The following is a 249,857-nucleotide window of genomic DNA, read 5'->3' on the forward strand; positions in this document are numbered from 1 at the left end:
AAATATCAAAATGTTAAGGTTTTATCTTGTTACATCTGTATATCCAACCAATCAACTTGACACATCCCTAGGGTTCTTCTCAGGTGTCCTAAAGCCATTAGGTCTTCAGATGAGGCCATCGAGCAACAGACTTGGATTAACCTCAAAATGTTTAGCAAAGAAGCTACATGCAAAAGAATACACTATTGCATAATGCTATTCATATAAAGCTCAAAACAGGCAAAACAAACCATAGTATTTAGGAGTGCACGCTTAACTGACAAAAACATTACAAGGTAACACCACCAAAGTAAGTGACTACCATCAAAATCAGGTTCATGATCACTTTGGAGGAAGAAAGTAGGAAGGATCAGGAGGAGAATGAGAGGGGCTTCTGGGGTGCTGACATTCTAGCTCCCCACCTGAGTGATGCTACACAAGGGTTTGCTTTGATAAATCATTGTGCTGGACATTTTGTTTTGGGTACTTTTCTGTAGTGTTAAGTCCACAGGGGAAGAGCTTTTAAAAAGCAAAGGGACATGTACTCCATAAATATATACACCTACTGTGTACCCCTAAAAAGTTAAAAATTTAAATTTAAAAAAAAGCAAAGGGAGAAGAAAAAAAAAAAGTGTGATGGAAAGTGAGCCCGGGAAAGTCTGTCACCCACATAGGGACACAGCGAAAGGGTTCCGCTTATGAATGTGTTCTTCTCAATGGGATGCACCTGGTGCAACCTGGAAGGCAGAAATGAGATGGAATCCCTTTCCTGCCCCTTTGCCTGTTTCCCCTGGCAAGCACAGCTCGGTGGCGGGGGGCGGGAGGGCTTGGGGTTTTTTTTTAGGGTTTCAGCAACCACATTCCAGTGTCTAGTCACTTACTTTGTGGGTCTTGAAAGACACCTGCAATGGCAGTGGTGGTCTCCCAATCCGTAGATCACAGCTACGATGGGTGTCCTTGAATCTAAAGTGAACCCAACACCCCCAGTCCCGGTCTCCTGCCTGGCAATGGGAAGGTGTATAGTGGAAAAACAGTTTTCCTCTATACTCTCAACACTTCTGTGACCAGATATGCACACTTTTTCTCATGCCAGCCACTTCTCCCACACTAGCTGGGTGTCGTACAATTCAATTCAGTTCTGACACAGACCAGAGTTAGCATAGACCTCACAGGTTAAGGGCTCAGTCCCACAACACCAGCCCCCAATTCAGATGCCAATCACAAGTAGTAAGTCCCCAGGTCACCCACAACTTCTGTCTGATTTGGCTACAAATTGGAGCTTCCCATGAACCCCTCCTTGGGTTCAATAGTTTGCTAGAGCAGCTCCCAGAACCCAGGAAGACAGTTTACTTACTATTGTCAATTTATTACTGAAGATATTTCATCCAGATGAAGAGGTACAGCATAGGGCAAGGTCTAGAAGGGTCCCCAGCACAGGTCCCCATAGAGTTAGAGTGCACTACCCTCCTGGCATGTGGATGCATTCACCAACCTGGAATCTCCCTGAACTCCATCTTTTAGGGATGTTAATGAAGGCTTCATCACAAAGGCATGATTGATTATTAACTCAGTCGCTAGACCCTCTCTCCTCCCTGGAGAATGAGGGGTAGGGGTGAAAGTTCTAGGCTTCTTTTTTTTTTGAGATGGAGTCTTGCTCTGTCACCCAGGCTGGAGTGCAGTGGCCTGATCTTGGCTCACTGCAAGCTCTGCCTCCGAGGTTCACGCCATTCTCCTGCCTCAGCCTCCCGAGCAGCTGGGACTACAGGCGCCCGCTGCCACGCCCGGCTAATTTTTTGTATTTTTAGTAGAGACGGGGTTTCACCATGTTAGCCAGGATGGTCTTGATCTCCTCACCTCGTGATCCGCCCGCCTCGGCCTCCCAAAGTGCTGAGATTACAGGCTTGAGCCACCATGCCTGGCAGTTCTAGGCTTCTGATCATGGCTTGGTCGTTCTGGTGACAAGCTCCCATTCAGCAGCCCAGCAAAAGTCACCTACAGATAGTATAACAGATGCTCCTATCACCCAGGTCATTCCAAGGGATGAGGAGCTCTGAGTCCAGACCCTGGCATCTGGGAGAGGTGCAGCTGCAGCTGTGGAGCAAGGTGGGTGGGGGTTTGCGGGGGGAAACCCTTTGCACAGCCACCTTGGGAGGGCTGGTCTCCACCAGCTTTGTTCATCCTCAATGGCTAAAGGTTTCCATTTGCAGTTTTCTGACTTTTCCTACCTCCCAATAAGAGGTGAAATTATCTGGTTCTGGGAATATGGGGCTTGAAAAACAAGAAGTGCTTTGGAAAATGTGCTGGGATCTGAGTCACCTGTAATTGATGAGTTCCTGCCTCCATTGTGGTCCAGTGAACTGGGAAGATGTGGCAGGGAACTCAAACCCTCCCTAAGGGAAGACGCCTACTTAATGCCTAAGGAAGATGAGTTTTCCATCCTCTGTGATTGTGTAAGATTTCCGGGCTGGCCCTGACATCTGGCCACAATCTCAGCACCCAGTCATTGTTTTTGTTCCACAATATTCTTTGCTTTTTAACTCCATCAGAAAAAAAAAAAAATTGTCTTGATTCTCAACATGTTAGGGTGAATCAACACAGTGATTAATAGGAAATAATTTTTGGTGATTTACATTTTAAGTACTAAGTACCCACCTAGAATGTACAGAGTGGCCAGGAACTTAGAGGGAATGGAAATCCTCCTGCACACTGGGTGCTGTTTGAAATTATCCTGCCACTAAGGCAACAGCAGCATAAACATACTGGGTGAAGAAAAACAAGCTGGATGTTCTCAGGACATCTGAAAATCATTGGTTCAGACCCTTTCCTCAAGGAAGATAGTTAAATGGAGATGTTGGTCACTTTAGAACCCATGAAGCTGAGGCGTGAGAACAAGCCCAGAGCTTTTTCAGCAACATGACACACTCTGTTTGTTTGTTTTTTAATAAAAAATAATTGGCCAGGCAGAATGGCTCATGACTGTAATCCCAGCAGTTTGGGAGGGTGAGGTGGGAGGATTGCTTGAGGCCAGGAATTAGAGATGAGCCTGGGCAACATAGCTAGACCCTGTCTCTCCAACAAAAAAAAAAAAAAGGGAGAAACATTAGAAAAAAAAATTAGCTGAGCATGGTGACTCTTGCCTGCAGTCCCAGAGCCTTGGGAGGCCAAGGATCACTTGAGGCCAGGAGTTCAAGATCAGCCTGGGCAACATGGTGAGACCTTATCTCTCCAAAAAATAAAATAAAATAGCCAGGCATGATGGCGTATGCCTGTAGCCCTGGCTGCTTGGGATGCTGAGGTGGGAGGACTGTTTGAGCCAGGGAGTTTAAGGCTACCATGAGCCGTGATTGTACCATTGCACTCCAACTTGGGTAATAGAACGAGACCCTGTGAAAAACGAAAAAGCAAACCAAAAGAAACCTGTTCCTCAGGCATAACAAAGGAGTAGGTGGATATCAGAAGGGAAGGGCCTCCTAAGGCCCTAATACCTATGCCCCTTCATGCACCTATTAATATTCTTGCATAAATTTAGCAGCCCTCAATCAGAGAACAGTCCCAAGCTAGGCATTTAGCTCATTCGATGGCTGCTGTGGTCAATGATACTTACATGTTTTTTTTTTTAATTGTAAGCCTGAACTAGGAAGACTTTGATGAGTCTCTTCCCTGTGTGTGGGAGGAAAGATTGCATTTTATGGATTGCTCATGAAAACTCCAAAAGTGGGAAAACTCATTCAATTCCCTCCCTCCCTCATTCTCTTATTTATTTCTTGAAAAAAATGAACCTGAGCCAAGTGCTGGATGTTAAAAAAAAATGAAAAGATTAAAAAATAACCTCTTTCAGGGAGCATTCATACTACTTAGCAAATAGATGCAATACAATGTGCCAAAGAGATAATGGATTTTAGTGAGCCTGACTGTGCTGGGGGTGTCCTGCAAAATTTCATTGACTTGGGTCTTGAAGTATGACAAGTTTGCATGATGATCCTGATTCATGGGCACAAGGGCAGGGCAGGGCTCACCAGGCAAGAGGATAGGATGGGTAGAGGCATGACAAAAGATGCATAATCTTTGAACAATAAAGAGCAAGGAAGGCTGGGTGCAGTGGCTCACTGCTGTAATCTCAGCCCTTTGAGAGGCTGAAATGGGAGGATCACTTGAGCTCAGAAGTTCAAGATCAGCCTGGGCAACATGGGGAGACCCTATCTCTATAAAAAATATTTAAGAAATTAGGTGGGTATGGGCGCATGCACCTTTAGTCTCAGCTACTCCTCAGGAAGCTGAGGTAGGAGGATCACTTGGGCTGAGGAGGTTGAGGCTGCAGTGAGCCATGACCACGCCACTGCACTCCAGCCTGGGTTGCAGAGCAAGATCCTGTCTCAAGGAAAACAATAATAAGGCAAGGAAAAGTAATTGGGGAAATAGGAAGAGGCCAGACCATGGCCTTTTCTGGTGTAGAAATTTGAACTTTGTTTTGTAGGTCTTAGGGAGTTACAGAAGGTTTTAAAGCAGTGACGTGATCAGAATCATGTGTTAGATGGAGAAATCTCCCTGCAATTATTGGAGGGAGCAGGTAATGGGAAATTGTGGTAATCCCGGTGATAGACCAAGAAGGATGACACTGGCCAGTCGCAGTGGACTGTAAAGAACAAAACCAATTCTACCCCAGCATTTATGGGGTAGAATCAATAGCAGAGTTTGTGAAGTCATTAGAAGCCTCTTGCCAAAACAAAAGTTTGGTCCCTCAAGAAGAGCACTGCAACATGGTCTAAAGAGAAAGGCCAAAAGGGCTTTCCTAGATATTGCTCCTCTGTGGCAGGAACAGGCAGAGAACCAAAAAGAAAGGAAGCTAGAAAGAGTATTTACCAAGCTATACCATGCCTCTGAGTTCACACTGTGGTTAGGCTAAAACGCTAAGAGAATAATAGAATATAGTTGAAAATTCCAGGTTGGATCAAGACTCAAGGCATATGCTTTTGCACCTGCTATAAGTTCCTTTAAAAAAAATACTATTTGGGGCCGGGTGTGGTGGCTCACACCTGTAATCCCAGCACTTTGGGAGGCTGAGGCAGGCGGATCATGAGGGCAGGAGATCGAGATCATCCTGGCTAACATGGTGAAACCCTGTTTCTACTAAAAATACAAAAAATAAGTGTGTGTGCGTAGTGGCACACACCTGTAGTCCCAGCTACTCAGGAAGCTGAGGCAGGACAATTGCTAGAACTGGGGAGGCGGAAGTTGCAGTGAGCCGAGATCACGACACTGCACTACAGCCTGGGTAATAAGAGCAAGACTCTGTCAAAAAAAAAAAAATTCTATTTTGAAAAATGTAACATACTTAATTTGTATTGAGTCAAAATTCACATGCAATGAAATGCATAGATTTTACGTGTATAATTGATAAGTACACACACAATACATGACTGTGTACACAACTTCTTTGTATGTGATTGGAAATATTTTCTCCCAGTCTGTAGCTTGCCTTTTGATTTTCTTGACATCTTTCGACCAACAGAAGACTTTTTTTTTTTTTTTTTTTTTTTTAAATAGAGTCTTGCTCTGTCACCTAGGCTGGAGTCTGGAGTGCAGTGGCATGATCTCAGCTCACTCCATCCTCCGCCTCCTGGGTTCATGCAATTCTTTGGCTCAGCCTCCTGAGTAGCCGAGATTACAGGCATGCCCCACCATCCCTAGCTAATTTTTATATTTTTAGTAGAGATGGTGTTTTGCTATGTTGGCTAGGCTGGTCTTGAACTCCTGACCTCAGTTGATCTGCCTGCCTTGCCCTCCCAAAGTGCTGGGCCACTGCACTAAAATATTTAATTTTAATGAAATCCAATTTAACATTTTTAATGGCTAGTTTCTTTTTTAACACTTTATTTTCTTAGAGCAGTTTTAAGTTTATAGCAAGATTGACCAGAAAAGATGGTATTTCTATATACTCTCTGCTCTCCACATGCACAGCCTTCCCCATTATCAACATCCCCCACCAGAGCAGTGCATTTGTCACAACTGATAAACCTACACTGATATATTAGTATTACCCAAAGTCTATAGTTTACCTTAGGGTTCACTCTTGGTGGTGTACATTCTGTGCATTTGGATAAATGTATAATAGCATGTATTCAACATTATGATATCACACAGAGTAACTTCACTGCCCTAAAAATTCTCTGTGCTCTACCTATTCATTTCTGTCTCCCCAGTAAGCCCTGGCAACTACTGATCTTTTTACTGTCTCCATAGTTTTCCCTTTTCCAGAGTGTCATATCGTTGCAGTCATATAGTATGTACCCTTTTTTAGCCTTTTTCACTTAGTGCTGTACACTTAAGTTTCTTCCATGTCTTTTCAAGGCTCAATAACTAATTTCTTTTTAGCACTGGATAATATTCCATTGTCTGGATGTAACATTCACCTACTGAAGGACATCTTAGTTGCTTTCAAGTTTTGGTAGTTATGAATGAATAAAGCTGGTATAAACATTCATGTGTAGGTTTGTGTGTTGTCATAAGTTTTCAACTCTTTCGGGTAAGTATCAAGGATCTAAAAGGTTAATGTTATACCCAAGGTCATCCAAGTTTTCTCCTGTGTCATCTTCTATGAGTTTTAGTTTTACATCTTACATTTAGGTTTGTGATCCATTTTGAGATAATTTTTGTGAAGGGTGTAAGTAAGGCCTGTGTCTAGATTCATATTTTTTTGCATATGAGTGTCCAGTTATTCCAGCACCACTTACTGAAAAGACTGTCCTTGCTCCATTGTATCACCTTTGCTCCTTTGGAAAAAATCAGTTGACTATATCTGTGTGGTTCTACATCTGGGCTTTCTATTTTGTTCCGTTGATCAATTTGTCTATTATTTCACCAATATCCCATTGTCTTGATTATTGTAGCTTTATAGGAAGTATCGAAGTTAGGTGGTGCTGGCCAGGCATGCTGGCTCACTCTTGTAATCCCAGCACTTTGGGAGGCCAAGGCAGGCAGATCATCTGAGGTCAAGAGTTTGAGACCAGGCTGGCCAACATGGCGAAACCCCGTCTCTACTAAAAATATAAAAATTAGCTGGGTGTGGTGGCACGTGCCTGTAGTTCCAGCCACTCAGGAGGCTGAGACAGGAGAATTGCTTGAACCTGGGAGGTGGTGGTTGCAGTGAGCCGAAATTGCACCATGCACTCCAGCCTGGGTGACAGAGTGAGACTCTGTCTCAGAAAAAAAAAAAAAAAAGTTAGGTATTGTCAGTCTTCCAACTTTGTTCTTTTCAGTCTATTGTGTTGACTGTTCTGGTCTTTTGCCTCTCCATATACATTTTAGAATAAGTTTGTTGAGATCTACAACATAACTTGCTAAAATTGTGATTGAGATTGTACTGAATTTATAAAGTTGGGAAGAACTGACATCTTGACAATATTGAGTCTTCCTTTCCATGAACATGGAATATCTCTCCATTTATTTAGTTCTTTATTTCATTTGTGTTGTAGTTTTCCCCGTATAGATCTTGTATATATTTTTTAGACTTACACAGAATTTATTTCATTTGGGAGAGTGCTAATGTAAATGATACTGTGTTTTTAACTTCAAATTCCACTTGTTCATTGCCGGTATATAGGAAAGCAATTGATTTTTGTATATTAACCTTGTATCTTGCAATCTTGCTATAATTACTTCTTGGTTCCAGGAGTTTGGTTTTTTTTTTTTTTTTTTTTTGAGACAGAGTTTCACTCTTTTTGCCCAGGCTGGAGTGCAGTGGCACTATCTGGGCTCACCGCAACCACCACCTTCCAGGTTCAAGCAATTCTCCTGCCTCAGCCTCCCGAGTAGCTGGGATTACAGGCACCCGCCACCATGCCCAGCTAATTTCGTATTTTTAGTAGAGACGGGGTTTCTTCATGTTGGTCAGGTTGGTCTCGAACTCCCGGCCTCAGGTGATCCACCCTCCTCGACCTCCCAAAGTGCTGGGATTACAGGCGTGAGCCACTGCGCCCGGCCTTTTTTTTTTTTTTTAAGATTTTTACAGATTTTCTACATAGACAACTATGTCATCTGTGACGAAAGATAGTTTTATCCTTGTTATTTTCTTCCTTCTATTTGTTTTGGATTTAATTTGCTTCCCCTCCCTCTGCCACCAGCTTCTTACAGTGGATATTTAGATAATTGATTTAAACCTCTTTTCTTTTATAATATGAGAATTTAAAGCTATAGATTCCTTTGAAGTATTGCTTTAGTGGCTTTACAAATTTTGGCATATTGCATTTTCATTATATTTTAGTTCAAATTATTTTCTAATTTCTGTTGTGATTTTTTGATGCAGAGTTACTTATAATTTTAAAATTAATATTTTAATTGTCATAATTGTATACATTTATGGGATACAAAGTGATGTTTTGATATATGTATTATACAACATGGAATAAATTAATAAACATATGCAGCACCTCATTTACTTATCATTTTTTGTGGCAAAACATCTGAAGTTTACTCTTTTAGAGGGTACAATCATTAATATTGACTATAGTCACCCTGCTGTGCAATAGATCTCAAAATGTATTTCTCTCGTCTAACTGAAACTTTATACCTTTGGCCAACAACTTCACATTCCTTCTCCCCCACCCCCACCTTCTCAGCCTCTCGTAACCATCATTCTACTCTCTACTTCTAGGAGTTCAACTTTTTTAGCTTCAACATGTAAGTGGCATCATGCAGTATTTCTCTTTTTTCACCTGGCTTATTTCACTTAGCATAACATCTTCCATGTTCATCTATCTTGTTGCAAATTACAGGATTTCCTTCTTTTCTATAGCTGAATAGTATTCAATTGTGTATATATTACCACCTTTTCTTTATCCATTCATTCATCTGTGGACCCTTAGGTTGATTCCATATCTTGGTTATTATGAATAATGCTGCAATCAACATTAGAGTGCAGATATCGCTTCATTGACTTTAATTCCTTTGGATACGTACTCAGAGTAGGTTTGCTAGAACATAAATATAATTTTTAATTTCCATATATTTGAGGACATTTTTTTAGTATCTTAGAATTAGAGATTTATAATTTAATCTCATTTGGCCAGAGATCATACTATTAGGCTTGGAGTCATGCTTTGTTAGGGCAGGCCTGTTTGGCTCTGAGCATTGCCCCTACTCTTGGTCATTGCTATTTTCCTAACTAAAAATATTTGGAAAATGGAGTTCTGGAAGGGTGCATATGTATATTAGGGTGATAGAGGAAAGTAATAACTCCTTCTCTTCCTTAGTGGGAGGTTTTGATAGATAACACCTAAAACTAAAAAATCAGTATATATAACCATAGGAGATGAAATAGATAAGGTACTTGATGTATCTGAATGCTTGAATGAAGATTTAGATAATGGTAAAGCATTTTGGGTTGAATTAAGTAAGTGTGCAGAAAATGAAACAAAAAATTGACAACTATTAAGTCAGTGTGCAAGAAATGAAAAGTAATTATATTCACTACATAGTTCACCTGTGAATAGTATTGACATAATAAAATAAAGAGTAAATTAAACATTTTTTAATTTAAAAAATTAGAAAAGTTGAAAGAATACACAGTCAACACTTTATATATATATATATTTCACATGGATTCATGAATTAAACAATAGATGGTAGTATACTTTTTATCATCAAGGTATACAGAATGTCTGGTTGTCCATCTTTTTATGTTAGTAGTTATTGATGCTTAAATTCTAGATCCATTAATTTATTGAAGGCTACAAAATGACATTTTAATTCTGTCAGTTCTTTTTTGATTTGTTTCCTTTCCACTACTATTTTGTGACACAGTTAGGCCATTTATATACTTTTTTTTTTGAGACAGGGTCTCACTCTGTCGCTCAGGCTAGAGTGCAGTGGCATGATCCTGGCTCACTGCAGCCTCCATCTCCTGGATTCAAGCGATTCTCGTGCCTCAGCCTCTGGAGAAGCTGGAATTACAGGCACGTGCCACCACACTTAGCTAATGCTTCAATTTTTTCCCTTGTATTTACTAGTTTTCAAAATAATGAATTAGTTCCAAATCATCCTCCAAAGGAGATCACTTAGGTTTTAAAAACGACATCATTTTGAATACATGGATTTCAATAGATTTGATGGATTTTAATTCATTGCAACTCTCATCCTCACTGACATTCGCTGTAATATCTTTGGTCATGGGAACCTTTCCAAGCTGGCCCCTGATCTTGTTCACATGGCCTTCATAGTTTTTCACAGCTTCCTTTTTAACTCATATGACAACATGTTCCAGGCTCATCATGTTCATTTTTCACTGCAGACTTGGTATCAGCCATTTCTTCAAGAAGCCCTCATGTCTTTCTTTTGAAAGGAGAAAATGGTATTTCAAGAACATAATCTGAGTGCTAGGGATAATCATTGCTTGAGGTGTGGTCACTGTTTCTAGGCCTGTTTTTTAAATTGATTTTTAACCAATTGCCTAGTTTTAACCACACGTTCACCTCCACTTCCAAAAGTAGCTCCTGCCACTGAGTCCTAAGCATTTTGGGAATCCTGTGGCCTTCCTGCTTCCTGCTTAACACTCAGCCTTCTCTTGTCTGCTAAGTCGTTCACTGCTGTGCATCAGCTTTCCAGTTTCAAAAAGGCTGTTGGGCCGGACATGGTGGCTCACGCCTGTGATCCCAGCCCTTTGGGCGGCTGAGGCAAGAAACTCAGTTGAGCCCAGAATTTTGAGACCAGCCTGGGTAACATAACAAGGCTCCTTCTCTACAAAAAATTTAAAAATTAACCAGGACTGGTGGTACATACCTGTAGTCCCAGCTACTCAGGAGGCTGAGGTGGGAGGATTGCTTGAGTCTGGGAGGTTGAGTTGGCAGTGAGCTATGATCACACCACTGCACTCCAGCCTGGGCAACAGAACTAGACCTGGTCTCTAAAAAGAAAAAAAAAATGTTTACTTTTGTCTCTGCTTCCGATAGCCCATTGTTGTAGGTTTATGTCCATAAGAGACAAAATTGTTTTATTCTTGTTTTACTAAGGGTCTTAGGAGGGAGTGAAAGAAGGTATTTATGTCCAATCTACAATTTTTAGCTTTGAAAGTTTCTCATTTATCGTTGTATTCCTGGTATACTTATAGGTTTTGTTAGTCCATAGTAAATATTTTTGAAATATAAAGAGAGAGTGTATCAAGAGAGTTACCCTCTCTTGGCCTTGCTTGTGACAAGATGGGTCAGACCAGGAGATAGGAGATGCTGGGATAAGTTGTTCCAAGACACGTTTCTTTTTGCTTCTGACTTTGCCTTGCATATTCCCCGGAAATCACCTTGTCATTTAGGTCTGAGATCCCAAGGCTATGCTCTCATGCAGATCTGTAGATTCAGCAGGTGTCTGGCTGATCTGGGCTTTCTGACTCTGTTCTTGGTTATTAACCTTGCTATGGACTGACTGGTTGCCAAAACTACACCCAGAGCTCTGGTTCCCAGGTGAAGTTACCAGTCAGGTGTCAGCTGCAACAGAAACCCTCACAGCTGATCCAGCCCTGAACGTGCTGACTGCTGAGGCCAGTGGGCCTTCTCAAACAGGAAGAAAACCTTAGGAAATGACCATTCCCATCCATCTGTGAATGTCAGACACGGAATAGCAGCAACCCAGATCTCCTTTTGGCTTGATGGAATCTGACCTCTACTCCCCACCCCAAAGTCCAGAGGAGAAGACTTTGCCAGAATTATAATTTATCAAAACATGTTCCATTCTAAAGGGAAAGGGGACATTGACAGTATTTGTATGGAAAACATTTTGCTTTGCATCACTGATTCTTCATATTCTAAATAATTTGTGGAGTGAGTGAGTTACTTGATTTTTCTTGTAAAGGGAGAAAAATAAAAACTCTTATAGTTCTCTAGAGGAGCAGCATAAATTAAAAATGGAAAACGAGGCAGCAGTGATACATTCCATTTACCTTCCGCAAACACTGCACAGGGGACGCCTTGGCTGCAGAATCCGCAATGCCAGAAATCAGCACTGACTCTTTTTTCAGATGTGACATATTTTCCACAGAACTTGATTCTCATCTTTGCTATGACTGCCTGTGGCCACTCAGTTACTGGAAACCTACCATGCCAGTTCTTTGCTAAGTGGCTCTGGCAAGGTCTTTGCTAGCATTTAATCACAGTGAGAAAACTCCAGAGACTTTATTAGCTGTATAAAGAATTATAGAGATATTAGCTTAAGTTGGATGAAGTCCAGAGCAGCTGTACTGCTCTTCAAGTACCAGAGAATTTCTAAGAGATGTATTATGCTAACAGAAAAGTATCCTGGGATTTTAACCCTAAATTATGTTAATACTGAACATACGTATTCCTTATTTTACAAAGTAGCTGTATTCCTGAAAACTGTTGTGTAAATCTGACTTCTAATACCCAATCCTACTTCCCCATTCATATATTTTGAAAGTGCTTAATCTTCATTTATGGCTAGATGTCAATGTATATATATTTTTTTGTTTTTTAATTTTTTTTTCAGAGATAAGTTCTCGCTCTGTCACCCAGTCTGAAGTGCAGTGGTACGATTGTAGCTCACTGCAGCCTTCAACTCCTGGGCTCAAGCAATCCTCCCACCTCAGCTTCTCAAGTAGCTAGGACCACAAGTGTGCACCACCATGCCCAGCTTTCCCAGCTAATTTTAAAAATTTTTTTGTAGAGACGGGGTCTCACTATGTTGCCCAGGCTGGTCTCAAACTCCCAGGCTCAAGTGATCCTCCTACCTTGGCCTCCCAAAGTGGTGGGATTATAGGTGTGAGCCATTGCACCCAACCTCAATGTATGTACCTCTGTTTTTGTTTTTTTTTTTGAGACAGGATCTCACTTACCTAGGCTGGAGTGCAGTGGCATGATTATGGCTCACTGCAGCCTTGACCAGCCAGGCTCAAACAATTCTTCCCCCTCAGCCTCCAAAGTAGCTGGGGCTACAGGCACACACCACCATGTCTGGCTAATTTATATATGTATATTTTTTGTAGAGACAGGGTTTTGCCATGTTGCCCAGACTGATCTTGAATTCCTGGGCTCAAGTTATCTGCCCTTGTCAGCCTCCCAAAGTGTTGAGATTACAGGCATGAGCCACCCCACACCTGGCTGACTCTATGTACATACTTTTACTTTCAATTCTACTTCTCCAAGTTTCTTTGACAAGTACTTAACTATAAAAAGAGTAAATATACTAGTATAGCTATCTATTTAAAGGAATGTTTATTAAATATTTTGGTAATGAGTATTTGATTATTTTGATTTTTATATATTAATAGGAATTAAGTCTCAGCTTCACCCAAAATCTGCAGTCTGAGTCACTTAACCTGGCTTAACCTTCCAAAATATATTTGCTTGTAATTAATACATGCTGCCACTAGGTGGTGGTGGTGCTTTGGCTACTGAATGAGATTAGTATGCTCTTGCAAAATAAAATATAGGGCCTGGTGTGGCGGCTCATGCATGTAATCCCAGCACTTTGGGAGGCCGAGGTGGGTGGATCACCTGAGGTCAGGAGTTCAAGACCAGCCTGGCCAACATGGTGAAACCCCGTCTCTATTAAAAATACAAAATTAAGGCCGGGCGCGGTGGCTCACGCTTGTAATCCTAGCACTTTGGGAGGCCGAGGCGGGCGGATCACGAGGTCAGGAGATTGAGACCACGGTGAAACCCCGTCTCTACCAAAAAATACAAAAAATTAGCCGGGCGTGGTGGCGGGCGCCTGTAGTCCCAGCTACTCGGAGAGGCTGAGGCAGGAGAATGGCGTGAACCCGGGAGGCGGAGCTTGCAGTGAGCCGAGATTGCGCCACTGCACTCCAGCCTGGGTGACAGAGCGAGACTCTGTCTCAAAAAAAAAAAAAAAAATACAAAATTAGCCGGGTGTGGTAGGTGCGTGCCTGTAATCCCAGCTACGGGGGAGGCTGAGGCAGGAGAATTGCTTGAACCTGGGAGGTGGAGGTTGCAGTGAGCCAAGATAGTGACACTGCACTCCAGCCTGGGCGACAAGAGCGAAAACTCTGTCTAAAAAAAACAAAAACAAAATCATATCTAAAAATACTTCACTGTTGAAATAAGTACAATCAGTATATTTTCCATTAATCATTCAATATGATCATTTCAAATTAATTTAGTTCTCAACTTATTTCAATGCTTAATTAGCTTATATCAGTGTTTCTTAAAGTAAATTTTGTAAAGCACTAGTTCCCCACACAGTACTTTTCTATGCCGCATAAGAAATTGCCACAGTCTTAGCAGCTTAAAAACAACAAACATTTAGATTTCCACTTCCAGAATGGCCTCACGAGGTGCTCTACAGTCTCCAGCAAAGCCAGCATAACTGGTGAAAAATATATTTCAAACCTCAGTATTTAAAGTCTCTAGAAATTGTCCGAAGAGTATATAGCAAATAAATAAACATTTATTCAAGAACATTGAGAGTCCATGGCATTTGAACCATAACTCCTTCCTTACCCAGGGTTGACTGTGGCAGAAACTCCAGTCTAGGCAAGTGAAGCCAAGAACACAAGGCTCCCTCTCCCCTCGGCTCCCACTTTCGGGTATGGTAAGTTCCTGGGAGGGGCAGGCCACAGAATTTTTCATCAGCTGTGTGTTGTAAATTCCAGAGCTAAATTCCAGGTGAGTCCAGCCAAGAGGTCTGATGTTTTCTTCCACCCAGCCCCCACTGGCAGGTGAAGGTTCTCCACCAGGCGCATCACACTGAGAACACAGAGGCTGTGCTCATCCTTGTTTGCAGGGTGGAGGCTCTACACTCAGAGGGATGGATGATGCCATCCTTTACTATCACTAAGTGTGGAGTGGGGGATCACAAAATGGGTTAATGTGGGAGGTGAAAAGGTTTTATATTTCTGCTAAAACGAGGTCAGTTCTAAATTACTTTTATTGCACACTGGTATAAGATCCATGAAGCTGACTTCTACAGTAATGATTGCTTACACATGTTGAAAGCTTGGTGCAACAGATAGGGTGCTAGACTAGAGGCTGGATATCTTTTACCTTAATTTTGTCATTTACCAGCTGTGTGACTTGAGACAATTTACCTAACCTCCGGTGGGTCATTTTTTTTCATTACATAATGGGGATAATAATGACTGCCTTAATGATCTCACTGAACAAATATGCAAACCAAATCAGGTAACTCGTAAAGCTGTCTTAAATTGATTACCCTATATGAATGTAAAGGTTTATTTTTATTGTTGATGATGACAATGTAGATGGTTAATAACTAATTGAAAATAATTGGCTTAAAAAAGCGTAGTTATTCAATTAACTTATCTTTGATTGATTAAACAGGTTTAAACCCAGTTCTTGTGGTTGTTCATTATCATGGACATAGAACGATCAGTTATATACTAGGATGGTTGTTCTTCACCTTCAGCGTGTTTTAGAATCACCTAAAGAGCTTGTTGAAATGCAGACTTCAAGAACCCCTCCCCAGAGTTTCTGATTCAGAAAGTCTGGATCGGGGTCTGAAATTGTGCATTTCTAACAAGTTCCCAGGAGACACTGATGCTGTTAGTCTAGAGACCACAATTTGAGAACTACTGTCTTAGCAGGACATTTTCAGTCTTGTTACAAATTGCTACAAAGGCCCTGAAAAAAAATTCCAGGTAATATGAAAACATTTTTTTTAAAAAGGCAGCTGCCCTAGCCTGGGAACTGCTAGAAATCTGCAAGAAGGAAGGAACATTGGAGCTGAAATCTGGCAGAAAAGTGGTAGTTAATCAACACAGCAGGGTGGCAGAAGAGAAGAACGGCTAGACCAAAAGAAGAACGGGTCAAAGGCTCTGGGGCTGCGTGGAGTGTGATGCTCAATGCTTCTGAGGAAATGGAAGGCCAGCATGCTAGGGTGAAGGTGAATACAGTGGAGGCACCGGTGAGACCAGAGTGAGAAGGAGGAGACAGGCCCTAAAGACTCTGAATTTCATCCGAGAGCAATGGGAATTTGCTGAAAAGTTTTCAGCAAAAGAATGTAATGACCTAATTTGTGTTTTTAAAAGTCCTTTCTGGCTGCTACATGGAACATTGGCTGAAAGTAGGCAAGGGTAGAAATGATGAGACTAGCTAGGAAGGTACAGAAGTCCACGAGAGCTGGTATCAAGGGCTGGCTGAGAAAGTCTAAGTGAGGTGGGGAGCTGCAAATGGGAAGAGTGAGGCACTCCCTAGAGTGGCGAGAGAGGGAGCTGCCATCTCCCAGCTGGGCGAGGTGCAACGTTCGCTGAGCTGGAGGGTGGAGGACCACAGTGTGATGGTAGGGATGGGTGGAGGGTCATCCTGATTTCATTGGGGACTTAACTGTATTTTAATTTTTTAACTCACAGTAGAATTCAGGATTTTTTTTTTTTTTTTTGAGACAGACTCTTGCTCTGTCGCCCAGGCTGGAGTACAGTGGCATGATCTTGGCTTACTGCAACCTCTGCCTCCCAGGTGCAAAGAATTCTTTTGCCTCAGTGATCCAAATAGCTAGGAGTACAGGCATGAGCCTGCCCAGCTAATTTTTGTATTTTTAGTAGAGACGAGGTTTTTCCATACTGGCCAGGCTGGTCTCAAACCCCTGACCTCAGGTGATCCACCCGCCTCGGCCTCCCAAAGTGCTGGGATTACAGGCATGAGCCACTGCGCCTGGCCAGAACTCAGAATTTTTTTTTTTTCATTTGGAGAATATACATTTCTAAGAATTTTGAACAATTGTGTATACATAATCACTATTACTATTAGGACACATGATAATTTCATCTTCCAAAAACTTCCCCAGGTCATCCTTGGTAGTCAAATCTTCTCCTTACTCCTAAAATCTGGCAACACTGGTATCATCTTGGCCTCTATACTCTTACCTTTTTAAGAACGTCCCAATGTGGAATCATACAGTAGGTAAGCCTTGGGGCCTGGCTTCTTTCACTTAGCACAGCATATTTGAGATTCATCTGTGCTCTTGCGTGTGTCAATAGTTCATTTCTTTTCATTCCTAAGCAGTAGTGTGTCATTTGGGTGTACCCCTTTGTTTTGGCATTTATGAATAACACTGCTATAAAGTTTCATGGACAGGCTTTTATGTGAACAGAGATTTTCATTCCTCTAGGGTAAATGCCTAGAGTTGGGATGCTGGCTCATATAAGCTTATCTTTAACTATATTTCATATTTTATCTTATTTATTATTTATTTATTTTATATATTTTTAAATCTTTTAATTTTTTTTGAGACAGCGTCTCACTCTGTCACCCAGGCTGGAGTACAGTGGCTCGATCTCAGCTCAGTGCAACCTCTGCCTCCTGGGTTAAGGCAATTCTCATGTCTCAGCCTCCTGAGTAGCTGGGAATATAGGCGCACGCCACCACGCTTGGCTAATTTTGGTATTTTCAGTAGAGATGGGTTTCGCCATGTTGATCAGGCCGGTCTCGAACTCCTGGCCTCAAGTAATTCACCTGCCTCGGCCTCCCAAAGTGCTGGAATTACAGGTGTGAGCTACCACGCCAGGACTATCTTATTTTTTTTAGAGACAGGGTCTCGGTCATCTCACCCAGGTTAGAGTGCGGTGGCGTAGTCATAGCTCACTGCAGCCTTGAACTCCTAGGCTCAAAGGATCCGCCCAACTCAGCCTCCCAAGTAGCTGGAGTCCTGGTCACATGCCACCATGCGTGGCTAATTTTTATTCTTATTTTTTTTGTAGAGGTAGGGTTTCATCCTGTTGCCCAGGCTGGTCTCACACTCCTGGCTTCAAGTGATCCTCCTGCCTTGGCCTCCCAAGGTGCTGGGATTGCAGGTGTGAGCCACCTCACCTGGCCTTTTTATAAAAAACAGCTCAACTATCTTCCAAAATGGCTAAGCCATTTCACATGCCCCCCAGCAGAGTATGAGAGTTCCAGTTGCTGTGTACCTGCATCATAATTGGTATTGCCAGGTTTGGGTTTTGTGTGTGTGTGTGTGTGGAAATTTTGACCCTCCTAATGGGTGTGTAGTGGTGTGGTTCGACAGTGTGGAGTATCTTTTCATGCACTTACTTGATATACATATATCTTCTTTGCTGAACTGTCTTCTCAAATGTTTTGCCTAGTTTTTCACTGGGTTATTTGTTTCCTTATGAGTGAGCTGGCCAGATTGCATTTGAGAGGCCTTTGTGATATCTGGGTGATAATGGAGGCCCTTGGAGACATGCTTGGTGTTCAGAGATGTCTCATCTGGAGATGCTCACTTGCAAGTAGTGGCACATAGATGCATGAAGTAGTCCAAGGACTGCTTGTAGAATGGAGCTTTGAGGCATTCTAGCACTCAGTGGCCAGAGAGGAAGGTGAGCCTGCGGAGGATGCTGAGGACGGGCAGCAACAGAGGTCGGAAGGAAACCTTAAACAAATGGTTTCAGCAAAGCCACAGATAAGGCTTTCCTTCTCCTTTTTTTTTTTTTTTTTTTTTTTTTTTTTTTTTAGATAGAGTTTTGCTCTTGTCTCCCAGGCTGGAGTGCAATGGTGTGATCTCTGCTCACTGCAACCTCTGCCTCCCAGGTTCAAGTGATCCTTCTGCCTCAGCCTCCCGAGTAGCTGGGATTAGAGGCGCCTGCCCACCATGCCTGGCTATTTTTTTATTTTTAGTAGAGATGGCGTTTCACCATGTTGGCAAGGCTGGTCTTGAACTCCTAACCTCAGGTAATCCACCTGCCTCGGCCTCCCAAAGTGCTGGGATTACAGGCGTGAGCTGCTGCACTCAGCCGAGGCTTTGCTTCTTCTACAAACAGAAGAAGGCAGACAACAGAGTTGAATGCTGATGAGATATGATAAAGGCTACAAAAGACGTGTTTGGTGTACCAAGGAAGATGTCACTGGTAAGCCTAGGACTGTTTCAGTGGCCCTAAATGGGGGGATGGATTGGACCATGCTGAGGAGGGAGTGGAAGTGAGGAAATGGAGTCAGCAGGTCAACTTTTTTTATTTTCTAATTTTAAAAATTAGTTTATTTTTTAATAAACTGCTGGAGGGCAGTGGTGTGATCATAGTTCACTGCAGCCTCGAACTCCTGGGCTCAAGTGATCCTCCCATCTCAGCCTCCTGAGTAGCTAGGACTGCAGGTGCGCTCCACCATGCCCAGCTAATTTTTAAAACATTTTTCGTAGAGACGGGGTTGAGCTATGTTGCCCAGGCTCAAGTGATGCTCCTGCCTCGGCCTCCCAAAGTGCTGGGATTACAGGCCTGAGCCACAGTGCCAGATAATCTCTTTTAAGATGTGGCTTTAAAGAGGAGACAGATAGATTAGTAAATGGAAGTAGGATCAAGGAAATCGCATTCTTGGGCTTTGCTGAAATTTGAGAATTTCTACATTAAGGCATGACTCTTCATTTAATCATGAACTCAACATTTGAGGCCTGCTATGTGACAAGTACTATGCTCCTTGCTGAGGAAAGAAAGCTGAATACAATGCAGGCCCCAGATGACAGGCCACTAACTATGTAGACGGCAGCCCCATCTATCAACTCGAGCAGAACAGACAGTTCTGTTTATGGCATTAAGATACAAGAGCGTTCTTACTGGTAACAACTTTCTGTAGAAATTGTGAATTTTGTCTTAGGCTACATAGGTTTTGAGGTTATAAAATACCAGATCTGAGAGGGAACTGAAAGATCATCTAATTCAAAGGTAGGAATTTGAGTCCGAAGAGAGGCTTAGCAGCTTGCCCAAGGACGCACATCTCCTAAGTGGCAGATTCAGGGACAGAGCCCTTATCTTCTGCTTCCCAGTTCAGGGAATTTTCCACTACTCCATGCCAGATGATACACTTAAGCGTCACTTTCTGCATTTCTAAATTCATATAGCTTAACCATTCCTTTAAGTGGTACTGTTAATGAATTCCATGAGTTAGTGCTTATTTTCCATATTCTGCCAATTAGTTGTGGGTTGGGGGTGATCCATTCCAAGGCCCTGGATTATTAAGTGCAGTGTCAGCTGTTTTTTGAAGGTAATTCATTCCAAAGCTTGGACCAATTACACCTGACAGAACTGAGATTTGGTTGAATTTGCCTCTAAATGTCTTTGAATTGAAAATCAATAGTCCTGTCTGCTCCCCCTGTGGGAGGTGGTGTCTCCATACACTGGGGAGGTGGGTATCCTGAGGGGGCGCAGGGGTCAGGCTCAAAGCAGCCCCCCTCTTACCTGGTGGATAACAGGTTGGAGTGGTCTGTTTTGGGAGTTGGCCTTTTTGTGCTATTCCATCTAGAAACAATAGTAAGAAGAATTTATGATTATTTCTAACCTTCCCTCCCTCCATCATTCTCCCAGCCCTGAACAATCTGGATTGGACTTCTACCATCTGGGAAATATCAATTTCACTTGGAAACCAGGAGCATCTCCTACCTCATCTAGAACTAATTACCTCCCCAGCCAGCAGCATGTCAAGGAGAAACAGAAAAAGTATATATTATCTATTGTACAAAACAGCCATTTTCATGCCCACGGCTTCTGGTGATCAGATTAATTTTTGGTGGCCTCTGCCATCCAACCTAATCATTTGAGGAGGCAAAGGCTTGTCCTGCACCGACCTGTCTAGCAGTGTGGCTCTGGGCAAGTGATGGCATCATTAAATATTACAGCTGGAAACTGTAGGGAAGGAACAAATAATTTCCCCTCTCTACTCTTCTAAGTTCTTGGCAGGAACCCCCGTAACAAAAGAGAGATTAGTAAGAGAAAAATGAAGAGAAGTTTATTAACATACATATCTCATGTGTGCATGGGAGAAAACTCAGAGAAAGAGTAACTCTCAAAGAGGTAGCTTAGAACTCCTGTTTATACGGCATCTTTAACAAAGAACAATACATTTTTAGAAAAGTGACAAGGGCCAGGTGTGGTGGCTCACTCCTGTAATCCCAGCATTTTGGGAAGCTGAGGCAGGCAGATCATCTGAGTCAGGAGTTCGAGACCCGCCTGGCCAACATGGTGAAACCCCGTCTCTACTAAAAATACAAAAATTAGCTGGGTGTGGTGGTGCGCACCTATAATCCCAGCTACTTGGGAGGCTGAGGCAGGAGGATCTCTTGAACCCGGGATATGGAGGTTGCAGTGAGCCAAGATCCCACCATTCCACTCCAGCCTGGGTGACAGAGCGAAACTTCATCTAAAAAAAAAAAAAAAGTGACAAGACAAAGGAGAAGGATCCTGAGTCTCTAGGGGTGGCAAATTGTGGCAAGTCAAATATAGATGCAGGCTAGTTAATAAAGTTTGTTATGTGGATTCCCCTTGTGTGGTCTTCAGGCTGTTAAGAGTCAAAGGTCATTTCCAGGGATCAACTTAGTCTTTTCTGGTGGAGCAGGGAGGAGGGGCACCTTTGCAAATTTACGTCCTACTTTTAGGCATAGCAGGGAGGGCAGAGAGCTTTCCTTGTATTTGCTTCCTCTCAATTGCCTTCAGCTCAAAATAATTCTTATGTCAAAGTGGTATATTTTGGAGAGCTATATTCTCCTACCCTTTGAAAGGCTTCCCAAGCTCACATATTTAGATATTACCAACAAGGAAACCAGGCTTAGGGAAATGACGTATCTCATGTTCTATACATTTGTGGTGGTGCCTGCCTGCTCTCTCTGCTTTCAGTTTCTTCACCCGCAAAAAGGGACATTGAGCACTTCTAACATCCTTTCCACCTCTGGTATTCAATGCTCCGAAAGTCCCTTTGAGCCTTGCTACTCAACACGTGGGTGTGGACAACAGCCTTGCAGCATCTCTGAGAGCTTATTAGGAATGCAGAATCTTGTGCCCCACCCCAGACCTGCTGAATGAGGATCTGCACTTCAACAATGTGCATATACGATTTAGAAGACTCATATAAGCTCAACTCATATAAGTCGGCTTTAGAAATCCAGTTGCTCTTGGCCGTAAACATCCTGCATTTTTTTCCCTAAAGCTTACAGTTGTCTTTCTCTCATCAGCCTGCAGAGGTCAGGAGAGAGCCGATGGCGGTCTTAATGAAGAGGAAGGAGGGAAGGACACAGCTTTTTTTCCCCCTGCTTAACTTACTCCGTATTCGGCTTAACTTACTCCCTACTCTACCCTCCGGTCTTCAAGTTCCCTTAAGCTCGTTGGCCTGTTACCCAGTAAAACTACAAGGAAATGGGCTGTGTGGTGAATTTTGAAGCTGTCCACACTACAGATACTCCAATGTCTGCCCTTCCAGAAAAGAGCTGGACCTAAGGGGTCCTCCTGTCTCATGTGCAGTCTCCCAGGGCGGGATTAAAAATGCAAAAATCCCATGTTTCCTTGCAAATCCATGTAAATCTGTGGCTGATATTATTATGCCATTCTATGTGATGTAATGAAGCCTAATTTATTTTGGTTCTATAATGTATTTATTTATCAAGGCATTTGTATTCTATTTTATTGTTGATCAATTTCCTATAATTTAAAATTCTAATGACCACCTCTCCAATAAACCAAAGGCCAATGTCTTCCATGTTGTTACACAAATGATATTCTTTGTATAATGCTTTAGAGTTTATAAAACACTATTTCACTTTTTAAAAAATCTTCATAACACAAGATACATTGAATACCTCCATTTATGATGATGCTGCTGTAGCCCAAGGTTTATCCAGTAGGTTGTGGAACTAAGACTTGAGTCCAGGTCTTCTAATTCTATATTCCATAAATCTTTCTATTTTACTAAATGGCCTCCACTAATTATAATAAAGTTTCCGCTCAATGAATGACATCAAGGTGTAGTTACCCACCGCTGAGATGTTTTATTTGGGGATTTAACATTTTTATCTGATAATATTTTTTCCAGCAGTGCAATTTACCAGCAATAACCGATTAGATATTATAATTTCCAAAGAAGATATCCCTCTGTCTGTGATTAGAATGAGGCTACTGGGAAAAAATGAACTTTAAAAGTAATAATCCAAAATACCACAGGATAGGGACATTTCTGTAGAATACAAAGTCAACACCCCCTTCCCTCTGTCCATCCCTGTAATGCCTAGCCCCCATCCCACCATATAAATTCTCTTTTCTGTCTCTCTAGTACAGAAAGGAGAGGATGTTTCTTTCTCCTTTTGGAACTTCCTTCTTTTCTCAAACATTAAATACCTAGTGTCTCAGTTGTTTGGGGCTGCCATAACAAGCTACTAGAGACTGGGTGGTTTATCAACAATGGAAATTTATTTCTCACAGGTCTGGGGGCTGGGAAGTCCAAGATCAAGGTGCTGGCAGATTCATTGTCTGGTGAGGGCCGCTTCCTGGCTCATAAATGGTGCCTGCTTACTGTGTCCTCACATGACAGAAGAGGGGAGGGCAATCTCCCGGATCTCAAGATTTAGATGTTCTATTTATTGAATGTATGTTAGAGTTTACCTTTTAAAGCATCTGATCCTAGTGTTTGTGGGAAGATTTTTAATTACAGAGTCTATTTCCTTATGTGTTATTGCACTATTCAAGTTTTTTTCCTTGATTCTGTCTTGATATTTAAAATATATTTGTAGTTTAAATTTTCCGAACAAATACATTGGCATAAAATTATATATATATATATATATATATATAGAGAGAGAGAGAGAGAGAGAGAGAAATGTCCCTATCCTGTGGTATTTTGGATTATTACTTTTAAAGTTCATTTTTTCCCAGTAGCCTCTTCTAATCACAGACAGAGAGAAATCTTCTTTGGAAATTATGATATCATATATATATAAGTATATATATATATATTTTTTAAAGACAGATTTTCACTCTTGTCCCCCAGGCTGGAGTGCAGTGGCATGATCTCAGCTCACTGCAACCTCTGCCTCCTGGGTTCAAGCAATTCTCCTGCCTCAGCCTCCTAAGTAGCTGGGATTACAGGCATGCACCACCACGGCCAGCTAATTTTTGTATTTTTAGTAGAGACAGGGTTTCACCATGTTGGCCAGGCTGGTCTCGAACTACTGACCTCAAGTGATCTGCTCACCTTGGCCTCCCAAAAAGTTATGTACAATACTATCTTAATTTTCTTTTTCTTCTCTGCAATGCCTCTACTTTGTCCTCATTTATATTCCTACTGCTTTTGTGTCTTCTGTTTTTCTTTTTTGATCAGTTTTGCTTCAGGTCTGTCAATATCATTTGTCTTTTTAAAGTTCCAACTTTTAGCTTCGTTCATCCATGATTCTGCCTGTTGTATGGATATGGCACAATTTGTCTGTTCATTCACCTGCTGGTGGATGTTTACGTTGTCCCATTCTTGTTTATTACAGCTTTATCTGAACATTTGTATGCAAGTCTTTGAGTGAACACCTGCTTTCACTTCTCTTGGGTAAATACCTAGTATTGCAATGGCCGAGCTGTATGGTAGGTATATGTTTAACTCTTTAAGAAAATTGCTAAATTGTTTTCCAAAGTAGTTGCATCATTTTGCATTCCCACCAGGCATGTACGAAAGTTCCAGTTGCTCCACATCCTTTCCAACACAAGACATTGTTATTACCTTGGCTTGGGCCAATTTATTATTTTTCGAAGAAATTTAAATGCCAAAAAAATATTGGTTCTATTTACCCATGTAGTGACCATTTCCAGTGCTGCTGATCTTGTTGTAGTTCCATAGTCCCATCTAGTACCATCATACTTCTGCATGAAGGATTTCCTTTAACATTTTTTGTAGTGCATCTGAGCTTTGTCAGTGACAAGTTAAACAACACGTTTCTTGTAGTGCCTGCAGGTCTGCTGGTAATGAATTCTTTCAGCTCTTATATGTCTGAAAAAAATATATTTCGCCTTTGTGTTTGAAAGATATATTTACTAGGTTAAGAATTCTAGGTTGACAGTTTTTTTTTTCTCAGTGCTTTAAAGATGTCACAACTGTCTTTTAGCGTGCATTTTTTTCCCAAAGAGACATCTGTTGTTATTGTTATCTTTGCACCCCTCTACGTAATGTTTTCCCCATCTCTGGTTGTTTTTAAGACTTTTTTTTTTATCAGTGGTTTTAAGCAATTTAGTTATAATGTAACTTAGTGTAGAATTTCATCATTTTTCTTGGGCTCAGGGTTTGTTGAGTTCTGTGGCTCTATGGGTCTCTGGATTTTACCAAATTTAAGAAAAGTTCAGCCATTACTTAAAATATTTTTTTCTGACCTCCTCTCTTTCATGGGCTCCAATTAGACATATACTTGCCACTTGAGGTTTTTCCACAATTCACTGATGTTCTACTAAGTTTTTTCCAGTTTTTTTCCATGTGTTTCATTTTGAACTGTTGTTTCTTCAAGCTCACTAATCCTTTCTTCTGTGGCCTCGAATCTGCTGTTAATACCAACCAGTATATTTTTCAACCCAGACATAATAGTTTCACACTGAGATGTTTGATATAGGTCTTTTTATACCTTTCAAACACTTTTAACATTGTTTTTATTTGATGGAAAACAAGACTTCTGTTTTCCCAAATGAAAAGACCAAAAGAAGAGATATCATGGGATATCACACCTTTCATATGTCTATTTAACATCTTTTCTCTAGTGTCTATTTAACATCTTTTCTCTAGTGTACTTGGATACATTTCACATACCTGTTTCCATGTCCAGGCCATTCCCTTATGATTTTCTTCAACCAGGAAATACCCACAGGGAAGACTTCAGCTTTTGGCCATGAAAGTGTACTCATTACCAGAATTGCCCTCCTTCTGTCATAACGAGAAAACAACATGAAATACTTGCAACTGATCAATTCAGACATAGGATAATGGGTGGCACAGGGAGGGGAGCCCAGATCCAGGCAATCTTGCTGAGGTGAGGGGGCAAGACTGGGTGACAGGAGGCCATGGCAGCTAGAATTTGCAGGGCACTGTCCCTGAGAGAAGGAAACTACACAGAGAAAGTTCCAGAAAAGTGCATACATTTCTCTTGAGTCTTTGGCTGAAACCAATCCGAACATGTGAAAACCCCAGGGGCACGAGGACAACTTCTGAGGGAAGAACCATGACCAGAGCTCACACAACCCCTCTCCGGGGAGCCACTGAAGTTCCCTCAGCCAGAGCGGAAAAATTACCCAGGGGACAGAAAGTCCTTCTTCCTGAGAGCTGAGAGCTCTTTAGCCTGTTCTAGTTGGGGGAGATGGTGGAGAGGAATAAATAACAAAGCTCCCGTCAGTCAGGACCCCCACCTCAGCTCCAAAAAGCTACAGGTGGGGGGAAGGAGAGGCAAGGGGTTAAGGCAAGGTGTGCTCTCCAGAGGGCTAAAGAAGAGGTATTCTAAGAAGACAAGTGACTTACACATTTGACATTTTATAGAAATGTTAGAATAACTGTTGGGCCAGGCGCAGTGGCTCACTCCTATAATCCCAGCACTTTGGAAGGCCGAGGTGGGCAGGTCACTTGAGGTCAGGAGTTCAAGACCAGTGTGGCCAACATGGCAAAACACCGGCTCCACTAAAAATACAAAAATTAGCAGGGCATGGTGGCTCATGCCTATAATCCCAACTACCTGGGAGGCTGAGGCACATTAATTACTTGAACCCAGGAGGCAGATGTTGCAGTGAGCCAAGTCACGCCACTGCACTCTAGCCTGGGCGACAGAGGGAGACCCTGTCTCAAAAAACAAAAAAAAAGGCCAGGCGCAGTGGCTCACACCTGTAATCCCAGCAGTTTGGGAGGCTGAGGCGGGCAGATCACCTGAGGCCAGGAGTTCGAGACTAGCCTGGCCAACATGGTGAAACCCCATCTCTACTAAAAATACAAAAATTAGCTGGGTGTGGTGGCGTGCGCCTGTAATCCCAACTGCTCGGGAGGCTGAGGCATGTGAATCACTTGAATCCAGGAGGCAGAGGTTGCAGTGAGCTGAGATTCGGCCACTGCCCTCCAGCCTGGGTGACAGGGCAAGACTCTGTCTCAAAAAAAAAAAAAAAAAAAAAAGACTATCATCACACAATGTCACTGAAAAAACTCTAGGGTTCCTATGGGTGAGAAAGTGGTATCTCCTTAGAGACGTTTCCAGGGCACAAGAGTGGGTGCATTTAACTATGACACACGTAAGCCCCAAATCAGGCACTCAAGATAAAGTCAGTCGTCATGTCTTTTAGATATTAAAGAGGGCAGAAAAAGTTATCTGCCCTTTAGATATTAAAGAGGGCAGAAAAAGGTATTTCCATGGCTCTTCTCCATGGAACCTGTTTACAGAATGGGAACCACAAAGATTTGGGAGGGTGGGTGCACCACCAGGACTTTTAGAGGAGAAAGAAAAGGGTACTTCCTTTGTGGATTTCCAGAAAGTCAACTTTTCTCTGTTAACTTAGCAAATGATCATGTAGCAATCTCAGCACATTATTCCCAGAGGTGCCACTTTAAGCATGTGACCAGGACTATGCAGTGACCTGTGCCATCCCCACATACTGTTCAGGTCCCGTACCTGGAATTCCTGCCTGTCCTTAGATGATGGGGCCAGTGACTTCACAGACCCGGTACCTAACTCTGGACGATCTTCTTACATTGAACGGAACTCCGGAGGGAAGCACATCCCCAAGTGAGGACTCTGGAGATGTGAGGAGGAAATAGACAGGTGTTCTTTTCTCTATTGAATGCAAAAGCAGTTTTCTTGTAAGATGGGCCTTGGTGATTGTTCTGTTGCTTGGGACCCACTTCCTTTGGTTACCAAATAAGGCTGGAGCCATCACGTTCCTTCATGTTCTTGGTCAAGACAGTGTTATCACCCAGAAATATTAGGGTGGCTTTTCCTACAAGCTGCCCACACTACCAATCCCCACTGAAAAATGATCACATCATCCAAATTCACCAGCCCTCCCCACACTCACCAGGTTTTCAGGAGAAGGAATGTATGTAATGGAAAGCTTGTGACATATTTTTTGCTTTATTGAAATTCTTTCTTACAAAAGGTCTGATGTATTTTAGGCCAGGCCCAATTTCCATTAGTCCCTGAAATGCAGGTCCATGGTCATTTCCATGTCCTCTGAAGTAGGTATGTAAACTAGTAGACTTCCATTTTTAAGGTTCACACACTTTTTAACGTTGTTTTTATTTTATGTAAAACAAGACTTATGTTTTTCCTAATGAAAAGACCAAGTAAGAGAGTTATGTGCATCTTCATGAAAGGGATAACTGGATTCTTTGCCAGAACCAGGTTGGGAATTTAGTTTGTTCAATGTGGTGTCTTTCACCTTTAGTTGTTTTTTTTTTTTTTTTTTTTTTTTTTTTTTTTAATTTAAATACAAACCTTGCAAGGTGCTGAACTATGTAGTAAAAAGTGCTATGTTTATATATGCATACATATACTGGCTCTGGCAAGGAATGCATGAGTACATGCGTGTTATGTAAACATAGCAATTGGTCAGAAGGAGAGTTTCTCATCATTAGGACATTTAAGGAGTAGCAAGCATATTGGAAGCAAGAATGACCTAGGGCCACATTGGCTTAGTTGTCAGCCTGGAGTGTTGCTGTTCCTACACCTTGAGGGGCCCAGGTCTCTCCCCAAGCAGGCCAGTGCTCACCTGATACGACACGTGATCGTGTATCTGAGGCCTATGAGTTTGAGATTCCCCCAAGGTAAGGTGGGTCTGCACTTACTTGCTACCAGGTAGCTCCCCTAGTTCTTGAACATGTGTATGGCCCAGTTCTGCTCCTCATGTAAAAAGCAGAACATGATCTCCCTATCCCTAGGAGGAGGGTGCAGATTGCAGATTTGTGGAGGCCCAAGGCCCCTTATTCCTACTCCCCACCCCCAGAGGTTATAGGGAATCTTCAGTTCCTTCCACCCCTAGGGGTTCCATTAGGACTTGTGTTTTCCTGACCACAGATTCACACCTGAAGAGGCTTGGAAGATGCAAAATCATCACCTCCAAACAGCTGAGACACACATGACTTGGCTTTAACCATGACTGCCCAATGCCGGAGCACTGGACTCAGGTTTAACATGGGCAGCCTCCATGTCACCCTCCATCCACATCAGCTCTCCTTCTACATTGATAGTCAGCCTGGAAGCCAATCATGTTTGACCTTGCACTTATACCCTGGAGGTTCTGAAGTATGCAACTTCCTAGTTACACAGGTCCCGCACCCAAGCTTTTTGCTCAGGCCAAGTAAAGGCAATAAGTTCAGGTGGGAACACGGTCCCAGTCATTCTGTCTTCTGACTTGCAGGCTAGGTGAATGGACCAGTTAAGTGCTACCTGGAGGTAAGATCGTATCCAGACTGACATGCCCTGGACCAATGCAGCTAAGTGGATACATGAATTTAGCACCCAAGATACTATTTAGCGTGCCATGGTAGTCATTCAGTGCTAGTTTCATTCCCTTCTCCAAATCTAGCTGGATTGCTGCAGCTGACTTGCATTTTCCTCTTGCCCCTACAGCTGGCTTCTCCTCTATGTCACTTCCTCAAACTAGCAAATGGGGAGCAGAGGCAGAGTAAAGGGGGGAAATTCATCACTTGACATTGCCTCTTGCTGGGGAGGAAGATGTTGAAACTCTTGGACTAATGGAGGTTTGGGAATTGTCTGAAGAGTAAATGATGTATACTACCGACCGTCTCTGCTGCTGCACTTGTCTCTGACACATTCTCAGCATTCACCTGTAACTAAAAGGCCAAAGGGAACTGGGATATTGAGGCCTGGTGCATGGTGTTCAGAGGCTGGGCGAAGTGGTGATCCAGTTGACCGGGGCTCCTCATGCAGGAACCTGGTGGAAGAGAGAGACCGGCAGTAGGTCCCAGAGTTATACTTTGGAGCACATGTTCAAGAGGAAAATGACGACTGGCCCCCACGGTCCTGGGATGCAGTCTGAGGACTGAGAATGCTGGATGGGGTGTGGCCGAGGCATGGTCAGGGTGGCCCCAAGCCGTGCCCCACCCCAGGGATGCAGGAAGGATGCTCTGTGCAGGACCCCGAGCTTGAGCTCTGCCCACTTTCAGTGTCTGTTGCAAGTCACACTGGCATCTTCGGCATGTCCACAGTTTGTCACCCCCCATTTGGAGAAGCTGCAGCGGAAGATGGTTTCCTCTGTGCCCTTGCAGGCAACGTCATCCATCCAGATCCTCCCAGTGCCTGTGGAGACAGGGAAACACAGCTTCTAAGTGGATATACAGGAGGGCAAGAAGGAGAAGAGAGAGCATGACTGTGTCTGCCCTTGACTTGGCTCTGCTGCACACTCAAATCTAGGGGCTTCTAGCTGCCCTCTCCACCCCTCCAAGACCTCATACTTATTTTCTGGGATTAGTTTCTTGAGGACAGAATCACAATAATTGTTAGTGATGATGGTAGTAGCTATGAATATCAGCTATGTGTCAGGAGCCGGACAACCTACCTCTCCTTTTTAGTGAAAGTGTCAGGACTGACTATTAAAGTCTTAAACTCTTTCATTCACTCTTGAAGTACATGGGTAAAATCCCTTTACAAAGAATGTCAAGAGAACATTTAAACCACTTCCTGCTGTTTGGCTCTAACACGTGAACTAAGTGGCTTGAACATATTTTTGTTACGTAGATATTTTCAGCCCCTGTTGTCACGGGATTGCCATGCAGTGAATCCGGGGATGGAGCAGGGAGGAGAGGCCCCTTCCGCCATCTCCTTGGATGTTGTTTCTTCTCCAGGGCCTCTTCCTGGCCTGGATAGCTGTAGCTCTTACACAATAAGCCCTTTGAGGCAGAGAATGATTTGCAGATTAAACGTCTCCTGGAAGACACATCAGTTTACAAATTACCCAGGAAAAGACTGCAAGCTCCAGGGCTCTGTGGGATTAGTCACACCCAAAGCAAATAAAGAAGACTAACAAATAAAGAACAGTTCCAAGGTGACCCAGCCCAAATGCATATATAGAATCTTGAAACTCTAGCTGGTGTTTCACCAGGGGGTTCTGGTTCACATCCAGTCACGGGAGGACCAATACAATGGGAACGGGGTCATCAAGGGAGGAGCAGTGTATATCTGCAGTGACGTCAACACTGCCGGGGGCGGGGGATCATTCCCGGAGGAACTTGCCAGCAAACCCTCTCTGCTCCTTGCACCACCGGGCAGAGGCTAGAACTCTGTCAGCTCTAGGTACCAATCATTGCTTGAGCTTTAGAACTGATAGCTGATCACTCAAGGTGCAGTCTGAGGATCAGGGCTGTCAACATCACTGGAGAGCTTGTTAGAAAAGCAGACACACAGAATCTTCCTTCAGCTTAATCTCTCCCACTCTAGGTGCCCACGCCACCCCTAATCCCACTTGAAGCAGCCCTGAGAAACATCGCCTATTATCTCTCCATACCACGCCCCCCCAATTTTTGATGCCCCAACACTTCAACACTATTTTATGTTATTTTTCTTATTAATATAAGAAGACAGGAATGTCAGGCCTCTGACCCCAAGCTAAGCCATCATATCCCCTGTGACCTCCAAACGTATATATGTATATAGGTCCAGCTGGCCTGAAGTAACTGAAGAATCACAAAAGAAGTAAAAATGGCCGGCTCCTGCCTTAACTGATGACATTACCTTGTGAAATTCTTTCTCCTGGCTCAAAAGCTCTCCCACTGAGCACCTTGTGTCCCCGCCCCTGCCCGCCAGAGAACAACCCCCTTTGACTGTAATTTTCCACTACTTACCCAAATCCTATAAAACAGCCCCACCCCTATCTCCCTTCACTGACTCTTGGGACTCAACCTGCCTGCATCCAGGTGAAATAAATAGCCTTGTTGCTCACACAAAAAAAGAAAAAAGAGAAAGAAAAGCAGACTCTTGGCCAGGTGCCGTGGCTCACGCCTGTAATCCCAGCACTTTGGGAGGCTGAAGAGGGCAGATCGTTGAGATCAGGAGTTCAAGACCAGCCTGGTCAACATGGCAAAACCCTGTCTCTACCTTGTCTCTACTAAAAACACAAAAATTGGCTGGGCATGGTGGTGCACGCCTGTAATCTTAGCTACGCAGGAGGCTGAGGCAGGAGAATCGCTTGAACCCGTGAGGCGGAGGTTACAGCGAGCTGAGATCATGCTAGCTGGGGCGACAGAGCAAGACTCAGTCTCAAAAACAAAACAACAAACAAACAAACAACCAAATTATTGAGGCCTCTGTGTGCTTAGTACCATTCTGATGAACAGAAAGACAAAACGACAGACGCAAAAGATTTCTGCCTTTAGAGCTAACATTTGAGCTTCTATGTGTTTATTTAGAGTAACATTCATAGTAGGAAAAGGTTACGCTGAATCCTACATGCTTCCATCTGTGCCTCACACATAGAAGGCAGGACGGCTATTTAACAGGTATTTAAGAGAGGGAAACTGAGGCCCCAGAAAGATTGAGTGACATCTCTAGGAATGTAACTATTGAGGGGAAGAGGTCCTGACCTGGCCTGTCACGTTCGGCCACTACAGTCTTTTCTCCTCATACAGCCACAGTCCACAGCATGTAACACTCAGCCAGGGGACGGCAAACCGTGAGCCAGGTCTGGCCAATGCCTGCTTTTATAAATAAAGTTGTAATGGAACACAGCCCCAACCATTTGATTGCATATTGGCTACGGTTGTTTTCCTACTCCAACTGCAGAACTGAGTAGCTGTGACAGAGACCACCTGGCCCACAGAGCTTAAAGTATTTGCTATCCAGCACTTTATGGAAAATGTTGGCTGACCCTTGCACTAAAGCTATCTCCCAATATTTGAATCTTATCTTAGATAAAAGTACAAGAGGAGGTAATAATGCTATAATTAGAAGTGAACACTCCTAATTTTGTCTGCCTGTTCCCCCCTACAAATCTGTCTGATGTGCACCCGTCCTTACCTCCTTTTCCATCTGTCTGTCTCCCTGGGAGATGCTCCCAGCTGCGCTGGCCCTTCCGTGGCCTCCCGAGCCTCCCGCCAGTCATCACCCTTCCACCTCTCCATTTGCATCACTCCAGCACCTCCTGGACCAATTTAAAATTTAGAACATCTTCAAGGCCCTCCCATTTGGGTCTTTCTTGGCTTCCCCCATGCAAACAGAAAATCTGATTACTATGCCCTGTCCAGGAGAAACGTTATGGTGCCAGACCCCTGGGAGAACTGTCAGGGCTTGCAGACAGGGAGGACTCAGGTTTGGCAGGCACTGGAATTCTTTCCTTCCTTCTATGCTTCCTTCCTCACTCCCTTCATTCTTCCTTCTTCCCACCCCCCCTTCATTCCTCCCTCTCTTCCTTCCTACCTTCCCTCCCTCCTTAATTTCTTTCCTTCGGCATTTATCCAGCTCCTATTATGCCCCATGTAGTTTTGGGTTTTGGAACTATAAAGGTGAAGCCCTCAAGATGTTTCCATGTATCTCAGGGATCAGGAGAGTATAAGAAGTGCTGTGATAGAGAAAAATGTGATGGGAGCATAGAGGAGGGTTATTTCCATCTTGGGGGCAAGGGAGCATGGAAGGAGCCAGAAAAGCTTCCCTCAGGGATGATCATTGAGCTGCTTTTAAAAGCTGAGTAGGAATTCCCTAGCGGAAGAGGAAGGGAAAAGGCTTCCAGCAGGAGGAGCAGCACAGGAGAAGAGGTGGGACATGAACACTCCATCTGTGCCCCGAGAACGACCAGCAGGTGCAGTGTGGAGAGGTATGGGGTGGGCAGGAGGCCAGCTAAGAAGATCCTCGGGTGCTGAGCTAAGGAAACCCAGCTTGACTCTGAGAGCGATAAAAATCATCTGAGGACCCAGGCAGCGAGTGAGGTGACCAGGCACTCGTTCTAGAAAGATCCCTAACAGTTTGAGACCAGCCTGGGCAATATAGCAAGACCCTATTTCTCCAAAATAATAAAATGAAATAATTAGCTTGGTGTAGTAGCATGTGCCTGTGGTCCCAGCTACTTGGGAGGCTGAGGCAGGAGGATTGCTTGAGCCTAGGAGGTCGAGGCTGCAGCAAGCTATGATTGCACCACTGCACTCCAGAGGGTGCACTCCATGGGTGACAGAGGGAGACCTCATCTCTTAAAAAGAGAAAAAAAGAAAGCAAGCTCCCCAGCAGCCATGAGAAGGAAGGCCACAGGAGCTAGCCTGCAGGTGTGTGGCCATGACGAGTGGCTCCTGGAGGATTAGAGCCTCTACTGCCCCTACCTCCACCCCACACCTGTAGATAAGTGTGTACAACGGAGCCTGTGCATGCTAACTGCTTGACATGCAGGATCTCCTTTAGCATTTATAGTAATTCTTCAATAGTGGAAGAACTGAAGCTTAGAAAGGGTAGAGAATCTAGTCAAGGTCTCCAGCTACAAATGGCAGATCCGGGATTCTGACGTGGGTGGTTTGACTCCAGGGTAACCACTGCTCAACCTACTAATCTCCCAAGGGGAGGACAGCAACCACGATGAGGTGGGGACAGGTTCAAGGAATGCCAGAGGAGTGAACACAGGTGGGATCTGCAGGACTCGGGGACCAACCTGATGCGGGGAGAGGGAGTGGTGACAGGGAAGAGGTGGCCCAGGGTTCTGGCTGGGATGGAGTCTGACTGGTAGGATGGTTCTGGTGATGGCAATGAGAGAGGCACAGGATCTGGTGGGAAGGAGATGTGTGCAATTCTGACAGCTGCCATTGGAGGAGCCCGTGGGGCATCCCAGTGCAGCTGTCAGGAAGGTCACCTGACACTTGGGTCTGGAGCTCCACTGAGCACTGTGACAGAGGGAAGAGCTGGGGTGACTGAAGCCCCAGGTGTGGAGGCAGCCTCCAGAGACAGTGTGCAGAACACAGGGACAGCGGAGACGGGGCGTCGGGCGTGCTGGGGAGAGGAAACTGTCAGGAAGGAGTGGGGTGAGAAGAAGTCTAGGAGGCAGAGCGAGAGGGACCTGGAAGGCTCCTTCAGGCTCAACAGCGGACGAGCTGGGAGTGGGGTTGGGGCACCCAGTGGGTAGGATGCTGGCAGGGTGGCTCTGCCTGCTGCCAGAAATGACAGCCTTCCCTCCTCTCAGCCCCATGACTACCACAGCATTAGAACCCCTGGCACATGGTTTAGAATCCCCCTCTACACATTACCCATGCTGTGGCCAGGGCTGGGCTTGGTCAGCCCTGTCTCCCAGCCCTGCAGCTAGCCTGGCCCATGGCAGGTGCCTGGAAACTGCTTGTAGAGAGGAGGAGAACATGAGTGTAGCCTGGGCTGGCAGAAAGCCTCAGTTATGCCAGCCCTCCCCTGCCCAGGCCCCTAAGGCCCTCTGTATACCGTTAGTGACACCTGGCCTGCAACCAGCCAGGGTCTTGAATAGCACCCGAGACCTGTTAGGGCACCATGATAGGGAAATAATGGTGCAAAAAAATAGGGCATTCATGAAAGCAAGTCCAGCTTCCTATAGACCAGTTTAAAGAATCAAGTGACAAGCTTAGGGCTTCCCCACACATGTCAAGAGGAACAGATCAGGGGAGTGAAAGGAGCCACAAAGTCTACAGGATCGCTGGCCTGGCACTCGAAGCCCACCCACTGCCTTTTCACCAACTGGCAGAGTCAGGCTAACACGACCTGTGATCTTCAAACCACCTATTCTGGCTTCTTGAAAATAATTTATAATTTTTTTCTCAAAAGGTTTTACTGCCACTTATTAGGAAGAAGCCTTCTTGGAGCTCAAAATGGGAATCTGGGGACTGTTCCTATTCTAATCAACAACAACAGTGGTTTTCCTTAGCCAAAACCAGCTGGAATCCAGCCCCAAGCCTTAGGTGGGAGAACAGTTTTCTTTCCTGGTAGGCTGCCCTTCATGGTGCCGGATCCCTTTGAACTTGCCCCTCAAACTCTGGCCCTTAATACTGCACTCCCTGCCAGCTGGCTCGACAGATTTCACCAAGGGTCACTTTCAGTCAATTACCAGTGAGATCTGTGGGATGAGATTCAGACCAAGAACTGCAGCAGCCCCTCATAGAGATGAAGAGGAAGGCGGCTGGGAGGAGTGGAGGCTTCCACCTCCAGTCTGGATGTGACCTGGCTCCGAGTCCCCATCTGGAACGGACATGCCACTTCCTCCCCTCAACCTGTAGCCATTTAGCACAGCGGGTTGGACAGCGATGGCCTCAGGCAAGATAGCAGGTATACCCGGCTCCACTCCATGATGTGGGGAACCCTGCCGTCAGCGGGCTGCCATCCACAGGTCACCAGGGGGCCTGGTAACTGGGTGTGAGAGGATCAGCCCCAATCCCGCCCCACACCCACCTGGTCTTCTCCACAGGTGAGCAGTGGCATCTTAAATCCCAGGGGGCCCAGGCTGGGAGACCCATCATAGAGCCTACAGGCCCTTTAGTTACAGACAGGACACCAAGACCCAGAGTGCAGAAGCAACAGGGCCAGGACACGCCATCAAGGGAAAGCTCACTGCTGAATGGGTGTGGGGAGTACCAGGTTTGTGTATGTGGGGCCATTGTTTTAGTTGTGAGTCAACACAAGAGTCTGATTCTTTCCATCAGGAAACAAATGCAGGGTTTGAATCAGCCATCTATCTAAGAAGGGTCTGTGCCCCTTCCTCAGAGTCTCTTGTACTGTCTGTAGGAAGGTCAGTGTGCTTCAGCCTTTCAAAAGGAAAGCAACCAAAATGATGAAGGCTTTCCAAATCTTGTCATATGAGGACAAGATGAATATCTGGGGATTAATCTGGAGAAGAAAAGACTCAGAGAGGCAGAGGCAGCCCAGCAGAGTGGTTCAAATACAGACTCTTAAGACACCTGCTTGGGCCTGAAACTCCGGGTCTGACATTTGCTAGCTGTGTGACCTTGGGCAAGTTACTCAACCTCTCTGCGCTTTTATTTCCTCATTTGAAAAACAGGGATGGCTGGGCACGGTGGCTCATACCTGTAATCCCAGCACTTTGAGAGGCCAAGATGGGTGGACTGCTTGAGCCCAGGAGTTCAAGACCAGTCTAGGCAACATAGCGAGACCTCCTCTCTATCAAAAATAAAAAGAAAAGTTAGCTGGAGATTGCTAGCAGTCCCAGCTAGTCAGGAGGCTGAGGTGGGAGGATCGCTTGAGCCTGGGTGATCAAGGCTGCAGTGAGCCATGACTGCACCATTGCCCTCCAAACTAGAAGACAGAACAAGATCAGCGATGATACCTGTATACTTCATAGTGCTGTAAAGATGAAATGGGTAAATATTTGTTACATGTTGAGAACATAGGCTGGCACACTGAGTATCATATAAGTGTTAATGATAAAAACATAATAGAGACATGAGAGCACGTTATAAAGGTCTGAAGAGCTAGCCAGGGGGAGAGAGACCACAGCAGCTGTGCCTGGGACACAGGACTGGGAAGGGTTGGTATGGGACACCACCAGGAGACAGGACTTAGATCCACGAAAGGAAGAATGTTCTAATCATCAGAACTGTCTGATGACCACCGGAGATGGTTGCCTGGGCTGGGGCTGTGAGTTCTCATTGCAGCAAGCATTCCGGGAGACAATGGGGACCTCGCAGAATTGCAGTGGGAGGGACTTGGGCTTTGGAGATGAGCCCAGTCCTAGGACGTGCAGGCCCTCTCCCATGTCCTTTGCCCTCAGAGCGCCTTACCTTGCCCGAATCGAGCTGTGCGGTACACCTCCTCCACACCGCGGAAGCCGAGCATGCGGCACACCACGTCTCCGTCCTTCTTGTCCCAGCCGTCGTCACACACGGTGCCCCAGCGCCGGTCGTGGTACACTTCCACGCGGCCCTCGTGCGGGCCTGAGCCATTCACCAGGCGAATCATCATCGGGGCCTCCACGCCACCTGCCAGGGCAGTCAACTGTCACTACCCAGCTCTAGACACATCAGGACCCGCCCCCAGGGGCCTTCTTTGACTCCCTCTACCCCTGGGTAGGAGGAAGAGAGAGCTGGGGCCCAGCTATATCAAGACTTCAGCCCCCAAATTTCCCTGTGCCTCTCCTGCCCTTTGCCAGCCTTCTCCCCAGCTTAAAAAAAAATAGCCTTTTTAACAGTACGGTGCTGGTACAAAAACAGACACAGAGACCAATGGAACAAAATAGAGAGCCCAGAAACAAAGCTACACACCTACAGCCATCTGATCTTCAACCAAGTCAAAAAAATAAGCAGTGGGGAAAGGACACCCTATTCAATAAATGGCGCTGGGATAGTTGGCTAGCCATATGCAGAAGAATGAAACTGGACCCCTACCTTTCACCTGATACAAAATTATATAACTCAAGATGGATTAAAGATTTAAATTTAAGACCTCAAACTGTAAGAATCCTAGAAGAAAACCTGGGAAACATTATTCTGGACATTGGCCTTGAAAAAAATTTATGACTAAGTCCTCAAAAGCAATTGCAACAAAAACCAAAATTGACAAGTGGACGAGTGGGACCTAATTAAACGAAAGAGCTTCTGTACAGGAAAACAAACAAACAAAAAAAAACTATCCACAAAGTGAACAGACAACCTACAGAATGGGAGAAAATACTAATATTTGCAAACTATTTATCCAACAAAGGTCAACAAAGGTCTAATATCTGGAATCTATAAGGAACGTAATTCAACAAGCAAAAAACAAATAACCCCATCAGAAAGTGGGCAAAAGAGGGGCTGGGCTTGGTGGCTTATGCTTATAATCCCAGCACTTTGGGAGACCAAGGCAGGGGGATCACTTGAGGCTAGGGCTTCAAGACCAGCCTCAGCCTGGGCAGCATGGGGAAACCCTGTCTCTACAAAATAATAATAACAAATGAGCCAGGCATAGTAGCCCATGCCTGTGGTCCTAGCTACTCCGGAGGCTGATGTGGGAGGATCACTTAAGCCTGGGAGGTTAAGGCTGCAGTGAGCCATGTTTGTGCCACTGCACTCCAGCGTGCACGACAAAGCAAGAACCTGTCTCAGGAAAAAAAAAAAAAAGTGGGCAGAAGACATGAACAGATATTTCTCAAAAGAAGATATACAAGCAGCCAGCAAACATGAAAAAATGCTCATCATTACTAATCATCAGAGAAATGCAAATCAAAACCACGATGAGGTACTATCTCACACCAGTCAGAATGGCTATTATTAAAAAGTCAAAAAACAACAGATGCTGATAAGCCTGTGGAGAAAAGGGAATGTAATGTTGGTGGGAATGTAAATTAGTTCAGCCACTGTGGAAAGCAGTTTGGAGATTTCTCAAAGAACTTAAAACAGAACTATCATTTGACACAGCAATCCCATTGCTGGGTGTACGTCTGAAGGAAAATAAGTCATTCCACCAAGAAGACACATACACTCATATGTTCATTGCAGAACTATTCACAATAGCAAAGACATGGAAATCAACCGAGGTGCCCATTAGCAGCAGATTGAATAAAGAAAATGTGGTACATATACATATACACCATGGAATACTATGAAGCCATGAAAAAGAACAAAATCATGTCCTATGCAGCAACATGGATGCAGCTGGAGGCCATTATCCTAAGTGAATTAACGCAAGAACAGAACACCAATACCTCATATTCTCACTTTTAAGTGGGAGCTAAACACAGGGGTGGGGGTGGGAATACAAGATGGGGGAGGGGAAAAGAGGGGTAAGGGTTGAAAAACTAACTACTGGGCACTATGCTCACTACCTGGATGACAGGATCATCTATACTCCAAGCTTCAGCATCACGCAATATACCCAGGTAATAAACCTGCACATGTACCTCCTGAATCTAAAATAAAAGTTGAAATAATAAACAATAAAATAAAAGTCTTTTTTAAAGAGCAGTTTTAGGTTCGCAGAAAAATTGATTGAAAGGTACAGAAAATTCCCGTATACACTACCCCTCCCTCTAGACACAGCCTCCCCCGTTATCAACATCCCCCGAGAGTGGTGCATTTGTACACTCAATGAACCTACACTGATGCCTCGTCATCACCCAGAGTCCACAGTTTACATTTGGGTACACTCTTGGTACTGTGCATGCAGTGGGTTTGGACAAATGTATAATAACGTGTATTCGCCATTATGATATCATACAGAATCTTTTCACTGTCCTAAAAGTCTTCTGTGCTCCACTTATTCAGCGAGACTATTCATCCCTCCCTCCTCCCTGCCCCTGACAACCACTGATCTTTTTACGGTCTCCATAGTTTTGCCTTTTCCAGAATGTCACAGTTGGAATCATACAGTATGCAGCCTTCTCAGATTGCCATCTTTCACTTAAGTAAGTGAACCTTCATGTAAGGTTCCTTCATGTCTTTTCGTGGCTTGATAGCTCCTTTCTTTTTAGGACCGAATGATATTCCATTTTCTATGTACACCATAGTTTATTCATCCATTCACCTACTGAAAAACCTCTTGGTTGCTTCAAAGTTTTTGCTTGGATGAATAAAGCTGCTATAAATATCCATGTGCAGGTTTTCATGTGGATGTCAGTTTCAGCTCATTTGGGTAAATATCAAGGAGTGTGATTACCAGATTTCTCTCCACTGTTTGAGACCCGGTGACCAGCAGCCTCGCCTGCCAGGGAGGAGGGTGTAGGAGAAATAGGAAGCCAAGGATGGTTAAGGCTTTGTGGGCAGGTAGCCTTGCTGTGTCCCGGGAAATGTCTCAGCCCTGATTTGGTCATTCATGTTCACTTTCCCACTAGGCTGTGAGCGTGAAAGTGCTTTAAGCCAGAGAGAGCCGGTTGTGAATTCTGGTTCTGCCACTTGCTATCTGCAACTGTGAGACACATTGGTTCATCAAATCTGAGATGCCACCTGTTGTAACGGGCACCTGTTTTATATGCCATTAAGAAGGAAAAAAACTGCTGGGTAGGTGGCAAATTATGTCAAGTGCCAGATGCTTCCTGATTTCACAGATATATAAATGAGTGTCACAGAATCAATAAAACATGGTAATAGATGTGAAGAACTCAGAATAGCACATGGCGCATAGTAGGCCCTTTCGACCTGAATGAACTTAAGGTAGCCTCACAACCTCTCTAAGGGCATTTCTCCAACTGCAACATGGGAAAAACAAATACACTGCAGGATTGTCATGCAAACACAATGCAACAAAGCTAAAAGGGCTCTGGGGCACAATCCTGGCCCATGGAAGCATCAGCAGTGTGGGTCTGTTCCCCCTTCTCTGAGGGCTGAGCCCGTCACATTGATCTCTAAACTCAGTGCTTAGCACACAGCCTGGCTGGAGGAAATGAAAAATCAATGTTTGCAGAATGGAGTAGAGAGTCATTCCTGAGCATTACAACGCATTGGTTCTCCAAGAGGAAATGTTGGTGACTCAAAGAACACCAGAGCAACTGAAAGAAGCCTTTGGATCATCACAAAGCCAGGGTTTGGCTGGAAAGTCATAGTCTCAGGGTGATACACATGGTCAGTGCCAGAGCTGGGATCACAGCTTGGGTTTCCTTATGTGTCTTCCCACATCCTTTTCACCATCCTGCCCGCCCCACTACTCTTGGGGGCTATTTCTGCTGCTGGGACCTGAGCATTCTCACTTGATAAGATACTGGAGTGGTCAGTGAGTCTTATCAAAATCATTAGGAACACCAGATTCTGCAGCCAATCCAGACCTATAGAAAGAGAATCTTGGTGGCAAGAGTGAGGGATCTATATTTTTCCAAGTGTCCCAGATAATTCAGAGACAATTGGTTTGTGGGCTGTGGACTGGCATTTGGATTACATGATCAATCAGCAAGGTTCCTTCTAGCTCCAACCCTCAGTAATCTAAGGTCAGAGAAGAAATCAAGGTCATCTCTTTTTAAAGCCAGAATCCACTGGTGTCATGTGGGGTGGGGGTGGACATTGTACTGGGACCCAGTGACAAGTGGGTGACACAATGCAGGAAAATGCCTATGTGAACTGCCAGAGAAAATAACAAACCTACTCAAGCCCTGCTACCAATAAGCGCGGCACTCCTGGACTTTTGTTTTTCCTTTGTCTTGTATTTGGCCAAGTGGGTTGGAAGGAGCCTCCTTTTAATGACTGTGGCTTGGCAAAGACTTTCGTAGGTCCCGAAGGACATGGCAGAATTGACATCTGTGCCCCATGAGAGAGGAGAGAACTCAGAACTGGCCACAAGCCTAGGCCAAGAAAACCCCAGAAAATTCTGCAGAGGAACTGAGGAAGCCACCAGGAGGCGACCCCAACCCCAGGAAGGATGCTAAAGACTACAGCAAGAGCACGAGGGATGCCTCCTCTCGATATTGGATGTATTTGCTGCAGATCCTTCATCCCTGGCCAGGTGACCGTTCTCCCCACACAGACTGCAAATACAAACTCATTCAGGCTGTCCCCAAACAGGCTGAGGCTGTGCAAGAGAACAGAGAGATCCTGGAGAAGAAAAACATGGAGAAGAGCTGGCATTCAGAGTCTGGGTCTGACACCAACAAACTCCCCGGGGGCAGTAAGGACAGGCTAACCTGCAGCCAGCAGCACCAAGAGGGACCCGGCCCTGCGCGGGGGCTTGGCCCTGGGTTGGCTGAGGCCAGGCTGTCAGCCCTGGTTTCTCACAGACCTGCCTCACCTCTGGCTGCACCAGGAGGCCTACAACAGAAGCCACAGTGTGGGGTCAGCAAGTAGGGCAAGAAGTGGCAGGAGGGTGCTGTGAGTCGCAGAGCAGGCCAGGTAGAGGTCAGATGTGCGGTCAAAACAACAGGAAGAGTGTGACTGGGTGTGACTAGGCAGCCAGGGTAGATGGTCGGAGACTCCCTGACTTAGCCTCTCTGTTCTGGCCAGCCTGAACTCACTTTGTGCACCTACTCATTTAGCCAAGTAAGTGACTGACAGTCTATTAGACAGCTGTGGATACACCCACGAACAGAGTCCCTGCCCTTATGGAGCTGACATTCTAGAGAGAGTCTAGCAATACAGCTAGTCAACAAAAACAAAACCGTAATTATAGCCAAGCGGTGATAAGAGCATAGATGAGAACAGAAGCACAGGGAGTACAGAGTGAGGCAGGCACTATTGTGGGCAAGTGAACAAAGGAGTGGAGAGTGAGGGCAGGCACCATCTTGGACGAGTCGAGGAGAGAGAAAATGAGAGTGAGGGCAGGCACCATCTTGGCCGAGTGGAGGAGGGAGGAAATGAGAGAGAGGGCAGGCACCATCTTGGACAGGTGGACAAGGGAGGGAATGAGAGGGCAGGTACTGTCTTGGACAAGTGAACAAGGAAGAGGGTGGAGAGTGAGGAGTGACAGCAGGTGCCATTTTGGACGGGTAGAGAAGGCAGGCCTTGAGTGGAGACCTGAATGAGCTGAGGACGGACATGGACTCCTCCACCTCAGAAAACTCCTTTCTGTACTCTGGCCTAAGCTTTCCTTGTCTTTTAAATCTCAGCTTAGATGCCTCTTCTCCTTCCCTGGTCCCCACACCCAACAGGGCCCCTTCTAGGTACATGCTTATAGCTTTGTATCATAATTGCTATTGCTATTTACTCTCTTAGGACACTGTGAGCCTTCTGAGGATCACGTGACCTGGTACAGAGCCCGGTGCACTGAGATGCCCAGCCTGTGCAAAGGGAAGGCATGCATGAATGGAGGGACTCATTAATATGGATCCAGATGGGCAGGTGCTGGCTGGAAGGCATGGCTCCCCAGAGTCCAGGGCTTTGGTGGCAACCTGAATGGAGAATCCACCATCAGGGCCCCAAATCTCCAGCATCCTCTTTATTACATCACAACCCTTCTAATCACATACTTGCTGCCTTCTCTACTTGAGATGACTCTGGATTCTGGACCCGGAGCTCAGGCTATTACAATGACCGTACCTCTCAAGGGAGAGAATGGGGACATGGCTGTCAGATGATCATGGTGGGTGCAACGGGAAGTCTGGAAAATGTCATTTGGATGCTGAAATACTGAAATTCCCAAGAGGTTTCAATGTATATAGAAGTGATAGAAGAATATTTGGAAATAAGACTCCTTCAAAAAATTGAAAACATATGATAACCATAATTACGGGACGCATAGCATCAATTTCAAGGATGTCTCTGGCCCATGGCCCGTGCTCACCATGCACTGAGCAAAGTCACGGCCTGCAGGGCTCCTATGGTCTCCCCAGTAGGGACCACATTGATCTCAGGAACTGAAAAGTGCCCTCAAGGGAGAAAAAGAACTGGAGAGCACCTGGGCGAGGCTGGACAAGGCACCACTCCACCCAGACCCCAGTGTTGGTTCATTAAGCACGGAGGCCTGCTCCTCACCACCTGTCCCCAGATCCCCTAGACTCAGGGCTTCCCCCCATGGTGGGGGGCCGCCTGCCCACAGAGTCAACAGATGCTGCCTGCCCCAGCAGGGTCAACACGAATCTGAAAGCCACACCTTCTCCCCTGGACTCACCCAAATCAGAGGGCGCATTTTGTTCTAGCTCCACTTCACAGAGCATGGCCCTAAGCTGTGGATTTTGCATCCTTTTCTCCCTACCCAACAAAATCTCAGCTCTGTTACCACCTCTCTGGGAAACCACAGGCTGAGGTCTGACTTGCTTATGATGTAGGCTGCCCTCATTCAGGAACTTGGAGTCTAAATTCAGAAACTTGTGTCTCTGGCCTCCTTTGTCCCTGAAGAGGTATAGGGGACACCGGCAGGCAGGCAGGAGCCTTTCCCAGAGCTGAGCAATGAGGCCACCTCCAGCAACACACTTGGGGAATCACCAACGCCCTCCAACAGAGACTACCCTCTAGCCCGAGAAGGACGTCATGATTTAAGAGGTTTGGGTTTCTGTGGGCAGAGGGTTTAAATTCTGCTTTTTCCCGGCAGTTTCTGCCCCAGGTCAAAGCTTTCCCACCAAGCAACCAACCACCACTGGGAAATGCTCTTGCCCCACAATGTGTCAGCCCCCACTTAATCAGATGCGGTGACTGAGAGGCAGCCTCAGCCTGGTCTGTGACTTCCCCAAGACTCTTCCTGTCAGTCCAGGGACTTTCTTCCTCAGATGCCCCCCAAGAGGGTCCCTGCAGGGGGAACGGGGCTACTGGAGTCAGGGAGATGCCTCTCTCTGCACATGGCAGTGGAGGAAAATGGGAGACAGGGATTCTTGACTGTGTGAAATTCAGACACTCCTAGGCTCCAAAGCAAGAGCAGATGCTCCAGGTAGAGGGCAAAGGGCAAGAGAGCTGGAGATAAGCAATGGGACCCCAGGCTTTCGAGGTTGCAGCCACGTCCCCTAGTAACTGCCCTTCAATGACTGCGAGGCCCCTTCACCTCCTCCTTGGCATCACACCGCATTGAGCCCTGGAAAATCCTTCCTGAGCAAATGAGGATCAGCAACCCAGAAGAAAACCCTGCCCCATACCACTCCTGTATGGGTATCTGATTTGCACCCCTCAGGTGAGGGCGTTAGGTGCAGAGACTATCACACTTTTCCTCTTGTTCTGGATCCCTAACCTGCAGACTGGGGTCTACCTGTCCATGCCTTCATGGTTTGCAAGTTGAGAGGATGGTACTGGCTACAAGGCTGGTCCCCACCAGCTCTGTGCAGGAATGGCACTGGCACATAGCATCACTTGGCTGGAAAACCCAAGCTGAAAGGAAACACCAAGAGCTATTCCTTACTAAAAACAAGGAGAGGCTGTTCTTGACAGCTTGTTCCAATCCCCATCCCACAAGGCTTTGGCAGAGCTTTTTCGTGTAATGCTCACCCCTGCCCCCCATAGCAGAGACACCCAGATGTCCGCAGGGCTCATCTCTGTTCCTCTTTTCCCTGCTACCCCAGAATTGGGGACCATGAGCCTGAGATGGAGCAGGGACTTAGGGGCTGCTAGGCCCCCAAACATGGAAATAAAATAAAACCTTGAGTTTCTGCAAGGGAAATTCTAGGCTAGCCCCAAGAAGCAAATGAGCAACTTGATAAGAAAGAAAGTAATAGTAGCTTAAAGCAATAGTCAAAGAAGTTAGAGTCATCAGATGTTTGGCTCTCTATAGAAACTAAAGAGAACATCTTAACATATGTCCCTGAGGTGTTCTTCAGAAACCCAGCTGGATGTTTTTCAGAAACCCAGAACCAAATGGATTTGCTGGCATATAGACCTCAAATGAGGGGAAACTGAGGCCTGAACTCTGATTGACGGACTTTTTTTTTTTTTTGAGACAAATTCTGACTCTGTGGCCCAGGCTGGAGTGCAGTGGCATGATCTCGGCTCACTACAACCTCTGTCCCCCAGGCTCAAGCCATCCTCTCCGGCCTCAGCCTCCTAAGTAGCTGGGACTACAGAGTGCATGCTGCCATGCCCAGCTAATGACTGTGTTCTTTATTCTCCAGTGCTATAGAATAAAGGAAAATTCCAGGCACCTAGCTAGCTCTGAGGACCTGGAAGAAGTCACATCCACAGGCCAGACCTTAATATTCCTTTCTGCTGAACCCAAGTTTTTAGACAAAGTTTCCCTTCCTTAAACAATTGCAAATCAGAAAGTCTTTGAAGCCATGTATGACCTTTAAGCCCTTGCTTCCAGATTTCCCACCTTTTCAGGCCAAACCAATGTATAACATCCACATACTGATTTACAAATTTGCCTGTAACTTCTGCTCTCCTGAAATTTACCATTGCCTTCAAACAGCCTTGCTTGTAAGCCATCCAGGAGACTGAGTCTTAAGTGTCAGTTACCAGATTCTCTTTGCTTGGTGCCTTGCAAATAAACACCATGCTTCCTCCCACTGCACAACTTCAGTATGGATGTTTGGCTTTACCATGCCAAGGCAAGAAGATCCCACCTCGGTTTGGTTACAAGCCCCATCAACACCCTGTGACCAAGGTTCTTCCCTTTGATACGGAGAAGCAGAAAGAGAAAAGTGCTATCACCTCACAGCCCAGACCAGAGCATCCCTGCCTGGTTTCACTGTGTAACCCTAGGAGAGGAAAGTGGTTTGAGGGAACGTAGGGCAGGAGACTGGCTCCTGGCTGGGTAGCCTCATTGCTGTCTCCCAGATCAAGGGGCTCATTGTTTCACCCCACAAGTTTTCTGGAGTGTCAGTTCCAGCCTCGGCTTGGAGCTCTCTGCCTCACTGCAGCCCCAGACCACAGCACCTGCCTCCTCATTCCTTGACCTGTTGTACTGAGCCTGCCCTTCATCCAGGCCACCCCTGGGACCAATCCCATGGTCCTCAGTCACCCTCTTTCTCCAGGCCCCAAATATCTCAAAGCTTGAGCTTGTTCCCCAGTAAAGAGGGTACAGCTGAGGCACAGATGAGGCCAGGTCATAGAGAAGATCAAGGCATGGGTCTGGACAAGGAATTTTAGCATTTTCTCAGGATATCACTAGGAACAACTTCCATTAGCTTAGTTGTCGGCAACAGATGTCCCATTACTTAGTGCTTGGAGCGATTTTTAGGTAATTGTGACACCATCCTTGGGCTTTTCCAATAATCACAAATGTTGGTGAAGCATAGCATTTGCCAGCTGGTAGAGACTTGAAGATGATGTAGTCCACACTCTTTGCATGACACATGTGGGAGCAGACGCCCAGAGAGGTGACGTGCCTTACCCAAGTCATCCCGTAGCTAGCAGAAGAGCTGGGGCCTGAACTTGAGACTTAACCCTCAAGCCAATTCTCCATCTACACCCTCCTTTCTTTCCTAGAATTCTTTCTTCAGAAGATCCCTGAGCATGGTCCACCAATTTGCATCACAACTTTGATGCAATATGCCTTTTGATGGAGCAGTTACATGAAAAACAATTACTTTAACCCTGGAACTGCAATGCTTCTAACTAAAATTCATAGAAACAGCTTGGTTTCTCCTGAGTCTTATGGGAGAATCAAGAAGGCAGGGTTGCCTTTGTGAAGCATAGCCATTGTTGAGTTTGCATTTGAAAATGAACATGTCAACGATTGCAGGCAGGGGAAGGATAAACCAGCCTTAGCTTTTGAGGAAAGTGATAATATTTGTTGAAGTCCAGGGTGATTCTACTTCCTGTGCACAGATTTGCAGCACTAAAAAATGCATTATCTGTATTAATTCTTTATGCATATTTTATCAATGTCTGTGTTTATTTTTTCAATTGCATATTTATTTATCCATCCAGTTGCAGGTATGGAATTACTACCACATTCCAGGATTGTGCTAGGCACTAAGGATGCAAGGATAAATGTTGTCTTTGCCCTGGACTCACTCAAATGAACTAACAGTTTAAAATAGATAAGAAAGACCACAGAATGTCAAAGCTGGCAGAGAACTCAGGGGCTCCAAAACCCTCAGTTAGAAATGAGGAAACTGAGGTTGAGAGAGAAGTCACCAGCCATTACTGGGATGCCAGATCCTTCTGAGACCACTTCTCTTTCTGATGCTGGCTACTTTCAGTAACAAACCATAATACCAAGAGAAGACAGTTTGAGGTTAAACCAGCAGGGCCCAGGGTGGAGCAGGCTGGCACTCCTAAAACCAGGTGGCACTGCTCTCCATCTGTGAGGGTTACAAGCACATATACTATTTTCCCTTGGAAATAGAGACCATGTCTTGTTTGCCCATGGCCCCTTAACACTTAACACGACACGTGGCTGGCTGAGGGCCCTAAATGCTGAATAGATGGCGTGGAGGGCAATGGGTAGATGCACGCATGACTTTATGAGCAAGCATGATTGGAATCCCCTACTGAATGCCTCCAGATCCCTGTACCTCCCTGGTTCCAGTCTTAACCTCCAGTGCCTGCATGTTCAGAATGGGTGCTGTTGTCACCCACAGATCCCACCTGCTCAGGGTGGGAGGGTGTGAAAGGTGCTGCCCCAGCATGGAGGCCACAGCTCACTGTGCACACAGTGACTTGGAGCCTGACCCTGGATTGCATTGATTTGTGCTGCCCTTCTGTAGGTCATTCTAGATCCCCACCTTGCTAACTGATGTCTAAACATGTATCAATCTAGCCTTGGGGACGCAGAGGTGTTTCACCCTGTCTCTTCTTTGGATGCAAAATGCTGCGAGGCAGTTCCAGGCTGTCCCGGCAGGTGTGGGTCTGAAGCAGGCAGCGTGGTGGGTAAGGGGAGCCCAGGGCAGAGACTGGATAGGCAGGGCCAGTCCAGGCAAGCTACAAGTGCTCTTGAAAGTCTGAGAGGCATTTCAGACTTGCTCATTTCTTCACTGTCACATGGGCCTCTCAGGGTTGTTGAGGGGATCAGTGACAAAGGCTCTGTAGCCAGGCTGTCCTGAACCTCAGCCTTCCCTCTATAAAGACACGGGACATGTCTGTATAGATGTGAACAGACACTACTATAGGTGTTTTTTTTTTTTTTTTTTTTTTTTTTTTTTTTTTAGATGGAGGAGTCTCACTCTGTCATCCAGGCTGGAGTGCAGTGGCACAATCTTGGCTCACTGCAACCTTCACCTCCAGAGTTCAAGTGATTCTCCTGCCTCAGCCTCCTGAGTAGCTGGGACTATGGGTGTGCACCACCACGCCCGGCTACTTTTCGTATTTTTAGTAGAGACAGGGTCTCACCAGGTTGGCCAGGATGGTCTCGATCTCTTGACCTCGTGATCCGCCCGCTTCGGCCTCCCAAAGTGCTGGGATTACAGGCGTGAGCCACTGTGCCCGGCCCACTACTATAGTTTCTAACAGCTCAAGATTCCACCCCTAGGATGATCTGGCCCCCCTTAAAGTACCTGCCTGAGAAAATGCAAGACTACCAAAAGAATCTCCTGTACGTTCCAGCCGACACCTGAAGACAGGGCCCCTGTGCCCTGGCCGCTGTGGGATGCGGAAGCCTCACTGTGATAAGCACCAGTTATCAAACCCAGATGGGCTTTACATGAACTAGCTCTTTCTGCTTTTTGTAATTTTTCGCTTCCCTGACTCTACTGAGTCCCCACTCTTCCCTCTCCCTAATCCCTCATTTTCCCTTAAAATACCTGTCACCTCTGTACACATCGAGGTTGCATTCAGTTCATGCTGGACTCCTCCCTGCTGCAATAGCTATCGCTGATTACGATCTGTTCTTACCACTGTAACTAGAGTCCAGCTTTGTCTGTCTTAGACATCAGATGTGGTTAGAGCGTGGCTCTCGACAGGCTGGTCAGGTGTGTGCCATGCTCACAGCCCTTGGGCATTGCCTTCCACGTGGGAAAGACCATGAATCATTGGCCTGACTCAGAAGTTCTGTCCCAGCCTCTCTGATGAAGATTAGCAGGGCCACCTCTCCCAGGAGTTCAAACTGGGGAATACAGAGAGAGCTGAGCAGACACAAAGAGACCGAGAGGCTGGGACGGTGGAATCTACAAGCCATGTTGGAGAAGAGGCCTCCCAGTGAAAAGCTGAGCCAAAGGGCAGTGGCCCTCAGAACAGCCTTGGATTCCAAGTGACCTTCTCATGTCAGGATCCTCAAGGCCCACCTGAACTATGGGTCCTGGTCATCCCAAATCTCCTCACATATCCTCATTACTTGAAATGACCCAGATGAGTCTCTGGTCCTTGGGACTGGAAAAGCCTGAAGAGGGCACCTGTGAATCCCATGCACCCATCTGAGAACTGATCAGCTACTTGCCTCTGTGGGTCCTGGGGAAATCAGGAATTTGCATGTCGTGAAACACTGTCATGGTGATTCCTGTGGGGAGACAACTCAGAAGGGTGGAAAGAGGCAGGCTGGACTCGGGAGCAGGGTTGGAATCTGGCTCCACCATGGGCCAGAAGTGACCACTCCTCACCTCTTCTTAAAGTGGGCATCACGGTGGCAGCTGGGAGCAACAGGGCATGTCAAGGACTTGGCACCTAGTGTGAGGTATCATCATTATGGGCTCCCACCCCTGGCCAGCTGGCAGTCCTCCCAGCAGCATGTGGGTCAGCTCCGAGGGTCCCCATGCTTGGGATGGCTTGGACAACAGTGGCCAAGCAGGGATGTATCCCTGAATGCCTCTTTGCACTCGTAGGAAGCAGGAACAAAAAGCCTCATCCCCTGAATTAAACGAGTCTCCTCCTAACTTCCTCTGTTCTCCCCAGGGCTCAATTCCTGGTTCCCTAGCATATTAGGAGAGGCAGGACCAGGGCATCCATGAGGCAGAAGACCGGCTCCTGCTGTCAGCAACTTTCTGTACATTGACGCAAACTGGATGTTATTTGTTAAGCAAGGCAGCTCTGGAATGGCCCAGGAATGCAATGCTAGGGCTGCGACCACACTTGAGCTCCTAGTGCAGACCTTAGAAATCTACTATGTGGGGATTCTCCTCTCAAAACAAACATTTCTTTGCTCTCTTTGCTTTGTAAATATATACGTCAGACAAGCAGGGTCCCAGGCAAAGTGTGCTGGGTCTTACCCTAGATGCCCCGAACCCTGGAGCTGGAAGGGGTCTCGGACATTGGCCTTGAACCCCTTCCCTCTACTTCAAACACAGAGATCCTCTCCTCTCTGTAGCACGCCAGACAGCTGCTCATCCTGCCTCTGGGAATGGAAGGGAACCCGACAGCATCTCTGGGGAATGCATTACAGGATTTTAAAGCCAGGATCTGGTTTCACTTACTCGCCCTGGCATCTCTGGACATCCCAGGGTTTTGCATCCGATTATTCCCTACCTTATTTTACACTGTGTGCTTGGGGATTCATGGCTATCATTGGGGTGTGAGATGAGGAATAGCCTTTTTCTTCTTTCAGCGAAACTGAGCAAGTGGTTTCATTACTCCGTCCCCAGTGGGTTTAGGAGGACTGTGTAATGGCCAGTGGCTGCCATCTCTCAGAACTGGCTTTCAGGGCTGGGGTAACCTCAGAGCTATCTACTGCCAGCAGGGCTTGGCCACACCTGGCTCAGAGCCATCCCCAAACCCAGCGACAACACAGCCAAGCTCTGGGTACTACCCAGGACAGAGCTCAAGTCAGGCATAAAAAGAGGAGAGAATGATTATCTACTGAGGTCCCGTCGTGCACAGGCTGGACACTGTGCAAAGTGCTTTGTGCATGCATTTGCTCATTTCTTCTTCACAGCAGCTCCATGCGTTAGTTATTATAGCTCATTTAACAGAAAACAGGCTCAGAAAAGTCAAGTAAAAATTTGCTCAGGGTCACACAGCTGCCACATGGAAGAGTCAGAGAGAAGGGCAAAGGCTTGTTATTTTCAATCCACAGAGGCGACTCTCAGGCTGAATACTTAAGACAAATATTTAATAACAGCCCTCTCCAAACATAAAGTGCTTTTCATCCATCTCACAACAGCCCTATGGGGTCTGCCGGATCCACTCTTCTCAGGCTTAAGGGAATGAGTCTTAGACTGAAAGCAGTAGCTCGTCTTGACTGTATCTGGGAAGCACCTGGGAAGCTCTGAAACCCACCAGTGCGAGGGGCCAGTTTTGAACAATTCATAGGTGATTTTGGTGCGCAGCCAAGGCAGAGAAGCTCTGTGGGAGAGCGTGGATCTGGGATCAAGCCCCGGCTACACAACTCCCTAGTTGTGGGGCCTTGTAAGGCAGAGAGATGTCACCTCCTCTGGGAAGGCTTCCCTGATTGTGGCCCCAGCATGTGCTCCCCACTAATGAGAAATCCTGCACTGTGATTCCCTCTTCCGTGTCTCTCTGCACTCCCCATGGGAAGCTGCGTGAAGGCAGCCACCACTCTGCATCCTTGTGGTACCAAATCACATCCCTGCAGCAAACAGAGAGCCTGGCACATTCCAGTGCTCAACAGATGGTGTGGAATGAATGAGTGGGGCAATGAATGGATGAATGGGACTCACGGCATTTGAGGGGCTCTGAGAACGGAGCTGGTCACTAAATACCCCAAAACCTGCTTGGCTGTGCACCAGAAGGGACCTAAAGTCCAGGGAACTTTGCCTCTACAGAAAAGCAGAGGGAAAGCCCACCCTAAGCCTGGAAGATTGCAGCTCCTTTATGTTTGTTTTCCCTGCCTTCCAGTCCCCCTGCCAGAGCAAAACAAGAGGAAAGAAAGGAGGTCGTGGAGAATAGAAATAAACACATGGGGCTGGGAAAATAGGCTCTGATTTTCTGCAGCTGCAGAGTAGAGCCCTAGGGATAATTCGGACCATCTGCCCATTAAGGAAGTTGAACTTTCATTCTCTTGTAAAGAAAGAACTCCCCGTGCCCCTAGCCGGCCAGCGGCACAGGGGCTCTGCTGAGGCTGAGGTGACACTGCTCGGCAGGAAATGTGATCCATATGGGAAGGACAGGGGCCATCCCAAAAGCAAAAGGACTTTCTGATCAGCCTCTCCTGGAGGGCATCGCTTTCAAAATGTGGTCTGGCCTGTGGGTGTGCTTTATAAAATGCTATTTCCTAATAAGAATCTGCTCTTAATACGGTGCTTTATGACTCTTCAAAGCACTTTTATTAGCAGGTCTCATGGGGTCTTTGCTGCCCTCCCTTAAGGTAGGTGGTGTTAGTCCCATTTTACAGGTGAGAAAGCTGAGACTCAGAGAAGGGGAGTGAGTGACGCTCTCCAGGTCACATGATAAGGCAGCCACGCTAGGACCACACCTGGGTTTCCAAAGTGCTGTGTCTCCACTTAGGGGTCACACGGGGTACTTGGGACTTTGCTGGGTAGAAGGAGCAACAGAACTATCTCCCGCATTGTCACTCCTGAGGATCGCACTGGACTTTTAAAAACTGTGACCTCCCGTGTTTGTCTCCCCAGCTGTGCTTCATATTCTCTGGAAACTGGGAGTTTGCTCTGATTTTGCTCTTCCTGGCTACCCGGTGTTCAATAAAAAGTGTGTCTGATCAAATCATAAACGTAGAGCTTTCCTTGCCCAGTCCTGAACCAGGAGCTCACCCCATCACAGTGGGAGGATGCTGTTAAGGCCCAGAAGCTCTGCTTAGAGCTGGATTTGTAGGAGTTTCCTGGGTGGCCTGGGTGGACAAGTGAGTCCTATTCTTTCTTAAGCTCCTGAACCTCTCAGAGGGCAGTGAGAGGTCAGAGTCAATAAGCATTTAAAACCAGAAAGAAATGCTGGAGGGCCAGGAGAAAACAGTGATGCTATGTGCCTGTTTCATCAGGCCTGCAGCCCTCCTTGCTGTACACCCTGTGGGGAGGTGCTGACATCCGTAAGGCACCCTTCTTGAAGGCTCAGGTTCACGTGCCCAGGTCTAGTGGACCTTCCTAGGAAGGTTCTGCCATCCCCTCCTTGCCCTAGTTCCTATCCCAGTTCTCCTCCTCTAGGTTCTAAGCCTGAGTCCCCTTTCTGTGATGCTTCTCCACCTCTGCACCATAAATCCTCAAAGGTCAGGACTGTCTTGAGAACCAGGTTTACCCCTCTCTAACTCTAGGACCTTGGGCGAGGAGTGTAAACTCTCAGCGTGGTTCTCTCCTCAGTTAGATGGGATGACGACATACCCTAGAGTTATTCTGAAACATGAAGGAGCTCAGTGACCGGGGTGGTCGCCTCTCAATAGTGTTGAACTCAACACAACCCCTGAGGATCATGGTGGGGGACCCAGGCACCATGGCAAGTGACTTTTCAAACCTCTGAGTCAGCGAGAAAGGCAGCCATATACCCCCTCCTGCCACCACGGCCCCAAGACCGCCCAGGGAGGTTTACTATGGCTTTGCCTGTCTCTTTCTTCCATCTGAATTCGACAAACGGCTCCCTAAAGAGGCTGAGGCCAGGTGCAGTGGCTCACACCAGTAATCCAAACACTTTAGGAGGCTGAGGTGGGTGGATCTTGAGGTCAGGAGTTCGAGACCAGCCTGACCAACATGGTGAAACCCTGTCTCTACTAAAAGGACAAAAATTAGGTGGGTGTGGTGGTGTGCACGTGTAATCCCAGCTACTTAGGAGGCTGAAGCAGGAGAATCGCTTGAACCCAGGAGTAGGAGGTTGCAATGAGCAGAGACTGTGCCACTGCACTCCAGCCTGGGCGACAGAGTGAGACTTGGTCTCAAAAAAAAAAAAAAAAAAAAGAAAAAAGAGGCTGAAATCCAGCCCCAGGGGAAGTAAGTCCAACCAGATAGCTGGCCCCAAGCACCCTCCAAGGGTGGCTTCCATGTCAAAGGACAGAGGTTACCTAGGGCTGTGAAGTTCATGTAGTGGCAGTGAGAGTTGATCCAGTGACATCAAAGGCTCCCGGGGACCTCCCGGACTCAATCTGCAGAGCCCGCAGCCGCATTCACTCCCAGCATAACGGGAGCTCAGGGTCACGGAGATTAAGGACAATTCCCAAGTTTGTTTGAAATGTTTTCTAAATAAACAGTTAAACCACTCTTGGTTTTCATGTACATCTCAACATAAAAACTTTTCTTCGTTCAAACCCACACAAAAGATCCCAGCGTCATTTCTTTCACTGGTTTTCGTAGATGATTCTGTGTTCACCTTCGTCTGATGCTGGTATTACTAAGACAGTTTTCCTGCAGGGCAAATCCCCAAAACCACTGCATGTCTGCCAGAGGATTGGGGATGCCAGTCCCCGGGGGGAGGGAAGGGCAGCACCACAGGCTCGGCTGCCTGTGCAAGCAGAGAAGTGGACACAGAGCAGGCAACACACATAAGAAGAATAGGGATTAGGTAGCAGTCAGACTGGCCACCTCAACTTACACGTGAAATGCCTCCACTAGATAAGGCGTCACAGCAGCCAAGCCTCCCAAGTCCCATGCACTCACCTGGCTGCTAACTCTGGACATAAACTCCACAGTGCCTTGTTTATTTTCTTCCAACTAGCAGTTCTTCCCAGGCTTTGGCCCTGGTTCCTGCCTTCAGTTAGCATATATCCAGAATACAAATATTAGTGGCCCTGTTAATGACCTCTTAGGATTCCCAAGAGGGGCTTCATTTCTCCTTGCCTAAGCAATTTTTCCCTGCCAGGGCACGAGCCCAGCTCTGGTCTCTCTCCCTCTGGCCAGGGATGCTGAAAATATCTTTTAAAGAGATGAAAGTAATACAACGACCTCAGCTGTCCCTGACTCGCAGGTGCCTCTGCATAGCTTTATTTTACCACCTGACTTCTTAAAGGAGCCAGGCCTTTAATTTTTTCAGGTCCTCTTGAATGTATGTGGAGCCACCAAACCGCTCACAGCACGGATTAATCGGAATTGAACTGTTTTCTGCACACAGCAGTGTAGAAGCTCCCATGGAAGGGGTCACTGGGAGCTTTCAGGAAGAGTCACTGGATTTGTTTTTGAAACGCTTACGATGGGATCTTGGCAAACCAGAATGTCTGGAAGGCCAGATCCCATCCTTTGCACAGAACAGGGAAAAAAGAGGAAATTGTGGCCGGAGAGGCTAAGTGACCAGCCTCAGGGCCACATAGCCAGTGAGGTGAAAACAGGACGTGGATTTAAGGTTTGCTACTGTGATACGGATATAATAAGAAGTATTTGGTCTTCCTCTCCAGCTCCCCGCCGGAGCTCCTAGAACTCTTGTAACTTCTTAAGCGATAAGAGTGACAGGAGCATCTCTTGTGAGAATCTTTGCTTTTTGTCCCTACTCCTAAATAGCTCTGGAGCATCTTTTTAAAATTCATAGTAAGCCCCTTCCAACCATACTTGAGTTTGGGTGGGATCGAAGGATGGGGTGCTGGTTGTCAGGGAAATCAACCACGTGATTAGAAGGTTGGACCATTCAGCCCCACTTGGAAGTGGAGAGGGGCTGAAGATTGAATTCAAGTAACAATGGCCAGTGATTTAATCAGTCATGCTAATGTAATGAAAGCCCCATAAAAACCCAAAAGGACAGGGTTCAGAGAGGTGCGGTGCTCAACACATCGAGGTACCTGGCGGGCGGCATGCCCAGAGAGGGCAGGGAAGCTCTGCGCCCCATCCCCACACCTGGCCCTCTGCATCTCTCCCATCCCTCTGTTCCTGAGTTGTGTCCTTTATAATAAACTGATGAACCTAACTTTTCCTGAGTTCTGTGAGTTGGGTTCTAGCAAATAATCAAACCCAAGGAGGGGGTCTAAAGGGAATCTCCGAATTTCAGCCGGTTGCTTATACGTTCTGGAAGCTTGGATTTGAGATTTCATCTGAAGTCAGGGGCAGCCTGTGGGACTAAGCCCTTACCCTGTGGGGTCTTCACTAACTCCAGGTAGATTATGTCGGAATGGAATTGAATAGTGGGACACCCAGCTGGGGTTGGGGCATTGGCCAATGTGCAAAACACCTGCACAGTCGGGGTCACCAGCGTGGGAGTGAGCAGGGGAAATGAATCTTCCTTTTCGTTGCTCCACACCAGCGCTGCTCCTACAGAACTGCATAGAGTTGGGGTCGCATCTTCTCAGGAAATGTTTCTGAGAAACAGGATTTGCTCGAAGTGGAAGTGCAAACAAGAGAAGGAGCAGGAGCAGACAAGAAACTTGGATTTGGAACGTGGCCTTTCCCGGGAGGAAGGGTCTGTCTACCACACACCAGGCATTGATCATGTGCCAAGGGCCACCAGGGACAGCCCAGGCTCTGCCATTACAATCCTGTGGATGGCTTCCTAGTGCCTAGAGGCTCAAGCCTAAACTCCTGACCGCTGCAAGGCCCTTGGTTATCCCCACCTTCCTTTCCAGCCTTATTTTGTCTCTTACATCCCAAACCCTTGCCATGCTGTACTATTTGGGAGGATCAGACAACACTGTGCTGTTTCAAGCATGATTCTCTTTACCTGGGACACATTCAACTTCCACATCCACCTGGTGGACATGAACTTACTCTTTAAGTCGTGACCAGTTGAGTCAGCTGGGTGTGGTGGCTCCTGTCTATAATCCCAGTATTTTGAGAGGCCGAGGCAGGCGGATCACCTGAGGTCAGTTCAAGACCAGCTTGGCCAACATGGTGAAAAAACATTTCTACTAAAAATACAAAAATTAGCTGGGCATGATGGCATGCACCTGTAATCCCAGCTACTCTGGAGGCTGAGGCAGGAGAGTCACTTGAACCCAGGAGGCGGAGGTTGCAGTGAGCCAAGATCATGCCACTGCACTCCAGCCTGGGTGACAGAGTGATACTCCACCTCAAAAGAAAAAACAAAAAACAAAAAAGGTGCAGTCGCTGTGTCTCTCCATGCCTGAGATAAGGCTAGCTTTTTGTGCTCCATTATCCTAAACAGATTCCCCCGGGCACCTGGTACAGCAAAGTCTAGGCACAGGGATGGGAGAAGGGAGTCCAAGGACTCCAAAGGATTCTGCCTCCTTGATTGTAAAACAGGAACAGAAACATCTCAGCAGCTGCAGGGAAAACTGTTTAGAAACTTCCTCCTCTGATCATTTATTTTGAGCTTACACTGCATGCTGGGGTGCCCACAGCTCCCCTCGTCCCCAAACTTAACTTCCCTAAATACTGAAAACATACACGAAGTGTTAAACATTTTTCAAGTGCTCTAAGCCATGAATGATAACCATCAACAAACTCTGGTTTAGAATTCACCCTGGTGTCATCTGCATATTTTTTTTTCCATGTGAAACCAAATTGAGAAAGATTTTTTAAACAATCTGAACTTATATCCTACTTTAAATTCATGCCGTGGGACTTAAAAAAAAAACCTGAATTCTTCACCCACCCCTTAGTTGCAAAAATACTATTTATTTTTCCTGCAAATGGACCATCTACTAGGGTAAAACAAATGTATTTCTCTCTTGAGATGTGTATACGTAGCGGGTTTTTTTTTTTTTTTTTTTCCTGGCCAAACTCCCAAAAGCCAAACATGTCACGGAATGACTGATATCGCCCTTGACTGAAAAAAAACCTTTATCTCTCATCAAGCAGAAATTGGGACATCTGGATACTAGACCCAATTTTGCCGTGACCTAGGCCGGGCGATTTTGGGGATCCCTCCCATCTCTCTGTTGCTGGTCTCTGTTCTGAAAACTGGTGGAGTCTGAAACCCATCCAACCCTAAAATCCTATGACTTCAGATCAAAACATGGGTAAACAATGGCAAGATTTTTGTTCTGAAAAATATTTTAATGTGGACTCAGATGGGTCCTGAGAAGCCTTCTGTGGCATGCCCTCCTCCAGGGAAAACCCCCGACTTCCACGTCCCGAGTGAAGGGTGTCTGTCACGTTTTCTCACCAGTCCCTTTTGCACAGTCACATCCCCATCTGCTGGAACTTCAGGTCTTTGCTGCTAATGGCACAGGCTTGGGAGGTGTTTGGGAGGGTTTAAAGGCCTCGGGGTTACCAGAGGCCACCCTGGTTAGCGGCTCTTCTCGCACGATGTTGGCTTGTGGAGGAGGGTAGCTCTCTGGTGCTGCAAACGCTTTTTTCCCACCCCGTAGATCCTACGGTGGGGCTTCCCAGGGCGCAGGGAATGACTAAGAAACCCTCAGACATGGGCACCATGTCTGTCAGAATTTCCACACTTTTCTGAAAGCTGAGCCTTGGCTCTCCCCCACAGAGCCCGGGTCTCAGGGATATGGTTAATGCCTCTGGGACTGGAATTCCCTGGAAACATAAGCAGGAGGCTGAATACAGCTTGGTTTTGGTGTGGTCAGAGCAAGCTGGCGGGTGGAGGCTGTGGGAGGACACCCCGCAATGGGACAGGCACAGACCTCAGCCCTGAATCGCGATGACTATTCCCCTTCAGCCCCAAGGTCCTTACATCTGCATCTGGAGCTACCAGTGAAAGGGGGGATTACTTGGGGTTTTAAGGAGCCCGGCCCTACTGCCCAAGATCAGGGGCCGAAGCTCCCCATCCCAGGGTCAGGAAGTCAGGGGCTGGGGATTTTGTTCAGCCTCAGCCCTGGCCTAAGGATGTGAGCAAGTCAGTCCTCCCCTACGGGCCTCTGAAAATGGGAAGATGGAGGCTGGCCTGCCAGTTTCTTTGTTCTACGATTCCCCTGGGTCTCCCAGGGTCCTCTCATGTTGTGTAAAGCTTCCTGTCCATGGAGCTGTCTCTGCTCAGCCCCTTCACCTCCCAGTTTCGCTGCCCCTGGAGACCACTGGGGGTGGGGGTCTTGTCAGAGAGCAGGGAAGAAAAGTTCAGTGCTTTGTGCAAGTTTAGGCTCTGGGTTCTGTCTGAGTTCTGGGCTGCAATGAGGGTGTAGCCCTTCGAGGCAGGAAAGAAAGCCTTAGTCCCTGAGGGGAGGCTGTCCAGAGCTGATGTCACCTCTTGCTGTGCAGTCAAGAGGCTCCAGGGCCAAGTGGAGGGGGTGCCCTCCCCCATGCCTCCCCACCCATCCCCAGGGAGCCCTGCACCCCTGTGGCTCTGGCTCTCACCTCCCCGCACCGTGCTCTGGCCTCAGGGCCCAATCCCAGTGCTGAGCCCACCAGCCTGGCCCACAGGAGCAAGGTGAATAGAGACCACGCATCCTCCGCAGCACGGGGAACGCCCTGCTGGCTCCACCTCCTCACTGCTCTCTCAAGTCTGCTGAAAGAAGAGCCGCCAGAGAATTACTGACAAGAGCCCCTCTGGCATCCGGGTAGTGTTTCTGATCTCAAAGCCATCTTTCCACATAGTTCCTCCCTTCCTGCCCACCCCCATCAGGAGTTGTTTATTTCTCAGAACTAAATGCCACGATCCTTCTCAGCTACCTTGGCAGCATTCTGTCAGAAACCAGTCAACAAACAGAACAGGGAAAAACAGCACCCTGAAGAAAGCATCCAGGACCCAGCCCTTTAGACAAAAGGGATCAGATGGGGTCTTCTAGATGGCCCCATTCAGTCAGACACACCCAGTTAAGCAGCCCTGGAAAGGGACTCTAGAGAATGCTAGAAGTACTGTGAGGCTCACAGATGGCCTTGTGGACTACAGCACTTCAGGTGAGGTGAGTGTGGGAGGTCCAGTATCAGCCTGGGCACTTGCTTGTTTTTCTACGGGCAAGTCCGTCACTTTCAAGGACAAGGTCCTGTCACCTGCCTTGCTCCTATTTGATCCTGAATCATGCCTCAGGGAGGGGAGGGCAGAGAGAAAGCAGGGGCAAGTTTAAGTGTCGGCGGGCCTTGGGGAGGCCTCTTTTCGGGAGTGAGGTCTCCTTCTGGTCCTGCACAATTGGGACTAAAGTGTCATGTGAAGGGCCTACTGCACCATACCACCCTGAGTGTGCTTGATCTCATCTGAAGGACCTAGTGAGACCAAGGAAGCATGAAAATAGCGGACCTTTCAGCTGTAGTTTACACCTCAGCTGATATGAGCAACCGAAGAGAAGGCAGTTGAAATGTCTGATGTGTACTGCATGGCCAAGAACAATCCTGTGATGATCTGGAGGATTAGGCAGGCACCAAGAAGTGAGCCAAAGTTTCATCATATAATGTTAGATGGTGTGGGAAGATCAAGGAATGAGTAATTAATAATTTTTATTAGCGGGTGTGTTTTGCGGGTCTTGGCCATTAGTGTTCTTATAGTTGAAGTACAACAATAATTTTTCATGTCATTAGTCATGGTTACAGTCCATGTGGGAATAATGGCATATGCTCTATTTGTATTAAGTGTCCCTTTGGTTGTAGGGTTTGTAGGTTTCTCTTCGAAATCTTCTCCTATTTATGGAGGCCTGTGGCTAATTATTAGTGGTGCTGTGGGTTGTGGTACTGTGTTGAATTTTGGTTGGGCTTTCGTGGGGCTGATAGTCTTTGATTTCTTTGGGTGTCATGAGGCCTCTTTCTGTGTCCAGCTTGTGACTCTGCAGTGGCCCCTGTCCCTGAGTGTCCACGGCGGAAGCTATAACCCAGGGACTCTTTCCCCAGGCCCCATCCTCCCTGAACCAAGACTGGAGCCTAGATGCCAGAGGCAATGATATTCTGCTTGCGCCCCCACATGGGACAGAGCCAACTAACACCACATGTTGGGTTTGGTGTTTTCTCTTTTGCTCCTTTTTAAACTTGGCTAGGAGACTCTGTTCATTCTTCTCTGGCAAGTCTCCAAGATTCTACATGTAGCCCTCTGGGGGGAAAAATAAACCCTAGAAGAGTGGCATAACTAAATAAGCTGATTCCCTTGTCAACATTCTAGCAAGGACCGCATCAGAAAGATGCCCACTCCTAACCGCGTGGTCTGCCGGATCGCGAGCTCTCCAGCGTCACTCCTCCATCAGTGGTAAACGGGGAAAACGAAGGCGATGCCACTTTGTCTCTGCACCTTTCCCTGTGTAACACCCAGGGAGGGGAGGCCTTTAACAAGGTCAGTAGCTGAATTTGTGCAAGCACCTCCGATGACTTTAGGAAGCATGTCTGAGTGGGTGTATTACACAGAATAATAATCACAAACAGGTACTGAGTCCTCACCAGATGTCCAGCACAATCATAAGCACTTTACACAGATTAACTCATTTAATTCTCACAATGTCCTTATGAGGTAAGGACTCCTGTTATCCCCGTTTTATAGATGAGAACACTGAGGCACAGAGATTATACCCAGCTGGGCTAGTGCCAGGGGAAGCCTCCAGATCCACGCACACAACCACCAGGTTTATGACACTCTAGAAATGTGGCCAGTGCCCCTGGGGTCTATCAGCATCTCTTGCTAGACCAGCAGAGCCCTAAAAAAGGTAGGGAGCCTCCTTTGACACTTGAGCCCCAGCCATGGCTCCAGCCTCTGGACCTCCAAACTTACGGGGCTGCTCGGGGGACAGCTAGCCCTGTGCCAACACCATATCCCACGGCCCCAGCAGAATGTCCTTACTGGCATCCCCGGCTCTGTCTCCTTTCTCTCCTTTCTCTCCTTTTGGGCCTCGGTCACCTAAAACAGAGGAGGAAACTGGCATTAGAAATGGAAAGAAATCCTAATTGTGAATAAAATGTTACCTGCAGGAGATTGATGAACTCAAGACCAGAGAAACCCTTAGGCGGGAGCCAGCAGCAACTGGGTAGTCCAGCAGTCAGGAGAAGAGGGCAGCCAATTCTGCCATCTGCCCTGGGTACCCCGAGAAGGAGGATGCATGGGTGAGAAAATCCCACCCATTTGTAAAGAACCAAACAGCAGCCTCTACCAGCACAGCCTCAAAGAGCACATGGAATTTTGCAGGAAGAAGACAAGTCAAAGATACTCCTATTAAACACTCAAGGTTTTAGAAGTTCACATCCAAGTTTGTTCTAATGAGCCCAGGGGAAAACAAAGAAGAGGGGGCTTTAGTTAAATAGGGGGAGAGGTGGGTTCTATGTTGAGCAGGTTTTCTTGTGGGAGAGACCATAAAACATAAGTGTGAGATATCAGGGAATTGTGGCATTTCCTTCCCAGGATATGGCTAAAGAAGACCTCTTTAGCCAGCTGGCATCTCCCTCTACAAAAGAGTAGAAAATACTGGCACCACTCACTGTACATTAAAATGACAAGGGACTTCTATTCCAAGGACCCCCAGAAAGACATCTGCCAATCAAAAGCCCATGGGCCTGCTGTCTGGTGAAAAAAGCAAGCCAGCAAATTCCAGGGGAGAATGCCCAGGATGATCCAAGATTTGGGGGGGAAAAAAAAGGCAGCCATATACATATATAGGAATGTGCTCAGAAAAAGATCTGGCAGGGTGTGCTCCAAAGCATTGAGGGTAGTTATTCTAAAGAATAAGAGCTGGGGGATCTAGCGGGTAGAGACTTTTTGCTTTATGTACTTCTGTGTTATCTAATTTTCTTTCTTTTTTTTTTTTTTTTTTTTGAGACAGGGTCTCACTCTGTCACCCAGGCCCAGGCTGGAGTGCAGTGGTGCAATCTTAGCTCACTGCAACCTCCACTCCCCGGGTTCAAGTGATTCTCCTGCCTCAGCTTCCCGAGTAGCTGGGATCACAGGTGTGCACCACCATGCCTGGCTAATTTTGTATTTTTGGTAGAGACGGGGTTTCGCCATATTGGCCAGGCTGGTCTTGAACTCCTGGCCTCAAGTGATCTGCCTGCTTCGGCCTCCCAAAGCGCTAGGATTACAGGCATGAGCCACCTTGCCCAGTCTCTAATTTTATTTTCAACAAGCATGTGCTGCTTTTACAATCTGTTTTAAAATCAACTTTTTAAAATGGGATCATAAAAGAAAGGAAAAAGCCTGTTTCGTCACTGACCAGAAAGTAAAATAAAATTTCTCAGTGATCCAAGATCAAGAGATCACCCTAGACATGGGGTGGGAATGATTAGCAGTACTTTTTTCTTAGTTCTCATTTTAACAAAGTGAGGAGTAGAAAGCCTGGGGAAAGAGCATCAGATGTCCTCGTCTTCTGCAGTGATGCTACGAGGTTGAGACAATCTTGAAGCGATCATGAAAAGACAGACTGACTGTAAAAGTAGGTTCCCCTAAAATAAACAAGGGGACTGCCTACAAGAAGAAGAACAAATCAGAAGGAACATTTTTGGCACTGTAAATCTGAGAATTGAATTAAACTTGTAAATCCTGGGGGAATAAAAGAGTATATAGAAGGTCAGGAGTCCGGCAGGACTGGGGAGGAGGGCTGTCCTGGGCCTGCAGCCCTGGTGTCTGCCCTGCAGGCCCCTTGTTGGCTTTCTCTGGTTACATCTCTGGGCTGCAACCTACCATAACACTCCCTTGCATTTCTACAAGGACTTTAGCATTTGCACACGTACATGCTTGCTCACTCCTCCTGACAGCCCTGTGAAATATAGCATCATGAGGATTTCTAGATTTTTGTGTGTGTGTTTTGTTTTATTTTGTTTTAGAGATGAGCTCTTGCTCTGTCACCCAGGGTGGTGGCACAATCATAGCTCACTATAGCCTCCAACTCCTGGACTCAGGAGATCCTTCCCACTCATCCTCCCAAGTAGGTGGGATTACAGGTAAGTGCCACCACACTCGGCTAATTATTTTATATTTTGTAGAGATGGGTCTTGCTGTGTTGCCCAGGCTGATCTCAAACTCTTGGGCTCAAGCAATCCTCCTGCCTGGTCCTCTCAAAATGCTGGGACTACAGGCATGTGTCACCACACCTGGCTGAGGGTTTCTAGTTTTTGGAGGAAAAACTAAATGCTTTAACAAGATGAAGCGACTTGTACAAGGTTGCCCTGCTGGTCCGTGGCACAGTGAAGGTAAGAGTCCTGGTCCCCCATGCCAATGCCCATGTGCTGCCTGGGACCGGTGGTGAGGCTCAGGGAAAACTGAGATTGTTATTACCTTTGAACCCACGCATGCCCATTGGTCCTGTGGCCCCCAGCTTCCCATCATCGCCCTTGGGCCCGGGCAATCCTGGGGTACCTCTCTCCCCGGGCAGACCTAGGGAGAAAACAGACAAATGGCAGAGTCTCAGATGCAGAACAGGAAGGACCCTCAGAGGTCATCGTCAGGTTCAAGGCTGAGCCTCCCCCACGCATCCTCTCTTAGCCTTTGTGTCTGGCTTTTTTCTGTTAATCTAAAGATGTCACCACAGCAGAGTCAAAGAGGTCCACACAGACCCTGCCATGCACACCTTGTATCCATCAGGCTCGGGATCCTCCCGCTAGAAAGGTCCAGTGCTGTTGTGAGTGACGGTGGGGGTGCCTATTCCTTTGGGGGTGTCCCTTTGCCCTTCAGCATGCTGGAGACTTAGAATCAGCAAACACTTTTTTTTTTTTTGAGACAAAGTCTCACTCTGTCACCCAGGCTGGAGTGGCATGATCTCGGCTCACTACAACCTCTGCCTCCCAGGTTCAGGCAATCCTCCCACCTCACCCTCCCGAGTAACTGGGATTACAGGCACACGCCACCATGCCCAGCTAATATTTGTATTTTTAGTAGAGACAGGGTTTCACCATGTTGGCCAGGCTGGTCTCAAACTCCTGTCCTCAAGTGATCTGCCTGCCTTGGCCTCCCAAAGTGTTGGAATTACAGGCATGAGCCACCGTGCCTGGCCTAGAATCAGCAAACACTTTTTTGAGCGCTTTCTATGTGCCAGGCCCTGCTCTGGATGCTTTTCATAAAGTATCTCATTTAATCATCACAACACACTGGGAGGGATTATTCTGCCTGTGTTACAAATGAGCCAGTCAGAGCTCAGAGAGATTAAGTAAACTGCCCAAGGTCACACAGCAGGGTTGGAGGCAGGATCTGAGCCCTGCTCTTGCTGAAATGAGAGATCATGGTTGGTCAGCATCACTTCATGCTGATCAACAGGGCTTACTGGTACTTAGGGAGGGGGGTGGGAGGAAGAAAAAATAGCTTCTCATTTTATTTAAGGAAAAAAAAACACAAAAAGATCCCTTCCCTTGCATACACACAGGGAGGTATAGCAAAAGGGATTGGAGGCAAGGTCAGTAAATGGATGGCCTGCTGCCAATCAAGCCCCAGGGCTCTTGGCCATGAGGCCCCTTGGCCACCTCCTGTGGTGACGGTGCCGGCGCCATGCAGAGCCAGCATAAACAAGTGCTGGACAGAGTGAGAGCCCTGGCCCCCGTGAGGCCTGGCCTAAGCGAGTAGTTATCTCTGCAAAGCAGAGCACCCTTAATTAACTGACTAATTGTTCTTTCCTGCTTGGAATAGGAGTTGGTTTGCTTTGGGCTTTTTCTGGGACTTGGAGAAATCTGTCTCCCAGTAATGAATTACTCCTCTAGTCCGAAGGTCCAATGGCTGGAAGAAGACAGGTTTCCCAGAGAGAGCTGATCGGGTTTCCTCCTTTTCCCTCCTAATACAACGTATCTGTTCCCAGAGTCCAACAGCTCCACTGCCACAGAATTCTCGATCTAACACAAGGTATGCCCCAGGCTCCCTATCTTATGATTCGCTAGGGCAGAAAATTCAGTTGCAGAGCCCCAGGAGCCCCTGAGCAGCCTCAGTGCTGACTTTAGGGAGGTTCCCTGAGAGGGGAGGGCCAGGAGTAGAGACTGGGCTGGGAGCTTTCCTTCCTCCAGGCACTGTCTCCTCTACTGTGGAAGCAGATGGTTTGGAGGTTTAATTCCTAAAATAAATAACCAGACACCTTTCTCCCTCTATTTCCTTTTCTTCCATCACTTAGAAGACAACAGTCTCCCAGCAAAATGTTGCATGCAGCACAGGCTCAGGAATGGACAGACTGGCAGGCAAGGTACAACGAAGAAACTCAACGGGAGCTTGGGAGACAGTGAGTCTAAGAAGAACCTTGTCTTTCTAGAAGGCCCAAAGTACCCTCCCCACCAGCCACTGGCTCTTCAGGGCTGTCGCTGTGTGCAGCAGGATGGGGAGGGATGGGTCAAAAGGGGAAGGGATAGGTATTCATGACCCATTCATAGACCTAGGCAGGGTCAGCAGGAGTCATGGTGGGGCGGGAGGGTGGCAGGTGGCTGGTGATCAGGAAACGCTGACGGGACAGCATCTTTGAAGGGTTGGTCTGGATCTCAAAACATCTCCAACTCCTTCTGCATGCTCTGCTCACACAGACCCTGGCTCCTGGGCTGGGAGGGGGCTTCAGGGAGCTGCAGGCCTGTCCTGTACCTTGTCCTTCAGATTGTGGCACTTGCTAAGAGAAAGTATGCACTGCATCCCACCGTGACACCAGCAACCTCTTAGTCTCTTGTTGGAACAGAGCGTTTGAGGCAGAGTTGATTGGGCACTCCCCTGGGGAGCCCTGGCATTTATACCATCAAGAAAGTAGGGGGTAGAGATGGATTGGGGATCTCTCCCAGGTCCCTCCCAGGGGCACGCCCGTTACCTCGAAGTCCAGGCAATCCAGGGATGCCAGGCCTGCCTTCCTTTCCTTCATCCCCCTGATCACCTTTGGGTCCCGGTGGCCCTGGAAAGGCAAAAACAGCACTGAGGTTAGGGGGCTCCGTTCTGGAACAGGACCAGGTCACCTGCAGAGGAAACAAAATGCCCTGAGGAGAGGAAGGGGCAGCATTAGCTTTGGAAACTCACAGGAAACCCCCAGCCCAGTCTCAGGGGGCATCAGGAAAGGCTTCCTGGAAGAAGTAATATCCAAAGTGAAATCTCAAAGAGAAACAGGAGTTAGCTAAGTAAACAGAGGGGTGGGAGAGGGACACACACACACTGAATATGGGTGTCCCCTCCCAAAACCATATGTTGAATCCCTAGTCCCCAATGTGACAGTTTTAAGAGGTGGGGTCTTTGGGAGGTGATGAGGTTTTGATGAAGTCACGGGGGTCAGCCCGCATAGGGTTAGTGGTTTTATAAGAAAAGACACCAGGAAGTTCTCTCTCTCTCTCTCAAACAGACACAGCAAGAAGGCAGCAGTCTGCACACCAGGAAGAGAGTCCTCACCAGAACCCAGCCCTGCCACACCCTGATCCTGGACTTTCAGCCTCCAGAGCTGTGAGAAATAAATGCCTGTTGTTTCAGCAGCTCAGTCTATAGTATTTTGTTGTGGCAGCCTGGGCTAAGAGTGAAAAGGGACAGTTCCAGGCAGAGGGAACAATCCCTACAAGGCTGAAAATGAAGACAGAGATAGTAAGCCACAGCAGGATAAGAGGTGGGGACACACTGGGATGAGAAAGTGGGGCTCTTAGAGACCCGGCCTGAGTGTTGGACTCAACCCCTCCTGAGGGCACCAGAGGCCACAGAGGTGCCTGAGAGAAGAACTCAACCAGATGTGCACACGAGGAAGACGGCTCAGGCTGTAGTGTGGAAACTGGGTGAGAACAGGAGGGAGGCCGAGACAGAGCCTTCAGTCCAGCCAGGTGGGAAGTGAGACCCCTGGATGATGAATGCGGCCATCAGAGGGATGTCAGGGACACATACAAAAGCTGCTTAGGAAGTAGAAGAGACTGACTTTGGTGAAAGTTGGGGAGGAAGAGGCCAGCGTCATGCTCAGATGTCTGGCTTTTGCACTTGGATGGAAGAGGGGTTTCTAATCTCTCCCGAGTGGGGCTGCCCTCCAGGCTGGGTCTCCCACGTGGCAGGGATTCTGTCATATGTGATTGGATACAGTCCCCACGACAGTGCCGTGTGCCGCAGTTACTCATCTGAGACCACACAGGCAGTGAGTGAGTGAGGCAGCTGTGGTTTCAACCTACATGTGACCTGCCCACATCCACTCTGCAACACCCACAGGGCTAGACATCTCACCAGTTGCAGAATCTTCTTGCCAGCCTTTGTCACACCTGCTGTTCCCAAGCTAGTGAGCCCATGAGCCCTCCCTGCCAAACCTCCTCCAGTCACTACCAGCTCTAAGGTGGCTCACTGCCCCTTCCTTGCAAAACCCTCTCTGACCCAGCGTGCTGAAAGTTAGTGTGAGCTGCTTGAATGCATGTGCTTGGTGCCATTTGACAAGTAATCTCACCCTGCCTTGTCCTCTTATCATAGTGACTGTGTCCCGTCCTTCCTAAGAAAATTGCCAGCTCTCTGAGACAGGACCACACCCTTTACATCCCTATACCTGCTGTGAAGACTCAGACTCCAAGCTCTCACCTCCTGCTGCTTTTCAAGAGAAAACGAGGACCATGGGGCCAGGTGCAGTGGCTCATGCCCGTAATCCAGCACTTTGGGAGGCCGAGGAGGGTGGATCACCTGAGGTCAGGAGTTCGAAGCCAGCCTGGCCAACATGGTGAAATTCCGTGTCTACTAAAAATACAAAAATCAGCCAGGCGTGGTGGTGGGCGCCTGTAATCCCAGCTACTCTGGAGGCTGAGCAGGAGAATCGCCTGAACCTGGGAGGCAGAGGCTGCTGTGAGCCGAGATTGTGCCATTACACTCCAGTGTGGGTGACAAGAGTGAAACTCTGTCTCAAAAAAAAAAAAAAAAAAAGAAAGAAAGAAAGAAAGAAGAAAAGGAGGACCATGAAAAATGGCCTTTATAGTGTCCCTTCCCCTTTAAATTCATGTCTACCAGGAACCTCAGAATATGACTTCATTTGGAAATATTGTCTTTGCAGACATAATTAGTTAAGATGAGGTTATACTGGGGTAGGGCAGTCCTCAGTGCAATGGCTGGTGTCCTTATAGAAGGGAAAACAGAGACACAGAGATATGAGGGCACACGTGGCAACAGAGACAGAGATTGGAGTGACGCATTCCCAAGCCAAGGAACACCAAGAATTGCCAGCAAGCACCAGCGGCTGGGAAGGGCCAAGGAAGGGTCCTCCCACTGAGCTTTAAGAGGTAACGTGGCCCTGTGGATACCTTGATTTCAGACTTTGAGTCTTCAGAACTGTGAGAAAATAAGCTTCTGTTAAACCACCAATTTCATGATGCTTTGTTATGGCAGCCCCAGGAAATCGAAACACACAGACTCACAGCCCAGCAGTAACGTCTTGCACAATAAATATTTGATGAATGAATGAGTATATGAGATCAGAAGGTGTTAATAATACATACAAAACAACCAGCCAGCCAAGATCGAGATGTACTGATACTTCCCTCACACTGGCACTGTCCTCAGACCTAACCAAACTTGACAGATATTTAATAATTCCATGGCACGCACTCAGGGAAAAAAGTAGTCAACAATTCTTCAATTCACAAGTAATACAAATGATATAAGAAGGACTAGGTTTTGTGATCCCAGTTTTCAGACCACAGGATAGAGTCAGAGAACCTGTTGGGAATAGACCAAAGATGGCGCAGAAATGAAGGGTGGAGTCAGGAAGCAAATGTGTTCCACTACCCCTTTCCAGCGATCTCCCCTTAAGGCCAAGGCCAAGGCCAAGGCTGTGGCAAAGGGGACTGGGAGAGGGTGCCTGCATCTCTGCTGCTGGGCTGGATGCTCACCCTTCTCTCTTCTCTGCCTCCGCCACCCCAGGTGCTCCAGGAACCGAGCTGGTCACAGATGCAAGGGACTGCACCCTCCAATTTCACCTGTCCCTCAGATGCAGGTGCAACCTGCAGGGGGGTCTTCCCAAGAGTCACTCTCGCCAAGGGAGGATGCTGCCCAAAGACCCTGATGTAGGGCCTCTGGGTGGTAGGCATCATCTGGAAGGTGGGCATTGAGTATGGATATTGAGTCTTAGGTTCAAGTTCAGATTCTATTAAATGTGCAGTTGTAGCGAGGACTGAGTGGATTCAGTGGCATGATGACTAGAGAAGGGCTTCAAAGCCTTGAGTGAGGGGGGCCATCCCGATCACCTCACTTTGCATAATGCCTCCTCACTTTGCATAACACCTCGTCAGAACCACTATAGGATGACAACTTCCGGGTATTCCCGGCGCACCTGAAATCACCCTGTGGAGTTTGGCTGGGTCATCCAAGGAGAGGCAGGTCTCAAGAACATGCTACAGATGGATTTTTTTTAAAACATAACTATGTGGTTATGAAAGTCTTTACTAGAGATTAACTGGGAAGAAGGTGGGGTGGGCAGTAAAGGTGGTCACCAATTCCCAAGCCTTCCTCACATCCTCAGGTGGTACAGGCCTGGCTTACTCAGAAGGGCTGATGATTTGGCCAGAGCCTCGAGGGGCCAAGCCGCCAGGGGCTCCGAGAACCAAGTGTATCTTTAAATCACTGATGCTGCCTGTAGGTGAAGCAATCTCAGGATTTGACTTTTTAGTGTGTTTACTAACACAATCCTTTCTTCAGAAACCCAAGCTGGAAATCTTGAGCCGGCTCTGATTCTTCTTTCCTGTCCCCCTTTTGCACCCCTTTCCAGCCACATGCATCTGTGATTCGAGGCTTCTCATAAAGGAAGGTCCTTCTCATGTCTCCACCTCCTTCCTCACTGCCTCCACCCTCGTCAGGTCCTTATGGCCTGGCTCTGGCCTTTATAAGAACCTCTCTGTCTCCATCTCTCTCCAGCCCATGTGTGCCTTGCTGTCTGATCTATCTCTCTGAAATAACAAAGCAACCAAAGGGACTCGGAGCACGGGAAGGCCCCTCACTGCACCATAGGCACAGCTTCCCCTGTCAAGGCCCCTGCAGATCACTCACAATCTGACCCCTTCTGCTGCAAACTTACAGCTCAGTGCTCATGGTCACCAATCTTCCTCCACCTCTGCACAAATGCTCTCCTCATGGTGTCCCCGAACATTAGCCAAATCCTAACAGTCCAGTCCCTCTTAGTCCTGAGACTGCTTTCATGCCCACTGATTTGGTTTGGCTGTGTCCCCACCCAAATCTCATCTTGAACTGTAGCTCCCATAATTCCTGTGTGTTGTGGGAAGGACTCAGTGGGAGGTAACTGAATTATGGGGGTGGGTCTTTCCCTTGCCATTCTCTTGATAGTGAACAAGTCTCATGAGGTCTGACGATTTTATAAAGGGGAGTTCTGCACACACTCTCTTGCCTGCTGCCATGTAAGATGTGCCTTTGCTCCTCCTTCGCCTCCTGCCATGATCGTGAGGCCTCCTCAGCCATGTGGACTGTGAGTCCATAAAACCTCTTTTTGTTTATAAATTACCCAATCTCAGGTATGTCTTTATTAGCAGTGTGAGAACAGACGAATACACCCACGCTTCTGGTCTCTTAGTGTACCATGGGCAGAGCCCCCAAATCTCAGAGCTAGAAGGAGGTAGGGAGATCCTCATGCACAACGCCCCTGTGGGAGCACCCGGAGCCTGGTCAGGTGGCCTCTGCCCACTCCCTGGGCACTATCCCCCACCTCGAACTGTGGTTCCCAAGGAGGACAGAACCTTCTGTAGGGCACTGTCTGTGGCATGTGCCTTGCACATGCCCAGCACACAATCAGGATCTGAAGAATGACTAATGTGCAGTAGCAGAAGTGCCATGACATCTGTTGTTCCAAGAGGTACCCAGGGGAGCTTTTTCACTTCTCAACTTTCTATACCATCCTATTTCTCACCTCTTCTGTCACCAGGGCAGGCCAGGGCATGGAGGTGGCTGGGACAAGGAGGAGCAGGGTCCTGGAGTCCCTGCTCAGGCTCTGTCCACTCATATAGCCCACTCCCCTCATGCTCCCCCTAGTGCAGTTGCTCCCACCAGAAGCATCTTCCCAATGGGATGAAGGGTCTGGGACCAGGCATTCAGGAGAAGCATCAGGGTTTTCCTGGGGATCAGCCAATGAGGGGAAACCCATGCCTTCTCCCTTCCCTGATCCCAGAACACATGATGGGGTAGGGGACCTGCATGTGCTGGAATCCAGGAACTGATGTGCCAAGAGTAAACTATGAGGACAGCTGATGAGCCTGGCCTGGAGCCAGCAGTACAGTCAAAACCACCCCCAGAACCATGCTAACCACAGGCCAGCTCACAGGGTGGAGTGGCTCAGCAAACGGCTCCACTTCCAGGACCCTCAAGTCACCAGGGCCTGGATTGTCAGCCCCCCCTATCACCTTTACAATTGTGAGGTCTCTTTTTTTTCATCATTTAAGGCATCTCTCTGTGACCCTGAGAAGTGGACAAGGCAGGCACTGTCAGCCCCATTTCACAGCCAAGGAGACTCAGGCCCAGAAAGATGCTGGGACTGCCCTTGCTACAGTCCTCCGAGCCCCGAGGGAGGGTGGTGGGCGGGGTTGGGGGCAACTCCACCCCCTTCCCAGCAGAGTCCGTGTGGGAGGAGAGATGAGAGCTTGGCTCACCATACAATGTCCCAGGGACCTCGGCCCAGGCCATGCTCCCCAGCCCTCAGTAGAGCAGAAAGGCCACTTTACCTGTCACTCCATTCACAGATGTTCCCCACTTTCAGCAGGTCCCTACCACCCAGAAGCCCGAGTTCCAGTGTTAGCCTGGAATCCAAAGCCCCACTCTGTGACGCCATCCCTTTATAAATATTTGCTGAACTGGAATCTCTAATAGATTGTGTTTTTTCTCACGAAATCAGCCCACAGATAAATCTGCTTTGCGAACTTGTTTTCATGAATCGAGATGTATTTTTTCGTCCCAGCCAGGTCACTGGATGGTTTTGTGACTTTGGCCAATCATCTCCTCTCTCTGGCCTCAGGATCCTCAACTACAAAGCAAAAAGAGTGGACTGGATGATTTCAGATCTATTGCCACTCCATCCAAATGCTGCGATTCCAGAAAACCTGCATCCTTGCCAAAGAGAGCCATCTGAATGTGACTTTGCTCATGTTCCCCCTTCTGGGCTGCCTCTCCTCTCTGGTTACCTTTCCCCTCCTGGGCTGCCTCCCCTCTCTGGTTACCTTTCCCCTCCTGGGCTGCCTCCCCTCTCTGGTTACCTTTCGCCTCCTGGGCTGTCTCCCCTCTCTGGTTATCTTTCGCCTCCTGGGCTGCCTCCCCTCTCTGGTTACCTTTCCCCTCTTGGGCTGCTTCTCCTCTGTGATGATCTAAGTTCTCTGCTTCTTTCAAACCCACAGGCAGATTTCAACAGACCTGATTAATGCTAAAAATCCAAAACAGAAAATAGAACTCCCACTGCAGATATTCACAAGAGAGAAACTGGAGACAAAGCTCATCAAAAACTGTATAACAAAGTAAGAGAATAAAAACCATTCGGGTCAAGCTCAGGAATAATGTAAATAAGCTCATATTTGAAAAAATACACATAGTTGAGTATTTGTGACTTCTCAGCCAGGAAAGAGCAAAGCATGAGAGTGTGGTGAGTGTATGTGTATATGTATGTGCGTGTATGTGTGTGTGTATATGTGTTCATATGTATGTATATACGTGTGCATGTGTATGTACATGAACGTTTGTATGTGCGTATGTATATGTGTATGTGCAAACATGTGTACACATGGGTATGTGTGTTTATGTCTGTATATTTGCAGGTATGCATATATATGTGTGTGTATGTTTGTGTATGTATGTAGGTGTGGATATGTGTGTGTTTAAAAACCTTAATAGAGGAACTAGACAAAGCTAGGGCAGAAAGGCCACTGCAGACAGCAGTATGGGAATGCCTGGAAGCTTTTCTAGTGACCTAGCCCTTGTTCAAAAGCCAGGGTAGAGTTTGATCTTGCTAAGGCTGCATGGTAAATACATTCAGATATACCAGCAGGAATCTTTTTAATAATAACTACCAGGCACCTGGCAACAGAGACAGGGAGGTAGGAAAGACCCTAGATGCAGTGGCGATAATGAGCTGGAGGCCCAAGCGCTGTCAAACTGTGAAGAGCCAGCAGCCCCAGTGCAGTGATCTGAATGTTTGCATCCCCCCTGAATTCATATGTTGCAACCTAATCACCAAGGCGATGGTATCAGGAGGCAGGGCCTTTGAGAAGTGATGAGTCATGAGGGTGAGGCCCTTGTGAATGGGATCAGCATCCTTATAAAGAGGACTCCAGGGAGCTGCCCCATCCCTTCCACCAAGTGAGGACACAGCAAGAAGTTGCCAACTGTGAACCAGAAAGCTGGCCCCAAACAGGACCCAACTCTGCTGGCCCCCGGATTTTGGACTTCCCAGTCCTAGAACTGTGAGCAATAAACCTCTGTTGCTTATAAATGGCCCAGTCTATGGTATTTTGTTATGGCAGCCTGAATAGATGGACACACCCATCAAGAATCCAAAGCTTAAAGACAAGAAAGCAGGACTAAGATGAAACTTCCAGTTCAAGAGAACTGAGTGTAAAACTTAGTTTGAGGACCAAAGAAAGACTACATTGATGATCCCACCAGAAGAACTCTGGCAAATGAGTGACCCAGGGCAGTTTCAGTTTGAGCCAAGGAGATTGGACTTACAAATGAAAGAACCCGGATGTGAAGTGTCTGGGGAGGCCTGAGAGGGTACATTAGCAGGAGGCATGGTGACGTCTCTAGCTTGGAAGAGGAAGGGCCTGGAAATTGCCTCAAATACAGGGAACACGCTCTCCTCTCTTCACTGCTTACAGCTCGGAAGCAAAATGCTTCCATCCCAACAACCAGGGTTTCTGGGCCAGGCAGAGCCAATTTAGATCTTGGCTTTACCGCTTGCCAGTTGTCTAAGAAACAGTGGGAAGGCTATTCAGGCTTCTCATCTATAAAGTGGGCAATAAGACCCTTTTGCAGGATGTGAGGATTCGTGGTCTTGAATGTCTATTTGAGAATTCATGTCTACAAAATGCCTGCCTCATTATAGGTCATAATTCACTGTAATTGTCCTTTAATATTATTAGTTAGTTCCTGAACACTAATCCCTGCTAGGGGCAAGGGAGGTCCAGGAAAAGAGAAGACAGGAAAAGCTAAGATCCCAGGGGCATGGGTTTGGAAGAATAAATTCTACCTCCTTCCCTCCTTTGATTTCTGGGATGTGAAGGCCCAAAGTGACCCAGGACCAGGAAACCGAACTGTGTAGGGGAAGCCTCTGATCGTCCAGTGTCAAGATTTAATAGTTGCTTTTACAAATATTGGGTCTCAGTTATGTGCATTGCACTCTTAATGCTGGGGGACACAGAGACACACAGATCCAGGTGGACTATGGGGTAACAGAATGAAAATCCGGCATTGGGCTTAAAGGTCCTGATCATTGAACTGTACACCTAAAAAGGGGGGATTTCATGGCATGTAAATTACATCTTATTAAAGCTGGCTCATTACCAGCCATGAGGCCTTGAGTAAGGCAGGGACTTCCTCCCTGAGCCTCAGTTGTTTTCCTGCCAAAATCCTACCCTGCCCTCTACATCATCTGCCTTAAACGACCTCATAGATTCTCCTCAGGTCCCATTTTAAAACCAAACAGGGTACACAAAAGGGCTGTGTAAACTGGAAAGGATGCAGAGGGCCCCATCATTATACTTTCCCTCTGATAAATGCAGAAACTCAAAAGAGGGAGACTTCAGGGAGCTAGAAAGGTTGGGGGGGTTCAGTAGGATTTGGGTGGGCGTGGAGGAGGAAGAGGAGGGCAACGAGGAAAAGGCAAAGAGGAAGAGGAAAAGGAGGAGAAAGAGAAGGAAGATGAAGAGAAGGAAGAAGAGGAGGAGAAGGAGGAGGAAGAGGAGGGGGAGCAGGAGGAGGAAGAGGAGGAGGAGGAAAAGGAAGAAGATGAGGAGGATAAAGAGGAGCAGGGAAAGGAAGAAGAGAAGGAGGAGGAGGAAGAAGAGGAGGAGAAGGAAGAAAGGGTGGAGGAAAAGGAGGAAGAAGAGAAAGGAGGAGGAGGAGGGGAAGGAAAAGGATAAGGAAGAAAGGGAAGAGGAGAGGGAAGAAGAGGAGGAGGAGGAAGAGGAGGAGGAGAAGGAGGAGGAGGAAGATGAGGAGGAGGAGGAGAAGGAGGAGGAGAAGGAGGAGGAGGAGGAGGAGAAGGAGGAGGAGGAGAAGGAGAAGGGAGGAGAAGGAGAAGGAGGAGGAAGAGGAGGAGGAGGAGGAAGAGGAGGAGGAAGAGGAGAAAGAGGAGGAAAAGGAGAAGGAGGAGGAAGAGAAAAGGAGGAGGAGGGGAAGGAGGAGGAAAAGGAGGAGGAGGAGAGAAGGGAGGAGGTGGAGAGAAGGGAGGAGGAGAGAAGGGAGGAGGAGGAGAAAATGGAGGAGGAGGAGAAGAAAGGAGGAGGAAGAGAAGGAAGAAAGGGCAGAAAAGGAGGAGGAAGAGGAGAAAGAGGAGGAGGGGAAGGAAGAGGATAAGGAAGAAAGGGAAGAGGAGAGGGAAGAAGAGGAGGAGGAGGGGAAGAAAGAGGAGGAAGATGAGGGGGAGGAGGAGGAGTAAGAGAAGAGGAGGAGGAGGGGAAGGAAGAGGAGAAGGAGGAGGAAAAGGAGGAGGAGAAGGAGGAGGAAGAGAAAAGGAGGAGGAGGGGAAGGAGAAGGAGGAGGAAAAGCAGGAGGAGAAGGAGGAACAGGAGAAGGAGGAGGAGGAGAAGGAGGAGGATTGGGAGGAGGAGGAGAAGGAGGAGGATTGGGAGGAGGAGGAGTGAATAGAGGAGGAGGAGAGAATGGAGGAGGAAGACAGAAGGGAGGAGGAAGAGAGAAGGGAGGAGGAGAGAATGGAGGAGGAGAGAAGGGAGGAGGAGAAGGAAGAGGAGGAGGAGGAGGAGAAGGAAGAAAAGGAGGAGAAGGAATAAGGGGATGGGAAGAGGAAGAGGGGGAAGAGGAGGAGGAGGGAATGGAGAAGGAAGAGAAGAAGGAGGAAGAGAAGGAGGAGGAGGAAGAGAAGGAGGAGGAGGAAGAGAAGGAGGAGGAGGAAGAGAAAGAGGAGAAGGAAGAGGAAGAGGTGAAGGAGGAGGAGGAGGAGGGCCCTGCAAGTGCAGGAGCCTCTGGAGCACAGCTGTCAGTGGGGAAGGTGAACTGTGCTTCCAGGGCAGTGACGAGATGTGCCCCACTAGACTAGATGCTTCACCCACAGCAAGACCATGTACGGCCCTTGAGTTAAACAACTAAATATTTAGAGAACATCACATGTTTCTGGTTTCGTCTGAAACACAGGCAGACCTTGGCAACCTCGGCCCACCTTCCAGCCTGGCAAAAATGGGCTAGACCTGCCATAGCCCCTAACACTCCCCTGACATTGCAGTCTCTACTCCTTGACATTGCTCACTGGCCCCTGCAGCAGTTCTCTCTGTGCCCCCTAGCATGAGCGGCAGTGGAAGAGAAGGCAGGCAGGGCAGGATAGGGAAGCAATGGGAAGCACACTAGCTCTGGGATCAGAAAGGCCAGCATGTAAATGCTGCTCCATCACCTCCTGGCCCTGCGGCTGTGGGCAAGCTATGGAAGCTTCCCAAATCTCAGTGTGCTTGTCAATAGAATAGGGAAAACATCACTCCCTTGGAGAGCCATTGTTTTCAAAAGATGCCCACACGAGATACACCTGGCACAGTAGGTAACACATACTAGATGCTCACAATGGTATTATTTGTGCTGATGGCAGACTAAGGAATTTCTAATGAACCCAGTGGGCCTTGGGGAGCCACAGTGGGCTTTGAGCAGGGGGATGATGTGGGGCAAGTGCATTTCATGAAAGGTGTTTCTGATGGTGAGTGCAGCAGGAAGGAATTGGGGGAGGGAAGGGGACCAGTTTGTCAGGAGTAAAGGAAGGGATTTGGGTCTCTAGGTTCTATCATTTGAGGGCCCACAGCACGAGTACAATGGAGGCCCATACATTTTTGCATTTTTGCCATTATAGTTACGATTACAAATGGACTGGCATTCCATAGTCCCAGCACTTTGGGAAACCAAGGTGGGAGGATCACTTGAGGCCAGGAGTTCAAGACCAGCCTAGGCAACATAGCAAGACCTTATCTCTAAAAAGTAATAATTTTTTAAAAACTGGCCAGATGTAGTGGCTCATGCCTGTAATCCCAGCACTTTGGGAGGCCAAGGCAGGAGGATCACCTGAGGTCAGGAGTTTGAGACCAGCCTGGCCAACATGGTGAAACTCCGTCTTCTACTAAAAATACAAAAGTTAGCCAGGAGTGGTGGCGCACACCTGTAATCCTAGCTACTCAGAAGTCTGAGGCAGGAGAATCGCTTGAACCTGGGAGGTGGAGGTTGCAGTGAGCCGAGATCATGTTACTGAACTCCAGCCTGAGAGACAGAGTGAGACTCCATCTCAAAAACAAAAAACAAAAAACAAAAAACAAAACAAAAACAAACAAAAAAAACGTAGCGGGGCATGGCAGCGTGCACCTGCAGTTCTAACTACTTGGAAGGCTAAGGCAGGAGGATCATTTAAGCCCAGGAGTTCAAGGCTGCCATGATCACACCACTGCCCTCCAGCCTGGGCAACAGAGCCAGACCCCAACTTGAAAATAAAAATGAAACAACTACAACAACAACAACAAAAAAAACAGTTACAGGGCGCCTGTAGTCCCAGCTACTTGGGAGGCTGAGGCAGGAGAATGGCGTGAACCCGGGAGGTGGAGCTTGCAGTGAGCCAAGATCACGCCACTACACTCTAGCCTGGGCTACAGAGTGAGACTCCGTCTCAAAAAAAAAAAAAAAAAACCACACAAAAACAAACAAACAAAATACAAAACAAAACAAACAGTTACAGATAAAACCAACAGATCGTTCAATGAAATATGTTCTTTTGCCTAAATGAATAAGTCTTCCCAACACCCTAGATGGCCAGGTTCAAGTTCGGAATTCTCCAACTCCAGATCTCCACCCTGTGAATGACACTAGAGGAGCCCCTCTCTACTTCCGGCCTGAGCCGGTTGTTCTGCCCCCAGCCTCAAGCTCTTGGAGGCTCCAGCACACCCATGCAAGCTCTGACCACCAGGCTCCCATTAGCCACCGCTGGAGCAAACTCTCACACCTAGAAGAGTGGCCACTGAATCTGCTGTCTACCTGAGGGAGGTTTACCTGGGAAGAGACCTGTGCAAGCCCTGGAAGTGTGTACATGCCATTTGGGCAGAAAATTGCAGAGTCCTGTAGGGCAAGACTTAAAAGAGAGAGTATGTGGGGGGAATGGCAAGTGCACTTGGGGATGGGGTGGGGGTGGGGTACTCCTGGGTCCTTGGGGAGGGGCGTGCAGGAGGAAGACCCCATCAGGAGGGGCGGTGGGTGGAGGCAGCAAGGGCCTGGCCGTACCTTTGGCGAGGGAGATGTTCCGCAGGGCAATGGAGTGCTCCCAGTCCTTGAGGCGCAGGTCCTCGGTGACCGTGTTGAGCACGGCCAGCTCCTGCTTCAGCTGCAGCTCCATGCCCACGTGTGCCAGGCGCAAGCGGCGCGTGTCCTCGCTGGCGTTGCTCACCAGCACCCGCAGGTCCTGCAGCTGCGTGCGGTGGAGGGCCACGTCGTAGGACAGGCTGTGGTTGAGGCCGCGCAGCACGCCGCCCACGTCGGCCAGCTCCTCGCCAAGGACGCCCACCCTGCGCGCCAGCCCATCCAGCAGGCCTGCATGGCGCCGCAGCAGCAGCTGGCTACTGTTGCTCTCCACCTGCAGCTGGTACAGCTCCAGCTGCGCCGTGTCGCTCTGCTGGCCCGTGCGGTCCCGCAGCAGGGCCACCGCCTGCTCGGTCTGCACCGCCTGCGCCTGCAGCCCCCACAGCGCGCCCTCCAGCCGCTGCACTGCGCCCGCCAGAGCCAGCAGCGAGTCCGACTGGTTCTGCAGCGCGTCCTGCACCTTCCACACCTGCTCCGTCAGGTCCGTTTGCAGCGGAGCCTGCAGCAGCCGCAGCTGCAAGTCCCGGAAGCTCTCATTCAGCCGGTTCACATTGCGAGTCAGGGCCTTCAGGTCGTCAGGGGAGCTGCGCGGCCTGGACACTGCAGAGGAGGAGGAGAGGAAACGTGAGCACCGCTGGGGAGGAAGACCCCGGGTGACAAGAGGCGAACCCAGCCAGAGCCTGGCATGCAGTAGGTGCTCAATAAATGATAGACGAATAAAAAGCAGAGGTGGTGTGCTGAGCACTTTACCAGATCCCAGGCATTGTGCTAAACCAGTGGTCCCCAAACCTGCCTGCACATTAGATCACCTGGCTAGGTGCCTCACCTGCAGAAATTGTGATTGAATTGGTATGGGGTGTGACCTGGGCTTTGGAATTTTTAGAAGATCCAGAAGTAATTCTAATGTGCAGACAAGTTTGTGACCTGCTGTTCTAGTGTAACTATCATGAGTTAATTCAGTGGACCCCTATGAAACTGCCAGTTGCAAATGTTGAAAAGCAGTTGCATATCAGCAGTTTCATGTAGGTCAGCTTAAGATGTTGGGTGGTGTTATCCTTTCAACTTTAGGGGGTGGGTACCTGCTGCAATCTGAATATGCCCCCCAAAATTCAAATGTGGAAACTTAATCACCAAATTCATAGTAAGAGAGGGGGTCTTTAGGAGGTTATTGAGTCACGAGGGCAGAGCCCTCACGTATTAGATTAGCGACTTTATAAAAGAGGTTCGAGGGAGCTGTTTGCCCTTCTTGCCATGTGAGGACACATAGAAGGCACCATCCATGAGAAACAGGCCCTCACCAGACATGAATCTGCTGGCACCTTTATCTTGGACTTCCCAGCCTCCAGAACCATGAGCACCATGAGCAATACATTTGTTGTTTGTAAATTACCCAGTCTACAGTATTTTGTTGTGGCAGCCTGAACAGACTAAGGCAGTACCATTCTTATCCCCTTTTACAGTTATAGCTATTAGCATTGCCCAGGGTAAAAATTTACAGCAAGTAAACCTTAACTAAGAATGCTTGCTCCAGAGCCTGAGGGCTTCCCCTCAAGTCAGCTCCAGGACTGCCTAAAGGAAGAGCACCCTGGCAGCAGACTCAGCCAAGCTCAAGGCCATCGTGTCTATTTTCTGGCCTCCTGAGTTTGGGGCCCTTTCCCTTCTGCTCACGTGCTGTGCCAACAGCCTGTCTGGGTGTTCTTGGAGTGTTCTCATGACTTCTGATAAGCCACAGTGTCTCCTGGAGCTCCAGGGGCATCATGAGAAGAAACTGACATGAAATTATCAAGCTTTCCATTCTCCAACAGCCCTGTCTCAATACTTGTCACCCAATCAGAGTCCATGATTGGACAGACACAATCCAATGAAGACTGCTTTTATATTGATATGCTCCTTCTCTGCGTCTTCTACTTCGTGTTGTTTGTTGTGTTTTTTATTTGTTTTTGTTTTGTTTTGTTTTGTTTTTTGAGACAGAGTCTCACTCTGTCGCTCTGTCGCCAGGTTGGAGTGCAGTGGTGTGATCTTGGCTCACTGCAACCTCCACCTCCCGGGTTCAAGTGATTCTCCTGCCTTGGCCTCCCAAGTAGCTGGGACTACAGGTGCATGCCACCATGCCCAGCTAATTTTTGTATTTTAATAGAGATGGGGTTTCACCATGTTGGCCAGGATGGTCTCGATCTCTTGACCTCGTGATCTGCCCGCCTCAGCCTCCCAAAGTGTTGGGATTACAGGTGTGAGCCACTGCACCCAGCCCTACTTCTTCTTCTAGATCCTCTATTTCCTCTTCAGCAAAAAACCCATCCCAGTGATCCCCCATCCCTTCCTCTTGGAGGGTTCCCTTTTCTTGGTTATAAGCAGCTATTGCATAATACTAAGAAGAGTGATGTGTGTCTTCATCGTTAGAATCTAGTATCCTTGTATGTCCTGGGAGGTCGTGGACTGTTCTGACTCAGGTATGCTACAAATCCTGAGTGGGGATGTCTAGGGATGCTCATTGTCTGTTAGCTGTGTCCTGTCCACAGATGTTTCCCACTCTGTTCTGCATACCACAGAAAGGGAAATAAGGCCTGGTGGTGGGATAGGTAGGAGGTGGGGGCAGATGAGGCACAGAACAAATTCCGCCTTGAAAATCTTGGAGGTAATCGGGGAACTTGGTACACAGCTTGTTCAAACAATGAGAAAAATCAGATGGAATAAGTTCTCATTCAGAATTTCACATTGAGAAGGAGGGATATAGGTTATGAGGGCTCTCTAGCCATGGAAAGACTAGCTGTTACAATCTTTCAGTGATGCTTCTGGAAGCACACGACATTTGTGGTGGCCACCCTGGAGGAGATAAGTCATTCCAGCTTAGGCTCAGAGGCTCACAGGGCTGAAGGGGTCTTGGAGCCTTGCCTCAACTTCTCCCCCACCCAGCACTTTAATCTAAGAAGGTCACATTGCAAAAAGGGTCCTGGCACCCCTGTTTACACCAGTCTCTCCATCTTCAGTTAGTGCCGACTGTCAGAATTTTCTGTATTCTGTTCAGACTTAAAATTTGCCTCCTTGTATTCAATTAGGAAAAGAGGAAGTCAAATTGTCCCTGTCTGCAGATGACATGATTGTATATTTAGAAAAACCCATCATCTCAGCCCAAAATCTCCTTAAGCTGATAAGCAACTTTAGCAAAATCTCAGGATACAGAATCAATGCGCAAAAATCACAAGCATTCCTATACACTAATAACAGACAAATAGAAAGCCAAATCATGAGTGAACTCCCATTCACAATTGCTACAAAGAGAAGAAAATACCTAGGAATCCAACTTACAAGGGATGTGAAGGACCTCTTCAAGGAGAACTACAAACCAATGCTCAACGAAATAAAAGAGGACACAAACAAATGGAAAAACATTCCATGCTCGTGAATAGGAAGAATCAATATCGTGAAAATGGCCATATTGCCCAAGGTAATTTATAGATTCAATGCCATCCCCATCAAGCTGCCAATGACTTTCTTCACACAATTGGAAAAAACTACTTTAAAGTTCATATGGAACCAAAAACAGCCCACATTGCCAAGTCAATCCTAAGCAAAAAGAACAAAGCTGCAGGCATCATGCTACCTGACTTCAAACTACACTACAAGGCTACAGTAACCAAAACAGAATGGTACTGGTACCAAAACAGATATATAGACCAATGGAACAGAGCAGACACCTCAGAAATAACACCACACATCTACAATCATCTGATCTTTAACAAACCTGACAAAAACAAGAAATGGGGAAAGGATTTCCTATTTAATAAATGGTGCCGGGAAAACTGGCTAGCCATATGTAGAAAGCTGAAACTGGATCCCTTCCTTACACCTTATACAAAAATTAATTCAAGACAGATTAAAGACTTAAATGTTACCTAAAACCATAAAAACCCTAGAAGAAAACCTAGGCAATACCATTCAGGACATAGGCGTGGGCAAGGACTTCATGACTAAAACACCAAAAGCAATGGCAACAAAAACCAGAATAGACAAATGGGATCTAATTAAACTAAAGAACTTCTGCATGGCAAAAGAAACTACCATCGGGGTGAACAGGCAACCTACAGAATGGGAGAAAATTTTTGCAATCTACCCATCTGACAAAGGGCTAATATCCAGAATCTACAAAGAACTCAAACAAATTTACAAGAAAAAAAACAAACCACCCCATCAAAAAGTGGGCACAGGATATGAACAGACACTTCTCAAAAGAAGACATCTATGCAGCCAACAGACAGGTGAAAAAATGCTCATCATCACTGGTCATCAGAGAAATGCAAATGAAAACCACAATGAGATATGATCTCATGCCAGTTAGAATGGCAATCATTAAAAAGTCAGGAAACAACAGATGCTGGAGAGGATGTGGAGAAATAAGAATGCTTTTACACTGTTGGTGGGAGTGTAAATTAGTCCGACCATTGTGGAAGACAGTGTGGCAATCCCTCAAGGATCTAGAACTAGAAATACCATTAGACCCAGCAATCCCATTACTGGGTATACACCCAAAGGATTATAAATCATGCTACTATAAAGACACATGCACACGTATGTTTATTGCAGCACTACTCACAGTAGCAAAGACTTGGAACCAATCCAAATGTCCATCAATGATAGACTGGATTAAGAAAATGTGGCACATATACACCATGGAATACTATGCAGCCATAAAAAAGGATGAGTTCATGTCCTTTGCAGGGACATGGATGAAGCTGGAAACCATCATTCTCAGCAAACTATCACAAGGACAGAAAACCAAACACTGCACGTTCTCACTCATAGGTGGGAATTGAACAAGGAGATCACTTGGATACAGCGCAGGGAACATCACACACCAGGGCCTGTCAGGGGGTGGGGGACTGGGCGAGGGATAGCATTAGGAGATATACCTAATGTAAATGATGCGTTGATGCGTGCAGCAAACCACCATGGCACATGTTGTATCAAATCTGCACGTTGTGCACATGTACCCTAGAACTTCAAGTATAATAAAAAATTAATAAATAAAATAAATTAATAGAAGATGCTCTCAGAGGATCACAAACACTGCCATGTAATCTAGACCTTAACTATTTCCTATGGGATTTATTTAGTGCAGTTTGATCTCAAGTATGAGATGGTAAGAATCCTGAGAAGTTTCTTTCTGGTAAGAAAACCTGAGAGGTAAGAATCTGAGAGGTTCTGAGAGGTTCATGCCAGATAGCATTTAGATCTCTTGGGATATAGGCTGGAGCTGGCCACGTATTGAGACAGGGCTGTTGGAGAATAAAAAGCCTGATAATTTCATGTCAGTCTCTTCTCATGATGTCCCTGGAGCTCCAAGAGACACCACAGCTTATCAGAAGTTGTGAGAACTCTTTGAGTTTTGGTTCTCAAACTGGGACCTTGAGTTCTGGTTTTCAAACCGGGACCTTGAATGACTCAGAGTAACAGGGCAACCTCCCAGATTGAAGCCCCAGGGCCGATTCAAGGCCACATCTGCCGAGGGCCAAGACCCTGAAGTGGACAATTTTCTTCCTTATCTCTGTCTTCCCCAGCTCTCCTAGCCCCTCCTTCCCTCTGTGGGGGTCCCTAAGCCCAGCTAGTCCTCTGCACCCTGGGAAGTTCCAAGCCCTGCCCATCGGCTGCCTCCTCACCTACCAGCTCTGGGCCCTGCTCCCTGAGCAGGAAACTGGACTGAAACTTGGTCCATATGGGGATGGCTGACAATCATCCACCCCTTCCCAGAGAGTTCATCTGGGTCTTTTATTGCTGTTCATTGCACAACAAATAGTCACATAAACCTAAACAAGGGAAAATTCTTCCACTGTCCCACAACAGAGCACACTGGTTTCATTTTGTTTTTCTAACTCTGTTCATATGCATATTCAATCTTTATAATTTGATTTCTGGGTTTTCTTCCCATCTAATATTATTATTATATTGTTATCATTTTATAAGCTTTTTTTATCCTCTGTTTTATAATTATGATTTTGATGACTGCCTATGAGTCCCTCAAAGGGATACATTTAATTTACCCATTCTCTTACTGTTGAATGCTTTTTTTCAATCATGGTAAATAAATGCAGGAAGATTCCTCCCCTTCCCTTTGAAATTTTTCCTAATAATACATTTCCAGAAGCTGGATTAGTAGGTCAAAAGGCATGGACATTTTTATGACTCTTAAAAATTCCAGCCAAACTACTGCTCAAAAAAAGTTATACTAATTTACATTTACATTACAGATTTTAAAATGTGCCGAGTTCAGTGCAATCTTACTGCACTATTACAATTTCCATGTTGTGAATTTCACAGATATAAAATGGTAACGTTATTTTTATGTGAGTCTATTTGCATTTTAGAAGCAGCCTTTTCAAGGTGATGCATCAGCTCATAGGAGTAAGATACTTCAGGTGCCTGGGCTAATCAGAACAAAAATTATTTGGGGATAAATATTCTTTGGGCATCAACTCGCCTAGGGCAGCCCCCTTTTTTGGGATCATTTGCACATCCCAGAAATGAATTATGTCCTTCCAACAGTCACAGCATGTTCTCTGCTCACACACCACCACCACCCAGCCTCTTTCCTCATTTAATTCCTTCCAGATGTTTGCTGTTCTCAACGGGGAATAATTCTTAGTTGAGTGTGACTCTCTTAATTTATGTTTATGCAAACAGTTCATTTATCTCTCTGCCTGGCCTACTTTTACTGTGTTTTAATTATTCAACTTTTATACTTTCACAAATGGGAAAGCAAATCATAGTATAGTGTAATACCAAGCGGCTTTCCCTGAGTGTGTGCCAAGCACTGTTCTAAGTGTTTCCCATATTAATACACTTAATCCTATTATAACCCTGTAAGTGTTGTTAGGATCCTCATAGTTCAAATGAGGAAACTGAGGTACACAGAGGTTCAGTAACTCACAAGGTCTCATGGACAGTGTACAGTGGTGAGTGATCATGGGTTCTGCAGTTTGGTTCCAGAGTCCCCAGATCTTGCCCCACTTTGCCAAACTGCTGAAAGGGTGGACGTGGAGAACACACTTGTCTGTCTGTCTTTCTTTCTCTTTCTTTTCTTTTTTTCTTTGTTTCTTTATTGAGACAGAGTTTTGCTCTGTTGCTCAGGCTGGAATGGAGTGGCACGATCTCGGCTCACTGCAACCTCCACCTCCTGGGTTCAAGCAATTCTCCTACCTCAGCTTCCCGAGTAGTTAGGACTACAGGCACCCACCACCACACCCAGCTAGTTTTTGTATTTTTAGTAGGGATGGGGTTTTGCCATGTTGGCCAGGCTGGTCTCAAACTCCTGACCCACCTAGACCTCCCAAAGTGCTGAGATTACAGGCATGAGCCACCATGCCTGGCCAAGAACACCCTTTTTAATGGTCAGAGACATTAATATAAAGTAAGCTTTGAAGGGAGTGGGTTCCTCATGATAAACCCAGGCTGGGGTCAGGCTGTGTGGCAGAAACCATGTAGAGATTCAAATTAGGACTCTGACTCAGTATTGATTACTGAATACTAATGAATGTTATTAGCATAGTAGTGTAATAATCTATGATTAATGTATTAATGTCTGCTGCAGGCCCCAGCCTGAGCTAGGTGGCTTGCCCCTGCACATCCCCTACAACCTTCTCATCTGCACAGCACTGCCTCCCCACCCACAGCCTGCCCCAAGCCTGCTCCCTCTTCTCTAATTATCCTTTATGTCCATGAAAAAAAATGGCATAAGGTCAGGATGGTCCATATGTGATCCAACCAGATAGGCTGCCTTCCCGCAATACATGAGGTGTCGCTACAGTGCCAGCTGGGTAGGTGCATGTGTGTGGGAGGGAAGAAGGAAGCTAAGGGTCCTATTTGAGGTTTAGTGACCTAAACCTTGGGCACTGGTGTGAATCCTAACCCTTTATCTTTGCAAAGAATTCTGCATCCATTGCCTCACTTAATTTTCAAGCTGACTAACCTGGGAGGTAGGGGAGCAAGTATGCTGAATCTCATTTAAGAATGAGAAAAGAGAGGCTCAGGAAGTCAGGAGATTGCCTGAAGCATGAAATTGGGGTGAATTTGTGCCATCTGTCCCTTACCCTGTCCTCCAAACCTACTGCTGGGATGGTCAGTCACATGGCAAACTCCAAACAGGGGGAGCAGGAAAGGAGATGACATTTATTAATCACCTACTGCATGCCAAACTTGGCTATAGTGTCTTACTAGAAGTTGCTTGCTTTACCCTTCCCAGCACACTTACAATGTAGAATTGTTATGCCCATTTTCAGACGGAGAAACTCAAGAATGTGGCAGAGCTCACAGGCTCAGACTGCTCCATCTCTGAAAGCCCTGCTGCCTACCACTGTCCTCCCTCACACAAAACAGCATGGAGCATCTCCCCTCTTTCTTTCTAGGAAGCAATGGCAGAGTGCAAATTGCCAAATGCCCTACAATCCCATGGTATGGTCCCCCCAATCCTGCAGGCAGATGGTATCACTGCTTCATAGGTGAAATAACCCAAGCCAGAGCAATTCAGTAACTAGCTTGATATGGTTTGCCTGTGTCCCCACCCAAATCTCATCTTGAATTGTATCTCCCACAATTCCCATGTATTGTGGGAGGCACACGGTGCAAGGTAATTGAGTCATGGGGATGGACCTTTCTCGTGCTATTCTCATGACAGTGAATAAGTCTCATGAGATCTGATGGTTTTATAAAGGGGAGTTTCCCTGCACAACTTCTCTTGTCTGCTGCCATGTGAGACGTGCCTTTCACCTTCCACCATGATTGTGAACTCTCTCCAGCCATGTGGAACTGTGAGTCTATTAAACTTCTTTTGTAAATTGCCCAGTCTTGGGTATGTCTTCATGTGCAGCATGAAAATGGACTAATACATAGCTCAAGGCCACCCTGCTAGTAGGAAGCAGCTCCAAGCCCATGTCTTTTCTGTTGCCCTGTGCTCAAGTCCTGCCTTCTCTTTAGCCTAATGACATGGAAAGAAGGAAGGAAGGCGAGTATCAGACTTCACAGAGCATCACATCTAGGGCAGAGTGTCAGAAAGGATGGGGCGGAATGCCACTGCACAGCAAGCATATCAATACAAGTGCCAAGAAAAAGGGAGGGGCCTTCTTTCAGGTGGCAGGCAAAACCGGATTGCATTTACTGAGGTCTGGATTCATGTGACTTTAATGGAAAATTCATTTAAAAGCAGCACATAATATTCATTCAGTATCTGCAAGAAAGAAGTTATCAATAGAGCTCCAGCACTTCAAGTGATGTGCACAGGAAACAATTAGCGTTTCCCTGACCCCAGGATGCAGGAGAAAACCAGGGCCTGCACTCAGGGTGTGTGACCAGTGCAGTCACATGGGGCCCCATGCTGGGGATTTAATTGTCTGCTGTCGCCCTCCTGAAACTGGTGATGAATTTATCTCTGAATTTGTGTTTTCTTAGTGAAGTCCTAAGGCACAATGGAGCCTGTACTGGGGATGTGGACCCCTGGCTTAGGTGCAGTCCTATCTCCTACCACCCCCTCGCCACCCCAGAATGGGGCCTAGCCACCCAGTGCCTCACCCCTCCTCTCTATCCCCAGTGGCAATGGTCAGGGTCAGGCCTGGTATGTGTGATGAGTCGTAGGGTAGGGCTCCAGGTACCTATAGGTGTCTTGACTCTGACTCATAAGTGTCCCTGTACCTGGGAGAGAACAACAGTGACTGGTTAAAAGAGACCATGGCGCTCTCTCTCTTTCTTTCTTTCTTTCTTTCTTTCTTTCTTTCTTTCTTTCTTTCTTTCTTTCTTTCTTTCTTTCTTTCTTTCTTTCCCTCTCTGGCCCAGGCTACAATCTACTCGGCTTGCTGCTGCCCGCGCCGCGGACTGCCTGGGACTGCCGAGGCCCGCCACCGCTGCCTGCCTTTTCTCCTTTGGATGCAGGCACGCGTTCACCATCTTGGCCACGCTGGTCGCCAGCTCCTGACGCCGAGTGCTCTGCCCGCCTCAGCCTCCCGAGGTACTGGGACTACAGACGGAGTCTCGCTCACCCAGTGCTCGGTGTTGCCCGGGCTGAAGGGCAGTGGCGTGGTCTGGCCTCGCGGCAGCCTCTACCCCCCGGCCGCCTGCCTTGGCCTGCCAGGGTGCTGGGATTGCAGCCCCTGCCCGGCCGCTGCACCATCTGGAAGGTGGGGAGCGCCTCTGCCCGGCCGCCCCGTCTGGGAGGTGAGGAGCGCCTCTGCCCGGCCGCCCCGTCTGGGAGGTGAGGAGCGCCTCTGCCCGGCCGCCCCGTCTGGGAAGTGAGGAGCGCCTCTGCCCGGCCACCCACCGTCTGGGAAGTGAGGAGCGCCTCTGCCCGGCCACCCACCGTCTGGGAAGTGAGGAGCGCCTCTGCCCGGCCACCCACCGTCGGGGAAGTGAGGAGCGCCTCTGCCCGGCCACCCACCGTCTGGGAAGTGAGGAGCGCCTCTGCCCGGCCACCCACCGTCTGGGAAGTGAGGAGCGCCTCTGCCCGGCCACCCACCGTCTGGGAAGTGAGGAGCGCCTCTGCCCGGCCACCCACCGTCTGGGAAGTGAGGAGCGCCTCTGCCCGGCCACCCACCGTCTGGGAAGTGAGGAGCGCCTCTGCCCGGCCACCCACCGTCTGGGAAGTGAGGAGCGCCTCTGCCCGGCCACCCATCGTCTGGGAAGTGAGGAGCGCCTCTGCCCGGCCGCCCCGTCCGGGAAGAAGTGAGGAGCGCCTCTGCCCGGCCGCCCCGTCCGGGAAGAAGTGAGGAGCGCCTCTGCCCGGCCGCCCCCGTCCGGGAAGAAGAGAGGAGCACCTCTGCCCGGCCGCCCCGTCCGGGAAGAAGTGAGGAGCGCCTCTGCCCGGCCACCCATCGTCTGGGAAGTGAGGAGCGCCTCTGCCCGGCCACCCACCGTCTGGGAAGTGAGGAGCGCCTCTGCCCGGCCGCCCCGTCTGGGAAGTGAGGAGCGCCTCTGCCCGGCCGCCCCGTCTGGGAAGTGAGGAGCGCCTCTGCCCGGCCACCCACCGTCTGGGAAGTGAGGAGCGCCTCTGCCCGGCCACCCACCGTCTGGGAAGTGAGGAGCGCCTCTGCCCGGCCACCCACCGTCTGGGAAGTGAGGAGCGCCTCTGCCCGGCCACCCATCGTCTGGGAAGTGAGGAGCGCCTCTGCCCGGCCGCCCCGTCTGGGAAGTGAGGAGCGCCTCTGCCCGGCCGCCCCGTCTGGGAAGTGAGGAGCGCCTCTGCCCGGCCGCCCCGTCTGGGAAGTGAGGAGCGCCTCTGCCCGGCCACCCACCGTCTGGGAAGTGAGGAGCGCCTCTGCCCGGCCACCCACCGTCTGGGAAGTGAGGAGCGCCTCTGCCCGGCCACCCACCGTCTGGGAAGTGAGGAGCCCCTCTGCCCGGCCACCCATCGTCTGGGAAGTGAGGAGCCCCTCTGCCCGGCCACCCACCGTCTGGGAAGTGAGGAGCCCCTCTGCCCGGCCACCCACCGTCTGGGAAGTGAGGAGCCCCTCTGCCCGGCCACCCACCGTCTGGGAAGTGAGGAGCGCCTCTGCCCGGCCACCCACCGTCTGGGAAGTGAGGAGCGCCTCTGCCCGGCCACCCACCGTCTGGGAAGTGAGGAGCGCCTCTGCCCGGCCACCTACCGTCTGGGAAGTGAGGAGCGCCTCTGCCCGGCCACCCACCATCTGGGAAGTGAGGAGCGCCTCTGCCCGGCCACCCACCGTCTGGGAAGTGAGGAGCCCCTCTGCCCGGCCACCCACCGTCTGGGAAGTGAGGAGCCCCTCTGCCCGGCCACCCACCGTCTGGGAAGTGAGGAGCGCCTCTGCCCGGCCACCCACCGTCTGGGAAGTGAGGAGCGCCTCTGCCCGGCCACCCACCGTCTGGGAAGTGAGGAGCGCCTCCGCCCGGCCACCCATCGTCTGGGAAGTGAGGAGTGCCTCCGCCCGGCCGCCCCGTCCGGGAAGAAGTGAGGAGCGCCTCTGCCCGGCCGCCCCGCCCGGGAAGAAGTGAGGAGCGCCTCTGCCCGGCCGCCCCGCCCGGGAAGAAGTGAGGAGCGCCTCTGCCCGGCCGCCCCGCCCGGGAAGAAGTGAGGAGCGCCTCTGCCCGGCCACCCCCGTCCGGGAAGAAGTGAGGAGCGCCTCTGCCCGGCCGCCCCGTCCGGGAAGAAGTGAGGAGCGCCTCTGCCCGGCCGCCCCGTCCGGGAAGAAGTGAGGAGCGCCTCTGCCCGGCCACCCCCGTCCGGGAAGAAGTGAGGAGCGCCTCTGCCCGGCCGCCCTGTCTGGGAAGTGAGGAGCGCCTCTGCCCAGCCGCCCCGTCCGGGAAGAAATGAGGAGCGCCTCTGCCCGGGCGCCCCATCCGGGAAGAAGTGAGGAGCGCCTCTGCCCGGCCGCCCCATCCGGGAAGAAGTGAGGAGCGCCTCTGCCCGGCCGCCCCATCCGGGAAGAAGTGAGGAGCGCCTCTGCCCGGTCACCCATCGTCTGGGAAGTGAGGAGCGCCTCTGCCCGGCCACCCACCGTCTGGGAAGTGAGGAGCGCCTCTGCCCGGCCGCCCCGTCCGGGAAGAAATGAGGAGCGCCTCTGCCCGGGCGCCCCATCCGGGAAGAAGTGAGGAGCGCCTCTGCACAGCCACCCATCGTCTGGGAAGTGAGGAGCGCCTCTGCCCGGCCACCCACCGTCTGGGAAGTGAGGAGCGCCTCTGCCCGGCCGCCCCGTCCGGGAAGAAGTGAGGAGCGCCTCTGCCCGGCCGCCCCGTCCGGGAAGAAGTGAGGAGCGCCTCTGCCCGGCCGCCCCGTCCGGGAAGAAGTGAGGAGCGCCTCTGCCCGGCCGCCCCGTCCGGGAAGAAGTGAGGAGTGCCTCTGCCCGGCCGCCCATCGTCTGGGAGGTGAGGAGCGCCTCTGCCAGGCCACCCATCATCTGGGAGGTGAGGAGCGCCTCTGCCCGGCCACCCATCATCTGGAAAGTGAGGAGCGCCTCTGCCCGGCTGCCCCAACTGGGAAGTGAGGAGTGCCTCTGCCCGGACACCCATCGTCTGGGAGATGAGGAGCGCCTCTGCCCGGCCGCCCATCGTCTGGGAAGTGAGGAGCGCCTCTGCCCGGCCACCCATCGTCTGGGAAGTGAGGAGCGCCTCTGCCCGGCCACCTATCGTCTGGGAAGAAGTGAGGAGCGTCTCTGCCTGGCCGCCCCGTCTGGGAAGTGAGGAGCCCCTCTGCCCGGCCGCCCCGTGTCTGGGTAGAAGTGAGGAGCTCCTCTGCCTGGCCGCTCCGTCTGGGAGGTCTACCACGGAGGCCAGAAGCAATGTGGGGGCTGGACATGGTGGCTCACGCCTGTGGTCCCGGCACTCTAGGGGGCGAGGCGGGTTGATCACTTCGGACTAGGAGTTCGAGACCAGTCTGGCCAACTTGGCGAAACATGAAGAATACAACAGACAAACCAACCAACCAACTCAATGACAACAAAACAGGTCTACCCTGGAGTCATACTCTAATTTTTTCTATTTTCCTCCCTTTCTGATCCTTTATCCCACTTTCTTTTTCTTCCTCTTCCTTCTCCCTCTTCTTTGTCAAATAGAGGATTGAGTTATTATCACTGATCCATATAAAGTCCCTCTCTCATTTATTTTAACTCCCACCCCCATTTCTATTCCCCGACTTCCCATGTGCAACCTTCCTAATATGTTTGATACGCATCTTTTTGTTTGTATGTATTTTTAGAAAATGTTTATTGTTTTTGTATGCAAAAAAAATTAATAAAAAAAAAAAAAAAAAAAAAAAAAAAAAAAAAGAGACCATGGCAGCAAGGAACAGCTTTTTTCCTGCTTTTTGGACAAAGAACCCTGCATTTTTATTTATTTATTTTACACAGAGTCTCGTTCTGTCACCCAGGCAGTGCAGTGGTGCGATCTCAGCTCACTGCAATCTCTGCCTCCCAGGTTCAAGCAATTCTACTGCCTCAGCCTCCGGAGTAGCTGGGACTACAGGCACATGCCACAATGACTGGCTAATTTTTGTATTTTCAGTAGAGACGCGTTCCACCATGTTGGCCAGGCTGGTCTCAAACGTCTAACCTTAAGTGATCCACCCGCCGCGGCCTCCCAAAGTGCTGGGATTACAGGTGTGAGCCACTGCGCCCGGCCAAAGAACCCTGCATTTTTAATTCTTTTGTTTTATTTTTATTTTATTTTATTTTATTTTATTTTTATTTTATTTTATTTTATTTTGCGATGGACTCCCTGTCACCCAGGCTGGAGCGCAGTGGCGTCATTTCGGCTCACTGCAACCTCAAGCTTCCTGGGCTCAAGAGATCCTCCTACCTCAGACTCCTTAGTAGCTGGGACTACAGGTGTGCACCACCACACCCAGCTAAATTTTGTATTTTGTGTAGAGATGGAGTTTCACCATATTGCTCAGGCTCGTCTTGAACTCCTAGACTCAAGCAATCTGCCCACCTTGTCCTCCCAAAGTGCTGAGGTTACAGGTATGAGCCACCATGCCCAGCCTGAGGACCCTGCATTTTTGCTGTGGGTGGAGCCCTGCAAATTACAAAGCTGGTCCTGATAAAAAACTAACTACTGTCGATCTTCTGTGACTCAGATAGCAACTCTGAATAAGTAAATAAGCAATTCCAGGGGGAGCCTGTATTAGTCCTCTCCGGCTGCTGTAATAGGATACCACAGACTGCGTGGCTTAAACAACAAACGTTTATTGTTTTGCAGTTACAGAGGCTAAAAGTCTGAGATCAAGGTGCCATCAGGCTGGTGTCTCCTGAGGCCTCTCCTCCTGGCTCGCAGGACACCTTCTTGCTGTATCCTCCCATAACCTTTCCTCTTGATGTCCCTTCTGATTTTTTTTTTTTTAAGAGATGGAGTTTCGCTCTTGTTGCCCAGGTTGGAGGGCAATGGCGCAATCTCAGCTCACTGCAACCTCCGCCTCCTGAGTTCAAGTGATTCTCCTGCCTCAGCGTCCCCAGTAGCTGGGATTACAGGTACCTGCCACCACGGCCAGCTAATTTTTTTGTATTTTTAGTAGAGACGGAGTTTCATCATATTGGCCAGGGTGGTCTCGAACTCCTGACCTCAGATGATCTGCCCACCTTGGCCTCCCAAAATGCTGGGATTACAGGCGTCAGCCACGGCACTTGGCCGTCCCTTCTGATTCTTATAAGGACAGCAGTCCTATGGGATCAAGGCCCTCCCTTATGACCTAATTTAACCTTAGAAACCTCCTTAAAGGCCCTGCCTCCAAATACAGTCACACTGGGGGTTAGGGCTTCAACATGTGAATTTTAGTGGGACACAATTCAGCCCATAGCAGGGTCCTTTAACATCCCTGGTTAGCAGGATGGGTTCCTGCTGCCCTCCCAGTCTGTCAGGGGTTGATTTTTAGGACTAGCAGATGTAATCTACTCTTTCAAAATATTAGACAGCGATAAGTGGTTAGAACAGGGCAGATTCAGCTGGGCACAGTGGCTTGTGCCTGTAATCCTAGCACTTTAGGAGGCCAAGGCGTGTGAACCACCTAAGGTCAGGAGTTCGAGACCAGCCTGACTAACATCGTGAACCCCCACCTCTACAAAAAATACAAAAGTTAGCCAGGTGTGGTGGTGCACACCTGTAGTCCCAGCTACTCAGGATGCTGAGGCAGGAGAATTGCTTGAACTTGGGAGGTAGATGTTGCAGTGAGCCAAGATCATGCCACTGCACTACAGCCTGGGTGACAGAGCGAGACTCCATCTTAAAAAAAAAAAAAGAGAGAGAGACAACAGGGCAGATTCATGAGATTCATGTGGTGAGTGCACTGTGGGGCCCACTTTAAAATCTATAACATAAACTTATATAACTTTTTTGGAAAGTAATTTGGCTGAAATATTTAAGTCATAAAATGTCCATGTTTTTTGACCTAATGCAGGTTCTGGAAATTTATTATTAGAAAAATTTTCAAAACAGGGGAAACCTTTCTGTGTTTATTTGCCATGATTGAAAAAAGATTCACGAGCAAGAGAATGGGTAAATTAAATATGTCCCCTTGAGGGACTCTTAGGCAGTCATCAAAATCATAATTATAAAATACAGGGAGAAGATGGGAAAATGCTTATGAAATAATACGTAGGAGAAAAAAACCCAGAAACCGAATTATAAGAATTGGGTATGCATATGGATGGAGCTAGCAAGAGAAAATGAAAAAGGAAGCCAGTATGCTCTGTTGTGGGATGGTGGAAGCATTTTCTCATTTTATTTGGACTTATGTGAATATTGGTTGTGTAATAAACAGCAATAAAATGAACTCTCTGGGAAAGGGCAGCTGATTGTCAGCCGTCTCCATATGGAACCAAATTTCGGTCCAGTTTCCTGCACAGGAAGCAGGGCTTAGCTCTGGTAGGTGCTGAGGAGGCGGCTGATGGGCAGGCCTGGGGACCTCCCAGGGTGCAGAGGACCAGCTGGGGATAGGGACCCCTGCAGAAGAAAGGAGGGGCTAGGAGAGCTAGGAAGACAGAGGCAAGGAAGAAAATTGCCCACTTCAGGGTCTTGACGCCAGGTAAATGTGGCCTTGAATCAGCCCTGGGATTTCGACCTGGGAGGTCGCACTGTTTCACTTAAGATCCCAGTTTGAAAACCAGAACTTACAAAACTCAGCGTGTTCTCACGACTTCTGATAAGCTGTGGTGTCTCTTGGAGCTCCAGGGGCATCATGAGGAGAGACTGATATGAAATTATCAGGCTTTCCATTCTCCAACAGCCCTGTCTCAATAACTTGTCACCTGGTCGGGGTCCATGATTGGACAGACACACTGATTCTAGAATCAGATCCTGGCTGATGATGATTTCTCCAGTGGGCAATTCCTGTGATTACCTGGGCTGTGACTGGGTCATGGATTCATTTCCCCCAGAGCTCTTCCTTGCACTGACCACCCTTCAGTTAACCTTCCAGAGCGGAGCAGTGGCGTGAACCCCTGCAGCAGGGGGCAGGAGGCATGCCATTAGGCAGGTCACTTATACTCCTCTGGCCTCAGTCTTTTTACCTCCAAAATGGGAGAGATATTCAGTTTACCAAAGACTGCACAGACCCAAGCCAATGGCTACAGTCTGCAAAGCCCTAATGAAGCTGCCCAGGGCCCAGTTTGGGCCATCTTTCTAGAAGCCTCATGGCCAGCATGAAGGAGATGACCCTTCCCGTCATACTTTGTCCAGTCTGTTCGCACCTTGGAAAACTTCATTTTGATCAAGCACCACCTCTTAAGGGAATGTTGACAACTGGAGTCTGTACTGACCGATTGCCAGCAGCCTCCAGAAGCTAGCTAGGATGCAGGAAATCGATTCTCCCTGAACCTCCAGAAGCAACCAAGGCTGCTGACATCCAAGTTCTGATTTCTAGCATTCTGACCTGGGAGTCAGTACAGTTCTATTGTTTTAAGCTGTCTCACTGGTGGTAATTTGTTAGGCAGCCTCAGGAAACTAAAGCAGGTATCCAAAGCTTGGCAGTTTCTCTTGACTCAGGGAACAGGCCTGGGCAGGAGACCAGTGTCATTAAAGAAGAGGCCACAGCATCGCAACCCAGGCTGCTTAGTGGAGATGGAGAAATGGCCGACGGGGGGTTAGCAAGAGAATAGAATGGGGTCTCAATGGGTGGTTGGAGCACAAGAGTCTTGAGCCAGGTAGGTGTCACCCATAAAGACCATCTGTGGAGTGAGAACATCCCAGCCTCTAGTCTGGAGTCTGGGAGCAGGTCTGTAGGGTCTAGGCTCCCAGAGAAGAGCTGCTAAGAGCAAGCAGGGTGACAGCACCAAAGCGGAAAAGTCAATCCTGGGGCCGGAGGCACAAAGGAATGGGAAGGCTGAGACCCAGGGAGCGGGAGAGGGCTCAGGATCCCAGCACTCCCCAGCCAGGCCAGAGGACCCAGGAGCACTCCCAGATCCCTGGGCCAACAATGACACGTCTGGATTCTAGGACCAGGCTGTTGGCCCCACCCATTCCCAGCAGATAGGGGGAGAGCAGGGTAAGTGGGTCATTCAAACAAATACTGCCTGCTCTGGGCTGCATAGAGCCATGGGGAAGGGCCAAGGCAGGAGAAATGAAGAGCCAGGAAGGGGAGGTCCTGGGGACATTCATTACTACCCAGGGAGGAGGGCAGCACATTGGTAATTTTTCGATAAGCCTTTTTTATTTTTCCTTTTTAAAGAACCACATGCCCTGGTTCCTAGCTCAGCAGGAAACATAAGATAAATATTTACAGGCTGCAGGCTGACTTCTCCCGGATGCCTATGCCCCGCCAGCCCCTGCCCAGAATTAGGAGGAGCCCAGAGCTTTCAGCTGCAGCTTGGAGCAGCAGCAGGGGACCCCTTTGAGAAAGAACCAGAGAGACTTTCACTCTCTGCACAGGTGACCCATTGATGTTCAATGCAGGCACCATCTGGAGACATCTGCTGGGGGCTCTAGGGCAACATGGTTGCCTACATAGGTATGGTATCCTGAATGCCTCCCTGAGCTGGCCCTGGTCACTTCAGAGACCAGTAGGACAAGGAGAGTGGCCAATTCTAGGTCTTACAGACAGGGTCCAACAAGCAAAGCAAAGGATGAAGCAGGCAGATCACTTGAGGTCAGGAGTTTGAGACCAGCCTGGTCAACATGGTGAAAATCCATCTCTACTAAAAATACAAAAATTAGCCAGGCATGGTGGCACATGCCTGTAATTCCAGCTATTCAGGAGGCTGAGGCAGGAGAATCACTTGAACCCAGGAGGCAGAGTTTGCAGTGAGCCAAGATCACGCCACTGCACTCCAGCCTGGATGACAGAGAGAGGGACTGTCTCCAAAAAAAAAAAAAAAAAAAAAATGGTGGGGATGCTTCACCTACTGGAATGGTGGATTGGCTGCAACCCAGATGCCCATCATCTGCAAATAAACCCTGTCTCTGGTACACTGGTGAGCACAAACTGTGAATCCGTGGAAGCACGGAACACACACTGTGCAGTGGCCAGCTGATGGTCACGGATTTCCATATTAGGATGGCCTGTCAGAACTTCAAAGGAAGAAAAAACCCACCAATGTATTTATTACTGTGCCCAGAAGCGGGGCTGGCTACTTTGTGCCCTGGCCCTAGCATTCCTTATTGGTGGTCTAGGCAGAGTCTGTGACACCTTACTGCTGTTTACTGTGCAAATGGGATCCACGATGAATTCTAAATCAAAAGCCTCCTATTGAGAATATTCCCGGATTCCCATTTTGGGGGCTAGAGTGTCTGAAATCATTACCAGCACTGCCAGAAAACCAAGAGTTTTAATGAAACTCAGTCTTTGTGAATTTATCAGCAGCATTCGAGACTTGCTGTTTTGAGTAACATAGCAGCTAACACAGAACCTTGAACCTGGTAGGTGATCAGTAGATAGTAGTGAAATACTGTAGTAGTATAAAGTGAATGGTTGCAAAGGAAAAACCAAGTTCCAGGAGGTGTAACCCGGCAGTGCTCACCCCAGCTACACCTCCAGCCTCCTGCTTCCTGCCCCCAGCACGTGTGGGACTTCTCAGAATCCTGGGACCAACCTGGGATTCACCTACGCGTGACCTTCACCCTCTGGGAAGTCCCGACCCCCCTGGGCAGGTAAGAGCTCTCCCCAGACAACTCAGGCCCCTGCTGCACAGCTCCCGGGACCTGGGGGGTTTGTTGGTGTTTTCTTGCAGTTATTTCTCGAAAGGGGCCCTCAAAGGCTCACGAATCGAATATGTCTGTGAAGAAATAAAACCCTATCTGACAAATTTATACTCTGTTCTCGAACCTCACATGCCTGTTTAGAGAGAAATGACTTGCCCTGTAGTCGATGTTCACTGACTTTCCCAGACCCCTTTCTTTGCATTTAAGGGAAAATCCTCATTGACAGGCAATGGAGGAAAGCCCCTGCCTACAATGAATCAGTACACGGAGAGGGATGGGCGTGAGGCTGCTCTTCTACAGCCCAGAGTTGACCTTATCTCCAGCAGTTTTTAATCTATGTGAAAATTAAAGGGGAAAAAATTCCAGCTTGCTGGATTTCACTTTGTACACACCCTTTTATATAAATGTAGCACCCGCCCATCGTAAACTAATAACTCCTTTCTGGAACCTCATTTCATCACTGAGCCAGCAAACTGACTATATATATATATATATATATATATACATATATTTCTTAAACACGAATAAGTGGTCTAAACTTTATTAAGAAAAAACATAAGATCATTTCAATAATTCTTGCAGAGATATCCTCTGTTTATGGAATAAGTGGGTCCTGCCTGATTAATGGTGGAGGGGGCTTTCATTCATTCAGCACCTACTGATTGTCAGGCACTATGTTGGCCACTTTATACCACATACAGAATATCTGATACATGCCTGAATTTTTAAAGTTTTATAGCAGTCTTCAGAGACAGATGTTGTGGGGGAAACTTAGGGTTTTGGATCTGCAGGCAAGATACTTGCATCAACGTGAACATTAAATGTATATGACGGGGACTTTTTGCACTCCACCACCCTAAACACCGTACCCCTTCTCCCTGCTCATGAATGGCTGGGCCCGTGGTCAGGGATATTGGGACATTAACTTCCAGGCTCTAAAGAGATGACCAGTGCAAGTGGCTGGGTCAGAGCTGGGGGCTGTGTTCACGTCGTGTGGACAACCTGGCTCTCTGTCCAGCATCATGGTTTCAACCTCCAAGTCAATGAGTGAGCTTTGACTTTTGCATGTCCCCCACCGTGGACTTTTGTCCCTGCTCTTCTAGGCCACAGATGTGTACTGCCAGTCTCAGCAGGAATTAGACCAGAGAGTGGCAATGTCAGGCCTGCAAGAGACCCTGGCAACCACTGTGATGCCTCTCCATATTTTATAGGTAAGGAAACAAGAAGCCTCTTGTCTTGGGAAACGCAGCTAGACAGAGGTACAGATGAGATGACTAACCCAATGGCCCATCCACCTAACTGGATGGAAGAAGAAAGGAAGCTAATATTCGTGGGAGTCTACTCAGTGCCAGACAATGGGCTGGGGACTGCATGTATTATGTTTCATGGGATCCCCTGAGATCACTGTTCATATGTCCAGTTTTACAGATGAAGCTTAGAGAGATCGGGTGGCTTACTCAAGATAACACTACTAATGAATGTTAAATCCAGAATCGGAGCCCCAGACTATCTGCCTCTTTCTACTCCACCACAATCTGTCCGTCATGCCCTAGCAAGAGCCTCCCCAGGTTGCATTAGAGGCCCCTCCTGTATTTTTCTCCAGTCTGCCTCCTGGCCACAGTCCCATGAGGCTGTAATCTGAAATCAGTGAGGGCGGCAAGCATGCTTCTCTGCTTCTATCTTTCTGGACAATTCGTTCCATAAGTGCTTGTTTTCAAACAGCTCACCATCATTCCCCCAAGGGCTCCACACAGCTTTCAGTTGGAGCAGCATAAGCTCTCCCCATTGGTGATTTTCTCAGATCCATCTTTCTTCACTTATTGAGCCGGTCATAAAGTATTTTAAGGAGGTTGGAAATTATTCTCACGAGTAAGCATGTGAGGAATCTGAGTCTGACTTGCCAGGAATCTAGGCCGTTATTGGGTTTCCTCTCTCAGAACATAAGGTTTGGAGCCCAAGTGTCAAATTTCTCACGTCATTGTTCTTTAAAAGGTGGACTCACAGTGCAGTAAGATCGTGGACACTTTGAGACAAAAGTGACCTTAATAATAATTTGCTTACCATTTTCATGTGAGGAAACAAAGGCTGGAAAATGTGATGTGAAATGTCTCAGATAATCTAGATCATTGGTGGTAAAACCAGGGCTAATACGCGTATTTCTCAAAACCCAGTTCACATCTTTTTCTACTATATCTACTTTGCTGTAGAGGAAGTCATAATTAGGTATCCACTCACCCATCCATCCATCCATCCACCCACCCATCCATTCGTCCATCCATCCATTTGTCCACCCATCTGTCTATCCATCCATCCATCCATTCATCCACCCACCTACTGCCCATCCACCCACCCACCCATCTGCCCATCTATCCACCCATCCACCCATCCACCCCCCCACCCATCCATCCATCCATCCATCCAAATCATCACTGACCATAATGCAAAAGGCATTTCACCCAAACAGGGAGGGTTTTCCCAATTAAAAACACTAACACTGAGAGCAAGAGTTACTTTGAAGGATTAATTGGCCCCTAGAGTATTTTGCATTATTAGGTTGGTTGGATATCTTCAGGATTGCAAAAATATTTAATCTTGCAAAACAGTCCTATGAAATTGTGCCAGTGGCAATCATCAATCACAATATGATTTTATGGGGATTCAGAGTTTTTTCTAAAAAAGAGAAAAATTCTGATGACAACTTTTAACATCAGGCAGTTAAAAAAAAAAAAAACTCAAAATACATCTTACCTTATGTTTACCAGGTTTCAAAAGCTGGCAGCTTTGTGTGAAGTGTAGATTAGATAGAGGAAGTGGATTTTATAATTCAGAAGAGATTCTAAATACAATGGAATCAATTTAGATTTAGAATAGACTTTGAGAATTGGTTGGGTCCTTAGACACAGATTAGAAAGAAAGGAATGTTGACCATGAAGTCCAGAAGCCTGGGTTTGAGTCCTGATCAGTACCCACTAAGCTGATATATAATCTTGGACATGGGAATTTGTCTTTCTGAGTCTCTCACTTTTGACCTTAAAATGGAATTAACAATGTCTACCTTGTGGGGTTATGTGAGGACTCAAGAAAAGAATGAACTCTAATTGAGCACTTACTACAGGCCAAACACCGCTGTGCTTTGTGTTATGCAGATGTAATCTCATTTGAGAAAATCAAATAGATGGGAAGAAAACCCCACATATATGGCAAAGCCCTATTCAAATTCGAACTCTCAGTGTTGTTATTAACATCCTTTCCATGCATACCCTGCACCTCCCCTTCCTACACCCATTCTCAGATTTGTAGGCATTAATATTTATAGTGGAACTCTAAACAGATGTATAGGGCTTTACATTTCACAAAGCACTGCTATGGACATCATCTCATTTTGTACTCTTGACCAACATTTAATCCCCATTTACATTATTATTATCATTATTATTGTTTTTTTGAGACAGAATCTTACTATGTCACCCAGGCTGGAGGGCAGTGATGTGATCTCAGCTCACTGCAACCTCTGCCTCCTGGATTCAAGCGATTCTCCTGCCTCAGAATTGGATTAATTGGCCCCTGAGTAGCTGGGATTATAGGCGTGCACCATTACACTCCGCTAATTTTTTTGTATTTTTAGTAGAGACAGGGTTTTGCCATGTTGCCCAGGCTGGCCTTGAACTCCTGACCCCAGGTGATCCACCCGCCTCGGCCTCCCAGAGTGCCGGGATTACAGGTGTGAGCCACTGCGCCCAGCCCCCATTCACGAGATGAAGAACTGAGGCCAGCAAGAAATAGCTTTTCCACCATTAGCCAGTGACAGCCAGGCCTCAAGTCTGAGTCTTGCAGCCCCAAGTCAGAGTATGTTCCATGTGCCTTTATCCCACCTCCTCCCCATGATTGTGACTTTCTGGCTGCCTGAACGCACAGCTCTTCACCCTCTTCACACTGGTGGCCCCCTCTACTGCTCTCCCTAGAACCAGGTAGTTGCTTGATACTTTCCAAAGAGATCCAGAACACTGTTCTCTCACTTTCCAACCACCACCACCAAGCCTGCCGGCTCTCTCACTGTTAGGAAAGCTGCCCATTGTTTCAACTGGCAGGTTGATCCCAGCCCCTTGACCTTCTCCACCTGCCCTCCTCTGGCCATGCCCGGATCAGTGCCATGCCTGGAATCAGAGCTGCCTTCTGATGCTCTGGCCTCTGGGGGAGTTTATCAACTTTTGTATACATCAGTGGTGAACTCCGGGCACCTGCATCTACCTCCTTCCCCATTTTAACTCTCGGGCTGCATGGTACTGAGGAAATGTTATGCTGACTTGGCCCTTTCTTGTGCTGCTTGAATATCCTGGAGTTGGGCTGCCTTCAGTGGGTTGGAGGGCTGGAAAAAAAATGCCCTTCGCTGCTATCTCAAAGCATCTTCATGCTTCTTAATGCTGAAGCCTGCTTTGCCTCTCTCATTCTTGGAAGTAACTGTATCCACTTTACCAAGAACACCATCTCTTCTGCATCATTTCGCATGAATGCCACCGCCTCTGCACCTCGCCATAGTTCTGCAAACACACTGCTTCTTCTAAGATGAGAGTAAGAAGCATCTCTCTTCCTGCTCAAGGTGGCCTGCACCCTCTGTGTTCCATTCTGTCCCCTGCTGGCTCCTTGATAGGAAGGCAGTGGTGAGAGAGGTGCAGTCCTGTGATGCCTTCAAAGACCCATCCAACATTGGAGCATCAAGAGGGAAAAATGGTGGGGTGTATTAGGAGATTGCACCATAACTAATGAGCATACCCCACAAGATAGCCCTTTAAATATTTGAAGATGGATCCCCTTTCCTTAAGGTTTCCTTTGCCAACATGGCAAAACCCTGTCTCTACTAAAAATACAAAAAGCTGGTATTTTTACAAACCAGGCATGGTGGTGTGAGCCTGTAGTCCTAGCTACTCCGGAGGCTGAGGTGGGAGGATCAGCTGAGCCTGGGAAATGGAGGCTGCAGTGAGCACTGCACTCCAGCCTGGGTGACGGGAGTGAAACTCTGACTAAAAGTAATTATAAAGTCCCTTTATTGCCAAAGTCATTCTTTCCTGAATGTGTTTTAGCTTAAATGCATCCAGTGGTATGCTGATAAATGTTTAACGACTGGTTCTCCAAGGGGGTGGGGAGAAGCCTAAGCTGTGGTGCTTGCCAACGTTTGAGGTGTAAATATCCCACTATGACCAACTTCAAGCTACCAACATGACATCATTGACTACGGAGTTAGGAAAAGATGCACGTAATCAGAGCTGCCCAGCACACCACTGTCTGCAGCCACCTTACACTGCAATGGTGAGAGAGGAAAACAGCAATGAGGAGGGTTAGAAAAGCCACATTTGATGACCACCTTTGTAATAACTGACTCGGGCAAGAATTGTAAGTGGATGCTAAAATCATGGAGTGAAGGATTGCTGGGAATCAGTGTATTTACACAGCCTCAGAGTGTCTCCCCACAGATCGCTTCTTAATTAGAGGGAATAAAAGATAGCTTTACAGTAGATAATTCTGACCAAATGTACCTTAACCAAATTTACCATTACCAATACAGGAACAAATTGACACAATCTGCCTCCTCAAAGGATTTAGAAAGTGTTACTGCCCAGAAGGTTTAACCTACATCAATCATGGGGAAACAATTAAACAAACCCAAGTTAAAGGACAGGATAGCAAGCAACTGGCCTGTATTCTTTAAAATGTCCATGTCATGAAACACAGTTAAAGGCAAGGAGCCCATCTAGAAAAGACTATGGAGCCGTGAAAACCACATGTATATTCTGGATTGGATCCTGCATCAGGAGTTTTAAAAATGGTTATAAAGGATATTCTCAGAGCAACGGAAGAAAATTGAATATGTATATACGGTATTTATAATCAGCATTAGATTTCTTGAATTCAGTAATTGGATAGCGGTGATATAAGACACTGTCCTTGTTCTTGTAAATACACACTAACATATTTAGGGGTGAAGTTTGCAACTCACTGTCAAATGGTTCCACAAAAATTAAAAATGGTAATAACAAACCTGGGGCGAGAAGAGAGAGCAGGTACCTGCAAATGGCATAAAATGTTAACAATGTTAAAATGAAGGGCATATAGCACTCTTTATAGCTTCCAACTTCTCAGTAGGTTTAACATTTTTAAAAAAATAAAAAGTTGAGACCAGCCGTGGTGGCTCACGCCTGTAATCCTAGCACTTTGGGAGGCCAAGGTGGGTGGATCACCTGAGGTCAGGAGTTTGAGACCAGCCTGGCCAACATGGTGAAACTCCATTTTGTAAAAATCCAAAAAAAAAAAAAAAAAAAAAAAAAAAAAAAAAAAAAAAAGGTAGCTAGGCATGGTGGCAGTTGCCTGTAATCCCAGCTACTTGGGAGGCTGAGGTGGGAGAATCATTTGAACCTGGGAGGCGGAGGTTGCAGTGAGCCGAGATCACGCCAATGCACTCCAGCCTGAGTGACAGAGCGAGAGCCTGTCTCAAAAAAAAAATAATAATTGAGGTCAGGTGCTGTGGCTCATGCCTATAATCCCAATACTTTGGAAAACTGAGGCAGGTGGATGACTTGAGCCTAGGAGTTCAAGACCAGCCTGGGCAACATGGCAAAACCGTCTCTACTAAAAATACAAAAAATTAGCCAGGTGTGGTGGTATAAGCCTGTAGTCCCAGCTACTCAGGAGGCTGAGGTGGGAGGATCACCTGAGGTCAGGAAGTAGAGGCTGCAGTGAGCTGTGATTGTGCCCACTGCACTCCAGCCTGGGTGATGGGAATAAGGCTCTAAAAAAATAATAATAATAAATAGAAAAAAAAAAAAGAAACACTGAGGAGTTTTCTAACCTGCATGGAGCCAAATAAGACTCCCTTATTCTCTACGAACATAACTCTGATCACAATAGCTTTTGGTGACAGGCATGTCACACACTGACTCATAGACTGCAAACTGCCAAACTCAAACCCTCAACCTTGCTTCAAAAACTGATGTCAAGCCGTGGCTTCCCCATTTTGTGGGGCGCTACTTCATGTGTGTCCATATTAATTGACCAGGTCTAAGCTATCTCTCTGGGTTTCAGCCTCATTTTGGATTCTGATTCTGCATTCCTTTGAATTGAGTGCTGATCTCTGTGAACCATAAAGACGACAAACATGTCATCTGGGATTTAACTACATAAAACAAAGATTTATGAAGCATACAGGTTGTGCAAAGCAGCAGGTTGGGTACAAAGAAATCAACAACAAGTAAATAAGACGTGAGTGTCAATCATAGCCTTCTGGAAGATAAGAACCAGGTCTTATACTTCCTTGGTCCTCCTATAGCACCCCATGGTAGTGAGTATGTATTAGATACTTTATAAATGCCTGATTTGACCTCACATAGTAACCAGGCAAAAGGCTTAAACAGCCAGTCTCCTTAAGAGATGACACAATTAATAATCAAATGTATGGAAAGCTTGATGAGATTATTAGCTATCAAAGAAACGCAAATTTTAAAAAAGGAAATCTCAAAAAGTAATGGAACAGTGCTACATCATGCTGGCAAGAGCGTGGTGAACGCTAGTGTGTTTAAACATTGCTGATGACTGTGCAAATATTTTTGGAAGGCAATTTGGCAAAAAGTATCAATAGCCATAAAAATGTTCACATCCTTTGCAAAATAGTCTCCCTCCTGGGAATTTAAGAAGTAACCCAAAAGAAGGGAAATGCTATAGCAGTGAGAAATTTATCACTCTCTTATTTGTAGCAGTGAAAACCTAGAGAAGTCGTGGATGAGCAATTAGGAACAATTAAATCATGGTACATTAACCAGATGAACTTTAATGAAGCTCCAAAAATGACAGCCATGAAGTCTGCCATGTAACAATGTGGGAAATGCATTCGCTATCACAGGAAGCAAGCACATACACACATAGGATTAAAAGAAAACCAGGATTTGTGAAAACAACTGACTTTAGAGGAGTGGAATTATGAATGCAGCCTTCTTCTCTGAAGGGGATTGGCTCCAGGACCTCCCACAGAAAATCCTCAGATGCTCAGGTCCCTTCATTGGACCTCCTGTATTTGCTGGTTTCACATTCTCAAATTCAATCAACCACGGATAGAGAGAGGACTCAAAGGAAACCAGCCCTGTTGGCACCCTTGATCTTGGACTTGCAGCCTTCCTGACAGAAAGTAACTAATCTATTGTTTAAGCCATGCAGGCTGCGGTATTGTTATGGCAGCCTCAGCAAACTAATACAGACTATAAGAGACAACCCAGCCAGAGAGGGCTAATTTGGCTCTATCTAAGGGTAGGACCAGGAGCCCCAGGCACAGTGGATTATGGGTCATGTAGGCACCACCAAGTGTGCCCAGGGCCAGAGAGAATCTGACGAGGCCTCCTTTGCCCTCTTCATCCCAGTGAGTGGAATACCCCCCTTTCTGATTTAGGAAGGGGTGGGCCTTGGGCATCTGCATTTCAAATAACAACCCACCCCTCCCTGATTTCTGTTTTAGCAACCTCGTTGAACTGAGATCCTGTAGAATGACTGAATTCATGATCCCCTTAGCTTTTGGTTTTTTTTTCACTGTTCTCCTTCAGTTTCTTCTGTCTCTCCTAGCAAACAGAGGTCCCAGGTGGTCAGAACATCCTGTTGGGCTTTTTTTTTTTTTTTTTTTTTGAGAGGGAGTCTCGCTCTGTCACCCAGGCTGGAGTGCAGTAGTGTGGCCTTGGCTCACTGCAACCTCTGCCTCCCGAGTTCAAGTGATTCTCCCACCTCAGTCTCCTGAGTAGCTGGGACTACAGGTACACACTACCACATCCGGCTACTTTTTGTATTTTTAGTAGAGACAGGGTTTTGCCGTGTTGGCCAGGCTGGTCTCGAACTCCTGACCTCAGGTGATACACCTGCCTTGAGCTCCCAAAGTGCTGGGATTACAGGCATGAGTGACTGCACCCGGCCTCTGTTGGACTTCTAAGGGCAAATTGGCTTTAAAATCCAAAGGGCAAGAGATTCTGCTTCTGGGTGCATGCCCAAAAGAATTGAAAGCAAGGGCTTGAACAGATACCCGAACACCCATGTTCATAGCAGTATTATTCACAGCAGCCGAAAGATGGGAGCAACCCAAATGTCCACTGACAGATGAATGGATAAGCAGAATGTGGTCTAGCCAAGCAATGAAATAGTATTCAGCCTTACAAAGGAAGGAAATTCTGACCCCTGCTTCAACCTGGATGAACCTTGAGAACATTACGCTAAGTGAAATAAACCAGTCATAAAGGCTCATGCCTATAATCCCAGCACTTTGGGAGGCCCAAGTCCAAGATCAGCCTGAACATGGCGAAATCGTGTCTCTACTAAAAAAAAAAAAAAAAAAGTCAGGCATGGTGGCGCATGCCTGTGATCCCAGCTACTTGGGAGACTGAGGCAGGAGAATGGCTTGAACCTGGGAGGCGGAGGTTGCAGTGAGCTGAGATCACGCCACTGTACTCCAGTCTAGGTGACAGAGTGAAAAAATAAAATAAATAAATGATAGACAAACACTGTCTGATTCCACTGATGTGGGGTCCCCAAGAGAAGACAAATCCATAGAGACAGAAAGTAGAATGGGGGTTGCCAGGGGCTGGGGGAATGAGGAGTTCAGGTCTAGTGGATGCAGTTTCAGCGTGGAGATATGAAGAGTTCTGCTGGTGGATGGTGGCGATGGTTGCACGGCAATGTAAACACGCTTAATGTCACTGAACCTTACACTTAAACATGGTTAAAATGATAAATATTATGCTCTGTGTATTTCACCAGAATAAAGAAAATTCTAAAAGGTAACTGAGGAGGGGAGCTGGGTGGGGTCGGGGGTGGACAACAGATTTGGCCTTGGGCTGGGTCGCAGGCCTCCTCCCCAGGGTGAGGGCGGTGACTTAGGGGAGGGTCTGGCTGCTCCAGGCAAGCAATTACTCAGACTTAGCCTTGGCCACACCCAAGGCCACAAGATAGATGGGCCCTCTGGGAGGGAGGCAGCAAGGCCCCAGCTCAGCTTTCACAACTGAAGTCTCAGGACCTGGCTGGGAGCGGCCAGTTGGAGCCTTCCTTCCCCTTCCCCCATCTTCTCTTCCATCAAATACAAAGGCAGCAGGGCGTGGGGCTGGGCCGTTCCACCGGCAGGTCAGACCGCCAGGCCAGCCTTTCTGTCCACTGGGTGTAAGGGTGTGGCCCAGTTCCCTGTGTTTGGGGTTTGAGCAGCTAGGGGCCTGGAGAGCTCTTCAAACTGACCAGTCCCACAGGGCTTGGTGGGTAACATTCCCCAGTCCCTCTCCAAGGAAGAAAAACAAACAGCTGAGCACAGGAAGCCTAGCTGTGGGACTCGCTCCAAGACTGAAAGGGGAGGAAAAAACGATTCCAGCCCCAAACGCCTAGTCAAATTGAAAGCAATGGACTACAGACGGGAATGGGCACTTTTCCATAAGCCCCAGCTTTATCAAGGAAATTTAAAAATCCATCCTTGAGAGTTCATGCGTTTTGCTTTGTAATTTGCAATGTGGTATTATGGCCGTTTGTGTATATCTATGTGTATAGTTTATATTGTAAAAGCAGATATTATAAAAACCCACATGGCCAGGCTGAATGAACGAAGCACAAGCGGATGGAGTCCAGAATTGGCTTGGTGCTAGTATTCTTTGTGGGAAGGCACCCTCCTTGTCCCTCACTTTGGGGTGCCTCAGTTTCCCTATGTACTTCTTGCTCAGAGGCCGGTGGTATGGTGGACAGAACAGTGAGCCTCAGGGGACCTGAGGCCCAGGCCTGTCTTGATCACACATGAGCAGAGCCCACCTGGCTCAGAGCTCGGCTTTCCAGTTAATCTGTATTTCCTTGGTAGAAGCCAGGTGGCAATCACAGGGGGACCGTGGGGATTAGTGAGACCGAGCTCTTGACCAGGAAACCAGAGTCAGCCCAGCTTTGACCTTAACCACCAGTGCCCTTTAAATTTAATCAGCACCTATTGATTTCCTCCTATGAGAACTATCAACCTCATTGGACCTCAGTCTTCTCATCTATGAATGGGGTTAATAGTGTCTCCCTCAGAGCAGTGAGTAAGGCTCAAGCAACCTATTGGATGGGAAATATGATTACTACTGTAACTGTAAGGGTGGAGCTGGGTGAGGTTGGCAGCTACCATGTGGAAGCATGGCGGTCTTTGGGACACTATGGATTGAGCAGCTCAGGAATCAGGCCACTGTGGCCGCATAACTCAGCCTGCAAGCAGGGCAAGCAGGGCAGGCAGAGCAGAGAGCAGCAGCACGGCCTGACTCACCTCCTGTCCTCCTTCCACCCCGACCGCATACCAGCAAGAGGGCCTTTCCCCGTGGAAACTCACGCCCATGATACCCAAAGCCAGATGGGAAAAGCTCCTGCCTAGCAGTGTGTCAGGTCTGAGTCCTCCCCTGCAGCCTGCTCGGGTGCAGAAGGGGCCAGGGACATGGGTCTGGCTCCTGAAGAGGCCCTGCGGGTTGCAGCGGGGTGGGACATGAGGGGAGCCACTGCCCATCCACAGAAAGAAGGGCTGTTGCAGAAAGCTCTGGAGCCGGACTAAGCTGGCCTTGCTGACGGTGCTGCCAAGCATGAACAAGCAGGCTGGCCTTGGGCAGGTCCACCAGGGCCTGAGCAGAGACCCAGGGAGCATCAGTAATGTGGCCAGCCCACCGTGGCTCCTTGTGGTGAGAAAGGCGCTGAGAGCCTGGAAACGCTGGGGGAATGCCACCCACTGGCCACCTGGGAGTGAGTCCTTGCAGCCAGGGCAGGTGCAGAGCCACCAAGGAGGGGAAGGGGTCTAGCACATCCTCCTGCCAACTGCATGCCAGCCCCAGGGGCTGAGGCAGGGACACCCACATGCTCTTTGCCATTAAACCACCTATGTCTACGCTTTGACACGAGCCAGATCTCGGGGTTGCCAGGAATATGCACAACTACCTGGAACCTGGTCCAGATCCCTGCCCTGTAAGGAGACTCCCACCCCACACACACCCGCAATCCCATCCTTGAGCAGACCCTTTCCACACAGGCCTCATGCCCATGCTTGTGGGGCATCCCAGCCTGCACGGCCAACTCCAATCCCCACCTAATGCTGGCAAGCAGCCCTCCCTTTGTCACCCTCTGGCCAGCACCATGGTTTCCCTCCCCAGAACAGTCCAAAGGCCCTGGAAGAAAGCTGAGGCTTTGGGGAAGGGAATTCCAGTCCCAGGTCCCCAGAGCATGACCCAGAAGGAGAGACATGTGAGCTCCAGGTGCCATGTTCTCTTAGCCCTGAGGACGCCTCATCTTGTGGGTTGGGAAGAGGCCAGAGGGGCAGAGTGGGGCTTTCTAACACATGGGGACCGGGGCAGGTGCCTCGGTCTCAAGCTGACACTGACTGAGACACTTAAGCAATGCCTGGGAATCCAGTGCCAGCATTTTCCTTGAGTGTACATTAACAGACAGCACCTCTGTATCCTTTCAACCAATCGGAACGAGCTCTGTGACAAAACTCCTATTTCAGCATTCAGCTTTATGGAAAAAGAAAATGTCAGTGTAGACTAAGCCATTTATTCCATAGACCTCACCAATAACTGCTGTTGTATTACCATACACTGGGACTCACCCCTTCCCAAGAGGAATGGTGGGTGCTTAATACGTCATCTCATCTAAGGGTCTCCACGTTACTCAGAGGATGGCCTTAGGATCCCCACTTTACAGGTAAGAAAACTGGTGCTCAAAGAGGATTAGAAATTTGCCCAAACTCATGGAATTTTTAAAAAGAGCAGAATGGGTTTGAAATGCAAGTCAATATAATTCTAAAATTTAGGCTAGTGAATGATAGAGGGATCCATATATGTGCCCCCAGAAATGTCACAGTTTAGTGTGGAGTCAGACACAGAAAACCAGTGTCAATGTCTGAGCAGGACAAGAGCTGTGCTGAGTGGAGCAGGAGAGCACCGTGGGAGCCGGAGCCAGAGCCAGAGCCGGAGCCGGAGCTATGGTTACTCCCAAGGTCCAAGAACTGATCAGTGCCAATGGAGCTCTGAAGGTCCAGCCCAGAAAGTCTCAACCCAGAGCCCCCAACAGAACCTTTAAAGAGCCCCAAAGTAGACATGGGTTTTCTTGGTGACCAACGAATGACTGGTGACCATTGATGTGTCAAGTGGTCAGGCCCCGGAGGCTCACAGGGGCAAGGCCTCCTGCCCAAGGTCACACAGCCTGTGGCAGTGCCAGGGTCAGGAGACCCGAGGCTGGACCTCTGGTGCAGAGACCCGTCCCGTCCTGCACGGTGCCATCAGCGACTGCCCATGGCCACAAGGTAAGGCGGAAGACAGAGCCCCACCTAGAATGCACGTGTGCTCCACACCAGGGAATGTGCCTCCTGTACCCAGAGGAGGAAGCCAAATCCTTCCTCTTCCTCATGCAGGGGAGGCTCCAGCCTGAGACAAGGCTGGAGAAGAGAAGGCCCCGAATCCCTTCTTCCTTTCAACATTTTTCACTGGGAATGACTTCCAGTGAACTTGAATACACCGGGGAATTCTAGTCCCAGGTCCTCAGAGCATGACCCAGAAGGAGGGACACATGAGCTCCAGGTGACATGCTCTCTTAGCCCTGAGTGCACAGGGTGTTGCTTAGAGCAGGTCACTTTTGCAGGATAGTGTCCCCTGCAAACTCATGTCCACCCAGAACCTATTTGGAAATAAACTCTTGGCAGGTATAAGCAAACTAAGATGAGGTTGTATTGGGTTGAGGTGGTCCTAAACCCAATATGATTAGTGTCCTTAGGAGAAGAGGGAGATCTGGACACAGAGACAGGCATGTGGGGAAGAAGGCTGGGTGTCGATGGGAGCGCAGATTTTAGCCATGCGCCTACAAGCCAAGAAACAAAGGGGTGGCTGGCACCCCCAGAAGCTGGAAGAGGCAAAGAAGGATCCTTTCCCACAGGCTCCAGAGGGAGTGCAGCCTTTGCTCATACCTTTTTTGGACTTCCAGCCTCTGAGCTGTGAGAAAATAAATTGTTGTTCAAAGCCACCTGGTTTGAGGTACTTTGAGCAGTCCTAAGAGATGGACACAGCTGGGCAGTTGTTTTCTGACCATCTGGCAGTTGGAGATCAAGGGTTGGGGTGGAGATCCCAGTCTTTATGGACCAAGTCCTCGCACAGGGAGTGGTCAGGGGGCTTTCTGCCTTCATTGCCATCGCCCAGGGGGCACAGGCTGCAGAGCCTGCAGAGCTCCTTCCCTTAGCCCTGTACTGTTCACTCCTCACAGCCAGCAAGACCTTCCTGTGGGCCTGAGAGTGACGAACCATGCAGAGAGGCAGAATAATGAAAAATCCTGTAATTCCCTGCAAATTGGTGCAGTCTTTCCATTAAGCCTTAAACATATACCCACTTTGACAGCAATACCCTCAGTAGGGACCTATCCTAAGGAAATCACTGGCCATATAGATAATGGATTGTGTGCAAGCATTATTTATTGTAGTGAAACACTGTGAGACAGAGTGGATTTTTTTCCCACTCTCTCTTCACCCCTTTTCTGGTCATAACATATACCCAGTTCCTTTTGGAACCAAGCACGGGCCAAGCCAGGACGACAGAAGGGAGCCTTTTGTCAAAAGCCAGAAAGAGAAAGAGAGGCAGGAACTGTTTTTTAGCACAAGATTGCACGGGGTATTGCTTACAGCAGGTCACTTTTGCAGGATAAATGTCAGATGCATGTGGATGCCAAACCCTGACGCAGAGCCGGAGAGGGCTGCCCTGCATCCTTGCTCTCTTCCTACAGCCCAATCCAGAGGGAAAGCAGATGGCCCCAAGGCTGAAAACCGGGGCCAAAGGCTAAGAGGAAGCCATGGGATGGAAGCACGAGGGAACCCAGAGGGCCAGGACATTGAAGAAACAAGGAGGCTCTCAAAAGATCAGGAAAAGGTGGCCTCTCAGGCTGCCTCGAGGGTCCGAAGCCCAGAGGCATGGGTGGGTCGGCTGCGGGAGCCCTTTGCTCTTCCTGCCCACGGAGGATTCAGTGGGCCACCCACTGGGGCCCCAGCTAAGGAGCAGCTCTACATCTCCTGCACTTGCCAGCTGTGGATTTTCATTGACCCACTGCTCTGTCCAGCCCCTCAGGTAGAGAGCTGGGTAGAGGGTCCGACAGTGGAGATTCAGTTTAAACAATGATGGTAACTCCATAAAGTGGATCTTATACCTTAGACGGTTATGTTATTAACTGAAGGGAGAAAGAAGGGAGGCTGCGATGAGAGGGGACAGTGAGTTTGGGTTTGGGCCTGTTGAATTGGAAGTCCCCAGTGCCCTTCACGTGGAGCTCTCTAGACGGCAGTTGCTGGCACACATAGAAATCAGGACTCAGAGTTATGAGAACACGCATGAGATGAGTGGCGAAGCCCAAAGGCAGACGCAAGCTCCAAGACTCAGATCAAAACCCCGGGGTGTGCCCTTGATGGGAAGGAGGGTCAGGCCCATCGGGGGAGTCACCTTAGAAAAACATTGTATGGGAAATTTGGAGCATCTGAATAATGAGTTTACACCCAAAGAAGGTTGAAGATTTTTTTTTAATTGGCAGAGCTAAGCAATAGGCGTTGAGAGCCCAGGGGGGCTCCAGAAAGTCAGAGTCTGCATCTGAGGAGCAGCTGGGACCCCAGAGGAGGGAGGCAGGGATTCCTGGGGGATTTGAGCCTCCGATGCAGGTCCCACTCTGCCACCCTGAGCGGGACACTTCCCCTCCCTGGGCCTCCATCCCATTTACAAAGCTGAGGGCAGAACTCATCGTTCCCAGCTCTGACTGTATTGTCACCCTGCCTCTCCTTTGCTTGTGTCCTCAGGACACTTACCCAGCTTCTGTCCCTGGCTCTTCCCAGGCACCAGGACCCTCTGCTGTCAGGGACCTTAAACCAGGAAAAGGACTAGAAGAGGCCAGCTGGCCCCTCCACCAGGGCAGTCAACACCATGCTGGGGGCTGTGTTCTCGGGGCAGAAGAAGATTCCTGTGGCCTCTTAAAAGGGTGGTCTTATGAAGAACCCCAACAACATTGAGGAAATTGAGAGAATGTGTACCAGTAAACCTCCCACCCACTCCACCACGGTTTTCATTTCTCTAAATTCCCCTCCATCCTTTGCCCTTTTGTAATATATGTTTGTTTGCACAACAGCATTCACAATGTATACACACTAAGGGGTGCTCTTTTTTTCCCTTAATGCAATTTCATAAACACTCTCTCATGTATGTCATAGTTATATTTGAAATGGCTGCATAATACTCCTTTGTGTTAACTGTCTTTTAAACAACGCTCTAAGACTGCACACTTAGGTTCTTTCCAGCTTTGAGTGATTATGAAGAATGTGGTTGAGTTTTTTTTTTTTTTTTTTGAGACGGAGTCTTGCTCTGTCACCCAGGCTGGAGTGCAGTGGCGCAATCTCGGCTCACTGCAAGCTCCACCTCCCAGGTTCACGCCATTCTCCTGCCTCAGCCTCCCGAGTAGCTGGGACTACAGCCGCCTGCCACCACGCCCGGCTGATTTTTTGTATTTTTAGTAGAGACGGGGTTTCACTGTGTTAGCCAGGATGGTCTCGATCTCCTGACCTCGTGATCTGCCCGCCTCGGCCTCCCAAAGTGCTAGGATTACAGGCGTGAGCCACCGCGCCCGGCCTTGAGTTTTATACGTATGCCATTTTCTTTCTTTGTACTCATTTCCTGGAGACAAATAGAAGAGGATTTCTGAGCCAACGCATATAAAGTACTTTTATAGATCCTGAAAGGTCATTGACTTCCTCAAGGAACTGGCTTGTTTAGATGTGCTAAATGGCTGCAGCCAATGGTCAGGGGACAAGTGTTAATTGGTAAATAAGCAATGCCTTTCTTTCCTTGACTCCTCCCGGAAAGATGCCATTTTTCCAAAGCTCTGGCAGACAATAGACTGAAAATGTCTCACAGAAGACAGCCTGCCAGACTGTTGTTTTTGACAACAAGCAGGAGAAACAAAGTGCTTTGCAGAAGCACTCCATCCAGTGTGACTCAGCATGGTGGGGGCTCTGTAGGATCTGCCACTTTCCACCCTCGGAGGTGGCGCTTTGATGTCCTACAAGTCACTTCTGACACCATTGTTACTGCCCACCCCATGTTCATCCAGGGGCTCCAGAGACCCCTCTAGAGATGGGGATCCCTGTGACCAGTGTTACTGGCACCCCCACTGGCTGACAGCTGAGCTCAGATTGGGACTCTTGCCAGACAGAAACACAGCGAGGGACCCTGGGAGAGGTCCTATCATGCTCCCGGAGCTGGTCCTCTTCCAGGGTTTCCCAGCAGGGCAAGACAGGAACACAGTAAGGGGCCACCCTACCACCAGTTCCCTGTGTCTCTTAGATTGCTCCAAAAAGGGTCTCAGAGAATATGAAGCCTCCAAAAGGAACGCAGAGAAAACCAGGCGCCCAGGGAAGCTGCCAGCTGCCAGGCCACTCTGGGCTGCACACGGGAAGGCCACACGGGCAAAGGAAGACTTGGGATTCCCGTCTCTGAGCTGGAAGCATGGGGTGAAGCTGAACATTATCCTAACAAAACCAAACACACCATCTGCCTGGAGGTCCCAGCAAGGGGCCAGCAGGCTCTGCTAAAAACAGAGACAGACCAGGGAGGGCCACTGCCCACCATCCCACCCTCCACCTCCTGAAGACTGGAGACTGGACAGGAATGTGAGAGCCCTTCTGCCTCCCCCTTTTCCCTCCTGGGTGCTTCCACCAAGTATTTGGTAACTACTTTTTCTAGAAAATTACCCATTGCTTATCTAAAATTCAAGTTACTGGGCTCCTGTATTTTTATTGGCTAACATTGGCAACTCTACGTGTCGATGACTGGAGGGGTGCAGGTCAGGGTGCTGGGAGCTCCTCAGGGCTTCTGATGCATGAACATGGGGGGCAGGTGAGATACAGCTGGCAGCATGCACTGGTTTCAGGTAGATCATCGTGTCATTTACAGAGACGGAAAGGACTGGAGGAGAAGCAGGTTTGGGAGAGAAAAGTCAAGACTTCTGATTACACATTGGATTTGAGATGATGTTTGTTAAATAACCAAGTGGGGAGGCCACGAGAAGGTGGAATTCAGGCGAAGACAGAGATGGAATCTGATGGAACTTGATGGCGGTCACTAGAAAGACAGTTCAGTTAAAGAGAAGAGGAGGAGGGTAAGGGTTGGAAAACTACCTGTGGGGTGCAATGTTCAGTACGTGAGTGATGCTATTTGCACTAGAAGCTCACATCACACCATTACGCAATATACCCATGTAACAAACCTGTACATACATCCCCAAACCCATAATATATATGCATATATAAAAGGAGAGAAGAGGGACAAGGCCTGAGATTTACAAGTAAAGCAGGTAGATGGGCAGCAAAGGACACCTATGATTGCTTCCCTGAATTAAACTGGGACTTCTCAGAAACCTCTATTCTGAGATTTACAGGGAAATGTTTATTGAGGCCCTAGTATAAGCCAGGCATTGTGCAAAAGCACTTCATGTGTTATCTCACTGTATTTTCATCACACTGATGATTACTCATTACTATCCCCATTTTACTGGTTTTTAAAAATGAGGTCCAGAGAGGCTTAAACAATTTCCCCAGATCACAGCTCGTAAATGATCAAATACTTGACCTCAGGTTTTCCTAGTTCTCAAGCTTCTGATCTGCCCTGTGCTTGATAGCATATTTTATGCATATCTGCTCTGCCAGTCAGTACGATCCTCACAGCAGGGGCCTCTCTTTATTTCTCTTCCCATCTCCCTGTGTCTCATTCGATACCAGGCTTGTTGTTGGCACCCGGTAAGTGTTTGTTGTTTGGAATTTGATGGGAGAGGGCCCCAAGCCTTGGGCGAGGTCAGCCAAGACACCATGCCTGCAAGACTGTCACAGAAATTCCCGGAACTTATAACTTCTCTCCAAAAGGGTGGAGGACAGGAGCTCATTAGTTGTTCGGCTTCCATCCCAGTCCAAATTCAAAGCCCCGGGTAAATGGCAAAATCTGCCTGGTAGCTCTGGGCACACCCAGCAGAAGATAGTTCCAGAAAGCAAGAGGAGAGGTGGGTTTAGGAGGCACAGAGGCTGAGCCATGGACAGGGAGGTGCAAAACTGCAGAAGGAAGGGAGGGGTGGACTCAAGCCCACTCCCTTTCTCTTTTTGCTTAAATAGAAAAGCTCCTTTTCTTAGCAAGGGTTGGGCACTGCATGATGACTCTCAAGTTTCCACCAATCCTGGCTCCTGGGATAGAAGTCAAAGCACTTGACATATTTCTCTTGATATTCCTGTACAGTGTGGTGAAACGAAGCTGGAATACTGCACAGTCTGTGGCACTTACACCCAGTTATAAATCACTTAACAAACACCAATGATACATCCCACCTGCTGAGCACTGTTCTAGGCAGTTAACATGGATGAGTTAATTTCATCCTCACCAAAACACTTCGAAGTGGGCAGAGTAATCCCTTCTGCTCTGCTCTACGGATGAGGACATTAAGGATCAGGTAGGTTGAAAAACTTGCCTGAAGTCGCATAGCAATTGGCAAAGTCACGGTTTCTACCCCGGCAGTCTGACTCCGGTGCCATGCACTTCACCACTGGGTGTTAGATTCTGCGTCAGACCAGGAGGCTCGGGTGGGAGAAGCCCTGAATTCACGCCATTCCCGGCTGCAGTCCAGGCGCCCATTCCCCAGCCGTGGGGCCGTGGGCCAGAGCAGGCAATGCGTCTAAGTCTCAGCTTCCTCATTTATAAACTGAGCTATTTTCTGGATTCCTTAGGATTGTTATAAGAATTAGATGACACAATGTATGCAAAAATCTCTGAAAACTATAACTTGCAATCCAGGGAGGAAGGATTAAAGGGCTAATTAGTGATCACTGAAGCCTAGCATAGGGTTGGCAAATGGTTTTCTTGTGAAGGGCCAGGTAGTAAATATTTTAGGCTCTGCAGGCACACAGACTACCGAGCCCTGCTGTTGCAGCACGAAAGCAGCCAAGCAGTACACAAATGGATGAGCACGTCTGTGTTCCAGTAAAACTTTATAAAAACAGGTGGTGGCTGAATTTAGCTCTTTGCCTAGAAGGATTGCAGCGGGATGGAGCTGAGAGATGGGTGCTCTGCAGTGTCCTGAGTGCTGTAAGTAGGGCTTTGGCTGAAGCTCCAGAGAACAGGGAGTACTTGTCAGATTCGCAGGCAGTGTTTCAGCTGTCTCTGCCCCCAACTTCTACATGGCTCAGGCGTGGTCAGAGGCATCACCCTGGGCAGTGGAATCTTCCATGGGAAACTCAGGGTGTCAACTGGCTCTCGATCCCTTCTCCTCCCCGTCTTCCGGGTTCTGAGGTGAGACAGAGGTGCCTTCTGCAGGAGAAGCTCTGATGGCTAGGGCAGCCCGACAGAGCTGAAGTGGGGGCAGGGGAAGTACAGTGACCTGCTCAGGTGTCTGCAGTCTGAGTCTAAGGAAGAGGCTGGGGGGACTTCAAACAACCCTGACTCACCTCCCAGGATACAAGGGGTGAAATGCATGCATGGGCTGGCAAGCCCTTGCTCGTGTCCTCTGGGGAACTGCGTGCGTGGCAGCAGGCTACAGAATGGGGACTATAGGGACACGGTTGTGACACTGGCTCCAACATGATTGATAGCACAGGCTGATTGTTAAAAATAAATGACAGATGTCCAAGTCCAGAGCCAAACAGATCCAACAGACTGCAATACCTGGCAGAAACCAGTGTGCTGACATCTAACTGGGATCGCTGACAAGATCTGCATTTAACTTGAAGCAACAAGACCAACAAAGCCAGACACGCAATGAGGGAGCCCCTACTAGGCAATGGTTTCCTTTGAAAGAGATCTGGGGTTGGGGTGAGGAGGAGATCTGACCTGATCATTGAGGGCTGCATGGTATTCCATCATTTGGATGTAGGGTCCTGTATTACTATCAGTCTCACTAGAAAGTCTCATGAGAGGCCAGGCGCAGTGGCTCATGCCTGCAATCCCAGCACGTTGGGAGGCCAAGGCAGGCAGATCACTTGAGGCCAGGAGTTTAAGACCAGCCTGGCCAACATGGCAAAACCCTGTCTCTACTAAAAATACAAAAATTAGCCGGGCTTGGTGGCATGCACCTGTAATCCCAGCTACTCAGGAGGCTGAGGCAGGAGAATCGCTTGAACCCAGGAGGCAGAGGTTGCAATGAGCTGAGATTGCACCACTGCACTCTAGCCTGGGTGACAGAGTGAGACTGTCTCAAAAAGAAAAAGAAAAAATAGTAAGTCTCATGAGAATTTAAACTAATATCAACATCCATGGTCACAGCCTGGCACACTCCCCCCTGGCTAGGCCACCCCAGGAGTGGTGTCTAATTCTGTTGACTACTCACACCTGGAGCCTGTTGGGAGGATGGCCATCTGTTGAGGCATTCAGTTTAGTCCTTCCATTAATTACCTGCTATATGCAGCGCATGATGGTAGGCAGCGGGAGGACAGCTGTGAACAAGGTGCGGTGCCCTATCATGAAAGAGCTCTCCCGGACTAGAAGGAGAGCCGGCACAGAAACCAATCATTGCAATACAGCATGGTGAGCATGAAGACTGGGGCCCAAAGACACAAAGGTGGAGGAACTGGGTTCACTTTCCTTGGTGTTACCAACTCACTGATGAGCAATCGTGAGGATGAGGAGAACGCCTTGTTATGATATGATTTGTTCCTGCAAGAAGAACTAGAAACAGTGTATGGGAAAGTCGAGGAGGACAAGGAAGGGGTTTCTGTGACTCGCAGTTGTTTTTTGGGAAAAGCACAACACCGTGTCTGTCTGGGAAGTTGGGAGGGAGGTTGTAGGAGACGCCCACTGAAGCTAAGCATCTCAGTGCCATGGGTGGAGCCACTGCTGGCTCCATCGCTCCCTCCCCTCAAGAGCTACAATCCTGGAAATGCTGTTCTGTTCCTGTTTCTTGGCTTACTGAGCCCTGCACTGTCACGGTACCTCAAGGACCTCTCCAACAATGTCTCCAGGCTTCCCTGTGTTTATTGGAAACATGTGCATATGGACACGTACTGCACTGAGCCCAGTTCTGTTTATAGACAAAGTTACTGGGTGCTCAGGCTAAACAAGTAGGTCTCTAATTCTTTGCTATTCTGAAAGCAAACTGTCTCTGATTGTGGGAATAATAATATCAAATATTTCTGGAGCACTTTTTTTTTTTTTTTTAAAGACAGGATCTCGCTCTGTCACCGAGGCTGGAGTGCAATGATGCAATCATGGCTCACTGCAACCTTGAACTCCTGGGCTCAAGTGATCCTCCTTCCTCAGCCTCCTGAGTAGCTGGGACTACAGGTGCATATCACTATACCTGGCTCATTTTTTAAGTATTCGTAGAGATGAGGTCTCACTATGTTGCCCAAACTCATCTCAAACTTTTAGGCTCAAGCAATCCTCCTGCCTCAGCCTCCCAAGAGCTGCGATTACAGGCATGAGCCACTGTCCCCAGCCTACTGAGTACTTATGTGCCAGGCACTAAGAGTTTTAATTTTCATGTATTATTTAATTCAATCCTCACAACAGCCCCATGGGGTAGGCACCACGATCACCCCATTGTATAGATGAAAAAACCAAGTCACTTGGAGGTTAAATTATTTGCCTCAAAATGATAGAGCCATTCCATAGTACAGCCTGGATTTGAACCCAGAAGTCTGGCCTCAAAGTCCATATCCTGAAGAGAATATAACTACTCCAAGAATGCTCAAAAGACACAGAGAATAATAGAAGTATCATTTAGCCCATTGTTTTTCAGACTACAGCTTATATCCTGTTCACGAATTATGAAATAAATGAATGAATTGTGATCATTTTAAAAGAACATAAATAGAATAGAGTAGAAAGGCATTACAAATTTAAGTATTATCTCAGCTATGCTTATATCTGTGTACTGGTTGTGTAGCTCATGGTAAAAAATGTTTGAGACCACTAATCTTGCCCAATTTGCTCACTTTACAAATGGGTGAACTCCCATTCAGACAGCAAAGTGATGTTCCCACGGTTACAGAGCCTTCACAGATAACCTGGGGCTAAGCCCTAGGTTATGCTTTCAAGGTTAGTTGACTGCAAAGAAAACAAAGAAAAAGTAAGAGTGACGATGCTAATAATAGTGGTAATACCAATGCCAGCAATAACAATAACGACAGCTACTACTCCAAATCTCATGTTGAAATCAGATCCCCAGTGTTGGAAGTGAGGCCCAGTGGAAGGTCTTTGGACCATGGGGGTGGATACCCTCATGAATGTCTTGGCATCCCCCCATGGTAATGACTGAGTTCTTGCTCCATTAGTTCACATGAGAGCCAGTGAACCTCCTCCTTTCTGTCTCTTGCCACGTGACGTGCCTACTCCCCATTGTCTTCTGCCATGACCGGAAGCTTCCTGAGGCCTTACTGAGACCAAGGAGATGCTGCTGCCATGCTTGCACAGCCTGCAAAATTGTGAGCCAAATAAACCTCTTTTCTTTGTAAGTTATCCCATCTTAGGCATTCCTTTTTAGCAATGCAAAACAGACTAATATAGGCAGTACACTGATTTCCCCCATTTTCAGAGAAGTGCCAAGTGCCTCGGCCAATGTCACATAGCTGGTGATAGAGAAGCCAGGGTTCAAACTCAGACAGGCTGGCTCCAAAGTCCCTACTTGCAACCAGCATGAAGTCTACATGGTCCTGCCTGTCTCAATATTCTTCTTAAACGCTATGATGTCAATGCAGTACATAACATGGTAGATGTGTTAATATAGTTAATCACACACCTGCCACTTCTACTAGCTAAATGTCCCTGGGTAGCAATTCCATATTCATCTCAATTAGGTACTTGGTTAAAACTGAAATAATCATCTTTTTTTCTACAAATATTTTCTAGATTCTCTTGTCTCTGTCATTCATTCACACATTAAAAACATCATGCATTTGAAGAATTAGGTAGAATAGGCAGAAATTTTTGTAAAGATAAAACTATACATAACACCCTTCATTGTTCCATAAAGAATTAAGGCAATTCACAAGGATACATTAACTACACTAAGATTAAAGTAGATGAGATCCAGGTAAAGAAGATCAAGCAGAGGGACCCCGAATGAAGCCAGGAATGAAACTAACACAAAAATGCTTTCCTTAAGTCTCTATACTTGCCGCAGGTGGACCACAATTCTGTCCCCAGGTTTTTGTTTTAATGACCTTCAAATTCACATATCCCCATACAAGGGATGACAGCTGACTCTTAAGTTTGTGTTAATTACCTCCTTGAAAGTAATTTTAAAGACTTTCAGATTCACAGTCTCCATAAGGTGAAAACAAATTCCTCAAGGAACACGTAACTCCTTCTATGACTGAGACAGAAAATAATTGGTGCATGGGTCCTCTGAGGACAGCATTGTGTAATGCAACAAATAACATCCTCAACATCATTCTTGCAATAAGCACAAGGGATGAAATTTCACAAGGTTGTTTCTGACAGAGTGTCCCAATAAAGGATGATGGCATTACGCTCCTATTCCCAAGATGCATGATAGAATCGGGAAGCTACAGTGTAGACGGACATGGGCTCTGAGCATATTGTTCTTTCCTGCAAAGTCCAAGGACCGACCTGCTTGAAACAAGGTGATCCACAAAAGGGATACTCAGTTCAAAGCCAGGTGGACAACTCTCCCCGGGCCAAGGCCCTCCCCAACCATTCCAGCCCTCAGGGATTGGGCTCTCCTTTGTATAATAATATATAATATACAATAATATAATTTGGCAACAGCAGAAACTACGTCACATTGCCTGACGGTGGGTGTCTGTGTTTATGATTTTAAACCCTCCTGTGCAGGGCCTACATCTCATGACGTTTTATTCCTAGGGCTTGTCCCTTTGCCCTGCATGCACCGAACACTCATGCACAAATTCAGCACTTGTTGAGGATGATGATGACAATGACCAACTGGTGCTGTTAGAAAAGAAGTAATTTAAGGTGCAGGAGGAGCCCATATCTCCCTAGGGACTCTCCCTGTAGACCAGTGGTCTTGCTACATTGCTGCGATGCTGCAGCCTCACCCCACATTTGAACCCCAGATCTTTTCACTTTCCCTTTCTGCCGTTTCATTTCCACAGTGAGAATTCAGACTTATCTACAGAGCTGTCTCAGGAAAGGGGAAGAAGAGATGGTTCCTGATGACCACACCCAGTCACCACAGTGACTGCCTGGAAGAGTCATGGTTAAGACTGAGCTCCCTCCGACCCTTTAATTCCATTGCAAAGGACATCTTGCCTGAAGTGCTGGATTGAGGACCCCCTGGCCACACGACCAGGCAAATCTCAATTCTTTAGTTCATGAACTTAAACCTGATGGTCTGTACTGTTCAAAAATGAATTGGCAACAGAATGAAAACATAATAGGGAACCGTCAGCCAAGGTAATAATCAAAATGTGTGGAAGAGATAGAAAAGCTTAGAGGAATTGGGGGTAGGAGGAGGCTCTTGCCATCTCCTTGGGAGATGATGAAAGGCTATGAGCTGAGGGAAGAGAACCCAGTGCCAGCATGGGATTATTGGAGTAAAGCTCCCAGGAGGACACTGGTCAGGTTGGATGATGGGCAGAATCCAATTGATAGAATAATCTGGGTGGTGGCCGGATTAACCTTCAAACAGGTAAACTTGGATAATGCATAAACGTGAGGAACATGTTTGCCTTTTACTTTCAATATTTGGGCAAGAAGATGAATTGAGAGAAGTCCTATGTAGGGCTTATAAGACTCATATTTTGGTGTAGTTTGATTACAAATGTTTCATATGGGGAAACAGTAAGAGTAAGCATTTGCACACTGAGATGTTGCCAATCCAGTATTCAGATATGGCGCTGGGTTGCGGTGGACAATTTTGTCATCCAGTTGTAGGAGCTATGAGATTTGCACTGACAAGGAGGTTTTAAGAATGGTTTAAATGGATCTCCTGTGCAAGGTGACCTCTCTGGGCACAGACAGTGAGTTCTACCCAAGAAAGGGAAGCCCTCTCCCATGGCAGGACACCCAACAGAAGGCCAGGCAAGCTCTTCTTCACACTGGACTGTGGATCTCCCCTGACTCCTGATCTTGGTATCTCTGAGAAGGAGCATCGCTGAGGTCTTCAATCAGGCAATCTAAAGAAACCTCTCTAAGATCAGACAGAGCCTCCTTAAAGAACCTCAGACTTGTCCACCACCTTGCCAAGTCCCTTTCCTATGCCACCCTCACCAAACCTCCCGCAGAGGCCAGCATGATTCTCCAGACAAGAATCTGGGGAGGTAAGAGCGGCCACACACCAAGGGGCAAGAGATCAGGTACGACACTGTTGCACCAGCTCCGTCCCAATCCACCCCAAATTTTTGTTCAACACAGGCAATGTGGTACCCAGAAACTTCAGGTTCAAAGATAATTATAATGATCAGAAAAATGCTGGAACAATTAAGGAGGTATGGCAGCATTTCTATTCGATTGGGAAACCATGTTCCACCCTCCTTTCTGAAGCTTCCAGGACATCATTATAAACCTCATTCAATCTCCAAGCCAGGAGAAAGCCTTTTTTTCATCATACTGGACAGCACTACTTGTTAGCAAACTGTCCTTTATTTTGAATGGAAATCTGTCTCCTAATAACATCCACCCGTTGGTCCTAGCTCTGCCTTCTGGGGTCACATAGAGCATGTCTACCCTTTCCATGTGGCAGCCGTCCAGACACCAGAAGAGAACCGTCACTCTGCTGCAAGTCTTCTCTTCCCCAAGAGACGATGCCCTTCCAGGACCTCCAGAGGCCTGCCCCAAGACCCCCACCAGCCTGGTCCCTCTCCTCCAGATCCCCATCTGTCACCTTAAAGTTCCTGTTCTGCAGAGCTTTTCTGCATCTGTCACCTAAAAGTCCCTGTTCTGGTTTCCTGTTGAGCTGGAATGCTTTCTGAACATTCCAGAAATTTGTTATGGTCCTCGCAGCCAAACCCACAAAACCCAGATCCCAAGCTCTCACCAAGCAGCCCGAGAACATGTTCAAATCCTCCTCTGGCCCACTCGGCCTGCGAGGGACCCTGCTGGCCCCTGTCCTCTGGTCCCAGGGATGAATCATGAGGTTCTCTCGTTGTTGCTGTTGGCCGCCCCTCAGGTTGCTCATTGGTGGGACAGACTCCACCCCAATGTCTTTGCCCTGAGTGTGGAAACCTGAAGGCTCAGGCAGCATTGAACACCCCATTACATCACCCAACTGACTAGTCCCTCTTGACGGAAAGTGAGTCAAGACTGGGGAGGTCCTGGCCATTTGCCTCGAAATTTCCAGCAAAAGGTCATCTATCTGTAAGGGCCGGACCTCCAGATTCCTGCCCTGGGCTTCACCCGAGGGCCCCTCCCTCAGTGCTCCAAGTCAGCTAGGCCTGGCCAGCAGCCTCGCTCCCACCAACTCCTCCTGCTCCATGCAGCAGCCGCACCTCCCTGTACGTGCCTGCTCTGTCACCATCGCATTGGGCTACACCCCATCACAGTGCCCGTCGCATTCTGCCTCGAGGCAGGGCTCTATCTGCACGACCCCGCCTCAGTTCCTAGGCTGGGAGCTCCTTGAGAGAAGCACCTGGGTCCTATTTAGCTGTGCCCCCAATCTTAGCATGGAGCCTGCTGCAAGTCAGGTACTCATGTGAGACATGTCGGGTGGAAATAAACTGATTCCTCAGCCTTACTTGTGTCCAGTCCTACCTACCTGCATTGAGAAAGGTGGGAACTGAGCAGCCCTTCCCTTGAAAGGGAGTCAGGAGAAGACCACTACAGCCATCTGCTTCACCATCTGTCTTCATAGGGACTACCTATAGATGATGAGCTGGGCTGCTCACAGCTGGGGCCAACAGGCTCCTGTTCCATCCCTTCTTGAGTCCATGAGCTCTCCTTCTCCATGGCTGGAGAACACGCTAGCCCTAGCCCATCACCTGCCCATCTCAAAAGACAGAAATTGTTAATGAGAGCCTGGCTGAATTGGGGCAAACCCATTCTACCTACAGTAACTGCAAAGGGCAGCAGGTTTACCAGGAAGCAAAGTGCCTCACAACTATTTTCATGGCACGCCAGGACCAGAAGCTAAGACAGTGCCCAGTCTTCTCAGTGCAAACCGTACCACAGAGGCCCAGGGAGGCCCAGTGTAATGCACAATGTCCCACAATGATGCAGGAAAAGTCAGAAGCCACTCCAAGCAGCTAGGTCTCTACTGCTGGACTCTTCAATTCCACAAGCTCACATAGACCCTGCCAGCTACTCCCACACAAAACAAGCAATACTACTGAAGAGCTTATTCCTTCTTCCTCCGAGGTTTCCATGGTGACAAGGGCAGTGTTTGGGCTCATGACAGTGGGAATGAAGAGTGGAAGCTCCACGTCTTCCTTCCTCATCCCAAAAGACCAGGACAAAAATGACCTGCTCTTACCTGCTAAGATGAAGATGCCCACAAGAATCAGGAAGACCAGCAGGTAGAGCCCCAGGACAGCATGCTTCAGGGCCGACAGGGACCCCAGCTGGGTACAGCAGATGCTTGCCCGCCGTTTGTGACATGGACCTGGACAATAAGGGTAAGAGGAGGAAGGAAAGAAGACACTTAAAAACCCCATAAGCTCTTTTCTTTTTTGGTCTCATCTCTCCCTGATGCATGCAGATGTTCATGTTGAACTTCTCACATCCCTTTTGCATGTCTAGAATGCAGCCACCTGATGGGGAGCTTTCCAGGACCATCACATTCAGCCTCTAGCTCTCCTCCCACTCTCTGTGTTCATGACCAAGCCAGATCACATGTCCACAGCTCACATGATCACACAAACCAACTCTTCCTGAGCTAGCCCAAGCAGCAGAAAGACCTTGAAATAGTCTTAGACACGTGGCCTTTACAAAGTATCATTGTCCCATGGGATCCAGGGAACAAGAAGAGAAATTAAAACAGGAGTTACCCAAACTCAAACTTCTACAGTGGCTGGGGAGGTATGAGAATGAGAGAAATGGGCCCAGTGGGACTGTGGGGAGGCCAACGGCACGTGCCTGCTCTGGCAGAGGCTACTATGCAGGGATGAGGGGTGAGTGTGGCCAGATCCAGAATTTTCTACATCTATTTTTAAGTGTTGGCAACTAATTCATCAAGCACAAAACACTGGGGAGTGTAAACAAAACACATCTGTAAGCCAGCTCTGACCAGCTTGCAACCTTGCATTTAGATTTGCTAGAAAACATGGTAAACTCATCCTGTGATACTCCTCAGCTTCTGCTCAAAATGGAACAGGGAAATATCATTGCTGTAGTGGCCTTTTGGGCCATGTAATTCAACCCCTTTGTTGTACAGATAAAGAATGTCAAATGTCAGTTAGCGGTAAATCTGGCCCCAGGACCCAGGTTGATCTTTTAGCTGAGCTTGTTCTTCAAGGCAGCCTTCTCAGATGGCCCATGCAGAGGCTTGCTGACCTCCACCTGCTCTGTTGACTGAAAGTGGAAAGAAGGGATCCTCTCCCCGATGTCAGCAGGGCACGTAGGAATCACTGGGTGGGAGGAGGGGGGCATTTTTTAAAAAAATGCATATCCCTTTAATCACCCCCTGTGGGTGAGACCCCTCTCCAGAAGGACTGTCCCCACTTCAAGAGTGTCACTAAGGCCAGGCACGGTGGCTCACACCTGTAATCCCAGCACTGTGGGAGGCCAAGGTGGGCGGATCACTTGAGGTCAGGAGTTCAACACCAGCCTGGCCAATATGGTGAAACCCCATCTCTACTAAAAATACAAAAATTAGCTGGGCATAGTGTAGCACGCTTGTAATCCCAGCTACTCGGGAGGCTGAGGTAGGACAATCACTTGAACCCAGGAAGCAGAGGTTGCAGTGAGCTGAGATCACTCCAGCCTGGGTGTCGCAGTGAGACTGTCAAAGGAAAGGAAAGGAAAGGAAAGGAAAGGAAAGGAAAGGAAAGGAAAGGAAAGGAAAGGAAAGGAAAGGAAAGGAGAGGAGTGTCACTAACAGGAGTGGGCAGAAAAAGGTTGTCAAGAGAGGCTAAAATAATTGATATTTAGAAAACATCTTGAAGGATGGTGCCATGTTTGCTATTCCTTCATAGGTTTCCATTTGCAAGGATACCTCAAAGGTTATATATCACCTCCCAGGTATCATTACTACCTCCTTGGCCTCAGGAGGTTTTATGACCACAAGGAAAATGGTGGTGACTATTGGTACCTTAGGATCCACACTGCCCTGGTCCCCCAGAGGTATTGTTATATAGGGAACATTTTCCCACTCATTGACTTCGTTTTATTACAAATACTGCTGTTAAACCAGCTAAACAGAGCTATTACAAAATATTTCCATAAGACATTGGGTGCAGTGTGGAGCAAGTTGTCAAATACAAATCCAGTGACCATTCTCACTCATCCTTGCATTAGCAAGGTTTGAAGAGTTGAGCTGATTTTCTGCTAAGACAAAATAGAGCACATCTTTCTAACTCACCCTAAACCCGTCTGGGATTTTCCATCCCTTACCATACACTAGGCTCTACAAAGGGTTTTGCTCCAAATATGTAGGCTTCTGGTAGCATTTCTTTTATTTTTTTTCCTTCTGGTGAGAGCCACTAGCTGTCTGGTTGCAACTTACCAGAAAAAACTCTGTTCCTCTCAAGAGTCAGAGTGGAAGGTATAGCATTGAATAATATTATACAAATACTCGTTTCGTTCTCATGGGGGTAGTTTCATCTCTCCTGCTCTGAGCCCTGCTTTCTCCTAAGCCTCATGAAAGAATAGGAGGAGGAAAATCACACAGCCATGAACACAGTTAACTTGAAGTTTGCCTTTGTCATCTGTATATGTGTTGCTAGTTCACTGTAGGAGTGGGTCAACATGCAGTGATGTTGCTCTATTTTTTCCCCATAAAAAAGAATAGTTCCCTTGCCCTCTACCTGAGGCTTCTATTTAACAGCAAGCACCTACTTGTGACAGGTGCCTTAGTCAACCAACATGCAGAACACAGACCTTCCTCTGAGAGAGTTTAGTTCTTTGAGCAAGACTTGGTTACTTTGTACATTAAACCAAGTCTATTTTAAATAGAACATAATGAGGGTTTCAAATAGAGGTTTCCCACAAATGGTTAGACAAGCAGAACATGAATGATCTGGCAAGGCCCTTAGAGAATCTGATTGCAAAGGAAAGAAGACAATTTAAGACAACGACAAGTCACAAAGGCTGCCCAAAACACATTTATGGACTTTTTTTTTTTCCAAGTGGCAGAAGCATGTTAGCTGGGTAAACCTTTCAAATTATTTAAACTTAGCGGAAGGTTACAAACACTCCAAAATGATCCTATCAGCAAAGCCAGGGCAAAACGTATGCCTACTTTTTTGTTAAAAATAATTTTTTTAAAATGCACTATCAAGCCATGACAAGACATGGAGGAATCTTAAATGCGTAATTAACCTGGTAAAATACACCAATCTAAAAAAGCTACACACCATATGATTCTAACTATGTGATATTCTGGGAAAAACAAAACTATGGAGGGAGTAAAAAGATCAGTGGTTGCCAGGGATTGGGAGGGCAGGAAGGATGAACAGGCGGAGCACAGGGGATTTTCAGGGAAGTGAAACTCTTCTGTATGATACTGTAATGGTAGATGCATGCCCTTAGACATTTGGCCAAACCCACAGAATGTTCAACACCAAGAGTGAACCCTAATGTAAACGATGGGTTCTGGGAGATAATGATGTGTCAACATAGGTTCACTGATACTAACAAATGCACCATTCTGGTGGAGATATTGACAGCAGGGGAGGCTGTGCATGGGGAGGGTGGCAAGCGGGGTATATGGGAATGTTCTGTACTTTCCATTTGCCTTTGCTATAAATCTGACACTACTATTAAAAAACAAAGTCTATTAAAAATAAAAGTAGAGCTTTTGACTTAAGGATTGTAGGGATAAAAACTTTAACAGGCATTTATGGAACATCCACTGTGGAAAGCCCCACTCTGGTAGCCAGCCTTCAAAATAGCCCCCACGATCCCAGCACCTTCTGCAATCAACTCTCTTCCACGTTGTACCAGAATTGGTCGGTGTGACCAATAGAATATGGCAGAAGTACTTGTGTGTTACTTCTGAATTGAGACAAAAGACACACAGCGTCCTTCTGGCTTACTCTTTCTCTCTTGGAACTTTTGTTTGAGGGGAAGCCAGCTGCCATGTCATGAGCGCCCAGAGAGGCTTATGTGGTCAGGAACTGAGGGCTTTGGCTGACAGCCATGTAGGTGAGGGAGCCTCTAAGGAGATCCTCCTCCCAGGTCAAGCCTTTGGATGATGGCAGCCTGGCCAATATCTTTACTGCAACCGAGGTGGGAGGCAAGATTCGACTCCAGAGGCAGAGCTCAGACACCAGACCAACCTGAGGACTAGCTAAAAAAGGGACAAGGCAGGAGCAGCTTTTCATAAGACACACCCACCCACCAAAGTGCCATGTTGTTTACCATTGCCATGGCAACACCCAGATGTTACCACCCCTTTCTATGGCAACAACCTGACAACCCAGAAGTTGCCACCCTTTTTCTAGAAGTTTCTGCATAAACTGCCTAAAATTTGCATATAATTAAAAATGGGCATAAATAGGACTACGGAACTTCCTCTGAGCTGCTGTTCTGGCCACACTGCCTACGGGGTAGCCCTGCTCTGCAGGGAGCAGCACCTCTGCTACTGCCGTGCACTGCCACTTCAATAAAAGTTACTACCACCACTGGCTTACCCTGGAATTCTTTCCTGGGCAAAGCCAAGAACCCTCCAATTTTGGGGCTTGCTCCTCCTGTATCACAAACTCTTGAGAAAGCCTGAGCCAGGGCTACTCTGCTAAATTGCTCCTGGATTCCTCCCAGATTATATAGACATATGTGTGTGCAAAATTTTTAATCTGAAAAAATTAACAAAATTTTGGCTTTTTTAAAAAAAACACCCATGACTTCCTCAGAAACTGCAAGAGGAATGCATTTGTTTTATGCTGCTCAGTATTGGGGTAATTTGTTATGTGGCAATAGATAACTAACACACTTATGATAGATGCTGGGAAATACAAAGATGACATACTGTGGGAGGGAGAGACTTTGTCAGTGTCATTCACTTCCAACTGCCCAGCTCCCAGGCCAGTGCCTGGCACATAGCAGATGCTCAGAATATTTGTTGAGAGATTAAGATGCGGCCACTGCCTTTCAGACGCTGCCATGGGAGGGGAAGACGATGCATAAAAGGGTAACTGCAATACAGGGAAGAATGAGATCGGTGCGGAAGGGAGCGGTGACACAAGCAAAGTGCTGCCTGCACAGGTGGCGATGCATTCGGTGCCAGAGGTAGTCACAGTCTGCATGGAGGAGGCCGCAATTCACCAGGGTGTGAAGGACAGCCCTTTCTAGATGGGCTGAACTCTGTTCTCTTTGTCTTCACTTCATAGTCCAATGTACAGGACTTATAAATTTGAAAACAGTGACTTTAAGGAGCAAACATCTCCCTCTCTGTGTGAACCATCTGCAGGAAGTACCAGACAAAGCTGTTCATGATTAACAGGTTGTCTGCAGACACAAGCACACACAAGACCAGAGCGCTGGAGAAAATGGTCAACAACCACTACGACAACAAGAGGAAGAAGAAAAACTCTCCCAAGCTCAAACAGAATCATGGGAAAGATTCTTCCATTTTACAGTGGCCTCCAGAAGTGAGGATGGCATCTGGAGGTCAGGAAGCCAAGAGGTCTAGAGAGGGCAAGGCCAGTGGCTCTGAGCAAATAAATAGAAACGAACAGTGACTTGCCAGAAGAGCCCAGAATGCCAGGCTGGGAGACGTTGTTCATCTCAATGTGGAACATGTGGCTGCTTGATGATTGTTGGGAGCAGCAGATAGATGGTTTCTCCTCTGTAGGCATCCTCCCCTGCAGACAGCCTGCACAATCTTGCCATAGCTGAGTGTCCCTGGGCTATTACTTTCTTAACATCATGCCACTTAAATACATTTAAACTTAAATTTCTTTGGAAGGAAACTTCATCATCGTAAGTGGAAAATTAGTATCTTCCTATTATACATTAAAATAGATACCTGGCCGGGCCCGGTGGCTCACGCCTGTAATCCCAGCACTTTGGGAGGCTGAGGCAGATGGATAATCTGAGGTCAGGAGTTCAAGACCAGCCTGGCCAACATGGTGAAACCCCATCTCTACTAAAAATACAAAAATTAGCCGGGCATGGTGGCAGATGCCTGTAGCCCCAGCTACCCAGGAGGCCGAAGCAGGAGAATCGTTGGAACCTGGGAGGCAGAGGCTACAGTGAACCAAAATCCTTCCACTGCACTCCAGCCTGGGCGACAGATTGAGACTCTGTCTCAAAAAAACAAAAACAAAAACAAAAAAAAGTAGATACCTTAACAGATTTATACCTGTGTATCAAAGGCATCTTGAACACCACTATACTGTATGTAGCCACATCCTAGGAAACACTGACTTTAATGAAAGTAACTAAGTCACAGTTCAGTGACATGTTGCAAGAAGAAAGTTGATACACACCAAGGAAATTTCATTTATAGAGAAGCAAAGCCAAATTTTAGATGTTCAAGTTTTAAAATGGTCCAGGCCAGGCAATGGCTCATGACTTAATCCCAGCACTTCAGGAGGCTGAGATGGGAGGACTCCTTGAGCTCAGGAATTTAAAACCAGCCTGGGCAACATAATGAGACCCTATCTCTACAAAAAAAATTTTTAATTAGCCAGGGACGGTGGTACGTGCCTGTATCCTAGCTACTCAAGAGACTGAGGTGGGAGGATCACTTGAGCCCAGGAGTTCAAGGCTGTAGTGAGCTGTCACCACTGCACTCCAGCCTGGGTGGCAGAGCAAGACCCTGACTCCAAAAAGAGAAAAAAGTTCTAGAAGGTAGTATGTTAAGAATGAAGTACCACTGAAAGAACCATGTCAGAACCTTGCACGCATCTTTCACACCATCCTCATTATCAACCATTATCTCTTTACCTCTCTGGCGACCCCACTAGTCTCTAAGGTTCTCTGAGGCAAGGTGTGTCTCCCTGTCAGCCAGCGAACAACAAAGCAAACACATGTGAACAACAGTTATTTTTGTGGCAAAGACTGTCTCTTACATTTGCCTTACACAAATAATTGACAAACTCTAATTGGCTGGAAAAACACATTTTTGGAGCAAACTTTGGTCTGAAAAAATAAAAGCTGGGGCCGGGTATGGTGGCTCATGCTTGTAATCCCAGCACTTCGGGAGGCCAAGGTGGGCAGATCACTTGAGGTCAGGAGTACAAGACCAGCCTGGCCAACATGACGAAACCCCATCTCTACTAAAAATACAAAAATTAGCCAGGCTTGGTGGTGCAGGCCTGTAATCCCAGCTACTCAGGAGGCTGAGGCAGGACGACTGCTTGAACCCAGGAGGCGGAGGTTGCAGTGAGCCGAGATCACGCCACTGCACTCCAGCCTAGGTGACAGAATGAGACTCTGTCTCAAATAAATAAATTAATTAATTAAAAGCTGGGCTTTCTTTGCATATCCAGGGTCTCTGATTGCTTCTTTGTGCCCATGCAGGTAAACTGTAGAAGCTAATCACTGGAACAGAATAGTTACTCCTGGTTGAAAGTCAAAATCACACGTGGAGTTTCTTAGTCATACCAAGGCCTGAGCCTGCCCCTGGATGCTCACTCTCTGATTCAGCGGTGAAATCACAGATCCATGGCACGGAGGCCACAGCTCTGCAGCAAGGCATTTGTCATATCAAAAGGGAAGGTGAAGACACATTCTTGGAAAGCAAATGAAAAGTCTTACTACTAAGAGCTTGACTTATGGGGAGAAAAGAATTCCTTGATTTCTTTTCAATAGGACACGTTGAAAATGGGGTTGTATCAAAAGATTGTATCATTCCTAGAGGTAAACACTGTGAAGAGTTCCTTCTAAAACCGGGAGCAAGAATACCCCCAAAGAGGTTTTGCTAAAATACTGTATCCTGGGGGTAGGGAGATGTTTGGCAGCAGAGATTAAAGAACAGGAAAGTTTATATAAAAACAACACAACCCTGGCACCCTGAGCTGAGGATGAGTAGGGAGAGGGTCCCCCAATGTCAGGCTACATTGTGGAGAGAACCTTGAACCTCTACAGCTCTCTTTCCCTGTATTAAGCAGATAGCGTCTCTCACACAGCTTCGGGGGAAAAGCATGGGTTTGGGGCTCTGTTGAGGTCAATGCAAAGGCTGCCTCTGTCATGCATTAACTGTGAGACCATGAGCGAGTATTCCGGCAGTCCCCTTCTTCAAAATGTCCTTTCCTTGAAAAACTAATATTTCAGTTTCTTAGTCATAATTTTAGAGCATTTTGGAGTTATCCAAATGTATTTCCCCCCCTCCCATTTTAAAAGAAACTCACGAATTGGATCTGATAAAAATGAGTGTTTATTTCCAAAGAAACTGGCTCTAAACATAAAAAAAACACAGAAGGCAATGATTCCATTGTTACCTACTTGAGTTTTAACAGCAGCAAACAGTTACTTTCTTCTTGTTGTCTTTGGTCCCACAGCTCATAAACAGCAGGTAGAGATAGGGTTTTATTGCTGGGAGGAACCTCAGAGCTCAGCTCATCCAAGGAGCTTCGTGAAACCCACCCACGTCTGACTTCATGATGGTTACTCATCACTCACATTGTTCACTGTAACAGGCAGCCGCAAATAACCTCTGTCTTTGAAGCTGCCACCACTCTCTGGCTTTCATGGGGACTCCATAAGGGAGGGAAGGAAAGTATGAAGCAGGGGCACTGCCACGGAGAGCCACCCACCTGAGTCCTGCCTGGAGTCACAGCAGACCCAGGGAAACAAGTCTCTCTGGAACCTGGAAGGGTCCTCAACAACCATGATGTTGGGAAGTCTATATCATCCTGGTCATCATCCTGAATCCTGGCAAAAAAATTCTTCTAAAGCTTTTGGGATTTCCAGAGTCATAAGAGTGATTTTTGTGTATTCATGAGATGACTGGGTCTGGGGACCCCTAGATCGCCTCAGGATGGGGGCTGGCCACTGGAATGACTGGAAAGGCAGGATTAGAGAGTTGGGACTTTCAGCCCTACCCCCAACCTCCAGGAAAAGAGAGAGGCTGAAGGTTGATTATCAATAGCCAGTGATTTAATCAATCATGCCTACATAATGAAGCTTCCATAAAAACCCAAAAGGACTGGGTTTGGAGAGCTGGACATGCAGAGGTTCCTGGAGGGCAGAACAGCTGGGGAAGGCATGGAAGGCCTGCACCCCTCCTCCCAGACCCACCCTGTGCACCTCTTCCCTCTGTTGTTCATCTACACACCCTTTGTAATATCCTTTTCAATAAACCTGTAAATGTGAGTAAAGTGTTTCCCCGAGTTCTAGGAGCCACTCTAGCAAATTAATCAAACCCAAGGTGGGGGTCCTGGGAACCCTGGTTTATAGCCAAAGGAAATGGGTGCAGGGTGGGAGCAGTCTTGTGGGACTGGGCCCTCAACCTGTGGGATCTAAGGCTACCAGCAGGTGCATTGCATCAGAATTGAATTGAACCAGAGGACACCCAGCTGGCATCCATTAGCGAACCCACTGCAGAATTGGCTGTTGATGGAGAGAATTCCTCATCCATTTTGGTAACCTGAAGTGAAGCATTCTGTGTTGAGTGAGAGAACAGAAAAAAAACATTTTGGTTTTTTTCCTCTCTCCAGAACAACCAACTGAGGTAGAGTGAACACCAGTGACCTCCGCCCTGCTGCATCCAGGCCTGAGTCCTCAGGGCAGATGGCTCAGCGAGGGCACCCGGGGTAGGAGCCTGGTCTTCCGCAGGGCCAGATGCACCCAAGACTTTCACACCCACTTCTAAGTACGGGAGAGCAGGGGAAGGAGAGACAGCCAGGGCTAATTCCATGCAGATTTCACGATGGTCTGGGACAGTTTCTCTTAGTACTTTCAGAGATCTCTCCATCTTGCCACTTTCACACAATGTTTGTTATTTTTCCTCCACCCCATCCATGTCCCAAGTTACTCTGCATAAAAATTCTTGAGAACAATCAAGGGTGTCTGTTCTTATTTTCGGGAAGGGATGCCGGTGTGCGTCTTCTGCAGCCGGGGCTGAGAGGTGGAGAAAGGGGACTGAGGGGTGGAGAGAGGGGGCTGAGGGGTGGAGAGAGGAAGCTGGGGGAGGGGAGGGCAGGGTGGCCAAGGTGAGCTGGTACACCATCGCAGCCACGCGGGGGAGAGCCTGAGAGTCCCAGGAACAAGGGGTTCCTGGGGCTGGTGGAAGATGCCACTATTCAGGCCCCAAATGCACAGTACACGGATTAGAAGGAATGCGGCATCAATGCAGTGAGACTCAAGCAGGCAGCGGGCTCAGGGTTCTGCCTAATTTCAGGCCAAAAGACCCTTCCCCTACAGAGTGGCCCCAGCTCTTTGTTCAAAAGATTCCCAGTTCCCCTCCTGGCCCTTTGTCAATGACAATAAGTCACTTAAAGATGTCTGCAAGTTGGAAGCCAGGTCTCAGCTAGTTCCATTTTTAAATCACTCCTCTTTCTGGGATGCTAATGCAACCATCCGCCCACCTCCTGGTCCACTTTGGTTTGATGAACTGGTTTCTTCTCCGGGCAGAAACAAATGAGTTGAATACACCTGTCTCACTCTCCCAATTCCTACCACCATTCAGTGGGAAGGGTGTCTGGCTTGGGAGACAGAAATGCTGAGAGCCTCCCCTGCCACTTGTAGGGGACTGAGTCATCTGTGTCCCTGAAGCCTCTAGCTCTGCTACCTATGCACGAAAAACACAGCAGCCCATGCCAGAGGAGGGAGCTCAGCAGATCGGGGCAAAGAGGATGGGGATGAGGCGCCCTAGGACTTTGGGTGCTCCTCAAAAAACTACTCCCCACAAAACCTCACAGCCTCACCAGCAGTTTCTGCCCTGAGGCCACCCAGCAGAATCACTTAAGCCCTCAGTCCTGGCTTAGCAAGCCCCCCTGCCTTAGTCCAGGCTGCCACAGCAAAGTACCACAGCCAGGGTGGCTTATAAACACAAATGTACTGCTCACAGTTCTGGAGGCTGGAAGTCCAAGATCAAGGCACCGGCAGATCAGGTGTCTGCACAGCCGCCCCCACTCCTCACAGTATCCTCCCACGGCGGCAAGAGAGTGAGGGAGCCGCTGGGGTCCCTTTTACAAGGGCACTTATCCCACCCACGTGGGCTCCACCTCCATGACCTAATCACCTCCCAGAGGCCCCACCTCCTAATCCCATCACTTTGGGGGTTAGGGTTTCAACATAGGAATTTGGAGGGGACACAAACATTCAGTCCATTGCACCCACAGAAAACCCAGGACTCCCAAGGCCCCCCATCACCCACCGTTAACCCCAAACAGCTGTGTTTATCCTCCTTTCACACCATCTCCCTCCCTGACTTCTGAAACCTTCCTGCATCGGCCCCTGGACTCCCAGCCGATCAGCCGTGAAACCTCTCATTCCCTCAGCCTCTGCTGTAGGCGTTTCTTCTACTTTCTTGTTCTAAATGAGACCTGCTTCCTGCCTGCCTAACCTTTCCCATGAGGACTTTTCTTTTCCCATTCTCCTCATACACCAATCATATGCCAGGGCAGTAGATGTTTCTCTTTGTTTCCTTCTAGAACTTTCCCTCTCCCTCATCCCTAAAAACCCCCAGCACTTGTGTTCACTGTCATAAGACTTGACACTGCACCTCAAGGTTAAGGGCCACCTGCTCCTCCCCTCCCGGGGTCCCTGTCACTGCCCTGGCTCTCCTGATCCCCAGGTATCACTTCTTCTGGCCTCTTTACCTTATTTCAGCCTCCCCAGCCCGGACCATTGGCTTTGAACACAGGAAACATGTCTGGCCCACGCAGGGATGGGCTCCGACTGTAAAAAACGCACTGGATTTTGAAGACTCAGCATGAGAGAAAAAATACATAAATACCACAATAAACTTTATAGCAATTACACGTCAAAATGATAATATATTGGATATACTGGATTCACTAAAGTGTACTACTGTATTTCAGTTAGTTTCTTGTGCCTTTTTTTTTTTTGAGACGGAGTCTTGCTCTGTCGCCCAGACTGGAATGTAGTGATGTGATCTTGGCTCACTGCAACTTCCGCCTCCTGGGTTCAAGCAATTATCCTGCCTCAGCCTCCCGAGTAGCTGGGATTACAGGTGCCCACCACCACACCTGGCTAATTTTTTTTTTTTTTCCCCTAGGAGATACAAGGTTTCACCATGTTGGCCAGGTTGGTCTCAAACTCCTGACCTCAGGTGATCTGCCCACCTCGGCCTCCCAAAGTGCTGGGATTACAGGTGTGAGCCACCATGCCTGGCCAGATTCTTGTGTCTTTTCACCTTTTAAGGTGGCTGCTAAGAACTTTAAAATTGCATGTGTGGCTCACTTTTCATTTCTAGTGGATTCTGCTGCTCTAGAAAGGCTTTTCACCAATCACTGAAATCTAAATCCCACATTCAAATGTCCCGCTTTATAAGTGCCATGGCTCATCTTATTGATTGATTGATTGATTGATTGATTGATTGATTTGAGACAGGCTCTCCCTCTGTCACCCAGGCTGGAGTACAGTGGTGTGATCACAGCTCACTGCAGCCTTGACCGCCTGGGCTCAAGAGATTCTCTGGCCTCAGCCTCCCGAGTAGCTAGGGCTATAGGCGTGCACCGCCACATCTGGCTAATTTTTAAAATTTTTCGTAGGTTGGGGGGTGCTCTCTGTGTTGCTCAGGCTGGTCTTGAACTCCTGGCCTCAAGCAATCCTCCCATCTCAGCCTCCCAAAGCACTGGGATTACAGACTTGAGCCACGGTGCCCGCCCTCATCTTCTTAGTGCAGTCCCTCAGGTCTCTGACTCGGGTGCCCCAGCCTCACACAGACCATGCATCCCACTGCCTTTCTACCCTCTCACACCCTCCTACCCTTGCTGGCCCTCTTAACCTACTCCACTCCAGGATCCACGTTATCAGGTAACACACTCCCACTCCTCGCTCTTGTCTTGCTTCCTCACACTTGCACAGGGAAACGCTCACCGTTGTCAAGTCTAACACCACCCACACCGTTGAGCACAGGTGGAAAAAAAACCACGCCCCTACGCCAATGGGGCTAATTTAAACTCAGAGCCTAAAGACCCAGGGGCGCTGGCTGTCCCTGGGCTCCTGCCTTTCCCTCATCCCATCATCTCTCTCTCCCTCTCCCAGATGTGACTTCCCACTCGCTCCTCCTCTTCACTCTAGGTTTCCTATTTGACAGAAAAAACAGAAGCACTGCTCAGAGCCCCATGGGAAGGCCCAGGAGCAGAAGCAGACACTGAAGGGACACAAGGGCACTCACCCTAGGACTTCACATTTTTGGGGTGTGCTCTATGTACCCATTTGGAAGGACTCATTGTGGAATAACTCACGTAGCCCTTGCAAAAGCGTATGAGCCAGGGGCTATGCGCTTCCCATTTCTTAGAGGAGGGGAAGATGAGGATAAGGGCTTGTTCAAGTTTTCCCAGCCAGCACTCAGCAGAGACGGGGTCTGAGCCCAGCCTGTTCAACTGCAGAGCCTGTCTTTTTTTTTTTTTTTTTTTGAGACACAGTTGTACTCTGTTGCCCAGGCTGGAGTGCAATAGCGTGCTCCTGGCTCACTGCAACCTCTGCCTCCCGGGTTCAAGCAATTCTCCTGCCTCAGCCTCCCAAGTAGTCGGGATTACAGGCGCACACTGCCACGCACGCCTGGCTAATTTTTTTTTGTATTTTAGTAGAGACGGGGTTCCACCATGTTGCCCAGGCTGGTCTCAAACTCCTGATTTCAGGCAATCCACCCGCCTCGGCCTCCCAAAGTGCCAAAATTACAGGTGTGAGTCACCATGCCTGGCCCCAGAACCTGTCTTTTTAAGTACCACACAAAGCCATCCCCCACAATAGAGAAGGTGAGACTTCAGCACTTTAGACTCAGGTAACAGAGCCAAGCGAGGCTGTGTGCGGGTCTGCACCAATGACGTGTCCACACCCTGAATTTCTGGCCCACTGAGTCACATCTAGGTAACCTTGCACTTGAGCCAGCCTTGTGCTGGTCTGCAGTGGGAGGGAGGAGAGAGGGGAGGACAGACCAGCTAGAGCGATGGTAAATTACAGAAGTCGTGGAGCCCCGTCTCAGGCCTATTTGTGCCCCCTGCTGCACACAGCACCTATAGGATCCCTAAATATATTTTGCTAAAAGATGAAGATGAAGAAATGAATGAATGAGCAAGCAAGGAAGCAGAGGCCAGGAGCTATGACAGCAAGGTCTGTGGTGAGGAGAACTGGGGGATGCCATAAGGAATAACTGCCCTGGCCACTCATCACCCCCGCTACTCCAGGGATCACCAGAGGCCCACCTGCCCACCCAGGGCTCTGTCCTCACTGCAGGCCTCCTTCAAGCCCATCCACTCCAGACTGTACCATGCTAGTGGGACACGCCAGTGGCATCCCCTTCAGACCCTCCTCACTGCCCCCATCCCTAGAGTAATGCCATATAGGAGATGGCATGGCCCAGGGCTGGGGCTTTGGCTTAAGACAGAGAGGGGAGGCTCCAGTCCATGCCCATCTGCATGGGAAGGAGCCCCTGGTGCCTCTGTGCCCCCTCCCTCCTCTTCCCAACGCCTCCTGGAAACAGCAGCCTGCACCCTGAGACAAGGAAACACATCCCTTGGCTCTTCTGGTAGCAAACTTCAGGGGGCCCCTGGGAGCAAGATGCCTCCAATCAGGATGACGAAGGGACAGACACACATACGCCATAGAACCAGGAGCCCTCAGGGCCCAGTATTTCTAATATTCGAGAAACAGGACTAAAGGAACTTGCTTAATTTCCTGGAGTATCTAGGCTTCATGAGAATCCCGCTAGTAACCAGAATGCTGCTTTCTTCAGCAGAAGGCCAGGATCAGCCCCAAAACACTCTCCAGGCCAGGGTTCCTGAGAAGGGGCATGGGTGTTTCCTGGGAGGCCCTGGGTGGCAGCAGCTCCTTCCACCTCCTCATCTCTCCCTCTCCTTCTTCCCCACCTCTGCAAGCTTTGCAGGGGACTCCCAAAGACCAGGGAGGAAAATAAAACGTGGATCGAGGGGCTACTGTGTGCAAGGCACTTTACCCGGGTTATATCACGTAATCCTCCCACAATGCCTGTGGGGTTAGTAACATTATTCTCACTTTGCAGACAAGGACACTCAAGATTAGCGGGTCGGGGCCCTGGCAGAAACAGAAGGCTCCCTCAGATTAGGACACATCACAGGGTTTCATAAAAGGAATGTCTCAAAGATGTGGCTGGGGTGTGACACTCACAAGGACAGAGCAGCATTCGTGGGCTATAACCACCCTTGGGCCCAAAGGGTCAGGGATGGGAGCAGTTGCCAGAACCTGGAAGGGGAAAAGCCCAGGTGGACAGGGCAGCTTTCAAGGAGCTGTGGTCTTTGGTGGAGGGACAGGAGCAGCCCTGGGTCACTCCATAGGGCAGAAGCTGGAGGAGTAAGTGCTCCAGCTTCCCTGTCTCCCCTCACCCACTCCCTGCTGGGGATCCCCAGTGAGTTAAAGAACAGTGTACGGCACGTGGGGATGGCGGGACAAACAGAATCCCCTGCACTGGGTCTGAGTTCACGCGTGCAAGGACAACACAACTCGTGTGTGCACTATGGGTTCACACCCAGCCCTGACACACTGCAACATGTGTCACCAAGCCACTCCCATCTTACAGAGAGACAGCCCATTGGGCAAGAGAGACCTGGAGCACGCCTGGCCACTGGCTCCCCCGGGGACCACAGACCTGTCTAACAGAGCCATGCTCTCTGCTTGGCATGATCTGTAGCTCTGAACTGGGTTAATAGTCCCCTCTCCTGCACCAGAGCCTGACGCGGCAACCTGTAAAGGGCGGTGACTCTTCCAGAGGCCCCAGCCAGCCCCTCCCAGGAAATCCATTCCCATCTTTGGGCAGCAGCCCAGCAACCCTCAGCTGCGCCAAGTGAACCGGGGAGATCTGATGGATAAGAAGGTAGATGAGGAGGATAATTTCATTTTATGGGGAAGGAACACAGGAATGGGGAGGCCGGGACTGGAGGCAGCGAGCGGCCCCGCTGCAGGCATCCGCAGCCGCCAGGAGCATGTGTAACTCATTACCCCCAGGTCCCATTTGCGGCCATGGATGACGCCACAAGTGGAGGGGGCTGGGGCCGTGGGGGCGAATGGGACTGCAGTATTTTTCTGACACTAACACCTCTCTCTGGCCCTCGGAAAGTGCTATGGAGGAACCAGGCCCAGCCAGTCCCCACCCACTCCCAGATCGGCCTCCTCCTCCACCTCCTGGCGCCAGATTGGAGAGGCCCCGGCTGCATATCGGGGAAACCAAGGAGAGAAAAAGGAAGGCGGGAGGGGAGGGAGGAGGGAGGCCAGATCACTGGTGCCTGGGGTTCTGTTCAGAGGGTGGTGTGAGTGAGCATCCATCAGAGGCGGCCAGAGGCAGCTTGGCTCAGGAACCTTCCAGGTCCTGTTTGGGCTTGGCCCTTCCAAGCAGTTCCAGCTCCACAGGAGGACGCTCGGCTATTGCCGAGGATCCACGAGGTGAGGAGGATGGGGCCTTCCATCAACAGTGGTCCCCGAGGAGGACAGCAATGGCCAAGATGCAAGGGAGGAGGCAGATTCCAGAGGTGGCCCCGCCCAGGCATGCAGAGAAGGGAGGCCCTAAAGACATCAGAGAGCAAGGGGTGCCTGCAGGGCCTTGAAGAATGCAGGGACAGGACGAGCTGGAGGAACTAGGCAAGGTGGGGAGGGGACAGAGAACCAAGGCACCCAGCAGTCCCTCTTCTTCCCATCTTACCTGGCAAGTGAAGAAAGGGAAGGGATAAAGGCAGGGAGGGTGAAGAGAGATGAAGGGCGAGAAGGAAAAAGAAAAAAACAGCAGGTCCCGTGCAGAAGTGGAATGGCGCCTGCAGGAGCTGCTGTGCTAGGGGAGGGTCCCTTCCTCTGCGCTGAGGAAGCTCCCTGGGCATCAAGCCCCTACTCAGCCCATACCCCGAGGGTGTCCCCTCACCTCCTCTCTTGCTTTTCCTGCTCTCACGTCTGGTGGCGGCTGCAGGGAGCTCCTTTCATCTCTGGACAGACCACCTGCCCAAGCCCATAAAAGAGGGACTCCTCAGCACTTCTGCCTCTAGGAAGTTCTACCTTGTCCAATGGGTGAGCTGTCTGTAACCTGGCATTTCTTGTCCCTGTTTCTCAGGTGGATGGGCAGGAGGGCGTGCGTGGGTGAACCAGGTAAATGCTGGTGCCTGGACAGGGGCGCTCACGCTTGCTGGCTGGGTGAGTGTCTGTTGGGGGTGCCAGCAGCCACATCGTGAACAGAGCTTTTCCAGGCTTAAGGCAGATTCTGCACTTGGATTCCCACGTGCCTCCTTGTCTATTTCCCAATTGGTTCCAAATCCAGAGGTGCAGGGAGTCACTCCTTGGCACCATCAGCCCAACCCCATGAAATCCCCATGCTGGGAAGGAGCCTGCATCCCAGGTAAGGAGACTCAGAGTCCGCTTCCAGCTCCACCGCTGATGACTTGAGTGGACTTACCACATCATTTACCAACAATCGCCAAGACTTCCTGGACACCTGCCACCTACAAGGTCCCGAAAGAATTCCAAGAGGAGCAAAACACAGTCCTGACCTCGCGGGTCTCGGTGAAGATGAGACCTGCACTCCACAGCACACGGGCCATGAGAGTGGGGCAGCTCATCACACCCAGCAGGAACACTGGGGAGCCTGCTGGGAACCGGATCTGGGACTCAGCAGGTCCCACCGCCAGGGAAGGCTGCATCTTACCTTCATGTCGGGGCTGTACTTTTGAGACTTTGCCTCCCCTGATCCCACTATCCCCATGGCCAGCCTCCAACAAGAAGTACCATATCTCCTCCCCTCTTCCCACCTCTTGCCCTCCATTGAAGGAGGAAGACCTGTAAGGGACTTGGAGCTTGTCCTGGGCCTCACACTTCACCGTCTTCATTTACTAAATAAAGGCTCAAGGGCGGCCCTGACCAGGTTCAGGTGCTGGCTCTCCCTTCCTTTCCCATCTCTTTCCACCTTCCCCCTCCTCCCTCCCTGCCTGGCCCCACCCCTTCCTCTTCCTCTCCCATTTCACTCCGCGGAGATAAGGATCAAAGATGCAGCAAAACCCTTTAGAAACAGATCAAATCTGGCTTGAATTTCCCCAAGTCAAGTTCATCATTTTCCTCTTTGAAATGAAAGGAAAAGGGGAAAAAATCAAATTGGAAGCCCACAAGCTTTGAAGTCACTGGCTTCATCTCAACACTCTACTCTGCCTGGGTTCCCCATATTCCAGCCCCCAACCTGGCAGCCAGGAATGAAGATGGACCCAGAGAATTCGGCAATCAGGTGTAGACGGTGAATGCTTTGCCACATTTAGACTTCAAGGACCCCTCCGTTTATCCATCCATTCATTCATTCATCTATTTATTTATTTATTCATTCATCTATCTATTCATTCATCCATCCATCCATTCATTCATTCATCCATCCATCCATCCATTCATCTATCCATCTATCCATTCATTATTCATCCATTTATTCATTCATTCATATACCCATTCATTCATTCATCCGTCCATTCATTCATCCATCCACCATCCATTCACCCATCCATCCATCCATTCATCCATCCTTTCATCCATCCATCTATTCATTCATCCAGCTATCCATCCATCCATCCATTCATTCATTTATTCATTCATCCATCCATCCATTCATTCATTCATCCATTCACCTATCCATCCATCCATTCATTCATCCATCCATTTATTCATTCATCCACTTATCCATTCATTCATCCATCCATCCATTCATCCATCTATGCATCCATCTATTCCCTTCATTCATCCGTCCATCCATTCATCCATTCATTCAAAAAATGCCTAGTAAGCACCTACTGTATGCTGGGCTTGGGAGACATCAATAAACAAAACAGAGATGCCTGCTATGGTCCAGCCTATATTCTTGCCATGGGGAATGGATAATAAATGATACATGTAAATAAGGGGACTACAGTGTCATGAGGAACTCAGACCATAGAAGAAAGGAAAAAAGAGTCAGGCAAAGGGGGATGGAAACTCAGGCCTCAGAGAAGGTGGGAGCTGAGCTAAGTCCTGGGGGAGGTGAGAGCATGGACCAAGTGGGAAGGGGCAGTAATGCACGGTGGGGGATGCCAGGGGAGCACCCTTCTAAGGGCAGAAGCCCCAGGTGAGAGAGTTAGAGATTCCCTGCCAAGGTTGGGGCACCACAGAGGGGAGAGGCACGGGACCTCTTGGGCACATTGTCAGCACCCGAGTTTTCACTCCTGCTTAAGTGGGAGCCACAGCCATGCTTTGCCCAGCATAGTGTCATATTCTGACTTGGGGTTGAAAAGGGCTGCACCCCTAATTCAATGGCCAGGTCCAATTTTACACACAGAATTTTAGAACCAGATAGGACCTCAGAGACACCCCCCTGCATCCCCATTTGGCAGATGAATACACTGAGGCCCACAGAGGGTCACAGGCACAGGAGGCGCAAGTCAGCCTGGACTCCACACCTCTCAACCTCTGCTGTCTGCCCTGCACCTGGGCCCTAGCATCAGGGAACCCTGGGACAGGACATGGCTAGCATGGCTCTCAAAGTGCCCTCTGACAGGGCTCCCCACAGCGGAGGGGCCTAGAAGGCGCAGTGGCTAGGGTTACTGGTAATTTTCAGTCGTTCTGGTCCAAATGAGCTTTTTAAAAAAACAATCTGGGGTTCAGAAAAAGGGAGAGTAAGATGAGGTACTGGGAAGAGGGTATGGTGGTCCCAGGGACATCTGACCCCTCCCACCCCTGAGGCCCCCCAGGCTGGCCCTGATGGTCCTCTCCAATCACCCCACTGTGCTGTACCCAGTCTTTCTTGCCAAACCAAGCCCCTTTGCTGATGTGCCAGTGGATATGGATGCCACCTTCCCCTTTGCTGATGGACTGATGGGAGCTCTGCTTGGGACCAGAACCCCAGGACTTCTCCTCTGCCCGAGTGGCGTGAGCCTTACAGAAACCCTGACCAAGCTTGGTGTCACACAAATAGGAACACCTTTCCCACCTCTTCTCTTAGACAATCTTATTCAGTCTTCCAGCCCTTTTCCAGAAAGCCCTCTGCTCGCCTGACTTCATTATTCACACACATTTTGGCCTACTTTATATTATAGGCAGTTGTTCCCATGCCAGCCTCTTCTACTGGGATCATAAGCCCTTTGAGGACAGAGACTGGTTTAATTTGTCTTTGGAGAATCGCTGGCTGCTCACCCTGGCCTGACATGTTGTGGATCCTCAGAATATGTTTGTCGATTGGAATCCGGAAGAAGAGCCTCCATGGTGGACAATCCTAGGGTTGGGTGAGCAGGTTCATTGGTCAGAAGCCCAGATCTCCTTATGTCCTCTGCCTGCGGAGACCCTCCCCACTCCCTGCCTCTCTAAGCCACCACGGTTCTTTCCTTACACTCAGCGCCTGGTGGGAGGAATGCAGGGTTGGAGGAAGAGAAGAGTGGAGTCATTGCTCTTGAGTAATTTCAAGAGGCAGCAGTTGGCAGAGTGGAGCAAAACGAGAGAGGAAAAGGCCTTGGCCGGAAGTCTTTGCAAGGCTCTTCAGTAAGCTTCATTCGATTTCTCTTTGACGTGGGGGCAATGTTCTCCTCTCTGACATGTGCTTCGTGCAGCAAGAATTTATCAGTCATCTACTGGGTGCGCAGGAGCCAAGCTGGTGGAAAAGCGCTCTGGGCTCCTCCAAAGGAAGCTGCATCACTTGGATCTCCAGGGTTTTAGCAAATAAGCAGCCCCTGAGATGCAAGGCCTTCTGGGTCACTGGCCTGGGGACCCCTTTCTGTGGCAAGACCAGGGCCTTGCACCCAGGGGCAGGGTGAGCACCTTGGAGAGCTCTTTGCCCCTCACGAGTGCTTCAGGAAGTGGGTGGGAGGCCCCTCTCCTCACCTGAGAGGATCTGCACTGACTGGCTCAGAGGCCCTTGCCCGACCCCAGTCTCACTCTCTCAGGAGCAGAAGCATGGCCCTCGGAGTCAGGAGGCTCCGTGCTGGACCACCCTATGACTGATGGGCTGTGCAATCTGTCCATCTGTAAAATGAGTACTCATCTTGCTGACAGGTTTGTTGAAGTGAATGAATGAGAAAACCAATGGAGAAGACCTTTTAAAGCATAAAGTTCAGTATACGCACTATTACATGAGGAGGTCACAAGCACTTAAAGGCAGTGCCAAGGTTGGGTGGGGGTAGGGCTCCTTCCCCACCCCCAGGCCAGATCTTGTGCCCCAAGTCTGAGCCAGCTGCACTCACCATCCTCACACAGGTTCAGCTTGGACAGGCTCCTGCCGTCAAAGGAATCCTCACAGATGGAGCTGGTGTCACAGTCGCTGACAGTGTGTAGGTACATGGCTTTGTTCTCCATCACGCCCTGCAACAGCTGCAGAGAAGGCAAGAGGGGAGGAGAGGGAGGACGAAGGCAGGGAGAGAGACAGAGAATCAACTGTAGGTGGAAACAGAAGCAAATGGATAGAACAAGGTGCCCATCCCTGACCCTCAGCCTGAACACCAGGATGCTCTGCTCATCACGAGGACCCAGGTGCCATCCTCCAGGTCCTTGGGGCCATGATGCCCCCACCCCCAGCTTCCTCAGGGCTTCAGAAGACCAAGGCCCTTGGGCCTTTCTGATGGTGGGATGTGTCCATTCCTTTCAACAACTCTCAGTGGGGCTGGAATCCTGAGCTGGGGCCACTGTGGGTTACACTGGGTGGAGCCAGGAGGAGGGAACCCTGCTGACTCAAAAGGTGACCTGGGAGCAGGCTCTGAGCCCTCAGAGGCCCAGGGCATGCCACAGAGACTTGAGCTTCTGTTCTGTGTTGGAAATGAAGGAAGGAAACAAGACACGAAGGGGCATTCAAAAGGGGTACAGACACCACTTGCAAACAAAGCTGAGCAGACCAGTACTGCTCCCAAATCCAACAGGGCTGGCATGTTGGAAGGAGCTTGGCTCAGTAGGACCACAGCAGGGATTCATCTACTGTGGTGGGGCCCGAGGAGCAGGGAGCCTCTGCAGGGACCCCCAGGCACTAGGCATCTGGGCAGCTTTAGGCCAGGGGAGGGCTTCTGTCTGCATGGCCCCCAGAGGCTGACTCACTGGGTCTCTGGGTCTACGCCATGACGGTCCAGGAGCATATACACTGACTTAGGAGAATCCTATGCTCTTTGAAAGGAAACAACCTGTTGATGCAACAATGTGTACAACACGATCCCATTTTGTAAGAGATGCACGCGTAAGGTGCCTGTGAATGTAAGACGCTATGATGGCTCCGGGTGAGAAATGTATTACAGGACTCTGGCTGGAAGGGATTGTGGGGATTTAATATTTCTTTTTGCTTTCAGATTTTCTGGGTTTTCTATGACGCATTTGCATTCCTTATGTAATGAGAAGAATCTTCTTTTAAGCCAAATTACAAAGTATTTACATCAATTACTTGATATTGTTTTTGTCACATAAATGCTCAGTGACTTTACAAATTATTCTCTACTTTCATCAAGGTTCCAGCCATGAGTTTACCTTGAGCTTTGCTTCTGATTCTCTTTAACTATCTGGACATTTAACCAAAGAACAGCTTTTTTTATGTTTAAATAATAAATCCTTTGGAAGATAAAAGCCCCATGAGGATGGGTCCCAGGCCCAGTATGGAGCAAACTCAACCCTTTGACCCAGAGGAGGCTGGGAGGAGAGGATGCAGGGCTAGCAGGTGGCAGTGGGGGGACAATGCCTGTTGATTGAGAGATCAGTCAATCAGTTTCTCTTCAGAGGGAGGGTGGGCAAGGAGGCGTGGCAACTTTCATAAATAGACATAATCAGGGAAGGAGGCTGGCAGGGTTGCTCTGCAGCAGAGCAAAACATGAATTCTGTATTTTCTCTCTTCTTCTTCTTTTTTTTTGAGACAGGGTCTCACTCTGTTGCCCAGGCTGGATGGCAGTGTTGCAGTCTTGGCTCACTGCAACCTCCGCCTCCCGGGCTCAAGTGATCCTCCCAACTCAGCCTCCTGAGTAGCTGGGATTACAGGCACAAGCCACCACGTCCAGCTAATTTTTTGCAGAGGTGGGGTTTCACCATGTTGGCCAAGCTGGTCTGGAACTCTTGGAGTCAAGTGCTCCACTGGCCTCAGCCTCCCAAAGTGCTGAGATTACAGGTGTGAGCCACTGCACTCAGCTGAACCCCCTATTTTCATGACTTGAGCTTGGCCTCCAGATACCTCTGACATTTGGGCTGAGAAGAGACCAGAACTGACCAGTCACTGTATACATGTCCTTCCAATGGCCCAGGAGGGCTGGAGGCCTCTGCTGTTAACCCTTCTGTACATGCCCCACAAGGGGCACACACACAGTCTTGGGGCTCCCAGTATCTGCGGGGCTCTCCTCCAGCCTATGGGAGGCATGGAACAGGGGGTGGTCCTCAGCTCTGCCAGGATCTCTCCTCCCTGCCCCAGACACCACCCACTCTGGCTTCCCTGTGCTGCAGTGGTGTCCAGTTCACTGGGCTCCCAATTCCAGCCCTCCACCCAATGCCTCCACCCAGGCAAGGCCTCTAGGTGGGGCCCCGGGCAGCTCCAGCACTGCTAAGCTGCAAGGGACCCTCCCTCGTTTCACGAGCACTGTGTGCAGCACCCCTCCCTCTGGCTTCGCTCCTTGGGGGGCTGTGAAGCAGGAGGCCAATGTCTCTTTTGCCTGCAATAACCCTCCCTCTGCCAAAGGCAATAGCCTCTGCTTCCCAGAGGCCACACAGAGCCAGACAGGGTGCTGCTCCTGGGGAGTGGAAGTGTGAGGCCCCACTGCCATTTCCACCTTCCTCCTCTTCTGGTCAGCTCCTGGGACACGGCTGGAATGCATGGCTTGTTAGCCAGAATGTGTGTGAAGGGCGGCCGTCTCCTTCCTCCTCCCCACCCCTCAGCTGGTCCAGCAGGAGCCCAGGGGAGCTGCTGGGGAGAGGGGCTGGGGCCGAGCGGGGCCAGATGTGAGTGCACAGGGCTTGGAAAAGCTCAGACAACTCTACTCATGTTAGTTACTTGGAAATGAAACCTACACATGTTGTGTCTGCCCAGGGTTTCTTGGGAGCTGTTTTTCTTTCTTGGGGGAGGGAGCAGGCATTGGGACCCTCAGATCATGGATCTTACTGTCTTTGGACCAAGTCTGTGCTCTAGAAGATGAAACTGATGGCAAGTGCTCCTCCCAGGAGCACCGTGATGGGGGTAGGCTGATGGCATTTGCATTCCGTGCCTCCTATTTTAAAGCTAAGCCATCCTAGACCAAAGAGGCAAAGGAAGAAATGGATATCAGAGCGGGAAGAGGCCCCGGGCACAGTTTTCCCAGACAGGGCACTGGCTCAGCTGCAGGGTTGCTTTGTTTGGGAATTGCATGTCAGCCCCTTTTGGTGACCAATTTCTGGGCCCCAGATCAGGCAGAGAAGAGAATCCCACCTCAGACTGCCAGCCAGTGTACTCCAGCAGGTGGGGATCCTGGGACTGAGGCAGGGCTCTGAGAGCTTGAAGTACATGGGTGAGATGTGGAAGCCACAGTGACCTGTGGATGAAGCCCAAGGAGACTGGACCTCAACTTGCAACTCAAAGAGGGAGGTCTTGCTCTAACAGGGAGGGGTCACCCTCTCCACTCACCTCTTGGCAGTCATGATTTACTTCCAGACAATTTCACCCAAGGCACTTAGAAGGGCAGGTTCAGAGCCAGGGATCTGCTTCTAGATTCTGCATTTTAGAGCTAGAAAAGCCCTCAGCCATCTGTGCCCTGCAGCCCTGTGCCCTGGGGCCATCTGTGCCCTGCAGGCCTGGCTCTCTGCAAGAATGCAGGGAACACAGAAGCCAAGGGCTCCCATCCTAGCTCCTCTGCGTATTGGTTTCTTGGGGGAACTTGCCTCAATCACCTGACCTCATTCAGCCTCAGGTACGTCACCTCTAAGATGGGAAGGTGGGTAGCTGCTGGTCACCCAGGGTCACTGTGAGCCTCCCATGAGATAATGCATGTGGCATGACTTTATGAACAAGGTCACTCAGGGGAGCTGGTGGCAGAGTCTGATGAGAAAAAGCACCCCCCAGCATCTTCTGACCCTGCCTGGCAGCCAGGTAAGGGGGTGTCCAGGTTCCCAAGGCCTCCCTCCTACCTAGCCAGTCCCAGAAACAAAGCTGTTTGAAGTTCCCTTTGCAAAAGGCAATCGCAAATGCACTCTAGGGCTGATATCAGGACCCTGGCTCTTCAATCCTTCTCTGGAGATCAGAAGGACTCTGTTAATTCCTCCTCTGAGTGGGTAGCATGAGCCTCACCTGCTGCTCCCAAGTCAGTTTCTCTGGGTGCCAGCATCTAACTCTGCAGGGTTAATGGCTTTTCTTTGGATTACCTCACTTTAAACTCATCAAAACCAAGGGAAAAAAATCACGTGAGTGTGGCCCTTCTCCAGAGAGAGAATCGCTAAGGAGGTTTTAAATGTTTTCCTCCTCTAACTGTACTTAGTTAAGCTAAATCATAACCCAAAGCTGGACAGAGACAGATGTTTTAGAAATAACCTCTCCCCACATATATCCCACCACTGGCACATGCACACACACAGACATGCACACACACACACATGCACACACACACGAAGCCGTGGAGAGGAGCTGTCAACTGAGCCATCTGCACCCTGAGTAGGCTCTTGGGCTGTGACATGAGTCAGGTGGAGTAGCCACCAAGGCAATAGCTTCCCTCTGGCACCCCAAATGCAGGCTCACACTCTCTCCAGCCCAGGCAGTTGGATGAGGGCCCGGCAGATATCTGCGGGTCCAGCTAGCAGGGACCTTCCCACCTGGAGAAGGCACCTCCAGGCTCTAGGTCTCAAGTTTCCCAAACTCTGTACTCCACTCCATCCAGTTCATTCCAATCTCCTCCAGCTGTCTTTGAGACAGCATGCCCAGGAGATAGGACAAAATTAGTACCAAGACTCACCTGAGTGCCCCTGGCTGAGGCTGTAGAGCCTTGTCCCCTCAGATCCCGGCATTCGCCATGGTGGCCGGAGAGCTGGCTGCCACCACGCTGAGACCCAGGCCGCCCTTCGGACCGCGTCCCCACAGCCAGCCAAATCCAGATGGAGTCATAGAAAGGGGCTGCAGGGGCGCCCAGGGACGAGTCTCAGAGCAGGACCACAGGGGCCACTTCTGCAGGAGGACCAGGTCAAGATGCAACCTGTGGCAGAGTAGGGGTCTGGGCCTGGGGGACCCAGAATGGGGGGTGTGCGCCTGGGACTCCCTGTCCTTGGTGCCTGGTCCTGGGTAGCGGTCAGGAGATGTTCTGAGGAGGCACCGGCAGCTCCTCTAGGTACTGCCTGAGATGCGAACTGCAGCTGCTCTCGCCGCCAGTCTGTATAAAATAAAGTTCTTGGAGCAGTTGCGGAGGCTTCTGTAATGGGGTCTGGAATACGGCCCCCCTCCTGCGGCCAATCGTGGCATTACAGCCCCATGTGGGAACGCCCGCCGGGCCCAAAGCAGCGCGGTCGGCCTTGGGACTCCACCACTCCGGTCTAAAGGCCCTGCTCAAAATACTTTTTGGAAGACTTCTCGGGGGAGTGGCAGCTAGACCTGGCTTATGAGCAACGCAAGAAAACCAGTCTTGTAAATTTATTTATAGGACAGAATTGGCATGGCTCAATTCATTCACCAAACTTGGCACAGAGTTACTTCATGTATTTTCCTGGAGTCACATTCATCCCCAATGGACACGGATTGGCCACACTGGGGGTAGTCAGGAAAATGCCCCAGGGGGTTCCACGGAACTCAGCAGCAAAATCAGCGTTTCTGGCTCATTAACGCTGCACAGGGGTTGGGGGATGCAGGGTGAAGACTAGCTGGCTGTCCATAGCAATTCAGTATGGGAGGGGGACCCAGACACGAATAACTCTAAACCTGAGCATGATTGTTTACGTTTGAAAAAGGAGATCTAGGCAGGGTGCAGTGACTCACACCTGTGGTCCCAGCACTTTGGGAGGCTGAGGTGGGAGGATTGCTTGAGCCCACCCACAAATTCAAGACCAGCATGGGCAACATAGTGAGACCCCATCTCTAAAAAAAAAAAAAATTCTTTTTAAAGGCGATCTAACCAGATGTGAAGGGAGCTGCTAAATTCAGATTGAGGTGGTAGTATCAGGGCATCAGAGAAATCCCCATAATGGTCCCAGCCAGGGTGGCATAGTTAGGCTATGCAGATGCTTCCAGAGGACAGCACTCAGAAGTAACATTCATGAATGCATTCCTATTTGTTGGTGAAAAGTTCAGCCTCAAGACTCCAGGGTCAGGCTTCGTACACGAAAAGTGTTTGCCAAGACTCAGCTGTGTCACTGCAGCTGCCCGCCCACAGCTGAGTCAGAAACGCCTTCCTCATTCTCAGTGACTGCCCTGCCTGACTGCCTGGGAAGCAGCTCCAACATCAAACTCCATTTTACAGAAAGAACAAATGATAATTGTATCATTATGGTAATAATACCAGGGAGCGGAGGAGGAGAAGGAAAAGAAGAAGACAACACTTTATAGCATATACCATGTATTTCTTTTATATTGGCTCATTGAACTTATTCAACAACCCCCTGAGGCAGGTACTGCTATTATGCTCATTTACAGAGACAGAGAGGAAGTGACTTGTCCAGGGTCTTGTAGCCAGTAAGTGGCAGAGCTAGGATTCAACCCTAGGCAATGTGACTCTAGGGTCTATGCTCTTAACCCCTCCCCTGTACCACTGCCTCTCAAGGGGAAGCAAATGTTTTTGTCCCCCATCAATTCACCAACATTCCTAGGAATGTAATCTTAAAAACAGCCAGAAATGTGCTCAAAATATGATGTCCAACCAGCCTGGGCAACATGACAAAACCCTGTCTCTACAAAAAAAAAAAAAAAAAAATACAAACAATAGCTGAACGTGGTGATGCACACCTGTAGTCCCAGGTGCTTGGGAGGCTGAGACGGGAGGATCAATTGAACCCAGGAGTTTGAGGCTGCAGTGAGCTGCGATCGCACCACTGCACTCCAGACTGGGTAACAGAACAAGACCCTGTCTTAAAAAAAAAAAAAGTGATGTCCAAAGACCTTCCCTAAAAAGATGTGTATATTAGCAAGAAATGTGGTAGTTAGTGCTATGGCACTGGAAACGTAATCTCCATTGCAACAGTGTTGGGAGGTGGGGCCTTTGTGGGGGTATTTGAGTCGTGAATGTATCTGGGATGCCGTAGAAAGGGCTTGCAGGAGTGGGCTGGCTTGATCCTCTGCCTTTCTGCCATGTGAGGACTCCACACTCGTCCTTGCTTGTCCTCCCACCTCCCGCCCTGTTCGAAGCACTGAGTCCAATTGTGTGGTAGGCACATACCACACACAATGTGTATATCGGTCTCCTGCTGAAGGGGGTTTGGGATGTTTCCAATCTTTGTCTATTATGAATAAAGCCGCCGGAACAGGCAAAGGGAGATTTGACAGTGAAGTATAGCAATGACCTGGAGGGCTGGTTTTCTCGTGGGTGAGAGTCCTCCCAGCAGCCCTTAGCTCAGATACCTCCTTGCCACTAAAATCAGAATTGTCCCCAAAATAATTTGCTTCCATTCAATCACGGATGGCATTTGTGGTAGGCATTTTCCCCCCAGAAGCTGAATGAAAATGTGATTGCCTTGATAGAGGAGGGTTGAATAGACTTCTGAAGTAGTTTCATCTATGAAATCTCAGTATTTAAAATGGAGGGACCAAGCTTTTTCAGTTTGTTTTTTCTAGAGGTAGGATGTCGCTTTGTCACCCAGGTCGGAGTACAGTGGCACAATCATAGCTCACTGCAGCCTCGACCTCCCAGGCTCAAATGATCCTCCCACCTCAACCTCCTGAGTAGCTGGGACTACAAGCACGCGCCACCACACCCAGCTAATTTTTAAAAATCCTTTGTAGAGATGAGTTCTCGCTATCTTGCCCAGCCTGGTCTCAAACTTCTAACTTCGAGGGATCCTCCCGCCTCCACCTGCCAAAGTGCTGGGATTACAGGTGTGAGCCACCATGTCCAGCCTCCATTTTTGACTCTTATAAATGGTGCTGCTATGAACATTCGTGTGCGTGTCTTCTGGGGAACATATGGATGCCATTCTCTTGGGCATATACCTGGGCATGGAATCGCCGGGGCATAGGGTGGCCCTGTGTTGAGCTTTGGTGGACATTGCCAAAGAGTTTCCCGTAGTGGTTGTACTAGTTTATATCCAGCAGGGGATGAAACTACACTTATTCCTTGTTCTTGTCAGTGTCAGTGTTTATTCCATTTTCCCTGCTCTGGTGTCTTGTAGAGGTGCCAATATTGTGGTTTTAATTTGCATTTTCCTGATGACTCATGAAGTTGAGCACCTTTAATTATTTCATTAAGTCTGATTATTGACTTGAACTCTGGGCCCGTTACACCAGCAGGTCCTGCCCTATGGCTTGGGGTTGGCTGTTCCATCTGCCTGGAGTGGTTCCACCGGATGTTTGCACAACTAACTTCTTTGCCTCCTTCCCATCTTCTATCAAATATCACCTTCTTCATGCTGCTGAGCCTAATGATTCTATTTTAAAATGCTACCCACAGGCCAGGCATGGTGGCTCATGTCTGCAATCCCAGCACTTTGGGAGGCCAAGGCAGGAGGATCACTTAAGGTCAGGAGTTTGAGACCAGCCTGGTCAACATGGTGAAACCCCGTCTCTACTGAAAATACAAAAATTAGCTGGGTGCAGTAGCAGGTGCCTGTAGTCCCAGCTACTCGGGAGGCCAAGGTGGGAGAATCACTTGAACCAGGGAGGCAGAGGCTGCAGTGAGCCGAGTTCACACCACTGCACTCCAGCCTGGGTGACAGAGCCAGACCCCATCTCAAATAAATAAATAAAATTGCTACACACCCCTTGCCACTCTCAGTCCCCCTCATTCTGCTTGGTTTTGCTTACTGTCTGCTAGAACAGCAGCTCCAGGAAAGCAGCTCACTTGAGTGCTTCAAAATGCCTAGCAGGGTGCCTGGCGCACAGTACATGCTCAAGAAATATTGGTTGTTTGACGATCTGAGGACACAGCATCAGGCACAGGGAACAGAAGGCTCAGAGGCCTCAGTATGGAAACACACTGGACATGCCGGAGGAGTAGAGAAAGGCCCAGTGGCCGGAGCACAGAGGATGCAGTGCCCAGAGAGAGGAGGTCAGGGGAGAGGGAAGCCTGGGTCTCACCCTGAGCACAGAGTGGGGCTGAGGCCACGCCCTTCTTTTTTGTGTCTATCTTCTCCAAGGGAGCACATCAGTCCTGTACAGTTTATATTTTTGTTTCTTTCTTTCTTTCTTTTTTTTTTTTTACATATTTCTTCATTATAGTTTGCTATTTCTTGTTTAAACTTTAAAAAAAATTAATTGTGGTAAAATACACATTGCATAAAATTTGCCATCCCAACCTTTATTTATTTATTTATGTATTTATTTATTTATTTATTTATTGAGACAGAGTCTCACTCTGTGGCCCAGGCTGGAGTGCAGTGGCGTGATCTCGGGTCACTGTAAACTCCACTTCCTGGGCTTAGGCAATTCTCCTGCCTCAGCCTCCCAAGTAGCTGGATTACAGGGGTGCACTACCACGCCCAGCTAATTTTTGTATTTTTAGTAGAGACGGGGGGTTCGCCTTGTTGGCCAGGCTGGTCTCAAACTCAAATGATCCACCACCTCCGCCTCCTAAAGTGCTGGGATCACACGTATGAGCCACCATGCTCAGCCCTGTTTTTAAATACATAGTTCAGTAGTGTTAAGTACATTTGCATTGATGTTCAACGAGTCTCCAGAACTCTTTTCATCTTTCAATACTGAAACTCTACTCATTCAGCAACTCCCCATCGCCTGTCCTCCAGCCCCTGGCAACACTCATTCTCCTTTCTGTCTCTTTGAATTTGACTACCCCAGGGACCTTGCTATTTCTTTATCTGTGGCCTACTCTGCAAAAATACACTCTAAAATGTTTACCTTTAGTATTTTCTTTTCGGTTAGTTTTTAACCTGGTTCACATGAAATATAAGTGCTTTTCAAAAGCAATTTTTGTCTGTTATTTACAAACCAGTGTTTATCTTTTATTATTGTTCAGCTTTGAAAAAATATCTTGGTGAGAAGTATGTAATCAGCTGGGTGCGGTGACTCACGCCTGTAATCCCAGCACTCTGGGAGGCCGAAGCAGGCGGATCACTTGATGCCAGGAGTTGGAGACCAGCCATGGCAAAGATGGTGAAACCCTGACTCTACTAAAAATACAAAAATTAGCTGAGCACGGTGGCTCACGCCTGTAATCCCAGCTACTTGGGAGGCTGAGGCAGGAGAATCACTTGAACTCTGGAAGCAGAGGTTGCAGTGAGCTGAGATTATGCCATTGCACTCTAGCCTAGGTGACAGAGTGAGACTCTGTCTTAAAAAAAAAAAACGCATGTAATCTTTCAAAACTCAGAATTTGTATTTATCATTTTTAAAAAGTAATGTTTAATCGTATAATGAACATGATCTTGTTTAGGAGTTCATTTTGGTAAAAATGATTGCACACGTGAAATAAGAATTTAGCCTTTGTAAAATTGTATTCAATCAATAACATAAATGTTTTCTGATTTGTCATCTTATTGTTTATCTCAAAGTATCCATCCAGTCTGAACGGAAATCTGTTCATACAGTCTGAACTGAAATCCATCAACCACCCTGACCCACAAGGTCCCTAACCCCAGCCAGCAGTAGCTAGATCTCAGGGAGGAAAAACAGATCTGAGAAAAGCGGCCTCCAAGTCAGAAAGCAGCCCAGCTTTTAACATTTTTATCTGGATTTCCTCCTCTATAATTTTCTGTATTCCCCCCCCTCAAAATTACGAGTACTTTATTAATTAGAAAAAATGGCCAGGTACAGTGGCTCATGCCTGTAATCTCAACACTTTGAGAGGCTGAGGCAAGAGGATTGCTTGAGGCCAGGAGTTCGAGACCAGCCTGGCCAACATGACAAAACCCCGTCTCTACTAAAAATACAAAAATTAGCTGGGCGTAGTGGCGGGCACCTCTAATCCCGCTACTCAGGAGGCTGAGGCAGGAGAATCGCTTGAATCTGGGAGGCAAAGGCTGCAGTGAGCTGAGATCGCACCATTGCACTCCAACCTGGGTGACACAGTGAGACTCTGTCTCAAAAAAATAAAAAAAAGAAAGAAAAAAGAAAAAAAATACAGTAATCTCATAAAAAGATAACTCAGAGATTATTTATCCTTAGCACACTAATTTATATGCTTAGCTGGGAAAGCAGGCATGTCAGCAACAAATGCCACTGTCACAAAATGCTGAATTGGGGGTAAATCCCTACACTTACAGTGTCAAGTCTTGGACTTCAATCTGACCATTCCTAAATGCACATCACTGGGCAATCACTAAGCTTCTTGGTCTCTGTGTTGTCATGGGACATAAAAATAATAACTCCATATCACAGAATAGACAGTGGCTGTGAGGCCACTCACAAACCTCATGAGATGGTCCTTGGAGTCCCTTGAAAAAGGATTCTCTGGTGAAAGCCAAAAGCATGCCTTTATTGCAGGACTTATCAGAGCCTTTAAGGTGCTCTTGAGCCTGGTAATCCTCCAAGAGGGGGATGTAGTGTTAAGGCTTCTCCATTCTCACTTGAACAGAGACTAAGGCTAGTGCTCCACAGCATGCACTGAGGGAAATTCTGAGCTGAAATTGGTAGTAGAGATGACTTTCTCAATCATTGAAAATAATTTTAGAAAAATGTGAAGGCTTTCTGCTCTAAGTGCCACATCGTAAAAGACGCCCACACTAGTGGAGTGTGAGGAGGAGTCATCAGTCCTAGGAGGACTGTAAGACCATCTTACCTGTCCCCTTCCTGAAGAAGGGTCCACATCCCGTTTGTCATTGTCTCTCATCCTGCAGCTCAGCCCTATAAATGCGAGTGGCCTGAACACCTTGCTCAAGGCCAGGGGCCACCCCTGCCCACTAGCCTGCTCCATCCTGTCCTCTGCCACCATGACACCCACACTCTTTCTCTTGTCCGTCTCACCCCCACGCCCACCTACTGAGCCTCTGGCACTGCCTGCCCTTTACCACCACCTTCCAGACTCCCCAGCACAGCTCACCCTTCAAGGCCAGCTCAGACTCTGCCTCTTCTCTGGAGCCTCCTCTGCCAGCTGGGCCTCAGCTTCCCTAGATAATTCCAGTGCTAAGGGCTGACCACCTGCTCAAGGGCCTGAACAACACGCCTCCGGTTGCACTGAGCTCATTAAGGGCCTGGTCCATATGTTCTTCAGCATCTAGCCCAGTGACAGGCCCAGAACAGATAATGAGCCCACTCTGACCAGTTGGTGTGGAGATTGAAGGAACTCCATCTTGGATGCTGACCCGCCATGTTGACTTCTGATTCACCCCAGTTCCAGGAATGCCTCTAAGATTTCTACTTTCACATACTTACCATGAATCCTGCCATTGGGTCGAAACAATCTTGATGTAAATCCTGCCCTTAGCAAATCCACGTTATAACCCTTCCCTATGGTATATAAGCCCTTGGATAGGGGGTGTTGGTGTGGGGTTCCACCATCTCATCTTGTGGCCACCTAGGACACGGCAGTAGGTTTGCATAGAACTGCTCACCACAGAATCGTTGGTGACATGGATGGTAGACCTCAGAGAAGCTTCGTGGAGCAAACACTGGATTCTGAGCCATGAAGCCTGGTCTTGACTGCCATCTCCACCCTCCTCAGCCCTGTGAGGTAGGCAAGTCACAAAACTTCTTTGAATCTGAGTTTTCATGTCTGCAATACCGGGTTACTATTTCCCGGCCTTACCATCCATCTCAAGGGTGGTTATGAAGGAAAGGCGCTTTGAAAACACTGAAGCACTTCTCCAATGTCAGCCTTACTGTTATTTTTCAGAGTTAGCAGCCCCTGACAAATGGAGTATTAATCACGATGATGGGGCTCTCTCTCCAGAATCCAGCTGCTGACAGCTGGCGCTGAGTCCAAGACAGCGGGAGCAAGGTTCTCTGCCTTGTGGAGTTCCCTGCGCCGTCACGGAATCCACCCAACCATCTGCTTCATCTCGATGTGCTTGGCTCATTTTAATTCTTTTCCCAGAGTGTGGGGATGATGGATTCCGTGAGACAGCCCAGGTTTTCTGACACCGGTCCAGGGTTGTAGACAGCAAAGTCAATGGGCTTCCTCTGTGTCACGTTCATAGCCCAGAGACCCAAGAGCCAGCCTTACCTGGAGCTGCTTATTTTGTCAGACTCAATGACCCAGGGTACCCTTTAAGGGATCTCTCTTGGAGCTGAGATGATGTAAAATTTGAAAGTTAGATTATGATATCATTTTAATAGGGGTAATTTGTAATTGGTAGCCAAACATGTTTATTCAAATGAATCATAAGAAACTTCTCAAAACAGGGTAAGATTTGGGGCCAAAACTTGTAAGAAGGAATTTAGTGGGATGGGGAAAAATAGACACCCATGTTGGGAAAAGGCACCTCTCACATACAGGATATGGAACACCGGGCTTCTCCAGGCACATAAGAAAAAATCTTACATTGGAGATGGCTTTGAGGTTGATGGAAGTCAGAAACAGTTGGGGAAAACTGCTACCAGTTGAGTAACCTTTATCTAAAATGTTTGGGACCGGAAGTGTTTTAGATTTCAGGGTGTTTGTTTATGTGTTTGTTTGTTTGTTTTTCTGAGAAAGGGTCTTCCTCTGTTGCCCAGGCTAGAATATAGTGGCTTGATCACAGTTCCCTGAAGCCTTGACCTCTTGGGCTTAAGCGATCCACTCACCTCAGCCTGGGACTACAGGCACGCAACACCATGCCCGGCTAATTATTTTATCTTTTGGAGAGACAGGGTATTGCTATGATGCTTAGGCTGGTTTCAGACTCCTGGGCTCAAACAATCCTCCTGCCTCAGCCTCCCAAAGTGCTGGGACTGCAGGCCTGGACCACCGTGCCTGGCCTGGATTTCAGATTTTTTTAGATTCCAGCTCAACATCCCTAATTTGAAAATTCTAAATCCTACATGCTGCAATGAGCATTTTATTTAAGTGTCATGTTGACACTCAAAAACTTTCGAATTTTGGAGCATTTCAGATTTTGGATTTTCAGATTCGGATACTCAACTTGCATTTCAAAACTTAAGCTGCATTAGTAAAAGCAGGATCAGCAGAAAGATTGAGGATACAGAGCCTTTGAGCCCTGCATTAATGAGCTCACAGCTGGTGTAGTATGCTCAGTTCTAGGTGCTTCTGAAAGATTTAATCAAAACTTACAGGGGGCCCACCAGGGTGACTAGGTTGGTGAAGGGTCCAGAGACCAACAGCAAAATGCAGTGTTTAACCCAGAGAAGAAACTGTGCAAGGGGGCATGACTGTGTTCTCAGATACATGAGGGGCTGTCATGCAGAGATGTAAGTTTTCTCTGAACTATCCTAGAGGGAGAGGGGGAATGCCACCAAACATACAGAAATTCTTATTCACCACTGAGCTGTCTGGACCCCAGAACCCTGACCGATGCCTGGAAATTCTCTACCAATGGCATTTTTAATCAGAGCTTGGGTAATCTGTACTGCATGGAAGTCTCACAGAGTAGTTTCCCGCACTGGGTGGCTGCCTCCACCCAGTAAACCCTGATACCTCTCCCAGGTCAAAGAAGGCCATTAGAAGAAAACTTTTTCCACCTTGATAAAAAGTAGCTTACAACTGACTTTGTGTTTAGTTTGCTTTGGTTGGGGAAGAGAAAAAACATTCCATGCATGTTTTTAATAGTAAGAACTAAAAACAGGAAATATTATATTCAATAAACCTCATAAGTAATACTAACAAATATATTTCAGCTGCATATTATACCAGAAAGAGAAAAAATGAGAAAAAAAAAGAAATAAAGGTGAAGAAAAATTGAGAAAGAATGATGGAAATAAAAGAGAGGAAAAGAAGGCAAATAAATGGAAAAAGAGAGAAAGAGGGAGAAGGAGAGAGGAAAGAGGAAATGGAGGAAAAGAGTGAGGAATCAGAATATAAAGTGATATAATTTATTGCCTTCTCTTCCTTCCTGAAACATAACACATATCATGGCTAGTGCAAAGTGAAGGTTTTCTTTGTTTAATTTAGATCTTATATTTATCAAAGATATGCATGTATTTTTAATAATTTAAAAAATAACCATAGCTGGGTGGGGTGGCTTGCGCCTGTAGTCCTAGCTACTAGGAAGGCTGAGGCAGCAGGATCACTTGAACCCAGGAGTTCAAGGCTGCAATGAGCTATGATTGCACCACTGCACTCCAGCAAGATCCCATCTCTAATCATCATCATTATCATCATCGTCATCGTCATCATCATTATATAGTTCTAGGAGGCTTATCATGAAAGCAACAGCTCCCCAGCCTCTCAAACCCATATCCTGTTTCCCATAGGCACCAATTTCCAACTCTTCAAGTTTTACTTTTTATATTTATCTCCACTTTTCTAAATAACACAATTATACTGCTATTTCTTTCTCTTTTTTTCAGTCTTATGATTATCCATTCCAACTGTAAGGAAAAGAGTTATCTCTCTCTTACTCTATTTCCCACCCATACACATGCCTTCCCCCATCCTCCTCATAGAGTTAGATCATCCTTCTGTTTAGATTATTTTTCAGCTATGATGTGAAGGCTGGACTCAGCTGGGACTGTCTACTGGACCACCTGCACATGGGCTTTCCATGTGGCTGGATTTCTCCCGGCAGAATGGTAGGGATCTGAGAGGGAGCATCCTCAGAGCAACCATTTCTGGACCACCGGGCAGAGGATGCGTGGCCTCTTCTGAACTAGCTCCAGAAGTTTTACAGCATCCTTCCCACTGCACTGTATGGATGATGGAAGTCCCAGGCATGCCCACATCCAAAGGGAGAAGACATAGATGTCATCTATTACTGGGGGGGTGTCAAAGAATTTGGGGGGCTATGTTTTACAACTGTCAGATTAGTTTTCAAATTAGATTGTTCTCCAGTCTCTCCACTTTGCCAACTCCCAAATTAGGATTCAATTTTTCTTGAGTCTGCCAAGTCAGTTAGCACTTGTTTTTTTGCTTTTCATCTTCTAGAATTTTGTTGCCTTGTCTCAACCATTCTCTTTGACCAAGTTTACAGTTGTTTTAGTGGTATTCTAAAGGCAGAAGAGATAACTTGTATTTGACTTTCATATTTAACCCAAAGTTCCATTTACTTCTTTAATTTTAAAAATGTTTTGGTCATACAATTTTACACTAATTCGTTACTGTGATTGTGTCATCCATGATTGTTTTTAATTAATTTCTATATCATTCTGTATATGGCTGTATCTAGACCCTTCACCAGGCTGGCCACCCTTTTTTGGACAGCCTATTCTCTTTCAAAAAACTTGTTAAAATGGACCACTTGACATTGAAACCAGGCCCATGGATATATGGCACTGTGAGGTAATTGCCCCCTTGTTCTGGAGGAAATTCTTTGCTATCACAGCCTGAGGCCAAATGGCATTGCTTAACTGCAACTCCACACTGTCAACTTATACTGAGCCCGTTACCCAAGCCACCTTTACCCACAGGCTACTAGTAAACCAGGTGGATTTTTGTTGTTGTTATTCCAGTCTTGTTCTTGTGCAGGTAGCTTGTGGACCCTGAATGGAATACCTTACATTTATCCCCAGTTACATTTCATCTTGTTAGCTTCTGATACAGTTAGGCTTTGTATCCCCACCCAAATCTTATCTTGAATTATAATCCCCATAATCCCCGTGTATCAAGGGAGAGACCAGGTGGAGGTAATTGAATCGTGGGGGCAGTTTCCCCCATGCTGGTCTCATGATAGCGAGTGGGTTCTCATGAGATATGATGGTTTTATAAGGGGCTCTTCCCCCTTTGCTCAGCACTTCTCCTTCCTGCCGCCTTGTGAAGAAGTTTCCTTGCTTCCCCTTCACCTTCCACCATAATTGTAAGTTTCCTGAGGCCTCCTCAGCCATGCTGAGCTATGAGTCAATTAAACCTCTTTCCTTTATAAATTACCCAATCTCAGGCATTTCTTCATAGCAGCATGAAAACACACTAATACAGCTTCCATTGATGACTCCAGCCTGTTGATATCATTTGAATTCTGATTGAGCTTTCTTAGTATTAGCTAATCCCAGCTTTGTGTCATTTACAACTCGTATCAGCCTGCAATCTGCTACAACCAAACCACTGGCGATACTCTGTAAAGCTCAGGACTGAAGATCTGGGCAACCCCACCAGCCCCCTCTCCCCAGCTGGATGCGGATTCCCTGGGCACTGTGCCCAGCTCTTATAATCCCACTTGTAGCTACTTGGCATTCAGCCTATATTTCTTCATCATGACCACAGGAATGGCATGAGTCTTTTTGCTTCTCTGTGTGTATGGAAATTGTTTCAAAACATACTGTGTTAATAGAAAATGTGAGCTATAGTAAAGCCAATAGATCAGGAGACAACTTCTATTGAAAAGGTAGTTTGTTACTCACAGTTCCCTAGAGAAGGGAGCACGTCATACCACCCAGTTACATTTCATCTTGTTAGCTTCCGATACAGTTAGGCTTTGTATCCCCACCCTAATCTTATCTTGGGTGGGGACCACACAGGAAAGCACCAGAGGTGGTAAGGAGGCAGAGGGAGATGGGGGAGCTACAGTTAAGAGCCAGAAAGAATGGGTGAGGCAGGGTGAGCAGCTTTGGAGTTGGCTGTTATTAGATGAAGTTCAGCCTAATGCTGCCTCCTTACATATTTTAAGTTCAGCCTAAAGCTTTCTCTGTACAAAGCAAACTATAACCTAAATGGAGATGTAAACAGACTGTAACCTACTTTTGTGCCAATCACTGAGTTTTGGCCAATCAAAGGGGGCGAACTGCTCAAACCATGTTCAAATAAGGCAAACACCGAGCTGTAACCAAACTGGCTGTTTCTGAACCTCACTCCAATTTTCTGTACATCACTTTCATTTTTCTGTCCATAAATCTTCCACCACGTGGCTATGCTGGGGTCTCCCTGAGCCTTCTCTGGCTGGAAAGTTTAATTTGGTTAATTTGCATTTGAAAAGTATGCTTTTTTTTTTTTTTTTTTTTTTTTTTTTTTTGGCTTGAGAGAAAGTTACTATCTCTAGGAATTGGTTAGCCCTATCAGGGGCAGTCCTTTCAGGGTTAGCAAGGCCCTAGATGTCCAGGCATTAAAACCCATAAGATAAAAGTCGTGGTTAAAACACAAATACAGCGTACTTATCCTTCAGCTAGCTAATGTTGATTCAAGGCGGGCCTGTGAGACTCTCAGAGAAGTCCTGCCTCACTGTTCGTGACACTGCAGGTCTGATCTCTCACTCACCCAAAAGAAGAAGAGAAGAAAGTATCAGAATAATCTGGCCATGGCCAGGCATGGTGACTCACACTTGTAACCCCAGAACCTTGGGAGGCTGAAGTGAAAGGGTTGCTTGAGCCCAGGAGTTGGAGATCAGCCTGGGCAACATAGACAAAATACAAAGATAAATTATCCAGGCATGGTGGCACACACCTGTGGTTTCAGCTGCTGGAGAGGCTGAGATGGGAGGATCACTTGAGCCCAGGAGGTTGAAGGCGCAATGAGCCATGATTGCACCACTATACTCCAGCCTGGGTGACAGAGTGAGACCCTGTCTCAAAAAAAAAAGGAAAGAAAAGAAAAAGTGTGGCTACTATTTCCACAGGCCACTCCCGTAAGCCTTCTCTGCTCGTGAGCTCTGGAGGTTCCCCTGCGGAGGCAGTAGAAATTCAGCACAGAGGGGATGGTCAACATTAAAGTATTGTATCCCCGTATTCCTCGGTATGTTCCTTGGGAAGTGTGTGCATGTGTGTATACTTCTCAGGGTAGATCCGTTCCTACAGCAATAGTTTCCCTAATCTCCTAATTCCTATTGCAACTTCTTATGCATGAAAACCTCAAATCAAAGTTCAAGACTGAGTTAGAATGAAGAACTGCTGGAATTAAGTGTCTGTTTCCTACGAACCACTGAGATAAGCTAAAAGGGGCCGCTGGCAAAAGTGAGTGACCATCCTGTGCTGTAGGTCATATTTCTCTCTCTCTGGGTGGGTACATTTGGCCGCCTCCTCAGCAGGCACTGGCTGTCTGCCATACACATGCCAACACGTGCCTGACAGAGCAGACTGTGTGCACCGGGATTTTAGCACGTGTCAGGAGCAGGCTCGTGAATCTCATTGTCTCCCCCTGGAAACTGCCAGTTCCTTGAATGAGTACAGGGCAGCTGCCAGGGACCCAGCAACCCGATCTCAGCTGGAGGCAGGGGCTGAGTCCTGAAAACTGCACCTGAGTAACAATGGCCCTTCTGCCCTAGTGTCTCCACGTCCCCATGTGTAACCAATGCAGCTAGCAGGTGCCATGAGCAAGGGAGCATTGCTGAATCTCCAGTTGGTCCCCTTCCTTGGGTGGCCATCCACTGCCACAGCAGATGGAAAGAGAAAGCCCCTCTAGGCTCCTCTCCCTCCCCAGCCCTCCACACGTGCTGTGATCCCAGCCTGCGTGTTCTGAATCAGTAAGCGCCAGTAAGAAAAACTCTCTGGTCCCTTCCAACTCTTACGTGTCCCTGCCCGCAGGTTGAGGGATGGACCCCTCCTTTGGAAACCATCCTCCCCGGAAGTAAGGCCTGTTTTCCTGTTTTCTTCTCTGAGGGGCCTTCTGCCCACCACATCTCCTAAAACGGCGTGCACAGAGTCCATTCCAGGGCACGGTTGATCTGCAGGCTGACGGCAGAATCTTGGGAGACCACAGGCCTGCTGCTGATGATTGAACCCAAACAACCAGGTGCCAACATGCCAAGCCCACACCCTTGGCCTCCCTGAGCCCTGCAGGCTTCCCAGGCCTCTTTGGAGCTAATGTTCCAGCATTCAGACCAGCACACCCAAGCCTGCGGTCTCATGTTACTAAAATAGCTTGGCACACAAGCAAAGACTCCATGGGGGCTCCCAAGCTTCCCCTTCCAGGCAACAGGCCTTCTTTATGCCTCATGCTTCTTGATGAAGCAGATAGAGCACTTCTCAGGGAGTCAGGGGACCTATTATTAGCAGGATGTTGGAGGAATAGTGAATCCTTCAAGTACACAGCAGTTTTCCTAAGAGTTGTCAATGTATTCTACATGGAAAGGAGCTTTTGCAGGAAGTCAAGAGCCAAAGGAATGAACAGAGTTAAGAAGATTTGCCTGGTAACCCAGGGACGCTCCATCACACAAATCCAGGGGGCGCCACTCACACTGCGTTTGCTGGGAACTGCTCCCCCTAGGGCTGCGCAGCTTTCTACCTGCTCTTTCCTTCCCATTTCTTCATCCAGTCCCGTGGTCATTTGGGACACTGTGCCCTACGCTTTTGGCAAATTTCAAGTTAGTCTCTTAGAATGTGAGAGCCAGAGGGATCATTGGGTTTATGGCATCCATTCCTCCACTTTGGAGATAGGGAGGCTGTGGCCTGAAGAGGCAACTTGTCTGGGCATCCTAGGCGGAGGCAGGGCCCAGATCCAGCACTCCCGACTTCCTCTTCTGCAGCACTACCCTGTGTGTGGCTGCAGACCTGGGAGCCTGCTGGAAACACAGCTTCTCCAGCTCCAGCCCCAGACCTGCTGAATCAGAACCAGCCTTTGATCAACACACTCTGGTGACTTGCATGTAAAAGTTCTAGAAGGACTGATCCTTAACCACACCCAGGAAGAAAGGATACAGCCCCCTAAACACACTCTTGTTTCTAAAATAACCCGCATTTCCTGCACTCTGGAAGGAAAAGGACATATGATGTATGGGGAGGAGAGGGAGGACTAAGGTGTGTTCATTTTGCAAAGCTGCTCATATGGAGAACCCTGCCCTCCAGGTGGATGGGCTCAGAAGGAACGTCTGTGGGACGGGCTCACAAAAGCCTGGGGAAACATAACTCTGCAGTCCCCTCTCTGACTTATGCAATTGTTTGTTTGGACACTTGACTGACACCAACACAGCATCTTCACTCCTCACCCTCTTGATGTCAAGAATACGACCCTTTGCAGAGGGGAGACCTCAGAAGAGTCAGAGAGTCTTGAAGAGGCCTTGAACTTGAACCCCGCAGAGCCAACAGCTGGACTCCCTCCCTGCCTCCCAGAGGCATGGTTCTGCAGGAAGAGGCTCAGCTCCCGGGCAACCAGACCCTCTCCCTACAGATGCTCCTTTGCTCTTCATGCCGCTCTTGATTTGGCGTTGGTTGACAGATGTCATTTCCTCATCCCTGCTAGAGTGCAGGCTGCTGCTTCTTCCCAGGGGCCAGCAGCAGGGCCTTGTTCACCTCTGCCCTGGGCCTCCCTTGGTTCTAGGAACAGCAAGCAGTTGTTGGGGGCTGAATTTTCTACCCCCAAAAGTCATATGTTGAAGTTCCCCCCAGTTCCTCAGACGGTGACTGTATTTGGAAACAGTGTCTTTGAAGAGGTAATTAGGGTAAACTGAAGCCATTTGGGTAGACCTTAATCAATAGAATTGGTGTCCTCATAACAAGAGATTAGGACACACAGAAGCTCACCAGGGGCACACACACACACACACACACACATACATGTGGAGTGATGACCATGTGAGGACAGGGAGAAGGCGGCCATCCACAAACCAAGGACGGAGGCCACAGGAGAAACCAACCCTGCCAACAGTTTGACCTCATACTTCCAGCCTCCAGAACTGTGAGAAAACCAATTTCTGTTACTGAAGCCTCTCAGCCTGTGGCACTTGGTCACAGCAGCCGAGCTGACTAACGCACCCATGAGCATGCGTGATGAACCCAATTCCGACTTCACAGCAGCTCCTTCTCTGGGAGTTACCCATTGTTATCCATTCCTGTGAGGAACTGGATGGAAAGACTTCTTCTTTTGATTTATTACAAACAAGTGATAGAAGGATGTAGGAGTTTGTGCACAAAACCTAAGTAGTTTTTTCCCCACTGGAAAAGAATCTGCAATGCATCCAATTGTCTTAAGATTGAGGTCTTTTTTTTTTTTAATTTTACTTTAAGTTCTGAGGTACATGTGCAGAACGTACAGGTTTGTTACATAGGTATACATGTGTCACGGTGGTTTGCTGCACCTATCAACCCATCATCTAGGTTTTAAGCCCCACATGCATTAGGTATTTATCCTAATGCTCTCTCTCCCCTTGTGCCCCGCCCCCTGGCATGCCCTGGTATGTGATGTTCCCCTCCCTGTGTCCATGTGTTGAGCTCTTTATTAGCATATTTTTCAATCAAGAGTATTGTAAACTCCTCTCAGGCATAATTAAATTTCCTTTACAGCTAGAGAACCTAGTCTAGGGTCTGATTTGGTCTGTTGCCCATCAGCCCACTGCCAATATTTCTAAAGCTCTACACCCAGGGGAACAGCACTTTTCACCAAAAGCAAACAAACAAAAAACAAACAAACAAAACGGCAGTCATGGTGCCTATAATCACTGCATGCGTGGCTACGCTCAACCGTAAGGGTCTTGTTTGTATTACCAAGCTATTACTCTGCTTTGTGGCTCCTTCTTATTTCTCTGCATGCCCCTCCCTAGTTTTGTTTTTGTTTTTTAATCATGATCCATGTTAGTCAAGGGATGGCCTGTCCCTGTCCTGGGCAATCTGCCCCTGCTCCCCTGTAGCTGGTGGTAAGCACACTCATGGCTCCTCCCTAACTATCTCTTTTAGAGATCAGGTGTGATTCTAAGGAAATGGGGGGTTGCCTTTAGTTTCTTTCCACATCTGAGGTTCTAAGTTTCACCTCTTCTCCTCCCAGTGTCCCCAAATTGGGCAGGCTTAGACTGAGCCTCAGCCTTCATCAGTCTGTCACCGAGGGGCAGAACCCTCACCCACACACATGGGTAAGCAGGATTAAAATTGCCTTTGCAAAATTATGTCAGTGAGAAAATTATAGCAGTGAGGGAAATCTGATCTAGCCAACCCTCACTGTCTTGCCTTTAGCTTTCAAGCTGCCTTAATTACTCCTGGGCTTAGGCCAAGCTAACTTGGGAAGACATTTAGGTTATAGTTTAAATCATAGCCCTAAATAATAGCCCTCCTCCCAAACTCAACAGCCTTTGAAAAGCTAACGAGAGACCACCAAGCTAGAGTGAAGAGATGAGCCTGAATTCCGCGAAGGTGTAGACATAAATGATTCCCAACCATTATTCCGGAGGTGCTACAGATAGTGTCACTCCTGTAGATTGGCCTTTTGAGTTATCTTTTCAGGTTTTTTACATGTCTGACACCCATGGTTCTACTTGGACCCACCAACCAATGGCTCCTGTGACCCCACACAGGAGCAATTCAGCTCAAGAGAACAGCTTCGACCCCTTATGGTTTCATCTCTGTCCCAACCAATCGGCAGCAAGCACCCACTGCCTAGCCACCCCCACTCCTACACTCAAACGGTCCTTAAAAACTCCTAAACTACAAGCCTTCCATGAGATGAGATTCATTTGAGTAATAACGCCATCTCCCATGTGGCATGCCCAGCCTCGTGTCAATTAACTCTTTTTCTACTGCAATGCTGTGGTCTTTGTGCAGCAGGCAGGAAGAACCCACCCAGTGGTTACAGGGTGTCTTCCCATCAGGCCATGGGGGCGGGGCCGGCCCACCAACCTCCCTTCTATGCCAAATCTCCTGCCTGCCCCAGTTACCCAAGGGATCAGTCAGTGTCACTGGGGAGCCATAAATCTCACCAGTTATTTTAACAGAGAGAATTTAAATTAAAGGTTTGCTGACTAGGTATGAAGTTGGTAACTAGGTAAGAGGAAGGGAAAAGAGGAAGCCTCTTGCCAGTGACTAGTGATGGAGGAGGGATGGGCAGGGGCACCAAAGGTGCCCCACTTCTCTGAAGGTCTGTGGGGCAGAGCAAAGGCCTCCCTGTCCCCTCTCTCTGCTTCCACTTCAATCTCTAAGACAGCCTGAGCTAAGCCTGGCCTCTGCCCCCATCACTGGAAACTGCTTCAGGGTTAACCTTTGAGGAGAGATTTTGAACTGTAACCACCCAATGGGTTCACCTTGCCCACTGCCTAGACAGAACCAGTTTATCAAGACAGGGGAACTGTAATAAAGAAAGAGTAATTCACACAGAGCCAGCTGTGTGGGAGATCGAAGTTTTATTATTACTCAAATCAGTCTCCCTGAGCATTCAGGGCTCAGAGTTTTTAAAGATAATTTAGTGGGTAGGGGCTTGGGAAGTGGGGAGTGCTGATTGGTCAGGTTGGAAATGGAAACATAGGAGGTGGAAGTGAGATTTTCTTAATGTCTTCTGTTCCTGGGTGCGATGGCAGAATTGGTTGGGCCAGATTACTGGTCTGGGTGGTGTCAACTGATCCATCCAGTGCAGGGTTTGCAAAATATCTCAAGCACTGATCTTAGGTTTTTACAATAGTGATGTTATCCCCAGGAGCAATTTGGGGAGGTTCAGACTCTTGGAGCCAGAGGCTGCATGACCCCCAAATTGTAATTTCTAATCTTGTAGCTAATGTGTTAGTCCTGCAAAGGCAGACTGGACCCCAGGCAAGAAGAGGGTCTTTTCAGGAAAGGGCTGTTACCAATTTTGTTTCACAGTCAAACCATGAACTAAATTCCTTCCCAAAGTTAGTTCAGCCTATGCCAAGGAATGAACAAGGACAGCTTAAGAGTTAGAAGCAAGAAAGAGTTGGTTAGGTCTGATTTCTTTCACTGTCATAATTTCCTCAGTTATAATTTTGCAAAGGCAGTTTCAGAACCAGTGAAAGGTGAGTGCTGAGTTAAGGTGGCTTGAGGGAAATTCTCCAGCTAGGTGTTTCCCCTTTGTCCCATTTTCCTTCTTCCCACCTCTCCATTCTCTCTGCCTTTATGCCCCGCCCTGCCTGGGCACCGACTGCTCTCTCTTCTCTCATGGCCTGAAAGGTTGCCCATAAGGATGGAAGCGCTCAGTGTCTCTCTGTTCTCAGTGGGCTGTTAAAAACGTAACTGCACATCCCTGATCCACATACACAGTCTGCTGCTTACAGGAGAACTTCTCAAGTTTTAGGGTACTGAATTATAAGGTCTCCAAAGCATAGTATGCATGGGGTTCTAGAACTTGAATTTATGTTACAATAAAGCAGTGATTAAAAAAATATACTCTAAGTCTGAGCTCTACTCCCAGAGATTCTGGTATTGGTGTCTGGAGTGGGATCCACTTGGGCATGAGGATTTCAAAAAGCTTCCCAACTGCTTTAAAAGTGCAACTGAGGTTGAGAACTATGCCCTAAGATACACACAAATACAGCAAATAAATGCCATTATCAAAATTATAAGAATGGAGCAGTCTCAGTGAGGTGTAAAGAAAGGTGTGGCTAAGCACAATCCTCCACTGTCATCAATCCCCACTTTCTGATGTTGGCTCCACCCAAGTGGGCTTGAGTAGGAATCTTTAACTCATCTTGAACTCTTTCTAAGACACTAGTAGTTCCAGAGTTTTCAACAATTCTACCAGGTTTTTATAAACCACAGGTTTTGATTTCTCTGAGACAGACAGAGAGAGAGAGAAAGTGAGAGAGGGAGGAAGAGATGGAGAAGGAAAAGAGAAAGAGGGGAAGGGAAGAGAGAGGGCAAAGAGAGAGACCAGAGAGAAAGGGAGAGAAAGAGGATGGGGGGAGAGAGAGAAGGAAGAAAAGAGAAAGAAGGAGGGAGAAAAGGGCAAGAGAGAAGGCAAAGAGGGAAGAGAGAGGGAGAGAGAAAGGGAGAGATGGGGAAGAGAGAGGGAGAAAGATAGAGAAAGAAGGGGGGAAAAGAGAGGGAAGAGAGGGAGCATGGACAGAGGGAAAGAGACAGACAGGGAGGGAGAGAGGGGGAAGAGAGAGGGCAAACAGGGAAGAGAGAGGGAGAGGGAGAGATGGGGAAGGAGAGGGAGAAAGAGAAATGGGGGAAAGAGGAGGAAGAGAGGGAGCAAGGACCGAAGGAAAGAGACAGACAGGGAGGGAGAGAGGGGTAAGAGAGAGGGAGAGAGCAAGGACAGAGGGAAAGAGAGAGACAGGGAAAGAGAGAGACAGGGAAAGAGAGAGACAGGGAGAGAGAGAGGGGGAAGGGAGAGGGCAAAGAGGGAAGAGAGAGAGAGGGAGAGAGAAAGGGAGAGATGGGGAAGAGAGAGGGGGAGGGAGAATGAAAAGAAAGGAAAAAATGGGAGGGGGAAAGAGGCAAGGAGAGAGAGAGAGTGAGAGAGAGAGAGAGAAAGCAGTTGCCTTGGGCCCTGAGTCTCAGGCAGCAGTGACAGCTTCCTCCCTACCAGCTAAACAGGGCCTTTTCTTGTCTTCTAGCTCGAGGCAACATCTGCCTTTCCTCCCCAGTGGTGCCATAACAAAAGCTCATGGCCATATAACCTGTCAACTTGTCTGTCCTCTTTCCAGCATCAAGAATCCACATGTTTCTTCCAGAGGGAAAAATAAAAGAAAGAACTTTTATAGGCACAATGCAGCAAGATTTGAAAATATAGACTTAACATGGTTTTGATCATAGAGGGTATCTAGAATGCAGTCCCATCCAGATTTCAGGGATCATTATCAATTTTCTCTTTGTCCCTAATCAGATCACAGTATGTGGTTGAGATAAGCGGAGTGTATTGAGTTATGGGGTGGTATTCAGACAGAAGAAAATAAACAGACATGAACTCATCTTATTCTGGGTAATTTAATTGGAATGGAAAGAAAGGGAAAAGGAATGAAGGAAGAACCCAAGGTCAGATGATAACGCTGCCTGCACACGGTGTGACGCCTTCAGAGCAAATGAAAACATGGCTCCCTTTTCAATGCTCTTCTTGGCATGGAGATGCTGGTGTTGTATTTTAATAAAATAATAACATTTCAGTTAACCAGCCTTGCAGCCGTGCTCCACAGACAACACATTCCTTTATGTCATCTGGCGCTTTTTATTATCACAGTTTGGATGATGTGCCCTCAACAAGGATCATTTCTCTCCTTTCTTAAGCAGAGCTTATTGGTTATAATTTAACATTGGAAATGAGCAAGAGTTGCCATTTATGATGATTGTAAGGTACTTGTGAAGGATGAAAGTGGCATCTCCCAAGGGAGAGACCGGGGATCAGAAAAGAGCTACTCTAAGCTGTTATTTATCTAAGCTGCTCCACCCCATGGAGATGGATAAGACAGGGCCCGTCTCTGTGTAAGTGGTGGCTTTAGTGATATCAGCCCGGAATAGGGTGGAGAAGAGGCCCCTTAGCAGGATCATGCCGAGAAACAGGGTCCAAGAGTAAGCCCTCCTCATACAGGACAAGGCAGTGTTGTGTCCTAAATGATAATAATAATTGCTTTGGAGAGATGTGCTTGCCCACGGATAATCTGCAAAGCCACAGTTCTTGCTGGAGACGCTGAAGCCGTGGGATTAGAATCCATTTCTCCCATGTCAGAGTTGACAAACCCGGACAGAGGAGGGTCTCCATTGACTTTTGGCCAAAGCCTGAGCTCTGGGGTTTTCCACTGACAGGTGGAAAAGGGTAGAGTCCCCAAAGCAAGGGGCATGAGGGTCCTGGGCAGGAGACCTGCAGAGGGGCTGTTAAGAGCAGAGACAGTGAGAGGTCAGGAGAAAGACAGCCTTGGAAGGTCTCAGCCTGGGAGATTCCTCTCCTTAGCCACAAAGGCCCAGGCTCTTGTCCTCCCCTGCTGTGCAGGGAAACAGCCACCTGGCCCTTAGGTGGTTCAGCCAGACTAGGGAGACAGAGAAGCTTGAGATGGGAAGGTATTTGCTTCCCGATTGCCACAGGCTGAAATGCAGTTAAGAGTCAACCCCCATTTCTCCCCTCCTCCACCCACACTTAAAAAATACCTTTGGTCATGCCACCCTGATCCCTGGAAGCCATAAACAGGCGAAATTCCAGGCCAAATGGCTGAGAGACTTGTCACCGATTGTCCTCAACCCCCCTGCCCTGCATAGGCACCTCCTGGGCTACAAAAGATCACCCCTCAGGGCAGAAAGTGAGGTACTCTTCTCTGCACCCACGATAGACTGTGTCGGTCTTTAGTTTCTAGTTTCCTCCCTCATTGTCAAGCTGTCAGTGTTTTTTTATTATTATTTTTATGAAAAAGGGACAGGGGGCACTGATGTGGTTGTTTTAGCCAAAGATGCATATTCTAAACCCAATCACAAAGAGACATCAGACAAACCCACATATTATAAAACATCTGGCCTGTACCTCTCAAAAATGTCCATGTTATGAAAGGTAAGGAAAGGCTGAGGAAATGTTCTAGATTAAAGGAATCAAAGAGACATGATAAATACATGTGACACAGCATCCTGGGCTGGATACTCTTCTGGAAAATGTTGGCATACGGGCTACAACTAGGGCAACTGATGATATTTGAATGCAGATTATAGATAAAATGATAGTAGCTTACCCATAATCAACGTTGAATTTTCTGAATTTGATCATCATACTGGGGTTATGTGAGAAAGTGTACTTGTTTTGGGGGAATACCCAAAAATGTTAAGGGATAAAGGAACATGACATACGCAATCTACCTTGAAATCATTCAGAAAAAGTATCCACAAATAGACACACACGGACAGGCAAAGAAAGATATAGCAAAGCAAACGTAGCAAAATGTCAACAAGTTGATACAGTGTCTATAGGAGTTCTTTGTACTATTATTGCAACTTTTCTGTAAGTTTGAAATTCTTTTGAAGAAAAAAGAAAAATATCAAAAGAAAGTGATGGGGAACTCCAAAAGAAAAGATCATGGAAGAACCATTTAAATAGAAGCAATTCATATAGAAACTGGAGGAGTTAAAAAAAAAAAAAAGAAATAAGTAAATAGAAGCAATTCAAATAAATATGAAAAATGTTCAACACCACTAACAACCCAAGTAGTGCAAGTGGTACTTTTTAAAATCTCATCCCGTTAACCTACTGCAGAAAAGGATAACAGCCACTTTTGGTGAGGAATCGGTGACACAGGAACTCTCGTCCCTGCTTGTAAATGGACAGTGTTTCTGAAAAACAACTTGAGAGACTTTAAAATGCTTTTAGACTCAGACCTTGTGATAGAATTCTTAAAAACTTTTCCAAAAGAAAATAAAATCAGAGCTAGGGACAGAGATTTATATCTAAGCATATTCTCTATGATGTTATTTACAATGGAGAAGAACAGCATGGTTTAAGTGGCCAAAAATAGCACAAAGGATAAATAAATAATACATGGATATAGGAAAATACTGTGTAGTCTTTTAGAGCTGTGTTTCATAAAAACATTGCTTTCCCTGGCACAATCCTGCCCACCTCCCAACCGTCTCTCACTCTAGCCGGTCTCCTCTTTCCTGGGGAGATGAACCTGCTAGGACTTCAAACTCACCGCGGAGCCCTTGGGGCACATTAAGGTTCACAACAAAAGACTTTTGCTCACAATTTTAGCCTATTGATCCAGCAGCCCTTTTTCCTGAATCTCCTCCTTCTGGTTCCTGAATCCTCTTGATTCTACTCTTGCTTTTAAGGTTTTTCTTCTTTTATTGCATTGGTCTGAATTTCTGTCCTGGATTTATGTCAGTATCAGCCTGAAGCCTCTTACCAGGACTCAAGATGTTGCCCCAGGTTCTTCCCCTTTTGTTCCACTCTGCCAGTGCAGCCTTCCTGACTGACAGCTCTTCGTTGCATTCTTCAGACAGTTAACACACAGCCCCACTGCCAGTGCCAGCTCTGACTTTCTAAGCTCTGGCTGGAGTTAACTCTTTGGCTTCTGATACCAAGGAGGTAATTTTATCTGGTGAAAACTAAGATTTGGAGCAGAGAGATACAAATCTAACACGATCTTAGTCCACAGCCCTCACTTGTCTCACAGGTTATTTAGAAGTGTGTTGTTTGGTTTCTAAATATTTGAAGACTTTTCCAGATTTCTTTTTGTTATTGACTTCTAATTTAATTCCACTGTGGTCAGAGAACATACTCTGTATGAGTTCCATATTTTAAAATTTATTGAGACTTATTTTATGACTCAGGATATGGTCTATCTTAGCAAATGTTCCATGTACACTAGAAATTAATGTGCACTCTGATGTTGATTACAGAGTATTCTATAAATCTCAATTAGGTGAAGGTGGTTGATATGCTGTTCAAGTCTTTAATATCCTTACTGAGTTTTTCTACTTGTTCTATCAGTTATCAAGAGGGGGTATTGAGATTTCCAACTATAATTGTGGATTTGGCTATTTCTCCTTTGAGTTTTATTAGCTTTTGCTTTGTGCATTTTGAAACTTATTAGGTGCATAACTAGGATTATTATGTCCTCTTGATGAATTAACCTCTTTATCACTATGCAGTGATGATCCTCCTTATCATTAGTAATATTCCTTGCTCTAAAATTTACTTTGTCTAATGTTGATATAGAAACTCTGTCTTTAGATTAGTATTTGCAAATATCTATCTTCCATCCTTTTACTTTTAACATATTTATGTCTTTATATTTAAAGTGGGTTTCTACTAGACAACATATACTGAGGGCTTCTTTTTAAAAAATCTAACTTGGTAACCTCTGCCTTATTTAATTAGTGTTTTAGACCATTTACATTTAATGTGTTTATATGATTGGATTTAAATCTACTATCTGGCTATTTGTTTTCTGTTTGTACCTTCTATCATTTGTTTATTTCCTATTCTTTCCTTTCTTGGATTATTTGAGCATTTTAAATATACATTTTATCTCTTTAAGTTGTTTGCTAGATATAACTCTCTTGTTTTTCTAGTGGTTGCTCTAGGGTTTCTAGTATATATCTTTAGCTTACCACAGTTTACCTTATACATTATATAACTGTGTATATTGTACAAAAATCTTGCAACAACAGACTTCCATTTTTCCCTTCCTGCCCTTTGTGCTTTTGTCATACATTTAAATTCTACATGTTATAAACTCCACAATGCATTGTTATTGGTTTTGTTTTAAACTATCTTTTAAATAGATTTGAGAAAAATAAGGAAAAGTATTTTATATTTGCCCAGATATTTACTATTTTTGGTACTTGCTTTGGTATGTCTGAAAAGTCTATTTCACTTCATTTTTTGAAAATGCTTTTTGCTAGATGAACATTTTTTTCCTTCAATTTTTAAACAGATTGCTCCACTGACTTTTGGCTTACATTGTTTCTGAGGAAAAGTCTGCTGTCATTGTTTTTATTCCTTTGGATGTATTATCCACCACTGCCTTTGCAGCCTCCCCTTCACCCCCCACATACCCAGCTGGTTTTAAGATTTTCTCTTCATCACTGGTTTTCAGCAATTTGATTATGATGTGTCTTGGTGTAATTTTTCTTATTTTTCTTCTGCTTCAGAGTCATTGAGCATTTTGGATCTGTGGGCTTATAATTTTTATCAAGTTTGGAAAAACCTCAGACATTATTCTCTTAAATATTTTTTCCTATATCACCACATCTTTACTGTTCTTCTGTGGTTCTAGTAATGTATATTTTAAGGTGCTTGATGTTTTATTGATGCACTGTTCATTTTTTTCCTCCTTGTGTTTCATTTTGGGTAAGTTCTATTGCTCTGTCTTCAAGTTTACTTACCCTTTCTTCTACCCTACCTAGTCTGCTGTTAATCCCATATAGACACTGAGACTTTTTAAATCTCTCCAAGTTCTATTTGAGTCTTAAATTTCTTCCATGTCTCTTCTCATCGTGTTTATGCTTTATTCTATCTTCTTGAGCATCTGGAGTAAATTTCTTATAGCAATTTTAACAACTTTGTCTACTAATTCTATCACCTGAGTTATTTCTGGGTCTATTTCTATTGATTTTTCTCATTATTGTTCATATTTTCCTGCTTCTTCATATGCCTGGAAGTTTTTGTTTTGATGCCACACATTGTCAATTTTCCATTGTTGAGTGCTGGAATTTTTTATGCCTAAATGTTTTCATGTTTTCTTCTGGGACGCAGTTAAGTTACTTGGAAACAGTATGATTCTTCAGAAGTTTTTTTTTAAACCTTTATTAGGTGGATGCATAACAGCCTTTCATTGAGGACTATTTTGACCCCACTGCTAAGGCAATACTTTTTTTTTTTTTTTTTTTTTTTTTTGAGACGGAGTCTTGCTTTGTCGCCCAGGCTGGAGTGCAGTGGCGCAATCTCAGCTCACTGCAAGCTCCACCTCCTGGGTTCATGCCATTCTCCTGCCTCAGCCTCTCCGAGTAGCTGGGACTACAGTCGCCCGCCACCACGCCCGGCTACTTTTTTGTATTTTTAGTAGAGACGGCGTTTCACCATGGTCTCAATCTCCTGACCTCATGATCCGCCCGCCTCGGCCTCCCAAAGTGCTGGGATTACAAGCGTGAGCCGCCGCGCCCGGCCGGCAATACTCTTCCGATCAGTCTACTTGATGCCTCAGGTGTAAGGTCTTCCACTATGGCTAATCTAGCTTGAACTGAGCTTTGGGGACTTTTCTGCCTGCTTCATTCCGGGGGTTCTTCCCTCATTTTTGGTAGTTTCCTCACAGGCATATGCTAATCAGTACTCAGATAAAGAATCAAAGGAGACCCACTTCACATCTGTGGAGCGCTCTGTCCAGCTCTCTTCTCCATGGTAATCTTCCCTGTGAATTCTAATCACCTTAGACTCTTCAAACTCTGATCTCTGTCCCCCCAACTCCGGGAGACCACTCAGTTCCTTTGGGGCTTCCCCTCCCTGTGCTGTGGTCTGGAAACTCAACCAAGTCATAAGATAGAACATTGTAGGCCTCACCTTATCTCCCTCCCTTCTTTCAGGGATGACTGTGTTGTACTATTTTCCCATATCTAAAAATTGTTGTTTCATAATTTTTGTTTTTTGTTGTTATTGTTGTTTAACCAGAGGGTAAATCTGGTCTTGTTACTCCACCATGGCTGGAGGTGGAAGTCCTCTACATCCCTCTCGTGAAATATGAAAAGTGAACTATACAAACTGCAATAGAACGCTATGTGTTTAGAAGTTTAATATGAAAATGAACCACTGAGACATAACTACATGGCTAAATCCCTTTTTCTCCTACTTAGGCAAAAGATATTACAACAGAAAGAAAAGAATTTAAAATCCTAGAATTTCAAAGAAGCAAAAAATGTTTTAATCATCCAGTTCCTCTCTTTCCTTTTGTATATGAGGAAATAAAATCTCAGAGGTGTTAAGGAATTGTCATATTAGTATTGGTCAGAGCTGGGATCAGAACCCAAGTTTCCCAACAGACAAGCCACTAAACCATGTTATTTCCATTCTGCCCATAAACAATAGTGACCATTTATCAAGTACTATTAAGTACAATGTGTCCATATTTTGTAAGCATTATCCTAAACTTCCTGACAACCCTGGTAGTATCAGGGTAGGTACTACCATTGTCACCATTTTACAGATAAATTACCTGAAGCTCAGGGGGGTTAAATGATTTGTCTAAGACAGCTGTTCTCAAATATGGTCCCTGAAACTCTTCTGTGGGGTCTGCTGGGTTAAACTATTTTTATAATAATACTAAGATGTTATTTGCCTTTTCCACCATGTTGACACTTGTACTAAAGGTGTAAAAGCAAAGGTGGGTAAAACCACTTGCACCTTGGCATGAACCAAAGCAGTGGCACCAAACTACATTCAAAACTCTTGTATTTTTCACCATCATGAACTTGCAGGGCTTTTAAAAAGTCAGTTGGACTTTAAAATGTTCTAAATGAAACAGTATGTTATTAATTGTATTAATTATGGACATCTATGCAGATGTCATTTTATTATTCTGTGGGACAAAATGGGAAATACACCTAAAGCACTTCTGCAAAGAAAAGCATTTCCTTGAGTGTTTGAGTTTCAGGCTGAACTTGGCACTTTTTTCTTGGAACATCATTTTTATTTGAAATAATGACTGACAAACTATGGTTCATCATATGTAGTTATATAGTAAACATTTTCCCAAAAATGAGGAAAGTGAATCTATCACTTCAAAGAAAACAACTGACAATATTTGTCATCAATGATAAGATGAGCTTTTGGGGGGGAAACGGAATTTTGTGAAACTTATATTTTTCACTGTGAGCTTGACAGCTTCCCAATACTTCAAGACTTTCCTGATGAGATTGGTGAAGACACTAACAAAATGATTCCATTGTATGATACAATAAAATGCATCAACATTTGGAATATCTACTTAACTCAGCAAATAAATATTTTCAAGATGAACAATGCCTGATATCACAAAATCATGCATTAGTAAAAAAATTCATTCAAAGTACAAAATCAACCAGGGCACTTTAATGTAATAGCATTTGAAAAATGTTCACTGATAATGCTTTCAGATTCCACACCACAATTAACTTTTAAGAAACTGCCATCTGCCTTTGTAGAATCAAAATATATCCCAAAATTACCTGAAAAAGCTATTAAAATACTTCCTTGTATTCCAACTGTATTTCTGTGTGAGACTGAATTTTTTTCATATACCTCAACCAAAACGACATACTGCAACAGAGTGAATGAAGAAACTGATATGGGAATCCAGCTGTGTTCTATTAAGCCAGGGAATAAAGAGATTTGCCAAAGTGTAAAACAATGTTACTCTTCTCAGTACATTTTGTTTTGAAAATAGCTTTTTACATAACAATGTGTTATTTTTGTTAACACGTAATGGGTTTATTGTTGTTACTTCTAAAAAAGTTAGTAAATAATTACTTACATTTTCTCCTATTTAATTTTGAATAGTCAGTATCAACAGACATAACCCACATAAACAAATGCCCCTCAGGGTCCTTTAATAGTGAAGAGTCCTGAGATCAAAATGTTTAGGAAGTACTGGTCTTAGATAACACATCTGAGAAGTGGTGAAGCCTGGTCTATGTTCATCTGGCTCCCAAACCCATTTTGTTTCCAGGATACAGTGTTGCCTCCTTACCTAAAGTCTCATTAGTATTAAAATGAAAAACAGAATTGGATTCCTAAAAGCTTTATCTTGCAATGTTTTCCATAATACTTAAGTTTTTCAATGTTTAGATATTTTCTTCATTGAAGGATGAATTTCTTTTTATGGCTTGTTTTATATCTTGCAATGTTTCTTCTATGATGTTTAAGTTTTTTTATGTATGTGTGTGTATATATATATATATATATATATATATTTTTTTTTTTTTTTTGAGACTTAGTCTCACTCTGTCATCCAGGCTGGAGTGCAGTGGTGGACCTTGGCTCACTGCAACCTCTGCCTCCTGGGTTCAAGCGATTCTCCTGCCTCAGCCTCCCAAGTAGCTGGGACTACAGGCACATGCTACCACGCCCGGCTAATTTTTTGTAATTTTAGTAGAGATGGGGTTTCACTGTGTTAGCCAGGATGGTCTCAATCTCCTGACCTCATGATCCGCCCGCCTGGGCCTCCCAAAGTGCTGGGATTACGGGATTGAGCCACCATGCCCAGCGATGTTTAGATATTTTTGCGGAAGCAAAAGTTTCTTGTCCTAAAGCTTTAGAACTCCATTAGGTATTGAAGATGACTCTTTTGGGGCTATAAAATAAAATGCAGTAAACATACTAGTTTTATATTGCATACAAAGTCCAAATAGTTGAGAGATGTCCTCTATTAGATTTCACAAAACAGAAAAAATTCTGAGCCAGGCACAATGGCTCATGCCTGCAATCCTAGCACAAGAGACTGAGGTGGGAGAATCACTTGAGGCCAGGAGTTTGAGACCGGCCTGGGCAACAGAGCAAGACGCCATCTCCACAAAAAATTAAAAAATTACCCAGGTGTGGGTCGGGCACAGTGGCTCATGCCTGTAATCCCAGCACTTTGGGAAGCAGAGGTGGGTGGATCACAAGGTCAGGAGTTCAAGACCAGCCTGGCCAAGATGGTGAAACCCTGTCTCTACTAAAAATACAAAAATTAGCCGGGTGTGGTGGCAGGCACCTATAATCCCGGCTACTTGGGAGGCTGAGGCAGAGAATTTCTTGAACCCAGGAGGTGGAGGTTGCAGTGAGCCGAGATCGCACCACTGCATTCCAGCCTAAGTGACAGGCGAGACTCTGTCTCAAAAAAAAAAAAAAAAAAAATTACTCAGGTGTGGTGGTCTGTACCTGTAGCCCCAGCTGCTCTGGAGGCTGAGGCTGGAGGATCGCTTGAGCCTAGGAGTTCGAGGCTGCAGTTAGCTGTGATGGTGCCACTGCACTCCAGCCTAGGCAACAGAGGTAGACCCTGTCTCTCAAGAACGAAAAAAGTAATTCTAATTCTCTGGCTCTGGGCTTATTGTTCATCCATCGGGACTAAGCCCCAGGAGTTCCAGTGATGTCCCGGGGGGCCAGCCTTGCTGGGGGATGCCCTTAGGAGGAATTCTTGCATGCCCTTCCTCAGCCGTGCATTCTCTGCGACCTCCCTCAGGCTTCTGTGAAGCTTCTCCATCTCCTTGTATTCACTCCCGACATCTACAGGAGAGCAGAAAGCTCACATCAGGATGTGGTGTCCGTTGCAGAAACGTCTCCAGAAAGCGAATCCCCCAACAATCCTGTCACTTGTCCCAGAATATGAGATCTGGAGTGGTGCTTACAGATCAGACATCAAAGCAGGTATTCCTCCTCTTACCAGAAAGCTGTCTCAGCATGGGGTCACCCTCAAAAGAAACACAAACCTACCCATAAGAAAAACCCTGAGAAGTCACTGGGTCTGTATTAAGGCTTCACAGGCGTGTGATATACAAAGCACACTGCGCAATAACACCTCCCCTAACTCCTCTCCAGGCAGCTCCCCCTCTTTCCCCCACCCCAATCCTTATCCTCCGAGCACAACCCATTCTCAGCGAATGTTCCCTCTCTGGCATCTCAGGTTTTCATCCCATGATCTGTAATCAAACCATGTTCTCACAATGGTTAGTTTTATGTGTCAACTTGTTTAGGTCATAGGGCCGAGATACCGGATTAAACGTGAGTCTGGATGCCTCTGGGAGTGTGTTTTTGGATGAGATTTACATTTAACTCAGTAGACCTCAAGTAAAGCAGATGGCCCTCCCCAGTGTGGGTGGACCTCAACCAGCCAGCTGAAGGCATACATGGAGCCAAAGGCCAGCCTCCCCCAAGCAGGAAGGGATGCTCCAGTGACAGCCTTGGGCCTTTGAGATGGAGTTTTGCTCTTGTCACCGAGCCTGCAGTGCAATGGCATGATCTTGACTCACTGCAACCTCCGCCTCCCAGGCTCAAGTGCTTCTCCTGCCTCAGACTCCCAACTAGCTGGGATTACAGACGCCCAACACCTCACCCAGCTAATTTTTTTTTTTTTTTTGTATTTTTAGTAGAGACAGGGTTTCACCATGTTGGCCAGGCTGGTCTCGAACCCTTGACCTCAGGTGAGACACCCGCCTCAGCCTCCCAAAGTGTTGGGATTACAGGCGTGAGCCACCATGCCTGGCCAAGCCTTGGCTGGGGCTTTGTCTGCAACATCGACTCTGCCTGGTTGTGCAGGGATGGCCTCTGGACTCGAACTGCCTCTCTTTCTGGAGTCTCTGTCCTGTGGGCCTCCCTGCATCAGATTTTGGGCTCACCAAGCCTCCACCATCGTGTGGGCCAACTTCTTAAAATAAATCTCTTCCTCTATCTATCCACACATCCTACTGGTTCTGTTCATCTGGGGGATGCTGACTAATGCAGTCCCCTTTGAAGCGACACTTCAGACTGAGGCCTGAATTCCTTTCTAATCCCCCTTGGCCTTCTGTGCCCCAGAGGGTGACTCAGGCTAGCTGGCCCTGAGCCTGGCCAGGGATGGAACTCATAAGCAAAGGGAAGTTAGGACCCGGAGTCGTTTGGTTCTGTCCCATATCTGGAAGGCCTACCTTCTCCCCACTGCCTCTGAAATCAACCTAAACTTTGAGACTTCCCCCAGGACCCAGCTTCAGTGAAGCTTGCCTGCGTCCCAGCCCTGAATAACCACTCTGTCTCTGAACTTCAAGAATAACGATCTGAAGTCTGAGTGGGTTCCCTCCCTCAGGGCTTTGCTTAAGTGTCACATTCCCAGGGAGACCTTCCTTTACCACCCTGTCCCCTACCCCAGCGTCCCTTCTTCCCTTTCTCTATTTCGCTTCCCTGCCACGTATTTCACTTATTAGTTTGCTTACTGCCTGCCTTCCACCCACTGGGCTGTGAGCTACTTGAAGGTGGGGACTGTTGCCTGTATTGGTCACCACTGTGTCCTCAGCACCCACAACACTGCCTGGCACCCAGGAGGTGATCAGAATCACTTGCTGAGTGAATGCAAACTCCCCAGTCTTACGATGCACATTCTTACACATCTTGTCTTACCAACCAGGTAAGGCCCTGACAACAGGGACTGCCTTTTAGATTTTTTTATAAAGCATGACCCCCTGACATGATGTACATTTGTTGTCGATGGTGAAGAGAAGGAAATAGGCTTAAATTATAGCAGGTGCACTTGACATCAAACTGAGGGAAGCACCATCTGTCAAGTGCACCTGCTATAATTCTTGAAGTTCAGAGACAGAATGGTTATTCAGGGCTGGGATACGGGGAAGCTTCACTGAAGCTGGTCAAGATCTTTGGCAAGCGGAAGTTCTTTAAAGAAGGCACATTGGAATGACTATCATCTTAAAACTTAGATTCCTATAAAGGCCTGGACAGAAGGTCATGGGAGTCCAGTACATTATAGTGTGAGGGTGTTGTATCTCCTTCCCTGGAGTCTGCTAGGATCAGATTAGAGGTCCATCTAACCAGCCATAAATGGGTCATAAAGATTCCCAGAGAGATGGAGAAGTACAGAACAGATGTTTAGAAGCAGCCATTGTGGCTTTGACTTTGGGAACAGTTCTGTCTACTTTCACTCTGGCAAACTCAGTGGCATCAGATCTATTCATTTCAGCAGGCAACTATGGATGTGGCATAAAATATAAAAGGCACAAAATATATAGAGCGCAGAGCAAGTCTCCCACCCTTTCCTACCCTCCAGCCTTCCAGCTCCCCTCCTTAGAGGCAACGAGTACTGCCAGTGTTCTATGTAACCCACGGAGATTTTTATGCACATACAAACATATACATATATATTTCCTTTTTTCCCCTCTCACAAATGGCAACATATCATATACATTTACTCACTTCGTTGTTTTCTACTTTGTAATATATTTTGGAGATCATTTCATGCCACTACCTATAAAGCTGCTTTATTTTGTCTAACAGTTGCACAGTGTTCCCCTCGTGTATCTAACTTAATTTAAGCAGTGCTTTACTTACAGACATTTGAGTTGTCCCCATTTTTGATGTTAGAATGTTACCCTGAATAACCTTGTCTATATGCCACCCTCCCTCCATATAAGGATATCTGTAGGGTTGCTGCACCAAATGATACGTGCATTTTAAATTTGGCTAGAAATTACTTAACTGCTGTTTGTACCAGTTTACCCTCTCCAGTTTATACCGGAGGCCTGATGGAGCCCACGGCCTGAAAGGGACATGGTTGCCTATACCAAGGTCCACAGCTGGGGCCGCATCCCCAGGCTGCAGGTGGGTTAAGAGAAGCCTTTCTCCACCATCACCAGACCATGAAGTTTTTCTTAAGGAGGCATCAACTTAAAAGAAAGGCTTTATGGAGACAGCAGGGCAGAACTGTGGATTTAAATTAGCCGCTTTCCAGCTATGAGACCTTGGGCACATTTCCTAATGTGAGTCTCTATTTCTGCATCTGCAAAATGGAGCAACAGCATCTATCCCTGGGAGCTACTGTGAGAATTCAGTGAAACCATGAGCACAAAGCCTGAGTATAATGCTTGCTGTCAGTTGGGTGCTGGGCAAAGGGTGGGGCTGTTGTTTTCTTCATCATCATCATCATCATCATCATCATCTCCATTCCTTGCCCTGCTAATTCTTCCTAACTTCCTAATTTAAATTCCTAAAATTTAAACTTTAATACCTTTAAATTCAGGAAGGAGCAATCACAGCCAGGGCTGTCTGCACAATCACCCTGTATGCAAAACTTTGGTGTATTTACCTGCAAGCTCCTTGTGGAGGCCATCTCCCTGGGATGAAGCAAGGGCCAGCATGGTGGCGATGCTGCTCTTCACCTTCTCCACGATCCCAGTCTACGCAACAAGGACATTCAGTCTGTTAGGATGGTGCAGCCCAAGGAAAAGTGGATCTTATAAAAGGGACCCCACCCAGTCCCCCAGCCACAGAACGTGCAGACTGGGGTTGCCAATGTCAGGCTTTGCAACCCAGTTGCAAAACAGTGAAACACTTTCAAGGACACCAAATGGCCCAGGAGGCGGCAAGACAACATTTCTGTGGGCTCCCATCTGTACAGCATCTCCCTCCCCGCCTACAGACTCGTAGGGGACTGAAGCTCTGGTGCCAGCTGATCAAATCAGGAGCTAATGGGGAAGCATGAAGGCATGGCGGAGAGAATGGCAATTGCAGAGATGGAAAAAGAGGGAAAGAGCTGGTCACTCTCCCACCATCCTCTCCTCCATGCATCTGCTCAGTGGAGAGATGTTTGCTGGACACTTGCTCTGTGCCACTCATCTTACCGTACATGTCTGATTCTTCCCAACTGCCTGAGAAGTGTCTTCTTGCTACTCTTAGTCCTTTTATCAACTAAAACCCCTTTCTTCCCTCTTCTGTTTCTTGCCTCCCTTTGAAAAAATGTCAGGCTCCTTCCTCTAGCCTGGCAGAGTCTAGTTTTGAAGCTGGATCTCCTGTGCTTTTTCTTTAACATTCTAGATTCTAGATCAAGAGTCCTAAGCATACATCTCAGCTCTAGCCACGGGCCTGGAACCTGTAACTCAAGGCCTCTAGGTTCCAGCTTCCTCATCTTTAAAATCAGGGAATGAGAGATTCACAGCTCCTAAACCAGGAGAAGGAGTCACCTCATGCTGAGTGAAAACGAAGCAGCAAGCCACATTATCGATCAATATATCAGAGACTAATCTGTATATTCAACAAAATACTATTCCATTCTTTAATTTACAGGACTATTGTGAAGAAGTAATTTTAAAAAAACAGTAAATCTTCAAACATTACATATAAAAAGAAATTTCATCCATTGTGTAGAACTAAAATATTTAAAAAAACTAAAAGTTAACTGGCATTCTTTAAAAAAAAAAAAAATCACAGAATGGGAACACTCTATGGTCTTGCCCAGTTTTAACTTCTTATGTTTCCGTAATTTCAGATACATTCGTACATGGTCAACATACACATTTCTTTTAAGCGACATTGTTTCCTGGGTGTCTTAAGATCCAGTGTCTACGTACACAATGGGGAAATGGGAACTGGCTTTATGGAGTTCGGCCAATTTCTTGTCCATGAATTTTTAGACAGTGATAACATGTTAAAGGATTGAAATTAAACTGCTGCTGGTGAACAAGATACCTCTTAGCCTACTCCAAGGAAATTACATGCTTTGAATTGTAAAGAAGGATATTTTCCAAAACTGCAGTCCCGGTGGAGGAGAGGAGATTGGGCAGAAAAAGGCTGGAGATGTTTTAAGAAGGCTGGTTCTGAGGTGGACTGATAGCAATGGGCCAGCTTCCTTGAGGGCTTGGGAGACAGGATCAGCCAGCCTGTGTTGAGGCAGAACATGTGGAGCCTCACATGACCAGGGAGGAAGCCCACAGTGGCATGGACTTCAAGGATCTCTACTACTTGGTGGAGAGGGGGTGGCAAGCCATGAGGCCCAGAGCAGAGGCAAGATGGTCCAGGTAGGCTTGGCAGAAGCATTTAGGTCCAAGGAAACCATCAGGAACTGTCTTCCGGGGTAGATAAAATTAAAGCTGAATGTGTGCTAGGTCCCATAACTGACTGGCCTTGAGTAGTGTATCGATAATTACTTACTGACATTTTATGTAGACAAGACATTTCCCTATTTAAACAATCTGTTTTGAGATCATGCTATTGTTGGACATGCTGGAGCCAGGCTTCCAGATCCCAAATCCCAGCTGTGCATCTCCCTGGCTGTGTGGCTGGTTGATACACCTCTCGCTGTCAGAATTTTCTTCTCTATAAAATGGGAACAATGATAGTACCTACCTCACAGACTTGCCGGGGATTAAATGAGCTAACGTGTGTAAATAGCTGAGCACATGTCTAGCTATTACAGTCGCTGTGCTACTGGTGACTCAGGAAAGAGGAGAGGCACAAGAGAGTGTTGGAAGACTGCAGCTCTCAAGTCGAAGCCCCAGAAAGCATCTGTTCCGTTTGGGCCCAAATGCCTACTATGTCTTCTACCTTCTGAGCTCACTTCCTCTCCTCCCCCGGAGCCTCTTGGGGTCTAGGATCCAGGCTGTGGGCGTAGAGTACCTTCAGCTGCTGAAACTGGTGCTGCATCCTTTCCTGGGCCCTTTCAAACATGCCCTCAGCCACCTGCCGGTCCACTCCTCTTCTGATGGCATCTTTCATCCGCTCACACGCTTTTTTGCCCGTGATCTGAGCTGCCTCTGGCAAAAAATGATAGCCACAGTCACACCATGACAAGGACCTGCTTAGAAATCTTTGGCATCATGGCCGGGCATGGTGGCTCACACCTGCAATCCCAGCGCTTTGGGAGGCTGAAGCGGGCAGATGATCTGAGGTCAGGAGTTCGAGATCAGCCTGCTCAACATGGTGAAAACCTGTCTCCACTAAAACCACAAAAATTAGCTGGGCGCAGTGTGCACGCCTGTAATCCCACTGCTTGGGAGGCTGAGGCACGAGAATCGCTTCAACCCAGGAGGCGGAGGTTGGAGTGAGCTGAGATGGATGCCACTGCACTCCAGCTTGGGTGACAGAGCGAGACTCCATCTCAAAAAAACAAACAGACAAAAAAAAAGAAATCTTTGGCCTTAGAAAGAAAAGCAAGCCAAGCAAACAAACAAACAACAACAACAACAAATATATATACATACTTATATAAAAATAACACTTTCTATGTTTAGATAATAACCAGCATTCAGAAAACCTAATGACTGAATTAAGCTGAAACTTGCAAAATCACTTCCTACCCCTCAAACAACAGAGCCACCAAAACAAGAAAGAGCCTGAAAGTGAGTTCACAAGTGAGTGAGTTCAAGTATTTGTGAATACTTGGAAACAAAAATGAGAACCTGGACACTGGATTCTACAGCTAAATCAGCTGGGATGTTGTATGGGAAAAAGCAGGGTGTCTGGACCAAGGGTAGACAGAAAAAGCTGGAAAACACACAGAGAAGGCTCCTCACACCCTGCAGTCATGTGGTTGCAATGTGTGGACTGAGAGTGCTGCAAAGACTTAGAGTGCAAAAGAACAGGGCCTTTGAGGGAGCCTCAGAAAAGGATGCAAAAGGTGCTGACAGAAAGTCCCAGAGCAGGTGGAAATGCTGTCCCCCGCAGCCCCCACCTTCATAACAGAGCTTCAGGTCACTCTGGACAGAGGCGGTGAGGGACTCGTAGATCCTCCTCTTCCTTCTGAGGATGTGGTCCTCCAGGCCCCCGAGGATGGCACTTATCTGTGAAGACGTGGCAAAAGAGGCTGTTGTTGACAATTCCTTCAATGGAAGCAGGTCAGGCGTCCCAGTGCATGGCCACCATTCCCTCCATCTCCACCTTATATGATGCCTGGCTGTTTGTCTGTCATCTCCACAACTAGGCTGTGAGCTTCTTGTAGGCAGGAACTTTGTTCTAAGCATCTTTATACCCCAAGTGCTTCCCATGGTGCCTGGCACCTACAAAATACTCAATAAATATTTGCTGAGTTGAACTCAGGCACAGGCAAGGTCCTGGAATGGGCCCTCTCTGGGGGGCAGAGGAGATACAAGCTCTTTCCCTAGCTTTGCCATGTAATTTGGGGTGGCACTGGAAGAAAGTGAGTCACAGAAAAGAGTCTTGAGGCCTCAAAACTGAAAATTGACCTAAAATTGAACAACAAAAAAGATTGACTTCTTTAAGTTTCACTGCATTGGATGCTACTTTGTAACATTGGCAAAAATGATAGGTTAGTGAAAATGGTTCCAGTTGATGCAAATTTTCATACAATTGAGGCTTCTTTAAAGATTCTTCCTGGAAACTGAGTCAACTTTGCAACCTTGGCGTGTGCTGTCGGTTGCTTCACAGTGGAACAAAGGGTCCCACACCTCCTCCGAGGCAGTCAGGCTCGCTGCTCTCCCCACATCTTACTGGGTTCTGTATTTCACAGCGCCTCCTAAGAGGTACTCCCAGACCCTGGACACTCCAGGGAACAAGGGAACAGACAGGCAACCTACAAAACTGGCCTGGGAAGAAAGCCATGCCCAACCTTACTGCTCTCCTCACTTTATAAGGAACTTACCTCCTGGATCAGGAAATTTTTTTTGCAGCTATCATATTTCCAGCCACTTCTTATCCCAATTTCTGTCATTTTCTCCTGCAGGTAGTGCTTAAAAGCATCGATGTGCGGCATCAGAGCTGAACTAGTGGGCTTCCCCGTCCTACAGAAGAAAGTGACAAAAAAGTTTAAGAGAATGGTGGCTGCTGTGAGGCTGAAACAAACATGAAACTAGCTGGTGTCCTTTTATTCATTTAAGAGAAGGAAGATGAAATTTAACAGTTATCAAATCCCTATAACGTGCCAGGCACTGTGCTGTGCCAGACTTTTGACACGAAAACCTATGAAGTTCGTGAGATAATGCCCACTTAACAAGTGAGAAAATTGAGGTTCAGAGAGGATTGCTGATGTGTCCAAGGTCACGCAGCTAGCAAGAGGCAGAGCCATGCTTGGAACCCTGCTTTAACTACAGGACCCACAGTCTTTCCCCTGCCAACGTGTGTCCACTTGAAAGGGTGGAACTTGAACTATACCTAAAAGTTGGGTAAGATCTGAGGAAGTGGAAAGAAGAAATTATTACCCATGGGACAACATGGTAAGCACCGTGGTTTCAGAATATCCCAGAAATAGGAAGTGAGAGGTTGCAGAGGAGAGAGCACAAGCTTTATATCCTAGCTCTCTGCTCATGGGTTGGGTGCCATTGGGAAAGATGCACAATTTTCTGAATCTCAGTTTGTTCAGGTGTAAAAAGACAGAAGACACTCCCTAGAGTTGCTGGGAACATCCGATGAGCTAATGCATGCCAAGTGCTTAGCATTGGTGCCCGGGACAGGTAGCCGCTCTCTCTTTGCCACCTGCTGGGCGGGCTACAGCCGAAGGCTGCAACCAGGCAGTGGTGCAGGCAGAGGCTGGAAAGGCAAGCTGGAGGCAGGTGGAATGTCTTGAATGCATTCTAAGGAATTTGAAGTTTGGCCACAGAATTGTAAACAGGGTGGGGGTGCAATCGGTGGAATGGCATAATCCAAGACGTGCTTAAAGAAAGGTGGGGCAGGGACGAGGGCTCTGAGTAAGACACAAACAAAGGCTGGAGAATGGTTTGAGCAGCCACCAATGGGCAACCATGTGAAATGCCAGTGGGAAGGACAGAGACTAGGGATGGGTGGCTGTACTTGGGGACTGGGAGATTCTGTTTCTGTTGATGGAGTAAAGAATTAGAGGTCGGCCGGGCGCGGTAGCTCACGCCTGTAATCCCAGCACTTTGGGAGGCCGAGGCGGGTGGATCACAAGGTCAGGAGATCGAGACCATCCTGGCTAACACGGTGAAACCCCGTCTCTACTAAAAATACAAAAAATTAGCCAGGCGTGGTGGCAGGCACCTGCAGTCCCAGCTACTCAGGAGGCTGAGGCAGGAGAATGGTGTGAACCCAGGAGGCGGAGCTTCCAATAAGCTGAGGTCACGCCACTGCACCACTTCAGCCTCGGCGACAGAGCGAGACTCCATCTCAAAAAAAAAAAAAAAAAAAAAAAAGAGAATTAGAGGTCAAGGAAGGACGGAAAGAGGGAGCACCAAGGAGGTACAGTCCCCAAACCCACACCATGTATGTGAGCAGGCAGAGTGGGTCAGAAACAGACACAGCATCTTCAGTGCATTCAGGGAAAGCTCTGAGGCTGGGTGTGGTGACTCACACCAGTAATCCCAGCACTTTGGGAGGACGATGGGGGAGGATCACTTAAGGTCAGGATTTCAAGACCAAACTGGTCAACACAGCGAAACTCTGTCTCTACAAAAAATATTTTTTAAAAGTTAGCCAGGCATGGTGGCATATGCCTGTGGTTTCAGCTACTTGGGGGACTGAGATGGGAGGATTGCCTGAGTCCAGGAGTTTGAGGCTGCAGTGAGCTAGGATTGTGCCATTGCACTCCAGCCTAGGCAACAGAGCAAGACTCTGTCTCATTTTAAAAAAAAAAAAAAAAAAAGAAAGAAAGAAAGTTCTAAAGGCCATGTGTTTGCTTAATTCCACTCTCTCCAGTCAAAATACCCTGTCCTGGGCTCAGATCCCTAAGAAAATGTATCCCCTGCTGCATGTATGAGATATTTGAAAAATAATGGGAATCGTAATATTAGTCTGAAAGCAGCATCTCAATCTGTGTCCGGGTCATCATGGGAAATTTTTAAGTAAACCAAACCAAGAAGGCTTTTGTGTTTTGCCAAAGACTAAGCTTTCCTTCTCCAGTTACAAGCTACTCTTTACACTTACAGATCCAAAGTCTAAATTCTTAAAGACTGGCTCAACATTCTTCCGATGTTTGTTCCCAAAGGTGCAAGATGAGAGATCTTTTACCTAAAAATGCTTCCAAAAACAGGGTCGATCTGGTCATAGATGGGTTGAGTGAGGGCTTCATTTAGATCAATTCTCGCCAGAGTCCTGGAGGCGTAGATGCCATTTTTCAGGCAAACGGCTTTCAGGGTCTGATGAAAACCTTGGTTTCCTTTACTCCTCTAGATAATTAACAATAAATTAGCAGAGTTAGCAGGCATTAACTGGAAGGTCGCTGGATTAGAATTGCATTGCCCTGGCCAGAGATCACTACCAAGAATCACAGGAAAGGGTAGAGACAACATGCTGTTTAAACATATGATTAAACTAAACGAGGGAGGACAGTGGTCATGCCGCTAGGTCGTCTGGGTGCCCCTGCCATGGGCTTCCTAAGGTCCCTGTGCTCACTTTGATCACAACCCTTCTTAAGTGATTCTGTTTGTGTTAGTTTACTCATTTGTCCGGCTCCTGTACTCGGCCATCAGCTCACTGAGATTAGGCACAGTCTCATCTATCTTTATGTCCTCAACATCTGGCAATAACTTAACTAGTGTTTGAGAAATATTTGCTAAATGAGAAATTATCGAATGAATAAATAAATGAATGAATGACAACGTGCTATGACTGGACAATAAGTATATGTCTTGAATTTTCTAAGGATAGTCCAGATTTCATAAACTTTTTGTTAAACTTTTAATGAAATACAATTTGATTTGTAATGTCTTGGCGATGTTTTTTTCCCAGGGAAATAAATACATAAATGAGAGGAAAGAAAAATATAAAGCTAGACCTATGAGAGACATTAATCAATTTCAGCCAGATGGTAATCATTAGTAAAGAGAGTAAAAATGTGTTTGCTAAAATTTCAGTAGAGAGCTCTGTGATTTTTTGATCAGTGATACATGTTTTAAGGGAATGGCCACATAGCACTGTACAATTGGTATAATTCTCTCTTTTTTCTCTGCTCTTTTTACTTAGTATTACAACATGAGAATATCCCCAAATCATTGTAAATATGTTCCAGGCCAGATGCAGTGGCTCACACTGGTAATCTCAGCACTTCGGGAGGCCAAGGCAGGTGGATCATCTGAGGTCAGGAGTTCAAGACCATCCTGGCCAACATGGTGAAACTCCCGTCTCTACTAAAAATACAAAAATTAGCCGGGCATGGTGGCACATGCCTGTAATCCCAGCTACTCAGGAGGCTGCGGCAGGAGAATCGCTTGAACCTGGGAAGCAGAGGTTGCAGTGAGGCGAGATCGCAGCACTGCACTCCATCCTGGGCAACAAGAGCGAAACTCCATCTCAAAAAAATAGTTCCAAAAATTGTACTAATAACCATTTAATATAGTATCATATGGATGAAAAATAATTCATTTTACCTCTCTCTTATTCTTAGACATTTCAGTTATTTTCCTATGTTAAATAATGATACGATGTTAGTATATAACTGTCTTCCCAAATTTCTGATCTCAAAGATACATCGTTTGATAGGGGCACCTTGGGCATGTTTGTAGTCACAGAGGAAGAAGTCATTTAAGGGCTGATGAGATGGGACAGTTGATGGGGTAAAGTCCTGGAGACGCTTGAAAATGTCTGTAGTTGCTTCTTCCGCTCACAGCAAACTCTCAACAGGGTGATCTCTGCCTCATGCCTTCGCCCTCTCAGCTCCCACTCACTCATTCACTTTCTGTGATCTGAGTTCTTCAATCATGGGATAGAAACAGCTCTATCTAAGGTCACTTCTTTATCTATTGCTATGAAACAAATTACCCCGAACATAGCAGTGCAGTGGCTTAAAAACAAACAGTAAACGCATGTCATCTCTCAGGGATCTGTGGGTCAGGACTGGGATGGCTGGGCTGGCCACTCTGGCTCAGGATTCTCCTGAGGTTTGGTCAGGTGTGGCTGGGGGCGTAGTCATCTGAGTGAGGCTGGAGGATCTGCTTCCAAAGATACCCGGCTGCACACTGGTGCTGGCTCCTGGCCTCAGGCGGGGGCCTTAGCTGCTCTCCATGTGACCTCTGCACACAGTGGCTCAATTTCAGTACACAAAGGCGTCCCCCTGAGAAAGTGACCCAAGAGCCACCATGGAAGCTTCCATAGCCCTTGATGGCCTAGCCTCAGAAGCCACACACTGTCACCTCTGCAGCATTCTACTGCTCAGAAATCAGCCCTGATTCAACGTGGGGGAGACTGCATGAGGGCATAAATACCCAGAGGTGAGGACCCTTGGGGCCACTGTGGTGGCTGCCTAGCACAGTCACCAATGAAACCCTCAATGGCCAAATCCAATGGCTCTGGTTTGCTTTTGTTTGTTTTTTACTTCTCAGGAGCATGTGATATTCTTCTTAACAAACTTTTTTTTTCTTTTTTAAGAGACAGGGCCTCTCTCTGTCACCCAGGCTGGAGTGCAGTGGCACGACCATAGCTCACTGCAGCCTCCAACACCTGGGCTCAGGTGATCCTCCTGCCTCAGCTTCCTGAGAAGCTGGGACTACAGGGGTATGTCACCACGCCCAACTTTTTTTTTTAAGAGATAGGTTCTTGCTATGTTGCCTGGTTGGTCTTGAACTCCTGGCCTCAAGCAATCCTTCTGCCTCAGCCTCCCAAAGTGCTGGGATTACAGGCATGAGCCATTGCACTCAGCCTTAACAAACTTTATTACTTCAGTTTTCTGGTTGGAAAATAAGAAATTAAGCATTACACTAAAAATAAGCATTAAAAATAAGAAAATAGGCATTACACGATTTCCTTCTTCTGCTACCTCTCAGGCTTTTCCTTCTCTGCCCCTCCGCTGCCCCTCTTTATTCTTTTGCTTCCTTAACGTGGCCTTTGTATAAAGCGATGCCCTATCACTGTCCTTCCCTCCACTCCTCCTCAATCCCATTCACTGGTATATGTGCATCAATTCCATGCAAGTGACAGCCACATCCTCCAGCCCCACCTCTCTGGGCTTCAGTTCCACATTTCTAACATTGCATTAGATATTCCACCTCAAAGAAACACTAAATACATGATCTTCAGTAGTGATCATATTGCTTCCCCAACCAAGGGATAAGCTCATCCCTCCCAAATCTCCTTAGATCTTTAAATTGAAGCGATTTGCTTTCTCTTGGGTGCAAATCTTCCCCAAAATGTTGCCACCTTGCTTTCCCACACCCCCCCATGTCTGAACTGTTGATAATCCTGTTGAGTGTCCTTCAGATTTGCTCTCCCAGCCACCTCTTCCTTCCTATTCTGTCTGCCACAACCTTTGTTGAGATCTTGCTGTGTCTCATCTCAACAAAGCACATTTCGGTAAGGGAAATGGCTGTGCTTTAGTCAGGAGTAGGCCGAGGCGGTCTTCTGGAGCATCATGACTCAGCGGGTTTGGAGTACAGGTGCACAACCCTGCACATTATGTAACCACGCCACATGAGGTGCATTAAAGGATCACCCACATGAGCTTGTGCTTGGCTCGGAACCACTATTGTCTATACTGTATGTACCCGCTAACGCTGTACATACAGCTCGCTCATGCCCAAGAAAGAGTAAAGCCATGTCAAAACTGTCTACGATTCCTCGTTTATCCAGCTACCCGCCACTTGCCCACCAACTCCCCTCAGACCTCAGTTAGACCCTGACACCTCCTAACCAGGCTCTCTGCCTCCAGTTTTTCCCCAAGCATTACGCTTCCCAAAGCATTAGTTCTGATGAAGCTATTCTCCTGCTCAAAACTTCACTATGTTCCAACTCTTCAACCTGGTCTAAAGTCTGCAGCAAGCTGTCAGCCTAATTCCCCAAAACTCTGCGCTGTGTACTTGCATTGCAGGTAGATGGCAGCTTCTGGCCTTCCTCCCCTGAAATGCCTTCCCTGCCCCTCCACTCCTCTGCCCAAAGACACACCACCATCCTCCAGGGCCAGGCTCCAACAACCTCCTCTCTAGAAGGTTTATTGGACTGTCTTCTAACCTGGCCTGCAATTTCTTTTCCAATATCCATCTCTTCTTCACTGTCACCTCCCTAGTCCTTCTGTTCTGGAGAAAATGAACTCTACTCCTGCCTCCAGGATGGGACACACACACAGGCCTGAGCTGTTCAGTGCAAGGCATTCTCTTTTCTCAGGGATCGGTTTATAAATAGGCATGTGACCCACTTAGAGGCAAAGAAACACCGTGAGAGCTTTGCTGAGGTTTCTAAAAAAGGTTCACTCTTCCGAAAGCAGGCCCAGAAATGGCCATCCCCCTGTTCCTCTAGACCAGTGATTCTCAACCAGGAGTGATTTTGTCACAACTGAAGAGTGGGGGCTGCTACAAGCACCTAGGGGGTAGAGTCCAGGGATGAAACAACCTGCAATTCACAGGACAGCCCCTCACAACAAAGCATGATCCAGTCCCAGCTGTCAATCATGCTGAGGTTAACAAACCCTGCTCCAGAGCTCATGGTGTTCAGATGTGAGTGCAGGAACAGCTGCAGCCATTTTGCCATCATGAGAGAAGCAGCCTAAGAATGGGGCCCACGGAGGCACTGGATTCAGCTCATCCCCCAGGCCCTCTCTTCCCTTGGCTCTCGGGCACGTGGGCCAATACACTTCCTCATGGCTAAGAATGGCTTCGGTTAGGGACTCTTGATTTGCAGCCAAAAGATTCCGGCCTGCCACAGCCCCTACCAGAATGCTTTCCTTCTCTAAACATTTGGAGAACTTTCTGACTGTCCTGTGGTCCTCAACAGCATGCTACCTTTTATTATAGTTCCCCAAATGTTCTGTTAACTCTTCTGAGCAGGGATATATCTTTCTATCCCTGAAACCTAATAAAAAAAACAGTTGATTTGTTAGACACTCTCTTTATGCTGAGTGCATTGGTCAACCCAGCATTATCCCCTTACGTTCATTCTTTCAACTTGTCTTTACAGCAACCCTGTAACATAGGTACCATAGTCCTCAATTTACACAGAGGAACCTGAGGCACAGAGAGGTTGAGTAACTTGTCCCCGGTCACACAGCTGGCAGATAGGGAAACTGAGGTACGAACCAGAGCCCATGTGGGATACGAAGCCTCTTGGCAACCATGCCTTGTATTCCAAAGTCCTTGTTACATACAGAAATGAATGAATGAATGAATGCAGCAAAATTTATGGGGATTTATAGATGTTAAACTATATAACTGGTTGGCAACTACAAGTTGCTGCAATCATTTGCTGAGTAGTTTAGGAGACACAACAGGTGAGTGCAGCAGGAGTTGGGTGTCCAATTATGAAGTTAGGCCAGCCTGGGTTAGATGTGGAGTTCATGCATGGCCATGGAAAAGGTATTTAGTCTTTCTAAGGCTGTAAAACTAAAATAATAATAAGGGTGTTTGCCTCACAGAATGGCTGTGAGGATGGGGTAAGGTAAGGTGCAGTATCTGGTTCCACAGTCAGCATATTTTGCTCATATTTGCTGACTGAGTGCATGCATGCGTACATACTACACGTGTGGATACTTGGCTACCCATACCCAACCGCATGGAAGACACTCCAGCTGTCATCCTCCTGTGTCCACACACTGATACTTTCCCCAGTGACCCCAGAATCACCCCAACTTATCTCCTCCTTTACTCTTGGTTCTTTCAGCATTTATTCTTTGTCTTGTGCTAGAGAATCTCCTCCTTTCCTTTCATCCAAATTGCAGCACATGCACCTACTTATCTAGACATTTTTTTTTGAGACGGAGTCTCACTCTGTCACCTTGGCTGGACTGCAATGGTGCCATCTCAGCTCACTGCAACCTCTGCCTCTCAGGTTCAAGCAATTTTCCTGTCTCAGCCTCCCCAGAAGCTGCGACTGCAGGTGCCACCACCACACCCGGCTAGTTTTTGTATTTTTAGTAGAGACTGGGTTTCACCATGCTGGCCAGGCTGGTCTCAAACTCCTGACCTCAAGTGATCCACCTGCCTCAGCCTCCCAAAGTGCTGGGAATACAGGCACGAGCCACCACACTCAGGCTCATCTAGACATTTAAACAGGCTTTTACACAAAGCACACAGATAACAACACCCAGAAGAGGCCAGGTGCTAGAAAGCCGGTATCATCGGTGCACATAGAAAAGCCTCCAGGAAGCTAACCACCCCACCACACTCACCTTTTCACACATTTTCCACTGCTCACATTCCAACTTTCCAAGGCCCATTAAAAACTACAACCACACACCATCCATGCACTTCTCCCAGCACGGGGGGACACCAAGTCATCTTTGCTACATGAGCAGTGTTGTCCATCACATCTTCCCCTTAATGGGTGCTATGGACTAAAGTATGACCCTTGAGGTTCACATGTGAAGCCCTAACCCCCAGGTGACTGTGTTTGGAGACACAGCCGGTAAGGAGGTAATTAAGGTTAAATGGGGTCATAAGGGTGGGGCCCTGATCTGACAGGTGTGGTGTCCCTGTGGGAAGACAAAGAGATCCCAGGAGTGTGAGTGCACAGTGAAGAGGCCACATGAGGATGCCGCAAGAAAGTGGCCATCTACCTTCTCCAGAAGAGGAGAGAGGCCTCAGAACTCACCCTGCTGACACCTTGATCTTGGACTTTCAGCCTTCAGAACTATGGGAAAATCAATGTCTGTGGTTCAGGCCACCCAGTCTATAGGATTTTGTTATGAAAGGCCAAGCAGACTAATACAATGGGCCTCTTTTTTCACCCCTTAGTCTTAGATAAATACTGCCTTGCACTTACATTTTCATCCTTCAGAAACTCTATACAACTAATTAAGAAATAAAACCACAATTTGTATGCCAAGTGAGAGGTTACAAGATGTTTCCTTATGGTATAAGCTAATTGATACCGACATCAACACTACCAGATAGGTAGGGCAAGCATTGAGCATCCTCATTTTATAGAAGAAAACCAAGAAATTTTTTAAAAATGGGTCTAGGGCTTTGCCCAGGGCTACAAGGTGGATGTTTGGTGGAGCTGGTACTCCATCCAAGAACCTCAGATCCCAGATTCCCACTCTGTCTTTGCTGAACTGTGTACCTTCCTTGGTCCTTTCAAGACACAGATGAACAACCGTTATGTGCAATTTTCACTCCCTCCTACCCTCCTCTAGCTCTTTTTTTTTTTTTTTTTTTTTTTTTTTGAGATGGAGTCTCACTCTCTCGCCAGGCTGGAGGGCAGTAGTGTGATCTCGGCTCACTGCAACCTCCGCCTCCCTGGTTCAAGCAATTCTTCTGCCTCAGCCTCCCAAGCAGCTGGGATGACAGGCACGCGCCACCACACCTGGCTAATTTTTGTATTTTTAGTAGAGACAGGGTTTCACCATGTTGGCCAGGATGGTCTTGATCTCCTGACCTTGTGATCCGCCCACCTCGGCCTCCAAAGTGCTGGGATTACAGGCATGAGCCACCGTGCCTGGCCCTCTAGCTCTTTATCTCTTTTGAAGAGAATGGGATGATGCAAAAGAAGCCTGGGGATCGGGCAGGCCTCCTGGAATATCCGAGTTTTCCCTGGAAGGGTCACTCACCACCAAGCATGCCCTGAGGATGCAGCGGTAAGAAGTCCTGGCGGTCCTGACCCCTTCTTGCAGAGGCTGCTCCATGCAGGCGAAGCACTGTGCGATGGCCTTCTCCAGCAGCTCAACCTTCTCTTCCGCAAATCTCCGCAGGACACTCATGTGCAAGTGTTCATTCTAGGGACAAGGACCATAAAAGCATCAGGCCACCCCCTCCCTAAGGGCAACTTCTCCTCAAGCTTTGCTGTCTTTAAGCTTGTCACCAGCTCAAGATTCAGCTTTTCACTCAGAGCTGACTTCTCTTTATTGTCCCCATAAGACCTCACTCAGTGCACAGACCCCTTTAGGCTTTGTGGGGTTAGAGAATAAAACAAATATCTGCCTGGTGCAACTTATTTCATTTCTTAAAAGTCACAGTTTCTGCTTATTCAGCAACTTATTTCAGATGTCTAATCCATCAGGCTATTTGGGGAAGTAGCTATCCACATAGAAATCCAATTGTTATTAAAACAGATTTTTCCAATGACATCTGATTCAACAAACATTTCATGAGCTTTGACTCTGCACGAAGCAGTTTTTAAGGATAATGCTTCTTAAATTTTAACATGCATATAAATCAACAGGAGATCTTAAAATCTGAAATCCAAGGTCCTGGGATTCTGCATTTCTAGCCAGTCCTCAGGTAATGCTGGTCTTCCGAACTATGGACCACACTTTGCATAGCAAAGCTACAGGACCACAAAAATAAATCCATGCTTCCTTCTTCAACGAATACAGTCTAATCAGGGAGAAAACATATATTCAAATAATACAAGGAAGTGACCACCAGAGAAAGCCTTGACCCCTTGGTGCCTGATATGGTTTGCTATGTACCCACCCAAATATCATTTTGAATTGTAGCTCCCATAATTCCACATGTTGTGGTGGGGACCTGGTGGGAGATAATTGAATCATGGGATTGGCTTCCCCCATACTGTTCTCATGGTAGTGAATGAGTCTCATGAGATCTGATGGTTTTATAAGGAGAAACCCCCTTTGCTTGGCTCTAATTTCTCTCTTGTCTGCCACCACGTAAGACATGCCTTTTGCCCACCATGATTGTGAGGCCTCCCCAGCCACGTGGAACTGTGAGTCCATTAAACCTCATTTTCTCTATAAATTACCCAGTCTCGGGTATGTCTTTATCAGCAGCATGAAAATGGACTGATACAGTGCCAAACTGGGAACTCATAGTGTTGTTCCCCACATGGGAACCTTGGTGGGCCCCACAGTGCCTGCAGCAGACAGAGCCACACTCCCCAGCTTGGCCCTTAAGGCACCTCATAGCCAGAACTCACTCCACCTCTCTAGCACCACCATCTCTGCTTGCCCGACACATCCTGCCAAGTAGCTACCCCGGACTTGCTGCTATTCCCCAAACGTGCTGTCCATCTTGTGCCCTCTGGGCCTTGCTGATTTCATCTTTGTTACTTCTGAGACAAAGCTCAAAGGTCCTTCCCATGAGGCACCTTCCCTGAGTCCCCAGGTAGAGGTGGGGCTCTCTGTCCTGTGCTCCCACTGTGCTTCCCACGGTCCTGCACCACAGCACGTCTCCTGCCGTATGACATCTCTCTCATTCCCTGTGTCTCCTTCCCTGGACAGGAACTTGCCAAAGGAACAGGCTTTTAGTCATGCTCTTTTATTCCAGGGCACAGCACAGAGAGCAAAACCCATGGACATTTGTGGATTGAACTAGTGGCCCAGAGAAACTGCAAGATAATTTGGGCTTTTAAATTCTATTCCAAATAGACAGAACTAGCTCTCGAATCGATGTGTGACCTAATACAGGTGATTTAACTTCTCTGATTCTCAATGGTATCATCTTTAAAGTAAGTGAATTGGGTTGAATGATCTTGAAAACAACCTCACACTCTAAAATTCTGTGAATCTTGGAGTAAATATATTTTAGAGTTTATGGAGACTGTTTAGCATTCAGTGTACCCCGGGAATTTCCCTGATTTTCACCATGAAGAATTCTACAAAGCATTTTGCCAAGGACATCCTTTAGATTCCTTTGAATTTGTGGTGTCACCAGTGATGAAAATGAAAGAAGAAAGAAGTCATGGAAAGAAAAGCTATGGCATGATTCTCACAATGCCTCACTCTCAATAAATCCTTGTTGAATAAACAAAAGAATGATAAGAAAGGGAAGAGCAGAGAATAAAAGAACAATAAGAAACAAAGAAGCTGGCACTCAGTATGAATAAACGCAGACTTCATTTGACATTGAGATGTGATCATCAACTTCATATGGATTCTTAAAAATAATGATTGCTCATTTAAAATCACTACTCAAATTCTAAATTTTTGGTTTCAGTGATCATCTTTGAAAAAAAATCAATCACACACATAGTTAGATTTGATTTTTCAGAATTCAAAGGAACTGACAAATTCTTGCCTTCCAACTTTCTATCAAAGAGCTAAGAGTAAGACCAATATCTAAGGCCAAGGAATTTTGAGCAAAGTTGCCAGCAACTCCCTAACATAGCTATTGCAGAATTGCCAGTCAGCCCCCTTCTCCTCTATGTTTTCCACTGCTTGGAGTCTGGCTGCAAGGGTGAACCTGAGCCCCTCTGAACGCTGCACTTCCATATTAGCAAAGAAAAGCATGTGGGGTGGGCACTTCTGGCCTTGATGGCAAAATGCCTTGTCCTAATGTTTGTAAAATACACCAATTTCACATAGCCCACATCGGATTCATTTTCCATCAGCACTTCCAAAAGCAATCTTGTGCTGGGCAGAGAGACAAATTTCACCCTGAAGAACTGTTTTGGGAAATTGGAAGGTCAAACCCTTCCCCAACGATTTCAGCAGACAAAAGTCAAATGAGAAAATCTCAGATTCCAAGAGTTTTGTTTTGTTTTTGTCTTGTACAACTAGACCAAAACAAGTCATAAGAAATATGATTTAAAAAAGATTGAATTTTGCTCTATATGCCCCTTTTATGCAGAAGAAAGACCCCACACCACTAAAGACTTTTTACAAGCCTTTATACACAACCAAAGGCTCCAGGTGGCACTGCTTACTCCCACGTGGAAGTCAGGTCTCGAGTGTCTGCCTCCCCTTGCCACCCCACAGGGTCATCATTGGCCCACCTTCCCCATCCTCAGGACCAGCTCCTTGACCACTCACAGAGCCCTATTCATGTACTTCCTCTGCCCCTTCCCTGTTCCAGCATAACAAGAAGATGAACACATTGACTGTGCACATCTGACAGGTGAAGGCAAGTGTGGAAATAAGTGAAGACCAACCAAATGAGGACAAGCAGAGGCTGTTTATTCAGAGCTCACTACAGCAAGGGAGTCGGCCACCATCATTTGAGTTTAGCAGAGACTCAAAAGCAGGCAGGGGAGTGGAAAAGCTTCATGGTGGACAAAAGGAAAGGCTTCAGGGGTGCCCTGATTGGAGGCTATTGGCCTGGGGACACTAGAGACGGGCTAGCTAAAAGCAGAGCAGCCAATGTGGTTGGTTAGGCATAGACATTTGGCTTTCCTGGTTGGTAGTAAGTTGGAAATAGGGACAGAGATTAGGGAAGTTATTCATCAAGTCCCAGCCATCTGGTGCTGATTGTTACAGAGTTATTCTTCAGCCTCCTGGGCTGTTATTAGTGATAGCAGTTTGACTTCCTGCAAGTCTGACTTACAGACGGAAGGTTTCCTGGGCTGTTTATTGTAGATAAGAGGTTGGTTTCTGGGCAGGTTGCTGCAGGTTGTGGTCAGAGATCTATTTGTACACATGGTCCCGCCATTGTCTTTGTATATTCCGTCTCTCATAAGGAGAAAACACAGCTGGTGACTGATGACAGTAAGAGGTTTTTCTCCAAAACCCCCCAAGTCTCTAATCTAGTAGCTTATCCCTCTTATTTTAGAGTTAAAAAGAAATCATCCATGAAAGAGATAAATATGTCAATTACTATGAGAAAAGTAATTTTAACTAGTTTTTCAGAAGGCCTGCATTCTTGCCAGTGAAGATGACTATCGAAACTCTACTGAAATTCCCTCCAAGCTTCCATCCTCTCACATTATTTTCCTACGCTCTTCTGAGCTTGAGATTCTGACAGCACCAGAGACAGATGAAATATTTTTGGACTGTGTACATAAACACGCCTCTCCAGGATAACCAAGAAGTGTCTGTGTTCCACTAGAAGCAAGCCAAATCACGCCTGCCATCGCTTATACACATTCCACCTAGTTCGAGTCTCAGGAGAGATGGAAAATAGCTACTATTTTGACATTTTTCTCTCAGCCCATCTGTCCCAGGTAAAATATTACTCCTTTCTCTTTTACCCAAATGTTATGATTTTAACCCTCTAATTATCTTTTTGTCCTTTTAGACTCTCTGAACTTCATATCTTCCTTTAATATGAAAAGAAAAAATATCATAAGTTAATTTTCTAACTTGGTAAAAGGAAATGTCCTGCCCAGAAGGGGGGAGAATATGAAAACCCAGTGTCTTCCATACCGGCAGGTTTTGCGTGGAGTTGAAACTATCTGTGAGGAGCAACAGGCCAAAGGCTTCAGTCACATACTTGGTCACCGTCCTCCTCTTCTTGTCCAAGAGCCTCTTCCTGATGTATTCTCTTAACTTAGGGATTTCTGGAATTCACAGGCAGCACAAATAATTGTTAAAGGCCAGAAGTTTGTGGTCAATAGAATTCATAAAATTTGAAAGACCAAGGTGGCCATCTGAATGAACTAGAGTTGAGATCCCAAGTGGGCTGGATGCCTACAGAACCAACCTTTCTGAAAAGCACTTTTCCCGTGTCTAGGATCAATGACAGTGATGAATGGTAGATCAGCAATACTGCATATTCATTTTATTCAGCCGTATTTAAAAAACTACATGGAAAATACAGGCTGGTTGAAAACATGGGCTCTTTCCTTTGAACAGCTATCACCTGCAGAGGTAAACCAAAGTGCTCACAATTCTAGAGTCTCAGCCCTTCAGTCCCCCTAGAATTTTCTATCTATATCAACTAACCCTTAACACCAGAAGAGCCCATGCTTGCTGTAGAAAGGAACAAGAACCTCTGACATGCAGGATTCTAGATGGGACAGGATTCCTGTCACATCCCAACCCATTGTCAGTCAGAAGATAACAGATGCCCCTCTACCCTTTTCCCCATTATTCCCATATGTGGCAATTTCTCTATATTATTCCTTCCATATACCATGCTAATTTTGTCTTTTATACCCTTAATCAAGCAGTTCCCCCATCTGTGGGAACATTTCACACCTTCTGCTCCTTAACCTCCATTCACATACCTACACGTCTAGTAAAATGCATGCACGTTGCAAGCCATATCAAGTTCAGATGAGAGTGCAGTCCTGACCCTGCCTGCCCACCCACTTTCCACTGAGTGTCTAGTGCACACAGAGCTCTAGGTTCCCTGGGCTTCTATTGCACTCATGGTCAGCAACAACTAAGCCTTATTTTTACTTCAGTTTTTGCATTTGGGTTAGTATTAGCTCCTCATCCAGATTTCAAGTTCTGTGAAGAAAGAGCCATGCCTTACACTTTCACTGCCTCACGGACAAAATATACAATAGTCACTCAGGAAACAATTCTCATGCCTGAAGCTGGGTGGGAGGGGACTAAGGAAATGATAACCTAATTTTTTTTTTTTTTTTTGACACGAAGTTCCACTCTTGTCACCCAGGCTGGAGTTCAATAGTGTGATCTCGGCTCACTGCAACCTCCACCTCCCAGATTCAAGCAATTCTCCTGCCTTAGCCTCCCGAGTAGGTGGCACCACCACGCCTGGCTAATTTTTGGGTTTTTTTTTTGGTAGAAATGGGGTTTCACCCTATTGGTCAGGTTGGTCTTGAACTCCTGACCTTAGGGGATCCACCCACCTCGACCTCTCAAAGTGCTTGGATTACAGACATGAGCCACCGTGCCTGGCCTTTTTTGTTGTTGTTTTCTGAGACAGAGTTTCACTCTTGTTGTCCAGGCTGTAGTGCAATGGCGCAATCTCGGCTCACTGCAACCTCTGCCTCCCGGATTCAAGCAATTCTCCTGCCTCAGCCTCCCAAGTAGCTGAGATTATAGATATGCACCACCACGCCTGGCAAATTTTGTATTTTTAGTAGAGATGGGGTTTCGCCATGTTTGTCAGGCTGGTCTCGTACTCCTGACCTCAGGTGATCTACCCACTTTGCTGGAATTACAGGTGTGAGCCACTGCGCCCAGCAACCCAATTATTTGACCTTTACCAACCCATGGTAAGATTTGGAGGCAAGAGGAATTGTGGTCTCTGGCACCACAACAATACAAAGAGGAAAATATCCTTATTTGCAATTGGTATTGAAACCATGGCAAGCTGGAAAAAAATTGTTTGTGTGGCACAAAAAGTTCTAGAGCAGGAAATTCAAAGTGCCAAGCTTGATCTTGAGAATTTTAGTGATGGAGATTTAAAAAACATAAATTACCCGTTTCCTCCTCGGTGAGGAGAGCCTGCTGCCAGTACTCCTGGGCGCTGACTGTATACACCAGATCTGAGGCTTCCAGAACCTTGAAGTCAGCTGGCAGTTTTCTCTGAAGTGAGAGAGTCACACAGAAAACAGAATAACTCAAACCATGGCAAAGGCAATCATGCACAGGACCCACAAGAGCCTTTAGCCAATTTCAGCTCACTCACTTCAGTTCTCCACGACCCTCTCTGGGAACAGACAATGTTCTCAGTGTCTGGTGTTACCATCTGTCCACTCCTACCAAGGTCAGAAGTTATGAGGAAACTGCTGCATAGAAACTATTCTCTTGGGAGTGAATATCAATTCTAGAAGGAAATGTGTAGAGAAAATAGTTCAAAGGTGTATTTAAATGTTCAGAGGGGGAGTAATACCAGGATCCTTTCTCAAAAAAGAAACACATGTCTGGAATGGGCAGTGATGTGCTGCAGCCAGCTCGTACCAGGTCCTGAAAGTCAACAGCACACATCACTTTCCTACTCTGCATTCAGTGACGTCACACTGGTAGCTTGAAATTGACAATGGTGGGACTATTTCAGTCCTGAATCTCAAATTGATAACCCAAATCCATAACCACATTGTGATACCCAATCTTCAACCAAATAATTCCAGCTGACATGTGACCACAGCTTATCAATACTAAGAAGCACAACATTTCTCTGTTTAATATTCCTGAAATTGAGATGCATCTTGCAACTGCTGTAGGCCAGGTGACAGTCACAAGGTGGTTGTCACTGCCTGCGTGTTATGGGCTGAAATGTATCCCCCTCCAAAATTCACATGTTGAGGTCCTAATCTCCACTAACACCTATTTACACCACAGGAATTGGGAAATGATACACATCAGCCTTTTGTTTTGTTTGTTTGTTTGTTTTGGGGGATTTTTTTGTTTTTAAACAAAGAGCTAGCTGTTAAACATTTACAAGTGCAACGCAACGCAACACAAACCTGGCTAAGGTCCTATAAAAGCGACAGTTTCTTAAGTAGTGAGTAATCATACACATTTTAATGCAGACTAATGTTGAAACAAATGATGGTGTTAAGTGTCAAGCAATTGGCTGGGCGCGGTGGTTCACACCTGTAATCCTAGCACTTTGGGAGGCCAAGGCAGGCGGATCACGAGGTCAGGGGTTCGAGACCAGCCTGGCCAATGTGGTGAAACCCCATCTCTACTAAAATATACAAAAATTAGCTGGGCATGGTGGTGTGCACCTGTAGTCGCAGCTACTTGGGAGGCTGAGGCAAGAGAATTGTTTGAATCCGGGAGGTGGAGGTTGCAGTGAGCCAAGATCGTGCCACTGCACTCCAGCCTGGGCGACAGAGAGACACTCCATCTCAAAAAAAAAAAAAAAAAAAAAAAAAAAAAAAAGGCAATTAAGAATTATTTGAGAGAGTCTTTTTTTGTGCTTAGAAAAACATTGTATGGAGAAGTCATACTAGAATCATACAGAAACAGAATTCCATATTCTTTCATTCTTCTCACTTAAAAAAAAAGAGAAAAACATTCACCTACAGAATGTGTATGTGCATGAATGGGTATTTGAGGGAGGTAGAAAGCAGTGAAGAGTTGTCAATCTCCTTCTGATGCAAAGACATAAAAGAGCTGAGTGGGTAGACGCCTTGCAGTCCACTGGGACTGGTGAGAAGCCATGTCCCTGGCACGCTATAAGCACATGCAGTTAAGGCTGGAATACGGATATCTGTGTAGACTGCCAGAAGCCCACCCCCACCAACCCCCTTATAGAGTGAGCTGACGTTGCATAAAGAATCTATCTGCTGAGATTTTGCTTTGATAGAGTTTTCACTCTAGGAAAAAGTTTAGGGAAAGCTGAAACTATTTTCTACTGGGAGATGAAATTAATGTAGAATTAAGTTTAAGCAGGGTTTTAAAACAGTTCCAAGAAAGGCATGTGCTTAGCTGTGTCCAGATGTTTGCATTATTTAAAATCTGGACCTAAATCTTGTATAACTTTTCTAAAAATTTTTGAAGATTAGTTAACATTTATGCTTTTTATTGTAGTAAAAAGAAATGTTTTTATAGTGTCAATGAAGTGACTCTAGTATAAAGCATTCATATTATTGTAAAAGAGAAGTAGAAACAGCTATAGCTAGAGGTAGGATCCAAGATGTTAGTAGATATTCATTAAATTATGCAACAGAAACATTAGACACTGTTCTAACTTAAACACATGGCTTGTCAAAATAAAACGTAACACAATATATTAAAGTTTGTAAAAAGATGTTGTATATGAGAGGGGAGAAAATGTGGAACCTCAAACCAGAACGGAGGCTAGGTGTGGTGGCTCACACCTGTAATCCCAGCACTTTGGGAAGCCGAGGGAGGTGGATTGCCTAAGCTCAGGAATTCAGGACCAGCCTGGCCAACATGGTGAAACCCCATCTCTACTAAAAATACAAAAAATTAGCTGGGCATGGAGGCACACGCCTGTAGTCCCAACTACTCGGGAGGCTGAGGCAGGAGAATTCCTTGAGCCTGGGAGGCAGAGGCTGCAGTGAGCCATGATCATGCCTTTGAACTCCAGCCAGGACAACAGAGGAAGACACTATCTTAAAAAAATAAAATAAAAGGCCAGGCACGGTAGCTCATGCCTGTAATCCCAGCACTTTGGGAGGCCGAGGCGGGCAAATCACCTGAGGTCTGGAGTTTGAGACCAGCCTGATCAACATGGAGAAACCCCGTCTCTACTAAAAATACAAAATTAGCCAGGAGTGGTGGTGGGCGCCTGTAATCCCAGCTACTCGGGAGGCTGAGGCAGGAGAATCGCTTGAACCAGGGAGGCAGACATTGCAGTAAGCCAAGATCGTGCCATTATATTCCAGCCTGAGCAACAAGAACAAAACTCTGTCAAAAAAAAAAAAAAAAAAAAAAAAAGAAAAAGAAAAGAAAACAGGAAAGGAAAGGAAAGGAAGAAAGAAAACAGAAGGGTTATTCAATGGAAGCAGAATCAGAAAGGATATAGTAAAGTTGGAGTTAGATTGAAATCGGTAATATCAATCATGACCCCACTGGGCAAGGTGGCTCATGCCTGTAATCCTAGCACTTTGGGAGGCTGAGACAGGTATCACCTGAAGTCAGGAGTTCGAGACCAGCCTGGCCAAAATGGTGAAACCCTGTCTTCACTAAAAATACAAAAATTAGCCAGTCGTGGTGGCGCATGCCTGTAATCCCAGCTACTTGGGAGGCTGAGGCAGGAGAACCGCTTGAACCCAGGAGGCAGAGGTTGCAGTGAGCCAAGATTGTGCCACTGCATTCTAGCCTGGGCGACAGAGCCAGACTCCGTCTCAAAGAAAAAAAAAAATCATCACCCAATTTTTAAAAATCTACCTGAAATCAGTGACATAAATCATGACTCATTTTTTAAATACAACTTTTCTAGCTTTGTCATGAAAATTATGTTGCAGTGATGTCACTCTGCCACTGCCTTACTTGTATGAAATAATTTGATGTGTACCCCTAGCACTCTTTTTTTGTTGTTGTTAGAGATGGGGGTCTTGCTATGTTGCCCTAGCTGGTCTTGAACCCCTGGCCTCAAACGATCCTCCCACCTTGGCCTCCCAAAGTGCTGAGATTATAGGTGTGAGCCACTGCTCCTGGCTCAATTATTATTTTTATGTTATTCTCGCTAAAAGAAACCCCAGATTCCTGGAGAGCAGTTGGTCCATATCTTGGGGCAGGGAAAAATAAAGTGGACCTGAATATCTTGTTGTAGCTAGACAGCAAGAATGTTTTTTAAATGCTAAAGGGAGTAATGCTAAAGGGAGTCAGCTTAAAGGGCTCCCACTGGCCAAAAAGTGACACATTGAGCATCAAAAAGAACCCAATAGTTCTGTGAAAAGCTATGAGCTCATTATGATCCTAAAACTGCGTAAATAAAATAAAGTACGTTAAAGTAAAGGCATTAACCACCTCAAACAATATATACCTGAGACTGTCAAAATTCAGTCTGTAAATTCCACTTGCGCAAGTCCTAAAAGTTTACCTAACTTATGTAAAAGAATGTTAACAGTCTTAGTAGGGGCACAAAAATCCCATCAGGTCAAATCAGCAGTAAAACTTTGTGAATTAGGTTAAAATAAAAAGTCGTATGAGAGTTTATAGTAAAAACTGAGTGAAGGCGGCCAGGCGCGTTGGCTCACGCCTGTAATCCCAGCACTTCGAGAGGTTGAGGGCAGATCACCCGAGGTCGGGAGTATCAGATCAGCTTGACCAACATAGAGAAACCCTGTCTCTGCTAAAAGTACAAAATTAGCCAGGCCTGGTGGCACATGCCTGTAATCCCAGCTACTCGGGAGGCTGAGGCAGGAGAATCGCTTGAACCCGGGAGGCGGAGGTTGCGGTGAGCCAAGGTCGCGCCATTGCACTCCAGCCTGGGCAACAGGAGCGAAACAAAACAAAAAAACAAAAACAAACAAACTAGGTCAAGGCAAAATCTAAGGGAAGGTCAAGTGAACCATAACACACCAGGTAATAAGCAAAGATGTGGAGCTAGAAAGTCGCGTTACTATAGGATGGGGCCCAAATCAGGCATCTTGGAAGGATCTATGTGCCTGTGTCTCAGCCTTGAATCTCAAACTAATAACCCAAATCCATAACTACATTGTGATCCCCAATCTTCAATCACTTAACTTCAGCTGATATGTGACTACAGCTTATCAATACTAAGAGGCACATTGTTTCCCCGTTTAATATTTTTGAAATTGAGATGCATCTTGCAACTGCTGTAGGCCGGGTGGCAGTCACAAGATGGTTGTCACTGCCTGCGTGTTATGGGCTGAAATGTATCCCCCTCCAAAATTCACATGTTGAGGTCCTAATCTCCACTACCTAAAAATGTGACCTTATATGGAAATCGGGTCGTTGAGGATGAAATGTATTAAGATGAAGTCATACTGGAGTAGGGTGGGCCCCTAATCCAACGACTGGTCTTTAAAAAAAGAGGAAATTTGGATACAGAGACACACACATGAGGAGAATGGCATATGAAGACTGGAGTTGTGCTGCCACAAGGCAGGAATTACCAGAAGCAAGGAGAGAGAACTGGACCAGATCCTTCCCGCAGCTTCAGAGGGAGGATGGTGCTGCTAACACCTTGATTTTGGACTTCCAGCCTCCAGAACTGGGAGATAATAATTTTCTGTTGTTCCAAGCTACCCAGCTGTGGTGCTTAGGAGGTTCATACACTGCACATGGGTGAACTTGGTCACAGCTGTTCACGTTGCCCTTCCTTCTAATGAGTTGTGTGCATTACTTAACTGCCATTTAATATGTCTTTTAAAAGATTATGTTATGATTCAGCATTGAAAGGTCAGCATTTTCCAGGCCGTTACATCAAAAGGCCTGGAAATGGAAACGTGGGGCATATACTTGATGTTAGTGGAAAAAATGCTCATGGTTGGTGGAGTGGACAGTAATTCCAGATTTTCTTGCAAAGCAATACCTAAGTGCTTCATGGGACCTAGGAAAGGGAGACATCCACATGTAGATGAAGGTGGGTTGTGTTTTGATACTGAGGTATATGCAAAGTGACTGCCTATCCCACACCCAGCCAAAAAAAAAAAAAAAAAGTGATGGAAACTCAAAGAATGCCTTATAAAGAACTTCCATGTCATGTTTTCTGTGATTAAAACTAAATTTGCTCCAAGGCCAGGCACTGTGGCTCACACCTGTAATCCCAGTGCTTTGGGAGGCCCAAGCAGGAGAATTGCTTGAGCCCAGGAATTAGAGACCAGCCTAGGCAACATACCCTGTCTCTACAAAAAATTTAAAAATTAGCTGGATGTGGTGGTGCATACTGGTATACTGGTAGTCCTAGCTCCTTGCGGGGCTGGTGGGGGTCAGGGGGAGTGGAGAGTGGGCAGAAAGATAGTTTGAGCCCAGGAATTCAAGGTTGCAGTGAGTTATCATTGTGCCACTACACTCCAGCCTGGGTAACAGAGTGAGACCCGTCTGAAAAAAAAAAAAGTTCCAAACGACAGCATGTAGCACAAGTAAAGGTTTCACAATAATTCAAACTGAAATGAAGTGGTTGGAGAATGAAGGCATCACCTTGCCATCAGAGGTGTGGGTTGGAGGCCTCAGAAGAACTGGCACCATAGCAGTGACAGCTATAGTTACCCTGCAAACTGATGTATTGCTGCCCAGGCCCTAATTCATACAAACCAATTCGGCATGTTTACTGGCATAGTTGTAAATTGTGTATTGAAGTATTCTACGTTTCCATTTCCAGGGATCATATGATCAGGCACTCACACAATGCATAGTTCTTTAATACCAACAAGAACAATTCAGGAGACCAAGACCAGCTGTACTAAGTTTTGCCTCATTAAAACTGGCATTCAAGAATTGCCTGGTAGAATATTTTGGCTTAAGTATGAGGCCTAATGATATTGCGATAGAAACAAAAGCTTTGAAATTTTCAATTCCACATTGCACAACAGACGTTTTCTGTATCAGTATTATTGAAGGCAAAATACAGAAAGAAATTGAATATAGAGCTGGACATCGGCCAAATGTTTTTACTATTGAATCCAATACTGAAGATTTTGTTTCAGCCAAACATATCATCTGTCACATTGTACTTACTCTGATATATCCCTTATGTTGTGTTGTTTATATTTTATCTTAAACTTGGTTTTAGTTTTATAGTTGTATAAGACTATTATAGGCTGGACGTGGTGGCTCACGTTGGTAATCCCAGCACTTTGGGAGGCCGAGGCAGGCAGATCACCAGAGGTCAGGAGTTCGAGACCAGCCTGGCTAACATGGTGAAACCTCATCTCCACTAAAAATACAAAAATTAGCTGGGCATAGTGGTGGGCACTTGTAATCCCAGCTACTCAGGAGGCTGAGGCAGGAAAATCACTTGAACCCAGGGGTCGGAGGTTGCAGTGAGCCGAGATTGCACCACTGCACTCCAGCCTGGGCAATGGAGTGCAACTCTGTCTCAAAATAAAAAATTTTAAAAAAAGACTATGATAATAAGTTGTACGTTTGTACCTATTTTAGTGATAAAATAGTAAAAATAAGAGAACACTAAGTGCAGCTAGGGCCTTATCCCTGTCCACTCCCTCTCACACTCTCCCTCTGAGCCTTTCCAAGCTGCTCGCCTGTCATTCGCCAAACACAGCAGCCTGTGTCAATGGTGTTCTTGCTTCTGCCTCAAAAATGCCTTCTCAACTTTTTCACCTTACTAAAGACTACAGGTTCTGTAAAATTCTGCTCTGCAGAGCACTGTGGTGCCTACCGAGCTGTAGTCCCAGCTACGTGGGAGGCTGAGGCAGGAGGATCACTTCAGCCCAGGAGTTTGAGACCAGCCTGGGCAACATAGTGGAAATCCCATCTTTAAAAAAATAATAATAATAAAATTGGCCAGGTTCAGTGGCTCATGCCTGTAATCCCAGCATTTTGGGAGGCCAAGGCAGGCGGATCACCTGAGGTCAGGAGTCCGAGACCAGCCTGGTCAACATGGTAAAACCCTGTCTCTACTAAAAATACAAAAATTAACCAGGCATGGTGGCATGCGCCTGTAGTCCCAGCTACTCAGGAGGCTGAGGCAGGAGAATTGCTTGATCCCAGGAGACGGAGGTTGCAGTGAGCTGAGTTTGTCCCACTGCACTCCAGCCTGGGCAACAGAGTGAGACTAAGTCTCAAAAAATAATAATAATAAAATAAAATTCTGCTTAGAGGCTGAGTTTTCTTTGAACACCTCCCCAGTCCCGCCTCCCATGCCACCAGTGTGACCTGGCATCTTTCCTCCGTGTCCCAGAGCAGTCCACAATTCCTCCACTGTATGGTGATCCCAGACTCACCAGGGCCTACTCCTCTGTGGGCCACAAGCTCATTCGACCCTCCTGACAATCACAGGAGATAGAGATCATTATCTCCCCACTTTAAAGATGAGAAAATGGTGCCTCAGAGACGTAACTGAAGCAGTAGGACTGAGTTAAATCCAAACTGTCTCCTCTAGGTCAGTAATCCCAGCACTTTGGGAGGTCAAGGCAGGTGGATCGCTTGAGCCCAGGAGTTTGAGACCAGCCTGGACAACATGGTGCAATCCCATCTCTACAAAAAAATACAAAAATTAGCCAGACATGGTGGTGCATGCCTATAGTCCCAGCTACTTGAGAGGCTGAGGTGGGAGGACCTCTTGAGCCTGGGAGGCAGAGGTTGCAGTGAGTCGAGATCACACCGCTGCACTCCAGCCTGGCCAACAGAGTGACACCTCCGTCTCAAAACAAAACAAACAAACAGTCTATTCCAAAGCTTTTGCCCTTGCAACTACACGATACCAGGCATACATTTGTTTCTCAAAATCTAGTTGCTGCGATACAGAAAAACACATAGGGAAACTTATTAACTCACCTTCAGTTTTTCCTTGAGAATTCTAGTCCTTTGTAGTTTTGTCATTTCATTTCTTTCTAAAACAGCCTCTCGCTGACTCTGAATAGCTTGCTAGGTTGTGAAAGGAAATAGAAGCATGCAGAGAGCAGCGTTATCAACAATGATGAGGTGGCAAGATACACATTTTTTGGCAGATTTTCATTTGGTCCAGACAGTCAAATATGCATGCACTGCATTGGAATTATACACAGTTGCCGGGCACGGTGGCTCATGCCTATAATCCCAGCACTTTGGGAGGCCAAGGTAGGCAGATCACAAGGTCAGGAGATCGAGACCATCCTGGCTAATCCAGTGAAACCCCATCTCTACTAAGAATACAAAAAATTAGCCAGGTGTGGCGGCACGTGCTGTAGTCCCAGCTACTCAGAAGGCTGACGCAGGAGAATCGCTTGAACACAGGAGGCAGAGGTTGCAGTGAGTCAAGATCACGCCACTGCACTCTAGCCTGGGCGACAGAGTGAGACTCTGTCTCAAAAAAAAAAAAAAAAAAAATACACAGTTGACCCTTGGACTACATGGGTTTGAACTACGTAGGTCCACTTACATGTGGATTCTTTTTCAATAATTGAAAAAGATTTTGAAGATTTGCGACAACCTGAAAAAACTCACAGACAAACCCTGTAGCCTAGAAATATCAAAAACTTAACAAAAAGGTGTCATGAATGCATAAAATAGATGTAGATCCCAGTTTATATTTGATAATGTACTACCATGAAATGCACACGATTCTATCATGAAAAGTTAAAATTTATCAAAACTTCTGTAAACACCTATAGACTACATGGCACCATTTGCAGTCAAGAGAAATGGAAACAAACATTAAGATGCAGTATTAAATCATAACTACATAAAATTAACTGTAGTACACACTATACTACTGTAATAACTTCAGAGCCACCTCCTGTTGCTGTTGTGGTGAGCTCAAGTGTTGCAAATATCCACTTAAAACGCCAAACACCATGTGATACTAATCATCTCCACGTGAGCAGTTCATCGCTCTAGTAAATTGCATCTGGCAATAAAAAGTGATCTCTTGCAGTTCTCATGTATTTTTCAGCCTGTTTAGTGCAATACCCTAAATCTTGAATAACACCATCGGACCTATGTGAAGTCCAGTGATCCTGGAGGGGCTCCCAAGTAGCAGAGAAAAGTCACGACATTACAAGAAAAAGTTAAATCGCTTCATACGTACCGTAGATTGAGGTCTGCAGCTGCTGTTGCCTGTCATTTCAGATGTACGATTCATCTTGTAAACAGATGAAGTAAACTGATGCTATTGATAAATACAGTGCCGTATTGTAAATGTATTTTCTCTTCCTTATGATTTTCTTTCTTTTTTTTTTTTTTTTTTTTGAGATGGAGTCTCGCTGTTGCTCAGGCTGGAGTGAAGTGGCGTGATCTCAGCTCACTGCAACCTCCACCTCCCAGGTTCAAGTGATTGTCCTGCCTCAGCCTACTGAGTAGCTGGGATTACAGGTGCACACCACCATGCCCAGCTAATTTTTGCATTAGTAGAAACGGGGTCTCACCATGTTGGTTGGGCTAGTCTAAACTCCTGACCTCGTGATCCGCCCACCTCAGCCTTCCAAAGTGCTGGGATTACAGGCATGAGTCACCACACCCGGCCGTGATTTTCTTAATGACATTTTCTTTTCTCTAGCTTATGTATTGTAAGAATACAGAACATAATACATACACAAAATATGTATTAATCAACTGTTTATGCTATCAGTAAGACTGCCAGTCAACGGTGGCTATTAGTAGTTAAGTTTTTGGAGAATCAAAAATTATGTGTGGATTTTCGATTGAGCAGGGAGTTGGCACACTAATCTCTATGTTGTTCAAGAGCCAGCTGTAATATCAGTCATAAAAAGCATTATTTAAAAAGAACTAGTTCAGGCTGGGTGCGGTGGCTCACGCCTGTAATCCCAGCACTTTGGGAGGCCAAAGCAGGTGGATCACCTGAGGTCAGGGGTTCGAAACCAGCCTGGCCAACGTGGTGAAACCCCATCTCTACTAAAAAATACAAAAATTAGCCAGGCATGGTGGTGGGTACCTGTAATCCCAGCTACTCTGGAGGCTGAGTTAGGAGAATTGCTTGAACCTGGGAGGCAGAGGTCGCTATGAGCCGAGATCGCGCCACTGTACTCCAGCCTGGGTGACAGAGCGAGACTCTGTCTCAAAAAAAAAATAAATAAATAAATAATAATTAAAAAATAAAAATAAAAATAAACTAGTTCATACTTACATTTCCCGCCTTTCCTTCCCTGAAATGAAATTAGAAAAATGTAACAATTACTTAACTTTTACAATGTGTCACTGCAGTCTTTCGACTTTCCCCAAAAGCAGCACACACTCCTCTGTGTCTGTGCGTTTTCATAAGTTCTTTCTTTGACCCGATGCTCTCTCTTCTGACCCATCTCCAGCATCCACTTGAAAAAAGTGCCTTCATTTCTCAACGGCCAGCTAGCGTTTTGTCAGCTGTGAACATTTTCTGTGACCTCACTCCCTGTCCCAGTCAAAAATGCAGCCCTCTCACCCTGGGTTCCCATAGCACTTGGCTTGTCCCTTCATGTATAACCTTTAACCCTCTTTTAGATGGTGAGCTCAAAGACTGGGCAATGTGCCTCTGAATCCACAGCCCCTACCCGTGTTCAATAAATGCTTACCATTAATAAATTAGATTTAATTATGTTAATTTTTTTTTTTTTTTTTTTTGAGACAGAGTCACGCTCTGTTGCCCAGGCTGGAGTGCAGTGGTACGATCTCAGCTCACTGCAACCTCCACATCCCAGGTCCAAGCGATTCCCCTGCCTCAGCCTACTGAGTAGCTGGGACTACAGGTGCACACCACCACGCCCGGCTAATTTATTTTGTATTTTTTAGTACAGACGGGGTTTCACCATGTTGGCCAGGATGGTCTCAATCTCCTGACCTTGTGATCTGCCCACCTTGGCCTCCCAAAGTGCTGGGATTACAGGTGTGAGCCACCACACTCAGCCTAATCGTGTTAATTTTAGTGTTGGCATTGGAAAGGGAGGGCTGGAGATATTCTCTGCTGGGGTGAGGTGGGTAGAAATGCAGGAGGAAAAAAACAAAGCTGCAATTCCAACCCAGACCATGAGAGCAAGGGAATTCCTGGAGACGGCAGTCAGACCTAAGCTTCAGTGGGCGTGGAGGAAATGGTGGAGGGGCTGTAAAGGAGCTCTTGTTAGAGGTGAGACGCTTCCGTGACATCACATCCCGTGAGCACACACCCCATGGATCCAGGAAAGCCCAGTATATACCCGCTGATCCCCTCTAAGGACTAATCACACCCCCCCTCAGTCTCAAAATTGTCCCAATATAGAAGGTTAGTTATGGTCTTCCTAACTATAGGGACAACAGAGCTCTCCATGGAAATCAACATCTATTAAGCCCAAAAATGCGTACCTTTCATTGTTATTTGTTATAATACAACTCTTAGAGAATGCATCTACCTTCTCCCGAAGTTCTGAAACTTTTGAGGACCTGTTCCAAGTGAGTTAAAAAGTTCAGGAGTCGCTGGCTGGGGATGCTGGGCTTAATACCTAGGTGATGGGTAGATCTGTGCATCAAACCACCATGGCACATGTTTACCTGTGTAACAAACCTGCACATCCCGCACATGTACCCTGGAACTTAAAATAAAAATAAAAATTTAACGATTTTGAAAAAGCTCAGGAGTACAAAAACCTGAAACATCAAAGCTGTACCCTGGGCTGGGTGCAGTGGCTCACACCTGTAATCCCAGCACTTTGGGAGGCCAAGGCAGGCAGATCACCTGAGGTCCGGAGTTCAAGACCACCCCGGCCAACATGGCAAAACCCCATCTCTACTAAAATACAAAAATTAGCTGGGCATACTGGCCGGCGCCTGTGATCCCAGCTACTTGGGAGGCTGAGGCAGGAGAATCGCTTGAACCCAGGAGACAGAGGTTGCAGTGAGCTGAGATCATGCCATTGCACTCCAGCCTGGGTGGCACAGCAAGACTCTGTCTCAAAAAAAAAAAAAAAAAAAAAAGCTGTACTCTACCAGATAGGATTATAGGCTGTACCTCCTAGTTTTGGGGGCGTCTACACTTTCTACGTCTGTGGAGCAGGTGGGATCATCACATAGCACGGTGCAGGAGGTACCATCTGCATCTGGTACATCTGCATCTGAGTGGCACCCCTGGAGCTGTGTAGGGGACACCAGCTTGGCACTAAGCAGCTACCCTGGAAGGTTCAGATTCCTGAGACAACCCAACCAAGGGTCCTGATGTCCCAGGAAGTCACCCAGCCTTTCCTTTCCTCCCCAACAGTCACTTCCTGAAGCCCTGTCACCACGTTACAAAGTCAAGCTCCATGCTACTGTAGTCGGGACCCACAGAGGAAAGCCCCTGACTGCAGCCCACATCCCCACGAGCGCAGCGCAGTACCTTAGGTATTCTGGCAAGTGGAGTTTGTCCGTCTTGGTGACCACCAGGGCCACTTCCCTACAGAAGCCCCGCTGGCAGGCTTTGATGCTCTCATTCAGAAGGTCTTCATGGGCTCGCCCCCCAGAAACTCGCTCTATGTCGCTGATCACCCAGATCACTGAGCACTTGTCAATGGTCTGCAAAACATGACCACGGCATGTGTCAGCACAGGAATGGAGTCACAGTTCTTGAGGACCGATTCCCTAACGTATCCCTTAAGCCTCTCCCTCCAGTCCCACCCCTAACCGCTCCCCACCGCACTCTGTGCACTAGCTGGACTGAGCTATGCGTCATTTCTCATATGTGCCTTGTTCTGTTAATTCCCTGGCCACAGCCTCTGCCTAGCCCCCATTTGTTCCTCAAGACTGTGGAGGACCCCTCGGTCATGGGCTGGCCTCTGCATCCTGTAACACCTGGACTTACCTCCCGCAGCGCCTCTGAGACACAGTGACTGCACCAGGTCTGCTCTCTGCCCCTTGATGGGAAGCGACTGTCTGCACCTTTCCTCTTGGGATCCACCTCACCTCAAGCCCAGTGCTTAGCACACAGGAGAGGCTTCACGGAAGTTTGTGGCATTAGGGATTGACAGAATTCCCTAAATCAGTCCTCCAGTCCCAGTCCCAGATCCATCACTGGCTTGCTTTATCTCCGTTGTCCCCTGGGGAAAATTCTTGTTTTTCCAGAACTAGGTTTGGTGATGCCCCAACCCTCAAGCTGTCGCCTGACGGCAGCATTTTGATGTTTGACTGCCCCTGCACTTTTAGGACAATGCCACCAGATGGCAGCAGGGAGCCAGAAACCATGCGACAAGTTGCAAAGGCCAGTGAACATGAAACAACAACATATTAATGGCATGAATGTTGCTTTATTAAATATGCAACTTTCACATGACGATCACGCGTAGCCTTTTGACATTTCTCTAATTGTATTGTTACTCTTGTCTTGCCTCCACATAAATGAAAATCTGGTTCAACTAAGGGATTGAGTTTATTTGTGGTTCCTCAGTGCTTTGCATACAAAGGGGTGACATGTTTGTGAGTTGAAAATTAAATCATCATTTTGCTTTATACCAGTAGTTTTTAACTAGTAGAGATTTTGTGCCCCAGAATATATAAACAGTCTCCAATTTGTGATGATTCAGCTTACAATTTTTCTTTTCAACTTTACAATGGGTTTACTGAACGATTGGTGAGTCCAGTACAATCAGGGCTAATGATGGTTATGATTCCAGCTTACAGTGGGCTTATCAGGATGCAATTCTATGATACATCAATGAGCATCTGTATTTGGCAGTGTCTGGAGACATTTTTAATTGTGACAACTTGGGGGGTACTTGCAGGTAAAGGCCGAGGATGCTGCTAAACATTCTTCAATGCCCAGGACAGCCCCCTCCCAGCTCCCATCCCACAAAGAATTATCTGGCAGCCCAAAATGTCAAGAGGTTGAGAAACCCTGATCCAGGGCAGTGGGTTTCAGCTTGCTTTTAGCAGGGGAGGCTTTATCAAATGAAATCTTAGTTAGAATTCCAACATATAAACTTGATTTTTAAAAAGCAGAACTGCTCTGGTTGAATTGGGAGTGCAGGACCCAGAACCACCATCAGCTCAATGCCCTCTACCCTCTGTCCATAAACCTTTTGGCTCCATATATCATTGCTTAAAAAGCATCAGTTTCTCAAGTTAGACAAACCCCTTGGATTACAGGGAAGTAATGAGGCCGAAGTGGTAAAGAGACTTGTGAAGGGCCACGCGACGATGGATCCTGTCTCTCCTCTATACGTGAATGGACTTTGATTTAGGCAAGAAAATAAAAACCATTATGGCCCTTCTGCCTCCCAAACTATAATCAACTTAGAAAAGCTTTGGGCTCTGGGCCAGATGTGGTGGCTCACGCCTCTAATCCCAACATTTTGGGAGGCTAAAGCAGGCAGATCACTTGAGCTCAGGAGTTCAAGGCCAGCCTGGGCGATATGGTAAAATCTCATCTCTAAAAAAAAACAAAAATTAGCCAAGTGTGGTGGTGTGCACCTGTAGCCCCAGCTACTCAGGAGGCCGGGACAGCAGGATTGCTCAAGCCCAGCAGGTCGAGGTTGCAGTCAGCCATGATTATGCCACCACTCCAGTCTGGGTAACAGAGCAAGACGCTGTTGCAAACAAAACAAAACAAAAGTAGAAGCAGCTTCCAGCTCTGTAGTGTCAACAGTGGGCAGAGAATGGTCCAGCCAGCGGAAGGCCATAAGGATGCCAGGCTGGGTGCTCCTCAAGGGCAGGGCCCCCGTCACCTTCATATTCCCCATGGCCCTGGTAAGCCACGGGTGCTTAGTGTTTACTAACAAGAGAAAAGGACAGCAACCACAAAGGGTGCAGTGGTTAAATTTCAGACCCCACACAAAGCTCCCCACTGCCAGGGTTTGGTAAAGTTAGTGTCTCAGAAGATACAAAAAAGCATTTCTATAAAACCAGAACTGCCAGACTTAGGAGTAGATGAGGTGGCACCCCACCACCCCCAACCAGCATCTCCCCAGGCCCCCGCGATGAGAATGGGACTCAGAGGGGCTTAGAGACATGCCTCAAGTCACATGACTTCTAAGTGGCAGATCAGATTCAGGGACATCTGAATTCATAACGGGTTTTAGGGAAGGCAAGGCTGGCAGCCTGAGAGACATAGGGAGGGCGACTGTGTTGTTTCCCTGCAAAGAGGGGGGTCTTGAGTAACTTCTTGTGAGAGGAGGTCAAAAAAACCCACAAGAATGCAGGGGAGCCGGGCCAGGCAGAGCACAGTGGGAACCATCCCTCACTTCAGCCTGACCTCCTCAGAGCACATTTTCTGAGCCAGATCTGCTGTCTTTGATAGGCTGCCCAGTGTATCTGAACTGGCTGTAGCCGCGGCTCCATCCAGCGAGAGGCCCTGGCAGCCTTCCTGGGCTGTTGCTCTCTCGGCCAGGCCTGGAACTAGCCAAGATTCACGATTTCCACACCAGGATCCGAGGTCTTGCAGAAACTAAGGCTCACAAGGCCAGACCTGAGCCACCGACCAAAGGGAAGGACACAGGGACTGCCTTGCTCCTGCGGGAGTGGATAATATAGAGCGTGCCCTGGGGGAGGTGGGGTAGATAGAGCCCCAGCAGGGAAGTTAGGAAACCTGCTCTCCAGTTCAAGGCTGCGTGGTCCTGGACAAGTGACTTTCCGTCTCTGAGCCTTCATGTCTCCATCTGTACAATCAGGGCAGAGGCTAGAGCTTGCTCTAGATTGTGACTGGAAGCCGTGGTCACAAGCTCCCATGGTGCACAGTCATTCATCTAAACAAACCTGCGGAGTTTAAAGAACTGGATTCTTCGGCAGCTGCTGTGCTGCTCACAACTCACTGATGCTGGTCCCCCCTCCCAGTCCCCTTCCAGCTCCTGGACTCCTGTGTTCCTCGCACCCTGTGCTCCAGAGCGCCTCTGTTTACCGCGCCCTTTCTCAGTCACATACCCCAGTCCCTCTCTTCCTGCAAGTTTCCCCAGGAAGCCAAACTCTGGAGCAGTAGCACTTAAGACCCCGGAACTTTTCCAGGAATGTCTTCCATAGTCTCCCTCCTCCACGGACCCCACGCTCCTTCTCCCATTCACCCAGGAAGACTCACCCTGCCCCCGCCACGCCAACTTCCTCAGCCCTCCAGCTCTATGCTGATGCTGCTTACAGCAAACACAGTTGCAGCCTCTTGGTTCTCGGTGACCGGCTGCAGCTTCTCTGCTTTGTCCCCAACACTTGGCCTCCTAGATCCATTCTGTCCTTGGTCACTCTGTTTCCTCTTAAGCCACTCTGTTGCTGGTCTTTCTCATACATCACGCACACTTGTCCCAGCTCCAATAGTCACCTCCTATGGTTCCTCCCTCCCCGCTTTCCCTGGCCACCCATATCCTGCCAGGGCCCTGAGACTTAGAACATAGAAATTAGAAGAATTTAATTCCAATGAACTCATAAAATCCCTGAAGCTGAAAGCAGAGCATTCTTTGTTGCTTGAGAAAGGGTAGAGGAGTTGAGGGAAGAGAGAACTAAACCTACGAAAGACAGTCACCTTTTTCCACATCTCGTCCCTCTTGCTGTTGAAGTCGCCTGTGCCTGGGATGTCCACCAGCACGACCCCTTCTGGGATCAGGTCGGATTTGGGAAGTGTCACTTCCACATGTTTGATCAAGGGCCAGATGTGCATCTCAGCAGCCTCTCCATCCCAATCTCTCCTCTGTGTGCGGATGTAGGGGTCCAGCTTGAGGGACAGCTCTTCTGCCTGAAGGAGAACAGAGTCACACACACCAGCCGTGCACCCAGCTTTGTTCACCCCAGTTGGCTGTGATGCAGGTTCATGGTAAGTATGCTGAGTAAGGGTAAGAAGTGCATCCAACAGGAGGCCCGCAATCAGGTCTGTAGGATCTAGAACCTGAGAGCCAGGAAGGACCCTGGAGATGAGGAAGTTCAAGCTCCTTACCTTACAGATGAAAAAAACCAATGTCAGCTAAAATGGGACTTGGGAAGTTATAGTATTGCTGAATAATAAGTTTATCTTCTAAACTGCATTCAGTTCTAAAATTAATGTAATATGTAATTGACATTTTCATTACCAGAAAGCTAGTAATGACTATAAAAAATTAACAGTGATATGGTAACCATATTTTCCGAACTGAAAATTGATCTGAAATTGGATCTTAAAAAGAGTTTTTAAAATTTATCTTCTGATTACAAAAAATACCTTGATATGTAGGCATTTCTAGGATATTTTAATGATGGTGGGTGAGAAAGGGAATAGTTCTTAGACCACGGTTCCTACTTAAACACATCTTGGGGCAATGACACATCCATGCCAGCAACTATGACAGTAAATCTCAACTGGGGTACTTCAGAGGACAGAGGATTTGGGATGTATGGTGGTCATTGCTAAATGAATTTCTATAGAATAGTCCTGGAAGAAAGATGAGAATGTCAGTTCTTAAGAGAGGTTAAATTAAATCGCTGGATTTGTTGCAATCTCGGTAAGGAGTAAGAGATTTCATCAATTTCAACCAAATGATAAACTGCGAAAGAGGAGATAATAAAAGCTCTTTAGGATATTGTGATTTTAAAATAGAGCAGATACCATAAAAGAGAAGTCCAGGAAAAGGCATGGGCTTGAAAAGCCCCTTTCTACAAGAGGGCTTAGCCCAATAAACTGGTTCCGGGCAAACATCATTATAGAAGGCCAAGTCTGATTCTAGGATCTCCAGTGGAAACCCTGAATTTGTAAGCCCACTCATTGAGATGGTAATTCTGTTCACCTTGTTTCCGTGGGTAAATTTATGACGCTGGGAAGGAGTATTTCTAAATATAGAGTTGGCAAAGACATTGATACCCTTGTGTAAGTTGCGTGTATTCAGATAAAGCAACTAGTTTTGTAATCATTGTGTTTTTTAGACATGCTCAGTCTATGTTTTAGATATTAGAAGTGTAATCGTTTTAATAGTAATATTCATCTTAAAACTATAAGAAATGGGCACTGTATTTGTTTGATTTTCCAGGTATACAAGAGATAGCAACATGCTTTGAAAAGGTTTCATTCATTGATTTTTAAGTGTGCCTAGTCAAGTATTTAAACATTTTAAGAGGCTCAAGTATATTGAACTTTAACTGTAATGCAAAAAGCCTAAGGAAATGTGATTAATTGTGTAAGTATCATTAAATATTTAAGGAAGATTTGCTTTGTTAATCAGGAGATCATTGAACATTAAACTTTAGGACATGTATAAAAATTGTACCCATTTTACCAATAATCACTAGATTTATAAATAGAATAGCAACTTTTAAAGGTGTATTTAAAGGTGAGAGATATAAGAAAAACTAGGTTTTTAAATATATAGCTTTCCTAAATTGAACGTTGATTCCACAAATATTTTGTTTTAATTCAGAAATTGAATTTTAACTTAAAATAAACATTGTTTATAAAAGCAAGAATATTGTTCTACTAGTTGCCTATTGAATGTCCATCCTGTCCCTCTTTTATGCCAGCAGAATCCCGATTTTCTGTCTGATTGGGGAGGCAGTGGAGTGAAACTGGTCTAAGCAAATCATGACAAGTCTGCTTTTCACTTTCTCTGGACTCCCTTTCAGCCAGGAAGGGCCGTGTGGCTCAGTTCTGAACTCTGAAATCTACACAGAAATTTGTCAGAGGTATTTCTGGGAAAGCTTTTACTTTCTGATGAAAGGGGAGATGTGGCTGATGCCAACCTTTTATCCACTTCTTCCTTCCAGGAGGCGAGCATGAAGTCTAGCACTCCAGGAGCCATCTCATGACAATGGGGGCGACTGAAGGCAAAGGGAACTAGAGATGCTGATATTGGCATTGCTGAGCCACTCAACCAACCCCACCCCTACTGCCCCCAAACCTCTTACATGAGAAAAGGAACAAATCCCTGTTTGTTTAAGCCACTATAAGTCTTCTTAAAAAATCACTGGCAGCCCAAACTATCCCTAATTAGTCTCAAGTAACTGTAAATAGTCTTTTTTTGTGCACAAGAGCTCCTCCATTCACATACTAAAAATTCCCATTTGATAGCCATAAATAATGAGGATAACCTGGGCTATGGATACTTCTCATTTTGGTAACAACTTATTTCTTATTTCACACAAACACTGTACCATGAGCCTGTCCCCTGAAACAGATTCAACTGTTAGACTTGAGACCCAGGATGAAATCAAGGAAAAAACGAATTTGACGCTACCTCTTCCGCCTTGAGGGTGATGACTCTGGAGGTGGGGATCTTCCTTTTGGGCTTCGCCCTCAGTAACTCCTCATAGTTCTTACTCTCTGCCCCATTTCCATAAATCATTTGTAGCTTCCAGGTGGCTTCCTCCACTGCCTCATCCCTGTTCCACGCATCTGCCTCTTCTCTGCCCAGCTCCTCCGTCCTGTGCAGGAGTTTAGTCAGGTTCTTCAGCTCCTCCCTCCACTCCTGCCAAGGCAGAATAGGGCCAAGCCCCTCTTGACACAGATACCGAGAATGCCGACAAACAGAGGGGCCCATTGCCCCCTGTGGAGGGCCAGGGGGCTGCACATTCAGAAAATCTAGGTCATCTATCTGGGGTCTCGAAGAGGGGAATGGCTTGCCCAAAGTCTCATAAAAATGCAAGGACCAGGCTAGACCCCCTCCCCAGCTCACTTGATTGAACTTTCTCCTGGGATGGGCTCTTTTCATTCAACAAAGGCATGAGCTGTGTTTGCAAGGAATATAATGTTATCTCTGAGAGACAGTGAGAAGGAAAGAAAGAAAAGGAAGAAAAAAAGGAAGGGAAGGAAGAAGGAAAGGAGGGAGAGATGGAGGGAAGAGGAAGGAAGGAAGAAAGAAAGGAAGGAAGGAAAAAGGAAGGGAAGGAAGGAGAGAGGAAGGGAACACTTACCTGTTCAGACAGAAGGTGGATTTTGGCCTCATACTGCGCACAGCAGCCAGAGCTCACTTGTACAATGCAGGAAGTACATATGCTTTCTCCAGACACTGGTAGAAACATTGCTTGCTGGATGATGGCATTGATCAGGGAGCTCTTCCCAGCCCCGGTGCTTCCAAATAATCCAATGTAGATTGGGTCCACTGTCGGCTTTTCAATCAAGGCAAGAAGCCTATTTCTGGATGAATTTTAAAATGCGCATTGTCATGATCATCAAAGTTTCGAGTGAAGAGCATTGAAACAGAATGCAAAGGAACTGAATTCGAATCCTGGGCACGTCACTACAACCTGAGTCTCTGTTCTCTCCTCTGTCCAAGGAGAATATCAATCCCTGTTTACTACACACAGTTGGCCTGGGGATCAAATGAGATCATGTAAAAATATTTGGTAATGATAATTCCACACAATCCCTGTAATGTCTATATAGATGTGAGGCATCTTTATTTATATTCACTGGAAATTGCATATTCTTTTTGTTTATTTGTTTATGTGTCTGAGACAGAGTCTCACTTTGTCACCCAGGCTGGAGTACAGTGGTGCAATCATGGCTCATTGCAGCCTTAACCTCCTGGGCTCAAGCGACTCTCTCGCCTCAGCCTCTGAAGTAGCTGGAACTACAGGCGTGCTCCATGATGCCTGGCTAATTTTTTTTGTATTTTGTATAGAGACAGGGTTTTACCATATTGCTGGTCTCAAGTGGTCCACCCGCCTCAGCCTCCCAAAGTGCTGAGATTACAGGTGTTAGCCACTGCACCTGGACAGAAATTGCATACTCTTGACCGTAGAAATACAGTGTATACAGAGGTGAAGTATTAATAGTGTTAGGAGCAACACAGAGTCTTACTGAGCAGGAGAAATTGTAGCCTCAGCACCACCCAAGTCCTTCAAGTCAGCAGAGCACAAATAGGTGGGGACATGAGCTCAGAGTCACACAGCCTGGGGTGAATTCTGGACCCTCTTACTGACTACTGGTGTGACTTTGTTCAAGTCTGGGCCTCTCTGAGCCTCAATTTCAGTAAAATGGAAGCGATCATAATAGCTCCTACTTTATAGGAGTGTTGGATGGATTAAATGATATTTAATATATATAAAGCACTTAGCAGATTACCTAACAGTGACAGCTCAGTGAACGGCAACTATCCCATAGCTACAGAAATTTGTATCCCTCTTTTCTTAGTTTCTAATTAAATAGTCCCTTTCCTTGTTGGGGGAAAGCACCTATAATCGCCTAAGGAAAGACACTGACATAAAATTTCAGGGTTGCGGATTTCAGACTCACATGAGATACTTGACTCCATTAGGGATGCTGTCATCCAGGAAGACAGACTGAATAAGTTTCTGATAAGTGTTGCTCAAAACCCTTCTGGTCCGTGATTCCAATTTTTCATCTGGAATTAACAGAGAGATGTCACCTGTAGGTACCTGGCAGGGATAAAATACTAGGTCTCCAAAGGAGGTGTCTATTGAACATCGCAGAGAAGGAAAAAAAAAAATGAAATGAAAAGCCGATTAAACAAGATAGCAGGTTATCTCACACTAGGGATGGCGGCTCACTGGAGACAGCAATCATTGGTTCTGAAAATCTCCAAAGAGCCAGGCTGCTCTGAAAGTCTGGTAACAGAAGCTATGGTATGCTTTGCCACGGGCTTCAGCCCCTTCTAGATTTTTCCCTCCTGTGGTCATAAAAAGAAAAAAAAAATGCAAGGACACCATGCTGACACCCACGGAAGCACCAACCTAATCATTTTCACAGGCTTTGTTCTAATCTGGAAGAAGTTATTTTGATAACAACCCTCCCACCCAGAGATGCCTGGAGACAAATTGCCTAACTGCATACTGCTGCAGAGACTTTGAGCCCTCTCTTTCCAAAACAGGTTCATTTGATGTTTCATCCAGCTTCAGAATTTAACCTCCTCTTCTTTTGACCATTTTAACATGCTTGGAACAGAACCGAACCATGTAGAAACAACAGTTCCAGGACACTCACATTCCTTAAGAGCACTCTGCTCCATGGAGGGAAATGCTCGGAACCGCTGGTCTCGATCTGATTTCCTTCTTTTTCTCGTTGGCTCTTTATATAAATCATCTTCAACTAGAGATAAACAGAGGATATATAAGATTATAGGTGTTGGGGTATGGTATTCTTGCTTCACCTCTATCAGCATACAAACCCAAAGGGTCTAACAGACTGGCTGGGTGCACTGGCTCATGTCTGTAATCCAAAGCGTGAGGGATTACATGCCTGGGAGGCATTGCTTGAGGTCAGGAGTTCGAGACATGCCTGGGCAACACAGCAAGACCCTTGTCTCAAAAAAAAAATTTTTTTTGGTAGAGACAGGGGTCTTACTGTGTTGCCCAGCAGGCTAGAGTGCTGTGGCATGATCACGACTCACTGCAACCTCAACCTCCCAGGCTAATGTGATCCTCCCACCTCAGCCTCTAGAGTACCTGGGACTACAGGCACACACCATCACACCTGGCAAATTTTTGTAGTGACAGTGTTTCAGCAGGTTGCCCAGGCTGGTCTCGAACTTACCAAAAATATATATATATTTTTTGATTAGCCAGGTGTGGTGGTGTGCACCTGTAGTCCTAGCTACTCAGGAGGCTGAAGTGGGAGGGTCACTTGAGCCCAGGAGTTGTAGGCTGCAGTGGGCTATGATTTTGCCACTGCACTCCAACCTGGGTCATACAAGACCCTGTCTCAAAAAGTAAAAATAAAGAAAGAGGAACTGCTTCCAGCTCTGTCTGCCCATAAACTCATTTGGGAACAAACACTGTTGGATCATTCCAGTTTGGTTCCTACTTCTCAGAGTCACAAGACTGTCTGCATTTAGTTCCAAAATGTAGAGTTCAATCTATCTCCCCAGATAAAAAAGTTTCTATTTGCAACTCCTCAGAAGCCAAAGTGGCTGGACGTTCTTCACCAAATGCCAAGTCTCAGGAAATCAACCAACTGTGTAGAGAAAAGCTGAAGATGGGGTTAAGTGTGCAGTGAGGAAAGGCCTCTGGGAGGTCTTTTCAGACGAGGAAAGAAAGTGACTAGAAGCAGAATGCAAAGGAAAACAGGGGCCAGGTGACCAGAAAAAATCACATCTTCTTGAGCCTCAATTTATTCATGTGGAAAATGAGAGAACTGACAAAAAAAATACACATGCATTACAAGAGTTTGGATGGATGCCCTTCAGAGATCCTTCAAAATTTGGGGAAATTTTTTTCCTTCTTCACTTAGAGACATCAGCAGCTGCTTCCTTGCATAATAAGCAAGAATAGAAATTACCTAGAAGCAGATCTTTGTAGCTCTGCGGAGATTCATTCAGTTAAGTGGTTTCCCTTGCTTATGAAGTGAAGGGCTTGTTGGGCCCATCATCCTAAAGAAGGGGTATAACCAAAATGTTGTGTTTTAGATGGATTTTAGAAAACACCCCTTGGTTGTGTTTACCTGGCTAGAAAGGGGCAAGAGGTGGATCTTTGGGGTGAAGTTTGTTGAAAATGGTTCTAACCCAGGGCTCCTGGGGCTGGCCTGTGTCTTAGAAAATGGCCATGAGGTGAACGAAAAGAGTAGATCCCCAAGAATCACAGGGAGGCCATGAGGCTCCAAAACTGAGTGTGACATTCTGAGGTCATTCCCTGCAGAATCACAGAGAAGAAATGTCACATGGCACCCAAGAATGGCAGCCCACACAGAAGGCCCAGTCTCTGCCTGAGGGCTCCAGACACAGATCTCCCAGACAATTCAGGCAGCCCTCCCTCACTGTTCAACCTTGCATCTTCCAGTACAAATGGAAGCCAATGCACACCCCGTAGAATATTCTAGTGCAAGCCATGCTATTTGCCAAGGCCTGAATCTCTGCCACCGCATGCTCCACGCTCATGCCACAACTGAGAGTTGAGAGAGGTTACACTTCGACCCTTCCCTCTCAGACATTCTAAATGATGATTGAGCTCAAATTCAAGAATTCGCCCTGGCTCAGTTTGAGGACTGCCTTAGAACTAAATACCAAGTGGTTGCTGGCTCAGCGGCTGGAGCCGGAGAGGAAGAGGCAAAAAAAGAAGAGTCTGCTGGTCAGGCTCCTAGGCCTGCTACCGGCTGAAGAACACTTTAATCTGTGCTCCAAAAAGCATCTCAGAATCCAGGATGTGTCCACAACCTGTCTGTGGAAAGAGTGGAAAGGGATGTAGACTTTGTAACCCAGGAACTCTTTTGGGTAAACAATGCTTGCCTAATCTCTTAGCCATGTGTATAAAACAAGGGCCAAGTCCACACATCCAGGGCCCTTATTTCAACATTGTAAGGACTGGCAACGAATCTGATAAGAGTTTGGAAGCTTATTTCTCAACTAAAGCAAAGGCTAGGAAGTCCAATACAGCAGGGTTTAAAACTTGTTCTTCAATTTCTAAAATGCAAAACTATCTGGAAAGGAGAAAGTATTCCATCTTGGATTTATACCATGTAAGGGTAGTATTTTTATATTAGATTGCAACCAAAATAAACTTGTCTGAATTTAGATCACAGATCTTATTATTCTTGTCCATCGCTCAAGACCTTCCTTGCCCTTTCCAGCATTCTCCACCGAATCCTCCTAGGAAACCAGCTGTTGGGGTGGATAGCGGCAGTCCAAAAAGCATAATATACTGCTGCTGTTCCTTCTTGCCGCCACAAGGTGTCACTTTTGAAAACTGATCCCCCAAAAGCCTGAGCTGAGATGCGGTTTTATTGTTGACTGTTGAAATTTGTTTTTCGAGATGGGGTCTCCACTCTCCCCCAGGCTGGAGTGCAGTGGCAGGGTCATGGCTCACTGCAGCCCCAACCTCCTTGGCTCAAGCAATCCTCCGACCTCAGCTCCCAAGTAGCTGGAACTACAGGCACTCACCACCACGCCTGGCTAATTTTTTTTTTTTTTTTTTCCCAGCGATGAGGTCTTGCTGTGTTGCCTAGGCTGGTCTTGAACTCCTGGGCTCAAGAGATCCTCCTGCCTTGGCCTCCCAAAGTCCTGGGATTACAGACATGATTCAGAGCATTGCCAGAAACTGCCAGAACTCTTCCAAGCAAAACGATCCCATTCCTCTAGGCTAAGCTCAACTGAGGGGACCCCAAAGTGGCAGCTCTTCCTATATGCCTGCTCAGGCTTGCTTCAGATGCTAGCATCACCCCACTAACCCCGAAACACTGCTTCGCCTTGCCCCTAAGGAAATCCATCCCCTCGGAGTGAGGAAACGTTCCCTCTTCAGTCCTCAAAACACAAAGGATATGATACGCCACTGTTTTCTGCAACTGGGGGTTACATCCCTGTCATCGTCCTATAGGGAAGGCTCCCTCATTGGCTCCCGGGGCCAAATACCAGCCTTCTGAGGGAGGGAAGCCACCCGCACTGACTCCACTGTGAGTCACCCTTCCAGGAGCCGCTCCAAGGCACCCACATCTCTCCTTCTACGGAAAGCCGCCTAATGTCATTCCAGGGGTCTTGTAAGAGAAGCTACCTTCAGAGAGTCCAAGCTGACTTTCTGGAACATTATTATTATTATTGAGATGGAGTCTCACTCTGTCGCCCAGGCTGGAGTGCAATGGCACAATCTTGGCTCACTGCGACCTCTGCCTCCTGGGTTCAAGTCATTCTCCTGCCTCAGCCTCCCAAGTAGCTGGGACTACAGGCACACACCACCACACCTGGCTAACTTTTGTATTTTTAGTAGAGATGGGGTTTCACTATGTTGGTCAGGCTGGTCACGAACTCCTGACCTCATGTGATCCACCCGCCTTGGCCTCCCAAATTGCTGGGATTACAGGTGTGAGCCACCATGCCCAGCCTGGAACTTTTTTTGTTTTTTTTTAAGGAAAAAGCCACACTTATTTAACTGCTGGCCAAACAGCTCACTTCATTATGAACAGGCTATTTCAGTTACCGTTGAAATATCTGATCTTCATTCACTATTTAAATTTGTCATGAGAAAGCATCTTCTGAATAAAGAGTAAGGAACAATGACAACAGTGAAATACAGTCCCAACCTATTTGCCTTTTATCCTATACCCTCCATCAGTTCCTATACCCTCCATCAGAAGATACTGCAGAGATGTTACCTGGATGTGGTTCCTGGCCAAAAACATCCTTCGTTTCTGCCATTCCTTGTTACGTGAACTCCTGCTCTTCTCAGCTTAGGAGAACCAGGCTGTGAAGACAAAGTACAAAGACAGGTGAGGTAGCAGAATTTGAAAATACAGAAAGCAAAACCTAAGGATGTGTCAATCTGCTTGTGCGGTATTTCTGCCCATTCCAACTTATCTCTGAATCCCTCACAACACCTAGTACACTACTCGATGGAAATATAACAAAGATTAGTGTTTGAACACTGGTTTCCAATAATACTTAGGCCAGGTGCAGTGGCTCACGCCTGTAATCCCAGCTCTTTGGGAGGCCAAGGCGGGAGGATCACTTGAGGTCAGGAGTTCAAGACCAGCCTGACCAACACGGTGAAATGCCGTCTCTACCAAAAATACCAAAATTAGCCAGGCGTGGTGGTGGGTGCCCATAATCCCAGCTACTCGGGAGGCTGAGGCAGGAGAATCTCTTGAACCTGGGAGGCGGGGGTTGTAGTGAGCCAAGATGGAACCACTGCACTCCAGCCTGGATGACAAAGTGAGACTCTGCTGAGGAAAAAAAAAAAAAAAAGACAGTCTAAACCAATATTACCTGAGAGCTTTAGGGTAACTCACACTGAAATGAGAATAAGCCTCTGGTGACCAGAGCTGTGAAGGTGAATTTATATAGCTTCACTGCTTTGGGTGGCATCAGTGCTCCATTGGGGCAAGCCTTGAACCCTGTGCCAGTGATATTTAGTTCCAGGAAATCTCAGCAGGAATCTGGGAGGTGGATGGAACATTAGATATTCCTAGAGTTCCCTGGAGTTGCTTTGGGGGGCTGCTGACTGGGGAAGGAGATGCATGTCTGCAGGAGGGAGAGGAGAGGCACATCCAAAAGAAGGGACAGATCCAGTTGGTCTCCAGTCCACCAGCAGATAGGGCTTGGACATAGAGGGAGAACTGGACCCATGGAGGCTCAGAACAGAGGGCACTGCCCAGACAGGGTAGAATCTGCTAGCCTGGAGCTGCTTCATCTCCACCCATAGAGAAGAATTTGAGGAACACGAGTGAGGAACACCCAACGTGCTTACTTGCCGTTACCCGATGTTTCTGTTTGGATCACTCAGTCGTGTATTTCAAAAGCAGAGTCACCCGCCCTTCTGAAATATGCAAAATCACCTTTGATCTGTCCTACTAGACCCACAGGCTGTTATTTAGGGAAACTATGTCTCATTTGCACATTAACCCCAAATTAAATTAACTGACTAAACGGCTTCTGTATTTGGTGGGTGTTGGGTGAATGGGGTGAGAGCCATGATTAAGTGCAAGATTCTGAGTCTTAGGTAGACCTCTTTCCCTCTCTCTTCCTCCTCTCTGCAGCCCATTTTCAGACCATCCCACATTCCTTACAGTTCTCCAAAGCAGGGTAACCTATTGAACTGTTGAGCATTTTATCACATGTGGGGTGCCCTTCCCTGCTTCTCGCAGGTGAATTCCTGCTCTTGCTTCAAAATCCTGTTCTAGTGTTTCCTCTGTGAAACGGTGTCTGATTCCCACTCATTCCCCCCCATGTCCCCGCTGCTCCATACACTCCTGTGTTATAATACCGTGCTGTGCTTACGTCTCTTCCTCCTGGTCAAACCACTCGAGGTCAGAGGACTGCATTTTTTTCAGTGGTGCATTTCTATCAAGAAGAGCAATGACTAACTAAATGTTAGCTGAATGAATGGATAACATAACGGATGGGAAGCTTTTGGTGAGATTCCACACCAAAGGATGTTTAAAAGCTAAATTCGTTGTTTTTATCTGGTGATTTGTTTGCTTGTGACAGAGTCTTGCTCTGTTGCCCAGGCTGGAGTGCAGTGGCACAATCTCAGTTTACTGCAACCTCCACCTCCTGGGTTCAAGCGATTTTCCTGCCTCAGCCTCCAGAGTAGCTGGGATTAGAGGCATTGCACCATCATGCCTGGCTAAGTTTTGTAATTTTGGTAGAGATGGGGTTTCACCATGTTGGCCAGGCTGGTCTTGAACTCCTGAACTCAAGTGATCCACCCTCTTCAGCCTCCCAAAGTGCTGGGGTTACAGGTGTGAGCCACCATGCCTGGCCCTGAATTCATTTTTGGTATGTTAGCGAGTCCTTGATTAAAGAGTAAAGCAAAGAGTAGAAATAAATAGTCATGTATGCAAATGAAGCAGCACTCACAGTGAGGACTATTCCATGGGGATGAGGAATATTTGATGTGAGGAAGGGAAGACACAGGTAAAGGCAGAAGATGCGGGGGGGGCCTTCATGGTGGTCTTCAAATGCATTACCTTACAGTTGCAAATAAAAGAGACATCCTGCATATTTTCTAGGGTTCCCAGAGGGTAGAAATAGATCCACTAGGTGGAAGGTACAAGAAAGCATTTTGGTTTAACATTCTCAACTAATCAGAGTTATCCAAAATAGAATGAGCTCCCTTAGGAAACCCTGAGTTTTCTGCCTCTAGAGGTGTCTGAACCTATATTGATATGACCACCTAATAACGACATTGAGATAGATAAATTTTAAGCCTTCTTCAAATCCCAAGATTCTATGTTCTTACTTGAAATTTTCACCAGGAAAGCTGGTAGTAGAAGTGCTCTACGAGGTCACCAAATTTCACAAGAGGCACAAGCAATTTATTGTTTGGAATACTGAGTCAGAAATGCTGACACACATCAAAACCTAGGTGAGTTACAAGAGAAAAAAAAGGTAGATGGGCTATAACATGAGTAAATATACCATAATGCATGTCAATAATTTTAGGCAGGGTGTGATGGCTCATATCTATAATGCCAGCACTTTGGGAGGCTGAGGAGGGAGGATTGATTGAGCCCTGGAGTTTCAGACCAGCCTGGGCAACCAAGTGAGACCTTGACACTACTAAAAAAAAATATTAGCCGGTTGTGGTGACACACGTCTGTAGTACATGCTATTTGGGAGGCTGAGGTGGGAGGATCCCTTGAGCCCTGGAGTTCAAGGTTGCAGTGAGCTATGATTGCACCACTGCACTCCAGCCTGGGTGACAGCAAGACCCTGTCTGAAAGAAAAAAAAAAAAAAAGATACAGAACTAGGATTACCCCTAGGAAAAAGATCTGTTGTTTTCTGAAGACAGCAGCTCAAGGAGTGACGCGTATGAAATGTTAGGCATCATATTATCACAGTGAGCACTGGAAGCAAAACAAAATGTATGATCCAACCAGTGGACAAATCCATGGTTGACCTCCAGGACAGCTGGTGTGCTGGAATTCAAATTCTAGGAGGAAACAGTGGAGCCAGATAAAGTATAAAAGAACTGAAAGACCAAGTTGATGAGAGTCATGGTCATACAGACACTAAGATTAGGGCCCTTCAACTGAGAGAGCTCTGGATTAAAGGGCACAAAATCAAAGGGCTTTGAGTTTAGAGCAGAAGCAGCTGTGGTCACTGAATTCTGGAATACAGGTAGTGGTTTTGGCTTCTTTCAGAATCACAGGAACTTTAGTTCATTTGACTTCATTTACTAAATCAACAGTACACAGTTTCCAGCAAGGGCCATTAGCATGTAACTAGCTGGGGTTAGTTTGGGTTTAGCTGCATGCAATGAAGACAGAAAACCACACACCTTCCTCCGTAGCAGCATCTATGGTTTTCGTCTACAAGTAATTTGTGAACTCTAACTGAAATTTGGAATAATTGGAAATTATGTGGATTTGGTTGTGGTGGGTTGGGCTTCAAATTCCTTTGGCCAATGTTCAAAGACTGGCGGGAAGGGATCATTTGATGACCAAACAAAAACACTGGCAAATGGAAAGGGATCATTTGCAAAAAGGCTAAGAGGACAGAAGAAAATAAACACGAAGTACATAAAAAGGAAAAGAGATAAACAAATGGGGGTAGTTTGGTACAGACATTCAGTATATAGTCATTGGGTTGAACTAAATGATGAGGTGGGAAGAACATTAGTCTGGAAATCCGGTGTGGAAGCTTCCAGCTCCAGCTTTGCCACCAATCAATAAAGCTGGAGGACTTCAGACAAGTCGTTTTATCACCCTGGCCTCAGGTTTCCCATGTGTAAGGCAAAGACTGAACTAGTCCTTAAAGTGTGAGTGTTCTCTGATTTAGATGGGTGCTCAAAAGACGAAAATTCTCATTTTGAAAATGTCACTTGTCATTGAAACTGAGACCGTACCAATGATTAGGGCTTCCATGTGGCCAAGAGCAGTACACCGAGAGCACTGTGATTTCAAGTGCATTGTATTAAGGAGAAAATGAGCCACAGGAGTATAGTCCTTCTTCAAATCATCCTGCAGTCTATTTCCCCCCAAAGGGAAGGAATGATGGTGTTCATTGTGAAAATTTGGTTTCTGTGGAGAAGCAATTGATAACAGTCCAAATTTATTGCTCAGATAAGCAAGTTTCTGCCTGTGTGGTCTATTTTGCTTGTATTTCAGCTATGTGGTTAACACTGAAGTTTTGCTTTTAGTGCTTATTTACATTCATGCGCACTGAACCTAAGAATAGCATCTTTTAAATAAGACTGTGCACATTCAGCTAGATATAGGAAGGTCGCACAGAACTGGTTTCCTGATAAATAATTGTAACTTTTCACAGTTATTCTTGCTTCTCTCCCTCTCCTTTTCTTCTGTTTGTGTTTGCTTATTGTCTTTTTTCTTACAGGAAAATCACAGAGGCAACACAAATGCAGGTCATTCCTGTATTAGAACAGCTGCATATCATGGCATTGAATAAAGAATGCGGGCTGGGTGCAGTGGCTCTCGCCTGTAATCCCAGTACTTTGGGAGGCTGAGGCAGGTGGATCACAAGTTCAGGAGTTCGAGACTAGCCTGACCAGCATAGTGAAAACCCATCTCTACTAAAAATACAAAAATTAGCCGGGTGTGGTGGCACGCGCCTGTAATCCCAGCTACATAGGAGGCTGCTGCAGAAGAATTGCTTGAACCCAGGAAGTGGAGGTTGCAGTGAGCCGAGATCATGCCACTGCCAGCCTAGGCAACAAAGCGAGACTCTGTCTCAAAAAAAAGAATGCTAGGGCCCCTTCTTATACTGATCCAGACCCTGAAGACCAGGAAGGGGAAGAAACTTGTCCAAGGTCACATAGTAAGGTTATGGCAATGAGGGCTGAAACTCAGTTTTCCTGACTCCAAGTTCAATGTTCTTTTCATCACACTCAGCAGCCTCTAATAGGCACTATTTAAACAAGCCCCCTGGAGCTCAGGCATAGGGGAATGGAAGGAGTAATGCCCACAAAGGAGGGTTCCCTCAAATGCATGGCAATGGTATTTCATGAGAAGGAAGGCTGTTGAGTGGGGAGAGAGAGTAGCAACTTGATAGCATTGTAGGCAGGAACTGAAGCTGAAGCTACTGCCTGCAAACTGCTTTTTTGTTTTTGCTTTTGTTTTTTTGTTCTTCGTTTTTTTTTGAGATGGAATTTTTGCTCTATTGCCCAGGCTGGAGTGCAGTGGCACATGATCTCAGCTCACTGCAACCTCCGCCTCCCAGGTTCAAGTGATTCTCCTGCCTCAGCCTCCCGAGTAGCTGGGATTACAGGTGCCTGCCACCACGCCCGGCTAATTTTTGTATCTTTAGAAGAGACGAGGTTTCACTATGTTGGCCAGGCTGGTCTCGAACTCCTGACCTCAGGTGATCTGCCTACCTTGGCCTCCCAAATTGCTGGGATTACAGGCGTGAGCCACCACACCCAGCCTTACTGCCTGCAAACTCAAAGACACCCTCAGAAGTAAAACAAGCCAGAGAGAGAGACAGACTATCAGACGAGTACATTTTCACTGCATTTTTTGTGTTCTATGCAAAATTCAATGTGTTTATTACAAATGACAAATGTCCTTTACTCTTCCCCTAGTTATTCTCCTTAGGCAGAATCTCATTTCACCCTACCTTGCCTCGCATCATTAACCCTTGCCAACACTATTTACTTACTTAAATTTAAATACTTAAATTAGCAAAGTTTCTCAAAGGGGCATTTGGTCATTAACATTGGTTTACTCTCTACTTTTAATAAATATAGGAAGTGCATGGTACACAGCAAGCACTAAATAATTTGTTGAATGAATGATGATAGATATATTTTTTGTATCTCTATATAGATAAAGCTATCTATATATAGATATAGATATATATCTTAGATGGTAAGATTAAGCATAGCAGGAATTATATTTATTATTTTATTTATTCATCAATTCATTCAACAAATATTTGTGAGTACCTATGGTGCACCAGGCACTGTTCTAGATACTGGGGGTACAGCAGGGAACAATATGGTCACATTATCTGCAAACAAAGGGCTTCCATATTCCAGATGTGAATGGTGGAGTGAAAATTACTAGGGATTTGGAGTCAGAATGCCTGGATTTTTGCTTCTGCTCCCAATCTTCAATGCAACACAGAGCAAATCACCTGATCTCTCTGAACCTCTATTTCTCCACATATAGGATAGAATTGGTTTAAAAAAATACCTATGTCAAGAGTTCATTGGCTGGGCACGGTGGCTCATGCCTATAATTCTAGCACCTTGGGAGGCCAAGGTGGGCAGATCACTTGAGGTTAGGAGTTCGAGACCAGCCTGGCCAACATGGTGAAGCCCTGTCTCTACTAAATATACAAAAATTACTTGGTCATGGTACTGCACGCCTGTAATCCCAACTGCTTGGGAGGCTGAGGCAGGAGAGTCGCTTGAAGCCAGGAAACAGAGGTTGCAGCGAGTCGAGATCGCACCACTGCACTCCAGCCTGGGCAACAGAGCAAGACTCCATCTCAAAAAAATAAAAAATCAAAAAGAGTTCGTTGTGAGAATTAAATGTGATAATGAATGCAAAATTGCTCTACAGGTACTTATGCATCTGTACAAATGTTATTTTTCGAATATTTTGTGAAGGTAATTAAACTAGAAATCAGTACTAGTGTCATCCAGACCACGTCTGTTAGTCTTTGGGGAACAGATGCCACCTTAGCTGAGATGCTGACTCCCGTTCTTGTCCCCATTGATCAAACATATTGAGGATGCTCTACCATCTTCCTTAAAGAATCTTTGATCAGTTGGGTGCAGTGGATCACACCTGTATTCCCAATATTTTGGGAGGCTGAGCCAGGCAGATCATGAGATCAGGAGTTCGAGACCATCCTGGCTAACACGGTGAAACTCTGTCTCCACTAAAAATACAAAAAATTAGCCAGGCATTGTGGCACACGCCTGTAGTCCCAGCTACTCAGGAGGCTAAGGCAGAGGAATCGCTTGAACCCGGGAGGCAGAGGTTGCAGTGAGTCGAGATCATGCCACTGCACTCCAGCCTGGGTGACAGAGTGAGACTCCATCTCAAAAAAATAAAAAAAGAATCTTTGGTCAAGATTTTCTTGCTCTCACAAGAAGGCAAGCTGAAGAATGAAAGAAGGAAGAGGAGGAGACTGTTAATGAAATGACAGAATGTTGATGAAATTTAGAATTTATTTCCTTTCTCTTTGAGTTTGGGTTGAGGTTTAAGTAACTTTGGTGTTGGCAACATTTCCCAACCACCTCGTTGGCCACTGCACTGCTCTTCCAAACTAGGGATGTCCCAAGGGAGCAATTTAAACACATTAGCTCAGAAGCAAAAGTGAAACAAGGGCCTCCAAATCTCTAAAGGAAAAGAGGTATGTTTTCAGCATTAACACATCGGCTAATGTGTTCAGCATTAGAAATGTGGCCACCAGAAGCACTCATAGTAGAAGGGAGGCTTTGGGATGGCATGTTTTTCTCCATCTTTCTTCCCTAGGTAAAGAGGTAAGCAAAATAAGCAGATATTTTCATAACGTACTTTAGCAAATTCTAGCAAAACGAATTTGAATCTTCTCATATTGCTCTCCCAAGCTTGTTAAAGCTAATGAGGCATAAGATGACACTTCCTCCTTATCAGGAATTCATACACCTGCCAGCAATTTCTGCAATAGCTGTTTTCTTTTGGGAGGAATGATTAATGACTTGCCTAAGATCGCACTGTTCAGTAAAATTCAAACTAAAACCTGATTCTCCCCATTTCTAACCCACTGGCCTTTTTACATAGCCTTAAAATTCGCTTAAACAGCCTGGGCATGGTGGCTCATGCCTGTAATCCCAGCACTTTGGGAGGCTGAGATGAGAGGGGATCCCTTGGGCCCAGGAGCTTGAGACCAGCCTTGGCAACAAAGTGAGACTCTCACCTCTACAAATTTTTTTTTAATTAGCTGGGCGTGGCGGCATGCATCTGTAGTCCCAGCTATTCAGAAGGCTGAGGCAGGAGGATTACTTGAGCCCAGAAGGTCAAGATTGCAGTGAGCCATGTTCATACCCCTGCACTCCAGCCTGGGTAACAGAGTGAGGCCTCAAAAACAAACAAACCAAACCCCCAAAATTCACTTAAGCAAACAGAAAAGTAAAATTCACTTTCCCTCAAGAAATAACTTGCTTTAAGAAAATCAAATGAGAGAGAAGAGACAAATGTCCCATATACAGAAGAATTCCAAATAATTTACATAGCTACTCCATCCTCAAAGAGGGAGAATAAAACTCCCTGCTCCTTAAGTGTGTGCTGTGCATAGCAGCTTCTTTCTAAAGAGAACAGGGCAGAGATTGGAGAGGGGAAAAGATCACTTTATAGCAGAGAAACCAGACAAGCGCTGCCTCTACCAGGTGGTCAAGGTCAACACCAACAGTCCTAAATCATGTTGACAATATTGTCCCTTGATATGATGTGATGAGAACAGCACTTTAACTCTGGGACTTCTTCCTCAAAACCCGTAACTCCAGTCTAATCGTGAGAAAAACATCAGACAAATGCCAATAGGAGAAGCCTACAAAATACCCAACCAGTACTCCTCAAAACTGCCATATTCATCAAAAACAAGGAAAGTCTGAGAAACAACGTTACAGCTAAGAGGAGCCTAAGGGAACATAATTAAATGTAATGTGCTATCCTGAATAGGATTCCACAGTAGAAAGCAGATGTTAGATAAAAACCAAGAATCTGAATCAAGTACAGACTCTAGTTTAACAATAACATACCACTATCGGTTCATCAGTTGTAACAAATGTACCACACTAATATAAGATAATAGGGGAAGTTGGTTGGGAATTACATGGGAATGCTCTAAACTGTCTTCTCAATATTCCTGTAAACTCAAAACTGTTCTAAAAATTAAGGTCCATTTTTAAAAAATCAACCACAAGTTACAGTATAAATTACATAAAAGAAACAACTTACCAGATGTCACTGAACAGAAAAAAAAAAAAAAAAAGTTCTGCTTTGGTTACAGGAGTCCACAGAGGAGATGGTGGCAGCTTCTCCTTGGTTCAGGTATTTGGAACCAGCTGGGGTACGTAGCCCTTTTGGCCACAATCGGAAAGCCACGTTTACACAGCAGAAGTGAAACTGACTTGCCATCAGGGAGCTATTTATCACGGTCTCCTCCCACAGATACTGATTTATGCTGTCTTCTTTCACTTAAATCTAAATTCGCCAGGCGCGGTGGCTCACTCCTGTAATCCCAGCACTTTGGGAGGCCGAGGCACGCAGATCACTTGAGGTCAGGAGTACAAGAGCAGCCTGGCCAACGTGGTGAAACCCCAACTCTACTAAAAATACAAAAAAAAAAAAAAAATTAGCCAGGCATGGTGGCAGGACCTTGTAGTCCCAGCTACTCAGGAGGCTGAAGCAAGAGAATCACTTAAGCCTGGGAGATGGAGGCTGCAGTGAGCCAAGATCGCGCCACTGCACTCCAGCCTGGGTGACAGAGAAAGACTCCATCTCAAAAAAAAAAAAAAAAAAAAAATCTAAATGGTACATGAAACAGGGATCTTGCATCCTTCTCTGCCATGTTCCTACAAGTAGGCAGATCTGTCTTTTTTCCTTTCCAAATGCATCACTGCATCCTTCCACAGCATCTTTTCTCTGAGGGTGAACACTATTCAGATGACTGGTTCACTGGAGCAGATAGGAAAAATGCCCCAGTTCCAAGAGAAACAAAGCACTGGCTCCCTGACACCCAACTATAAGACATGATTGGGAGAGATGGAGGATATGAGATAATAAATATAGAGTTATTCTTGACCCAAAGTCTTAAAATTCACCAAAAATAACATTTGCCAAAAATAAAACATCATTGGATTGTTTGAGTGTAGAAATGAGTGATATACCGCTTTACATCTTTCTGGAACTTAAATTTTAAATCAGTATTTTTTTTGTCTTTATTTATTTAGAGATAAGGTCTTGCTCTGTCACCCAGCCTGGAGTGCAATGGCGTCATCATAGCTCACTGTAGCCTCAACCTCCCAGGCTCAAGCCATCCTCCCACCTCAGCCTCCTGGGTAGCTGGGACCACAGCCATGCACCATCACGCCCATCTAATTTTAAATTCATATTTTTAATAAACCCAGAAAACAAAAATTTGAAAGTGCTGTCCAGGAGAGAAGAAAAAAAACCCAGTCCACTTTGCTATGTCTGGAAACCCAAACCGTCACATCACATACAGAGAAAAAGTTGTCGCTTGAACCCTCAGCTTCAGGGTGTGTGTTACTGTTTTTTGTTTTTTGTTTTTGTGAGACAGAGTCTTGCTCTGTCGTCCAGGCTAGAGTGCAGTGGCGCTGTCTCAGCTCACTGCAACCTCCGCCTTCTGGGTTCAAGCGATTCTCCTGCCTCAGCTTCCTGAGTAGCTGGGACTACAGGGGTGCGTCACCATGCCTGGCTATTTTTTTTTTTTTTTAATTTTAGTAGAGACAGGGTTTCACCATGTTGGCCAGGCTGGTCTCAAACTCCTGACCTCATGTGATCTGCCCACCTTGGCCTCCCAAAGTGCTGGGATTACAGGTGTGACCTACCGTGCTGGGCCAAGGGTGTATGTTACCTTTAAAGGCCAACTCAGTCATTACCAGGACAACCCTCAGTACTCTAGGTATGTATTTAGTCCAAAGAGGGGATTCAGAAGGTAAAGAGGTCAGAACAGGGAAAGAATTGAAGATTAAATGTTGAGACTGTGGTCTTAAAAACTGCTTTGAACTTTTGGCAAGATGACGTCCGTCCTCCATAAGAAAACCATAGAAACACCAGGCTAAAGTTCAGAACAAAGAAAGTCAGCACAAATGCCATCCTAGGTGCTGAGTCTTATACTGATCCCTCTAGGCAAAATCACACCTTACACTTACATTCATTTCACGCGTGCTCGGCTCTCCCTCTACTGGCTATTTCTTAGCTTCAACAATTAACCACAAATGCTACTAAATTACTTAATTACTACAATTAATTTGGAGCATTTTTAAAGCTTCCTGGGGCCAGGCCCAGTGGCTCACACCTGTAATCCCTGCATTTTGGGAGCCCGAAGTGGACGGATCACCTGAAGTCAGGAGCTTGAGACCAGCCTAGCCAACACGGTGAAACCCTGTCTCTACTAAAAATACAAAAACTAGCCGGGCATGGCAGCGTGCGCCTGTAGTCCCAGCTACTCAGGAGGCTGAGGCAGGAGAGTTGCTTGAACCCGGGAGGCAGAGGTTGCAGTGAGCCAAGATCAGGCCATTGCACTCCAGACTGGGCGACAAAGGGAGACTCCATCTCAAAAAATAAAAAAATAAAGCTTCCTGAGTTCCTTTGTTTGTTTTTGTTTGTTTGTTTTAGACAGGGTCTCACTCTGTCACCCAGGCTGAAGTGTAGTGGCATTATCACGGCTCACTGCAACCTCAACCTCCTGGGCTCAAGTGATCCTCCCCCCTCAGCCTCCCAAGCAGCTGGGACTACAGGCATATGCCACCACACTTAGCTTAAAAAAACAAAAAACAAAAACAAAACAAAACTTTAGTAGAGATGAGGTCTCCTTATGTTACCCGGCTGAACTCAAATCCTGAGCTCAAGCAATCCTCCCATCTCGGCCTCCCAAAGTGTTGGGATTACAGGTGTAAGCCACTGGGTCCAGCCTCTGGGGTTCTTTATGGTAGTCCTTGGCACCTGCTATTGGACACCTGAATGCTAGGCCTGTTAGATGTTTCTCCATTCTCTCAGGCTGAATTTCCATTGAGCTCACTGAAAACACTGAAGCAATGAGAACATCCACAGAGCCTCATCATCACCCCCAAGCACCTATCCGGTGCTCTGCCCTCCAGCCTGTTGCTAGACGAACTATCCATGCACCCATTAAAGGCCAATCCCTTCTCTTGTGCACCAGATTCCATCCCTCTCTCTAACTGAAGAACCACGTAGAGTACTTCCCCCTCTTCTCTAATTCACCAAACTTTCAGTCTCCACTGGATTATTCCCATCTGTGAACAGATTTGATGTCATTCATTCCACCTTAACAAACACTCCCTGGACCTCCATTTCCCTGCCAGGTATTAGTATATTTTTCTGCACTTCTTTATGACAAAAATCCTAGGCTGGGCATGGTGTCAGCACTTTGGGAGGCTGAGGCGGGAGGATCACTTGAACCCAGGAGTTCAAGACCAGTCTGGGCAACATAAGGAGACCCCCGTTTTTAAAAAAATAAAAATAAAAATTAGCCAGGCAGGGTGGCGCATGCCTGTAGTCCCAGCTACTTGAGGGGCTGAGATGGAAGGATCACTTGAGCCTGGGAGGTCGAGGCTGCAGTGAGCTGTGATTGCACCACTGCACTCCAGCCTGGGTGACAGAGCAAGACCTTGCCTCCAAAAAAACAAACAAAACCCCACAAATCCTCAAAAGAGTTATCTCTACTTACTGTCTCAAACTCCTTTCCTCTCAAGCTAATATAAACTTATTCGAGTCAAGCCTTCACCCTTCCCATTCCATTAAAACTGTTCTTGTCAAAGTCCACAGTGATCCTGGTCAATTTTCAACCTTTATCTTTCTTGAGCCATCAGGAGCATTTGACCTGGTTGATCATTCCCTCCTGTTTGACAAACTTTCTACACTTGGCTTTCAGATAACCACTCCCCTAGTTTTCATTCCATCTCCCTGGAAGTGCTCCTCAGTCTCCTTCACTGGTTATTCCCTTGATCCTCAACCTGTTAATAAAATACCCCAAAGCTTCATCTTCGGTCTCTTTCCTTTCCACAGCCACCCTGTTTCGCAGCTTTCAATTTCGTACACATGCCGATGTCTCTCGACTGATATCCAGTGTCAACCTCTTTTGTGTCTTCCTGTTCACTAGTCATCCGAAAATACAAGTTCAAACCAATCCCCGCCAGTCCCTTGAAGCACCTCTCCACCTAATTTTCTCCATTTCATCTAATGATAACTACATTTTTCCAGTCCCTTAGTCCAAAAGCTTTGGTGTCACACTTGATGTTCCTGTCTGCCATTCATATTCCACATCTGATCTGTCAAAAAGTCTTGTTGAAATCTTCAAATTATATTCAGAATCTGAACACTTCTCACCACCTTCACTGCTGACTACCCCGATTTGAGTCACAATAATCTCTGGCCTCATTCAGTGGTTCCTGAATTTTGCTGCACATTGGAATAACCCAGGATCTTTTAAACATGGTAATGCCTGACTCCCACCCCTTGATATTCTGATTTAATAGGTGTGGGATGTGATCTGAGCACTGGAAAGTTTTCACTGATCTCCAGGCAATTCCAATTGCAGCAAAGTTTGGGAATCATTGGCCTGGCCATGGTAACTGCCACCCACCTGCTCTCCCCACTTCTACACCAACCCCCTCCCACAGTCTATTCTCAATGCAGCTAAATAGACATGCTTTTAAATTACAGATCAGATCCATTCAATTCTCTGCCAAAAACACCAGTGGCTCCCCATCTCACTTAGGGTAAAAGCCAAAGGCCTTTCAATGGCCCACAAGGTGTTTCATGAGCTGCACTGCCCCCTGCCCCATGCGCCACTCCTCCGACCTCTCTTTCACATTGCCTCACCCACTGCTCCCATGATGTCAGCCTCCTCAGTCTCCTTGAACACCCCAGACATCCTCTCACCTAGGACTTTTTTTTTTGAGTTGGAGTCTCGCTCTGTCACCAGGCTAGAGTGCTGTGGTGTGAGATCTCGGCTCACTGCAACCTCCACCTCCCAGGTTCAAGCAATTCTCCTGCCTCAGCCTCCCGAGTAGCTGGGAGTGCAGGCACATGCCACAATGCCTAGCTAATTTTTGTATTTTCAGTAGAGATAGGGTTTCACCATGTTGGCCAGGATGGTCTTGATCTCTTGATCTTGTGATCTGCCCGCCTCAGCCTCCCAAAGTGCTGGGATTACAGGTGTGAGCCACTGTGCCTGGCCTTCACCTAGGACCTTTGCACTAACCATTATCTTAGCCAGAAATAGTCTTTCCCACATATCTACACATCAAGTATCAGCTCAAACATCACATTCTCAATAAGGCCTACTGTAACCCCTATTTAAAATTACACCTATAACCACCTATCTCCCTCCCCCT

The 249,857-nt window shown here is 46.9% G+C and overlaps 2 protein-coding genes and 1 long non-coding RNA gene across 9 annotated transcripts; 1 reads left to right on the forward strand and 2 right to left on the reverse strand.

The window, feature by feature from the left end:
- Positions 1-27,752: 27,752 nt before the first annotated feature.
- SCARA5 (scavenger receptor class A member 5) lies at positions 27,753-153,888 on the reverse strand. 3 transcript variants are annotated; one of them, XM_055295822.2, is made up of 9 exons: positions 153,457-153,885; positions 148,771-148,897; positions 127,815-127,943; positions 79,692-80,366; positions 67,111-67,191; positions 64,626-64,724; positions 62,205-62,261; positions 37,380-37,577; positions 27,753-29,958 (listed from the first exon to the last, which is right to left on the reverse strand). In XM_055295822.2, the coding sequence occupies exons 2-9, from the start codon at positions 148,880-148,882 to the stop codon at positions 29,822-29,824; spliced, it is 1,488 nt and encodes a 495-aa protein (XP_055151797.1). In that variant the 5' UTR covers positions 148,883-148,897; positions 153,457-153,885; the 3' UTR covers positions 27,753-29,821. The 3 variants fall into 3 exon arrangements, with proteins under 3 accessions (XP_055151797.1, XP_055151798.1, XP_055151800.1); XM_055295823.2 differs by lacking the exon at positions 153,457-153,885 and adding an exon at positions 151,944-151,950; XM_055295825.2 differs by lacking the exon at positions 127,815-127,943 and having other exon boundaries at positions 153,457-153,888.
- LOC134731555 (uncharacterized) lies at positions 60,103-67,756 on the forward strand. 2 transcript variants are annotated; one of them, XR_010113946.1, is made up of 3 exons: positions 60,103-60,354; positions 66,439-66,507; positions 67,630-67,756. It is a non-coding gene; the product is annotated as an uncharacterized lncRNA (long non-coding RNA). The 2 variants fall into 2 exon arrangements; XR_010113947.1 differs by having other exon boundaries at positions 60,103-60,349; positions 66,439-66,543.
- A 28,860-nt stretch (positions 153,889-182,748) lies between the features above and the next one.
- NUGGC (nuclear GTPase, germinal center associated) lies at positions 182,749-244,890 on the reverse strand. 4 transcript variants are annotated; one of them, XM_063610835.1, is made up of 21 exons: positions 244,714-244,890; positions 238,409-238,519; positions 235,458-235,546; positions 231,366-231,470; positions 230,658-230,766; positions 229,334-229,556; positions 228,658-228,888; positions 225,987-226,196; positions 221,889-222,064; positions 219,699-219,717; positions 218,643-218,723; positions 217,412-217,501; positions 208,990-209,095; positions 207,020-207,153; positions 202,532-202,696; positions 195,073-195,230; positions 192,755-192,893; positions 191,828-191,936; positions 190,774-190,910; positions 188,468-188,558; positions 183,548-184,908 (listed from the first exon to the last, which is right to left on the reverse strand). In XM_063610835.1, exons 3-21 carry the CDS (start codon positions 235,498-235,500, stop codon positions 184,730-184,732), a joined length of 2,505 nt encoding a protein of 834 aa, XP_063466905.1. In that variant the 5' UTR covers positions 235,501-235,546; positions 238,409-238,519; positions 244,714-244,890; the 3' UTR covers positions 183,548-184,729. The 4 variants fall into 4 exon arrangements, with proteins under 4 accessions (XP_055151794.2, XP_063466905.1, XP_063466906.1 ...); XM_063610836.1 differs by lacking the exon at positions 238,409-238,519 and having other exon boundaries at positions 190,774-190,904; XM_063610834.1 differs by lacking the exon at positions 238,409-238,519.
- Positions 244,891-249,857: the final 4,967 nt, after the last annotated feature.

Source organism: Symphalangus syndactylus, chromosome 10 (genome assembly GCF_028878055.3).
Source record: "Symphalangus syndactylus isolate Jambi chromosome 10, NHGRI_mSymSyn1-v2.1_pri, whole genome shotgun sequence".
NCBI lineage: Eukaryota > Metazoa > Chordata > Mammalia > Primates > Hylobatidae > Symphalangus > Symphalangus syndactylus.

Bases quoted from the DNA above. Each gene is read 5' to 3' on its own strand.
- SCARA5 (XM_055295822.2), bottom strand. From the start codon at position 148,882: ATGGAGAACAAAGCCATGTACCTACACACTGTCAGCGACTGTGACACC. The intron at 80,367-127,814 runs GTAAGAGCAGGT...CCTCCTCTGCAG, and splicing joins GGGCATCTTCATCTTAGCAG to TGTCCAGGCCGCGCAGCTCC. The intron at 64,725-67,110 runs GTAACGGGCGTG...TTTTCTCCCTAG, and splicing joins TGGATTGCCTGGACTTCGAG to GTCTGCCCGGGGAGAGAGGT.
- NUGGC (XM_063610834.1), bottom strand. From the start codon at position 235,500: ATGGCAGAAACGAAGGATGTTTTTGGCCAGGAACCACATCCAG. The intron at 217,502-218,642 runs GTACGTATGAAG...TTCACAACCTAG, and splicing joins GCTGCAGACCTCAATCTACG to CAAGCTATTCAGAGTCAGCG. The intron at 191,937-192,754 runs GTAAGTTCCTTA...ACGTCTTCACAG, and splicing joins AAAATTTCCTGATCCAGGAG to ATAAGTGCCATCCTCGGGGG.